The 288,358-nt window shown below is 39.3% G+C and overlaps 1 protein-coding gene and 1 long non-coding RNA gene across 3 annotated transcripts; one reads left to right on the top strand and one right to left on the bottom strand.

The window, feature by feature from the left end:
• Nucleotides 1-83,622: 83,622 nt before the first annotated feature.
• ANK3 (ankyrin 3) lies at nucleotides 83,623-280,988 on the top strand. The gene is made up of 48 exons (XM_085229413.1): nucleotides 83,623-84,055; nucleotides 138,554-138,655; nucleotides 139,134-139,232; nucleotides 139,577-139,675; nucleotides 144,314-144,412; nucleotides 147,734-147,919; nucleotides 149,702-149,800; nucleotides 160,292-160,390; nucleotides 167,407-167,505; nucleotides 171,693-171,890; nucleotides 173,813-173,911; nucleotides 176,938-177,036; nucleotides 178,258-178,356; nucleotides 179,987-180,184; nucleotides 180,769-180,867; nucleotides 181,605-181,703; nucleotides 185,046-185,243; nucleotides 187,177-187,275; nucleotides 197,592-197,690; nucleotides 197,780-197,878; nucleotides 198,263-198,358; nucleotides 201,401-201,473; nucleotides 201,666-201,728; nucleotides 207,867-207,990; nucleotides 210,884-210,986; nucleotides 216,904-217,010; nucleotides 220,989-221,021; nucleotides 224,603-224,827; nucleotides 227,876-228,030; nucleotides 234,355-234,566; nucleotides 236,445-236,652; nucleotides 237,226-237,322; nucleotides 238,577-238,805; nucleotides 239,377-239,502; nucleotides 240,201-240,323; nucleotides 240,791-240,817; nucleotides 243,802-243,883; nucleotides 248,574-254,969; nucleotides 256,859-256,933; nucleotides 257,847-257,978; nucleotides 259,013-259,156; nucleotides 261,414-262,086; nucleotides 263,911-264,289; nucleotides 267,417-267,509; nucleotides 275,644-275,727; nucleotides 275,849-275,908; nucleotides 277,459-277,551; nucleotides 279,592-280,988. Exons 1-47 carry the CDS (start codon nucleotides 83,942-83,944, stop codon nucleotides 277,525-277,527), a joined length of 12,570 nt encoding a protein of 4,189 aa, XP_085085539.1. The 5' UTR covers nucleotides 83,623-83,941; the 3' UTR covers nucleotides 277,528-277,551; nucleotides 279,592-280,988.
• LOC146543850 (uncharacterized) lies at nucleotides 199,683-207,868 on the bottom strand. 2 transcript variants are annotated; one of them, XR_014884698.1, is made up of 2 exons: nucleotides 207,087-207,868; nucleotides 199,683-206,153 (listed from the first exon to the last, which is right to left on the bottom strand). It is a non-coding gene; the product is annotated as an uncharacterized LOC146543850 (long non-coding RNA). The 2 variants fall into 2 exon arrangements; XR_014884699.1 differs by having other exon boundaries at nucleotides 199,683-205,374.
• Nucleotides 280,989-288,358: the final 7,370 nt, after the last annotated feature.

Here is a 288,358-nt window from a genome sequence, read left to right as displayed (position 1 = left end):
CAAATAAATCAAACATAAACAACAAAATCCCTTCATACTTCGAAATTCTGTTCATCTGAATTAAAATGCATTTACATTTACTTGACATCAACAATTTGCTGACATGCCCTGAGAAAATCAAAATGTACTGATTCATGTCATCTTCATTGGAAAATCACTATCATACATAGTAGTAATGTTTTTACTTCATTTCTATCAGACTGAAACAAAATAAAATATATGGAAGCAAGGTATGTATCTCATTGTTTTGTAAAGAATCATTTCACATATTCACTTTTCATGGAAAAAATGCTTTCTAGATAACATTTACCTGGATCTAGGAGCTACTGACTAATACTTTGACTAATACTACAGAAGCTGGTGAATGATGTTAAAAAATTAGTAGTTTTTAACATAATTTATTCAGTAGATGAGTGACAGAACTTGTAATATGAGTAAAAAATCACTCAATTTCCTGCTTTTTTTTTTTTTAAAGAAACTTGTAGTTTAGGAGAGAATATGAGAATTGTGAGAGATTCTTAGATACTGTGACATAACGTCATCCTAGAGTTTTTGGCTTTTTCCAAATTCAGAAAATTCAGGTGTTGAATGCTCTTAGCTGTTCTGAATTATTATGGATCCATGAAGTATGACAAGGGCAACTCTGCACAAGTACTCTGGCTGATTTTTTTTTTTTTTTTTTTTTGTCTCAACTTTTTTTTATAGTAAATTGCATTCATGGTTAAATATGGAGAAATTACTTGGTTAAACAATCGGTTTCCTTTAAAAGGGCTTAAACTGTAGGACTTCACTGTAGACTGCTCTTTCCACAAAAGCTTTGCAAGTGAGGAAAGATAGTGTAAAGATCAGCCAGTATCAAACTCTAGTCAAAAAACAGGGGTGCTAAGGACTACCCAGAATGGAGATTTGTAAATGGTCAGTTCTACAAGTGCCTGAGGTAACATAGGATCACGTTGCATTTCCCGTGGCTTAAAAGCTTAGATATTTCTCGTAGTGAAATGTTTTATTACTGTCTTATTGCAGCTGAATATTTTCTTGTGGCTGAGATTTACCCCTTTGTGGCAGAGTTTTTGATTCCAGCCTTTTATCATAGTTCACTAAATTCTGCTTCCCTTGTGGTGGTGATTTTCCCTTGCTTGAATGAGTGTTTTCAGCTGCTATAGAACCAGGTGCTTCCCAGTTTCACCTTCTGAGGCATTTGCTGCCTTTTCCTTCTTTCATTTCACTGGGTTTCTGAGTTGGTCCTTCCCTTGAATGATCTTGTTTGTCTAACTGTATGTCCTCCAGCAGAGTTGTTTTTGTTGTTTGTTGTTGTTGGTTTTTTTTTTTTCTCAAATCTGTTTCTAGGTTGAATTTTTTTATTCTCTCAAGACTTTTTGTGTTGAACTAGGTAATTTACAGTGGGGCTCCATCTCCAGAATGGAGCCTGTATGTTTTCAACCAGATTATCACTCAGAGGACTCAGCTCCCTGTACCAAGATCTGATTCTTTGGAGGCCTGTCCAGAGTGCAGTGTGGTTGAGTACGAATGCAACAGGCAGCACTCAGAGATGGATTGCATGTGGGCTACTGCTCCAATTGAGGTGCCAACCACCAGGACTTACAGTCCTTCCTACCTCAGATCCTGAGCACTAGCAGTGCAGGTCACATTGTTTCCTTTTACAGTCAATTGTTTAATGTACAATTAGGTTACAGTTAGATTAGATTACAGGAAGTGGGTTTGAACCATCAGAGACACAGTGGATGAGCTTCAGTTACACGCTGCACTTTTGCAATCATCAGTGGGAAGGGATATATATATATATATATTTTTTGCAATAGTCTTTATATTAAACCATTGCATAAACTTCAGCTTGCTTCAGCTTCAACTCATCTTATGTCATGTGGACATTTTTTCACACTCCTTTGAATTAAAAAAAAAAAAAAAAAGTCTGTGGTTATGAAGGATTTCCCTTTTCTGAAGCCTGTGACTAATGCAATTACAAAATTCAGTAGGTCTTAACAATAGCATTTAGGTGGGTGTGCCAGGTGTTGAGATGCTTACCACACTTATGTCTTTAGAATAAAAAATGTTTTCTCTCTGTGACTTATAGGTTGAGAAAAGTAAATGCCATCTGAGTATCATCCTTCCAAACAAAAGAGCCTGGATATCGGCGCTGTCCTTGCTGATCATGGATTCATTCATTGGTCTGTTAAGCTTCCTTCCACTTTGTGCAGAGGTGATAGTGGAACCTGCAGCTTTCTTTCTCCTCTGGCTGCCTTCAGGCAGGAGTAAGGGTGGTGTTGTGATTTCAGGGTCCAGAGGGCCAATGCTCCGCAGGAGAGAATTGGCTCCATCACTTTTCTGATGTAATGGAGAGATCTGATTACCACTGTAGGCAATTTACAATTTCAATCTTTTTTTAAAGTATTTTGGAAACTTTGTTTTGGAAAATTCATTGAAAACTTTGAACTACTATACTGTGTCTAGTGGACAGATCTTCCACTTATCAAAAAGCTTCTGGCTTGAGCTCTTAATGAGATAGAAAAATTTTACTAAGCTTGTAAATGCTAGGTCCTTATTTCAAATGATGATACTTTTGCTATCTGATAAAATAAAAAATGTGACGAATTCCCTTTAGTCATTCTCAGGTTTTGTATCAACCAACTGAAAGTATTTGCTGATTAAACTGAAACAGGCACAAGTTTGGTACCTTTTCATTCCCAAAAAAGTACAGGGCAAATCCTGCCTCACTCCTTTTATGCTTTAGAAGACATAAGTTAGCTGAATGGAAAACAAATGGTAAATTTTATTTACCACTTTTTCGATATGTAATACACACAGTGTCTTGTTACATCTAAATGAAATGCATAACTAATGCCTTTAAGACACTTCAAATTAGGTGTCACCATCACTTCAGTTTTGTGCCTACAAGAGATTCTGGTTGCTGAGAATTCTCTGTAGCACATCAGCAAACTGAATATCAGCAAGGATTGACTTGAATACTTTTTAGTGAGTCATTATTTTGTAGAAGGGAATGGTATAAAGCAACTGAATGCTTCATGTTATTCACTAGTGTTTCACAGTTTTGTTTAAAACTGCCGTTTGGGGCAGGGGTGAGTAATCAGTTTTACGTGGTATTTGTTACGCAGCTGTGTACTGCTGTCTTGTGTGTTATTTTTCTTTTAGTTTGAGGCAAGGGTACTGTAATGTCAAAATTAACAGATCACTGTAAGCTGTGTTCCTCCTATTTTTGGTTATCATCATGGAATTACGTTGTTTTTCCTTTTTTTCTCCTTAATGAAATAATATAGGAAAACGGGAAGTAAAAAAAAAAAAACAACAAAAAAAAACCACAACACCAACAGTTTGGCTTTAATAGCTGGTATTTATGTAACTTCCCTTAATGGCATGTTTTATGGAGGCCCTCTTAATGAAGGGATGGTTGATACTTTTAATCGAAGTTGCCTCATATAATTCTGGTTGTTGGTTTCTAAATGAAAAAGTAAGAATATTTCTAAAGAGATTCTGAATGAGGTGCTTTCACAGTCTTGTTAAGATGCTTCTTATCTCAGTGATTCAAGTGCTATGTGAATTTGTAATTCTCTTGGGCTGAGAGTGGGTAGGGAATGGGAGGACCTGGCTGAACAGGAGGTGACAGAAATGGGATTTTCAGAAATGTCCAGGGTTACATTTCCTTGGTTGGGAGCATGGACAGGACATCACCATCAGCTGCCTTTTAGTTTTTTCCATCTTCACCTGGCTTTTGTTGTTTTTTTTCTTTCCCTATCTATGTTTGGCTGGGTACATATTTGTGCTTTTTCATATATGAAGAACATGTAGCTATCCTAATATTGGGGGCTATAAGATTAAGTAACATTTGCTGGAGCACTTAAAAACAGGAACAATACTATGTGGTGAGGATGAAACGTATCCTGACGGAGGTAATCATTTTAGGTCAAAATCTCAGCTGGATGTGAAACACAGAATATGTGAGCCTCACGCAAAGTGCTGAAGGGTACATCTGAACCCTAATCTGATGGGACTAATGCTGTGCAAGTAGGGTACTTTTTCCCCTTCTCCCTGTCCTTTAAACAGTCTTGTGACTTCATTTACTTAATTACTTTTGTTTGTGGCTGGGGAGCCAGTATCATTAGTAAAGTATTTGTAGTAGAACACCAGGGTGGAGTTATAGGGGAAAGCCTTAGTGAATAGAGCAGTGCCAGTTTAGCTTACAAACAGAAAATGTATCATCAAAGATGGTCTGCGTAATTCTAGCAGCAGGTTCCACTCATACTCTATTGAATTGGACAGATATGTTCTAGAGAAAGGCTTCATTTAATTGTCTTTTTATATAAAAATCTAAAGGTGAAGATGCCAGTCCACCCTAAGCCACAGTGGAATCCAGCTGTTTCGCTTAGCTAAACACCACAGTTGCTAAACTTGTGTTTGGAACAGAGTGGTTTCTTACATAAATTTTTTTTCTTCTAACATTCAATTTTTGAATAAGCTTAGTTTGGAACATTTCACACTCTTCCTGTGTCTGTTAAATAATTTTGGTCTCTCTCCTTTGGATGAATTGATGAACTGATGAGTATCAGAGACAACAGAAGTAACTAACCTCATCCTTCAGTACTGCTTATGTTGCACTGTGCCTCTTCTCATTAGATCCCTTTTCATAGCAGTTGCATGCAGCTATATGGCATTTCTTGGCAGCCTGGTATGGAACAACAGTCTGTCATTAGAAACATTAGCTGAAGTAGTTTTTAAAGGGAAAAATAGGAGTATATATTTCCTGGGTAGGTGAACGTGGTAGCTTTACTTTCAGTTCAGAGTCATTCTGAAATGATTAGCAGATATCTAAACACACCTTATTAATAGGACACCTCCAGGAGAGTATAAAGATTTATATTATTTTGGAATATATTTACAGAATGTATAAAGGTACTTTTGTCCTTTCTTTAAGAAGAGATCTGAAGTAAGATGAGAATAAGTTACTCTAGCAATAGTTCCAAGTAACAGAAAACAGCTGTAGTATACAACAACGATGTTCCAACTCCACCAAAATACGGTTTGCTAGTTAATATAAAACTGCAGTTTTGTCAAGGAAGACAGAAAAATGAAAAGAATGGCAAGGATCTTTTGGTAATCTGGGCAAAATATTTGAGAGAAGATTCAAAGCAACCTTGGGTTAAATAAGGTCTTCACAGTCCTGCTCTTGAAGCAGATCTCAGCAGCCAGCTATATTTTCATGTACATTACAGAAGAAATACTCTGAAAATATGAAAATTGTAAGGTGCTTAATAATTTAAAGATTTAGTAATGCAATCAAATCAATAACTTAGTTACTCAATTAATAGAGGTATCCGATCAAGTACTGGCGGTGAAAATGAAATCAAACAAGATATCTGGATGACCATAGATATTGATGAAACTACAGAATAATGAAGTGTTGTATTTGCAATAGGGTCTGTAGGAGCTATTTGCCTGAAAATGGAACTTTTGAAAGTAGAATAGCAGCACGAAACTTTCTCATTTTTGATGCTGTTTTAAAGAAACTGAAGTCAAAATCTAAGGCTGACTCTGTTCAAGATAACACTTAAGCATAATGTAACTTCCCCTGCTGCTTTTAGGAGTGTAGTTGAATTCAAGAATCACAACCTTTGCTTTTACTTTGCTCTGAGATGTGCTATATGAGGGTCACATGTAGCTACATCAGTGGCAGCCTAACCAGATCTAAACTAACCTACTAGCGCTACTGTATCATTGGCAAAGTACTATTTTGGGGGAGAACTTTGTAGTTTTGTTTTTATATCAAATCATCTTTCAGGAAACAGGAAAAAAAGAAATCTTTCAGTAGAGGCATTTGAAATTTTCTTTATCAAGTTCCCAAATCCTAGCAATATGAGTTCATTTGTGTTGAGCTAGCAATTGGGTAAAATAATCCCAGGTGCTGGATTAAGTGGGATGAAGACTACTTCTGCTACGCCCCCTAGTGTTTCATTTAAGGAAAAAAACCCAAAAGAGCAGCTTAAATTTTTTGTTCCTACCCTAACAGTTCCTCTGAGTCAACCTCCTTTTTTCTTACCATAGAATCTGGAATAGCCTGAGATGGGAGAGACTCCTGAAGATCACTGATTTCAATTTCTGTCTCCACATGGGTTCTCTAAAAATTCAAACTGTGTTTCTGAGACCGTTGTCCAAACACTTCAATGCTGTTTGTCTATGTTGTTTCACCGGTCCAGCTGTGTGCTTCTATTCTTCTTATCTCTGAGTCTGGCTGTACAGTAAGAGCCCATGACTACAGATATTCAGTTTAGTTCATCTTTCCAGATCATCTTGTACTCATGATTGGACTTAATACTGGATTTTTCTCTCCCTATCTACTCCATTCCTTTGCATCACAAAGACGTATATATTTCTAAAATGTTAATAATGTGAAAATCTGTAGTTCGGTTAAATAAAACGTTCTTTGCAATGAAATAGTTTCCTCTGAGCTGTACAGCTAGCTTTTCTAAATATTCTATTTGCTCACAATTCTGTATTTATGCGTTGGTTACAAAAAAAAACTTGAGAACAAAATCAAGATGCTGCTCATCACTCTGACTTTTTTCTTCCGACTTCTGCATGCATGTGGTTGTATTTATACGGAAAATCCTTTGTGGCAAAACTTACCCTGATGTCAGGGTCAAGTCAGAGGGGCAGTCAGCAGCTCTTTGCAATGGCCTTGACAGGAAAAGCTTCTGCGGATGCAGCATCAAACTATTCCCTATAGTGGAAGCTCTGAGTGAGAGGGCAGCACAGAGGTGTTTTTATCAGGAGATAGTAAAGAATGATGTACAGACACCTAATTGTGAACTGCAGCTAAATATGGCTCATTTTCTGGAGATTATATTGTAGGGGACCTATTTATTTGACACTGATGGACTACTTCCAGTGCATACCAACAAATATCAGTGGTCATAAGCGAGAGGTTGCTAATAATCAGGACAGTTTGAGTATGAGGCAGGCAAACTGGCTGCCGATAAAAAGTTTGTCTAACTCTAATGTGAAATAGTGCAAGGGGGGACATGCCACTTCACGTTTTGGCAGACCATGCAGCACAAGAGGAGCGATGCTTGTCTGACCTGCAGTGTTGCTGGCTGCGGCTACAGCTGTTGTCAGGGACAGTGGGGAAAGGAAGGACAAGCCAGCCACCTTTGAGAGTTTCCATTGTTTATTAAAGCTACTCCTAAGTACTTCAAAAGCGACATTTTTTTCTGCGGCAGGTGATTTTGGGGCAAGGGGGAGAGGAGAAGTTGAGGAGGATGGGAAAAGATAGGTGGGGCAGGAGGACAAGAGCCATTTCTGCCCACAGTGCTCACCTTACTGCTTTGTTCCTGTGTTTCCTTCATAGGTCCTGCGTATACTCTTAGTTCTACCATTTACTCTACAGTATACTTGGATCTTGGAAGGGGTTTGGATGAAGTGTGGTCCATGTATACCTTGTCCCCTTTTCCTCAATTTTATCTTAGACAGCAATAGATCTGCCAGATTAGTTTACTACATTATAATATTCTGATTTATTTTTGTGTCATGGTAATAGTAACAGGTTCAGGAATAAATATCTTAATATTTCTTCTCACCTTTTGAAATTACTGACTACTGAGAAATCAAAATGAAAAAATCCCAACTGGTCCTCAAATCTGGCATGAGTGTCCTTAGAAATGATGTGATGTCTGAAGCATACTTTGAATTGAAACTTGAGTGTGGTTGATGTCAAACTTTCCTGCTTATTTTTCTTATTAATTACATTTGCCACGTGAGATATTTTTAATAGTTAAATATTGACCTATTTTGTCAGTGCCGAACCATATGTAAAATGTTAAAACTTTTAAGATGATTTTGCAATTGATTAGCAGGACTTTATATTGAATAGGGAGTCTGAAATTAACCTTCTGTGATGGGGAGTGTTCACCTGGTTGCTTTTTAATAGTTGATGGAACGAATCATGAAATAATTGCAGTGTGTGCTGTGATTCTGAGGTGACTGTTTAAAAATTAAATTGCAGTTTTGCTATTTCAAGGATTAACTGAAAAAGATCAATTCTGTTACTCTGTGTCCTTTATTAAAAAAAAAAAAAAAAGCAAAACAGTTCTCTGTGTTGGGTTGGTGTTGGGTTGGTGGAGAGAAAACAAGGGTATGGACATGATTTCTTTTTCCCCTGTTTAATTGAAAGGACCATACTTATTTTTCTTGAAGGAAAACTAATATATATTTTTCTTTAATCAGGAATTCATACTGGTAACTGAATCGGGGATTTGTGTTTCCACCTTTTTCAGATGTTTTACTGGATTTGAAAAGATAGGGAATTGAGATACACACAATTTGAGTATCTGTATTGTCTGTCTAACAAGTGCTGGAAAGATGAGGGCAAAAAAGTAGAATGTTTGAGCTTATGCATTTGCTTGTTTCTCTCTAATTGTAGCTTAATCTAGACAATAAATAAGCAGTAATGCATTGCCTGTAAAATATGGCTTAGAGGTCTTATGTCAAGTGGAGTTACTTTTTTGACTTCTAATGTTTGCCACTTCTGCTTGAAGCCATTTCACAGCTGGGAGGCACAGGACTCGTTCTAAAACAGGCAACAAAATGGTAATCATGAGGGGTTAGAGTTATTATGCAAAATGTTGAAAAAACCGAAGCTAAGCAAACATAACACACTACACAAAACCATTAACTTCTGCTTAAAACTTAAAGAAGTCAAGATTTCAAGATGTCTTGTGAAACATGGTTAAACAATAAATATTCCGAAGTTTACCTTCAAATGTGATAGGGCAGAATACTACAAGTTGAAAGTATTGGTTTCTAAAACAGAGTGTATGAATTTTTGTCCCTACGAAACTAGCGTAATTGAGTGCCACAAAAAAGTGTTTAATTTAGTCTCATAAAAGGGATTGTATTGAATATATATTTGTGTAAAGCCAAAATGTCCAGAAGGCAAACTAGGAGCAGAGATGATGGAGTTTTTAAGAGTTAGCACTCAGCAGCTTCACTAGAGAGTGGGAGTTGCTTGTCTGTTCAGCAGTTTTAAAATCAGGCTACTTATTTAGCCCAGCATAGCCCATGTAATTTTTTAAATGCATCACAGCCCACTTTTGTGAATGACAATTACAATGCTGGTATGCCATGCTTTGCCATTCATAATGCTAGGCATACTGCTGAGTGCATGCACAGATAAATCCAACAAAACTAGGAGTGGACTTATAATTAGAATGTGGGGAAGGGAGGAGAGGAAGTAGCTATTTGGGACATATTTTCACTTTATTTCAGAAAATGTGTGATACTTCCATCTGCAGCAAAGCGGTATCTGTTCTCAGTCTGCTGCGAAGGGCATGACTGAATGTTCTGCTGAGCCTCTTCTCAAGGCAGCTTCTATCTCTGCAGTAACCTCTCCCCTTACTTGATAGTATCAGTGTTATGTCTAATAAGTTGAATCAAGATCTCTGCTGTAGTTAGTCATGTACAGAACAGGAGAGGCTGAAGGAAACAGTTGTAGTGTTGGCTTGATCTTTTCAGGTATTTTACCTTTTTTAAAGTATTCTATCATTACTGCAAGTTGGCTTGCAAATGTTTAACTTTTCATCTTGCTGCAGGCCTGCATTTCAACAGAAAATATCCTAAGAGCTGGATGTGTAAGTGCATCAATAAAGTGTATTTTTAAAAAGCCACAGTGATAAAGATTCCATGTCTGAACTATTTCCACTTTATAACTGTGATGCTAAATGTACAATGAAGTGAAACAGAAAAATGCAATTGATTCTGCAGGTTAATTAGGGACTAAGGTTATAAGTGGCCACTTCATTCAAAACTGTATAGAAGAGTAGCCTTTTGCATTATTTATCATATTTCCTAACTAAATGATTTTAACGAAGATGCTGCATTAATGACAATTTTCAATGATTTTGTAGTTTATACTGAGAATAGTGAGGGCTGTTAGTCTTAGTTGGAGGGCAAGTTCAACCCTAGTCGCGTTGCAGTCTTTTACCTAGCACTAGTGTTTGAAATGATGCCATCTTGTGCAGAGCTCCTTACAACTGCTGAACTGTAATGATGATGCTATCTGAAAGTATTTAAGGAGCATTCCCATTGCTCTTGTTGAGACTGAGATAGTGGTAAGCTACTGGGATTGAAGAAGGATTGTATGAGCAGGAGAACCCAGGCCCATGAGTCACATGCTGGCCATTGATGGAGAATAAGAGTCAGCATCAGTATTTACAGTGAGTCAGTCTAGCTGTGCTATACTACTGATGTGAATCAAACATTGAGGGGAGCAGGTAGAGAAGTCCTGGCTGCTTTCCTGGTTAGAGAGGTTGCATTTTCTACACAATAGGTATGTGGAATAGACGTGTTAAAGTACTAGCAGGCACTCAGTTTTCACGTCTGAACCACAGTCATGAAGAGCTCAAAATTATCGTGTTGTAGAATTGAGACTGTCTTGAAATTCTATATAGTCTGATTCATTTTATCCCTGGAACATGCACACCCCGTTGGAATTTTTAAATAACCTTTGTTGTTTTTTTTCATTAAGTTAATGCATATTAATTCATCGCAGAATGAATCATATCTTGATTCATATTGTACACTGCTTGGATTTAGTCACTAATGCAGAAATTAAATTGGTCCAAAAAAATAAGTAAATGCCATCTTGTTCACTCAGTACGATTATTATGCATTTCTTCTAAGGTCAGGCTTTCATATAATAATAGTAAGATACAAATAAACACATCATCTTCTAGTCCTTTAACACCAAAGGAAAAATGAATATCAACAAAAAGAAATATAGAGCTATTGTATTATTCTAATTATGATTCAGCATTAAATAGGCAAAATGTCCTTGCTTTACTTCCTGGGGAAACAACAATAAATGTGGGATGGTGTGGATGCCTGGATTTCAAATGTATAGTCTTTCCAAAGAAGTGTGTTCTTCATTAAGATGAATGGACTGGGAGGGAAGTGTGGAAACAGAGAGCCCTTGCTTACTGCGTCTCACTACTGTTTGCCACAGTAATGCAGTACCAAATCCCTTATTTACATGACTGTCATTCTTCTTTTCCTATAAGATAAATGTGACTATTGTACCAGCATGTAAGTGGTTGTAATACCCAAATATTACAGAATTGCTTTAAATGATTGTCTTCAGCAGTTTATACTTGCTGCACTAAGGGCAAAAAAGTATGCTTTTGAAAATATATAGGCTGTATAATTAAGATGCCAAATCTAGTGTTATCCTCTAGCTATGAATGCTATTATTTCAAGCTTTTGTGGCTTGTAGGTTTCTAAGGTCTGTGGAACCTTCACGCTTCATCTGAATGGAGAAGAGCCTGCTAACAAGCTTGTGCCTGCAAAAAAAAAAATCCAATTTGAGAAGTAAAAATGTAGTCAATGATTATTTTGGGGGAGTTGGGATGAGAGAGAAGAGGAAATTTGGGGCATCTACCTTGAAAGTGGGTTATCATCTAAATTTGGAATGCTATTGCCTCTTTTTCTATATTTAATGCAGTAAAAGCAGATACATACTGTTTCCAAATCTGTATTTGCCATTCTTTTCCTTTGTACTTGTGATGAATGGATATCAACAGCTACCAAATGTGTGTGTGGTGTACGAGAACTGGCATAGTAGCATTTGCTGCCCCAGTTGTGGGGGGAGATTCTAAAACATAGTCTTAAAAATAGAGACAAGATCCTGTGAGAATGGCAGGATGTGACAACGTATTGTCTTTCAGCTCAAGCCGTATTTTTAAGTTATAAGTACCTGAAAATCAAGGATTTTTTATTTGCTTAACAGTCACTGTTAATTAAAGTATTCATGTCCAGTTTATAGTTTATATTGTGTTTATTTGAAATTGCCAGAGACACCGAAACACTTCCTGCAACTATTAATCTGCAGTATTTATGTGCCTTCATATCTGAGCTATCCATTGAATTTAAAAGTGAGAATTCAGGAACTGCTAGGAATATAGGAACAGCCATTCACTGCAGGTTGAGAAATCTGTGGTTTTCCCTTGCAGCTTTGATTCTATAACTGCTCAGGAAGTAGTAGCTTGCTTACAGCCAGGACCTCCTATGACCTGTAAACATGATACGTGGGTGTGTAACAACAGTGAATTTAAACTCAGCTGATGGTTCATCCGGTGAGGATTTAAATTTTTGACTTATCTCCAACACTTCCGTTGCTTTACAGGGGGTAAGGGTGCACATCTCAGGCAGGCTGTACCGAAAGGTAGAAACTACTGCAAAAGTCTGTCACTTTTTCCAGGTGTTGTATTTTAGTGCATACCAGTGATTCTTGAGCATGTAAATACTGTCAAGTGACTTGTTAGTTTTGGGAAATTACATGAGTTCTGTTCTCACACATCTTTTTTTAGCATTACCGTATATTATTTTTTTTCCTCAAAGTGTTTATTTCATTATGACTATTTTAAAACTACACACCTTAGGACTTTTGAAAAGGACTTAAGCAACGCACAAAGTGGCTTTTAATATTACGTGTCTCTGGAGCCCCCTAAAAAAATTTTGGTTGACTAGGAGAACTCTGTTGGATTTTTGTTAGAAAATGTACGCGTCTCTACAGAGCAAATGATTGGCACTTCAGTAATTTTAAGTAATTCAAATAATTATAGCAAGAAAATTTGTTCAGTAGTGTGATCCATTGCCAGGATGAGCATTAGCACTAATGGCCATCTCAGCAAAATCTTCTGTGGCAGTACAAAATGGCAGGGCTGGCAGCTCATTTTGTGATGAATTGCATTGTGAAATATTATGGGGTCTGTATAGTGGATGATGCAAGGTACATTCCACTTCAGTTTAAAATTGAGAATCAAACCCTAGGCCTAAAGAAAAAAAAAAAAAAAGCCAAAAACCCCACCAACTGTATCTCTAAAAGGTTCCAAATTTGAGTTGCATAGGGCCTACGTAGGGTCACGACCTCAGCTATGTTCAGACAAGATGTGGCTAGAGGGGCTTAGCATTGCTCAACTCTTGGCATGTCCTTTCCAAGGCACAAGCATTCTCATCTGCTGTAACAGCCAGAAAGCATGATAATAGTTCCTCGGATTTCCTCTCTCTCTGCACCCAAAAATGTGATCTTTGGTGACACTTCTCATGCTTCATAGCGTTGGCTTATTGCACAGCTGTTAGTGTACATCTTCACACTTACCAGTGTTAATACAACCAAAGAACTGTACATAGGAAATAGTGTGATGGCTTTTTTGTTGATTATTTGGTTGGTTTTGTAGGAATTTAAGGTATGATGGGGCAACAAACATTTCAAAGCCTGGCCCCTTTGATGTAGCAGTATCAGCAAAATAATTTGCATGATGCAAGCTGGAGGGGGTGATTGAAGCTTGACCTTCTAGAAGGAGCGAGTTCAACTAAGGATACAAACACTGCTCTCTGCTCAACTGCTCAAAGCTTGAAAAGAAAAAAAATTAGAACTGTATTCATTAATGTATTCATTGTAATTTATCAGTTTATCTTGACTACTAGCTGCTATTGACTGTAAGTGTAAAACCTTTGAGGAATTGTATTTCAATGTAGTATCTAAACATAAACAAGAATTTTCAATAGCATTGTTATTTACCAAAGAAATGTGAATATGTATGGATATATAAGGGAATGGGAGATGTACATTATTTAAGCAGCTATTTTATCTATTAAGAGACATCTGTAGAAGGCCTTTAAAAAATGTGTGAAGATACTTTATTCAACCCTCTCCTTTGCTCTGTATGAAAAGATTTTTTGTGCCTTAGAAAAGGAGACTTTTATCCAAGTGCAAAATTAATTGCTACAGAAATGGGGGAAAACATTTTCAAATATACATACTATGTCTAATAGATACAGGCACTTTTGCTCTGTTGTGGATGCCTGTAGCACATCAGTCTCTTTAAATTTTCAAGGAGGCTGTTTTTAATTTCCTAGGATCATTTACAAGTAGTAATGATATTAATCTATTCGTATCCTCTTTCCTCACTTCCTTTGCTTTACAGTGTAAGCCCCTTAATATAGATTGACTGGAGAAGAACAAATTTGTCCTCCTTGCTGTCTGACTGAAGTGCACTGTGACTGGAGAGCAGGGCTATCGGGGGAAGCATGACTTAATATACCGCAGGCAGGAAGCAGAGCTGATTAGTTTGCTTTGGAAATGCCATTATAGGGTGTGACTGGAGCTGTACAAATCTACAAAGGAAGATTTTTTTTCTGGTAGAAATAGAGGAAAGTGTATGGAAGGGGGAAAAGTAACCTGAGAATGCGTTCATCAGTGTTTGATTGCTTATTAATATGAGCACATAATTCTCACCAGGGAATTAACAGGGATCTTCCTTTGTATTCTGACTTCCTTAAATTCAGTAATAGCATATTTTCTCCATATATTAACTTCTGTGTGACTGTGTGTGTGTGCAGACCAGAATAGTTCATACGACAGATATAACAACAACTTATCTGAAGGTAGTATGGAAATGTTGTGCTTAAATCCACTATCTGCTGGCTCAGGACAGAAATCTGTACTAAGATCAGCTTTTATCTGGTGATCTGGGAGACACTTGTTCAGTTTCTTTCACAGCGAAGAAAATATCTTTCTCAAAGCCTTATAGGTCCTGATGTGCAGCTGTAATACCAAAGGGAGATGATAAAAGTAGAGTGTCTACTCTTATGATCATTTTCCAGAGGAATTATTTGGCAAATTCAAACTGAATTTGTAATACACTGGGCTGAAAACATAATTTCAAGTAAAGCTTCCTTGTGTTGGGTAAATTCTTGCATGAATTATTTCCTGCAACATTACCTATATGATGTTATTGCTTCTGTGGACACAAGCATATTCGATATTACTTTGTTAAGCATTCTCGTCTTAAGGCCAAAGCTAAAATCAAACAAACAAAAGAAACCAACATTTGGTCTTCAGTGCCAATGTGGTAATTAAAGCAAAGTTAAATAAAACCAAGCTTGGTTTGACTTGATTCTTTTTTTCATCACTAACTTTTTTTTTTTTTTTTTTTTTGGTAGCCATAGATTAATCTTTGCAACAATTATCTGAGTTTAAATGTTGCAGTTTTTAGGTATTTAGCTTCTCTGCTTTAGTCTGGTAGGACTAACCTATTCTCAGGAGATTGAATTTTCAGACAGAGCAGCAGAAGTAGAAAGGCTGACGTAGTAGGGAAGAGACAGTTAATGGTCTGAGAATCAAGAGAAGTAGGACTGGCCAGAGGTCAGTGATCAGCAAGGGGAAGCTTAGAGGTGATGTAGCAGCAGCAAAAACAATGCAGTCTGCAAAAGGAAAGAGAGGTGTAAAGTAGCACAGAACACTAAAAAAGGCTCAAATCAGCAAGCTTGCATCCTATCTATGTACATGCAAAATGTAGGATACTAGTTGCTATCTGACAACTGAATAGTGTCCATCCTTCATAGGATTTAGTCGTTTTCTATTACAGTGTTGGAAAGTTGCCACTGACAAAATGTCTCTGTACTGCTGTAATGAAAGGCACGCATTACTGCCTTTGACTTCAAACTATTCAGTGTAATTGGAGCTACATGATAAGTAATGTCCAGAAATACCTGCTTACTGTTTTTTACTTTAATTCTCCACAGTTGTAGGTCATTTATCTGTTTCTGCACGGTTGGGTCTTGAGTAGTTCAGAGTTACTGTAGTACTGCTTGTGTCATTGCCAATCACAAAGAAGGGAATAAACCCAAGAAGGCTCAATTTGTAGTCTCCTGTCATAACGTCTGTACTGCCTTTGGTCACATACAATATAACCAACCAACAGAGATAACCACTGTTTGACAGGATAATGCAGAATATTGTAGGTGATGGATTTCAGAGCATGTAGTGGTGGTGTTCCCTATACTTGGGGTGTCTGCATCAAATGTCATCATTTGTGGTGTATGGAATAGCAGAAATGCCAAGTCATGGCCTGAACCAGTAATTGAGCACTTGGTGGGAAGTCAGGGCCAACCCTGGGGAGCTTAGGTGCGTGCAGTACACCTGAGTGACTGCAAGGGGTGGAGGCAAAATTCACCCCCCTTCCCAGACCTCACTGAAGGACTGACAGTGGAGGCAATAGCATCTTGCTGGAGATCTCTGCCTATCTGAGGCTTTCTGAAGGTAAGCAGCTTCTTTCCTTTATTTCTGTGTCCATAGCTGTTGCATTTGGGCAAATCCTCACTTGCTGCAGTCTGGAACCTTGCTGTTCTTGCTATCATTGCCGTGCTTTCCATGGTGTTACAACTGTTCTCAAAGTAAAGGGATACAATATGGAATATATTTACCTTTCTATAGTACTCAGGTAGCTGGGATGATCCTTATAGGGTTGTAAAAGGATGCTCTGAAAGCAGCTGATGATTTTTCCCTAGTCTAGCAAGGTTACGAAGTTTAACAGTTTCAAGCTTCTTATAATTTATCTTCATGTAGACAGGTGCATCTGATCCTGTGAAACCTGCATTACATAAGGTTAAATTGAATAAGTGAAAGAGTAACCAAGTCTGAAAGAATGAAGGAAAACTGGTAAGATAGGGGAGATTGTCTAGCCTGGCTGCAGTAAAATAGAATCAGGCCAGTGTGGCCTAAAAAGAAAAATGCCATCCATGAAGACCTGTGAAGCAGTTAGGTGTTCCTTGGGATGAGCAATGAAAGACTGACACCATCGCAGGATTAGCAGCCGTAAAAGTTGTTGCATATTCTCAAGACGTGTTTGGTTACCTTGCTGTGTCTCTGTTGTAGTAGAATAATGTTTTAGTTCATGCTTCTTGGTTTGGGGTTTCTTGCCTTCCCTTTTATGTTCTATTGTCTGCAAGACTTTACACTGGTGGGATTAAGTTGTCTACTCTCATCAACTTCTTAACAGTCAATTTGGAAATAGTAGAGGATTTAATTTTTTTAGAGGGGAAAAGTGTTAAATGAAAAATGTGCGATTTCTTAGATAAAGAAGTAGTACATTGAACATTTTATTTTCTAGGCTCTTTTACTTTCAATGGAATTTAAGAAAAAACATATATTTACATCACCTTTAGGAAAATAATCGCTTTCTTAATGTATGAGCTAATGAACATATGTTCCTCAGAACTGCAGTGAGGTAGTTGAGGATAACAACGTCCGTTATACAGTTGAAAAATAGCAGCAGTGGGAAGAAAACTGTTTATTAAAATTTGCTCCTATAACTATTGTATCCATAAATCAGAACTCCTGTATGTATGGATTTAAGACTGGATGCTTCTGCCTGAGATTGTGAGTGGCAATTCATCAGAGATTGTTCTGCCCTTTTCAGGACTGTCAGTGAACTTTATACTGGAAATAACAGAGAATCACAGCTGATAAAGTATTTATCTGATGAGATAAATCAATAGCAATCAGTTAAACTTTGCAGATATGCTAATAAGCTTTAGTTGCTGCAAATTTTATACGGAGTTTTGAAGCTTTCTATGTGGCTTATGTGTATGTATTATTTCAAAGAATCAGGTACATCAGTGCTGGAAATGTTTTGAAAATGACTTGCTTTTGTCGGGGACGTGTAAGTGTGGAAAATATGGCAGAGAATGAGAAGAGTAATTTTATTCTCTCTGACTGGTACATTGTGTCAGGTGTGAAGACTTAAGCAAGAGCCTGATCTCATTGGAAGCAAAATTTGCTGTTCTCTCTTTGCAATGAATTGCACTTCCTATGAAAACTTTCACACTATGTTCTACTGGATACCGTGAACTTGATATAGGTAGAAACATGCTTGATTAACACTTTGCAGTGTTTATGTATTTAGTAACAATTTGCCCATCTCCTCACTTCTCTGCCTTCCTTCTTCAGTTTGCTGTTCTTCGATATTGCACGTGTTTTCAATACAGTCTCTTACTGTCATGCAGTATTTTTCTTCAGTATAAGGACAATTTTTTAGTACAATTCATAGAGAACACGAGAGCTTAAATAATAACTTGTCTATTTTCTTCATTCATCTGTCTTTACTCATACCATCTATAGGAGAGGCAGGTTCTTTAGGTGCAGGAAGCTAACTTTAGCCTCCTCACTTCAGGAAGGTGGCTCCTCTTTAGAACCTTGTGTGGCTTGTGAGTAGTCCCCGAATGGCTGGTGTGCCAGAACTTGTAATCACATGACAGTGCAGTCCCCCAGAACTCCTACTGCTTTTATTTCTCTCAGATACGGTGACAGATTTTTCACCACCCTGCTTTGAGGTGGAGAGGGCTGGGAGGATGGCTAGTCCTGTTATGCTGGAGGTATGGCTGCCTGCCGTGGTTCCATGGACAAGGTAGGTTCCTGTTTTATGTGCATTAGCTGTGGGGGTGCGCAGCTGGTTTGCAGCCTCTGTGAATAACAACTTCATCCATGAATTTTCATGCCTGAGGTGGAAACAAAGCATTTTGTCTTCACTTCCAATATGTGGAGAAAACCAGAAGATAGAGAATACAAAGTTCCAGCTAATGCAGGCAAATCCTCCTAATAAAGTGGGGAGACACTTCCATTACGTGTTCCAAGATGCAACTTCTTGTTACTTGCTGATGAGTTAGTTTTCAATCATGTCCAAGCAAATGAAGGAAACCTACAAAAGATCCGACAGTGAAAAAGCAATTGACAACAATGGAAGAAGTTCCGTTTTTTTTAACTGATTAAAGCTGAAATGTTTTAATTTGAAAAACATAGCTCTGGCTTATCATGCAAATTGCTTTTGCATTATTTCAGCTGCTTTTATAGCCAATTAAAGGAGGGTGGGAATGAGCATGGGCTCTGTTTACTGTACAGAAATGTAGTTCTCTTAATGTATTCAAGTATGCAATTACATTGTAGGGAATGGATATAATAGCTTAAAGCAAGGTGTTTTAAAGTCCTATCGATCTTCTTGGTCCTCTCTAGCAAGGAGAGGAATTGTTGTTCTCCTCACAGGTGGCATTCAGCCAGCCAAAAATTGCTTGTGGTTTCTTTTCAAGCTTATCTTGTGCATACGTGCCATTCAGTGGACAGCCTTCAATTTTGTTGCTGTTTCAGGGAGCTGTGAAAGAGTCTGAGAGGAGAAATACCTGTTTAGTAGGATTTAATTTTGGGTTTATTTCTCAATAGTAATCAGCAATTATAGTTACAGCCCTTTTATGCAGAAGTCTGTGTGAGGTAAGGGCCTGGCTCTTATCTTCTTTTCACTGTTAAAATAATAAGAGGTTGGGGAGCAAAAATGTAAGCAAGAAGAGCAGAATCAAAATTATCACGATAGTTCCATGTCTTCCCAATCTCTTACCATCTAATTATTTTTGCATAGAAGACATAAATCCAGAAGACCTGTTGGAAGGGGAGAGTAGCAAAATGGGAAAGTTGGAGAGCAAGTAAGGAGAAAACCTGTTCAAAGGATTACCGGGGGTCAGGAGGAGCCAGAATTCGGTCAACCAGCAGCTAGAAAAGGTTCAGGATTCAGTGATGCACTGCTGCTATTCTTCTGTTCTGATGGTTGCTGGACTGTCTCTCCTTCTGCCATAGTGCATCTCTTTTTTTTTCTGATTGATTGATGCCTTTGTTAGGGCCTTTGCAAGTAGTCTGTAGGATGGATGTACTCAATAGATTCTTCTATTTTGTGCAGCTGCTAGGCAGGTGCCTATTCCTGCCAGCCTAACAGACCTTAATGTGCTTTCCATTTCATCTGATGAAACTCTATTTTCACCTTCACCAGCAACTATAGAAATGGAAGACAGAAATTTCCTCCATGTTCTGTCATTTGTGTAATTCTTCATGTGAAATCTTGCTCCTTCTTGAATTACATGCTAGCTATAAACTGGAAAGCAAGCTGTTTCATGAGCTGTGATCAGTGAACCAGTAGCTATTAAGAGAATTAGGTTCTTAAAGCAGTGCCACTTGATTCTTTAGCATGAGTAACGTGAGGCCTGGAGCTGACTCTTGTAATTCTTTCCTGGTGTTTTTATTTCCATGCTAAGCTTTTTTCCCAAGTGTCTGCGGTATTAATACAGAATAGGTTTGGTATACATGCACGTTTCACAGGTAGCTTTTTTCAACTTTCAGAAGAGCAGTCTAACATTAGGAAGTGAATGCACGCCTGTTTCTTATCCTTCACCGTGTTTCTGTTCTTCCATTGCCAAATAACTCACTTTCTAAAGCTCTCTGTGTATTCATGGAGTGTATGTTCGGTTTGATCTGGCTGATGAAAACCAGTTGTAGTGTAGAAGTTCGTCAGCTGTGTTAGTGCAGTGCTGTGCCTCTTCTAAGTGTCCTTCGGAAGCTCTTCTGAGTATCCTGGAAATAACGATTCCACAGTGGTTTTCATGCATGTGGGAATTTACAAGGTGGTTGAAAATAGAAGACCTCGTTAGGTTGTTCTTTTGTAGCGAGTTGCAATCACTGGTTTATTTTTGCAGGATTTTTTCGCAAAGTTATGTGGTAAAGGTACTTCAAGTGTCAGGAAAGAAAATCCTAGTAAATAGTACAGCTCTTCCAGAATCACATTTTCCATTGCTGTGTTTTCTGTTTCCATTAATAGTAAAGATCAGTTCCTCGCAAAACTTTTTTTGCAGATTTTTTTTTCCCACTAGGCTTCCCAAAGCAGCTGCCAGTGTCCTGGTATGTTACTCTCATTCAGTCTAGTTCATCAGTATTGAAGATTACTCTTCTGAATTTCCAAAAGCATCAAATTATTCCTTTCTCATTGTCTATGAAACCAATTAAATATAGTAGAATACAGTCAATAAATTATTAACCCGACTCTTAGCATCTTTCACAGTTGCCTTTGTGTAGTTCATAATAGCATAAGAACACGCGCTCTGCATTTCATAACAGCAGGATATATGTTGGTGGATAAATGTTCTTAGCTGAATCCACCATTCCCCACCCTTTGGAGAGTGTTCAGCAGGAAGATTGTTGTAACTCTGGGTATAGACATAACAGAATTTAAGATCTCAGAATTCTTAAACTGTTGCCCACCTGAAATTATCACACTCTTTCTCCGTTTCCCTGTTCTGACACCTTTGTGATCACACCTTCTGATATGAATATAGCACCTCCCCAAGTTCCAGCTGCCTCAGGTATTAGTGCTAATATTCCCAAGCATTTCAGTTTCTTTCAGAATTTGCACAGCACGCATAACTTATCTGAAATTCATAAATTCATAGCACACAGAGCTAGGAAGAGTCATGGTGATTAAACTCTTCCACAGCATGAGGCAGAAAATCTCACCCTGTGATTTCTTTTAACCAGCTCCATTATTTCTAGTTCAACAGAAGTATGCTTTTTTAGAAGGTAGTCTGATTATTTTTTTTTAACATTCTAAATAAAAGTATTTATTGTACTCTGTAATCATTCTTTTCCACTAAATAATTTCCTAAGTGTCAGGGTTTTTACCCCTATATTCTGAAATTAGTGTAATTTATCATCAAGTGCTTGTGCTTGCTGCTTAATTAAGTTGATTTGATATTAACTGAAATAACTGTGGGATATATAACTCTTGTGCATGCCAGTTTCATTAGTTAAATTTTGGTACTTTTGGATCAAGTGCCAAGTGTAGTCCTGATGCCGAATAAGGCATGGTACTTCATGGAAAACATTGCCAATGTTGTGAGTGAAAGAGTATTTCCTTTCATGACAGAAGTAGCAGACCAAAAGCAAGTTATATTTTTTAGCCATGGAATTTGCTGCCATTGTACCAAAACCAAGAAAAGTTATTTTAGTGAAGAAATGCTAGTTTTGTTAGAACTAGTATAGAAGCCACTGTTTTTCTGAAAAATGATTGCAAGAGCCTCCATAAGAGAGAAGACCATAGTGAATGTGCAACGTTAATTATTTTCATTAAATTCCTAACTGTTTCATACTGATGTTTTCAGGAAAATGGAGTTTTAAGTATGCCTAATAGATATCCTTGACTTTTTGGAGAATCTCCAGCACTAGGTTTTCACTCTCAACCTTTCCAAGTAGCCTGGTTTAAAAGGTATGGAGTTTGCACAGGAACCTTCTGGGATTCAGAATATAGGTGCAGTGATTGTGTAGAAAAACTGATCTCAGCAATAGTTTTGTTTTCAGTTTTTCTGCTTTAGTCCGATCCTAGCAAAGATTTCATCTTTGCTCTTATTTTACTTGAGGATTCTGGACCAAAGATAGCCAGCTAAGAGTAAAGAACTGAGATAAACTGTGGGTAGGCCATGCCTGTGAACTGGTTAGATGATTAATTTCTGCTGAAATGCAAATTAAGGAGCTCAGTAATTTGGGATTTTTATTATGAAATTAAATTTGTGTCCAAACTTCTCATGCTTCCATTTTGTTTAAAAAAAAAAAAAAAAAAAAATCTTGAGTAGGCTATGATTGGGGCCGTTTGCAGTCACTGCAATATTAAACTTCAGGTGTCTGTTCCTTTCCATTTCAGTTTGTACACCTCATATTATCACATGCCTTCACAATATAATTGGTCAGAAACATATTTTACTTCAGTCAAATAGAAAGGACATCCACTTTTCATCCTCGTTGCTCATTGTTAATTGGAATGACACAAAGGTGCTCTCCTCTAGAAAGGCATTTGTTGGGTTTTTATTTTCTAGTCATAGTATTTATATACAGTATGAGTTTTGGTTTTCAGAATTTTGTTCTTTTTATGGGAGGCTTTGTTTTTCTTGGCCTTCAGACTTAATACAGTGCTCATGAGTGACAAACCCATCCTCTCGGAGAAGAAAATGTCGTGTCAGTTTCTGTTAATGGTGCTTTTGCAGTTTTACTAGGCTCTGTGTGAACATACTCATGTGTGATAGAAATAATAGGATGGATGTGTATTTAACTGCAGCTTATCTGAATGGCACAGTGCCATGAGACCAGTAAACTATGCATGGAAACATTTTAAAAGCGCTACCTCCATTGTTTTTTTTTCCAGTTTAGTTGTTTGTATCTGATTGTAGCACAGCTGTTCAGCAATTTTGCTTCCAATAGCGATGATCAGGAGTTACTTACATGACATCCAAGTTATTTCCATGAGATGAATAGTGCTCATGTTCTATAGATGATGCTGTCATGAGTACAACAGATTTTACAAAGGATGCAAGTCTTCCTATACTATTGGAAATCTTTATTTTTATTTTTTGGGAGGGGATGGGAGGATGGTGGAATGGTGGAAATTGTCACGTTGAAGGTTTAAGGTTGTTGTTACTTTTGTCATTCAGTCCTCTGGATGTCTAGAAATCCCTCATTTCTCAGTGAGCTTTAATTTTTAACAGTGAATTTGCGGGGCATGTAAACGGATATGAGAAATTTGTGTCAGATGTAGAATTCTGAAATGTAAATGGAACAAACAGGCACTTCACAATATTAGTGTTATTTACTTTTCAGTAGAAAAAAACTTCACACATACTTTTATTTACTGCAGACAGTGAAAAATGGAACGATAATATGTGTTGTCATAAAACTGGAAAAATGAATAGAAGGAAATACAAATTGCAGAATGCAGATTTAGAATCTCAGTTAATCAACTTTTTTTTTTTTTTTCCCCCCCCAAAGTCATCAGAGCATGCCATAAATTTGATGTGAATCAGTGCATCAAGGTGGGTAGTATGCTCCTTACAGCTTGCCCCGCCAGAGTAAAGTCCAGGTCTGTGCCTAGATTGTTTAGCTGCAGGGCCACAGGAATTGATGCACAGGGACATGAGTTCACAGAGAGCTGATATTTGTATTGTTTTACATTACAGTACAGAATGTTGATCTTGTTCAGATGGAGGATCTATACTGCCTTTATGGACGTGAAGGGAGGTCCCCATTCATCTGTCTCCTTTTCCAGCCTACTGGTAGAATAGGAGAAAAGTCCATAGGAATTTGAGATCAACCTTTGTAGGCATTTATAACAGTTGTGGTTTTGTTCTCTTAACCTTGAATGAATATACCTGAGCCTTTTGGCATTTGCAGTTCCCTAGCAGACTTACAATGAAGTTTGTTCCCCAGAAAAGCAGCCATTGCAAATGACTTCATATTCAGTCTCTGTAAAGTAAGATGCCGTCATAAATTTCTTGTTTAATTAATTCTTATAGTTTCTTTTGTATTCCAGAACATCTCTTGACAGGGGTCTATTAGTGTGGGTTTTTTTTTCTAAGTAATGTTTCTGGTGTCCTCAGATAGCAAAACTTAGTAAAGAAAACTTTTCATAACTCTCTTTGAAGGAATGGCACAATCACTTGGTTGTAAACCAACTGAAAAAAATGTTGTGCTGTAATTTGTCCAAGCAGCTGTCTTTCTCTCCAGTCTAATGACTGCAAACATTGGCCATGCAAGAAAGACTCTGAATGCAGGAAGCGCTGCTTCACATTTATTCCTTGTGATACTTCCTGGATAAAGTCAATGCTGAAGAAGACCATTTGCCCTTGCTTCCTAAAAACCTCATGTCCATCAGCACAGTTGCTGCTGATGTTTTTCTTTTTTTGTTCTGCAGCCTTCCTTGCTGCTGCTACTTCCTCAAAAAGTGGTGAAGAACATGTCCTTTTCCCTGGCTATTACTGTAGATTTTAAGGTCTTGGATCAGGCTTGTCATTGTCTTGCAGAAACTCCTGCAATGATACTGTTACCAGCACGCTTGTGCACATGAGGTCAGGATTGCAAAGCCCTTAGCCCATTGCCTTTGTCCAGCTGAGTCCTTTGTGGGAATATCCCCAAAGGCTCAGTGCATATTGGCTGTCCCTGTTCCTCTTAACCCCCACAGGTTCTTCATGTGAGCAGCAGATGCAGAAGCTTTCAGATGAGCTATTAAACTAATTTTCTGTATTGCTATTGGGACTCCAATTTGAGCCTAGTTTTCAAGAAAAGGAAGGAGATGACTTCATAAGATGAATGTTGCTGGTTGCCCCAGCAGATAAAGAGGTGGTTCACTACCAGACTGCTGTTAACTAGTTTGCTCAGGTAAGGGTAAGCCTCCTAATGCTCAACACTTTCAGCTGAAGAGTAGTTAAAGACAGAGTGCACCTACTCAGAACTGGCTCTGCAGATAAGCACGATATACACTGTGTATTTGGAGTCTACACACCTTCTGTCAGGAGAGGTTGAATGAGATAATGTGATAGGTCACTGAGGCTGTGTCTGGTGACACAATACAATGTCATGTGGATGTATCACAGAAATTGCTGTGCAAGTTATCTCAGAAGTTGCACAGCTGAAAGGTAGATTATATTAACTCATTATTTTTGTGATGTGCCTAGGCTGCTTCAGACACCCAAGTTGGCTTATTTACTACTTCATTTTGTACTTTCATTGTAGACTATGAGAGAATCCTTTTTCAAACACTTTTGTAGCATTCAAAACCTGTAAATGACAGAACTCCAAGTTAGGGTAAATCTCTGTACTTAGCCTAAGCAAAATGTTGTAAGACACTTTTTAAGTAACGTAAGTCTTCAAATAAAGAAAATAGGATTTATGTACATGCAAAACCTACTTCTAGCTTAAAAACTGAACTTTTCATTTATTCAAATAAAGACTGATAAAATCATGATTTTTTTTGTCTGTTTAAAAAGGTGTCTGTATGAGTAATGTGTTTACTGAAGTATTTCCTTGACTGTTTCTCTGCTAAGAGATGGTAGGAGGTTTTTAAAATAAATGTTGACCTCATCAGTGTAACACTGACATAAGTTAGCAGCATGAGATTTCTTATGTTTTGATTCTGTATACTTTGTTAGCAAATCTATGCCTGCTGTTACTTATCATCCGGACTCTGTGTTTTAATAACTCAGGAAATACCCTTTTCTGAAACCATCTACATTTTATTTAATTCTAGCTTTGAAATCTATTTCAATTTGATTTTCCTGGAGAATTCTTTGTTTTTCATCAGTCTCTCTCAATACTGGACAGTTGTGATTTTTTTCTAACAGCATAGTTCTATATAAATACAGCATCATAGTTCTATATAAATACAGAGAAAACTCAGATATCACTATGTAGATAATCTGTAATCATTTTTGAGTAATTCTAACAGTCACAAAAGTATTCCTTGTTTTTATAGTTTCAAGGACTATTACTGGAGAAAAATAAAAATTGTATTTAGCAGGAAAACATAAATGACAAATTGTTATTCTCAGAGAGATGTAATTAATATATGAGCTTGTTTGGAACAGCTGACAGTAGATTACTCACTCTAAATTTCACTTGCTATTTATTGTCTTTCTAAATAAAATGCATGAGTGATAGAAGTTTAATAAATCTGATTGTAGTGCAAGCTAAACAGAAGTAAAAATTTAACAAATTATAATTTTTAAAATATACAAAATTTTTGTTTTTTCTTGTGCCTGAGGAACCAAATGGTCACCTTGTGTATTACTGAGCAGTCTGTGTGAATGCTTCAATGTTACTAGAGATTTACTTTTTAAAATTTAGCAAATTGGAAGCGTTTTTATCAACCACTTGGTTATTTTCCTGGAAGTAACACACAAATCAGACCCTTGTTCCCAACATTTGTGGCTGCATTGTGTTGAGAAAGGGAATACATGCGTTTTTCTATCACCCATACCTTTGTTGAACACATATTTTTTGCACAGAGAACGTTACAAGTGCAAACTGCTTTTAGGCTGAAATTGGGAGCGGGGTTTACTGCTTCTATTTGTGGCTCCTTTGAGCAGCCGGTTGCCTAGGAGATCACTGGCAAAACCCCAGCAACTACTTACACCACGTTAGCCTATAAAGTAAGAGCTGCAACAGATCTAGTGACAATCATTAGACACTCCCTGAGAAAACACCCTGGAGATTTTAGAAGGGTTTATATTTCCACCACCTGTTTCATTGTCACATCTGCTCTTTAGCAAACAGAATGGGAAAGGTTTATGATCTCTTGATAAATACAATAATATTTGTTTTCTTCCCCCAATACAAGCGATTGATGTCTATTAAAAACCATTTCTTTTCCTGCCTTGTGTAATCCTTCTTTGTGTCAGAGATAATCAGCAGCTGTCTAATAAGATTAGCTAACTTCTGTGATTAGCGAGCTCAAACCCTGTGCTTCTCCCTTTGCAGGTAAGTGAATGTGGCACTGAGGCATCCCTATCTACATTATTGTCACTTTCTTTGGCTCTTATTTCTGATGCCAATTTATGGAATAAAAGCAATAAAGACAATAGGAGAATGCTGACATGCAGGTACTGTGGATACTATTGAAGTATATATTCTGAGGAAGATGGTAAGTGGAATGTTTTCCATCCTCACATACACCATGATAGCAATTTTACTAATTTGCAGCTGACGTATCCAGCAGCTTGTTGTGCTCTTGGAAACAGTTCTTTGGCACTGCTGAAGGGAGGATAAAATGGTAACTGCTTTGCAGGATTATTGGATACTAGTTTCCTGTAGATTTTATTTATTTAACTCCCCTCCCCAGATTGCAGGATCTTTGCACATGCCTTCTCTCTTTAAAGGTTCTTAGTCTTCTCCTTTGAATTTCAGCATTGCAGCTTGGAAACCAGATATGATTTAGGGTGATATTGCAGGGTGGTGTAATTAAGCACAGATCCTCAAACTAGGAGGAGAGGTATTCAACTAGAAATGGATATTGTGCACTGTGTTGAAAATTAGGAGAGTTTTCAGCAGAGCATGTATCAAGAAAATAATACTCTTCAAGCAATCAGAGGCTTTGCAATTAAATCTAATTTGAACAAGATAATTGCATTACTTTTTATAAATTGGAAATTAGTCAGGTTTTACAGATACTTAATTGTGCTCCAGGAGATGCACAATGCAGGGGAGATTTTTAGTGGAATGGAAATATACCACTGTGAATTACGTTTAAAATAAAAATGGAAGAAGGAGCTTATTTATCTCAGTGTTATGGCAGAGGGAGTTCCAAGTGAGCTCAGTATTATACAGCATTGTCAGAGAAGGCAAAAACATCTCTTACATTCTAAAGCAGCACCTATTAGTAGTTTAACATGAGTTTCTTTGAACAGATGTACTTAACTCCTTATAAACAAGGGCTGTTACAGGGATCTTCTTTTAAATGTCGTGTTTTTCATGAAATATCTGTAGAGGCATTGAGTAAGTGACTTTAAAAAGTAATGTCCCCCTTAGTCCCTGCTCAGAGATCATCGAAAGTGTTTCAAAATATTCTCAGAGGGGCAAGTTACTCCTCCTTCAGGGACACAAACCTCCAACTGCTCTTTGTATTTCACACGCGAAGGACCCGAAAGCCAATCTAGTCTTAACTTTGATGTTTTCTGTACAGTCTAGTGGCAGTGCCAAATGAGTTTTCCTGATGTGTTCAGACGGTTGAAGGAAGCTCCAGTGTCGTTGATCTGTTAGTATTGGCCATGCTATAGCTTAGCCTCATCATTCTCAGCTGCACATATCAGTATACATGAATTAAGTACGGTCGTCTCTGCTAAATTAAAATTCTGATAATTTTGAAAAGTCAGTGAGATGTGCTGTAAGGAATTACTTGCATATTTAGTATACAATTTGTTTTCTGATTAGACAGTTCATTCTGGGAGAGAGCCAAAATGATTTCCTATCCTCAGAGCTTAAAACCCCATGAATTCTTAGACTTCTGGTGACTGAATTTCATCACTTGTAACATTTTCTGTCATCTGTAACACATGGAAAAATAGCTGAAAACATGTTTACAATATCTTTTAAAACATCAGTGAAAATTACTTGCATAAATATTTTACAGATTCTTTATGGGAGGTAAAATACAAAAAAAGTAAAATACAATATTCAGTAAACTGTAAATAAGGATAGTCATTAAATACCTGGCTTTGTTGTCCCTGAATGCCTTACAAATTTCTCACTGGATAATTATGTATTCATAAATCCTTTGTTTTATAGGCTGATGTTTTCTGCTTATAGGCTATATTCAAATATGTGCATATATATTCACATAATAAATTCATATTTGAAAATGATCAGTTAGGAATGAAATAATATTTATAGTTCCAATATATTTAAATATATCACCTGCATCAGTTGAATAGGTGCTTTAAATTACGTGGTAGGATATGGTATTAGCTACTATGATTCCTTGTTGGGATCTAGCATGCTTTGCAGAACACTATATAATGGTTGGAAGGGGGTTGTTTTGCTATTTCAGTATTGTTTACACTAATAGGTATTTTCTATAACATAATTATGAAAACAAAGATTTGGGAACTGCCTGTTGTGGATCGTAGAAACAATTTGAGTTTTGTAAAGTTTTTTTTTTTTTTAAACTTATACCATTCTCATTTATTTAATTTTTGTGGTATCGGTGGGCAGAAAGGAACAGAAAAGATACAGGAGGCACCAAGCTTGGCTGGGAACACCTGTGTTCCTGCCCTCTGCCATGAGATGTCAAAGAAACTGTTTCATTGTCACTTAAAATGTATCTTGGGCTGAGGGGATGGTTTGTAAAGAAACACAGACTAGGCCATCAAGTGTGCTGTGGTGATCCAGTTAGAAACATGTGATGCCCTGAGGTAATTTGAGGGTGAATTTGGGGATGAAAACTGGCTGTCTTAATCAGCAGAAACAAGACTGTAGTAGTATTGAAAGGGAGAGAAGCAACTGGAAGGGACGAATGAGATCCAGACTGACAAAAGTTTTGTTACTTAGGTACAGTCAGCTGTGTCTGCTCAGCGGATATTACAGCTTTACAAGCTGCGGGGAGTTATCCCTCAGGCTTATTTCAGTAACTTACGTTGGTAAGCATCACTAGTTCACCTGTCAAGCTGTCACATTTGAAATTCAAGTTGTCACAACATCTTAAATGCAACCTGCTCTTCTTATTTGGACATTGCAAGTTGGTAGATCACTTGAAGAAAAGTTTATACCAGGCTTCTCCTATCAGGGCATCTCCAAGAATGGATGACTTTTTTGCAGAAGGAACCTTCTAAACCTCTCTCTCCCCAGCAGCAAGCACAGACAGGGAGGAGTAAAATGCCTTTACAACCATTCACGATTGTTCTATTTCCTTGTCCTCTCCCCCATTCTGTAGCTTAAGGTCATAGAGGAGTCTGTGGTTGTTGGGAGGTGTGGATTACATGCTGGTCACTAAAACCTTGTTTCCCACAGTACCTGAGCTGTTAGTATGGATAAACTAAAAACTCTTATTTCAAAACTCGGAGCGGTACAACTGGTGCTCTGTAGCATATTAAATAAATGTATTGAATATTTTTTGATCTAATAGTTACTTCTAAAACACTGCTAGTGATACTTGAAAACAGACCTTCTGTTAATAGGCTCTGGAAAAACTAGGCAAGTTTAAAGTGTAAAGCTGGTCTTCTTGTATGTGATTGATCAAAACCTGCTTAGGGGTATTTTTTGGACATGGGGGAATGAAGTCATTGAGGTTATTTCTGGGGTCCAATTCTAAAGTACTGTTCCCATTGAAATGCACATGTCCATAGAAATAAGCCAAATAGTATTTGTGGTGGAAATTGTATTCCTCTATTTCTGTTTGGGCTCCTTTTATGCTGGTAAACAATTTAGTTAAAATTAAAGCTAAGGTAATAAATGAAAACTTCTGCTTAGTAAAAAAAATATTATTTTGCATTAAAAAATTGTAAATGAGCATTAATTTTAAAACTCTGCCTGTTCTTCATTTATGGCTATGCTCCCTTGCCATGTCAATTGCTATTTTTTTAATATCTGATAATGGAATATTAGATTCTCATTAACTACTTTGCATCTGAAATTCCCAATTTGTTCAGGAGTCTCTCAAAGTATATTTATTTGATAACCTGCAAACAAGAGGCAGGTTCTTGTTAGAAGACTGAAATCCTGAGAAGATTTCACCATTGTGGGGAGGTGCGGTGTTCGTTATATTGACTTTTATGAAAAAAATCCAGTTTGACCACTTATATCATGTACTCTATTGACTTCCTATGTATTTTCAAGTGAAAATTGCTAAGTTTTTTTTTTATGGTGGCCTTAGAAGTAAAAACTTCACTGTGGTCCCCAGCTTCCTACCTGACATTTTTGATGTTGTAGCTTGTGAATTGCTCTAAATGTATGGCCATGATGCTCCTTACTTAAGGCTAGACTGAACTTACGTGATGTATTATTTTCTTCTTATTTCTCTTTCACTATTTTTAACGCGGAGTTCCAGAACAAAATTTGCAGACTGAGAACCAGACATGACAGAGGGTGATCTTTCCAGGATAAGCAAATAAATGGTTAGATTTCATTCTAATGAAAAATAACACCCAACTCTCTGGATGAAAATGGCTGATCAAGTATTTTGCAAAAGTTCCACTTAAATAAGGCTCAGTGTAATCTTATATTGTGAAGTCTGTCTAACTAGATAATTCATGATTCTTTTCCAGTATGGTCGTGGCTTTTCCTTGTACAAAATTACCACAATTTATGATCGGATGATAGCAACTCTGTACCCTTCTTGCTATTTCTTTAAACAGATGCCCGTTCTAAATACCACAAAAGCATGAGATAGCCAATTCAATATGTTTTCCAGTTAGCCTCTAGCAAAAAGTACTGACAAATTCTTGTTTGACTATCAGAGTGGTAATTGTTAATGTTGCTGAGGTGGGAAAATCTTGTCCATAAACTTCTCATGATGATATGTTTTGTATAGATTTAGAAAGTGGTGCATGTATATCCTGATTATTCAGGTGATGATTGTGAAACAGAAATCTTAAATAGCTGAATTTTTTTTTTTGAAGGTAACACTGTCATCATCCTTTGTGTGTCCTTGCAACAGTTTTGCAGGGTTTGTTCTTTTCAGATTGTCAGTAGTCTCCTTTAAACTCTGAGACTGTGGAGAAGATAAAGTGAGCACTGCTCTGAGTAGGATGGGAATCCATGTGAAGTTCAGGACCAGGTTTTCAAAACTCGTAACCCGGTATTTGCCCACTGTGAGACTCTAGCTTATTTCTGTACTACTCTTGAGGTACCTGGTGCAATGGCTACTTGGACTCAAAATATCTTTCATGGCAGAAGAATTAATGTTTTATCGTCTTCTTGGTTAAAGTTCTGTCCCACGGTGAACACCCATATCATATCATTTTCATTGCTTTGCAGTTTTAACTTCAAGATACTGGAAATGGCTTGTTTATTAATTTTAATTAGCATGCCTGCAGGCTGCAAATAGTTTTGCCTTTTTTTTTTTTTTGCTGCATATTCTTAGTTATGTACTTCCATAATTTCTGACAGTGAGAAAAGTTTAGTTCTATAGGGATGGCACTGCATGTGCTACTGTGTCCAAACAAAAGTTTATAATAAAATGTGACTTTGCACTTAGCTACATCTTGGTAGAAAATAGCCTGCACAGCTAGCATTTTATATTGTTTATACACTGCGATAATTTTGTCTGTAATTAGTGGAAGAGGCATATCTATGCAAATACCTTACTTCTAGGATTGAAATGTTCTGTATATGTTATTGTTATCTCAGTTTTTGCTTAGCTTACCTGGAGAAATGCAAGTAGTTCAAGGAATTGTTCCTGTAAGGTATTGTTTTCATGACAGCATCATTTTTTTCATTCTTACTAGAAAGCAAAAATAACAAGCATGGGAACAAATAATCATAAAGTGTTGCAAAACTCTAGTGATTTTTTTTTTCAAGAGTATGTTTCCAGAAATTTTTTGCAAGGGACCTGCTTATTTGTGGCTAATTTTTTGGGCTAACAATTAAACTCCTGGTCAGAGGTGGGGAAAATCTCTAAGGTAAGAAGCATTAGGGTGTTTAGATTAATGTGTTGATGTTGCTGCTACTAAAGTTGTAATGGACAAGACATATGGTGAGGTTTGGAGGGATGTCATACCGGACAAAATGTTTATGCAAAGCCAGAAATGACGTTGTGGTGAGTGGGAATGAATTATAAACAAACACTGTAAAAAGTTAATCCTCAATAAGGTACAAATGTATGGATGTGAAAACAACCTTTACCTTTGAAGAGAAGATACAGTGCAGTGAAGGTCTGTACTGAATGGATACTGAGACTTTTCCCTGAAGAATACTGTTTGGCTTTCAAGGATGTTGACACGTTGGATTCATGCTTTTCATCATAAATAACGCAGTTTTCTTCTCATGAAGGGAAGGCCAATGCACTTTTAGGTCTGATGCGGAAATATATCTAAGTCTTATAAACACAGAAGGTCACAGTTCGCAGTAGAAAGTGAGATGAAAAGCAACAGTAAAAGGAACTATTTAATAACATTACCAAAAGTTTGGCATGTTATGTCAGAAAATGTATGCAGTGCTCCTACTTAAGACTGACTGGGTTTAAGTTTAGTAAAATTATTTTCTTTGTCCTCTTTTGATTTCCTGTCCAGCAGAATATAAAAACTGTACATAACATCTATGGTTTCTGGTAAAATTGCAACATATTTTTATAAAGACAGTCAACCTTCACTTGAAGTTTGAAGTGACAGAGTTCTGTATGTGCTATGGTAAACTAATGAAATATCCTCACTTAACAATTTTGTCTGATTAATGTACTCTAAACTGTGACCTTAACAAGGTATATTGGTAATCAAAATTGCACGAAGGCTTTTGACTGTCTTCTGTGTCCTATTACTCTGGAAACAAAAGCAGTAATTCTGCTGGAAAGGTTGCTCTTGAGGAGGAAAAAAAAAAAAAAAAAGGCCAAGGGAAATTAATATTTTCACCACCTCAAAGGTATGATCTTATGCAGTATGTGCTTTCGCTGTAGTCACTTCCCTGTTTTTAACATGCTGAAGAAGATATTTTCAGTGCGAGGAAAGGCTTTTTTTCCTTCAGAATCTGGTTGCCAAGAGGCTTCAGGTTCCCTATGTAAGTATGAATCCTCAAAGAGCATTTCTCGCTTCTTAAAAATAAGCCTCTATTTCAGAAAGTTAAATTCCACCCTCAGTGATTTCTGTAAGCTCCATTTGGTGCTCTGAAATAAAGTGGAAAATGTAAGATAGAAATGGCTTGGAATCAAACTGCGATTGAAGTTGGTGTTTGTGCTGAGCATGGTACATGGTGTGAGGGGCAGCTGCGGGTTTCTGAGGGCTGTGACCTACAACATGCTGCTGAAGGTATTTTCAGTGTGAGGAAAGGCTTTTTTTTCTTCAGAATCTGGTTGCCAAGGGACTTCAGGTTCCCTATGTAAGTACGAATCCACAAGGATTTATCAGGAACACTGAAAAAAAATGTTTCACCTCAACATGCTCAGTGTGTGCTTGCCCTCCCTTCAGTCCGATCCTCACAGGCATCGCCAGCTGTGCTGCTGCCAGAACCTTCTAGAACCTGCCAGAGCTGCAGCTGCAGAGGGCAGACATGCTTGTTCCTCCAGAGTCCTGCAGCCAACGCCTGCTGCTGGCAGAAACCTGTTGGATCTTTTACAAACCATGCTGAGTTAGGTGAATTTTCTTTAATTTTTGATTCTGATCCTGTGGATGGTGTGAGGTGGGAAACAATAGCATCTGCAGCAGGGCCCGCGTAGGTACCCTAATTGTAAAATCACAGAAGGGCTCAGGGTGTAGGGGACTTGATGGGCATCCACTTCCAACCCCCTGCCTCAGATTTGCCATCAATTTAATACCCTTTTTGGTTGCTCTCTTTGTGTTGTGCCTGCTGTGTGTGATTAACCTGCTTGTTGGCAGAAGGGAAGATAGACAAGCTCATGTCCAGTGGAACAGTAAAGATGAAATAGAGCCTGGACTTTGCCAGTTGTAAGCTGTGCTGTTGAGTGGCGCGGAGGCAGGTTCCCTTCATGACCTTAAGGGACGCGTAAGTTACACAGCTTTCTGTATTTCTACCTAATCCTTCCTGCTCAGGACAACAGTATTTGTTGCTTCACACAGCTCGGCTTAAGGTTATTCTCGTCTCCATCTCTTGGGAAAAACAGACTAGCAGGGCAGGCTAACTTGGCCAGGATCATCCACTCTTAAAATCTGCTGGCAGATCAGAGGCAATGCCCTTTATTTAGCTTGTAGAGCATAACTCCGTGTAATTCCTGGGGCCAGTGATTAGAAAAAGCACCTTAATTATTGCAATAAACTCTGGGAAAGAATCAACGGAGCAATATTTGTTAGGGCAAGTGAATGTAATCAGTCTGGGTTATTTACTCAAGGAGCCAAAACAACACTTCAATGCTTATTTCCCTTTGAAAGTAGGAAGTTGCTTATTCTATAACTTTAGATGTGTCCAATTAGAAGCAGACAGTTAAATCCCTACACTAAAATCCAGTTGAGTTCACTGTTCGTTTTCCTCACTGTTTCCTAGAGCCGGCAAGTGGGATGAATCACATTCTTCATTTAAGTCAGGGCATTCATTTAAGAGAACTTCTCCATTGACTATAGTTTTATACGAAGGCAGGTGTTCCTGTATACAGGTTTGATTTGTGCTTTGCTTAGATCTGCTTTAGCAGTTTTTGCCTTCAGTGTACCTTTCCCATCCCTGCCAATCAATTTTTTGGAATTCATGAGTACTGAAGTCAGATGGCTTTGTTGTGCTAACAACTGTGTTCCTCCAGTTCTTAGCCAGTAAGAAGCTGATTTAGTGGCTTCAAGGTGAGGCTCTTGCCTATAAAACCTTTGGCATATCACACTTATCATATCATGCTCTTGATCAAGTATTTATGAACCCTGAGGTATTTAATATTGACTAATATGTTTCTTTCTCTAAGTTTCCTATCCCTTTTTTTTTGTGGCATATTTTATATGCAATTGCAATATTGTATTCCTGAAAGTCATTAAGTCTGCATACTCTCCTATAGTTGATTGCTCGTGTAATGTTGAAAGAGGGTTATTTTCAAAGTTTTGTTAGTAGCGATCCAGTGCAAAAAAAAAAACTCTAGAAAAATGTCAGCGATGAGCTATAAAGTTGAATAATGTAATTATGGGATGATTCTTCTGATGAATAGAGGCAAGAAGAAAATCACTAAATTGCTATCATGCTGTTTTCCTTGATAGTTGTTGGAAACTGGAGTCCTTATAACAACATTTACTTGTACTACCCTTTGACTAGGTGCTGTAGATCCTGATTGCAAACTGTATATAGTAGTGACTTCACCACAAAAATCTAGCAACTGTTGTTACTGGGAATGGAACTGAACATGCTAATTTCAGATAGGAAGAAGAATATTATACTTTAATGAAGCCACAGTGGACACTTTTACAATTGTTCAAATTTCCCGAAACGGAAATTCATCTGGGTTACAGTGAATGCCATTCAAATATCGTGGGAACTGTAATGACCACAAACAGTCAAGACCTTGTCTCGCATTTAATTTACAATTTGAATAGTTATGCTAACATCATGTTCGAAAATTGGTTTAGCAGTAACTCGTTTTAGTGTGCAGATGTTCCTCAGTGCAGCATAAAAGTACCAGCCCAGCACGATAGCCCTGTTAAGACAGATGGGATCACAGCTCCATAGTGGCATAGCTTTAGATGTATTTAATTCATCATTATTTATGACTTAAAAATGTTGGTGTGTTTGTAAATATCCAGACATTTCATATCTGGATATGCCAGACAAAATGCCAATTTGGTTTTTCAGGATGAGGATGATTTACCTTCTCTGAACAACAACAAAAAATCAACAAAAAAACAAACCCTGAAATTATTTTTCATGGTTTAAAAATAAGTCATAAAGTGACCTAAGTAGAGTAGAATAACTGAGGTCATTCTCTCTGACATTATCATGACTCATTCCTGCTTAACATTTTGATTTTACTGTGGCTATTGTATTTGCCAATTTTGACAAATAAAGCTTGACAAGTAGCAAACCCTGATGTATAGCAGTGAGTCACAGTTGAAGCACCTGGTATTTTCGATATACATCTGAAGCACCTTCAACAGCCTGGGAAACACATAATCGAAGTTTCCTTCAATTTTTATCTGTTGGATAAAGCTTACTGAAATTTCATTTTCAGGGCTGTGGTATTGGTTAAAAATGCTCTTAGTAGGGACTGAATCTACAGAGCATCTGCTGGACAGTTGTTGGGGATACTGAGTGTCTGTGCAGAACATAAAGCAGAGACTAGCTAAGTATCTAGAATGCCTATGTAATTTTTGTGAGTAAGGATGTACGCAAATTGAGTCCAGTTGATAGATATCTACTAGTCAGTGCTGACATTCAGACAGATTAAAATCTGTGTTTTTGAAAACTTTGTAGAAATGTATATCTGTTACTGGGAAAACATACAAAGATAAGCAATAAAAATGGAAATAGTGAGAAACCATGAAAATGTGGCTGATGGGCTAAATTACTTAGAAATTCAGATAAACTGACAATAGTTAACAAATAAAAGAAAAATAAAATTTCTGTTGGTCTTTGGGGAAGATGTTAAGGGTTATCTTCAAACTTCTAGCAGTCAGAGCTGTTACTCTGAAGCTCTATACAGGACAAAGCTAAAGAAAATACTCAGATTATTGTGGGACCTCCAGAAGTTCTCCTTTTCCTTCTTCATTAGTATAATTTGACTCTAGGGTAGGCACTTCTGATATTTTCACTGCTCTTTAATTGATGCAAATTAGTGTCCTGCAGAAGTTGCTCATTCAGCTCATACAAGATATTTCAAGGGAAGATCACATTTTTCTATACCAATGTTGTTATCTAATTGATTTTAAAACTTTATTCTGCACATTATTGTGCTAAAGCCCTTGGCAGCTATTGGGATCATGCCTTGCAGAGTATCTGTTTGTATGTGGATGAGACACAGACAGTGGGCCAATAACATGTTCACTAATAAAAAAAGGCTAGCTAATATTTGATTCATCCCTCAGAAAAATAACTATACCTAAAAGAATAATAGTGTTTATTCCGTCATTGTTTCATGTTACATATCTTTTGTCAAATTTCAGAAGCTTAACACCATCATTACATCAATAAATACCAGTTAGCTTTCATGAACTACAAATATTTTCTGTTATCTCTCTGGCATGGTACAAAGAGGTGCTTACACTACTAAGAGTTCAGCTCTACTAACACCCCAATAAAATGCTTTTGGGGACAGTCTTGGACATAATTTCTAGTACAAGCCTATTGCAGCATTGTACAGATCAGCAGAATAAATGTTTTGCTTTGCTGTCTGCAAAGAGTCTGACACAGATGTCATAGCTGTTCCCCTCTGGTATTTCTTTTCTGTAAGTTTGAGCCCCCTGGAAGAATCCAGTTGGAATCTTGTTGCTTTGAATCAGTGAAGGGTGCTGAAGGATGCAAAGGGTGCTGAAGGATGCAAACTGCATATCTGTTATGGGAGTTATCTGAAAATTGTGTTTTAAAAATGTTTTAGTTCAACGTGGCTCTACCTAGAGCACACAATGACAACAAACACAAAGAAAATATTCACAGAAAAGAGTAGGATGATTTGTGCTAATCCTCATCTGAGTTCTTTTTCAGTTGAAGTAAAGATTTCTTAGCATCTCGGTTTCAATCCAGTTAACTGTAAACTAGGTATGACGTCTATTTTACAGGAGGTTGCCTGCCTTAATTGAAGTAATGCAAAAGTATCTTACAAATACTGTGATAAAAAATATTAAGTAGGTGCATAATGTTGAAATACTGATATGTAAAATATAATTTTTGTGCTATTCTCTAAATTAAACCTTACATCATGTTTTTTCCTCTGTAATAGTGAGGTGTCTTAAGGGTCTTACTGTGCAGTGAAGAGCTCAGAAAGAAGAATTTCAGAAACAAAATCTTCAGCTCCCAGTTGAACAGTCATTGAAATCAAAAAGCAAATCTTTCCACTTGAAGTTTCACAAAGCAATTTGAAAACTTGAAGATTTATTCCCTTTATTTAAATAATCAGAATGGGAACAGGTATTTGTTGTAAACCTACTCTCATATCTTTTTTTTTTCTGTCAGATTGTGGTGCAGTTCATTAGCCATCAACGTAGACAATAACTTAATTTGCTCTTTCCAAAATGTATTTTTTGACTGCCTCATACTTTATTAGTATGTCATTAGGATTCCTAAAGTCCTAAATCTCCAGTGTCACTGAGGAATACTCTTAATTTTTGACATAAATTAAAAGGGGAAAAAAAAAAAAGCCTGCCATTTCTTATTCCATACATGGTCATTGAAATGTTGAGTGAATATCTCAAAAGAATTGGTTGCCAGCTGCTGAATCCTTGTTTTTGCTGAATTATTGTGCCTTTATTCTTTCCGGAATGATCCCACTTTTCAATCAACTGTTTTACTGAAAACTTTAGAATGAGATTCACATTCAGGACCATCATGTTCTGACCTTCAATGTGCTGTCCCCCAGGAGGTCACGTCTTCATGCATAGAGAAGCCACTCTGCAAGTATTTGGAAAGAACAATCCATAATGACTGCTGTTTCATTTCTCGCGTATGTGGGAAAATAAATGTTCTCCTGTCACATCACTAATTTGGTGATTTAATATTCCATTAATCACTCGGTTAAGAAGCTGTGCCTCTTCCCCATATGTGTTTTGGAAATGAAATATATGCCATGGATGTCTGTCTGAATTGTTGAGGGCGATTGAATTTGAAAACTTGTCAAGGCTTCTATGTCTTGGGCTCTGTTTTGTCTTGTGGCTTTTAGTTTTATTTCCCACACGCTTAGAGTAAACATCTTTTCAATGCAGTTCACTTTTCTGCTCTTGCGTGGAGCATCCCTGCAGCTTTGCCCTCTCTTGATCAATACTAGAACAAAAATCACCATTGCATTACTTGGGCCATCTCCTGGTATATCCTTATGGCATGCTTGGCTTTTAGCTTTTATTTGCCTGCACAAGCAATGGTAAAACGTACTGGAATGTAATTGTATTGTTAAACTAGTAACAGTTACAAAAATATAATGATTTTTGTGTGTACCTGGAAATTACTGCAGGCAAGAATTCCCAGGAAAAAAAAAGTCTTTGATTAGTATTTGTAGAGTGTAGTCCTTATAGTACGTTAAAAATAGAAAGCTCCTCTTAAACTTTAATTAGTCAAACTAAACAACTATTCATATAATTATTTCTTGCAAATAATTCTTTTAAAAATCTTAAATATCTGAAGTGTTAATCTATACAGATAATATTTTAGAAAACGGATGGCTATAATTGGGAAAAAAAATCTCAGAAGGTATATTTAATTATAAATGCATGACTTCCTTAGGTATCCGTGAGTTCTTAGAAGACATCTAAAATAGATGCTTCCTGAGCTGAGGCATGAATGGAGAGACTCGGCTGAAAAATGATTGTGAATGCTGTGTTCTGCATTCTGACATGATCTATACCATCATACCATCTTATGTAGCATGTTTCCAACCCTGAAGATTTCTTTTACTTGAAAGATTGGAGTAGGTATGCTAATGCTTAGGCAATACATTGATCTGCATTGCTGCCAGATACAAATATAGCCTGGCCTTTGTTTAAACTTGGATCTATGAATATATCTATTTAAAACAAAATGTTTTAGGATTTGGTTCTTGCTAAGATATGTTCTGTTAAAATTGAAGCCCCATAGGCTGAGGGAGCCCCACTCTCAAAACTGTTGAGGTGGACAAATAAGTATTGTGCAGGAATTGTGACTGAATGGATTTCTCTTCCAGCAATGATTGTTCCAATTTAAAGCATAAGTAGATAGCTCTTAAAGCATGTTTTCCAGCACATCTAAAACTTTCCTATTGTAGTGTTTGTTATTTTGACTTAAAAAATAAGTGTTTTTCTTCAATTGGCTTAGTAAAACAAGATGTCTTTGAATTGTTCCTATGTTGCTAACATTCAGAGCCTTTTACCAACAGGAATACTCAAATGGATCTCAAAATAAGATTTTTTTTCACCATATCTAGCTGATAGCTTTGTAATACAGCCATTATGGCTTTACTAGAAGCAGCATTCTGTGGGTTATCCTACCCAAACCTTCTCCTAAGCCAGCTTTTCAGCTGTTGGCTTGTAGAACACCTTCAGACCTGCACAAGTGAGAACAACGTCTCTCCCTCGTCCTCTGTCTCTCTCGCTCTCTCCCCTCCCACTTGAAAGTGTGGCAGAAGGATCTTCTTAGAGCCCCCTTATACACTGAATTCCCAGAGGTGTATGATGCTTCTTGCACAAATATGTTTTGCTGCACACATGGATGCATTCTGGCCCAGCTAGCCTAGGCCTGTTTTTTCTCTAGAAAATAGGAGGCTTTCTTCACTATGCATTCCTTGTCCAGCTTGCAAGCTGGTTTATCATGATGTATCTCACTGAGCCAGCTTTCATTTGTTTGTTTTTCTTTAAATCCTACTCAGTGTTACTAATTACCCAGTCACGTTCAGATAAGGCATAAAATTCAGTTGTTTTTTCACTCAATAATTCTTCATTCAGTTAGAGACTTGCTTTGGTTTGCTGCTGCTGGTGGTTAATCTAGACATGGATAGTGCATATGTGATTAGGATCCCTTTGAAGTAGTAGTGTTTGGATTTAAATTACCGTGACTTTCAAATGGCTTTAACCATGGTGTTTCTCTTCTAAGTACATTCTATTTATTGTCAGAGTGGATCCTAAAATATTTACGGAGGAGCCCATACTCACCTGGGTTAGCACACACAGAGGTACGAAGGGCATACAGAAATTGAGACTTGAGAGGTTCTCCCTGAAGTAACTAAGAGAGTCTGCTCTTTGTGTTGGCTCTCTGAGGGGCGTTTAGGGCGACATTAGGACAGTAATGAGTTCTGCATTATCTTATTATGACTGAGTGGAGGAGGGAGAGTATTGCCCTGAAAAAGAATTTAAAAATGTAACATTGGAACAATATGCTTGTAAATGCAAATAGCCATCTGATTTCAGCTGGTGACAGAAAAATGTGGCAGTTGTGAGTTTCATGACTGAGCCAGGAGTGACTGAAGATGGTATCCATCATGGCGGGCAGCTGTCTGTGTATCTGTCAGCTCTGGTGAGATGATGGGCATGGAGGTAGGAATGCTGCTGTCTTTCAGATAGCCCGGTGTGTACTGGGCTGCCTGATCTTTTGAATCATGGGAATCCTGTTTCCATAAGAGGTCTACAGAAACACCGGGAGCTAAACTGGAAAATGATCACTTGCACTTATTTAACTGGGGAGATGGTTGAGGTGAGCTATAGTGGCTCATCTGGCCAGCAAGCTTTGAAATATTTCTTTAGTAGACAGAGTTTAATCTGTCTGTCTTTTAGAATGAAATTGCAGCTTGTCTGTTTTTGAAAGATGCGTATCTTTTGCTGAATTTGAATTTTTGAAGGATAGAGCCCTGTAGAGAAAAATCAGTGTCTCATGAATAGGGTGTGACCTGTACAGCCCCAGACTTGCACTCACAATTAAGGCAGCACTTCACTAGACACTTGCAGTTTTGTCTCTGCAGAATTAATCAGTATGCTAATCTGATTTTAGTCTTTCGCAGGTGTTTTGTTTCCATTTTTGTCTGTTTGTACAAATTAACCCATGAAATGTTTCACTAAATCAGCGTGAAATAAAACAGCTTTTAAAAAAATATTATTTTAGAAGAAATAATTTAAGTTTCTTTTAGCACTGCTTTTCATACTGTAAGGACAAAAGAAAGCAGTGTTGTATCAGTGAGTTTGTTGTCACAGTGGTTTTGCCAGTAAATACGTGTCAAATGCTAAATGGAATGGTTTTGCTATGAGCATGAGCTTTAGATTCTGCTTTTCAGAAAAGATTTGCAATTAATTTGTGCTTTAAGGATAATTGAGAACGGCTTTTTAGATTAAATACAGTAAAAAGGACTCTTTCTTGAAACATCTAGAATCCTGGTATGTCAAAGGAGATACGGAGAGCAGAAAATAAGTGTGCAGATGGGGAGGCCCAAAAAAACATCAAGTGCAGATCCTGAATTTATGCACATTTCTGACATCGTTGGATGAAAAACGCTGCTCTTATCGTCTGTGTGTAACCATAGCTACCGTGTGATGATTTTTTTTTTCCTGCAACACGAAATGAAATACAAGTGCTGGAGAGTGGTCTTGTCTCAGCTTGCACCATATGTATTTGGGTGATAAGGCTTATAGTCAATGAATGTAGTTATCAGTATGGCCCACGTGCTTCTTTAAAAATAGATTCAGATTTACATCTTCATGTCTCCATTAGTGGTTTAGAGGGGAAAATGGTACTGTATTTCCCTAAGTACTGTTACATGAGATTTGAACCATATCTTTCTGTGTGTGCTACTGTCTTGTATTTGAGACAGCAGCAAATACAATTTTGGGCAATGGGGAGACTCAAAAGGCAACACACACTTGAATATAAAGCATAGTATTTTAAATGATTTGGTGGTTCAGTGCCACATTCTTGATTACTGAATACTTACTACCGGATTAATGCACTTCCCTGCTTGATCTGGTTCTGTTTTCATTTGGATTTTCAGCTTCATCATGAGCTTTGATGGAAGCAGAGATGAGCCAGGAATTCCTAACCACTGACTCTCTGCAATGTTAAAAGGGTTTGTAGAGAGGCTGATAGCTTATGCATGGACCTAAGAATATGTTTGCGCTTGTCTCAACAAATGCGCGAGTTGTACTCCAGGAATGGCAGCTGTGAATCAAAAGCACGTGGCTCACATGGGCAGCGAAGGTAGCCTGGTGGACCCTTAATTCTCCCTTTCTCATTGCCAATCATCTCTCTGACCAGTATTCACTAGCTTAGTGGTGCATTAGTAATGTCATACTTACTGTTGCAGGTAGCTGTCATGGAGATACTTGCTAAAATTGCAATGTACGTTTTTTAAACCTTTGTAACTGATAGGTATACCAGAGGGAATTATGTTTGCTTGCAACATAATTATTGGGATTATATGTGCCGGTAATCAGATTTCTGATAATGTTGCTTTTGCTGTGATTTGAAAATACTTGGATTTCATTTGTTGCTGCTGTAGGGGATTTTGTAACAAACAACAGAAGAAAGCTTTTGTGGTTTTTATTTTTCAAATTTATCGAGAAATGAAAAGTGCCCCAGTGTTTTACCTTCCTCTCAACAAGCTTTTCCTGATGGAGCACAGGAAATGATCTGACTTACAAAAGAGGTTTGCAGAATTAAAAAGAGTAGCTTGGTGAAATGCACAAATGAAGTTAATTCTGGAAGCATATTGCAGGTCTGTTCGTGGTAGCTGAGGGAATGATTCTAACCATGAGGAGAGCTATGAAACTGTGGCAGGTTGAGAGAAGGAAGAAGAAATAAGAATAGTTTGTTAGTTTCAATGGATTACAGTTGGTGCATGATTTGTGAGCAGTAGGCTGTGGCTGTGAAAAGCTTTACAAAATTCAGGAAGCTTTTTGCAAATGAGATGATTTTCAAATAGGCTAATATTAGGAGAATTGTGACACAATACACATCTTATGCAGAAAAATGTAATAGCTGAAGATTCTCCTCAGAGTAGAAAAGTAGAGTAATTATAGTAGAAGTCATTACACTGCAGTGCCTTGTTTTCAGGAGGTAAGCAATGACGCATGAGGATAAGAGTACATATGTGACTTTAAAGCAGTTCATGTGTAAACAGCAAAAGTGAATGATTTATTAAGCTCAGATAAGCATCAGATGCAATGACAAACCAGTGACATGCAAATAAACAAGCAGGATGCCAAAGATTTGGTAGGACATCAGTAACAGCACTATGCTACAGTCTCTCTTAGCGGTAGGCAACAAAAGAAAATAAAATTGAAAGCAAAATCAGACAAATTAAAAATACATGATGGCTTCTTCCTTCTGAAGAGGTGGCTGGGAGTGTCACTACTGCTAGCAGAGCAGCTGAACAGACTATGCATGAAAATCAAGGTGCTGTCAAATAAGGGAAGAAAATAACTGATGTCGGAAGGCATTGCTCGTGCTCTTCCATACAGACATAGCCTAATGCTTGCCTGGGAGTCATTCCGGGCCATCCCTGCTGAGGAGCTATGACTCACTGGGACTTCTGGGAGACATTGTCAGACAGTGACGGTGTGACCACCATTAATTGGACAGACAAGTAAATTGGCAGGCAGGCTGTTTCAGATAATGGACTCCATTTTTTCCTACAGAGAGCTTGCATGTGAATGGGAGTTTGGCCACCTAGCAATGTCAGCTTGCCATAGACAATTAAATGGTCAAGTCAGTTAACTGCTAATGTTCTTTAAGGATTCTCTTCAAGAAAGCTTCAAAATGCAGAGATCTTGCAGAGAATAACTGCAGGGAAAGCTTCATGTGAATAAAGAGAGGAAAACGTTGCCTCTGGCGACTGAAGGTGTGTTTGCCAAACAGAAGTAAAGTATTTCGATTGATGACTCTTAGGAAACTACTTCGAAACTTCACTTGAGAGAGACACTTTTTGTGATCACGTAATTCTGTGATCTAGACAAAAGTCATGTATATTGAACAGATAAATCTAAAGTATGGACAACTTATAGTCACACTTGCAAAATCTACCTGCTATAAATAGAGTTGCAGGTGATATGTATGAAAGTCACAGATGAATGTGAAATAATCTAATGTGAAAAACTTGCTATAGTAAATGTGCTCGTCAGAAATCCATAGTATGAATGTCTGGCTGTTAAAAAAAAATAAAAAACAAAAAAAACAAAACTTACAGGAAGCAGAGAATGACTTAATTAAAAACCAAAAGCTTTACATACACAGGGCCACTAGCATGTAGCCATGTTCTTTTTATATCATTTCTTTAAGATCTACATTTGATCTTAAAGTAAACCAAAATGTGTGTTGTGTTTAGTAACATACTCATAGAACAGCATGACAAAATGGATAACTCCAAGTCAGAGAGAAACATTTGGATTCTCATTTTTAGAATGTAATTTATATTTTTGTATGTGTTATGGTGATTGATATTTTAAGATCATATCATAGAATGTAAGAAGGTTATGCTTCCCGTGATTAATTTGTCAAACTGAATTAGATAGGACTAAAAAGATACTATAATAGATAGCTTCCTAACGGAGAATGCAGCAGGATATATATGGGGAGATTATTACATAGAATCTTGGAAGATGCAAAGTACTCGATAAGTAAAGATTATATGCCTGCAGGAAGACACATTAACTGGATGCTGAACTGTTCCTTGTCTCATGCTTAAACACCGATCACTTGCTTCAGCTGTATTCCTTTGATTAATTTGGAAAAGCCATATCACTTGCACATTTTACTGCTTTCTTATGTGTTTGTTTTTTCATTTTTTTTAAAAAAAGGCTTGGGGGTGTTTTTTATTGTTATGTTGTACTTTTTTCCTTCCTGTTTCAAGTGGAATCCTTTTTTTTTGTCCTCACTGTGATCTAGGTAAGCCCCACCCTGCTTCTTCTGTTTTGCAACAGCCTCGGGCTTCTCTCTGGTTCTCTCTTCTAGATGTACTGCTGCTTCTTTCTTCTTGTTCCCCCTCTTCATCAGAGTTTTATCTCATAGATGCTCAGTACTCTACAACAGTGTTGTTTTCACAAATACATGTCACATGCTTTCTGATTCTTACGCTGTTTGCCCTTTGCTAATTCCTTTTATCAGGGGCTTTTGAGCTCCTGCTTATAATGTGCAGATTTTTCCTTTTGCAGATACTGAGCTGGAGGGGATGATTCTCAGAGGCTGGCAAATCTGTTCTTCCTCTTTTGAGATGATTCAGTGGACTGGGAAACTGTGTGGACCCACGTTCTGTCAAAGAGCCAGTGCAAAGATAATGGGTGAAGAGCTGACATCATTTAACTTTGTAGTACTAGAATGGGGTAGGAAGTTGTTAAAGTTTGCCAGGGGAAGGGAAAGTAGCCAGACTTAAATTCTATGAAGATAAGTTGTCAAATTGGAATATTTTTTCATTCCTGAATGCCAGCTAGCCTGCCTTCGTGTTCCCTGTGATGATTGTGAAAGCTTGTGAAGCCACATTCATTTTACCTGGCCCAGTCTAGTGGTTTTGATGGAAACAGACTGCATTACAATGAGTGTGTATTTAGAACTGTGCCTGTGCTAACAATGTGTTAGGACATCCCAAAGAGTGAAGAATATTTCCTTCTAACAGGGGAGAGATCCCTCAAGTCTTAACTAAAATTTTGATTCTGGATGAGGTCACAGCATAAACCAAGTTACATGGTTGATTAAACAATTCTATGGTGTTTTGTCTGTTGAAGCCTACTTGGTAATAGGCTTAAAAATGTAGAGGAGCTGCTGTATGTAGGATATTGTGGGAGGTACTGTTTGACATGTGCTGAGGGAATATTATGCCTTTGCTCTAGGTTTTGTGAATGACATTCTGCTTATGGAGGTGGGACTGTGAGATACGCTCTTAAGGATTGCTAGTGTGATAACTTGATGACTTAGTGAGGGAGAAAAAGTCCATAACAGAGGCTGTTGCATGCCAGTAGAAGATAACTGATCTCCTGGAGCTCAGTGTGATTGTGCATCATGTCCTAAGCACCAAAACCAATTAAAGTAGTTTTAATAATGAAAATGTCTGAACGTCTTAGGTTAAACTTTTCCTAACTGTAGCTTTTTGCATTCCAAGCATAGTGATGAGCCACAGTGTTATTGAAAAACTACTGAAGGACTGTAACTATTTAAGAGACGTCAGCCAGCCATCATGCTGTACGTAGCACTATCTGTAAATTAAAATTAATAAATTTACTGTTAGTGATATGTGGCTTCTCTTATGTATCTATTTAATAAATGCCACACCTATCTGCAAGAACTACAGTTATGTGAAAAAGATGTACTGACTCATCAGTAACTGTAAAATAGGCACAAACGTGTTTTTAATGCATGTACGGGTAAATGTTGCAAGATGGGTAAATAGGTTGCATAATATTTAATGTGTATATATATAATGAATAATATTTAAATTTATATTCCTTCTCCTTTCAGCTTTTGAGTGGAGCATCCCTTCTTGCACAACAGTTTTAGAACACCCTTCTGTTATTGATCTTAGTTTCTACATGCTCAATCCGAAAAGGTGGCTCTTCTGCTTTCATAAAGATGGCTTTGTAAAGCTCACTCTCTATAGAAAAAGCACCCTGTGAAACTAGTCCTGCAAATTACTGTTGATTCTGTGAAACACTGCACATACAAAATCTTCTGTTGTTCCTGAAGAGGAAATATATATTTCTTATAATGCTAAGAATGCATTTTCTTCGGTTCAAATTCAGCATAGTTAATTTTTACCTTTTTACAGTATGTTGCCAGTAGCTTAATAAATTGCACAGAAGCAGATTTTGTTAACATACTTAGCCATATATATATGTTTAACAAAATGTGAATCTTCTTTTTTAAAGTATGTAATATAGAAATTGTTCTCTAATTGTTCCTGAGCTACGTTTTAGAGTAGAAAAGACTAATGCAGAAATAATTGAAATCCCAATTCTGCCAATTTGTTATTACAAAATGTGAATTTGGAGCAGCTGAACTAGTTGTTGACAGTTTTTGAGCATGACTGTTCAGCAATAATTTTTTAATAACATTCATTTTCTGCTCACTTATATTCATTGGAAGTTTTCACCATTGCTATGAACATGCTGTGAAAGAGATTGAATGCAATCGTAATTAAGTAAATAGCTTAGAGAACTCTTACTGAGGAGATGCAATAAGGTGCAGTTGTCATCTTCCAACTCATATGTTTAAATATGTTAAGGACTAGCTTTCTGGTAAGCCTCTCACTTCAGGCCAAGTGCTGCATGTGGTGTGTGCTTGTTGACTTTGTGTTTTGGGATTTCATCAGTTTTTTCAGGTACATTGGAGCAGAATTAATGAGAGAGGCCAAAAGCATTGATAAAACTTCAGCAAAGTTGCAACTCGAGGATTGCAGCAATTCAGTTCTGTTTTATTGATATCCAATATGGAAGACAGAGTACTGTTTAGAGAATAGGATCTGTCCAAACAATAAAGAGTTTTTGTTAGTATCATAGCTATGCACTTTAGTTTGACTGTAGGATCTAGATAATGGGAACGTTATGATTCAAAGTAATAGCTAATACCTTAATTAGTAAAAGAAAAAAAAAAAATAAGAGCAAGAGAAATTCCTTCAGTTATATGAAAATGGGACAAAATTTCTCAACATCAATTTGCAAAGGGGCAGAAGTTGACAAAAACAAGTGGTAGAAGACAAGCCTTTGAAATGTAGGCTTGTTTAGGTTAATATTTTTCATTTCAGCATCAATTCTGCAAAAAAAAAAAAGGTATGTTGTTCGACTTCTGATTAAAAATACAAATAATCCTAAAGATTAGATTTTTGTGGCAAGGAGGATTAGACTACTTGAAACAAAAGTATGAGATAGAATAATTATGTATTCTTCTTTCTGTGCAAGTATTCTACTAGGGGGATAAATTAAGTTCTTAATCTGTTCTCAGTTTTGTTACTGAAAGTAAGAGGATCCTGTATAAAAAGCATACAATGCTTATGGTTTTTGTCTATCTGTTTTAAAATAGTTCAGTCTTTGGAGACCATAAAGAGAATGGAGAAATGGTGCTACGTACATACAAAAAGAATTTTTCTCCCTTTATTTTAAAAAATGTAGGTGTCTCACTGCATAAAACGTATTCCTTAAACACTTGCATTAATTAGACACCTGCTATCTAATCTTGATCAGTAATAATGGAATGAAATGACATACTTTCTTGAATGAATGGATAGTTTGCTGTAATTTTCATAGGCATGTGGCTGTGAAATGCTTTGCTTGTTTAATCTCCATTAGCTAGTGCTTGTCACCAGACTCCGGGCCTTATTTTGGAAGATTGCATGTCCAAAGCTGCATATCCTCCATAATGTATTTTGCTGTTCTGACTGGCTGTTTATTTGGATAGGCTGGACTTGAATCTCTTACTCTCTTTCTTTTCCTCCTGTGAGAGTGCCTTGAGTGACTTTGCAGGAATGGGTGCATCCTGAAACAGAGCACCTGCATTGCAGAAGAGTTATACGCAAGTATAGCAGTGGAAGAGTGTGAGGAGGAAACCTGAGTGAGCAAGTCTGATGGCTGGTGATTCATTTGTCACACATGTTCCTTGGAAAACACACTTTGTATTCCCTTTAGACTTTACTCCTGTGAAGCCTTAATGGTGTGTAGAAACCCTTTCTTTTTTTCTTTCAGTTTTCCTTTAAGATATTTATGTTTTTATAGGACTGAGATGAGCCTCCATACTTAAAGTGAGCCCAGATTAGTGCTTTATTTCTGATATCTCTATTCTGGTTGGTTTGGGCTTTAAGACAAGTTCTGTTATTTTGCTACTTCTTTCACTAAGCATTGCAATGGACAACGCTATTTGATACATTTTAGATGTGTACATATAAATTCTGAAAATAGATATCCAGTAACCCAGTAGTTGTTACATACCATGTGAAAATGATCTAGATAAGACTTGATTGGAGAAGTCACTGTGAAGATCAAGCTTTTCTTTCTTGAAGCAAGCTCAGGGAAATGATGCCATGAACAAATAACTGTTAGATAGTGCTTAGGTCTTCAGGGGAAAATGGCCACATGCTTGCTATAACCAGTGTTTCTGTGAGTGTGCTGTTTTGCCCGAAGTCGTCTTTTTGCTAACCAGAAATGTCAGTGAAAATGATGTAAATTGACAAGATGTGGCAGTACACTGTGTAGTTTACCGAGATGATTAGGATAATGCATCTTCATGTTTCATTGTGAGCCACAGTACAGTGAAATATTACTGGTTGAATTAATTGTGACTGCAGACGTGTTTAAAACTCAACCTTACAAAATGCCTCAACTCTTGTTGCTGGAGAAGACCAAGCTATCAGCTAACCTAGTTTGTAGAGCTGCATAATGAGGATTCATGGGCTTTGCTGTGGCTAGATTTGTCTTACCCTTGCTGCTGAATTCCTGGTAGCTCCACAAATATTCCAGAGAATGTAAAGGCTGTCAATCTAGCTGGGTTTTCTTGTCTGAAAAGCACCTGAGTTTGTCAGAGGAAGCGCTTTTGTGTCCTAGAGAGTTACTAATGGTACAGCTTGTCTCTGTATGGGGATAAGAGCTCACGGCAGAACCATAGCTCAGTTTCTTTTCTGAGCTTTTCTGGTCTTCGTGCTCCAACTGAAGAGCAACGTATCTAATTTTAGGGCTGTTGCTCAACTTTTGGGCTAGATACCAGTTTAGCATCTGGTGAAGTGATCAAGCAGTTAGCTGGTGCAGTCTTCTGCAAGTAAGAAGGGCTTTGAATACTGCAGTTACCATCTTAGAGGAAAGGAATTTTCTAATCCCTTTCTTAAGATTATTTTGTTTTAATTTTCAAACAAATCGTGCATATTGTGCCTTACTCTCATCCTCTGTTAATACTTACTGATAAACAGTTCTTAGCTTCCAAACAGATTCAGCTCTGTCATCTTTATTCACTGAAATGGAAGGCCTTGTAGAAAGAGATGGGAATTCTTCCGCTCCAAACTTCATCAGAGTTGAATAGTTTGTGTTATCCAGTGCTGTGTGATACGGCATGAATTTCAGGTAGCAGCATACAATGGAAAACATGAATGGCTTCAGGTATTCAGTTTGTCTTTATTTGGGTTCTTCATCTTAGCATCAACAGCAATAATTTTTAAGGAATTGTTAGTACATACTTAGTTGAGAAGCTTCTTGCATTTCTGTGAGCGTGGAGCGAAGCAAAAGCTCGGCAGATCAGCTCTAACTCAGATACCTCAGATGGCAACCTTTAGTGTGCGTATGATAAAGAAGATCAGTGTACACAGGTTTTAAAATAATAAATAGAAATGGAAGAATAAGTTCGGCCAGTAGAAGACATTCAGGGAGAAGTGTTCTTCACTTTCGTAAAATAAATTCTGTAAATGTAGCATGAAATTTCATTAACTGGAATTTGGGATATATAGTGATATATGTTAGTCCAGTATATTTTTTTACAAACTCTGCCAAGTGAATGTACATTTAGGTTGTGTTGTTGTTTAGAAGTTGCAATTACATACCTGTCTGTAAACGTAAGGATTTGTCTATGAGTGACCCATTTTTGCCCCCCTGTGGACAATGTATGCCATGATTTTATTTCTTTAAAGTCTGTGCGAGAGACAGAAATCAATGAAAATATATTGTATTTACACAAATTCTGAACTATAAGCTCTGAGGCATTTTAAATACAATTTGAAATTTGAGTTGGCTGTTTTTATTTTACATCATTGGCAAAAGTCTGAGATCAATTTTCTGCTGTTTTCAGTAACCACTTCAAAGCAGTTCTTTCCTCAGTAGCATACTGAGGGTAATTCCCTGCTGTGCACTATGCCAGCAAGTGGTGGAACTATCCTTGAAGGTACAGATGACATGCTTATGAATGCTATCTATTCTGTCATCTTGTTCCTCCTTCACTTACCTCTCTTTCCAAACAGAACAACAAAGCAAAAGACCAGCACCACAAAAAAAAAAAAAAAAAAAAAGTCCCTAACAAAACCAGAAAGCCCACACAAGCTATAATACGAGGTCAGGATCATTGGTTGAGGTGGTATTTGTTGCTGTTACTTGTTTTTGCCATGTCTGGCTGCCTGTGCTGACTGGGGTCTGGTGTGAGCAGCATGTATCCTCCTCTGCTGTTTGGTAACCAAAGGTGTCTCTGAGGAGGAAAAGCCATCAAGCTACCTGTTCAAAACCAGCTGTAACAAATACTGCCTGCAACAGGCAGCCTGCAAACCTGGTGGTAAGCTGCTATGCTGTTAAAGCTGCCAGTTTTTCCATGGCTGGATTACAGTTCTTGCCTTGTGTGTGCGCTTTTCTGCTGATGCTTTGGATGAGCACACACCTCACCCTAACCACCCACGAATGCTCCTGTACTGTACTTCATTTGTTCTATAGAAATGAATTTTTTTGTTCTTTCCCAGTTAATTGCAGGGCATTCAAGTTGATATTTGCACATGAGAAGCAGACTTGCTATGAGTCAGCCTCATTTGTCTGTCTAGCCTTGTGGACATGAAAAAATGTGAAAGTGACAATGGGGCTTAAAATCGTGGAAAAGAAATATCAGAAATCATATAGAATTGCTTACCATAAACACAGTTCTGTGTTGGCACACTTAGCCCTGTTGCTCATAGCCATCTTCCCATATCCTCCCCAAACCGCAGCTACAGCAAAAAGAAAAAATTGTGATACTGTCTGTTCTGATTCAGTTGTTGGATCATTGTCCCCTTTGTAGAGTTGCTTCTCAAGCTGACAAGGCAGTGCCGGTTGCAAGTCCTGTCCCAACAGATGTCCATTTGTTTTTCTTAGTACTTATCAGCAGACAAGATCTTAGTCTTGCATTTGCCTGAAAGCAAGGGACCCTGGATAACAGAGGGAAGATGCATTCTGCTTTTGTTAGTGTCTTTTTTCATTTGTTTGGATTTGTTGTTTTTTTCATTACTTTGAGGGGTAGAAGTTCTACAAGAGTCAGAAGAGCAGTGGTTCTGTGGAAAATCAAATGCTATGTTTTTTATTCTGATGTAATTCCCATTTATTTATTTATTTATAAATATATTGAGAATGCGGAAGTTTGGAAGGATGCCACCTAAGCCATGTTTTCTTTCACGCCAGTCTGAATGATGGAAACCAACAACTCCTGTGATTGTTTTGAATCATCACACTAATCCATTAACTACCTGACTCCAGCAGGCTTGGGGGGAAGAACACTGCTCAATTGTCAGTTGAGTATGCTCAGATAAGCTGTATCTAGCTTTATTCAATCTAATGTTTGCAGTATTGATAATTATACACATTCTTATTTTTTTTGTGGATATTTGATATTTCTCTTCAAGTAACATGTGTATTTTCAGAAGAAATCAAAGATCATTAAAGTTCTTTCCATGCACTGTTTAAATCTTGACCTCTAATATTGCTGTATCACAGCAACTGCATCTGTACATCCTGAAACCTAAGTGCTAATGGTCATTCTTATTGGCTTTTGCTTTTTACTTCCTTCACCTGGATGATTAATTCCCACAAAAACAGTATGGCAGAGTACTGAAATGTACAACGCGATCGATGCTGTTTGTCTTCAGTTGGGCTAACAGGAAGAGAGAAGAACTGTAGCCCTAGGCCAAGCTACAGACAAAAAGTGAATGAAAATGGAGTCGAAAAACCTGATATGCCGGGCTGCACATCCTGTCTAACTTTTGCACAAGGTTTTTTGATATATATTGTACATTCAAATAAGGTGTAATGGAAAGAAGAAAAGTTTTAAGAATCTATCCCAGCAAGAATTTTAATGAATTCATAGTAACAAAATGTGATTTCAGTTGTAGTCATAGCTGGAACAAAAAATGTTTTAAGATATGTCCATTTTGCAAAGGTTATTTAGATCAGCTGAGAGTGCAGGATTTCTCTCCCACAGTTTGGTAATTGGAGGCTGAGGTGTGGGGATAAAGAACACTACAGCAATTCCAAACCAAGAAGCACAGAAGATATTTTGCTCTGGTGCTGTGGGAGCCTGCATCTTAAGCCCTAGGCCATCAATCACAGCTGGTGGAACTGCCTTACAAGCAGCCTGAGAAGGGGTCAGTAAAATTCCAGTGTTAAAAACAAAAATCAATCCTAAAGAGATAACCACAATGACAAAAACTCAGCAAAAGCAGACTTCAAAACATGTAACAGGGCCGCGCTCAGCTACACTAAGGAGTCTCCTCACTGAGAAGAGAGAAACCAAGGGATGTGCACCCAAAATAATTGTAATTGTTTAACTATCCAGAACTCAAGTCACTTATTAGTTTTCTCATGCAGTGTGTTACACAGCAATGCTGCTTAAACCAGTGATCATAAAAGTTTAGAAGCAGAATGTTTTGGTAATATGTGTGATACAGAATGGTATTTCATGCATCACCTTAAATTACATCTTAGCATTCAAGCACCAGCTTTTGACCATGTCAAATTTCACAGGTAGCTAAAACTGAAATTATGTTATCTAGTCTACTTGAAGGCTAGCTATTAGCCTCTGCATTAGTGTGGTCTCTAAATCTTTTTCACAAAAACAGCAGCTAATAGGTATGGATGCTGTTTTTCTTCCTATGCCCCTTTCCATCATGTCTGTCAGACTATTATTTTACTTGTCAAACTATTGTTCAGGCAGTTATTTATTTATATTATGCCTTGTTCCTGTCCAGGCATCAGCAAATCTGTGGGTCATTTCAGACCCTGCAGCTACTCCTCTGTGATGAAGATAAAAAGAGATTCTGCAGCCTGATGGTGTCTGTTCTCTGTGTAACAAATAGCCAGAATATAAAATTGAATAATATTTTCTTACACCACAAGTGAAAGTGTTTCTGTGACTGGTATTGCAGAAATGAAAGAATATTAGTATGCAGAAACCTGTTAGCAAATGAAACATCTGACAGTGCCCAGAGGTGAGGGATGATAGCATTGTTTTAGGACAATCTGTGCACGACAGCTTTGTTCCCTTGTTCAGTCTGCATGCATGCTCTGGAGCAATGGCGTGATGTTAGCTCTTATGCCAGGCTACCAGTAGCTGCAGTTACTAATAATCCACAGAAACAAAACAAAACCAGATGTTACTGCTTTAGAAATATGGAATATTGTAAAACTGGCAATTTTGCAATTGATATGTTGTATATATCAAAGGACAGGATAGGATTTTTTTTGCAATTCTGAAAGTTTTTTTTAATTTTCAGTTGTACTGGCTGGCCCATAGTATCCAATATGAATGCTGCTGGATGATCAACATTCAGGCTTTAATCTTGTACAATGACAGCTTATAGTCCATAAAATAGACATGCAGTGCTTTAGATAAACAACACTTCAGTTGATTTTTTCAGTGTTTATCTCATGAACCCAAGAGCAAAACAGGGTTTAAAACAGGCTTGTTATCTTGTGAGCTACTTGCACAGAACGTGAATCAAATTCTTATCTGTTTCCTATCTTGCATTATTTTATTTCCGCACTTTCTCACCATTTAAATGCAGTAAACTGTGGCACAGCCTACTTTACTAATGTAGATAGATAAAATTGAAGATCCAGATTTCTAAGTCCTGGAAGGAAAATCAAAGCACATGATTGTATCCCACCATCCATTTTGTAGCTTTTTCAATGCTTGCCATCTGACTTTTCTGTTTAGAAGAGAGTGAACAAATTCAGCAGCATCTCTCTGCTGTTTATTAGTTGCCCTTAGGTGCCATGCACATTCTTCCTGTCATCCTGTTTTTGTTAGTAAGTTCAGAATAGATGTTTTGTGTGAGCTCTGAATGTAAGGCTCAGATGCTCAGTTAAGGACTGCTGAAACGTCTTGTTATGTTGTAAGCTTGTAACATCTTTCTCAAGAGTCTGGGGTGTGAAATGACGGTTTTGTTTTAAACCTGCTCAATACAAAACTGAACATATTTATGGATATAAATATCAAGACATTTGTGAAAATTCCCCCCTGGATGAATGTGAAGATGGGCTTATCAGCCTCTTTCTGTCATTTGCAGGATGAGGTTCTATAAATGTTTTGCAACTATATTATTTGTGGTTGTAGAAATGATTCCCCCCAGCCCTAGCTTCCCTAGCTTTGTGCAGCCTTTCCTGTATCATTTTTCATGTTCTGCAAGTTAACTTGTATTTAATGTTAAGGCTAATTTATTCATTTGTTTCCCTTTCCTGAAGATGTTTACTTCCAACATTTCATTGCGATTTCCGTGGTTTTTCTTTGGGTAAAATACATCAAGTACTATGTTTTCTTCCCTTTTTTTTTTTTTTTTTTCCTTTTTTTTTTTCTTTTTTCTTTTTTCCCCCCTTCTTTGTTTTTTAGTCATCTGTTTTGCCCTTGTAAAACTTGTAATACGAAATGAAGATACAGCCTAGGAAGGTTGCATGTTTTGTATTTTGGTTATACCTGTGGCTTAGATCCTTATTTACCAAGGGCACTGCATGAATGGCAGAAGAATTGACACTGCTGTTGAATGAAGCTCCTGTTAACTCCTTTTGCTGCCTGCCCCCTCATTCAGTTCCAACATTATGGCAAAGCACAGGAGACTTGCAACCCTCAGGGCCCTCTTGTGGAGAAGGAAACCATAAACTATGTCTCCAACACCTTGTGAATCCAAGATTTGAGCTGTTTTCCTCTGTGATGCTTTAATGATAATAATAAAGCTTTAATAGCTGTATAACCTGTCTCTAAAATGAAAATAACACAAGAGAAACTGACTTCCTGCATTTTTGTTGATAGTCCTAAATAATTTCTGATGTATTTCTTAACAAGTCTTGACAATATCTATAATTAATGCTTTCTATATATTTCAGTCTACTCAGTTTCTTGTTTTCTCACCACTTCTTTTAGTTTTTCTCAAATACTAATTATTCCTTTGGTTATTTATTTGCAGTCTTGATCAATACAGGAAGAAATAAAATAATCATCTTAATTTTTGCCAGTTTCTAGAAATGGCCTCCAGATTCTTCTCAGTTCACTTCAGTTGCTTTCTTTTTTTAAAGTGTTTTATAACATCTACAATTTTTTTTTTAAATAAGCTTTCTGGATATTATAACAACTGATATCTGCTTTTGTAACTGATGGAGTTCCTATTTTATATTGCTTGTGTTTTATATTGCTTTTGTCTGTATCAGATTCATCAAAAGCTATCTGTGTGAAAACACACCTCAATTTGTTGGAAATGCCTTAATAATCAGGTTTTTACAGGTTAGTGAAGATTGTCAGGTAATCTTGGTGGACTGCCTGTTCCCTCAGTTGTTGACTACATCCCCTCTCAAGAATTCCATAGAAGACTTTAATTATTAAATACTGCTGGAAACAGTGTGCTGAAATGGAAAGTATATACTAATTCTAAAAATGGCTGACTTGCACACATCTTTAACAGTGTTCCCAGTTGCTAGATATTGTCATCTAATTGTTTGTATATTTTGGGTTTTCATATATGCAAAGGTGATTTTTTTCTTCATTGTTTTTTTTCTCCTAGTGTCAGTTGTTTTCCTAGCTAATGTTCATTCTCTCATTCCATATGGAGTTAACAATGAAAGTTTTCTTTTTAGCTGGAACACACTGAATCTTGGTGTTTATTGTAGCTATGCTCTGGATCCTCTTAACAGGCTTTCATGCCTTCAGATAGAGCTCAGTACACTGTAAATATATTTCAAAGCACTTAACTGAACTGTAGAAAACAGCACGATTGACTTGCAGCATTTTGGCAAGCTCACAGCGTGATCTGCTAAAGCAAACGTTAACCAGGTTAATGAACAAAAAAAAAGCCCTTATTGGTATTCTGTCTGTTGTCCCAAGGAAGAATTGGATCATCTTCTGTCAGAAAGAACGCACAGTTATTTTCAGCTCTAAGACTTGGGGTTCTACTTTAAATTGAAATGATAGCTTGTTTTGCTTTTTCTTCCACTGCTGCAATGCCCACACTTAACGCAGGAGAGAAATGAGACTGATTCTGATCCTAAGCCTGATTTTGTTTTCGTTCATGCATCAGCCCCATGGCAGTACTCATGATTTACCTAGAGGTTGTTCATTGGCAAGCCCTGTGCTCTTCCTCAGTTATGTGCTACAGCTGGCACATGCACCCTAAGCTGTGCTTAACATAAGTGTGAAACAATTTGGATGTTACCAAGCTGGTCTGATAAAGGTGGATCTAATTGTCATTAGTGGAATATCTGCCCTAGGTTTCTGTGAATCTGCAGATAAATGGAAAACTGGCTGTCAGTCAAATTAAAGCTGTAGGTTTAAATGCTTCCTGATAATACTGTCAGATGGGCACTGGGAATAGTTTCTCAGTTTCCTGAGATGTGATTGTATTGGTAAGGAAAGTATATGTATTCTTTGAAAGAGACAATTTGGATTTGACTCTTGCAAAAAGAGTGATGATTTTTTCCACCTAAGTAGGTAATTAAAGAGAAAAATATCAATTGCATTCCTCTGTTGGACTCTGTTGTAGATAAGAATGTAGACTATCCAAACTCAGATTTTAGTAGAAAAAAGTCTTTTTAATAGAATATTATGTCCAATTTCATAGCTATAGATTTGGCAGTGTTTCTATGGAAGGAGAATATTTCTAAAGCTGGGCTTCTGAAGTGTTCAGTGTCAGGCAGTACCATCATCTGCATGGAATTGCAGCTGACTGGACGAGACAGCAGCACAGCAGGTTGGCAGGTGTACCAAAACTGGGTGCCCAGGGCCTTTTGTGAGAGGAGCAGGTACGTGCTGCAGTGAGCAGCTTCAGGGTCTGGTTCTTGCTGAGCCATATGGTAAAGTGTTAAATTTAGCAGCATCTGTGATGGAGCCCAAGAGAGGTTTAACACTGTTGTTCTTGTGTTCTGCCAGTCTTAGTTCTACTGAAAGACTAATGAACTAATGGTTTGTATGACCACTTTATCTTTTCCTTCAGATGGGATACGCCCCTGTCTAACCACCACTGTGTAACCTGGTAAAGAAAGGACTGTGTGAAATCATCTATTTGATTTTCCAGGCAGAGAAATGAGGCGGTAAAGTGTTGAGATCTGTCTTGGACTCCACTCAGTTGTCCGTATTTACTGCCTTCTCTGATGTTCACTTGAGTGGATGTACTTCACAGGTCAGGAACTGAAGCACGTCTGTTGTTTACATACCAAGTAATTTAAAGAGAAGACAATGGGAAGAATGATAGGACAAAGTCACATAACCACTGTAAAAATGAGTGTGCAAACAGCAATAATCTAATTATCGAGCCTGGTTAATTTGCAACGTCCTTTACTGGTACTCTTGCTTTCTCACTTATTTAGTTGTCATTCGATATAAAGTCAGGATTATTTATTAAAATTTGTTTGAGTTTTAATGAGGCCAGCCTTCCTTGCTGAAGAAAATGTGCATTGACTCCCAGTTTAGTTATTTGGAGAGCTTAAATTCTTCTGAATTAAATATGCAGTATGGATGTAGCTCGACAAAATCACTGAAAGAGCTTAGTCATGTAGCAAAATTTCATTATATGTCTGTAACTTGGGCTTAAGGAACAGAACAACTGCACCCTCTAGTGACAAAATTGAAGGTATGCAAGAAGATCAAGGCAGATTTTGAACTGTCGTGTGCTGTGACAGCAATAGAGAATCTCGTGTCATAGAGCAGGCAAGGTTTGGAAATAGATAATTTGTTATTTTAAAACATATATTGGTAAAATTCTTAGAGCATTGCCTTTGCTGCTTACTAATCTGTCACTGAGTGTCAGGCATAGTGAATCACGATTTATGTTGAACACATTTGATTAGAAAGGAGCCGTCACGTTGCTTGTCAGTGTGCCGTGTCATGCTTTGGTTATTGCTAAGAGGTTCTTGTTAGGAATATTGTTAATAGAACACTGTATGTTTGAACAGTGTAATGTGACAGGGTGTCAAATGTACTATAAGCAACATCAGCAATTTCTGTAGGGAAACAAGGCATGTTTGAGTTATTTGCATACATTAGAAACACTCCGCTTCCTCTCTGAGCTTAAGCTATCTGTTAGCTCAATGCTACAATGGCACTGTAATGAAATTTTCACTGATATACTCTTAAGAAGTCAGTAATTAATTAAATACAATAGCTGTCAGGGCTTAAAGGTGAAAGCTGGAAATGCATGTGTTGAAATTTAAGGATATATTTATAAGACAACTAAATGATAAATAAATAAAATTGATTTTGGTCATGCTGTGAAATGCAGTTTTGATACAGCCAATCTTTTGGTATTAGGCTGCTTACTTAGGACCTAGGATTTAGCTGGACACACAGAGTTCCTTAAATGATCCTAATCTTACTTGAAAAACAGTGCCTTCCTTGCAGCATGCTGGCAGTGCAGTGGTATTGCTTTGCTTGTCACCTGCTGATTCATCGATCTTGCTTCCTGCCATCCCTTCTCATCTTTGCTGGTTTCCCTCTGGCAACCATTCCTCTCGCATAACATCTGATAGCTGATACTCCTTCAAGGGGAAAGATGGTTTTAAGTGAGCTAGGCTCTGTGTTGTGTTGGCTGGAATGGCTTTCAGATGTCAGAAGGTGCTTGTCGTATGTACTTCCTGTGGAGACTTTCCTTATTAATTATGAGTTCGGAAATAGTTGTTAATTGGCAGTGGTTCCTTGTGTTCTTTAAGAGTGGGATCATCTCTCGTGGAAGTAGTTTTAAAATGTATTGAATCTTTCTTGTTAAAATTCTTTCAGTTCTTTTTTTTTTTTTTTTTTTTTTTGGTGACTATGAACAAAACATTTTTTCTTTGTCTATTCTGCTGTTGGTGCTGCTTAAACCAGCAAACAGTGGTGAACAATTGTGAGCTCTAGAGCTCACAATACTGACTATTACGTACTAATCATAGATTCATGGATGATGATATGTGAATTTTTATGCTTTGAAATTTTCTTTACTGTAAACAGAATTGTTAGATAGTACTTAAAGTAATCTCTGCAGCAGAAGACTTCATTTCTAATGTCATTAGTACTTATTCTGAAAATACTTATTTTTGAAAAAACCTTTTAAAAATATTTGAAAGGTCACATCTAAACTCAACTCATCTATTAAAATATTTTGAAAAAGGCAGAATGTTGCACATGACAAAATTCAGCAGAGGAAAAATGAGAGAATTACTTTCTGCTCAAGTGTCAATAGCTTTTTATTAAGACTCCTTTTTTCTTCTCTGAAACATGTTCAGAAAATTCCAAGGCTGCCTGCATTACGAGCTGTATTTCACTAGCTAGAAGGAATTAGAGTAACTGTTGAGATTAATCCATTTTACTTGGGTTAATTGTTTCTGTTTTTCAAGGACATTTCTGTTCACAGAGCTCAGTGGCACAGTACTGTGAGAAAATTGAAATCAAGGCAAGAGCCTGGCTCAAATCTTCAGCTAAAATTTGCATATAGTTTTCTTGTTAGGTACGAGTTAAAATTCTTGTGTCAGTGCCCAACATCTCTGCAGCTAAATGAGATTGCATGACTGCATGTGTCTACAGGATTCCAAAATGATGATTTCTTCATACATACTAGGACCCACTCACATTTGGGTCCAGGACAAGGCCTTGCTTTTATTGCAGTAACTCTTGCTTAATGGATCTCTTTGGATGTTCCTGACCAGCCTTCAGTTTTAAGATTTCAGAAACTGTTTTAGCAAAACAAGTGTATCGTAAATTGTGCATTAAGCACTGAAAAATTATTTTTGAAGGAAGGTATCTTTCAGCTACAACTCATGATAGGAAGAAACATCCATAAAATTCTGGCTTTGTGAAGTGTCATGAAGTATTCCCAACTGATTGCACTGTGAACCATAGGCAAACAAACCTGTGCTTTGAAATCAGCTTGTTCTGCTTTGTTAATTCACAGAAAAGGTCCAGAGTGTGTAGTAACAATGAAAGTTCCCATGGGAGCCAAGTACCTGCTGCCAACACCCAGCTCTATCTTCCACTTTGGATGAGGTATAAATCTGTGAATCTAAACCATGATTTTTTCTAAGATTGGATGAAAATGGATCTGAGTAGATGAGTATATTGTTGTCACTGTCTCCATGTCTGCGTGTGCTTGTTTAACAAATGGATTTGAGATATTGTTTTAGTTCAGTCATATCAGTCAGCTGTCAGTAGATTTTGATTACTATTGCTTTTTTTCCTCTTGGATAATGTTTAGAATCCAGACTGTATTTTTCCCTTTATCAGTATTCCATACCTCAAATTCTCTTAAAATAAAAGATTCCTCTTCCAAAAAAATCCTGAAATTAAATAATTGAACCATTTTTTTGCATTGGAAGTGATACTTAAAGGGATTTTCATATATTTTGAGTTGTTAAAGTATTTTCCTTTACATATCGTTTTCTTTTTAGGTATGAGTTCATGAAGTGAAAATTAATAGGTTAGCTCTATATCTAACAGATTTAGTATCTGTGATTTCAATCTGAATTTTAATATTTTTTACTGGTTCAGTATGTCATAAAAGTAGAAAGTCATGTTTGCATGACTTTCATAGCAGCACCTTAATTACCAGTGGTGACCCCTATAAATATTTGGTCAGTTATACAACTTGTCGAATGGCTCATCGCACTTGATAATCCTAGAAGAATTTTTCCATGCTGTGGAAGGGCTGCCAGGTATGTTTTTAATTCTTGGGTTGACGCAGAGAAATATTTCAATGCTACTGCTACATTTCAGAAACAATTGCATTTTACTGAGAAATAATATTTTAGTTGTGTTACTTGGGGTAATATGTGGAAGTTAACATCATCTTCATACAGTATCTCAGGTCTCTTTATCAAGTTTTTCATCTTTTATTTTTTGCAAGCTTCAACTATCTGAATAATGCTGAATTTTGAATTTCTTTTTTTTTTCTTTTTTCTTTTTTCTTTTTTTTTATTCTGAAAGGATGCCACTCTAGTCAGAGTCAGAATTTGTTCAGCTTTAAGTCATTCTTTGTGTGATAAAGTTTCTGTCGTATAGGTGCAACTGCAACAGGTGATGTGATTTTGAAATAGAACGTTTTTGGTTGTTTTTTTTTCCCCTCAAAGTGCACTGACTATATACCAATTCTGGGCATAGATTAAGCTGGCATGCTCACTGGCTTTATAGAACTTGAAGGAAAATGTCCATAATAATTTATTAATGCAAGTTAGATAGATGGACATGTTGGAAGCTTTTTAATCACAAGCTCACTCTCTCTCCTCCCCCTGAAATGGAGCTTGAGGGAAGTCATTATGGAAGATAAACTTTAGGATTGGGATATCATGAGTTGCCTGTGTTATTTTTCCAAACCTGAGACTGCTTGTTAAGGCTGCAGAGTGGGAAGCTGGACGTTGGTAGTGGCTGTGGTCAGTTTACTTGGGAGTCATGGCCACGTTTAGGAGTAAGGCAGTCATGCCAGTTTGTGCTCTGCCTGCAGGCAGAAACTCTGTTCTCATCTAACAGAAAGCTGCGCTGCTTTCCTCCCTTCCTTTCTTGTCATGCAATTCCCAGTCACTTAAAATTGCTTTCCAGCCTAATGATAAAGGTATCTTACCAGTAACACGAAGAGCTCTGAAAGTCTCTCTTTTCAACATCTTTGCACTGGAGAAATGTGCTACATTGTAGAGCTAAGTATCAGGACAGCTAGAGTATGGAGAAAGGATTGCAAATACTAATGCCTTGTCTGGGAACCATTCTGGGATTGCAGTAGGGATGTTCAGGGGCGCGTGAGGTGGCTGTGGCTAGTCTTTAAATGGTTAGCTGTCAGAAATATGATTTACTCTGTAGCTGCAGGAAGAAGCATTAGTGTTTATCACAGGATAGTGTCTGCCTACAGTAACTTCTACGCAACCACAATGTGCTAGTTATTACATGTATAGGTAGGGTGGGCGTGGGAGGTACGTATGTTTTTAAATGCATTTAGAGTTTACATACGTGAAAACCATGTTGTAGAAGGCATTTTTGGATATATTATGCATATATTTTATATACAACTACACGCGTGTAGATGGATGTGTATACAGATGTGTAGTTAGAGATAGCTAACTTAAGCAGCCTTATCGTATCCCAGATGCTGGCATTGAAAACCAGGCTTTATCTTTTGGGCTACAATGTACAGCTGTGCCTACAGGAGAAATTCCTATGTGTGTGCAGGTGAAAGTCATGGAGCTGTGCAATTGTGTACAAGTGTCATGAGAGCCAGCAGTGTGTTTGGTGGATCTGCAGTTTCTCTGTATAATCTTGGAGTTTTGGTGAAAGTTTTCGCAAGGCTGCTGCTTTCATGTACTGTTATGTTATGGTACAATCTGCAAAATCTTAACAAACCAACCCAACTCAATTTTAGGACTCTTTTCACAGACAGTATATTCTCTGACTGTGAACTGATTGTTTATATAAAACTCCACTTATTGTTTTTCCTGGGTAGTCCACAAGATGGTAGTGCACCAAAATCACGTCTGTGTCTGTACCTTACACTCTATCAATTTTTTTAAGCCTCATTTCAATTTGTTAATGATTCAACAAACAAAAGACAGTGTGTTTAGCTAGGTTAAATAATGTACTTTGAAAATTGAAGTTCTGGAATCTACCTGGGTACTCCTGTTAACGCTTGTCATACGTTTAAGTACCTTACATCATTTCAAAAGGCTCTGTGCATCTCTGAGAAAAAATTGTATTTTCTGCTTCTAAGGAGGAAGGCTTAGATTAAGAATTAATTTTCTTTTACCTGGTGGGACTTGTATATTGTTTAATTTCACTTCTCCCGCTGTTGCTCAGTATATGTGCCAGAACTTTTTTTGAGTTAAATAGTTATGTTGACAATCTGATTTTTACTTGGTTATTTTTTATTGTGCATCAAAAATGTTAATTTTCAAAGTATTCTTAAAATTCCATGAAGTCAAAGTAAGTACAAAAGGTCCATAGGGAAACACTTCAATAATTTGTCAGTTTACAACTTCCACTGGTTACAGGGAACGAGTCAATTTTTTTTTTCCCTTCAAAGTCTCCACCTCTTGGTGATTTTGATTGCTACAGGAACACATCCTGGTCCCTGTTTACATGTGAGCAAGGAATCCCAGGATACTGGGAAAGGTCATGTAGAGTTGCTTTCCCCCCTTGTCTTTGTGGAAGAAGTATGGGGCAGGTGCTGTTTGTGTGAATAGATCCCTGACTGACAGCTTCACAACTGAACTGACAAATTAAGTTGTCCTAAAGCGGCATGTTTGATTGAGTCTTTCTCAGGCAGGGATCTGAGTGTCCCCCTCTAGACTGCTGCATAGGAATTGCCTCTCTCTTACAAAACTGGTTTGCAGTTGTCCCCCTCAAGAAGGGAATTCAAGTAGGGTTCCACACTTCTCCTACAGCTAACTGAAAAATGTTGTCAGTAAGAACTAACTTTTTTTACAAATCTTTGTGTGTGTATCCCTAGATACAGCAAATACGTGCTTTCATCAAAGTGAGCTACAGTGAAGCTGCTGAAGTGATTAAGTAAAGGAACTCCTAATCACAATGCAGTGACTAAACTTGTCTTTGGAGATAGGAGCATCTTAAAAGACTGTGTAGTTAATTAGCATATCTACCCAGCAGGTAGAGAAATGAGCCCTATCTTTAACTGACAAATTGTAGGCTGGAAGCTGTATCAGGGTACTGGCCAATTGATGAGAATATGTATAAAAAAGCATTGTGAAAATATGGGGTGTGTGTATGGGAATTGCTGAATCATGGCCTGAACCTCTGATTGACCACCTGAGGTGAGCAATGAGTCAGCCCTGGGAGCACAGGTGAAGGCACTTCAAGACCCATTTAAGTGCTGACTACCAGTAGGGAAGGATCTCTTTTGAAGATTGCTCCTCCAGGAGTCTTCTCAGCGAGCCTGGTACAAGGGTAAGCTTTCCATCTGTTCTTCTTCGGTGTGATAACCTGTTTAGCCTAACTTTCCTGTATATTTCTTAATTATAACATCTGTATATTCATTGATTATACAAATGTGCTAGCTTAGTGGGAGACTGTCTAGCAGCCAAACTTGCACAACTTTAAGATAGATCAATATCTTGTCTCTGTGTGAGGTTGTCTTGCTGCACACTGGGTAATGAATCCACCTTTTGGACGCTAGAAGCAGCAGGAGGTTGTGTTTCATGGACACTTCAGGTGTTGCTAACTGGCACAGGTTGTTAAGCCTTTAAACAGAGTTGGGCTAGAGCTGTTGCACTCTTGGGAAGCTGAGTTGTGAAGGTGATCACAAAGCCTAAACTATGGTGTTCAAAGCATGTGGTTTTCCTATTGTTATTATATTAACAGGAGTGCTGATTTCTAGACCTGCCAGGATATTTATTGCTTTAAAGAAAAACAGCCATACAGCACAACTGATTAGTAAAACAGCATGTACCTCTCTAAATATGTAGTGGCTGGGTTTAAACTTTGTGGATTGGTTCAGTATTTGAAGTTGTTTTGAGCTTTTTTCATTTTCCTTTTTTCCCCTTTTTTGTCTGTAAGATGTATCTTGCTTTGACAAATCTATTAACCCACATGTTTGGCTGTGCATTTGCCTGCCAAGTCTGGTTTTACAGCAAAATCGGGCTTCTGAGCAATTGAGGCATAAAATAGTCTTTAATGAAAATAGCAGTGGACACTTAACTCTACCTTTTCCAGACCGAAGTCATAATGTGAGTCATCAAAGTGAAAAATCATTTCTGATCAAAGTTATGTTGAAATGTGTATTGAAAGAAGGTAATCAATATAATACAATAATTTTATCATATTCTTACAATGTCATTTGAAACTTCTAATGCAAAAGTAGTTGCCTTTATTGGATTCTCATAAATTGTACTGAATTCTTTATTTGGTTAATCTACAATACCAACTGGAGATATTTTGTTAATGTAGTTCAGAGAGAACGTCCTTAGGGTGCATTCTGACATGCCTGACTCCCTTTGCAGTCTTCTCTCCCTTCTTAAATGGCCTCGACTTTATGCCCATGGTTTTATTTGTGCCAGGTATGACACAACCCTGTTATGGTCACCACTATGAACAACGTGTCCTAAGAACAAAGCTATCCAAAAGAAATTTTTGTGCTTAAGGCCAGGTCTTGAGCTTCAAGATTGTAACCTAATCTCTAACTTTACAGGGGTTTTGCATAGGCATTTAATTTATCACAGCAAATGAATGACTAGCCCTTTGGGGGAATTTAATCAGTATTTTTTCTGTTTTAGACACTCAGGGTGCACTTTGTGTGACACCAAGAGCAAGAACTTTGTCATCATGATAAACAGGTCACCTGAGAAATCACATGCTCAGAGGATGAGGTTGAGTTGGCCATTTCCATTATCATGTGCATGTAAGGTAGTGACAGTCACTACACTGTCCGCATTAATTGACAGTGTCTATTGCTGCCTGGACTTCTGTACATGCTATAACATAATTCCCCATCAAAGAGAGAGCAAGAAACCAGGCCCTACTATATTTAAAACTTCCATGAGAAAAGTATAAAATATAAACACTACTCCTCTTTCTTGGTAGTTTTAATAGAAGTTTGTTTGATATTTGTTTTCAATTGCTAACAACCCTAACCCAAAATATTGCCTTGAAATTTTGAGCACAGGCACTTTTATGTGCCTCTTACTGCAGTGCTCCCTTATGAAGGGAGTTTGAAATTCCATTGATGACACTAACTTTCTTCTCCAAGTGATACAAACTTGTTTTGATGGAGAAATCTGAGTTGGATATTTTTTCGTTTTAAATGTGGAGCTGAAGTTTGCTCTGTCTTACGATCTGTGCCAGCTTGTGTGATAAATTGAGTTAGGCTTTTGGAGATGTTCACACTAGAGAAGGCTGAAGGGAAGTAAAGGATTTCAGTCATAATCCAGTGTAATTGAAAGAAATAACTTCTCTTTTCTATCTGGTAGAGTACCTAAGGTGTGTTGAGGAGTCATCAAGCAGAGACATCAAATCGGGAGAGGCTGAATGGAGCTGCAACAACAAAGTAGCTATTGTTATATAAGTTATAGATAGCTAAAGTAGTAGTAGAAATTTAGGGTTTATGTTGTCTGTTGATATAGATTTAGAAGAATTTAAGACAAGTCCTACTCAGTTATGCTGTAATGTATTTTCCTAATCTAGAGACTAATTAGTCTCAGCCCTCCTGTGTTTTCCACCTTTTAAAAAAATGGTATTGGCTTTAGTTAATGTTTTTGACTTATGAAGAGTCAAATGTGCACATTTTAAGAAAATAGCTGTCATTAACGCAGAAATGTAGCAACTTACTGTAAGTCTGTGGAAGCAACTCAGAAAGATTTCATACTCAGTCATTCAGAAGTCAGATTAGTGCAAAGCCAGTGGATCATTTGTAGAATAGGGGTTAAAGGTTATCACTTTTCTGTTGAAATTCTTAATCCCCATTCCGAAGATGAGTTGCATGCTGTTGTCTGCTCCAGGGGAAAAGAAGCCTTTTAAACTGTAAGGTGGCTTTCCCAGCTGGGTTGTAGAGTTGGAAACTGATGGTTATAACAATACAAGTTCCAGCTCTGCACTGGGATACTGCCAAAGCCTTGGATTGGTGAAAATGTTGTTGCCTGTGCCTCTGCCAATATGTCACTTGCCTCTGTTAGTCTGTTTCCAGAAACTCTAGCTCAATTCTTGTATTGAAATAAATGAGCATTCATTTGTCTGCTACTTAGCCTTTCATCTGTAATACCATTTTCAAATAACTTCTTTCTTGACTTGGGAGTATTTCTGAGAACATCTGTCTAGGCTTTCTTTGGCTTGCTTTGTGTCAGTTACTTAGATGCTACTTCCTTACCGGACTTGTTAGGATGACTTCTGCTTTGTACATAGTATGTTTCTGATCTCGCTATCATTCAGAAAAGTATATAGAAGGATTTCCAGCAATTCTGTATCCTCTAGGGAGTGTGAATATTTCTGGAGATGACATTACAGTTTGGGAGGAAAAAATGAGATATATTTAAATTACGTCTGTATAAAGCAAATGAAATGTAAAATTGCAATTCTTTAGGGGGGAAACTGGGCAAGATTAATGGATGTATTACTTCATTTTGAACATCTTAATATCTGAACAAGGCCTCGGTGTTTTGAATTTCATTATTTTTTTGTTTAGTACCAACAATTTAGAACATTCATGTACTGGCTTAACATGTCTGTTTATTGTCCAATTGTGTGATAAAAAGACAAATAACAAAGGAATAGTTAGGAACAGAATAAGAATGCAAAACACATTTCTGTGTTTTTATGACTTTAAGACTTTGCAGCGTGCTTTGTGTTGAGAAGAGCTTCTGTTCTGTCATTTCACTGTAAGGACAGGAAATGAATAAAGTGTAAGCAGAGAAGAGAAGGGCAAAAGAATAGCTTTTTAACTGGGGAAAATGATATAGATCTCTATAGTGTGAAGAAGAATGACTGAAGGGGAATATAATAAAGGTGAATAAAATTGTGCCTGCCTCATAAAGTCATCTGTTATGAGCTTAATAATTTGCCAAGTCTTGTGGCAAAATGAGTGAGATACCATACAAACTTGGGACAGAAAATCAGGCCTAAGGAGCAACTTAAATTTGGAAAAATGATGGAGAGTTTTGGACAGTGTACCTATAATGCACTTGTAAAGAATTAAGATGCACATTCAACTTATGTAATTAATACGATTCTTTTAAATGATTTTTAAGGACAAATGAGAGTAATTCTGAGCAGCTTCTATTTGTATTGTCATGACAAGCCTGCCTGTGCTCTAGACAGTGCTGCAATGAACTGCCAGGGAGCTCTGCCCTTCTCTGTAGACAGCCAGCCTTTGCTGAGGAGGTCAGACAGCCTTGGAGCCGGCTCCAGCAGCCATCCAGGAACTGGCAGCTATTCTCTTCTGCAGTTTATGCTTTCTGAGGTCTCACGTGATGGATAAAACTAAAAAGAATATGCACACTTTTGTGAAGTGCCTACCTTCAAGGGAGACACAGATCATCCAGTGTTTAAAGTAGATGGGAATGAGGCTGGGGAAGGTTGTACGGTAGAAACCCAACTGGTGGTATTACACAGCCTGCCCTGACACCAGTCTGTACTGATGAAAAAAGCTCATCCAGTGCTTTTAAGTTTGTTCAGGTTATGCTTGTATGTGAACTCAGCCACTGAATATCTTGCTAAAGCAAACAAACAAAAAAACAAAACAAAACAAAAAAACAAACAAGAAAGCTAGTTATGTGAGTATGCTGGTTGTAATATGTTAATCATGGAGACAGTGGTCTTCACCCCATGTTAGAAGAGACAAAGAAAGACCATGCGTCAGTTTGTAATGTGAACATAATGCATGCAGCATATGTGCTTTTTGTGTGCTATTGATCAGGAATACAAAACTCATGTTTCTTTCTTTTTTTTTTTTTTTTTTTTAATACTTTGCATTTTGCTGTGGGTAGCATTAATGGAACACTGGTGAACACTTCTGGCCTTAGCTCAATCACTTACCACACCTATGTCTGGTGTTGAATTTTCATTGCTGTATTAAACCAGGAAACATTTAAAGTCTTAATGTTTTGAAATAACAACTCCCAGGCATCCATTAAGATTGGAAGGAGTGGGAAGGCATATTTTATGACTTTGGTCTCAATGTAGAATCCAGTGTAAGCTGCTGTGGTTTGCGAAGTATAAAGTGTGTGTGTGGGGGAAATGATCTATAGAAAATAATAAAGTTTCATCTCAATTTTTATTTTAAAATGTACATTTTTTTTAAATTACTTCTGCTATCTGTAAACTGTTTTAAATTAATGATGATCTGAAAGACGTCATCTTCAGAATTTCAGTGTGTGCTTTTCTGTCTACAGAAAAAATGCATAGTTCTTGTTATTTAAATTTGAAGGCATGAAACATAAGAGTATACCTTGCCTGTGTTAACAGCCAAGGGCAGAAGCTGCAGAGTAGGATTTTCTTCAGATACAAAGACTTGAAGGCCTTGCTGTGGGGTATAAGAACACAAATGGCATTTTGGAGCTTTGAGTGCAACAGTGAGAACATGATTATCATAAAGGCTATTATCATCATGAAACAATTATTGAGTCTACATGTTGGAAGCCAGTAGAAACTTGTTGATTCTGGTTAGTGGTTCTTTGTTACTGAATAATATATAAACTGTTCATTTTCTCTTCACATGTACACAATTCTTGTAGTATAGTCTAAGACCTGTTTTTCATTGTCACGTGTAGTACCTGTAGTCTCTGCCTAACTACACATATGGAATACCCTTCAGTGTCTGTGCTACAATTCTAGAATGGAGCTTTTAGGCTACAAATGAAATTTAAAATAAATAAAAAGCTGCTGAATACTATGTTTATTTTAAACATTATTTTAAATGTTTATTGTTAACAAGTAGTTACAACATTTTTAAACAGCCGTAATCTTATATAGAGCTTTTGCAAGTTTAACACTGAATGTTTCAGTCTGTAGGTATGTCTAAAATCACAATTTTGCATTTGCAGAAGAACTGAAGAATGTCTTATTGTGTAAAGGGGAAAAATGGTGCCTAGGACTTTTACTCCCAGAAGTAATCAAAATGCGATGATGGGATGAGAGATGGAAAAGGCTGATTAGATCATCTTATCCATTACCCTTACAATGTAGAATTGTTCTTTACAATTCTTTTCTGCATTTTCAATCTCAGTTTCAAATGGACAAGTAATGGGCTCCCACTGGTTTCTTTAGAGGGAGATTCTGAGGGTCTGTTATTTATGCCAACAATTCTGGTATATTGTACGTTTCTATATAGCTGTGTTTAGTTCTTCCTTTTTTATTGCATGAAATAATTGTAGATTTTATTATTATTAATATTATTTATTTTCTGCATTTTAGATGTACTATCTTAGTACGTTTTTAAGACCTTAACACTCAGCAGAATAATTCAGGAACATCTCTGTTCTCTTTTGATTTGGATCTTCATTTGGAGCTCTGGTGTCTGCAGCGAATACTTCTGATAAGTCAAAGCATGCGAAAGGTCACAGATTTTGTATTAGGCATTGAGAATGTGTTTCTAGCTATCCTATCTTATTAAAACAAAATGCTGAAATCAATAGAACAGCTTTTTGCTGTCACAATAAGGCTGAGTACAGAGTTTGGGAAGCTGTGAAATCTGTGATCCTCTTGGAGCAGTGGTCATATGATGCTGGTGAGTGTCACTCATATTTTCAAATGCATCCGAATGTCTTTTTTTAGAAGGGAAGAGTTGTAAAGTTTTCATTCCAATCATAATTAAAATCTTAAATCTCAAAGATTTTGTCTGTAAGTGGCCAGATAACCAGCCTTGAAAATATGTAGTGTGTATTGGGTTCAGCTTTCTTCTCTGAAAGGAGACATGGGTTGTCAGTTTACTTTAGCACCAATACATTTGATAATGTATTTGCTTCTTTTATATATTAGACAATTACTTCTGCATTAATCTTCTAATGCTCACTTATGTATGAAGTTGCACTGAGCAGATCATATTACCTAGGACACAGGAATATCTTGATTTGGAGCAGTTTTTTAAGGGTTCTCTGACCTGCAAGATAGTTCTTGGGCTGGTGTTTTTTTTTTTTTTTTTTTCTGCATTAAACCTTCCATAATACACTGCATTTTTCTCAGTGTTCAAAAGTTTTTTAAGTACAGATTGCATTATTGATTTTCTTACTTTGGATGTCTTACAGGAAAAGTTTTCATAGAGCGTTCAGCATCCATTTTTTGCGTAAGTGTCTTCTTGCTTTGGCAGTGCTCTACTGACTTTCATGGGCTTCTGTAGAAGTATGAATCCCAGGTAGTTTTGTCAAACCTTTTCCTGGAGACCAGTGGCAAAAACAAGTCTCTCTTGTGTTCCGTTGCAGAACTTTATTATACTTACTAATTTTTTTTCATGTTTTACTCAACTGTACTGACTGAGCAGAACAGACTCTTTTGTTCTGCATTTTGATAACTATTGATGGGTGTTAGGTCTGCTGCCCTGTTCCTTAGTCACCTTTTCCATAGGTTAAATAAGGTTGTGTTTTACAGACATCTGGTTGCTCTTGTTTTCTATCTTTCTGGAAGTAGAGTAGGAGAAGTCAGTCTCAGTATACCTGAAATTTTGCAAATGCTAAGTAGAACAGAAAGGTTATTTGTTTTATTTTACGGTCTGTGTTTCTACACTCTGCTGTGCTGCTTGTCTTTTGTCCCTTGTTCTGGAAGTTATTGCAAGTTGAACTTGCTGAAGAACAGCCTAACATCTTTCTTAACCTCTGTACTTTTTCTCCCCCCAGTTTTCCTGTTGACATTAATTTGTTGTTTTTGTTGTTGTTGTTACTGTGTTTTCCCTAAATCATTCCTCTGGTTATTTTATTCAATTTGACACAGTTTCCTTTGAACAAATCCAAATTGGTTGTAATTCATGCAGTTACAATTTAAGCAATCACAAATTATTTTATTTTGGAATTTTCTAAGACTGGAATTTAATTGGTCTGCTGTGTTTACATGGCAAGGTTTGGTAGAGGGGTTGCAGAGGTGGTCTCTGTGAGCAGAGCCCAGCAGCAACCCTGTGTTGGATCACAGCTGTCTCCAATAGGGACTTGCTGCTAGCAGGTTGAACTATGAGCAGCAGTGGCTATGCCTCTGAGAGAGCAGATTTAAGAAAGGGAAGAGAGGAGTGGGAGAACGAGAGGAAAAACAGCCCTACAGCCTCCAAGGTCAGTGCTGAATGCAGCAGGGAAAGAGAAACAGCTGAAGGGTTATGAACTGACTGCAAATGTATTTGCTGTTTCCTTGCAGTGCTTGGTGGAGGAGGTAAGAAGTGGATGAGAGGAAGGTGGTTTCAGTTTAGTTTCAATTTCTCAGTGCTCTAGTCTGTTATTAGTAGGCAATAAATTATATTAATCTCCCCCCATTGAGTCTAGTCTGCCTACGATGATAATTGGTGAACAATCTCTGTGTCCTTATCTCAACCATTGAGTTTTTTTCATTGTATTTTTTTTCCTCTTCCTTTGAGGAATGGGAGTGAGAGAGCAATGTGGTGGAATTTCACTGGCTGTGGATGTGAAACCATCACAACTGGACTGGTGTATGCTGGTGTGTTTTTTAAATCTCCTTTTAAATCCTTTTTCTTCACCCTGTTCCTTCAAGTTCAGTGCCATGGTTGCCCTTCATCAAACTTCTGTTATTTTGCCAATTTTCTAAGAGGTCTCAAAAAGGTGATAGTGGTTGAAATTGTAACCGATCCATCTGTCAGTCAAGTGTCCTGGCTTGAACTGCTTGTAGGCTGCCTGACTGATGTGCTTATTTTTGTCCTCTTCAAGTTGTTCGACTTGGTTCTAGATTGTCATTTAGTGCATATTTCTTACGTTCTACTTTGTGGAGTACTGGTTATTTTAAAGGTTAGGTTCATTCTATATTTTAGGTAGAATTTGTGCTATCTTTAGAAGAAGAGCAAAAGCATATATCTCCTCACAGAACTGTCACACAGTCTTACTCCTCTGCAGCCCCTCCACAAACCAGTTATATTTGAAAGCAAAGCAAACACTGGAAGAAAAACTAAGAACCTTTGATTCTTGTTTGCAGGTTTGATTCAAATCACATTGGTTTGTCTGTTTTGTTTTGTTTTTTGTTGTTGTTGTTTGTTTCTTTTCATGGGGACGGGAGGAAGGTGAGAGAGATTGCAGTGGTGACTAATATTGTCCTTGTAAAAAATTTAGTGCCTGAAACAGGATGCAGTTCTCCAGTTAAGGCTAGAGCAAAGCTATGTAAAGAGAGATTTCTTTGCTGTATCTTCTAGGCTGTTACTTATGTTAATACATCCTGCAGTATATCTGTCTGCAGCTGGCTGAGTTCACTTTGTTTATACAAGATGAATACCATAGAATACAATACAAAAACCACTACCACCCAGCCTCATCATCTCCAATTCAATTATCCCTCTCTAAAGAGGAGTTTTACAGTTCTCTTCATTCTCTGGATACCATGTTTTTAGTTTACCAGTAGACCAGGGCAGGAATTGCTTCTTATATTTTCTGAACAGAGCATTAGTCTTATCTGGGTTTTAGGCATTGCATCATTGCACCTATTCTGTCATAATTATGATTTTTACATAGATTCTTACACGTAGGTTGCTTTGAAAGTAATACCTCTTATTTTCTTGAAGATTAAGATAGGTGCAAAGAGTGCAACAACACTAATTGATAGAGCAGATACTCAGCTACAAAACCCTATTTTTCAGCATTATCATCACCATTGGCCCGCTTGCTGGGATGAGCTAATCAAGATGCTTTTCATTTTGTCATGTGACAGCTGTGCATAGCCATCCATAATGTGGTTTTGGCTTTCATGGCACTGTCACCACAGCTGAAATGTACCACCCACCACCTGACTGTGCTCACATCTACTCTTTGGTCTCTGTAAATGTTCAGCAAGCATTGATGAATGTCATTGTGTGTCATTTTTTCCCACGTGAAGGAATTCAGTTCTGCACCTTTGCTTTATCTGCACTTCCATGTCAGACACCATTTGTCAGACTGCCCCTCTTCTGCCATCTGTCACACAGCAAGAAATACAACAAAATATTGGTGCTAAGGTTCAACTTCTACTGCCATGCTGCCAACCTCCACCTCTGATGTTGTGGGCCAACAGAATAAAATAGGAGGTATTTATTTTGGAGCAATCTTTATATGTATGTATGCTCTATTGTTCTTACTAGCCCAAGAAAGAACCACATCTACTGTGGACATAAAATAGCTTTATGAAAATTATGCATATACAACATCTCTGAATTGTTTGGAGTGGCAGTGGACTTTGGGTTTCGCTTTCAACCAGTCTGTAGTAGTTATCTTTCTTGTTCCAAGGATTAATTGCTGGACTTTACTACTTTTTTTTTTTCCCCCCCAAATAAAATGCAAATTCCAGTTTAAAAATGTCCCTACATGATCTTGGATTTGTTTTTACTTTCAGAAAACTGAGAATTCTTACGTGCCCATGTTTTAAGTATAAACTTATAGATTTTATGTCTGAGGTGTGGGTTTACTCCTTGGAAAAGAGAAAAATGACATATGCATAACAGGCATTTGATAATTTTCTGCCTTTTCTTATAGTTAACGATTCTGCTTTTTACATTGTTTCCAATAAAATTCAAATCACTGCTGCATGGAGTGTGCAGAGCACTAACAGTGCTGAAATCTGACTTGGGCAGCATGTTGAGATTTTAATGATTCCCTGACTTAATTATGGAGAAGACCCTTTGGGAATGAGACAAGGATAACCACTTGAACACAGGAAAAGGAATATTGAATAATTAAGTAGTCTAATTAAATGACTTTCTTATCCTAAAGAGAATTAGAGATTTTATTTTATTTTAAAATATTTCTTCATGAACTTAAGGAATTGGGTGTAGTTTGAAGGAACTAGGATCTACATTGAAACTTCTGCACTTTGCTTAAATGGAAAGAGTGCTGTTCAAGTCAGAGTTGCTAAATAAAAGCTTTGAATTTGTCTACAGAGGCCTGTATGCAAGCATAGTACTGAAAAATGAAGGAATTGAAGCTGTGCTTCTTACTGGCTCACATCTGCCTGTCTGCATTGTCTTAGGAGCAATGGTTGTTGCTAACAGATGTTTTTTGCATGTGAAACGGCATAGGGAAATCAAGACTGAAAAATACATGCAATAGCATACAACAGAAGCCAATAAGCCATTTTTCTTCCTTTCTTGTGACTTCTGTATTTTCGCACCACAGGAATTCAAGAAAATATTGTACAACTAAAAGTCTGAGGGCAGTTGAGAGATGGCGAAAACTTCAAATGGAATGCTTTCATTGTGACCTTTGCAGATGGCTGCTTGGTTATGTTTATTCAGCAGCTTTTTATTGCTAAATAAAACAAGTAAGCTGCTGTCTGTGTGCAAGGCTTAGAAACAGGAAAACATGGACGCCAGGTCAATTAAAGCAGGTGGGTAAGATAACCCATGCCATACAGTCAGCAAGCTCTGCTTCTGGCCCAAAGTTATGGTGTTTTTTTTTGTTGTTGTTGTTGTTGTTGTTGTTGTTGTTGTTGTTGTTGTGCAGCTATGTTACAGTGATTGGTTTGGAAGCTCTTGTAGTCAAGATTTCATTTAACCTGAAATGTACACTTTTGACTGCAGCCTAACAAAAATCAGTTGTGACCAGAAAATGATCCATTACTCACAGACAAATTTGTTGCATCTATTTATGACCAATGTCCCATCCCACTCCTTGTTTAGCAGCTGCATTTCCTGAAGAAGATTCATTTATTACGCTGTTGCGGGTGTTACGGTTCTGCAGTGGGATTGCTTTTGATGCTACTTTTATTATTATGAAACTGCTACTGCTCCAAAAAAGGCACACCAGGCATGGACTTGGTGTTGAGTAACTTGAAATACTGCAAAGGCCTTTCCTGCTGCTGTTTTGTGTTATTTTTAAACCACACTGAGACGGAGTGTTTTCCATCTGAGATGAGCAGGGAATAACTCCTCTTGTATCGATTTGGAAACTGGCAGAGTCACTTCTGAAAATCATGCAAGGCCCTCCTTGATCTCTGCCTTAGTTATGTTGAAGGAAACCCCTCCATAGGCTCAAAGTGCAGACCTGATTTTAAGCCTCCTTTTGCACTTAATCCCATGTGCTGGGATTACTTTTCCTGGCTGCGCTGGTGTTGTTGACAGAGGCATCTAACATTTGTCTGAACAAAACTGTCAGTTTGGAGCCATGCAGTACCATCCTGCTGAGCTCCAGTTCCTGCAGCTGGACTGGAGCTGGCATTAACCAAATCAGAGCACAGCTGGCCAGGCAGAGAATAGCTCTGAAGGCAGGGATCTGGGGAATGTTAACAACTTGGAAGTTCCAAATGAGTTGGAAAATGTTGCAGATTGTGACCATCAGCCTTGGATGTAACTTTCAGCCACTTATGTGTTTGAAGCTTGTTTACCAGCATTTCATATTGATTTTTGTCAGTATCCCTCAAATACCAATACTGAATGTGTATTTCAGTCCTGATTGTAGTCTGCTATTTGACTATTAGGGAGAAACGTATGCAACACTTTAGAAAAGTGCATGTTCATATAATTTCAATGGTTCTTGGTAAATACAGGTTTTAGCAATATTATTTTTGGGAAAGGGAAAAAAGGAAGAAAGTCTTTTGTGTGTTTGCTGAGTGACAGCTTAAGGACTACATATATTATTCCTACTGTTCTCCTTGCATCAGATGCATTTCCTAGGTTCCTTCTCAGTTCCATCTACAAACCCACTCAAAGAGTATCTTCCAATTTATGTGCTTCTAAAAATAAGATAGATTGATATTCTTTTCTTTATTTGCTGCGAGTCAGAGATGAAACCTGCTTTACACTGTATTTGCAGAAAAGTGGAAGTTAAAGCTGTTTGAGGCAAATATAAGAAACAAATGTATCCTTCTCTTGTGATAGTCAGGGCTCCTAATCTCCAGGTATGGAGTACTGTTCAGTCTTCTACTTTCTACTCTGCTGAGTACGTTATTCCTCTCTTCCAGGTTTGTTTGCAGGTGGCTTTATTATTTCTTGAAGGGGGGGACCCATACATCTAATAATGTTTTCTCTGCCACTGAGACCAAGGGTTTGAGCCGCACTTCAGGTTTTAAATTTTTCAAATTTACAGTGCAAGTCTTAAAGTCAAAACAAAATCAGTAGTTGTTTTCTTTTAAATGCCAGGTTTCAAACTGAAAGTTCTTGATGAGTTCACAGCTCAGCCAACCTTGTATTGGGAGTGTGTTGCACCGCAGGGGATACTAATATCATTGGTTCAGCCAAACACTGTCTTCCCTGCGTTAGAGGACTATTAGTTTTTTGTTTAATTCTGTGAGGCTGAAATTCATCATTCACTTGAGCATGATTGAGCTCAAAAGGCCACTCATGCATCTGGAGAGCACATAGTGAAGAGCGAGTTTCATGGCTGTTATGTGTGGGTAGTTGGTGGTTCTTGTTGTTTATGTTGACAGTTGTTATCACTTCTAATGAAATTTCCAGTGTGGGCAACAGGGTCGTTTAAGCAGTAGTGAACTTCTTGGCAGGACTGTACAAATACCCTCAGCTTCAAATATCCGGTCATTATTGCCTACATCCCCAAACTGGTGCTATTTTCCAAAGCTATTGTGCAGTAAAGAAGTCAAAGAAGAGAGAAATTGTAATTCCAGGAAATACCAGATTTTGTATCTAAACTAAAACTTAACTTGCGATGCAGCAAAACAGAAGGGCAAAACAAGCCCTTAACTTTTCTCCTTTTCAATGCATTTGCTGCTCAGTGATCTTGATGCTTTTCTGTATGTTTAGAGGTTGATCCATCCTGCCCTGAAACTGGATGTGTGAAAAGGAGATAAAAATAGAAACTAGTGCTAACTAAGCTTATAAATTCTTTTTTTTTCCTTGTTAGTTTTTGAGATGCAAGACCTGCTAGTCTCACAGATGAACAGTGCCTGGTATTACGAATCTCCTCTTAAAGGATTTTCTTTTTATGAGTTAACCAAGTTTCATCCAGCTCTTTTATAGCTAGAGTTTTCTTTCTTCTGCTAATTCTTCTCCTGTTATTTTCATGAACTGATAAATTTACATTGCACTATGTCTTGTTCATTCGTTCTTCTTTTCCTTTTACTTCTTAACAAAATAATCCAGACTCTTTCCTCATCCATTCCTTCATTATTTTTTCAGTATCTGGTATCTCGGAGAATTTAACAGATTAACATAACAAGAATTGGCTTTATTTTTCCTTTATGTGTTTTCCTTTCCTTTGGTCTCCACATTTTTTTTATTCCACCTGTAAATCTTGATGAAATGTTTGGGGAAAATATACCTTGTTTACCAGTAAGTCCTTAGAGTGGCCTTCTAGCGCTGCACGTGATCATCCTTAACTAATCCGTAGTGATCTAATCAGTGTAATTCTTGAATGCTTTTATGGTGTTGTGTCTATGTGAGTTTACATATTCATCGTTCTGATTTTTCGTAGATTTGTGGTAAGCCAATGTTTTCATGATTGTCTCCTCTATTTTTGTGCTGCATATTTAATATAAATGCAGTGATACTGTCCTTGTTCCATAAGCTACTCAGTAATCTATAGGTTAACTCCATTAATTAGACCACAGACACATTTTTCTCTACATACTCTTATGTTCTTTTAAGGTCTGTTTCAATTCTGTATGTTAGTGCTGTTTTGCAGACTTTTTTGAATGCAGCTTCATAATAGTGCTCTACTAGGTTAAACTAATCCAACTGACAAACTTCAGGTTGATGAAATGACTTTCCAGCCACTATTGTAGCTCTTTGTGAGCAGATGAAGCTGAGGAGATGTTATTCTTCCGCTAACAAAAACTTTAATTTTCCCAATGCTGAAGTAAGATACAGTTGATCATTCTCCATAACTTTATCAGGACCCTGTGGATTGTGCTGAAACAGTCATTGGCATTTCATTAACTTTGTAATTAAGGGTGAAATCAAATAGCTTAATTATTTTACTGAAGTCTGAAAAGAAGCACTTAATGAACTTTTCTAGTACCTAATTCACTTGAAGTGAGTTATGACATCTGGCATGAAAACCTTCACACTTCATCCAACTATCAGCCTGGCAGTGCCCTATCACCTCCCAGTGAATGATGACAGAATTCACCATTTCCCCAAAAGCAGACATTCTGTGTATATGGGCCCGTTTTCCAGAGGGGCCTGAATCTTTTACTCACACCTTTTACATAATCTCTTTTCTATATGAGACTTTTTTCTTGGGTTTTCTTTTTTTTTTTTTTTTTTTACTTCTACTTCTATAGCTAAGATGTAATTTCCTGAAATTCCAACTTTTTTTTTCTCCTTGAAATCTAATTCAGAAGTTTGGAATCTACAGATGAAGAGCTGGAGTTGTAATCCACATAAGAGCATGTGCATGTTTGGCCCAGTTGGTTAATTACTTGAAAAGATACTCAGGAAGAAGTCTGACAGATAAAACTCTTGCACTTATGTGTATCTCCGGGGATTGCTCACTTACCATAATTTGTTAGAATAATACTCATTCATACAAGATTGGGCTGCTTTCTCTGTGCATAGTCCTATGGTCTGTACATAAGGTGGTATTAAGGCTTTTAACCTGCCTGTGCCCCACTTAATCTCTCTGCCGCTGTTTCAGAAGTGTGCTTCAAGTATTTTAAACATACAACACTTCATCATACATTCATTGTGTTATCACTTAATGAGGTTATTTGGGCATAAATTGCAGGCTGTCTGGTTAAAGGGTTTGTGGAACATCTCAGGATTAGCCTGGAAGTGGTGAATTACTGCATATTCACATCATCTGTGGCTCAAACAGGAAGTTGGTTTTGCAAGGCAAATGAGTCCTCCAAATCCAAATGGAAACATGCCAGAAGTGGAAGAGGCCCAATTCTATTGAGTTCTGTTGAATGTATTTCTGATTCTGGTCCTTCTGTATTTTGTGAGCACTTCCCTGCTAGCAACTGCATTCTGCCAGAGAGGGGACACCAGTCAACTTGGTTTCACAGAGGAAGACCTGAACTTCAGAGACCATTAGTTCCAAGGTCATGTAGGCAGCCTGTGAGTTAGAAAGCAAAGTCTTAAGTATGATTTTTATTTTGCTTCAACCACAAGGCAGTCTTGTGTTTCCCTGACTGTTCCTCCACCAGCCTCCTTGAGAAAACGTCTCCAGCCCCTTGTGCCATCCATTGTGCCCAGTTCCCTACTGCTGTGGGGCTCCTGTAATGCAGTAGACTCTCTTCCCTGATGCTTTGTGCTTCACTGAGGAGCTGGGCCTCGATCTGGATAGATGCCTGAATGTGCCCTTTGACTGTTTGCTGCTATGCTCCTTGCACTGCAGTTGAAAACATGCTCCAAACATCATTCAGATGCACGTTTTGCATCTCTAAGAACAGAAGTATGATCATTCAAGCTTCTAGCACATGGAGAATTAAAAATTTGCTACTTCTGTTGTAACACCAGGCATTGCCAAAGGGTAGCATTTCTCCTGCCAGAGCTTTCAAAAGGCAGTACGTGTGTCTTCCAAAGTGCTTCAGAGGGGAGGAGTAGGGAGAGGTATGTAGTGGTATGAGTGTGGTAGGTACAGTGAGTTTTAGATACAGGAACCTGTTGTTTAACTGTACCGGGAAGAAAGGTTCTCAAGGTCACATAACTGTGGTTTATCTCCATCCTCAAGCATTTCTTAAAAGTCATCCCCAAATAAGCAATGTTTAAAACCTGGCTTTTTAGCCCATGAACAGTAGACAAACAGTTCATTATGTGCTGCCTTTTGAATAACATACAGAGTATTCAAAGTAGTTTCAGTTCTGGAGATTTAAAAAGGTTACTTTGCTCTTAGCCATGTCATATGAGAACTGATGCAATGGATACATGACATCTAATGGACCTTACAGCCTGAATTCAGAAAATGTCTCTCAAGTTCCAGGCAGGAACACTTGATAACTTTATGAGACAGTTCTGGGTTTTATGCAAAATTCTGATACTTCAATATGATTTTGCAAGTTGCACTTCAAATATAAATTTAACTTCTTTTTTTACAGTACAAATTTTGGTTCTGTTTTGATTTGTTTTCCCTCAGAAAAGTCATGCTGTATTGTTTAAAATATACTAGTTTCGCTTGCAGAGACTTTTGGTTCTTTTCCAAAAGAAATCAGAGTGACTCAAAATGTGGATCTTCATTACTGTGAGGTACTCTACTAGGAATACCAGGAAAGGTTAAAACCAGCAATTTCTAGGCAAGCTGCTGGTTGCTCATATTTACGTAGGGAAGATATGGTTCCCTATTTACTAGATGCTTGCTTTATGTTCATACTAGTGAAAGATCCTCCTGCAGGCCTGTAACACTGCTGCTATCTTACCTCCTGTAATGAATATTCAAAAGCTGCAGTCATTGAGGACTCAGGTGGCAAAAATAGTAAGATGATTGAAGTGAGCCTTGACACAGAATCCTAAAAGTGCGTTTCTAACTACATGGAAATAGTGTCAATTCCTCTTTCTGACCACGTTAAATGATGGTTTCAGGAAATCTCCAATGAATTAAATTCCTGTTTCAAATACTAGCATGATTGCATCTTTCTTTCTGTATGATGTTTTGTAATAAGTATGTTTTTTAAAAAAAGAGAAAAGACAACAGGGCTTTCTGTAATCCTCACTCACAAAATGTATTTAAATTGAAAAATGAGTATAAAGGACACACTGTTAAGATATGGCAATGCATGCATTGTTTTCTGCATAATGCAGTCAGAGTCTCCATGGTAAAAAGAAATTTTTATTTTATTTTTTTTGTCACCATCAGCAGTTAACCTAAAGTAGGAGCTGCTCCATTTCATTACAGGTTAAATGACTTACCCTGCAAAATTGGCTGAGAAATGTAAGTCATTAATGCTATTCTTTTCAATAGGCTTTAAAAATCTAGTTCATGATGAGTGAAGAAAATGTAACACAACATATGTTATTGTTCTGGAATTTTTTTAATAGGAAGCCTTGCTTTTCAGCATTCCCCCTTCAGTGGAGTCACTTAGACACTTCCAGCTGGTGGCAGGGGATACAGCCATAATACAGCTTTCTCTGTCCCAGCTGTCTTTTTCATTACGTTAAATGCATTACGATGGCTGCACTGCTTTGTAAAGATTCAGGTACAGAAAGGTACAGGAAGAAATCTGCAACTATGTATTTTTGTAGTGAATGCAAGCTTCTGTGAGATCTGTGAATTCTGAATGTGTTTCTGGCTCTGGTCACAGATTTCCTTCCAGTCACTGGAACATTTGCTGTAGGGGCTGGCTAAAGGTGCCCGAGGAAATCACCTTTTACAAGGGAGCATTGTTGTAAAGGATTTCTAATGCATTATGGCTCACGCGGCATCACAGTTAAAGAAAAACAGGGATTTAGAAATTAATGCTGAAGAAGAAACTGAGAAAAAAAGAAAACACAGGAAAAGATCCCGGGATCGGAAGAAAAAGGTATCTAGATCTGTGCCAAATTCTGACAGGATTTCTTTTGTTTCAATTAGCTCATTCTTGCATGTAACGTGGCTGCTGTCGGAGTAATTTGTTAACATTGTAAAATGACATTGATAACTGCAACTGGGGGGTTTGCATAGACATTGAATGTTTAATCGGATATTAGTTGATTGCAGGGATGATGCAGAAGGTGTGCATTTGTTTCACAGATAAACCACTCGTGTTTCTGTGATATGCAAACTGTCTGTGGCTTGAAAGTAGTTTGTAACCGTGATGTAAGGCTAAATGCTTTCTCAAGGGTTTCACAGCATAGTTTAGCCCTGCATACATGTACTTAAGGGGAATGTGTGTGCAGGCAGATATCTTTTCTTTGTGTTTGGACTGTGTCGTGTTTGCCTTCTGAAACATACATTTTTGGGGTAATGCTAGAGAAATAAGGTGTTTTATTGTTTCTCTTTTTTTTCCTAAGTGTGAAATAGTGTTAAGCTTTGAGCCGTAACAATCTGTTATTAGCAACTTTCTTTTGTTAGGGAAATATGCTACTGAGCTCTCACAGCCCGGCTTCTCTCTGCTGTAGATTTGTCTTGGATGCAGAGAATCCTCCAGCACACTGGGACCTGTAAATTTCAGTAGGCACTGCATTGCTCATTGTTCAGTTAAGGAGCCTGTACACGATTCAAGTCCCACTAATTTTCTCCAAGTTACCAAGCAAAACAGTTACGGTTTGTGGTATAATGACAGATAAAGAGGACACTCACGACGCTCACTTGCTCAGTGATATGTCCTTAAGAATGACACCTTACACTCTACTCCACAGAAATAAGGCCAGGCCGTGATTTCTTGTCTTAGGTTGTATGTTATTGCAGTTTGTCAAGAAGCTGGTTTTCTGAACAGAAACCTGGGCATGTAGTATTTCTATGTGCTTTTGTGAAACCCCCCTAAGGGGGATTGGATAATCTTCGTATGCTCAGAGAAGCAGCGCATGTGCTTCCTAAATGACATGTAGATTTCCTCTAACATATGTGCATCTTTTGGTTGTATGAGAGTCAGCATTTCCCTGCCCTTTTCCCTTATTTCTCTGTGATGGCAGTGTTATACATAATAAAAAGCTCTAAGAAACCCACTGCCTTCTGTTCTAGTGAACACATTAGGAGGCAGTTTAGATGGCTGCAGTGAATGTACTGCAGCATGTTAGCTGTACATATTTTTTCTGGGTGAATATACGTAAAGATCTTCTGAATCATCTTCCAATATAAATGAGTGTGAAAATAAGATCCTGTCTTTGAGGCTCTCCTGTTTGAAGCTGGCCTTAATTAGTAATATCTTTCTTGTCTGCTGTTATAATTCTGTGTAATGTAGCAGGGTGGTATTCCACCCCCTCATGCTGAAAACAGCCACAGCATTCAAGCATTTTAGGACTGGCTGTCAACCCATATTTACCTATGGGTTGTGGGATAAAATGTACAGTCTCTCTGTTAAGTCTGCTTGTGATGAAGGAAGCCCACATTGTACTTAACGTGCTTAAGTTTCACAATGGCATGCCTTACTGTATACATGGACGGTCTTTGTGTGAGGGTGCTTTCTCACAGTTTGTAATTAGAGCAATATAGAAGGGATGTGGCAGTGAGAGGCTCTTGGTTCAGTGAGGTGAGACAATTGCTTTGTGGACAAAAATGCTTTATTGTTTATACAAAACAGTGCTGTAGAAGGAAAATCTCTTAGCAACCAGAGTGGCACATGGCTAAATATCAACCTATTAATCTCAAATGCCTGGATTTTTTTCCACTGTTTTATTTCAGCATCTTACTTTCTATTCTTAGATAAAGAGAGTTTTCACTCCTCCAAAGGCTTTTTTTTTTTTTTTTTTTTCTCATGTCACACTGGAATTTGTTGGCTTGTTCCAATTTCCTCCTGGATTTTGTTGCAAATTCAGGGCAGTTAGAGACTGTTAGAAGAATGAGGCAAAACCCAGCAACTGTTTAATTTAACACGTATATTTGGTCATCAGTCTACCCTTAGCAAAGGCATGGTTTGCAACCCAGTATGTGGGGCGTAGGAAGTCCAATAATTGCAGTTTGCCATTTTGTACTTTCCTGACTATTTAAAACATTTTCCCCCCATTTTTTCCACTATGAGTTGTGAGTCACTTCTTGTTCCTCTGCACCACCCACAAGCAGTATTCAGGGTTGGTTTTTTCTGTTGATCACATGATACTGCACAAAGCTAACCCCCCTTTGCTTAAGCAGCATACAGAAATCTCCTTTAGGGTCTTCTAGTCGCATCGGAATAGCAGTGAGTGCTAATGTTGATGGATAATTTATACAGTGAGGCGATGAAGTCAACCAATGGCTGGTAAGCAAGGCCCGTGGGAGCACCCAGTGTCCTAGGCTTGATGATACCAGCAACAATCATACTGATTTATGCCCCCATGTAGTTTTAGAATTGCAGTCTGAGGTTAATATTCACAGCTTTTGTCTGGTTAAGCAATTTAGAGAGTAATAATGTTTCTATTAAGGCTTTCTTCGATACTTGTATGAGAGAAATGACCTTTTAAAACATATACGCAAAGCAAAACTGTATTATATGCAATCCCAAATACGAAGCTGAGATTTTAAAAATTGCTGCATTTCATTTGTAGAGAATCTGTGCTTCTGCATGCTATGGGCCCACCACGCTTTTTCTGTTGGCAAGAACAGTGAAATATCTGCATTGCACAGGCTTCCCATTTGTTCTGTTCAGGTCTATTTTACAGCTTCAAGCAATTCTGCCTCTGGATGGTTGTGCAGTGTCCTACACTGCAAGAACGTGCTTGATAGGACAGTTTGCTGGATTCTGTATAGTGCGGTTCCGTTGTGTTACTTACTGTAAAAAGTAGAAATTGCTTATCCTATAATAATGTCTGGAAACAAATCAGTTACTTCAGTGCCGTTTCTAAAATAAAGGTGAAATTTTGATGTCCTTATGTGTGTTTTTTTTTTTAGTTCAATATGTAGTAAAAGAGAAAGGAAAGTCTTGGCGCATACTCAATGATTTATATTTTATGCAATATTCAGTAAGGCTGAAGTGTTTTCCATTTGCGTGTAGTGTTCAGAAACCAGCATGTTCTTTGGAGACGCAGAATAGCATGATCATGGTGCAGAGCTTCTCTGCTGCCGTCTCCGAGATGTTAGAGGCTGCTGCTGTCACATCATCTGCTGCTGCAAACTTGTATGCAGCAAGGAATAGAACAGATATTAATGTTGCAAATCCTGGTCATTTTGTCTTGAGACTTGGGGTATTTGGAGGTGTTTGCTAAAACTTCAGACCTCCTGGGAAAATTGCCCTGGACAACAGTGACCATCCTGAGGATGTGTGGTGGATGGTGAGGTTGTGAGGGGCTGCAGAAGGCCTGCTGGGGTGAGCAGTGCTGCTAGCACATCCCAAGGAGGGGGACCTGACATTCAGCACTGCATGCTGGCTGGGAAACGCACTGGGTCCTTTCCCTTTACATCTCTCAAGGCTCTCAAGTGTCTTTTACAGATTTCAGCCACATCAGGGATTCAGTCTGAGTCTTAAAAAGTTGAAAAATTCATCTGCACACATAGTGAATGTGAGCAAAGGTTTGTATGCAGGCAAGACTCAGTGCAAGGGGCTTCTTCAGTTTAGATAATGGTGATAATGAAACAGATTGAACAAAAGTTGTCTGGCAGGTATGTGTTCCTGTAATGGATTGCTGTGTGGGTTTAAAAAGCAATTTGTATTGGTGCAATTTTCACATGCAACGAGGCCTAGTAGCTATGAGATAACGCTTTGAAATTTGAGCTTAAAAGTTTGAAACTCAGAAAGCAAGTGTAAGTTGTGATGGGTTTTAAAATTTGTTAGTCTTGTAACTTTCAAACATACCTCAGGAGTAGCAAAATCTGTTTCATGATTTCTCAACAGCTGTACTTAGCAGTAGTGGAGCATAGACATGTAGTGCACATGTGATTTTGACTTAGCTCATTTCTGTTAAGGCACAAACCAGGAAGATGTTGCTTTAACATATCTGGGAGTATTGTCTGTGGCAAATAAAAGGATCATGCAGATTAGGAAAAGTTGTTGAAGTTGGTGAATCTTGCCTAGGTGCTAGGAGAATTTGAATCATGTTCTTGATTTTGGACCTGATGCACTGTCACAAGCAAATATTTTTAAAAGAATTGTAGAACGTTTTGAGAGAGATTTAAGGGCAATGTTGAATTTTTATCAGCTGGAGATCTGGTATTGAAAATGTGTTTCAATTCAACTGACCAAAACAATTTCTTCTTTGAAGATGACCCCAAATGTAATGAAAAGATTGCATTGCCTTGTGTGTGTAGGCCTACAGAATCATTTGAAGTGGACACTGATCAGTGTTGCTTGCTTGCTTATAAACCCAGAAATTGTTTTGCACTGCTAGAAACTTACATTTTATTTAAGCAGGTTTGCAATACTCTTACATTTTCTTTGGCCTTCTTGATACCTCAAGATTGGGCAATCACAATTGATAGCCAATAGTTATTATGCAGATGTCAGTTTGGGTTATAAGTCACATTATACCTAATTAATCCCATCAGCTCATGGTGAGGGGAAATGGGGAAGAGAGAAGACTAATGGATGGTCTCTCCATTATAGGAAGATTGTTAAATGGCTAGATATAGAGCTCGACTCTCGGTGAGTGTAAATCAATACTATTTCAACTGTGTGGCTGGTATTAATGGAGTCTTCTAGTCTTCTGTCTTTTCCACCCATGCTGGGCTTTATTAGTGGTTATTTTTTTACTTTTTTTTTTTTTTTGAGGGGGAGAGCTGAGAGGAAGAAGAGTAGAAGAAAATGTCTCTTCTAGGGAAAATGAATGATTTAGAAGCAAAAGAAATGATTTAGAAGATAAATGTCTCCTCATGTGATTATGAATATTCATCCCTGTGCTGAAAGTCAAAGTACTGCTGAATGTTGTTATGCTCTTAAGTTGTCTGACTTGATGAGTTTGGATTAAGTAAAAGGTGCTCTGATATGAATCCCCTTGCCCATTTATTAAATATTGGTTACTGTGGGTCAAAATTCAGGGAACCTGGGAACAGCAGGCCACTGGAGGCAACCCAGGAGATCACACTTGCATTCTTCCAATGGATTCCAAATAAAGAGTAAGACCACTTGGGAAGAGGACTCTTTCTGGCCTGCTGAGTTACTGCGAATAGAGGGGATGATGGCGCACTAAAAGCGAGCTTTAGGCTTAATCAGCCCTTGTTTGTCTTGAGCTGGGTCTAAGGTGTGCATTGTTGATATGTGATGTGTCTGGACAAGTTGTGAGTTGTACTTAAAAGCAAAAACAAAAAACAAACAAACAAACAAAAAAAAACAAAAAAAACCCCTCAACTTAATCCATATGCAAAGCTTGATGTTTTACCATATTGATGGGCAAAAGGACAATAGTGAGCTGGATTGGCTAGTGTTCAATCATTCACACAGCTATTGAGACCACTGGAGTGGTAATAAGGGCACAGCAGTAGTGCTTCAAGCAAAGGACTTATCTGCGAAGGGGGCAGAGAACCAGGCCCTAAGATTTTCTTTGTGCCAGAGTGACAGTGAACTTGGAAATCTCTTAGCAGTTCAACCAAATAATGCAGCTGGTGAGAGTGGGATGTGTGGGGATGCTTTAAGGTAATGAGCTCAATTTGGGGAATACAACTGCCCCACATTGTTCCCAACTTCAGTTATCTCACTTAGACTACCACACTACATATTTGATAGAAAAAGATAGATGCCTTGAGAGGATAATTCCATGTGTGTGAGTGAGACGATTTACATCAATGTCCTAATTTTTAAAGATATTGAGTATCCTCCAGATGTGCAAGCTTCGGACATTCATGCATTCTGCAGATCAGGCCGTGGTATCCACAGATTGTGTTTGGGATCAGAAACTATTCTGATACATCTGCTGCCTGCATGTGGTATGTATGTGGAGTTCTGCTTTGTTGGCCAGCGTGGTGGCTCGTGACTGACCTCTGCAGAAGTGCTTGACTTTTGGTTTTATTTTTGGAGAGATTGAAACCACTGTATGATGTCTTGAAAGGGAAATCCAACAGAAGGCTTCCTTAATATATGTTCAAGTAAGACTGAATTGGACAGGAGGGCTAGATTGAGAAGAGAGGCTTTTTTTTTTTTTGCCAACGGAAAAGAAAATTACTCTGGGATGTGTTTATTAAAAAACAAACATTCACAATTACCAGTAAGCTGAAGCTTCCTGTTATTTAGAAAGCTTTGACTGTGTGTGTGAACTCATCCCAAGTTAAATTGTTCATGCTCTGAGATGTGCACAAGTAGTTTAATACCTGCATGATATGTACCAGAAACTTTATATTGCCCTTGCAGTTGCTGAAAGATACAGTACACGTTGTACTGCAGCATGTCCTTCATCTCAGTACTGTCTTGTAAAGTTTTCCATAGATTATTAGAATGAATTGAATGGTATCTTCTACCTAATTTTTTTAAATCAACTGTTCAATTCTGTTAATAACTTTTAATTTAGTTTTGGATGTTAGTTTATTGGAAAGATGTAATGGATTACTTGCTGTGCCATCACAGTTCATGTATCAATTTTAATTCTCGGTTTCTTGTTCCTCTTAGTAGTCTCCTTATCTTTTATTGGAAGTAAGTTTTAATTAAGAGAAAGGAAGGTACAAGGGATTCACTTACGTTGTGTGTGTTTTTTTTGTTTTTTTTTTTTAAGTTTGCATCTTGTGCAAATGTTGGTATCCCATTTTAGGCAGAATATAGCCTGATTTCTATTTATCCAAGTGGAGTTTAATAGTACTTCATAGAAGTTGTTACTTCTTGATAAAGTTGGTACATCCAAGGCCTCTGTTACCACACTGGTTGTGCTCATGAGCACAAGAAGGAAACGAAGCTCTATACATTAACAGGTATCTAGCACCCTGTCACAGCAAATTCTACATACACAGCGTCCATGTTTCTATCATGGCTGTGATGTATCAAACAGTGCCTAGTGGTGGTTACCTCAACAAAAACTATCAGTAATGTTAAACTTGGTGTCTCTGGTGACCCCATCTCTTACAAGGGTGTCTCACGTTCTAGCCCTGTAAACAGTTGTTTGTGCAATATCAGAAGGTCTGTACTCTTGCTCGTTGCCTCACTTGTGAGGGAAGAGATGGATGTGTTGCTTTGATACCTGATACAATGCTAGTGGAAATCAAGGAGAAAGCATCTGATTATTCACCTTTCTGCAAAAGTCAGTGTTTGCTTGTGGAAAACTGTAGTTTGTAGACTCAAAGCAGGTTCCTTAACAGCTGTTAGTTTTGGTGCATAATGAAGGAAAAACCACTGGGCACTGCATAGATTTGAATTACATTTGTGTATTCAACACTCATTTGAAATAATACCCCTTTAAATCCATATGCATAGGCTGGATGAAGCTGTAACGTGTCACTGCTTGTATTTTTGAAAGTGGGAAAGTATTTCCTTTTTTGTTTCCTCTGAAATCTTGTCAGTTCCACTCTGAGCTACAGTCCTATACTTAACCCTGTGACCACTGGCTTTTGAAATAAGATTCTAAGTATCCTAGCTCTGCTGGAGTACGAGCTGGGAGGGAAGCTGCTGGATTCTCAAGCAGCAAAGGGATTTCCAGTAGCTGCTGAAGTGGCTGTTGTTGTGTCGTTGTTTTACAAGTAATCACTATGATTATGCAAATCCCTGAACTCTGAGAGATTACAACAGCTAGTAACCAAGCTGAATTCAAGTACTCCTGTAGTTTACTAGGACTGAGGGGTAACCATAAGGTGCAACATAAATACTCTTCTCCACTGATTGAGTTTTAAACAGCTATTTGCATGGCATCTATATACTCTGATTGTTGAAACATTGAGTACAGAAATTCACACTTTCTACAATTACAGGATTTATATACAGCAAAATACCTATATAATAGAACCACTGTGAGAATGAGTTTGTATTTACACAAGGCAAGAGTGGGAGGAGAGGTGGCAGTTGAGGATTTTGAGAGTGCCTATCTGTGTGTTTTTGCAGCTATCAATGACTTCCTTCAGATACATGAGGCCACTGCAGGCAGCTGGACAGTCATTCTTCCCACTGATGTGTCCCATGTGTTGTACCCAAACTTTACCCATCTGGGGGTGGTCTCCAATGCGCTCTTGCAACCTATAGAAAAGCAAACCTGTGTCCACTGGATGTTTGTATTTCCACCAGTTTCCCACAAAAGTTTATGAAGAACTATAGCAACAAAAGGCAAAGGAAGAACTAAGCCACTGTGGCCAACTGTATATAATTTTTAAGTCATTTGCTGATTTTGTAATCAGATTATCATGTAGATGTAAGCATATACAGCTTTAGGTGAGATTCTTTCACAGGCTGAGTAATTTTATTTTCTACCATGCAATTTTTTCTTTTTCCTGTAACTGCATCGCCACTCCTTGTGGACACTAGCTTGGTATCTCTGAAGCTGCAATCATTTCCCATTCATTAATCACTAGCTTCATATTTAGCATTTACAACCGTATCATTGGCCAAATTTACCATTGGCCTGTGGAAAAAATACCATCTGGGTAATCTGAGTCCATAACCTCTTCTGCTGCCCACCTGGGATTTATGTGAATCCAGCAATCATCTCTGGTGCAGAAGATCATGTTTTCATGCTCAGGCTGTAGGAAGATGAACACAGGTAGCACTCAGATATAGACTGCTGACTGAAGCATGAGAGAATAAATCTGGAGTGCTCTTCATGCCTGGCAGTAAAGACCCCACAAGAGAAGATGAGCATGTGCAGAGCACTTCTTGATACAGCAAGTTATAAAGGGCCTCAGACTGTGTAAGTAAATGCAGCCTTTTCCTTTACTGCTGAGGAAGCCCCTCAAAAGAGGCTTTGTAGGCAGGCACGGGCACTGTTTTGGAGGGTGGCTTAGGACAGTTTCCTTTTTCTCGCACAAGACTTTTTAACTTCTTAATGTCTCGTTACGAAATATTGCTGAGAAGTGGGTGAGAAAGGCTTCCTTTATTACATTTTTACAGTTTAAGTGAAGAAAACATCTTCAAGGAGAATTAGTGAATACACTGGATACCTGCAGTCCTAGTTTTTCCTACCACTTCATCGAGTTTGAAAACACCAGCACTTTGAAGCTGTTAAACATCAACATTCTGATAACTAAAGACTGGTGTTTTTCTGCCGGTCTGAAAAGATTAAAAAAGATGTTGAGAGGAAAGCAGCTCTTCTGACAGTGGGTGCACAATCAAAGTTACTAAGTAGGGCAGTCTGAGGAGCAGCCAACACTTTTTAACATTTATGGGAAAGTGTTTTTTGTTTGATGTTCCCATCTGATGTTTTCCTGTCTACCTATTTTTTTAATATCACAATGCCTGGTTGTGCTTAAAAAAGGCTTAATAAATGTTTTGTGCACTCAGCACAAACTCTCCATATAAAAGAACACAAACTTCTAAGTTGTTTAAGCAACAAACAAGGGGCAGGGGGCTCTCCCACCAACTTTTCCACTGGTTTGATCTTCAGCTATTTACTTAATCTCTGATTTTCCTCCTTGCAGAGTATTTCGATATTTTCCTACTTGTCATTTTAAAAATCTGTTTTCAAATAACAAACACCAAATACTCTTCAGTTCCTGCTGTGTGATGTATTTTGCATGCCTTACGTAAGGACAGTTGTTGCTAACTCGACTCATACACAGTTTATATTTGAGTGATGTAAAAGCTGATCCATGCTGCCCTGGTGTGCGACCTCTTGGCTGTGTCCACAGCATCCAAGGACATTTTTGCTGGTGACTTGCCATCATTCTGGAGAAGAAATGTTGTTTGTAAAAGAGTGTGCTCACTTGATACACGGAATAATAATCAAAATTCTGGTATTAAAAGTGGAAAAATTTAATCTAAAATGACTAATGTAGTGTTGTTTGTGATGTATGTATCTTCATGCTGACCTATGTGCCTGTTTGTGCTTGAAGCTAAACTCGTTGAATTGCGGTCAAGTCATAGGTCCAATTAGAAGAACCACTGAACATATGCAATAAATTCAGCTTGAAAGACTACATGCACAATGTGCCTTGGGTTGGAAGGCCAAGAGATGCTGTGACCAAACAAGATCCTCAGGGAAGCTGTTCAAAACTGGTGCTCTTTGTTCCCAAAAGCAAAGCTGCCCATTTATTCTTGTTTACTACCAAATGCAAATGAAAAAAGCTGGTGGCACTTTTAAATCAGTTGGAAGATGAGGATAAAGGAATGAAAGCATTAGAAAGGGCCATATTAAAATGTGGGAAGCGAAGTTACTGAACGGTATCTGTGACAATGAGCTTGGAAGGTTGTTCTTGTAGGGTTATAAGGAGTTTCTGGAAGCCAGACCAATTGTGAGGAGCTCCTTATTAAGCTGTGGTGTCTCACGCAGGCAGCCTTGGTGGATAAAGCCAGAATGCAGCAAAACTTGCATCTGTTCAATCTCTGCAGGGCTCTGGGTCCAAGCCCCCCTGAACTCAGGGGGACCAGCAGTTCCTTGCATAAATGTGCAGGTTGGCTCTGTGAGCAACAAAGGTGATGCATGGCCAATAATACTGAGCTATCTGTGTGACTGCTGATGCACTGCTGCTGGGGGAATACGGTCGTCCTTGGGATCCTTTTCTTTCCCAGAAAGAGACGTTGACTTGTTGGGGCAGAAACTCAGGCATGAAACTAGACAAATGATGAAAACCTCTAGCTTTATATAGCAGGGTGAGGAGTTTGGTTGAAGGATATCTGATTAAATCCTTGAAAAGATGTTATCCATTGTCTGGTTGTGTGAACTTATACCACAGATAGGCAGCCTCTGGCTTTGTCAAGATCCACTTGCAAAGGTAACCACAGATGGATCGGGGCTTGTCATTGTTAAAATACTTCCAATGTGAAATTGAACAATTAAAAAAATGGCTCTTATTCCCCAAAATAGCATTCTGCTACCCAAAATATATTTAACCCTTACATTTTAGCAGAGAAAACAAAATTCAGCTTCATTCTGCTTTCCTTTGTGGTAAAATTTTCTTTACAAATTGGAATTCCTGTCCTAGTTTTAGCAGGGCACATTGCTATCAGTGGCTTCCTGTTTCCTAGAAAATAGTTGTTTGAAAAAGGAGCAAAGATGATATCCTGAAAGGGAAAGAAAGTCATGGGTTAAATTCATATTTGAGCTAGATAATATCTTAAGGAAATACTGAGAAATATGGAAATAAGAAAAAAACAACTATGGGGAAATTGATAAAACTTACAAATTTACCATCAAGGAAAGAAAAAGCAAAAAACAAAACAACTATTTTGAGCTTCTGAGGAGCTTCTAAGAGGAACTTTGAAATACGTTATGTCTTCCAGTGTGATAAAGTTTGTCTCATTCAAAATAGCAGGTTTTATTCTATTATTATTATTATTATTTTTTTAAAGAATCATTTATGTTAAGTATCAGCCGTTGATTTTGTTAATGTTATTTATTTTATGCATTTCTTGTTCAGATGAATATTCAGTCCTTTGCCTCTTGGATAGTTTTGTTCATGTGAATATAAGTTAAATATCTGAAGTCGTCTTATTTGCAGGGCTGCCTAGGATCAGTTTTATTTCATGGGTAGCCAGTTCCTGTGATTCACTGAATGTGATTTGTCTATAGCTCTAACGTTTGGCAGTTGCAGATTTCAGCTGAATAGCTTTAGGGAGGATTTTCTAGCAGTGCGTTTAGGTTTAGTCTGTACCAACCTTATTTTGAATATATCCTGCTGTTTGATGAAGAGACTTTTATGGCTGCTCAGGGGAAGAGTGGTTGGTGGCAGGAGAGGACAAGGTCAGAGGCAACTCAGGAGCACACGAACAAGCCTCAGAATGACAAGAGGTGCTTTTTGCGAGTGACACAACTGGAATATTTAGCAGCAGGGCAGGGATGATACTAAGCTGCAGTTTTTGTTCTGTAATGAGGGAAGTGTGGTTATAGTTTGTAGGAGCTGTTGGTTCCTCTGGTATAGTGCAGTAACTATGCTTAGGGATGTCTGTGGAGAAAAGCTGTTGTCCTTGCCATTGTTTGTACATTGCCTGTGTTTAGAAAACACCTTTCTTCCATTTGATGCACTGCAAACATTAAGATTTGTCTTAAAAAGAAGCTGCTTGTCTTGTAAGTCTAGTTACAGTGCACTTGGAATGACTTTTAAAAGTGTGTAATCTGTGAGCCCTGACAAACGGCCTTTCCTGAATGATGCTGGCTGATGCTGTGGGAGCACAGGTGGGGGTGAGTGGAACACCTCGTACTACAGGCTGCAAAATGAGGAGGACCCTCCTTACCTCATCCAGGAGAGGGATATTTAATTCCGCCCCAGTGAACTAAGTTCTTTCGCCCTGGATCAAGGAAATGTTCTCTTTGCTTTGAGATTAAATAACTATAGCTGCAAGATATGTATAAGCTATTGCAGCAGAAATGCATACTGGAAAACGATGCTGTGTGCTGATCGCGGATTTCAGTTTAAAGAAATCAAGATGTTTTGCAACTAGATAGGCTAATCTGTTCTATATATTCAGCTGATAGGGAAGGAAAACTGTGCGGCTTCTGTTTTTGAAATCTTTATTTTTTATTTCTACTTTCAGTAAACAATAAAAAGATGCACCACTATTTCTTAGCACTCAGAAATGACTAAGCAGACTGCGTGGTATCTTTGGTTCAGTTGTCATGGGTCTGATTAGTCAAAGTGCTAAATATTCTGGCACTAATCCAGCAAAGTACTTAAGTATGCACTTAAACTTAAGCCCTTTTGTAATTCCATCAAGTACATAGGGAGCGCTGTGTCCTTAAAGCTGTGTCCGGTCTTAAGTGATGCGGTGAATAGGGCCATAGTGCTTATGCCATCAGCAAATGGTGACTTTTTAGAGGAAAAGTTCCATATTGAAATGCTCTCAGTTACCCTGGCTCTGTGCACACGAGGTTGAGTGCAAGGAGTTGCAGGCTGGAGATGACGTCATTTGCCTTGAATAATGAATTGAAACTGAATTTTTAAGATGTTATTTTCTTCATAGGTGCTTTTGAAAATGTTGGCAGTGTTATACACTAATAAATGTTGGCCAAGAATTCTCAGGGCCTAAATAAACCCAAAGTAAACCTTAAAGATGAGAGCAATGGTAAATTCATAAATTAAGGAAAGGAAGAGCATCTTGCTCTAAGTTACAGCTGAGAGTTGCAGTCACTTGATTTAATCGCACTTATTAAGCAGCTAATTAACTCATTATATGCCTGATGCTACAGAAATGTTATTCCAAAGTGCAATGTGTAAGTATATACATAAAGTTATTTGTATGCCACAGACCGATGTAAATTTGGAACATGCTGGCCAAAATTGTAGAAACTAATTAAAGCCAGAATTTTCAGGTAAGAATTTCTTAACTTGAAAACTACAGAATATAATAAATTCAAACTCACAAATTTTACTTAAGCTCACCAATAACAAGATAAACACATTTCAGAGAAAAAAAAAAAAAGCTGATTTACATATGAAAATGAAAAAATACAGTCCTGTGAAAGCTTTGCTTTGGCATTTGAAATGATTGTTTTAAATTGCTTTAAAAGTCCTTTGTAAGTGTTTTAGAAATCTGAACATTCTGATTACAGCATGTTGCTTAGTCAACGAGGGATTTGTAAAATAATTTGTGTAATCTAGTGTTCTATCCAGATCTTTTCTTTGTTGCTGTGAGCAGAGTGAGCCATTTTATTTCTAACACTGCTCTCTTTGTGACAGCCCTCCAAACACATCATGACTCTATAGCCACATTCAGTCTTGTGAAAACTATTAAGGATCAGCTTACCCTAAGACAGCAAGTGAAATGAAATACAAACCCTTGGTGATGGCAGTTAAGTATGTACTGTCATTCTTGACACATCCTTGATTCTGGAGACTCAAGCAGTAAAATTGGCAAGTACCAGTGTTATTTGGATGAGTGTGTTCTTTGTGACATTATACATGCGTGTCTCTTCTTCTACAGTGGAGTAAATTACTTTATTAAAATGCTTTCCTAAATGCAGGAGTGAAACACAAACATGTCTGTTACAAAGCACAGGCATTTTGTGCTCTGTGCTCTTGCAGTGACTCTGCATTCAATGTTTGCAACTGTATTAAGAGGACAATTTTTTTGATGTCTTGAAATCTTCTAAAAAGCATTTTAGGTCAGTGGATTCAAACATAAGATTGCTAAGGTGACTATTTTAAATCACAGCTATTATCTATTTTAATTTCCTCTGCTGGAGAGTACCCCAAAACATTCATTATGTGGAGGGTATAATCTCTGAACAAATGACATGGTGGAATTAATGAACAATTAACAATGATCATACGTTATAAACGGAGTTGATTAGAATCCACATATGCCTGGGTTTTAGAAAGGCACCATTTTTACTTAGCTTTGTATTACTGAGGTGAGACTGTGCTGCTCTCATTTCTTATTCATCATGTAAGCGTAACATCATTTCCTCTGAGGTAAGATGATATCTCTCAGTTTTCATGGCAACCAAGCAAAGAATTCATCTATTCTTCAACTTCTGCGAGTGGGGAGGGTAAGAATGAGTGAGGAAAAGCAGGATGTGTCCTGTGGATTTTCCTCTTAGTCATTTAGCTAGTATGCTTAGGTTCCAGACTTTCTCCCATGTCCTAGAGACTCTTCTCCAGTATGCCATGTGGTGATTAAATCAGGGAGAATATTGTAAAGCTAGAAGAAAGCGATTATCAGTCCCTAGTAAATGCGGCTGCACGGCGGTGTATGCAGTGTGGAATGCAGTCATTGTGCTGTGCAATTTACTGTCTTCATTAAATCAGACAAGCGTCAGGTGAACCGTACAAATTCCATCTGCATTCGCAGTGGGCTCTGTGCATATTATTTACACTTTTTTCTTCCTCTCACTTGATTTAGGTTCCACATTTACATGTTGAATAAGTGAACACCATCGTAAATTCTAATGATCCTTTCAAAGAAGTGACATTATGTACTGTGATCAAGAATATTTTCTACCTTGAAGGAAAAATGCTTCTGTCATTTTAAAATAGAATTAGGCCCTGAGTTCTCCTGATGTCATTGGGGACACATGAGCATTTGTTTCAAAAGCTGCAGTGCAGCACCAGGCAATGACTGGACACACAACTTGATGATATTGCATCGCATAAAAGCCTTGCTTCCCTCTTATCGCCTCAATGCTTTGATCATTCAGAAAGTGAGACAAAAGAAATGTTCCGCTGTATATTGACCTGATTGTAACGGCAGAAACCTTTCATTATTTTATCACATTACTCGATACCCTCAAGGGCAATGAATTTGAAACTAGGAAATTTTATTTAAAGAAGGAAACCCTGCAAAATTTCTATTGCATAAGGAGAGGCAGAGTTTTATACATGTACTCTGTGTATTTGAGTTTCTCAAGATGGATGGATTTCAGAATGGCCTAGGCAGTAATTTGTAGAATAGTTCTTTAGTCAGAGACCACTGTCTGAATAATTTGTTTTGAAATGATAAAAAGTTATTCTTGAAACAGAATAACTCAATCAGATATGAAACTGTAAGTGGAGCAATGTTTAACTACACAGAAAGAAGTCTAAATGGTACTTTCAGCATTCCTATTGTGCTTGCTGAGCATTCTTTCCCAGCAGCATTCCAGTTCGTTGTGTCCAGCAGTTGAAAAATAAAGTATTGGTTTGAAGGTTTTGTGAGCAAAGTGCTCAAAGTTCCAAGATTATTCGTATGCACGACATTAAATGTTTGTATAATTGTCACTTGTAGGATCGTTCTGATGTATGTGCATTCTTACTGACTACTCTGAGTAGTGTCCATGAATGGAATAAAAATGCGAAAAAAATTGGGATGAAATAAAAGGTTTTCTGGCAGGAAAATTTGTTCAGTTTTCAAATGTCTTTGCTTTTAGTGCGTTCCATTTTACATCAGGATTTGTCTCACTATTTCTGCCATAATAGTGATAGCTGTAGGTGCAGACTATCTATCTACACCTGTCTTTTAGATTAAATTCTTTTAACTAAGAGTCTGAAGTGAGGTGGTTTTTTTGGTTACTTTTCTGGTTGTTGTTTTGTTTTGTTTCAATTAAGTACTAAAGTCTTTGGCCTTCTCTTTTTGAGATAAGTGTGAAGTATTTTGCACTGGCAATCAGCACTTCTAGCACTGCAGTGCTACGGCTTTGACCCAAAGATGAGCAGTGAATATAAACAGGCCAAAGCAGCCCTGGGGCTGTCCTCCTGTTGGAAGGACGCGGAGCTCAGTCCCCAGCCAGAGGTCACTATGCAAAAACCTTAGGAACGTGGATGGAGGTAACAATGTTCCCGCTCTGGAAAGCCAGGAGGTGATAGAGAATGTAACGCATTGTGTGAAGGCACAAAGGATGCCTACAGGAGTGTATGTGTGGAGGTAGCAGGCTTTGTCCTTTGTGCCTTCAGCTTTCTATGGACTGAGCACCACCGAGAACCTGGGTCTCACATATCCCCTACCACCTGTTCCATTTCAGAGTCAAGTAGCTTTCTGTGGAGCTGCAGCTTTTTACAACTGTTGTGAATGTGGCAAGTTGGTAGTAGAAAGAATTCATTATCTTTGGCATGAGAAGAGGATGATATTTTTTTTCTTCTGTCTCTTGTATCACAGAGTTTGAAAACAGTAAGATTTGAAAATTTAGTGTTAAAGAATGTAAGGTTTGTTATAGTTGAGTGGAGTCTGTGGCAAAGGCTGGAGAGTCCAACTCTAGGAAAAGGAGAGCTGCTGCTTCAGTGTGGTTAAAATGGAGTTTGTCATAGAGGGTGATTGCTTCTCTTTTAGAGATGCCCATGTTGCACATGAATCACTAGGCAGGGACCCTCCTGCTGGCTTCTCACAAGGCAGCTCCAGAGTCGATACAATTTTCAGACCTTTGCTCTGCATTAGCTAGTTGCAGCAGTTTTCCTGTTAGCACTGTATTGCTGTAACTAGGACACTGCTGTCCTAATGCATGTGTTCTGCCTTCAGGTTCTAAGCAACCTTATCTTCAGGGCTTCTGTTATTCACTGTAGCTGTAGTAGACATCTAGGCTGATGTGGCCATCTGTTATCCAGTTGTGCAAGGAGCTCGGAATATGCTTTTTGGCTTCTACCAGCCAAAATAGTTCAACTTGTAAAACCTTGCATGTTAAGTCCCCTGAGTCAGCTGGGGAATTTTTTGGTTCTAAGGGATGAACAGCATGTCAGTACGTGTCCTCTGCAAGCTAGTTAGTTCACCAATATGCTTATCTAGGATAAAATTAAAATGTGTTTTACTTTTGTACTACTTCTTTTCTTTTCTGGACAGAGTGTATGTCTGGAGTCCAAACCAAGAAAGCGTTGATCAGTGCATCAAAAGGAGCCTCCAGCCTTAGCTCCACAGAACTGCTTAATAAATGGTGGCACTGGTTACTGAGGAACTGAATACTGTGTGCTAAAAAATGAGAATATGGGTTAATTACAACAGAGAGGCTTATCTGTCAGGTATTTCAGAGAATATCTGTAACCATACTGTATTCTTTAGCATGTCCCTATAAAAGCAACAGGGCATTAAGATGAGTCAAGTCAAACCTAGTCTTTGTGTGATCTCTGTGTATTGCCAGGTATTTCTTGGAGTACAATTTGTTTAAACTTATTGAACTAAAAAACACTTGTCACTAAAAGGCTGCAGAACTTAACATTTTCACCCCTATCTTACCGCACACAATGTTTCTATATTTAGTATTGCAGATGTTCAGCTCACCTTTGGAGCGATACCAATGGTTTGGGAGCAACAGCAATGCTGGCCTGATGGGAATGACTGCGAAGAGTGTATGAGCACGCACTGTGTGTGTGGCACACAGTTATTTCAGCTTAATTTTGCAATTCAGCTGCACCCTCCTGATTTTTGTCAAATAGAAACAGATGCAAGAGTCTCCAACACTTATCTAGGTAGCAAATACTAAGAGAGATCTGGTTTGTGCTGTCCTTTGCATTGTATTCCTTTGTATTTCAGTCTGTATAAGTGTAAGGTAAAAGAACATAAAAGAATACGTTTCCAATACACTTTCTTATTGTCCTTTGTTAGCCTTTAGTTGTTTTTTTTTTGTACCCAGTTGTTACCTCTACAATATCTCTAGTGTCTCCAGAACCTCACCCACTAACTGGGCAGTATTTGTCAATTAAAAAGTGTTGCCTGGCACACAGTCTGTTCCTCTATTGACCACAGTAGATAAAACGCTGGAAAATATAACTGTTATATTCTCCAGTTGCAACTATGTACCAGTATGATATATAGGGTGAGTGAAATGTCTATGGGCACAAGTAAAGTTCTGCTTTCTTGCTACTGCTGTCAGAAACTGAAATTGCTACCTATTTCTGTAGGAAATATCCAACAAGAAGTTCATTTTGTCCTCAGCCTTTCAAGTGGTTTGGCTGTTCCTGAGATTAAAAGGGAAGAGAAGGAAAACACTGCTAATCCCAATTCCCAAAACTTAGTGGTTTGGCAGTGATTTGCTTCTAGCTTTAGGGTTCACTTCTGTTCTTCTGTTATGTGCTCTAGTGGATTATGCAAGTGTCAGAACTTTAAAAACTAGTTTTTTATCGTTTCCACAAACTTGTTTGCGATTTTTGGTACAAGAAGTGACTGAACTAAAACAAAATGATTTGGATTTTGAAAACTTGATATTAAAAGTTATGGTGCTGTTAAATCTCTGAGCTTTAATATTAAAATATTTTAATTTTCTGTTGGGAAGAAACTGAAAAAAGCTAGTTGATTAATACTTGATGGTGGTATGCTTTTGCTGTATATAAGACATGAGTAACAGCATCAGTAACAACAAAGCCCATGCTAAAGTACAGATGATTTATGGCTTATGGGTGTGAAATGCATGTTGACTCGCGTGGCAAATGTTTACTAATCTGTATGTTTGAGCTTGAGACAAAGCTACAGACTGGATGAATGTAACTGCTTCTAGCTTTACAAGTAGATGTCAAACACTTGAAGACAAAAATGTAGAGTTTGGACTTCGTTGAAAACAAAGTGAATAGTGCTATAGACTGACTTTAACCAATACTTTGTTTTGCTCCTTCTTTCCTCCACCACACTGAACATATGTTGAGTTTCTATACAACATTCAACCATGTGTTGATTGAGTCCTCTAGAAATGACCTGTGAAGTGCCAGAAAATGCTATACTGAGGCAAATTGACAGGTAGACTAATACTTTTTCTGTTGTTATGAGAATTTCACTTGGATGGAGTCCTGGAAAGCCTGATCTTGTGAGTGGCAACCCTGCCCATTAAAGGGTTTTGGGACTAGGTAATCTGTAAGGTCCCTTCCAACCTAAGATATTCTTTGTTCTGCAGGGGTTGTTATTGGGGCCTGTCCTGTCCAAATCTTTATTGATGACCTGGATGAGGGCACTGTGTGCATCCTCAGTAAATTTGCAGATGACACTAACCTGGCAGAAAATGTTGATCTGCCTGAGGGTAGGAAGGCCCTACATAGGGATCTGGACAGGCTGGATAGCTGGGCTCAGACCAGTGGGATAAAGTTCAAAAGAACAAATGCCTGGTCCTGCACTGTGGCCACAACAACCCAGGCAATGCTTCAGGCTTGGGGCAGAGTGACTGGAAGATGTATAGAGGAAATGGACCTGGAGGTATTGGTCGATGCTCAGCTGAACGTGAACAGTAGTGTGCCCAGTTGGCCAAGAAGGCCAAAAGGCATAAAGGCTTGTATCAGAAATAGTGTCGCCAACAGGAACAGGGAAATGATTGTGTCTGTGTACTCAGGCCTGGTGAGGCTGCACCTCGAGTATTCAGTTTTGGGCCCCACTATAAGAAAGACATTGAGGCCCTGGAGTGTATCCAGAGAAGGGCATCAGATCTTGAGGGGTCTGGAGCACAAGTCTTGCAAGGAGTAGCTGAGGGAGCTGGGATTGTTCAGTCTGGAGAAGAGAAGGCTCAGGGGTGACCTTAGGGCTCTCTACAGCTACCTGAAGGGAGGCTGTGGTGAGGTGGGAGTTGGTCTCTACTCCGGTAGAGTCCCCGTCCCTGGAGGTGGTCGAAACATTTAGATGTGTTGTGGTTTAGTGGGAAATATTGCTGATGGGTAGGCGGTTGGACTTGGATGATCTTCGAGGTCTTTTCCAACCTATGATTTACATAATCAAAGATTTGAGTGTGTCTAAAAATATATTGAGGAGAGAAGGAGAGATTAAGATTTCTTCACTGTGATGCAAGAAAGGAAACAGTAGTTGAAAAATGCCCCCTGCCATCTGACTTTTATCAAATGAGAGGAGAACTGAAACTCAACTTATTTTTACGTTGTGCTTTATGTAGATATTTAACTTTTTGTGTTTGAAAGGAATGTTAAAAGACTGCTCTGTTAATGGTTAACTTCTCACCTCTTTTGGTTCAGATGCAAATAATTCCACTATACACAAAACCCCAAAGAAACCAACTCTTGCCAGTAGATTTGTCGCACAATATTTAACAGAGAAAGTCAAAATTATTTTGCTTATACGAAAATATATTAGCTTGCACAGTCTGATCTTTGTATTAAAGAGAATCAACAAATTTCATTTTGTTTGCATCATCTTTTGTGTCTGAACGTGAACATTCTTCCAAAGAACAAGTGATTCCCAATTCCTCTAAAGAAAAAATCATGTGGGCTGGGTTTTCTGGCCTATATGAGGAAGCAACCTTCAAACGGAGATGGGAGTCTATCTACCATAGAATCAGATGCTTTTGGGTAGGTGAGTATATACAAACTCCCAAAGTGTTCAGAAACTGAAAGTGACAGAAATTAATCTGGAAGCATTTGTGCTCTTCTCCTGATCTGTGCCAGAGTCATCTTGGTAATTATAAGAGAGCGTGATTTACAGGTTTGCTTTGGTGTGTGTTAATTTGCTTGTTTCAGATTGAAAGTAGAAGACTGACATTTTTTACATGTTGTACTGAAGACTTTAGATGGATAACGTGTTATTTGTTGCCTGTGGCTTCTCAGGAGGCTGAACAGAAGGCAGGTATCAGTAGCAGATCTTCAGAGACAATTTTGGCTGCAGAACTGTGGTGGAATTCAGCACATCACCAGGATCATGTTTGTTGGGTTTTCTGTTGTCTATTTTTGTTTGTTTGTTTTATAGGATTGAATTTTACCTTTAGGTATCTTTCACGTTACTGGGGTATATGGAATGCAATACTCAGTTTTCAGTGTTTCAGTAAGCACAGAGCATCTGAGCCAAACCGACATTTATACTTACTTTGATGGTTAGCATTAACCAGGTTGTTTTAGGAGAAAACAGTTTGTTATACACAATATAAAATTCATGTGAATTTACATGTATGCATGTTGTACACGTGGTGAGGTTAGTGGATGTGCTGTATAATCATCAGAATGTACCAGTGGAAGGATACAGCCAAAATGACATAGAAACAGAATTAAATATTTTTCAACATTTGATTACACTTTCCAGCATTTCTTCTGCAATGCTTTATGTCCTGATGAAATGAATAGCTAATCAACACCTTACTAAACACCAACTGCAGCTTGCAGCTTTATTTTTCCATCATTAAACAATTCACAATGTGTTTAGTATCCCAGCACAGCTGATCATGAGATAAAGTGTGACTAAAAAGTAGATCATCTGGTGGTTGTTCCAGTGTTTGGTACAACACAAAGGGCTCCTTTCTCCTCTCCAGTGTGCCTGTGCTGCTGCAGTCGGTGGAGCTGTGCGTGCCTGAGGTGCATTGCTGCATCTGAAGCACTTGCTCCATTTCATCATTGAAATGAGTACAACAATAGCAACATCCAATCCAAGGATGTCCTACTCTTACTTGCTTCTTCAACTGGTTGCAGTGTTTGGTCTGGTGGCTGAGCTTATCCTTTATGCTTTTGTGCCCCTCATCTAATTATTGGCATGGGGTGTCCATGCAGCTTTCACAGTTGATGGTGGAAGATGGCTGAGGGTGGTATTTGACGTGCCACAAACTCTGCCTAGAGTCTTCCTTGCAGAAGGACTTTTTTGTCTTTTTTTTTTTTTTTTTAACGATATGGCCCTGTTTAATAAAAATTGCTTTCCAGTAGACAAACACTTTGCAAGTAAGATTCACAGTTGCTGAAGGTGCTGCTTTGACAACTTGTACCATGTCTGCCTTGGAAGAGCCCATTGCTCACCATGTCCAGGCAGTGCTGAAGCCATGAGATGTGATATGCAGACAGGGAGCTTGGTACTATTTCTGAACTCATGTGGGCATGTGAGATGGGAACGGAGCCCACCAGGCCTCATTCACACTGCTTTCAGATGCAGAACTTCAGAGTTGAGATCAGTTTAGACTAACGTCGGAGAGCTGAATGGTTTCCTTTAGAAGACTCCTGCTGCTAAGGGTTACACTGCTTTTCCATGACTGTAGTTGCTTTATAACAATGTTATTTATTCAAGCATAGTGTATTTTTCAAATGGGGCTTTTGACCGTGTTGTGGCTAAGGCCTTGGAGATGGAAATTATGTGTTACTGCATTCTTCTTTGCTTCAGCGCTATGCAGGGCTGACCCCTGTTGGCCTCTCACAGTGTAAATGCTTTTCTGTATCTTTGGGCCTGGATGCTTAAGAGTTTTGCTTTTTCTTAGTGCCTGAAAAAGGACCAGAAACCTGTGGCTCACAGGCCAGATACAGCTGGAAGCCCTTACATATGTCACGTTTACAAAGACACAATGTCTGAGCTGATATCCTAAGATGGACTATATGCCCAGAACTTGAAAGTATCCATACATAACCTTTACTTGGGTGTCTTTCCTGCTCTATAGACTATGAAAATGCCTGCTTGGTGTTTTATGCAGACAGATTCTTGTGTTCCCTCATCTGCTGAAGTTAATGTGGAGAGCTATGCTAGGAGCACAGCAGCATTTCAGAAGGTGAGAAGACCTCTACCACATGGTTTATACAGGTCTGTCCACTTAAAATGATAAATATTTAGATCTTACTCTCCTAGATCTCATTCTGCTTCATATGTGCCTTCTTTATATCCGTATCTATATCTATTTTCTTCTCTGGGCTGAATTTATTTGTTCAGCATTATTTTTCAAGTGCTTAATAGGATTTGATCATAATTGGAAGAAATTTTCTTGCCTTAAATTCTTGAGCTCCATACCAGTCGCTATACCTCTACAATACCCACATGTTCCTTGGTTAGCTCAGGTACGATCCAGTCCCTGTGAAAATCAATGGGTGGTGGTGTTTTTTTTTTCCCCCACTAACCTCCATTTTTCTCAACATTTGGTTGTCAGCTACTGTAAACTAAGGTTCTGTTTGGTGCCATGAAGGTAGCATATACTATTTGATGTTTACAACCCAGAGGCTGTTTGTTTCCTTATAGCACAAGGACATAAAATTATTGACAAAATGGAGTTAAGGTTTTCGTGGGCTGAAGGACTGAAGTATGCGCACAAGTATGCGTACAAGAGGGTGCTCTTGGCAAAAGGCAGTATGTTTGGCACAGAAAGCTTCAACTGTCGCTTAATTTGTGCAGAAATTGTTAATGGCCCTTTTCCACAAAAGCAAATCTTTTGCATGCATGCATGAATGCTAAATCAAACTGATTGATCTGCCTCGTAAGTGTAATTCTGGTATGTTCTGTTTTCTTATAAAACAGTCCCTGATAGCACTGAAGTGAATAATTCTATATTTGGCAATTATTTATGAACTGCAGATCTCATAAACACAGCAGATGCATTTCCTGGACGGCAGCCATTCGTGCATCTGGGGACTTATTTACTTGTTATTGAAAATATTAGACTGGAAGGGAAAGAAAGAAGATATTGCCACCTCTTCCTAATTTTCACCTCATTTCTGAGGTGCTTCCCAGGATTCTTTCCCCTAGATTTGTCACGTTGTAAACATCCCTTGACATCTTTCAAGTATTTAGTTCTCTTAATAAACTCTGTTTTAATCTTTGGGCTCAGTGCTTTCAAAATAATAGTCTTCTGGGATGTATTGCAGACCCCCCATGCCTTGTGTATTTCCATCCGAACCAATCTCGTGTATCACATGCTTGATTTTAAGAAAAACAAGAAAATCTTTCAGAATGTTCTGAAAGGCTTTTCCTATTGTGCCGTGTGCGACTAAAGATAAGTAGGTGCCTGTTAAATGGTTGTATTTCTCTGGATTGTTTGTTTTCATCCAAAACTTGCCTCTGCATTCTTAGTCTCTATGTTCTCTTTTCCATCTTTTGTATTCTCATTCCTCTTGTCCTCCTTTATTCCGTTTTTCTTTCTGTAATGCCTTTCCTGTGAGAAGATTCAATTTTAGTAAGGATAGATGGAAAAGATGGCACTTGGATTAGGGATTTATTGTTGTTTGTTTCTTTTTTCTTCCATCATTGAGGCAAGAGGAGGGATGATATCATGCTCTTAAATGTGAAACAAAGCTGGTGTATCTTTGGTCTTAATATTTCTTCTCTGAAATTTAGAACTTCAATTTTGATGTGGACTTAGTCTGGGGAAGAGTATGTTCTTTGTGATAAACACCATTTTCTTCAGCGTGTCTTAGAATTTCAAGTGTAAATTTTTATGGGGTTAGGTTTGAATCCCTCTGACTTCCCCAAGAGGCAATGCCAGTGACGGGATTTGCGATATTTACTCCTGCTCATGGAACATACTTCTCTTTAATGGAAGAGTAAATATCAAGGGATTTATTTTTAGCAATATATGACCTTATTCCCTTTATGTGCTAGCTGTATGCTGTGTTTTGTAAAGAAAATAAAACCATATAATGAAAGAGATGCCTAATCAAGTGTTCATAGAAAGACGCTCCTAATGGGCTTATGAGATCATACCTCTCTTGAGTAGTAGGTTTTTGAGTGCGATATCATTTTTGTTTTCCGTACTGAGGTGAGACCAAAAGAAAAGCGGTGCATCAAGAGTGGATATTTGGAAGTATGTTCGTTGGTTGGTTGTTTTTAAATGCGTTTGCATGCTGATTGCTTCCTATCCTGTCCTCGAGGTGGTTGGAAGCCTCAGTGTCGTCACTACTTCTGAATATTTTTAAAGACATTTTGACTTTAAAAACAATATTTTTAAAATTTCAGTAATTGCCCTGTAAGCAGTTTAATTATAAATATTTATTCTGCTAGTCATAATAGATTTTGTCACTTTGAATTTGAATTCGTTTTCAGTCTTCAAAAATGTCTCGGGGCATCTATAGTGAGGATGTGAATGTCATTTCTGATACTTCTCCCCTGCTGTATCTTTCTAAGAAATATCTTAAAATTTCAAAATGACCATTAGGGTTTGATGCAAGATAGCAGACGTTGTGGCATCTCACAGCTCTTTGTTATATGATTCTCTTTCATCTTTTGTGTGAGAAAAGTGTTGAGGTGCAACCTTCTGAAGTATCCCATGTTCCTAAAAATAGGCTAATTGTTTTTCAAAAAACTGGTTGGACACGGGTAAGAAAAGGGCTTCTTTTTCTGCCAGTGGGTTTTTCTGCATTTCTGATAATGCTGCTTATACGCTGGCTTCCATATGAGCCCTTAAGCTTGAGGATATTGCAGAATACATTACTAGACATTTGAAGTAACATACTGCATATAGCATGTGCAGCTTTAGGGCATTTTGTAAGGTAGCTGTTTGCTGTTGAGACACATCCTTGTGTGCTGACTGTGTGTTTGTCAAAGCTGAGCTTTTTTTCTTGTGTGAACTCTGGCCTGTCATTTAATCACAGTCTCAGAAGCTAAAGTTTCAAGCACAAGCTTGCAAATACTGATTTCTCCCTATCTTTATTCAGAATTCATTCTGAGTTCACAGATTAATGGTCCTCAGTTTTTCATCTGCAAACCCCATTAAAAGCCCATGGATTATTTATTGCTAGGTGAATTTTTCCCTCTTGTTGCTTTAAATGAAAAAAAAAAAGTGGAAAACATCTGATTTCTGTAGTTATTATAGAGCATTTTGGGTCACTCAGAGAAAGCTAAGGAGTATCTGTGCAGTAAAAAGGAGATGAGTCAATGAGATGTAAGCAAGAGATTGCTATCATAGAATCATACCTACACTGGAATTGGAGAATGTGAGCTTGCAACCAGAACGCAGCTGTTGTACAGCCCTTTGCACACCTTGTCCCCTGGGTGAGAAGCAGCATTGAGTGCAAAGTGGCCCCAGCTGCCTTCGTGCTCCAGATCTTGCTGAAATGTGTGGGCTCTGGAAATGCCGACCTGGTGGCATGCATAGCTTCCTTGCACAGCCTTGGGGAAGGCAGGCTCCCAAGGTACTGCATGTGCTTAATGCAGCAAGCTGTATTGATCGTCTGCACTGTGCTGGGGAGAGCAGGAGCCACAGCAGCACATGTTGGTCAGCACATTTACAGCTTCAAAACAGCTCTTCTGAAGTCACTTAATTTGGCTGATGCTGGGCTTGAGCCGTCTCGCTCAGGTCAGTAGGTCCTGCCTCCAAATGTGGGTCATTTGGCTGTTCTTCCACTGCTGGTGTCACTAAGGTGATGCTGCAGTAGTAACGTGGCTGCGGATAGCAGGATGCTGGAGCCCCAGTCATCCCTGCTAGACTTACGCACTGAAAGGGGCTTCTCATGTTCTCCTTCTCTGTGCCGAAGAAAGTATCAGACACCAGAAAGATACAGCCTTGCCCCTTGATTTGGCAAGAAGTCTTTGGTTTGCAGCTTATGTGAGCGGGGATAGTCCTGAGTCTGGAGAGAATCATTTAGGGAAGGTCAGGCCCTGGTGGGATAAGCCTTGGATGAGACAGTTTGATTCAGTGACTCCCAAGCCACTCGAGTCATGGTCAGAGCTTTAAGTCACAAGGAAATAAAGTGTCTCTCACTATTCTGTGTGCAAAAGATCCTCTCAGATGCTTGTGCTTTATTCAGACAGGCAGTGTCCTACCTAAATCTCTGATCCTAATGCATGCTGCTGGCTGCCTGCCTTCAGCCTGGAGCCAGCCAGAGACAAGTGTGAAGCCCAGGGAGTTGCTGGCTTTTCAATATGCACCCGCCTGCCTGTTCTGTGCTCACCAAGAGGTGATCTCAGCAGACCAAAGCTGTGCTGCTTTTATTCTTCATCCTACACAGAACGTAGCAGAAGAGAAACAGAGCATTGCCTTTGCTCTCGTCCAGCTGCTACTGATGCAGGGGCCTCGTTGGCTGGCCTGAGCTAGTGCTGCCCATGCCACAGCTCAGCACAACTGGTATGGGAAGCTCGCTGGCAGCTCTAACCACTGCTGTGCTCCTTTTCAGAGATGGATTTCTTAATCCCAATCTCCAGAGAGATTCTGTGTCAAAACCTGATAAACTGCGTTGGTTAGATTTTGAACAGTGTGCTCTTCACATAAGTAGTAAGAAGGAGGATGTTTGCTCAGAAAGTGTTTTATAATTGCATGTGGTTTTTTGAGACTATTGATCGCGTGTCACATTGGTCTACTGAAAGATGTCTGTCAGTGTGTTCCTATAAAAGTAAAGAAACTAATATCTTCCTGCAAAAAATGCAAAGTAAAGATGATCCAATTAGGCTGCTGCACCTAGCTGGGATTTCTAATATTGATGTTGTCTTAAAATTGGTTGTCTTATAGTGCAGTATAAGCTGTACTGGTGAAGATAAATTCAGCTGTAGTCAATTTGCAGTATTACTATGCAGTATGTTTGGTTTTTTTTTTTTTTAGAGGTTCATAAAACAAATTTTTAGGGACTTGTTTTGTGTTACAGAGCACAAATATAAAAGAATATGTTTATAAATTAAACATCAAAGAAATAAATAGAAGGAATTGGCTGAAGTTTGCACCTGTGCCATGAAGCTTCTGGGAGATGGCTCTTATCTTTATAGCTAAGCATGTGTGTGGTGTTATCTGTAAAACTGAGGCCAAAACCTGAATCTTCCATATTGTGGTTTCCCCTAGGAAAGTCCACGTGCAGTTCTTAGCTTGCTGAGGGAAAGTATTTCTCCATTGTGGCTCTGAAACCAACCAACAAATAAACAAAAACCCAGCAAAGTCTCGAAGTAGTTGAGCTGGCTAGTGGCAGCAACTTGTGTACATGAGCTCTGTTGACGAGAGAGGCAGCCCTGGCTGCTCTGTGGGACGTGGGATTGCTGTGGGAGCCCGTCAGGCAGCCTGATCCAAAAGTAGCTGGAGCTTTAGTTTCTAGAAACAGTGCTTTGAAACTCAGCATACAGCAGCAGTGGCACAGACACTGTGTATTAGCAGAAGGCAAGGAATAACTAAAGAAGAGTGCTCTGCACTAATCCAATCTAGCCGCAGTATTAGAGCCATAGATCACTGCTGCAGAACTTGTATCCACAGCACAGGGCAATGACTTCCTCTATAGGCAGATTTAGGGAGAGGTGTTGATTACTGTTGCTGTTATCAAGTATCTGGGACACTAATCAGCATCGCTGGTGTTCATTTTAGTAACGAGGGAGTGCCATGATTCAGTGGCTGGGAAGCCAGCAGGATGGAGTGGGAAAGGAAGGGAAATGTTACTGCGTCTATTGGGCTGCTGTTTGAAACAGAACATTAGGACTGATCGCGGCTGATTTTTGTTTTCCAAGGGGACTATCTAAAATATTACTCCAACAGAATATCCTATTTTTTTAAACGTAAACTGGACAAGCTTGCTATTTCCCCTATTTTTTTTATTGTTGTTGTTGAAAATGGCTTACAAAGTCTCACATAATTTGAGTAAAGGCTTTGTGCCAGAGAGGGAATTAACCCATTAGTCATTTAACAGTTAAAAGCAACTGGTAAATGAAATCCATAAATCTCTTTGAGATATTTCAGTTTAGTTTTTGCTGTTGTCATGCTGCCTATACAATGTAAATGGAGAAGTAAATGTACTTCCTCAGGTCAGATATCCCAAATGAGGGGAGGAGCGTCTTTGTTCTGAGATGTTTTGAGCATCTTTGAAGTGGAACGCAAACCTAGGAGTCATGGCATCTCAACGAGGTCCTGCGCGTCCCTCAGTGGAAAGTGATATTGTTTTGGGCTCCTCATTGGAACAGTTCAGTGATGTCCCTGCTGGTGGGCTGACCTTTCTGGGGACCTTGACTGAACCCCTGAAGCTACCCGTGATGAGCAGTCTGTCAGCCTGCACCAGGCTCTTTTGTGTGTGTTGATATACAGCACCCCTGAGTCCAGGCTGTGATGGTTCATTCCGATGTAGCCAGATCATATCCTCCCAGAGGATATCTCATACCCATGTTGGCCTGAGAGGGAGCTTAACAGAATATTGTGATTTATGCCAATGTATTTCTTATTCAGCCTAAGGGAAGTAAACACCTGCGCTGGAGGGCTGTAAAGTACTGGTTGGCAATGGTACTATTTAAAGCTCAGCCAGCTGACTGCACTTAAAAAAGCAAAACAAAACAAAAAAACAACAAACCAGACATATATTTATGAAGCGCAAATTCCAATTTGCTCTTTGTGTACAGTATGTGTGAGGAGCTCACAAAGTTGTGTTTTATTCTGCAGTTCTTGAAAACTTATTAATAAAACTGTACCCAAAGCAGAAGGAATGATATTTTTACATAAATTCCCATGTTATCCCTTCGCTTATATTTATTATGTAGCTTTAGGTGTGTCTTTCAAAAAATAACAAGACCACCCTTCTTTACTGCTAGCCAGGTAGGGCTAAGGTTGGACTTATTGGCTGTCTGCTGAGCTGAAATTACGGAGGCAGATTTCTGATCATACGGGACTTATTCAAGGTATACTGAGTTGAAAAGCAATGGCAAGTGTTAGTGGAACGTCCAAAGCTCTTAGCATGAACTTTGCAGGCAGACATGAGGTTATGAATGTACTGTTTACATCTTTTCATTGTGATTTCTATCATTATCCATTATTTCACTGCATTTTTAATAGAAAAACAAACAAAAAAAACACATTTACTTTAATTGAAAGAATCCTGAAGGACTTCACCAATGAAAGAACATAATTAGTAGCAAGTTGTGTATAGCCTATTCTCCTATGAGCATAAAGTAAAAACAAACAAAAAAATAAGTAACCTCTAACGCTGCTGCTGAAAATACCAAATGTCTAGCAGCAAAGGTAGCCAGTAGCTGGTGTCAGTGGATAAAGAATGCTGTAAGTAATTACCAGTGCTTTGGGAAGTGGCTGAGGGGGAGTTCAATTCCCGAGCTGGAATTTGGCCATGGCATCCATTTTGCTCTAAGTTCGCAAAAGACAAGCTGAGATCTTTGGAGTCTGTGAGATGCAGAGGGGTTTTGTGCTTGATCCAAGTTCTTACTATAATAAGTAATAAGTAAAATAGAACAGCATAAAAATGCAAGGGAGCTTTTTAATGCAAATTCACACATGTACAGATATATTTGCATATACAGTGGGACACGTGCTGCATTAATGTCCAGTGAATTTTAAAGTGGTAATGCATTTGTACAATCTTTTTGCAAATTCAACACTCAAATTTAACTCCTAATTTAAACCAATTTAATGCTGAAACTTCACTAATGTTTGAAGGTGCACACATCATCCTAATAGGTCCACCTTCTTTTTTTTTAGTCATTCTTTTAGAGAACAGTGTTTTTCCTGATATCACAGTTAACTCTCCCACGTGCTATAGCTTTACACAATAGGCTAAAAGAAGCAGAAGAACCATGGCAGGAGCAGCACATGAACCAGCACTACTGTCACAAGAGGCAAAGCTCCATCTGCCCATCTGTTCTGCTTCTTTTTTTCTGTGCTTTTCATTAGTGAGTTTTTTACCTTGTATGCATGTAGTAAGATTAGATCCAAGTGCTGAAGCAATTGATAGCAAAAATGTAGAATGCTGGTTGTTTACATTCCCTGTGTAATTTGGCTAAAAATCCTAATAATGAGGACAAGAATAACGAATACATCTTTGGGTCACCCATACTGATTTGCTATTAAACACATGGATGGTGTTTTTTTAAAAGAACATTTTCTTCCCACTAATTTTAGGAAATATGATTCATGTCAGTAATGACATGGTTTTCCGTTCTGGAGAAGTCTGTCATAGCTCCCATGAGGGTTTGTTTCAGTTTAATATTCATAGATGAACTAGCCCTTGTTGGAGAGCTTTTTCCCTGTTTCTATTTACATTTCAAATAGTTCCATGGAGTTGTGTAGGAGCAAGAGAATTGTCTGCTGAATGCTGATGGATACAATAATATTAATAATAATATCATTAGCTGTGCTTAGGAATTAAAAATAGATGCATGTGACTTTTTTTCTTTAAAATTCCATAGGCATCTCGGTTTCCTTCATTTTCATCATGCATATGCTATTTTCATCTGAAAACGTCTTCTCATCCAGCCTGTAGAATGACATCTGCCATCACCCAAATGCAACATAACTATGCTAAAGGTTACATATGCACCTAGTGCAAGCTTTTTTTTACCAGACAATATTATACTAAGCCTTTGAGCAGAGCTTTTGTGGAAAAAGTACCCTCATCTAAGGAGAAAGACATTTGCTCTGTAAATCAGAAATGACAGTTTATAATGGTACTGTGAGATAGAGAGGGAAGAGGAGAGCGGGAAATGGAGCTAAACTCTACATTATGGAGAGACTGTAGTTTCTTGTTATAGCCTCAGGAATCTGATCTTCAATTCTTTGCCAATGAATATATCAGCGTGCTGCCCACGGCACTTTGTATGCAGGTAGGAAGAGACAAGATGTCCTTAATTTTTTAGGTAGGAAAAAAGCTTCATTTCATTTGTACGTGAGTCCGGAGCAGGAGAGAGAAATAAATAGCTTCACTCTTGTTTGTTCTTTGTTTTGTGGCCAGGTGGCATTCCCTGTCAGATACCGAGAGGAGCTTGTAAACCTCTCTTTTTCTGATCTACAGGCTTTCTAGTTCCCCAAGATGGTGCTTGCAACTCAAATCAAAATGGAAGTCATTCCCTTCTCTTAAATTGGCTGCTGTTAAATTTCAAATGAGATCCAGTGTTATTGTGGAGAGAGTACTTGTGTTGCAGACCACATGATATTTGCTAGACAGCATGAATACATTATGTGCAAGTTTGCATCAAATCTGTATTTGAATTCATATGTGCTTTTTCCTAACTTAGAGCAGGAGTGGTACGTGCAGATTTAAGCAGTCTTTACTAATAGTGAAGAAGACATCTTTGTCTTTTGTGGTTATATTGCTTTTTATCTCAAGAGTTTGTTAGCCCTGTAGCCAGTAAAATCCATTTGATGAGGTCCATCACTTTCTTTTGTTTAAATTCAGGATCAATACTGTTCTACACTTCTCAGCCCAGTAGCCTAGCTGTCTGTGTGTTGAACACATAAGACTGGGGAATATTTTAATAGATAGTTGATAAGCATTAACTCTCTGCATGTGCACAGAATTGTTGGAAGTGTCTTTGAAAAGATCTATTACATTTCGTGTCATTCCAAAAACAATAGGTAAATTATTGGAGAACTTACTTTATCCAAAGAAAAGTTGGATCAGTGATACACTTATAATGTATTTTAGATGTCATTTAAAAACCGCATTAAAGCCTTGGCTCATCTAAGACAGCCTCAGAATGATCAGAGCTTATTAGCTGCTGCTGTGGAGAAGAACTGGGAAATGTAGGAATATTTTTGATACTGGGATTATCCACAGAAGTTACAGATACAGGTTCAATGGCTCGTCCTGGAAATTCGCAGGATGTGGTTTCATTTTTAGTGAGTAAAATCCAGCATGCTATTGGGATATGAGAGTCATTTTGGGAAAAGCACTGGGCTGCTCTATAAACTATTGTGTAATGTTAAATGCCACTGTGTGTTTTAAGGGTGGGGCGTGGGGAGAGAGTAAGGAAGTGCTATCTGTGTGTTAATGAAACTTTAACTATTCATATCTCGCTCAGAAAATGTTTAGTGATAACAAATAAATGCCTTAAGTAGGATAAATAGGAAAATCTTTTCTATGGTAACTGTGGCATGCTTTCCAGGGGAAAGTTTTATGCAACACCTTAAATGTCTGTTATTTGTTGTCTTCCAACATTTTATTTTGTAAAATTCGAGATTTTTATTCCATAGAAAAAGGTAAGAGTATTCTGTTTGTGATTTTAGCCCTGTGTTGTTAGCTTGCAGCACCAGGGTGCGTGCTGCTTCCTGATAGCAGTGGGTGCAGCCAGGCCGTGCACCCACCAACCTCCCTTCCCCATGTCACAGGAGCGGTGCTCGGAGGATCCCCGTCTCGGCAGGCTTTGTGGGCTGCCACCCTTCCCCATGACAGTCCTTGAGTCCCAGCACACAGTGAGCCTTGATGCAGCTTCTCAGTGGGGCCTCAGCTCCTTTTGATGCGTTTATGCATGATTTTTATTTTATTAAGGTAAATAGGTAACTAGAGAAAAATGAATGCTGATTTAATGATCAGCTTGTCAATTACAGCTGAAAAGGATTCTGATCAGTCAGAAAAGGCAGCCGTGAGTTTTGAAATCTGTAAAATAGATTTATAATGGAAGAAGATATTCCGTGCCCTAAATATAGCAGCTGCTGCCTCCTCCATAATTCAGTGTGAACACTAGCTAGTTAGTCCTGCCAAGGGACTGCTTTTTGCTGAAGCATCGTGTTGGCAATACAGATATGAGAAATACTACTGCTATACAGTAATTTCAGAAGCTCTGCGAAAGCTATTTAACATCAGATAAGAATTAACTGTTCACAAAGAGGAAAGGAAGTGCAAGAGCTATCTACAGCAGCTACTCTCAAGGAAAAGAAATGCACTGTGAGTGGGACAAAGCTAAGTAGGTTAGAGAAAGAAAATATGGCCATGTGACATGGCTGCATGGATGATGCTGTCATTGCCAGGTGCATTTGTGCATCTGTTCAAAACATTTGGTATGAAACTGGTTGTCAGAAAGTCACAAACCCGTTTTCACTGGTATGATCACTGATTTATTAATCACTCATCATAGCTACTTAAGCCAGGACAAAAAAAACAGTTAAGTTGCATTCTAACCTCATATAAAGTTTGAAATACATTTTGATAAACATAACTTGACTATTAGATATATAAAGTATGATGCATGTGAGTTAAGGTACTGCAAGCATATGGATTCTTCATAAAGACTTTAAATAGTTGTGGATCTTTCTTGTAGTTTGTCTACAAAGGTAGGAAAAGGCATCCGTAATTTCTGAAGAAGTTTTAGGTGAGCTGCTTTGCTATACAGTGAAAGTTATCTTGCTGCATAAAATACCTGTGGTGTAGCTAGAATGTATTACACTGCAAGTTTGTGTAATGAAATCTCTGTATGCCTGGAAAGCTCAACTTTGTGTTTAGGAATTTTACATCCTATAGTTTCCACCTGCTCTACTATCCTTAATTCCTAGGGACACATATAAGCATTGATGCACTGAAGCTGCTCTCTTCTGTTCCTTTTTACTGCTAATGGCCACCATCGTGTGTAATATACATAAAGAGATGTAAAATCAGTAGCTTCAAGGATAGTGTTAATATTTAGCCAAGTTGCCAGCACTATGGTGAGAGAGAGCTGAGAGACACTTTTATACATCAGTGCTGACAAACGTAAGTCCTGTTTGGAATGTAATTTGCTTAGCTGTCCTCATCTCCCAGCGGTATGTCAGCAGTGTGATCTTGATGAGAAGAGTGCTTTTTATTTGTTTTCCTCTGTTTAGGGGAAATTGCTGCATGACCTCAATGTAGAAAAGGCAATAATGACTGATGTTACCACCCCACCTAAGATTTGAGGAGGAAGCAGTCAGGAAATTTTCTTGTATTTGCTACCCAGAATTTTTACTGTGGAGTCAACACTGTGGGACAGTTTCATATTTGACCAAAACACTGACCTGAAAGAAGCTGGAAATTCAGTGTGTTCTATAAATCATTTCATAATTTGTCTACTCCTTGATTTTTATGCCATTTGGTAGTTCAAAGAGAAGGTTAAGAGAAATCACTTGAGGATTTGCTGTGACCATGCTTAAAAGGGACATCACACTTGAGATTGTGTAGCTCATGGTGCTTTCTCCCCAGTGCGTGTTTTCTTTGGATATGACAGCGCCTTAGAAAAGGAAGTTGGGAGGGAGGAACCTACTGAACTCACTGCATGTTGATGATGGGTTTTTGGTCTTTTTTTTTTTTTTTGGTGACAAATACAAGTTATTTTAATTGTTAAAAGCTGTTAGTAACAGCTTATGCTTACTGTATAGCAGTGTTTTGCCCTTTACTGGGCAGATTGTATTTTTTTACAGGCAAAGCACTGCAGAACAGAAACTGTGGCCCTGCAGGAGCAGCACAGTGTCCCTTACTGTGGGGACACTGACAAATTTTTTTTGTTCAGTAGCATCTTATTTTGACCTCTCACTGTCTCTATGAACTTAGGGCAGTTTGCCTGCAGAGGAGCTCTTGTTCTGCTACGTCTTGCAGAACCATTAGAAATAGTGTTGGATGTGGTTTCAAGAACAACCATTAATCTACCTCTTTACCAAAGCCTCTTTACTAATCTCTTTTATCAGTTTTTGTTTTTTTTTCTTTTTTTGTCCAGCGTGTTTAAAGCCTGTATATATTAGGAATCCAGTCACTTCATAAGCAAGTTATTCCCATGCTGTACTGTTCGGAAGCTTTACTTTGTATTGGCACGTGTATTTACAATAGTATAATTTGGCCATAGTCTATACATCTAGAATGACTAACAGGCTAATTGTTGCTTAGTAGCCCTGGTCATAATCCTACTCCATCAAAGTATCATAATTGCTTTCAAGAACAGATGAAAATCATTAGTTATAGTTAATCCAGTGGTTCAGTTTTTCTTTCATTGAATAATGCAGTGCACCATCAATAAAAAAAAGTCTTAGTAAGCATGTATAATGTTATACCTTAAGTGATGGATGGGTTAGATTGTGTTCACTTCACAAGACTTTGGACATCTCACATGACATTCTTCCTGTGATGAGCTGATAAACTTGATTGCTGTTCTTGATATTTCTCTGAATAAAGCCTATGTCTGTTTCCATTGGGATAGTTCCTTTAGATGGAGGATCAAAGAAAGTCAAGAGGATTGTCAAATAGTTGATACAGATGGCTGGTGGAGTTGCTTTTTTGACTAAGCTGTTGTGAAGACAGTCAATTATGAGATATCCTGGACAACAACAGCTTTTGCAATATTGTTCTTGGAACGTAGTACACGATAGAAATCTCTTTTGAGCAGAAACCATATCTGAGCATTTTGAAACCATCTGGCAATTCTGAGGCTTCGTATTGCAGTTGTGTTCAGAAAAAGCCTAAAAGATAGACAACAGAAAGAGGGTGCGTTTGGAACAGCTCATTTGCCAGCAGTCACATTTATGGTGCTTAACTGAATTTTAGTACAAAATACTTTGCTGTTGTCACCATGAATCTTATGATTAGTTCTTTGCTCCTGGCAATACTGGAATATTGAATATTGCTAGAAATGGGATTCAGACTGAAAGCCAAATTGTTGTCACATGGCTGCCATATATAAATGGACTGTATATTTCATGTAATATTCCTGTGATTTTTTTTTTTAGTTAAGTTTTTGGTATATTCTTAAAAATATGTTCATTACCCCACTAGTAGTATTTATTGATTTATTTAAAGTGTAGAAAAATAGTTCTCTATTTTCCGAAAATGCTGTGTATTACTGCTCGGATCCAAGGAAACTCCACTTCCTGGATTCTGTGCTCCAGTGAACTATTTCAAAGGAAGAGTAAGGCAGTTGGCATTTTCAATTTTGTACAAAATCCCAATTTTCAGCATGACTTGGAACTATACTCATGGCGACCAATAAGCCATCTGATTAATCAGCAGAGAATTTGCAATCATCAGCAATGCTTCAAGATGATATAGGAAGGTTTGTTGTCATGTCTCCTTGTGCTTGCCATATATAGTACTTTGCCCTTCCTCTTCCCCTCATCTCTGACAGTTCATGTGAGGTCTGTGGTTTTACTAAACACAGAGCTGCCTGGAGTCTGTGACTTTCGTTTCTCCCCCCTCCTAATTGGCTTCTAGTAGTTACTTTTCAAGCATGATGGTGTCAAGTCAATTTGTCCAGGAGTCGATTGTGTGATTTTCATCGTCATGATTATGTACACACTTCTTCCAGCTCACAGCTTTATTGCCCTAGGTTTTTCTAAAGGCTTGTTGAGGCGTTCTCCATGGGAAAAAAAAAATAAATGACATGGGTGTGTCGTAGGTGGTGAAGGTTGCATCAGTGGGAGAGAAGGAAATAATAATATAGCCAAATAATTTTATCTGGCTTAACTGAGGCTGTTCTTCCTGGCCCTTAGAGGGTGGATGTAATGAAGACTGCTGCTCTCTTCAGTTCTTTATGATCTGGAGAGCATAGAGTGGTGTTGATGGCAAGAAAATTTTTATCTGAGTTTCGTTTTCATACAGTGGCTGATTATGGGATTGCTGTGATATTGCTGCAGTGGTTTTGCAAAATCATCTTTTGAGTGAGTCTCTCAAGGATAGAGGTAGGAGATGTACCCTTTCACATGTACAATCAATCAATATATTGAAAAGGTGAGCTAATGCTACTGATGAGAAGAAATTGCTTGAGTCACAGTGGTGGAAGCCCTGAATGATCTGTTTGGACAGGAAGTTCAGGTTTATCTACCAGTCTATATTCCACCTGGTCTGAATTCTTCCTGTTCACAGGGGACAGGGTTATTCTGAAGAACAGTCTGCTGGTGTTCCAGGTCCAAGATAGTTAAAAGTTGGAGGAACTTTAGAATTTGAGCATGGAAACTACAAATAAGGGATGAAAATGGAACAAAAAGTGCTCTTCAACAAAGCCTGAGATTAGCAGGGCGGAATGCAAGTGATGTAACTGTACTCTGACGGATAAGGGAACAATACAGGGTTAAAAAGTGGAATTTAAAGTGGTTTTGTAGATAGCAGTTCACATTCTTTGTGCATACCGCTCATGCCATGCATGTAGCACTTATTTTAGCCCTTAATCCTGAGAGCCCCTTTGCCCTGCTGTATGTCCTGGGGAGGCAAAGTGCTGATGGTGAAGTAATGGGAGCTGTTATGGATCTTGATAGAGTAAACACTGCAGCACTTTGGTGCATGTGTTTCATTTGGAATATCTGTAACATGCTGAATTTCACAGGTCACAGCAGGGCTGCTTTAGAGGCATGCTGTTTTGAAGTATTTGGAGACCTATGAAATTACTTCAGGCTATCCTTTAAAAGTGGTCATATTTCAGTCTTTCAGATTTGATCTTAGCCACTCTTGAGGAAGAATAGGATGAGACTGGGGGCATTCTGTTCAGTCATTTGGAAAGCCCTTAAAGAAACATTCTAAACATTATTAACAGAAGTGATGGGATTTCCTTTCTTAATTCTGCAGAGCTTTAGATTATTTGGGGATGATGGCAGATGATCACTCTTGTCAAAGTTAAGAAAAAAAAGGTAAAGGAAAACAAGGAAAGGATTTACAGGTTTTGTAGCTACTTCCTCTTCAGGAGCAATATATTATGAAAGAACAGAAATAAGATTCTCTAGGAAAAATAAAAGGATTTTAATCTTGCTGCGTGACCTTGACTTAATATGTGGAGGGCTTTTTTTCTATCCTTATTTTTTTTAATTTTTCTTTATTTTATGCTTCTGCCTAATTATGCGTCTGTTTTCTAATAGCAAATGAACTAGGCTGGCAGCGTTTGAATGGTACTATAGCAAGCATAGTATTTTCGTGATGGATGTTGGTTCTGTACCTAGATGATGCTGACTCTTTTGTAACAAGGACATGATTGATTTATTTATTTTGCTGTGTCTGTATGTTCTCGGTTGCCATGATTCTGATAATTGAAGTACAATGAGTAAATGTGCTTTTCTTGAAGTAGTAATTTGTTAGAATCTAGATCCACAGAGGTGAGGAGTGTGACACTGGGGGGTTCTCTTAGAGGAATGGGACAGTTTGTCTGGTGAGGTTCTTAATTTCTTTCACTGTATGCAGTCTGCATCTTTTCTGACTTGGCATGTGAACCTGCAGTCTGTGGGTCACAGGGAGCTGCTTCCTGCACAGGTAGGTGCTGTATGTAGCCTTTGTAATGCCTGCAGTTGAAATGCCATTTTAAATCGCATTTTAAATGTGATTCTGCGATTCTGTAAAGTCTTGGTTGAGGCACACGTTAGTGTTTTTTAGTGATTCGGAAAGGATTTTAGATATTAATGTTCTGTATCTCAGATACCATCACTGCTTTCTGAGATATATGAAGTCCTACAACTGAGGTCTCTGTAGGTGTAAGCAGCATAAGCAGACATCGTTCCCTCCCTGAAAGGATGCCTGAAATACCACAGAGCTATGTTTTCTGTTCTCGTGGGCTTCTTGTATCTTTCAGAACGGTCTGAAATATCATCCACTGCAGTTACAAGAAAAGTTCTATCCTCCTTGTAAAATCTGGATCAGTAGTCACAGATAACTGTAAACTATTTTAACTTGTCTTTCCCATACTTGGGAAGATATTTGTATTGTTGGTATTTCATGTCAAACCATGTTTTTCTTCCTGCTGAATTCTGCCATGTGTTGCTTTGTTTGTAAGTTGCTTCCAAGCCAGTAATCATAAGCACTCCATCTGGTTTGGGAGCAGAGTAGCGATGATGTAAAAGGACGTTTCCACTCTTCTGTTTAAAAGAGCCCTCCATCTGTACCAAATCTGCACTTAACTGAGATTGTAAAGGGTTTTTGTTAGGTTTTTCTTTTTTGGGGTGGGGAGAAGATGGATTGTTGAGATTATTTTTTCTTGCATATCTACTTAATACGTGACTGTGTCCAAGGCCTTTTCTCTTTCCCAAGCTGAGAATGACTGTAGGAATGTGCAGGTCACATAATTCAGGATGCAGAGCAACCAAAGGATCCTGAATATTTTTTTTCCAGGTCTGCAACAAATTGATTTACCATTTGTATCACGCCTTTCCTTTTTTACCCTTCGTTAATAGCATGCATGTGAGATCTCATCCTGAATTCTGTAAAACTGATCCATGAGGTTAGAAAAATAGTGTCACTATGATTTATGACACGAGCTGTCAGAGCTGAATTGATGGAGGGGAGCGTGCTTAAACGACTTTTTGGTGCTGCAAGCTTGTAATTTTTCTTTGTGCTGTTCTTTTGTAAGTCTGATCATTGCCCTTTTTAAAATTAATGGAGAGACAATTAGGCATCTTCACTTGTGGGGATGTCGCAACCTGACCTAGGATTGTTAATAGGCAACGATATGGGCTGATCATCCACTGATGTCAACAGATGTGTGCGAAGCTGAAGAGCCAGAAGCTTGTGAGCTGAAGGCAAAGGGTCTGTGGCAGCTGGCACAGGCAGGCTGTGGGCAGGGAGGTGCTGGGGAGTGGGCTGTTGCCCAGACCCTGCTGGCAGCAGGCGCAGGATGGGGTCTGCCCAGGGGGTGAATGGCACAGCTCCTGGGTGAACGAGACATGCGGAGGCTGCTGAATCCTTTTCAGAAAAATGTTTTTTGTTCCTTTCCAAGGAATTGGTGCTTTATCTCTCGGAGAGCTGCCAGGTTGCCAGTTATTTGTCCCTAGTCACGGTGCCCGGCAGGGACTGCAGTTCAGGGGAGCCTGGTTGCAAGGGGCTGCCATGCTGCAATGGGCTGTGTCTGCTGACAGGGCTCTTGTGAGTGTCCATAAAACAGCACTTTCACTGACACAAAGAACTGCTCTGCAAGTTTGAAATGCCATTCCCTTGAATCCCACTACAGAAATCACTATTTCCTTTTTTCTTGCTCTTAAGCGAGTTTTCAAAGGCAACAGAAAAGTGTTCATGCACCTGATTCTTTCACTCAGAACAAGACTCTCTTCAGTTAGATATAAAAATTCAGCTACTGGATAGTAGCTGTATGCTCTTGGGTCTCCAGAGTTGTGATGTTTCATTTTAGTGTTTTGAAATGATTGCTCTTAGTCCTCAGAATACATAGTGAGTTTAAATTCAGCTTCAGAAATTGGATTTTTCAGGATGCTGTGTATTGCTGGGGCAGCTCACAAGAACACCATCGCTGCAGTAACTGTGGTAGACATGATTGAAATCTCTGCTGCAGGGAACTGTGCCACAGATGTGTCAGGGAGGTAAAGTCATTTGAACTGACTTGGTCATCATCTTGTATTTAAATTGAGGTGGAAGGCTTCTCCACCCCTGCAGACTGCTGTTAACTTTAGTTAACAGTGTTTAGTCACTGGCAGAAGTGGATCTTAGTCATAGATACTGAAATGCCATAAGCACAATTGTGCAGAAGCAGAGCGTTGTTGGTAATAATTAGAGAGCATTGTCAGTGACATTAATAAAGTCATTCCAGGCTAGATCACCTGAGTGTGTGGGCCACGTTATTACTTATCAATACATCTAGGCCTCACATCTTTTGCTTTCCAAAAGACTGCACAGATAACTTGCAACAAGCTCTGCATTATAACCAAAAAGCAATGAGCTGCTGCCTTGCAGCTCAATTAGAGTTGTGACAGACATGGAGAAATGTTTCATGGAAATCTGAAGTTATTCTCATGAAATTTTGTATAGAGATTATTTCTATATTTCTGGATGAAGCACTGGATGTACCTTGTCTGACAAAACATAACAGCTTTGTTATTTTTGTCCTCGTCTTATCCCTTGTTCTGCTGTACCAATGTCAGGGTACAGCCCGTGGTGGGCTGTCACACAGGCAGGGTGGATCCTCATAGCAGTGTGTGCTGTGCAGGTGCTTGTGGTGAGCTGAGGACAGGCAAACATTTTGTTTCCTCAGAAGAACTGCAGGGAAGCATGCAAGTAAATTCCTGCTGTTGGCAACAGCTTTGACTGTAAAGGAAAAAGTCTGCTTTGCTGAAATTGCAGTTTTCTTCCATCCCTCTGAAACAAAACAGTTTTGTTATTAATACAGCTTTTTATCTCTTGAATTTTTGAACCTGAAGTATATAGAAACCAGCATTCTAGTTAGGAAAATAGCCTCTAGAACCAGCAATGTAAATCTATAACAATTAGTCATCAGAAAATCTGAATAAATATAAAATTACCATGGAGTAGGAGGCTGGCATATGTAGTATTCAAAACACACAGAGTGTAAAATGGTGTTATTGTTTCCTTTAGAAATAGTTCAAAGTAGTCTGCATTAGAAAGAGCTGATAAGCAGAATGACAAAAGCTCGTTTCATGAGTGATTCCAAGCAGCAGTGGTTTTCTGATCAGCTGATGTTGCAGCTATTTTGGGTATTCCACAGATCATGATTGCATGCACGGGGAATGATTGGAGGCTGCAAATATGGTAAGTGAGCCAGGAATCCTGGGACACGCTCTGTTACTAACTTCGTAGTCTTACAATCACTTGTCCTTTGCCATTTAAATAGCCAAGGGAATACTAACAAGTCACTGTGCCTAGTTCTTAAAAAAAAAAAAAAAAAAAAAAAAGAGAGAGGGAGAGAAAGAAAAACACTTCCTGAGGCTGCTATTTTTAGCAGTTGTGCAGTGTCCAAAATGTTAACTAATTGAATCATCAGGTTTCATATCTGGCCACAGAAAATGGCAGTGGAAGAGGGAGAATGCTTTCCAGAACAAGTAAGCATTTGAAGATTCTGCATTGAGTGAGATCTGTATATTGAGTTCTTTTAGATTAATGCTTTAAGTCTTTAATTGTATGAAACAAAAAAGTGGATGTAAGAAGAGGTATGTTTAGGCTTGTGTATTTTGTGTTCTGACATTTGGGTTGTGGTATAGGCTGCAGCAGCAGTCAAGTGGTACGTGAAAGTATTTGTTCTCTCCTTCTGAATAACTGCATTCTGTTCAGAGCACTCTACAGATAAAGGCGCTTATTAAATTGCAGAATCATTTTGTAACATTCTGTGATGGGAGCCTTAACTAACTTGGGTGAATGTAAGTTTTCTTCATTGAAATGTTTTAGCTCATCTTGCATACTTTGGAGAAAAATCATAATAAAAAGCCTGGTGATAAGTACATTTTTAATGGGTATTTTATCAAATAATGCAGCTGCTTTACTGATAATCTATAGATCAATTAAAACTGAAAAAGGAGCCTGCTACTACTGTGCTGGTAGTGACCTGTGAGGAGACACCCGTATCACTCTTACTCTCTGGGGTAGTCCCAGTGACCTCCAAGGTGCTCCCTGTGTGCTTTAAAAATTCCTGCTGTGAGTAAGCTGCTGTGAAATGGCATCCCTGTGTCCTGGGAACTGGCCTCTGAAGATCTCCGTGGATTGAATTATTTGTGGCGGTTAAAAAGCACAAAGTTAGAGCAACCACTGTTGATGCAGCTTTGCTGGAGAGCTAAAGTACAGGTTCCTGAGAAAGTGTGGTATCCAGTTATTAATATTGATGAGTGCCAAGTTTTCTGGAAACATCAGTTAATGACAGTATCTTCTGTAGCTGGAAACATTACTGATGATAGCATCCAGCAGTTTATTAGCTAATTTCCATGTCAGCAATAGCTTTGTGCTCAGGAATAATGCAGTAGTGAATTCTCCTAAATATGTATGGTTTGGTTCACCTCCTGTCAACACAGAACTGGGTTGTTGTTCCCTGCTGAAATCTATCTTGGAAGCGCTGGGCATTTTCTGGTGATACTCTCCTTGTCTGAAAATTCATTGCCATCAGTAATTACAAAACTGAGAAGACATTTATCCCAGGGCTTTTTCTTTGTGAAACGACTCTCTTGTAGAAGAAGTTTTATTAGACTGTGATGTTTTATAGCACTTGATTAAACTCTTCTGTTTTTCAATCCTGTAGATATTATTTACACTCTCCTGTTTTTTCACACAGTAATACCAAACTTCTGATGATAAACCTCTTTTCTGATGCTTTATTTGAGCCTCAGCAGTGCAAGCCTTCAGTGCTGCCCTGACGGTTGATGTGTCACAGCTTGCAAACAGAGTGAAGGGAAACGCTGCGGCCCTTGAGCCATGGGCTGTCATGGTGTGGTCTGCAGTTGAATTGCAGCAGGGCACCGTTTGCTCTTGCTTTATGGGGTTTTGTGCCTAGAAACTGTTGCTTGCATTAGTACATGCACTGCTTGCCTGTTGAAAATGTAGTAGCTGTTAGAAATGGAGTTCAGCTATGGAGAAGGGGTGTGGAATATATTTGTAAGTGTTCTGCTGACGATGCTTATGGTAGATTCTGATTCTCGTTCCATTTATATATAGATCTCCTGTAGGTTGCCATGTGTGTTTTAAGTGTAAGGGAGAAATGTGATCTATGTCCTTACTTGTTTATCTTGTAGATTTGCTGTTCAGAAGCAATGTTGTTAATTAACATTGCACACCAATGGCTTATTCTCTCATCAAATGGTAGGGGAAATTCCTATAGGGCTGGTAGGTAGCAGTTGGCCATAGCCTCTTTCTGTAAGCGTATAATAAACTAATCTTCAATTTAATGCTGTAAGTAAAAGCCAATTCTAAATTTATGCTTATTAAGATACTAGAAGGAAAGCTTTTTAGCCCAGTCTGAAAATGATTTACTCATTCAGGTGATACAATTATTTTATTTGATTAAACAGTATTAGCTTCCAAATATGTTTAATTATCTTGCTCAGAAACAGTGCTGATTCTCAGGTGGTGATAAACTCAGAAGGTTAAGGAGAGGTAAGATGTTCAGGCAGTTCTGTTACTTCTATTTTTGCCAAAAATCTTGAAGTACCTCCTTTGATGTTCAGGTCATCAGCATTCTCCTAAAGGACTCCAAGCCTTTAGTGCATATAGGGACTTTGAAGGGCAGAATCATGGTGATTCAGTTCTGTTACTGCAAAGTGACTGTGCAAAAATGGCACCTTCAAATCTGCAGTGAATTTCTAGCTTTATTGGTTCCACTGATTGCAATGTCTTTGGACTAGGCCATATATATTTCACAGTGAATCTACAAAGAAGTGTCAGGACAGACTGTTCTGTGAAGTGTTCCAAGCTCTGCTAAGGTAAACTGCTGTTACAAAGCTCACGTGGTGCTTCTAACCAGCCATATAGCAGCCCTACAGAACTGACTGTTAATACAGTTTATGTGCTGTGTTGCAAATTTTGCCCCAGAAGCCCTCTTGGTACCTGAAAGCTTTTTAGATAATTCCCCCTGATTCTTCTGATTCAGTCACATGGAGCACATGGGGTTTTCCAGCCAGACACTCTCCTTAACAAGGTTTTCAGGTGTGTAAATTGAAGAAATTCTTTGCTTCTGAGGTTATAACCCCTACGGGCAAACCACAGGTTTAAATAGGTTTAGATAGGCTTTGCAAGTAGCCATTCAAATGCCTCTTAACTTCTTAAGGCAGAATTATTTTGATTTTCAATGAAGAATACATTCAAAAGTGGGCATGAAATGAAAAGGTAGAAACAGAGCAGGGAACTTCAAACTCATAGAAAAGCTCTTAATAGTTTGTCTAGCTACAAAAGAGGTTAGGTAACCCATTTACAGTTTATAAAGCTCACTTACTATAGTGTTATTAGGGTACAGTTTAGGAAATAGTTGTGTTATGCGCGTAGTTTGCTCTGTTTTATTGCCACTAACTTCCACGTCACTACAACTGACTGAAGCATATTTACATAGTATTTTTGCAGAGAACTCATTTTATGTGAATAAAATCTTTCCTTAGAATTAGCAATATTACCTGACTTAGGCTCATACTCAGGTGTTTTTTTTTTCCATTAACTTCAGAGGGATGCATCTGAAGTTACAAATATGTACACTTAAAAATGTTTTGAAGAGGATTGGTGATTGGTTTTTTCCTCTCCTATCTTGATTGTAAAATCAGTTGCACACAGAACACAAGGTAGACCAACTCATGCCTCTGTTACCTGAACAATGTGACATTGGTGTGGAAATGGCTTTGAATTTAAATTTGAGCCTAGGATGTGCTGAAATTCTTTCCATGCTCGTTGGGTACTCAGTTTCTGAGAGAGAAAAAATAGCAAAGAGTGGATCAATGGTATCTCATCTACCTTTCCTTATGAGCAGTTATTTATGGTGAATATGAACATAAGAAGAAACCCTCCAAGCACATCCAGCTCTTCTCTAGCTCTTTGTGACTGCAGTAGCAGTTATGAAAGTTATACAAGAAATTTATTTTATACTTGTAAGTGCATGATAACAAAACTTCAGAGAGTAAGAGATGAGTCATTACAGACCCAGGAGTTGCTTTTCAGAGTTTGAAACAAACTTTTAGAAGCTGAAACTGTCAAGACTAAAGAATAAATCTTGAATTTTAGATGCAGAAATCTTTTTGCCTTTAATTATATTGGATGCTTTTCATCGATGATATATTTGATTTGATCACAAAGAGAATGGTTCTTCAGCTTATTGCTCACTCCCAGTGCAGCACAGGGATTCACTGGTGAAAACAGTGATTGCTCTGGTTTTGTACTCTTGAACAGTGTGTCCCAGTTTACTTTGTCATTCAAGTTTGCATTTTAACTCAGGGTAGTCTGACAGCTGAAAAGTCAGTGGTAAAAGGATCTGCATCTTCTCATTAAAAGAACATTTGTTTATGTTTTTTTGCAGATGTATGTTGATTTGTAGTCCTTAAAAATTAGGATCTGGCTTTAGGTGCTATTAATTTGGCACATGCATGCTTGTAATGTTTTTTGTAAATTCTCTAGGGGAAGCCATTAAACACATTAAAACTGTGTTTCAAAGTCTCAAAACCTCATCTGTGCAAGCTGGCAGTGAAGATTTTGAGTTACAGAGACTCTTGCCTCCTGTCCAAACACTGGCCTTACGAGATTCTTTTGATGTCAGTTCAAGTGGTTTCTGTTGGGCTTTCACACATTGATTTTGCTAGAACTCCAGTTAAATTGTTCTGAATTTTGTTGAATATCGGTGATGACAAGTAATTGTGGTGACAGGTAAAAGGAGATGATATCTTGAGGGAGATTTTCAATACGTATAACATTTAAACATAACATCCATGTAGCGTGGATGTTAGGCAAGTGTTTCCCATCTGAGTTTGCATGTCTTTTGTGCCTTGGAAATTACACACTTTGCTCTTTGTAGAAACTGAAAAGTGTAACAGCTACTTTCCATTTCCATCCTGTGTTTGAGTTCTCTTAGGAAGGACTCATTCAGGCATTTAAAGACAGCTTGGGCTGGATTAGTCTCATCACAATTCACATGACTGGCTAGATTTAGTGTCTGCCAGAGAAGACCGCGTGCATAAAGTCTAAGCAAATAGTGCAGTAGGAGGGGTGCATTCGAGGTGCAGCTTTGCGGGAGCTATTTGTCATTACACACAAACCATTCTAGGCCTCTAGATACTGCTAAAGGTAGTCGTGAACACCTCTTGCCCTGGAAGCTGAGAAATTTTTTGTGTGCGCCAGCCTGAATATCTCTGGGTCTGGGTCCTTTTCAGTCATCTGCTCCAACATAGGTGGCTCATTTCCAGAGGTAACTGAGCACAGATTCAGCATTTGGCGGAGGCGGCTAGGATTTTACAAGTGATCTTGACATTGATGCATACTAAATCTTTGTGTCAGCCTTTTTTTTGTCTTATGGTCCAACAGGGAAAGAGACTTTTTTTTCTTAGATGTTCTAATGTTTTGATTGAAGATTTCTAGAAGGTAGGAGCTGAATCTAAAATGCACCTTTTAAGCTCTGCTTAGGATTTAAATGTGTGCAACTGAGAGTAAATATTTTATTATCTCTACAAGCTTGTTAGATAGACTGTTGCTCAGAGGTAGAGACCCTGTTGTTGCAATGGCACATGGTTATGGAGTCAGATACATTTGTGGCAAAAATGAGCTATCGTAGTCTGACCAAGAAGAGGGGTTTCACGCAGCCTGAGAACTGCATTTTTTTTAACTTATGGAAATCAGATCATATAGTTAGAATGGGATTGGTTATAAGAACATAGTAAATAGCAGAATATTTTGGTTAATTTATCATGTGCAGTACAATAATACGATCAAAGAAAGCTGATGATTAAATTGCATGATGGGCCAAACAAGTGGAGGGATTTGTTTCGTATTTGACAACAATGACATGATTTCTCATTTGCCAGTCAAATTCAAAGAAGGTAGCTTTTCTTAGCCAAAGGATGTACCCTTTGAATTGTCAGGCAGCAGGAAAAAAGTATTTCCTCTTGCCCTGTGGTTGTGTTTAGGGCTGGGATCCCAAGAGCATCTCTCAGAAGGATAATTAATAGCAGAATTGCAGATAGCAGTTGGTTCCAGGCTGTCACGTTCTTATCAAAAGAAAACATGTATGGCAGCGTAGTACACAAAGCTGTAGCTGTTTGCACAGAGAGCAGCATTTTATCATCCAGTCCAACCAACCTCCTTTCTGTTGAAGAAGATACAAGTGAAATTTTCTCATGCATATATAGTTATGGGGTAGTAGGGAGAATGGGTGGAGAATCTCCCGTAGAAGATCACAAGGCCTGTTTATGTCATTTGGTTCAGTCATTGCTGTTAACTGGTCAGTACAGTTAAATCGAAATGAAGTTTCATCCCTTTCCAAATGAGTGTAACGTTTGCCTGGATGAAAATTGTAAATTAACGTAAGAACAAAATCTTAAGAAATGCTGAGAGCCTTCAGCTTCCAGTGTATGCTTCCTACTCATCAGTCCCTTGCAGCAAAGAAAAAATCGATCAGTGTCAGTAAGCTCACCCTTATCAAAATAAGTAGAAATTGTATCATCTGTTTTTTTCAGGTCATCTCATGCTGCTGCAGGACTAGTTTTACTGAGCATGTTTCCAAATGGAAATAATGTAAGTTCCTCACTTAAAATGAGGTCATTGCCTCCCCCCACAACAAATGTTAGGCATGGTTAGCATCTTTTAGTTGGGACTCAAGCCAGAATGCATCCTGCTCTGGCACAATGGGAACCTGCTGGGGGTTTCCCTTCACAACAGCTACTGTTAAAGATGGAGTGAAAAACAAAACCCTGCTCTCAACATGGAAAAAAAGACTGGATTTTTAATCTGAAAAAGAAGCCACTGTAAGCAGAACACAAAGGGAAAAGAGATGAGCAGTAATAAAAATACCATCAGTATGGGAGAAGGGTTATGCACGTTGAAAATAATGGTTGTGGGGGTCCGCTAAATGGAATAACCCTCTTTAGTTCCATGGAAAAACCCAGCCTGAGCCCGGGCTGACAGTCAATGTAACATTTACTAGGAGATTTTGTCTTTACTCACGATAAATAGCCTCTTAATTCTCCGGGAGTTCTTTGCAGGAAAGATGCTGAAAATTTATTAGCTAATGTGAGTCAGCATCAACATTTTCTGTTTTAAAGTGGAAGCTTAAGGTAATATCCAACTGATTTAAAACATAGTCTTTCCTATTAACATGAGTGTTTTCAACACATACGCTGCTCTTCACAACAGGGACATAGTCTCAGGCCTTACAGCTGTATGTCACTGGGACTACAGGACCTTCGAGTAAAGAAGATCTAGGAAACACAGTGCTGCTGCCTGCACACCTCGTCCAGCCTCAGCTCAGTTCAGAGTCAGCCCTGGGATGAGAGTTGCTGAAACAAGCTCCAGGCTGGGGAACCTGTTCTGGGCTGCAGGCCACCTGCAGCCTGCTAGTTTGTCTGCATGCTTTGTGGTCGGGTTGATTTCTTAGACTGTGGTATGTGGAAGGAGAATACACAAAATGAAAAATATGCACCGCATAAAAGCTCTGTTCATTAGCCAATCTGCATTTATGCATTTCTTAAAAGCAGAAGTAGCTCCTTTTTCTTCCAGAGAAGTACAGTAGGGAGGAAGAAGTCTTATCGTGCTGGTACTCTCATAAATCCACCGTTTGTAAAATACTGTCTTATTGCCATTCTGGAACAAAGCGCTGTGCTCATCTGAGGTGCATGTATCCAAAAATTAAAATGCTTTAAGAATTGTGATTTTAATTTAGGCCCGGGTTTAAAGATTGGAAAGGCAGCATCCATAAGGGAACACAACAGAGAGCTGTGGAAGGCTTAGGGGAGAAAACCTGTGTCAAATGCACAACAAGAAGGGCCGCAGTCTTTGTGGCTGAGTGCAAAAACATCTGATGTTTGGGCTGTTTTGATCTATGTCCCATGTCTGTTGTTCTCTTGATATTTGTCAAGACAGTGTAGAATCAAAAGCTCATTTTCATCTTCATTTCATGTTGGAATTGATTACAAAGAAGAAGAGGGGAGGGGAGATCAGAAGAGACTGCTAACATACAGAATGCCTCTCTCAGGAATATTGAGTTTTAAGTAATTAAGATGGGAAATTAAAAAAGAAAAAAAAAAAGGATTTTTTTTTAGGTCCATCAAGGAAATGTCTTATAGATGCACTGCCTGTGTGGGGCTTGTCTTTCAGATGCCAGTTAGCGTGGGGACACAGAGTTGGCTGTTTCAGAGCAGTGACCACCCCCTACGGAGCACTTAACTGCATGGGTGTCCCGAGGGAGAGCTGGAAACCTAAGACCCCTTTATTTTTTGTTCCTCTTCTGTGTTATTTAATACATTTAAACAAAACGGATCATTGACCAGTCTTTTACGCAGGCTCCTAGGCATGATGGCAGTCCAGATAAATAATTACTGACATTATTGTTAGGCTTGTTTGAACTCTCAAATCCTTCAGAGATTTGAGCCTAAGCTCTGATGCTGTTTCTGCCTGTGCAGTGGCAGTTGCAGACTCTGTCACGGACTGCAAGAATCTTTGTTTTAAACAAAACAATGCCAATTGGAAATGGCACTTCTCTTAATTGAGGTATTTGAAAAACAAAAGGTAATCTTAAAAATTGAATTTAAGCTTTAAATAGAAATGTAAAGTTGAGAGAATTTTGGACTCGGAAATGTCAATGTTCTGGTTTGATTTTTTTATCAATTTTTTTTTAAAGATTCTGTTCTGGGAATCATGGCAGTGGTAGTTCAGCTGCGCTGTGCCCCTCTACATTATTGTTATTAGGATAATATTAGAACGTTATTATTAAGATGACATTAGAAATAGATTTTGTGTTTAAAAAAAAAAAACACATTTTTTTTATGATGAGCTGTAATAAGCAAATAGAATTTAGACAGCCCAAATCCACTCCTACCGCCATTCTCTGGGATAAGTTTGTTTGTCCTGGGTTTGGGGAAGGATGAGATTTGATTGCTTTTCATTGGCTTCTACAATGCAGAGAATGTCAGTTGTAGCTGACTGTGTTCTTCTTGCATCTGGTTTTATTTGAAACTTTTCTGAGTATGGCTTGGTTGAAAAGATGTTGGAACTTAATACTGAGAAGTGACTGTAAACTATAAAATATGTTTCTCCTGCCTGCAGTCAACAGTAGGCACCACTTAGAAGTCCCTAGACTTGGAGCAGATTAGGAACTTAAACCTTATTATTGTATTCTGGAACGCAAAATCGTTTTGTCTTCTGCAAAAGATCGCTCTGGATGCTCTGGAGACTGTCCCCATGAGCTGTTGACTGCAGTCACCAAACAATTTTGTTAAAACTAGTGTTGTTTGTTTGCTTACTTGATTTGGAGAGGAGGTGACTGACCCTTGTGCTCCAAGTTGGTTAACAGTTTGTTGGTTCTTCTGGTTTTTGGGAATGAGATGCCTTTAAAACATGAGTATTCAAGTCATTTTGTAAGGTAGAAAAAACTTGTAAGACTGTTCTGAAATAATGCCTTAGTCATAGGGAAACTGGAAGCTGGCAATGCTGCTTTTAGAGAGGCTGGAATTGATTTAGGTTTTCAAGAATGCTGGCTCACTTTTCTCTCCAATGTTATAGCTTGTTTCTGCTTATGGCAGAGACCGTAATGGATGGAGAGAATCCCAGAAGCCTGACTGAACTTTTGCTCAGCTGTACAACTCCAGTATGTTGTCCCGTTTGTTAAAATCTCCAAATTTTTATGTTTGGTGTCCCAGAAAAGGTGGATTTTTCCCCAGCCTGAGGAGTTGGGGGCTTTAGCTAAGGTCGGGAAAAATGGCTTTCCCTTTTTCGGCCCATAGGGATTTATTACACCTGGCTGCTAAGGCAGCTCGTGCAGTCTCACACACGAGTTCACATCACATTCAAGTAACTGGAAACAATTAGCCCAGAAACTGGGAGTGCCTCCTTAGACGGGCTGAGGTGTAGGTGAGTTTGGGTTGTTCCCAGTGTGCTGTGGGGGCAGTTTCTCTGGGTGCTCCCAAGTTCTTGCTGCATGCCTGTGCTGCTTTTCCCTCCTGCTGTCCTCTTGCAGCAAGGCACTGGGCGACTAGAGCCCAGGCTGCCTCTGAGCACAGCTCTGTGTCCCTAGCCTGCTCTCCTGCCTCCTCGGGGACCTGGCTGCTGGTGGCACTTGTGTTGCTGGATAATTTGAGCAAAAAATAATGTTGTGAGTGGTGACTGGCAAAGGAAGGCACTGTTTGTTTGAGAGCTTTTGGGAATAGATTTGTGCATCACTTAGCAGCACCTGAGCTAGCTTATTTGAAACATTTTTATGTGCCTACACTGGGAGTATAACCTGACTCCTCTTCTTACCATTAGAAGTCCTTAAAAGACACAGGCATTGCTGTCCTGCGCAATGCAACAGCCATTTGTTGTTAACATGTATATTAGCTATTTATCATTCCTTCTTTCTGCTTTCTCTCCCCCTCCCTGCGTTTTGTTGAGCAGATAGAAAGGTTCGGATGTGTCTGAGCATTAGCAGTGTTTCTTGTCTCATGTGAATTGGTGTGACTGGCTGGAATTGATTTTCCAAAGCAAGACTCTCTGATGTGTCCTTCCCCACCCAGAAGCAGCTGTAAACAGCTGATGTTAATTATCGTCCACCTGCTGACTATGCCAAACAGACATGCCATTACGCTGTGACAAAAAAGGCTCCCAGTCTATTAAGCCCTCCCTCATACCTTTGGTAATGCTGATAAAATGCTGACCTGGTTTTTACCCCAGTGGCTGCTGTTGCTAAGCACTGAGAAAATGACCTGTCTCCTGTAATAATCTGCATTGCACTGTTCAGATGATCTTCCCAGTGAGATAGTTTTCCTGCCCCTCTCCAGGCAGCTGTTTTTCCCCATAGTCTTTACAGTTCTGACTGTGGCTTGTAGCAGCATCCTGCTTTTCGTAGAGCCTAATTAAACATTGGTGTTGGAGGGCTGTTTTGTTGAAAGCACATCACAGAAATTGATGTGTAGTGATCAGCATGTCGTACTTGGGAAATAATGATTTTGAGCAGAGAAGGTTGTAAACCAGTAACTTACCATCGGAAGTGTAATGCTATGTGCACAAAACACAGAAGAAAATAAGTGCTTAAGTAATAGTTCTCTCTGAGAGAGCGAGCACGCTTGTGCTGAAAGCGTTAGTGAAATAGGCTTGTAGCTTGTATTACTATAAAGAGGAAAGCAATCTTCATATAGCTTGCTATTTTGCTGTCATTATGCCCAAGATTGCTTCATCTTATACAAAAAGAAGTAACTTCAAATGGACTTGGAGGTAGTGCTTGAACAGAACATCCAGTTTGCAGCAGCTGAATTGACAGAAGTCTATAGCTAATCTAGAAAATGGAGGATGAAAACAATGAGTTTAGGCTGGATGGGGCCACAGTGTATTATATTTATCTCAACCATTACTGCTTTCATTTTTTTCCTATGAAGGTAATTACTGCACTTTTAGAACCTTAGAGGACCTTAATACACTTAAAGCTGTAGTGATGTAAGCCTGCCATGAAATGATACTGAGCAAAAACTGTGACAGTTCCTGGAGGAGAGGACACAAAAACATGTGTTGACTTCCCAGAATGGCAGGGGAAGCTGTGGTACAGATAAAATCAAAGATTTGTCCCTCTTGAAAGCTAACCCAGTTCATTCCACTTGCTCCAAGGCAGGATCAGCATTATCATCCTTTGTGGATATTTGCATAACTTGTTAAAACCCTCTGGGGAGTGGGAATTGCTTTCAGAGATCTCTTTCGTGACTTAACCATCCTTTCTGTCATCCTGATATTCAAGCTGAAGTCATAATAAAGAAAATTTGAAAGACAATCTTTAAAGGAAGATCTGAAAAATAATTAAAATTCTGTGAAGAAATAATGGTGCTGTGCCTAGGGATTTCTGATCACTGAAATGTGGACAAATGCTGTAAATAAAATGTGCCATAATGTGAGGGAGAATGGGGAAAACAAAACAATCACTGTAAAGTGCCTTCACTTGTAGAATTTAGTTGTTCATTCAAGTAGTCCAGTCCTTCAACACAGAGTATTTTGCTTTTTAGTCTGTTATGTGAGATCTTACAGTAGCAGTCCAGTCTGTTTATTTTGACATTGAATATGATATGGTTCTCTTAGAAAGAGTGGGATGGTTTCCTTGGAGTCCTGTGCTGTGTCTCACCATGACTGGGTAACAAATGTGTTCTTGGCTACTAGCATTGCATGTTGGTCACTGCTGCATAATTGACATGTATTTGCGAAGTCCAAGTTGTGCTGCCTTGTCAAGCATACTTACACCGGAGAGAGTTAAGCAAGGAGGGCAGGGTTTGACCCGTATTTGATAAGGCATTTTGAGATCTGTTCTCATCTAGTTAAATGTATGCATAATACATTGTATTATTAGTAACTTCTTTTTCAAGAGAATATAACTTTATATAGTGCTGTAATTCCTAACAGAATTTTTTCTTCTTTCTTCTAGTCTGACACAAATGCAAGTTACTTGAGAGCTGCTCGAGCTGGCAACTTGGAAAAGGCTCTTGACTACTTAAAAAGTGGAGTGGACATCAACATTTCTAATCAGGTTGGAAAATATTCTGATCAAATTTTCTAGATAAATACTTCTCTCCTTCTTTCTTAAATTTGTCTATGTATTTGTACTTTGTGTCAGTAATAATGTATTTGGTTTCAGATGAGTCGTGTTTGAATATCGTACCCAGTTAAAACTTTACCCCTTACCAAGACATCATTTGAATTCCACTTGGAGAACTTTATGCTATTTAATATTATCTTTCATTCCATTTGTGTTACATCATGTCTTGGGCAGCACATAGAACTTGAGACTCCATAGCTAGTATATCATAACTCAGTTCATACTCTTTTCCTGCAATTTATTTGTCATAAGGTTCACATGAGAATAATTTTTGGAAGCAGTCCTCTCACTGGGCTGTAATTTTTCAGCTCCTGATGTGTTATTTACTACAGAGGAAAAGCTATGCCAATATTTTAAGTTGCATTTCTTTCTTGTTTTTTTTTTTTTGTTTGTTTGTTTTTTAAATCAGAATGGGTTGAATGCACTCCATCTCGCTTCCAAAGAAGGGCACGTAGAAGTTGTCTCTGAACTGATACAGCGAGGTGCCAGTGTGGACGCAGCGACAAAGGTCAGTCAGGCCCATCTGATTGTTCTCTTGGCTACACTGATGCCATGGATGTAAGGCGTCAGCCAACTGATTGCAGACATTACTGCAGTAATAATTAATTATTTTCCACTGGTTAAGTTAATAGGAACCTGCTGGGTTGTAGTAAATGCCAGAGATTACTAGGGGTGTGATTTACTCAACGAATTGTGGATTTCTGACTAGGTTTCTTTCTGTGTTTTCTAGTAATCACTAAGAATATTTCATCTCAGGAAATACTGTAAAGTGGACTGCGTTCTTGATAATTTTGTTGTGTATTCAAGGTCAGATTTTGTACTCTTTTTAAATATTGCTGTTTCTCATTTCAGAAAGGAAACACAGCATTGCACATAGCATCCCTGGCTGGGCAAGCGGAAGTTGTCAAAGTGCTGGTTACAAATCGAGCCAATGTCAATGCACAGTCTCAGGTAAAGTAGTATTAGTTTCTCGTTTGGGACTTTGAAGAAGATTGCTGATGATACAATCTTTCTCCCTTTCTGATGTTAGTAAGTGTGTTTGGTAGATACATACTATTAATGCTGGCCCTTGAAAATCAGGTTTGATAAAGTCAGTATTAGCTCTGAATTGCCCACCTCATTGACCAGCAGAAAAAGCTTAGAAATAACATCTCTATTTTAAGCTGTTCAGGAGCCACACAGGCACACACCCCTGGAGTTTAAGAAAGCAGAGCCACATCCAGGGGTGTTCGGAATATACTTGTATGGTTTTTTAATGTGCAGCACAGCAAAGCATTTACCCTTCAGCTTTAGATCTGCCCTCCAGTGTGTCCTATGAACTGCTAATTGTTACAGAGACAGAAGAGATACTGATAAAACCAGAGAGTGGGAGAGAACTTTTTCAAATGACAGAGATCTTGTTTCACATGATTTAGTGTCTGAGGCTTAATTGAGACCTTCCCCTTCCCTTATATGAGTAGATACCACAAGCATACGCAGAGGTTTTAAGTTTGGTGAAGTCCTTTGAAGGAACATTTAGATCAATTATAGGAAATTTGAAATAAGGAAAAACAGTGTTGGTGTTAAAAGAAAAGAAAAACACTCTGGCTTTAAAAATGTGTGAACCATTGAGTGCTGGAAACGAGAAGTGGCTATGTCACAGGTGTGACTCTGGAATCCTCTCCTGTTCATGTTCTCTCTGTTTGTGGATGAGTGTCAGAGAACGAAGATCAGATTAGGAGCTGATACTGTCATCTGGCCCAGCACTGCTATTCTTCCATGACAATTTGGACATGATAGACGATGTTTGGGAAGAAAAGGAAACCTAAGAAGCCACGTTAAAATATTTTATAAGGATATACATTTTAAATAAACATTTTAAAATGGTCGATCAATATGAACAAAATATTTAAGAGGATCCCTTTCAAGAATATTAGGTACTTGTGAACTAAATTTCATGTTTTTTTGCTTGGACAAATGAGCTACTTGTTTCACTTTCTCACTCTTTTATACTAGCTAGGTATGCTAATATTTAGTTCTAGGCACAACAGAATTTGAATGTAAAGAGAAAAATAGCAATAATAGTTCCAATTAAAATTTTCTAAGTGTATTCGGATATAAAACAAAGCAGAAACATTTCCATTGGTTTTCCTGCTGTAGAAACAAATCTTTTCTGATTGTGATTTAGAACTTGTGTATTCATCCCTGAAACTAAAAACAATCTGGGATTGTAAACACCTTATATAACTGCGTTGTCTGCGTACCCTAAGGTTTTGCCACGTTACTTTAATTTTGCTAACATGTGAGAATAATAGATTTTCTTTGCCATTTGTATATTGTCCATTCTACACCAATACCTGCGAGTGTGACATTCCACCTGGGATCAGTCTTCCTGAGGAGCCCCTTGCGGTCGCTGGAGCTCCCTGTTAACTGCTCCTGGACCAGCTCTATTTCTCTCTGAGCATATGCTCTGAGCATAACTCAAACTGTTCTAGAGCTTGTCATAACATTCTGCTCATTTTTATGTACCAACAGAGAGAGACCCCCAAAGAAGTTTCGTTGTTGTGGTTGTTTCTTTGTTTTTTCAATACTGACCCTGTTTTATGTGAATTTGGCTTTATTTCCTCTTCACCTGAAGTTAGCAGCTCAACTCTGCTCAAAGCACTAGCATTAGGAAGGTTAAGTCTTTAATCAAATCTTAATGTCCTTCAAAACGGGGAAAAAAAAAAATTCTGAGTCTGAATTTAGCTTTCTTGTCAATTTCTATTTCTTATTTTGAGGGAAATGAAAAAGCAGAGTGTGAGGGAAAAGATTATGAACACCCTACAATAACTTTGACTTAAGAAAAAGGATTCTGCTCTGCCTCCAGTTGCTAATTATACTTGGTTCTGAGAAATGTCACCTATTAATTATTTCCTGAAACTCATAATCAGGAGTATTGAAGTATTTCCTGCTTGTTTTCTAAATACAAATGTTTAAAACTTAAGAAAATTAATCTTAATTTCCAGCTGAGTTACTAAATAGGCATTGAGTGTGTCATGAAATTATAGGGAAAAATCCCAGACTCTGCTATTCACTATAAAAAATAATCTGTAGCGTGACAGGTAACTCAGTGAGCACTTTATGGTGTGTGTTTGTTTGTTTGTTTTCTTTTACCAGTAAGCCAGATTTTAACTGTGCAGTAGCGAAACTGTTAGGTCTCATTTCTGGTGAGAGCACTGACATATTGCTTCGCCTCTGGTAGAACTTCAGCATTACACTTCACGCTTGTAGCGTGCTTTACTGAATTGAGACCAAATTATCCAAATACCAGAACAGCAACAGACCCTGCAGCCTGTGTGATTCTTGTAAACATGTGGCTTCCCAGCTGCTCAGGGTCTTCCTGATTGTGAAGTTCCTCTTGGATCAAGCATCCACATGCCATTTCCTCTCCAACTGTCATTTTTTCTGCACTCCTGTTTGCCTCTGCTGCCATGCTTGGCCCTGGGTCACCTGCACTCTCTTGTGCATCCTGGTTGGATGTGTGCCATACAACACTGCCCTGTTGCTGTAACAATCAAATGTCTTTCAGCTGTTTTCACCATAGCTAGTATAACTTAGCCATCATTCACTGCTGCAAGTCTTAGATTATAATTTCCCTTCATCCCTCCAGCATGCAGAACGTTAATGTCTTGATGCTAATGATGCAGCTATATGGCCAGAGTTGTCTCAGCCCACCTCTGGTTTTCTCCGTTGGTTTCCTGCAGCTAGGTCAGTGTCCTCTGCAGCTGCACTGCCGAGTTACTCTCCTGTTCCTCCTGCTCTCCTGAAATGTCTGCTCTAACTATGTTGCAGCCCTGAGGGTGCTGACACGGTCTCAGCAAAACCCAGTCATATGCACGCACTTCCTGACCTCCTCATTACTGAAGCCTGATAAAATACGTCTTCTGCTATACCTGTTATTTTTAACTAGCCCTTACCTCCTGTTCTATTCTGTTTGCTTCATTGACTCTCACACTTAGAATGGGATGAAGTGTTTATGAAATGAAGCGCACCAGAATTGGTTCTGTTTTTTGCCATTGGAATTGCTCCATTGACATAAAAGTGTAGCAAGCCCAAAAGCTGTCTGGTTGTTTTTCATGTTCAGGATAACACTGAACTTCTGTCTTGTTTTTGCAATAGGACTACTTGATTTGTTTAAGATTTTAAAATTCTTCTCCCCATTCTCAAAAGGGCCTAGATACAACAAAATGTGATCTCTAGAAATGTTAAAATGCACTCTTCGGTTTTTGTTGGCTGTTATTCATGCCACTCAAGCTCAGCCTTTTCCTGAGTTAGCTGTATGTCAGCACATTTCCAGGGTTTGAGCAAGAAACACCAAGTTTTGGTGTGAGCGCTGTGCTGAACTTCATTTTCTTCAGTGTGAGTGCTGTGTAGCCAGGCAAGAGCTCTGAGGGGTCTTAGGGGAGGGAGCAGTTGAAGAGAAGAGCTGCTTGGCACCATTGCAACTGACAAAAAGAGTCATGCTGGAGCACGAAGAGTAAACAAAATATATCATAAATCACAGGAGAAAAGAATTGGTTGTTTTTATTGCTGGTGCTACTTTGGTTGTTTCTCCTCTACCAAACTGTTTAGTCAATACTATGCGGATGGTGCAAGTTGTTACTGTAAAGTGAATTTATCCACTGGTTCCTGACTGTTGCACTGAGGAACATGCAGTGCTATATGAAAACCAAGCAATTGCAGGTGCAAAGCAGCAACTTTATGAATTCCTTTTGAAGTACCTTGAAACAAGTATTATGATTTCATTTTGCTGTTTTGGCTTTGTGAGTTATGTCAAAGCTCTGAATTTCAGAAATGTGTAGGACTGTAGAGAAAAATTAAACCGTGGAAATCCAATTCCTGAAAGGCTGTGGCCTGTGTACAGTTAAGGCAAAGATAAAAGCATTGACTGTAAGTGGAAAGCACTTGCCAGAGAATGAGTTAAGCCTTTCAGCCTCTAATACTAGTTTTGCATTGATTGAAATCACTCACTTGAGCATAATTTGAGAAATGCTCTAATGTGGTCAGAAACACTGATAAACCTTTGTCTCAAACTGCTGAGAACCAGTCATCCTGAGATCTCCTGATGCCTGAAATATGAAGTAGCTCAGTGACCACAAGCAGGCTGTGTTCTACAGGCAGCTCTTTGAGAGATACAAGCCATAAATAGGAGGCGCAAGTGAATGAGAAATGAAAGGTAATGGAGAGAAGAGAAAAAATTATTCTTAAGTCATTGCCCTTGCTGTCTCTATAGATGTGCATTGTATTTGCCTGTCCCATTTTGTATTCTGAGCTGCAGTTGCATTTATCGTGAATCAGAGCTTTTCTCTACCAAATGGTTTCTTCAAACTGCTTTTAGTTTGACTTCAGTAGATATAAAAGGAACTATTCTTGCTTACCTGTAGTAACCTTCTGATCAACTGAAAGTGTCTTTTAAAGTAATAACTACACTTTTCCTATCTTCAGTTAAATCAAGGGTGATCATGTCACTAACTACTATGTGAGCATGCCGTTTGTTTTTCTGCTAATCTACCTTTGCTGTGTATAAAATGTTTGTGAAATATTTACACTCCTGTTTTCCTGTTTCAGAATGGTTTCACTCCTCTGTATATGGCAGCCCAAGAAAACCACCTGGAGGTTGTTAAGTTTCTTCTCGATAATGGTGCCAGTCAGAGCCTTGCCACAGAGGTAAAAGTTTGAGTTTTTCAGTTCACGAAGAAAATACAATGCACTCCAGTAGTAACTGTTGCCAGCTTACACCAAGCTTGTCTTTTAAGTACGAAATTAAAGAGCAGAAAAAATTCTCTGTGAAATATGCTAATGCATATTGATTTATTGACTTTTCAACAATTTAAACCTCTTGCCATTTCTAAAATTAAAAAAAAAAAAGACTTTAACTAGAAACAGTTCTAAAAATAGATATGTCCTTAGTCATTACTGGTAATCTTACAGGTTAAGTGCTCAGAGAAGCTGTGTGCATGATGTAGAAGTTCTCTATACCTTCATTAAAAGAACTGACTAATATAGAGGGCAACCATAAAGCAAGAACTGTTTATGCTGCGGAGCCAGCTCTGTGATATCGGGGAAAACCCAGGGTTACTAAGTGCTTGGAGCTGCATTTATTGCCAAGTTATACCCTCTCTGCAGCATGCAATTATTCTGTCTGGTTTTGCAGTGATAATTGCAAGCTGACAGAATGATGGAAGATCCATCCTTAAAAGTGTTCTGTGATCTTTCTCGAACAACAGTTTTTTATTTCTAGTTTTAAAGAGTAATTTTAACTCAGTGAGGGAACTTGGAAAAAAATATTCAAAGTGATTATAAGAATAGCAGGCATGTTAATAGTCCTAAAAATAGTCTTAAATAGCACTTCAATAGGACTGCATTCCATCTGTTTAAAAAAAAAAAAAGAATTTTCTCTCTAAAACTTTTTAGGAAATTAACTGCTCCATGTGAACTGATTTCACAAAACCAATAATGCTTGAGAAAGTTGCGTTTTTTGCGAAATATGAGATGAAAAATTACTTCATTGCTTCACTGTATGTTGTAACATCACTGCTTACTGATGTATGTAGGGAATCTTCTCTTTTGATGACAGTATTGTAAAAATAATTCATGGATGAAAAGTTTTCAGAATCGCTTATAATCTGTGCCAAACTGATTTTCTGAAAATAGAATTAAGTAGAATTGTGCACAAGTACTTGGTTCTGATTCTTCTACACTTTTTCTCTTGAGCTTCTTATGTCAGTTTAGGCTGAGCTGTTGTCCAACTCAGCCTGATACTCATGCTGTAATTATTTTAAAGATTTGGACTACAAAACAATGTTGCCTTTATTGCCTTACTTCTTTGTGATAGTTGCTTAGGGGTGCTTTTTCATTTTCTCTGGGTTAAAGTTTTTATATGAAAATTTAATTTCAAAGCCTTTGTTATTAGACAGTTACTTCTTAACTAGTTATTCTAGTTAATTCAGCAAAGGTGTTTTAATATGAATTAAAAAAAGTAGAGCCACACGCTGTCTTTAAATCATGCTTAGCTATTTGTGTGGGTTTTTTTTTTTTTTTTCCCTAGAGCGGACTTTGCTTTATGTTTTAAAGTGTAGTTAATAATTATACTACTGACACTGAGATACTTGCAATTGCTATTTGGGGTCGGTAATTTCAGATAGCATGTGGTGGAAATGCATTCTTGTCATAGCTAATGTTCTTGGTCTCGGTTTCTTGGCCATGGTACAGTGATCTCTGTACAAACTGGATCTGTGGGCGGTCCTCATCAGTGTTAGGAAACCGGAGTATAGGATATAGCAGCTATTTTGGTGTTGAAATGAAGTGCTCCCATTTGTCCACTCACTTTTCCCTAAGGAAAGGGGAAAATGTATTCGTAGATTTTTTTTTTCCTCGTTGCTAACAGCATTTTTACCAGAAGAGGAAGTCCGTTGAGAAAAGATGTTGGTGATAGTTAAGGCACTTGTCTCTGAGAAGCAGCTGACCGTGCCACTGCTGTTGGTTGTGTAGAGAGAGAAGCAAACATCTCCAGGTCAGCATGTATGTGCTGTCTCTCTCAAGGTTCTTCCAGGCCTCCATTTCTGCAGGTACAGTGTAGCTATATTGTCAGAGCCCTCTGGTGGGGATATTTTGGCCTTCAAAGCTGCACAGTGTTTTTCATACCATGTCCCTGCCTGCTGGAACATCCCTGGGACCAGAGCCCAGCCCCACCTCTACAGGACGGTGAGCATCATGCCAACGAGAAGGCTGGGTTCCATGACTTAAAAATAAATAAATAAATATATATATATATATATATATATATATCATTCAACAACAAGGGAAAAATTAACTGAAAAACCAGCAGCTCCTTAAATAAACAACTTGTTAGGAACCAAGGAATTTCAGTGAGTTTTCTTCTACCTTTTCCTCAATTTTTTGTGAAAATACTGTCTCTCTGTCTTTCTTTTCTTCCCTTTCTTCTCTTAAGAATAGGTTCTTTTTGTTTTGGGAGGCAGAGAAGAAATTCCTTATTGAAAACATTATTTCTACCTCCAAAAGCTAATGTTGGAACTCTGCACTTCTGGCATTGTAGGGATTGGCATACTTCTGTGATATTGCTGTCCTGCTGTTTCACCCTTATGCAAACATACAGTTTGATCATGACAGAAATAATAAAGAAATGATAGAATGTGTTTTCTGCCTACCACCCTGTAATGAGGTTTACTGATAAAAACTCTGAACATACAGATCAAGTGTTAGAAGTAATAACCAAATAAATACCTTAAGTAGTATAATTTCCATTATGATTTCTGAGTGATTTGTGGGTATTATACTTGATAAAAGTGATTCTAAATAATAACTGATTCTTCAGTCTTCTAAAAATCCATTAAAATACAATTATAAAAACATCTCAGGCTGTACTTTTCCTGTGTTTGAGGGATCCACTCTGAAACCTGTTAAGTAAGTCTTCTATTTTTCAGGTCTTCTTCCACATTTAGTTTACCATTTGCTAGTCTGAAAAGAAATCATTTCTGTTCATAAGAGGATTATATATGACTTGTATGCTTTGAAGTTGTAGTAAAGCAATTGGTATATTGGGAGAATGTGCATTGTTTTTCAAATATTGCTGAAATGTATTATTGATACTTATTGTTGAAATATATACAGATATTATTCAAAATCCATATTTAAATATATCAGAGTTAAGATGAAATTTAATAATAAAATGGAAATATATGTTATTGGTAGCTTTGGGGAGGAAGGATGATAATTTGCTATGGAGACATCATTACCACTTGCAACTTTTAAGTAATACCAGCTTTTTGTATTTCTATATACTAACACACACATTTATGCATACAGTGAAGTGTGTGAAGTGAATAGTTTAATGTTTTTCTCCAAGTCAGCTTTGTTTGCATATATCTTATAATTTTACTGTCACCTGCGATGAGATCTCTTCACTTCCATTTTTTGTCTCCTGGAAATTTTGGAATGTGTTTTGAGCAGCCTTGTTGTATGTTGCAGGATGGTTTCACACCTTTGGCAGTAGCTTTACAGCAAGGTCATGACCAGGTGGTTTCACTGTTGCTTGAAAATGATACAAAAGGAAAAGTCCGTCTTCCCGCTCTACACATCGCTGCTCGGAAGGATGATACGAAGGCAGCAGCTCTGCTCCTGCAGAATGACCACAATGCTGATGTGGAGTCAAAGGTCAGTTGTAAGGATATAAGGTTTGATGCTGTTAAGTGCTGAGCACGTCTTGTGTCCAGTGAAGATCTCCCTTTATTAAAGTGTTTGGCTTATGAGTTGCACGTAACTTTCTCCTATAGCTTGTGACTAAAAACAGTGTTTCATTAGCTTCCCTTGCCTCTTTTTTTCTCACTCCCTTTTTGTTTGAATCAGGGCTAACACCTCTTTTAGAAACTTTGCAAATGGAAAATAAAAGCAAAATATTACAATCATTCTCTTGAAAATGGAAGCCACTGTTGAGGTGGTCTGCTAGAGAGACCATACAATTAAGTCATTTGATTAGTTGTTTGTGAAATTGCCACTTTAAGAACTCTAATAAACATGTAACAATTAACATTCAAAATACTCAATCATTCAGCTTCCATTCAGTCAAGCTTTCTTTGTGCCAATTGTGCTGTCGTCTGAGCTGCCATGCCACGTAGCAATCATGAAGCTTTTTGCATCCATATCACCAGTGGTGAACTAACCGTTCATTTTTTCCCCCTCTTTGCTTCCAAATGTGTTAACCTAGATGATGGTGAATAGAACAACAGAGGTATATATAAATATATATATGCATCATCACTCCTCCATGACTTAGTGCTGCTGCATCATATCTTCCTCCTCCTTTTTGCATCGCCTTCTATAGGATAGATACCTGCTTTAGATAAAATGAAGTAGCATGTGCTAGAGAACACTGTAGTTTAGATACCAGGGCTTTCTGCAGCTGAAACTAGGGTTTAAAAATGAGAGCAAGTGTTCTTGGGTGCTGATTGCCATCATAAAAAAGCGATATTATGTAAGATGGAGTTTTCAGGGATTCTCATGGAGTAGACATTTACCAGATGTGTCAAGAGCTGCAGACAACCCTGTTGTGTTGTGCATCCAAGACTGATTTCAGGCTTCTGCATGACACTTACCTTGATGGTGTCAGCAAATAGAGTGATCTGTGATTTTAAATCTGCAAAACTCCTGAAGCAAGGCAGTGGCAGCTAGCATGGCTTGCTAACAATTTAGAAATGCATCTAGTTCCCATAAGGTTTCATACTTTGCAGGACTGATGGAATTGCTGCATGTTTTAGCATTATTTTAAAAAGAAGTAAAACTACTTAAATATGAAAATAACTTGCTGAAGTGATGTTATCAGTAAGGAATCTTCTAATTAGGTTGACAACTTGTGGTGTCTGAACATAACCCAGTGTGATTGCCCTCACTGGGAGACTGATCTTTATGGTACTAACCCTTGGAAAAAAAATCCATATTAATCATTTAAAATGGTCTTTGATGTTGTTTTCATTTGCATCTACTTTGAATTTATAAAAACAGTTAGCAAGTATCATCAAATGACTTGTATCTGAACTTCTCCTAAGAATCTCTAAGAAATTTGGCTTGCAAGTCTGATATAATGCCAATAACAAGTAGACATTAGAAGTTAATGTATTATAAAAGACAGATCAATGCTTTAACAGTCACATGTTTTGCTGCTGTTTTTCCTGAAATATCTAAAAGTTTTATCTTAGTTCTGATCTTCTAGAATAATTATGCTAATTTAATTTATTTTCCCTCCTGCACAGCAGTATGATTTTATTTAGACTTTCTGAGAGTGAATAAATAATTGTCAGTGAGTGAAAACTAGTACAGATTTGGAATGGTGACTTGCAGCACACTCCTATTGTTAGCTTTAGTCAACAATGTGCTACAAATTTTGGAGTACTGAACAGATATTTATATAATATATATTTGTTTGTTTGTTTGTTTTTCCAGAGCGGGTTCACACCCCTTCACATAGCTGCTCACTATGGAAATATCAATGTAGCTACATTGCTGTTAAATCGAGGAGCTGCTGTGGACTTCACTGCAAGGGTAAGAATGGAATCATAGTCATTCTAGTTTACTTAATCAACACTTTGAAGCTTTTTTCCACAAGATGTGAAAAAGTGCATTGTGCGTGCTAGTGGAAAGGCCTGGCCTGACAGCTTGTTTTGTTACCGTAAAGTGTAGGGGGAGGATGTCCATGCTGCTGAACGTGAACTTTAGTGCTCGTTCTTGAAAACCTCTGTTTTAATTAAAAAAAACAAACAAAACAAAAAACAAAACAAAACAAAAAAACCCTACTATTTTCATAGTGTTGTGAAAGGCAGGCTCTTTGGTGAGGAGACTCCTTCCACCAGTACCTTTAACATATGCTAGGAATGTTGTCCCTGTTGAATTGTCCTCAATATGCAGTTGTTTCCAGTGAACAGGAAGGGAAAGTGTTGCTGGTGGATAAAACATCTGTGCCTTCATTGCATATGCGAGTGTCAGATGATGCATTAAGAAGATCTGAGAAAAAAGACAGGTAGAAGATGACATGAGGTATAGAAATGGAAGGGAGTTAAGATTTGAGCCTTATAGTAGAAGCCATGCTAAAGTGGGCAAAATAACCCTCCTGATCCCATAAGCTCTGATCCAAAGTTAAAGGAGAGTAGCAGGATTGTTCCTCAGATAAATGGAAAAGGAGAAAAAGCCAGGATGAATGTGGTTTGGGTTTCTGAAACATCCCCCATGTCTGCTGCTGAACAGCCTTTCAATTAAAGTGGGGGTGAAAAAAACCAACAATATTGAAGATGATATATATGAGGGAAGCTATTTGGCATGGTATCTATGATTAGACAGGACTGAACTGTAATATTCAACAGTTTCTTTGCAAAGGTTTTGAGTATGTGTTGTGCATATTTTTTTTGCAATGCAAAAAGTGTGATTCTACTGTTAGAAGTATTTTGTCACATAGCAAAAGCAAAATGTAGTTTTTTGTTTTTGTTTTTACTTTAGATATATCACAGAATCATAGAATGGTTTGGGTTGGAAGGGACCTTTAAGATCATGTAGTTCCATCCCCCATACTATCAGCAGAGACTCCTCCCTGTAGACTAGATTGCTCACAGCCCAATCCAGCCTGGCCTTGAACACTTCGAGGGAGAGAGCATCCACAACCTAGCTGGGCAGTCTGTTCTGGTGTCTCACCACCCTCATAGTAAAGAATTTCTTCTGAATATCTAGTCTAAATCTGCCTTCCTTCAGTTTAAAACCATTTCCCTTTGTCCTGTCACTGTCTTCCCTCAAAAAAATCCCTTCCCAGCTTTCCTGTAGGCCCCACTCAGGCACTGGAAAGCTGCTATAATGTCTCCTCAGAGCTCTTCTCTAGGCTGAAGAGCCCCAGCTCTCTCAGCCTGTCCTCATAGAGGAGGTGCTCCAGCCCTCTGATTATCTTCGTGGCCCTTCTCTGGACTTTGCTCCAGGAGTTCTATATCCATCTTGTGTTGAGAGCTCCAGAAATGGACACAGTACTCTAGGTGTGGTCTCACGAGAGCAGAGCAGAAGGGCAGAATCACCTCCCTCGACCTGCTGGTCGCTCTTCTCTTGATGAAATCCAGGGTACGGTTGGTTTTCTGGGCTACAAGTGCACATAGCTGGCTCATTTTGAATCTTTCATCAACTGACACTCCCAAATCCTTCTCCTCAGGGGTGCTCTCAAGCTATTCTCTGCCTCACCTGTATCTATGCTTAGGATGTATCTGTATATGTAATATCTATACATAAAAGCTCCCAGCCTTTGGCAGATCACCAGGGCTTGCAACCAGATATTTTCTCAGTGCTAAGCAGCTTTTTTTGCTCAGAGCAGCTGGGTGAAGGCATCTGCAAAGCACATCTCTACTACATGATGATTGCAAATCTATATGAGATAGCTCTGACAGAAAGAACTGCATAAGTAACAGTAATAGGAAGTTGAATTTAGTTCTATCAGAAGGCTGGACATGGAGGCGCTTAATAGAAATATGAATTAGATAAGCAGTGAATTTGTAGGCAAATGCAGACAAACGTGAGTTGAGGATAAAGTATCAATATTAGCATCAAGTAACAGAGTCCTTGCTTGATCCTTGATTACTCAGACAACAAAACAGGCAGAGGCACTAGAGCAGGTGCTGAAAGTGACCCACAGGTACTGCCTGCCTGCTGCCACCTCATTGTTTTTTGGTTTGTTTAATTTCTATAAACAATCTTCACAATGAGCTGTGTGCCTTGCCTTGGGGAAGGATCTTTATTTGAGTTGTTGAGAATCTGGGAAGACAAGCAACAGAGTAAAGGTGGAGAAGGGATATAACCCAAATAAAATCATACTGTGTGAATGCACTGTAGCTTTCAGAAGTAGGAAGACCAAACTGTAGGATGGTGATGTCAAAAGTGCTTTTGACAACCAATACTTTTTCCTTTGTCTTGGCTGAATAAATATGAATTGACAATTCTCTGTCTCTCAATTTATGTTAAAATATTTAGAACCATCAGTTCTGGGGGAGAATTAAACTAGAACAGAGGATTATGGTAACAGGTTGTTTGTATGGAATGAAGCAACCCAAAGACAAATGAATGAGGGCAGGATAAATATCCAGCTCCCGCTGAATGTGAGGATAGGTGGAGGTAGAGTGGAGGAACAAGCAGGATGAAGGCAGAGCTCTGAGTTTTGAGGGCAATGATGAGTCTGGTGAAAAGAGGAGCTGGTGAAATGATACAAGAAACAGGAAGGCAGACTGTGGAGACAAAGCTGCAGTGAATTTCTGAGGGATTCAAGGGAAAACCAAATTAAAAAAAAAAAAAAAGTTACAGCAGTGAAGGCAGAGGAAGATGTAAGTTTGATAATGGCTCCTGGTGTGTGGACAGGATGTGAGCAGTAGTGCTGTACTGTAAATAAATGATGTCCCCAGTGATATGCAGTAGCAGCTGCTCTCCTCACCCCTGCCAGTGTACACCTGCCTGCCTCTCGGCTGTCATACGCTCATTCCATTGTTCCCTTCTTTCATTGCTCCTAAGAAAAATAGGCATAGGTCCAGGAGCTCTTACAGGTGTTACTGTGCCTGCTGGCCGGTGTACCTGCAGAGCATAAAAGCTGGGAGCTTTTAAGGAAGGGTGCCTCCTCTTGATTTGCACTCTCCCAACACAGCAAGAGATTTAGTGACTTCTCTTCCACTGAAATCTATTTGCTTTTCTGAAACTATATGTTCTCTGGCCTTGCTACAACACTGCATAGGGAAGGAACATGCAGGCAGTGTGGCACAACATGGGAAGATTCCTGCAGGATGGATGAAAATGACTTCAGTAAATCACCTTTGTGATGCCCCTGATTCCTGCCTATTTCTAGGGAAGGCAGCTCCCTTAGCCTCATAACCTCAGTCCAAGACATTTCACTCATTTTGTGTTGGTCTTTGCCATTTTGTAATGAAGGAAAAATATTCTTTCTAAATCACTTGACTTCTTGGGATTGAATTAATCTGTAAAGATGTTACAGTTTCTGGTCTCTATAAGAATCTTCCATGTGTATGGCTGTGCTTCTCTTCATCATATCAATATGTTTCCCTCTTGCTAAGCTGTGAAATAATCACATACAGGCTAAAGAAGTGGAGGAAGAGAAGAAAGGGTTAACCAAGGATGTAGTCAGTTTCCTTGGCAAGGTTAATGTTTCAGTACAGCCATTAGCTGGGCTGTAATCCTTCAGGTTACAAAAATGCCTAACACCATTCTCTAATGAGCAAATATTGTTCATCAGCCTCTTCTAACTTTGAATAAAACTGTAGCCAGTGTTACCCTGTGTTCTTGATAGTTTTAGTATCTACTTTCCATGTTCTGGAACTACTAATCTAATGATTAATATGGAGTGCCAAATACTCTCCTGTTCCAGGCTTTCCTTCTGGAAGCCTGTTGTTGTGGTGTACAGTGAGCAAATACATGAGGAAAACTGCTGTGTTCCCATCTCAGCTGCTGCTTCTGGTGCTGAATGCTGTTGCAGGTGCTTCTTCACTCTTACTTACCAGGAATCAAATCACCTTCAGCCTGAGGGCAGGTGAGGTGCTGGAGATAAAGGACTGGTCACAGTGGGTTTCCATTCTCTACTGCCCCCTTCAAATTTGTTGTAGAGTGCTTTGCTCTTTGGTATCTAGGACTTGGAAAGGTGCATGCAGATACATGCTAAATGCTAGTTACAGCCACTGAATGGAATGAGAAACCATTTTTGTTAGCAACTCTGGTTAAACATACATTATCCTGTGCAAAAAAAGCTCTTTTGCTATAAATCACATCTCTACAGAGTGTCTGCTCTTTCCCATTCAGGCTTTGGGCTGCCTCAAGGGCAGCACGCAGGGACGGCTGGCAATGGAGCTGTGTAGCCAGGTTGCCTTATGCTTAGTCAGCACAAGTTGGTGTTTCTCCATGTCTGCATGTGCAGATTAGGGAGGTGGGAAAGGTGCTTTGAATAAACAGCTTTTTTTTTTTTTTTTTTAATAAAAATTAGGAAAAAGCATATTTGAGGGTTTCACAGTGTCTTTAGATATCATTCTTTTGACTCGGGTCATCTTCCAGTGGAAATACCTATCTAGCCCAGGTAAGGAAATGCTTCTGAAGTTCTTAACTGTCTCTGAGGGAGCACAATGGTTAGAAAAGAAAAAAAAATCATTCTCTACAGCTTTTCAGACTGAAAGAAACTTTTGTGATTCTCACATCTATTCCATATTTGAGCAAGCTAGAAGATTCAGGTAACAAGGGAATTCTCTATATGAAGGTGACCTCTGCCCAAATCTTTTTTTACCATAGCAAACGAGAGGTGGTCATTGTGCCATACAACTGCATCCAGCCTTACAAAACAGCCTTCCACATTCAGGACACTCCTTTTCTAGAGCAGATCTCAGTTCCACTGGCAGTGGACTTTGCCTGCAGAAAGTTTGCTTACTGGAAGGTTGAGAAAGGATTTGGTAATCTTGAGAGGGTGGTGTGAGGCCAGCATGCATTAATGATGACCCTGAGGCTGAGGGGCAGCACACCATTAGTCCATCAAAAAAAGCAGGCAGTATGTAAGTGACAGTAACATAAGAGAAGAACATTTTTTTTAGTTCTCTAGTGGTAGCTTGCCATAATGGTTCCTTGCTATATTCTTCCTTCTTTTCTTTCAGGATTCATTTAAAGCATCTCAAGCCTGGAGAAAAAATAAATATATGAATATACAATAATTAATTTAGCATCATCTAAGATTTACTAAACAATAAACAGAGGAGGAAAAAAAAGCTAATTCTTTACATTGTCATAAGTTTTTCTGTAAAGATTGTATGTTTGCACCTGTAATATCTTTTATTTCTGAAAGTCTCATGTGAGCTTCAGTGATCCCAGTAACAGCTGCTAAACTAGAAAACTTTTATCTGCAGGACTTATACGCAGTTATAGCTCCAGTTTTGAATTGCAGAAAATGATAGGAGAAAATACTGTCTGTTCTCATATAAAACACGTTGTAGCTGCACGGTTGCCAGTAACAGTCAGCACAATCCTACATTTTCTCCATGAACTGGTAATATGGATAATATTCATGCGGTTATTGATCACAATTCTAGTACATGACAACTAATGTCATGCTTTTTTCTTAAGGGAACCCCTAAGGATGGAGAGATTTTTTAGACTTTACCACTGAGCAGTCTGTCTGCTTTCAGCCTGTTTCACTCATTCTTGGTCAATTCTGAGTCAGCTCTCAGTGGGAACAGAGAAGGGCAATTTTATTAAATTCCAGATTCGTCTGAACTTTTTGGTAAGAAACTGTGTTTTAAAAAATAATTGAAGAAATGTTGTGGTCTGCCCCTGACAATAGCTGCAGCGTGGGAATACAGCTTGTCCTTCAGCTAAGCAACCAACCTGCTGCTTGGATTGTCATCCCTTGCAGGATTGCAGAGGACCAGTCCCCAATTCTGTCTTTGCTGGAGGTGCACAAGACATCGCTTGTTTGTATTGCTGGTAATAGCATCAGTTCACCAGAGGGATTTATTTCTACTTCTGCAGTGTACCCATGTTACTTAGCTCATAGCCCACTCAGTCTGCATTTTAAACAATGTAGGACATGAATAGGAAACACTTAAGTTTTGCTTGTTTGCTTTTGAAGATACTCTTCAAAGCCTAATATGGTACTACAAATGCAAATATTTACTTTTCTTGTTTATTATTAGTATCCTTATGCTTGTAAACTCAGGCTGTTTGATGGAAGAAAAATACAATCCCATAGCATATCATACCTCTGTCCATTTTTAGTTTACTGCATATTTTTTCTAAATTTCTAGATATTTCTGTTGCTGATTTGTAACAGTAAGGGATAACGTGGGCTGCTGTGGTGAGCTGTGATGGATGGTGGCAAATGTCAGTGGGAACTTGGTGGTCTCATTTCAGATGGGAAATGGAGGTGGTTTTTGCTCAGCATAGGATAGCTTTAATATTTTTTTAAATTTTCTTATGAAACTGTAGATAGATGCAGCTGAAAGAGCTTAGTGTCTCCTCTCATGAGCAACAAGCAGAAGCTGCCAAAGAAGAAAAACAGATCTCTTTTCACCCATCCTATTTATACCTCCACAGGAAGGCACAGGGCCTGTGTGAGAGCACAGCAGCAAGCAGTGCATGGAGGTAAAGGCAAAATAGCTGTGCACGATGTTGTGAGGTTTAGAAAGAAAATGCCTGCATGTAATCCATCACACTTCAATTTGTATGTGCTTTCAGAATACTTTGAATCATGTACTCCATGACACCTGCCAAAGGGGAGAGGAAAGACCATGTGCTACTTAATAGCATTTATTGTATAGTTTTAGGTTGTTATTCTCGTAAGTTATATTTTATATTCCTTGCAGAATCTTTTTTTTTTTTTTTTTTAACTCAAATTGGATGGCAGGGGATCTCACTGGCGAGGGATTTTCATGAGACATTATGCAATGTTTGATATTTCAGCAGTGAGAGCAAGGAAGGGGAAGTGCTCTGACAGACTTCTAGATCTGAACTGCATCTTTTTATGGCAACTTCTTGAAGGGATTTCATCTTTTTTACTGCAGGAAAACATCTTAAAAAGTTTCCTGATTTACTATACTTTCTTGAGAACAAAGGGAGAAATTTATAGAAGATCAAACAGATAAAAATAAACTGAAAAGGCAGCAGATACTGTTGATTTACTGAAGAATTCAGAACCTTACATTTGGTGACTATATTGTTTGCTGATACCACAGTTTTAGTGTTAATAATCTATACCGAAGCTGTGCATATTATGAAGCCTTTTTGTTTTATCTCTATTTTCTTGTGACAAGAACAAACAACTGGGGTTTGAATTGCTTGCTTTCCTTTTTCTATCATCAGAAACATTAATGATGTTGATGTCAGAGGTTTGTTCTCATGTCAGTTGATGTTCTTAATTGTCGTAGATGTGTGCTGAGATGGGATGGGGCAGTACATGTAGTGCATCTAGCCGTGATTCCTCAAGCCTCAGCTAAGCCCAGTATTGACCAAAGACAAGTTGCTTACCCTAAACTTCAGTGGGCGGTTGTACAGATATTCACATAATGTTTTCCTTCATCTGTGCAGGGCTCAGGACTCTTGGCAACCCAAATTATTACTTCATATTGTTTGCTACCTGTGAAAGCTCAAGTTAGCTAAATGTCAAAGTTAAATTCTGAATGGAAAATTGGCCCATCTTTTTTTTTTTTTTTTTTTTTTAACATTGATTTTCCCATAATATTTTTCACAGCTAATAAGGCTGAGCAGGGCCAAGTAAGCTTCTTCTCCTTTATCTCTTAATTCCTTTCATGAACTTCTTGAGTAGGTTAATAGAGTGTGGAAAAAAAACCCTAGAGAGTGAGTAAATACTGCTTCTGCAGCTCTCTTTTTCCAGCAAAAAGGAACTGACTTTGTTCATAAGGACAGATATTTCACTGGGTGTACAGTGTTCCATTTCCTTGATTCCTGTTCAAATCGTTATTTCCCAATAGCTGTGTGTTTTTTGCTTTTCCTAACAAACTGTGACTAAAGTGAATGTACCTGTCTCTTTCTAATGTGAACGCACAGTCTTTTCTAAACCAAATGTAACTCAGGATTTCAAGGCTTTAGAGATATTTAATGTATATGCCTTTTGTAAACACAGTCTATCAAATGGAGGGAAGGAGGCTTGCTGGCTCCAGCTTGTACAAGTGAGCTTGGTGCTTATTAGGTGCTGGAGAATTTCACCATGTTCCCAGCCAGGATGCTTGACCCTTGCCAGAAGATGAGACCAACTGTGGAGGTCATTTGTACTAACCTGAGATGTGAAGGAAATGAACAGGACTCCTTTTTGACTATGAAAATAAGTATTATTTTTCCCCTCTGTTGCAAACCAACAGTGTAACCTAACCCTCAGCTTCTGAGTGGAAGTCCTCTCTTTTGGAGATGAGGTGCTTATCTGCCAGTGCTTACCCATTCAATCTAGAATCAACTGTCTTTCATTTAAGGCAATAGACAATTTAAAAGATTGGGCTGGTGAAGAGTTAGATCCAAAGAGCATGTTCTTGTGTGGTTATTTTCTCCCGTACCACACTAATTTGATTTAGTTCAGTGTCAAATGAGAACCACATATTTATCTGTGTTACTCCTGTCTTTTGTAATGCCTTCACCTTCCTCTTCTATTTCTTTGATGCTTAGAAAAGACATTTCTTCTACTCTCTACTTAATATAGCAAATTATTTGTAGAAATTATTTTGCCATGTTAACAGGGCACTGAAGTCTATTAGGCTGAGTTAGTCTTTTTGTCCATCAACCCCAGCAAGCAGAAAAAACCGGTCCTCACTCTAAATTACCTGCAGTACTCCCTTACTTGAAGATATGAGAGTTATTCCTCCTCTACTGTTTTTTATTGGGAAAGTACAATTTGTCATCTTCTCCCTCTGACCTTGGTAACATCTTTCCTCCTGGGAAGAGGGGAAAAGTATAAAGTATCTCAACATAATTGTCTTCTTTTTTTTCTGCTCTCTTTGTGGCTGATACACTAATATGTTGACCCCGTATTGTATCTGAATTTAACTCCCAGTGAGATAGAATCACTTATTTTTTCAAAACCAACTCACAAATTGCATGTTATGCAGTCTCAGATTTACATTCCTGAGAAGGTTAGGCATAGCATACTTCTTGTTTAATGTGTTAATTGTCTCTGCATTTTATTTCACTTTTTAAAGAAATTGGAAACTACTCTGACATAGTAGCTGTGATGCTCTAATGATTCGTACTGGAGAAAGCAGTTCTGTCATTTCCTCTTGCTAAAGTGTATTTTACCTCTGTGGCAATATTAATTCACACTGTCTAGTAGCTGTGGGCTAGCTTCATAGGGAAACTGCAAGTAAGTAAATAAAAATAGAGCATATTGGATTGGTACTCAGCATCATTATTAAGCTGTGAGTCAACTTGTCACATCTGTGAGATTTTTTCTGGTAGTGGCTTTCTCTCATTTCACTCACCTGCAGTTTTGAGGAAGTGCTGTTTAACGCTCTGTTGGCCAGGTAAGACATTTGTACAGCTCTCCAGCTAGTCAAGGTAATGGGTGCCTTTCCAATTCAGTCAGCCAGAGGACACATGCTCACTAAAATTCACTGCTTTCTGCTCAGTCAGGGGGAAGCCAGCTTTACATAGCCAGCTGTTTGGGCTGCTCCTTGAACAGGGCTGCATAGAAAAGTGTTCTTTATAATTGTTTGTCTCCATACTGTAGCTGCATGCTCTATTTAAGTTCTTTTATATCCACTTAGCTCCATATGATCAAATATATCCAGGATGCATCCTTCATACACCAACAGATAAAGGATTCATCAGAGCATAAAGAAATGTCCTAGCTACATCTTGTTAAAAAGCATGTTTGTGCGTGCACGCATCAGTTATGTAACTGCCCTCAATGTGCAGCTCAGCTACATTCTGCTGTCTTGTGGGGCATCACTGGGGAACCACACATGAGCCTACTAGAAGGGGAAGTATTTGGTCAGGTAGATGAAATGAGTGATGGAACTGTGATATAAAGCTGCTTAAGAGGCTTTCAGAGTTTGCTGATAAAAATAAATGACATGGGCATCTTGTTGTTTATGATTGAGACCTCCAAATGAAATGCTTTTTTTTTTTTTTTTAAATCTTCATAGCTCCTAACTGACAAATGAAGTTTTGATGTATTAATTCCTTTTGTTATATGTTCAGAAACAAGCATAGGTGAAGAAAATTGCTAGGGTTTATAAAGTAAAACTGATGATATTTAGGTCTTGTACAGAAACTGAGAAATGGGGCACAATCATGATGTCTTGTTATAATTCCAATCACAACTTAAACATTTCTCTTAATAATGTGAAAGGTGATGTTAGGCCATTATTTCATGTGTGGAGAAACTCAGCTTTCACTTTCTGTAATACTGTCAGGTAAATAAAGTCATGGTATCCCTCAGCAAAGCTGGCATAATTCATTCTGTGAGCAAACTGATCGTAGAGTTCCTGAAAGACATGTAGATTTATGTTCATGTTTTGTTCTCTTCTTCCACAGAATGATATCACACCATTACATGTTGCATCGAAGAGGGGAAATGCAAATATGGTCAAACTCCTACTTGATCGAGGAGCTAAAATTGATGCCAAAACAAGGGTAAGCTTCAGCACAAATACTGCAAGTGACCGTATGGAGTTCTTGCTTCTGACCTGAAAGCTGCTGTACAACCTAAATCATTCAACTTCCTGGCAGGCTACCGTAACTATACTGCATTTCTTCCTTACAAAATGATTGCAGTAGGATGCTAACAATTTACGTCTCTTAAAACGATGTGAAACACCTGCATGGCAAAGTTCAGAACGAACTATTTTCTGTGTTCTCAGAGAACTAAGTTAAATGATGTTTTGATTTAGCTGGGGTAGAAATGGTTACACAGGAAAATACTAAAACCTGAGAATTTAGTTCAGATCTTTCAGAACTTGAATATTAAAAGAATAAATTTCAACTGCAGTGCGTTTGCCAGTGGTGAATCTCACCACCTCTTGCAGAGCTGTGTGACAGTTCAGCTTCTGCCTGACTTGGTGCTTAACTGCTGGCTTGGATTTGTGAGTAAATGTGCCAGGTGTAGTGACAGTTTCCATCCAGATGGTGCCTGACTTGAGTTGCTGAGTGTCCTAGAAGGTCAATGCAGACGGTTATATCTAATTGTTGTTGTTAAAACCCAATCAAACCAGTTTAGGTCTGTTTTATTTACTTACACAGTCGTCAAAAGAAAAGCTCAGAAGTTGTGAAGTAAACCTTAGCACTAGTGCTGCGGGCTGTCACAGCAGTCTTTGCAACATGCTCCTGTACATGTGGGGCAGTCTTCATGGTGTTGTGTACCTTTGGAACAATTGTAATTTCCTTGAAATGTTAGCTTGACATGTATCTGTCTTTCATTTTTAGTTTTTCTGTATAATTTCCACCAGAAAAAAAAATCATGAACAAATCAAGAATACAAACTAAGAATATCTTTTTTTGCACTTATTGCTGTATGCACAAATTTCTGTTTGGTTTTCTAGGCTTTCAGCAGTCTCTGAGATTTTCAGTAGTCTTTGTTGAGATGCGTTCTTATTTTTTATTTTTGTAACAAATTCAGAAACTGGGTCAGCTCCTTTTCTCTTCACTCTATTCACACTTTTTTTTTCCCCACTTTTTCTGCTTTACCTTTAGAAGCAATTCATGATTTCTTTGTAAGATGCATCTGTTTTTTATAACGGGGGGGTATGGAAGGGATAACTTGTACACAGTGGGAGGTTCTTGCTCCTGATGTTAGAGAGAAACACTATCTCAAGAAGGCCTAAGGAACAGCCTGCATAAAATCTTTGGTCCTATGCAGTGTGAACAGGGTGAACTAACTTGCATGGAATTGAGTCTTAACAGACTGCCATACAGATTCATTCTCTTGTCAGGACACAGTACCCCATGTCTATAACAACTGTTATTTTCTTTTCTTGTTACTTCCCTTTGCTTTCTACCTTTGTATGTCAAAATGACAGGGTAGCTAGCACTTGATCAGAATTTGACTTTTTTTCCTGTGCTGCAGGCTCTGTGTCTCACCCTTGATTTTTCTGCTGTGATAGTTTCTTAGAAGCACTTTTCTCCCTCAGGGTAGTATTGGCTCCTGGGTTTGCTTTGTGTGTAGGGATACGACCATTCTTTTTGAGTAACCTCCTTCACACTCTCTCTCTTTCTCTCTCTCTCTCTCTCGTCCTCCATTGTTTAAAAAAGCAGTCAGACTTGAGGCATGTTTCAAACACTTTTAACATCAGCCATTCCATGATTCTGTGATTTCTTTCTTCTGGATTGAAATATCAGTCTCCTACCTGCCACACTGGGGGCTGCTGGGTTTAGAGGGCGAGTGTGCATGTCCTATGTAGGGGGAGCCCATTTTGATGATGTGACAGATGTGCATTTGTAACATGGGAAGGGATTCTTTGTTTCCTCTCTACAAGCATTTATTTAGCTCATTGCAGCCAGAAAGTTGGGGACCACTATTTTAAATAGTTGAAGTCAGACTTGTTCTTTTCCTGTAGTTACAAAAACATGATCTGTTACATTTTCTGTGTCACAGACCCAGGGTCAGACATTAGGATAATTTATGTAACTAAAAATATGGGCTGTGATGGAAACAGGATCTAGGAAGAGGACGGAAGCATTAACAGCTTTGTAGTCTGGCAGAGCTTCACAATGAGGGAAGAGTGCAGTTCTGGAAGATTTCGTGGCTTGGTGGTTTTTGTTGTTATTTTGTTCTGTTTTTGTTCCTTTCCTTTTCTGGTTTCACCTAGAGAATTCTCCAAATACTCCTCCCATATATCAAAAGGGATATGTGTAACTTCTCCTGCTTGGGCCATATGTATGTTGCACTTCTCTGGCATCACCAGAGGCATCATTTTCTGCTAGTTAGTGACGAATTGGAAGCTTTGCTTTGCTTCCAGCAGCACCAACACATCCTGGGAAGGGTTTACCAGCCCCTGATCTGGGCAGCAAGGGGCTCTACCAGGGAGATCTGAAAAGGGAAGAGAGTCATTGGAGTAGATCAGAAGGGATTTACAAGTCAGTAGGAGAAGCAAGAGAAGGCTGAGAGTAGTGCAATACTAGAGTAGAAAAGAACTCTATTTCAGCACAGAGTGCATGACTTTTTCAATAATTATGATTAATTGCTGTGAACCATTATACTACATGCTACTGTTAAAGTTCTCTTGCTGTTCCTACCTGACCCAGTGTTTTTTCCCAAGGCAGAACAATCAAGATGTGTCAATTTTGCAGACATTTCACTTTTTTTCTTAAGCACTCCCCTTTTTTTTAGTGTCTCAGGTTGAGAATGGTCTTACAAAAATACAGGATGACAAAAGCTGCAGTCATATCCCTTTATAGCAGTATGACCACTACTATACATATTGAAAGGCAACAAGCTGCCAAGGCTGTGTTTTCTGACTGTCAAATCATGTCCATCAGTGGGATGCTCAGTCTGAGCCCAGCCTCAAAGTGCTCTGCGAGAGGCAGGGGCAGGTGCTGAAAGAGCGTGCAACTTCACACAGGAATGGGATTTGCACATAAAAAATAAGCAAGGCTTCTCTTTTATAAGTTTATAGATGTTTATAAAGCTTTATAAAGTAGGTGTGACCTCTTCTTTAAGTGAAGCAGAGTTCTGTAGTTTTTTTTCTGGGGGATGGGGGCCTGCTTTGATTAAAATAATCTTTCTTGGATACTATTTAATGCAAATGTTGATTATGGAGCACAAAAGGCCTCCTTAAGGGTGAACTACAATGTTACTGTACCCATATGAAAGGACAACAGTACTTGAAAACAGCTTGTTTCTCTTGCTCAGAGGCAGGAATTCCCAGCCCTTTGCTTCTCCTTATCAGATCTGTAACTGACCTTTACAGGACTTTGCAGAAGATACCATCCTGTGATGCTGAACACATGCCAACAAGGCTGGGATTTATTTCTCTTAAATGGGACAAATTTAGCTATTCAGCTGTCATTTTGTGATGTGCCCACAGTCCATTCTCTGGAATTGGTACTGGAAATGTTCTCCATGTATGTTGGCTTTTATTTTTCACAAACATACCCATTTTATAGATAAATTCACATCAAGTCTTTCCTGAGCATTAAATTAAGTTGGGGTAATGAATTCTTTTCCTTAGTCATGTTTTCTGCTGGCAGATGGTCCTGGAGACTGCAGTGCTGAGGTACTGCATAACAGGTTAACGTGAAGGACTAAGTCCTTATCCTGTTAAAATTATTGTAAAAGACATCCATGGCCTCAAGGTTTCACTGTATTCATTAGGAATAGGATTTGATGAGCACCACAGACGTTGTGCACCTTTGAACTGCAGTTAAGAGTTCAGATAATGTATGAGCATATGAAGTTATTTCAAAAAATGATCTTGCATCCATTTTGTGACTCAGCCATCTTTTTTTCTTTAGTTCACACTTACTTTGTCTTGTTTATTTTAATCAGTTGCTTCTCTTCCAGCTGTCCTTTTTTTTTTTTGTGTGTGTGTGTGTGTGTGTGTGTGTGCGTGTAATGTCTAGCAGCTGGCACTTGGGGTTTTGTACTTAATTCTTTAGTGTACTCCTCAATAACTAGCCATGCAAAGCCTGAACTGTGCCCTGCTTTAGTCTGCCCTTGGCAGCTTTTTCTAACTCTGGTGTTTAACTAACTTTCAAGCAAAGACCTGCTAATGCCTGATGTAACATGTTTACTGAATGTTGCCCTAATTATTTTTTCTCTATCTTCCAGAAAAGACTTTAAAAATAGTGTAATTAGAGAGGCTGATCAAATTAGCTTGATTTTCTTTGGCTGCCTAATACTGCATATGCCAAAGTGAATTTGTCTGAAGCAGGCACTGAGCACAATTTAGCTTGGATTAACAGTAAGTCTGTAATCTTCATTTTAGTGATTTTACAGCTAAACAACAGGCTAGCACTCATATCTGTATGAGAACATGTGAGATACACTCTTTTAAGATACATCAGATCATACATAAGCTGCTCCAGAAAAGCCTCCTGCTTAAAGATTAAAAATAATGAGAAGAATAGCACTGACTTGGCAGTGTATTTTGCATGTGTAAGCAGAGCAAAGCTCATTTGTTGCCCTGCTGCACTGTTGACTCTTTGCAGTAGCACTGATGAAAAGAAAAGTTTGTGTGATTTAGGGTGTGTAGAGGCCATGCTGGGCAGAAGCACCTGCTAAGAAGCTCACCATGCTGGAATAGGGATGATAAATCCTAGAGACAGCAGTAATTTGTTCAGTGCTTATGGGAAAGAAGCCTGTATCCGAGCAGAATCTCTCCTATTGTCCTCCTCGCTTTTGCTGGAGATGCTCTTGGGCTCACTGGAGGGATAGATAATACAAATGATATGATTTGTTATGTCAGTGTATACTTAGAGAGTCTTTAATCTGCAGATTATTGTCATAATCGTTTGTAATGGTTTTTCAGAGCCATTGCAGACTATCATATTAAGAAAAGGTGGCTTCTTAACTCATGTGGTGCATTTTATGCTTTGCATAGTGTAGTCTATATCAAGCATAAGTAAGCAATTAGAAAATCTCCTGACAAAATCAGCAGTCTTGCTGACTTCAGAGCAGTGTCTTCTAATCTCAGATTTTATGTAAATATATATTTATATATATGTAAGTGTTGTGTGTTGTACATCATTCTGTGGCCTGTTTCAGATTGACTCCGAATTTCTTTACTTCTTCTTAGGGCCATATAGCAATTTATTATTCTGGGTGAATAGTTGGTTCATTTTCAGAGTACCAAAAACCCTTTGCAGCTGACTGAGCTGTCTCAAAGCATATTTGCCTTTTCTCATGGGAGCCCTGACATTCTCATAAGAATAGCTTCAGATACGGTGTCCCAACAAGAACCTACATTGCACTGCAATGTTATGTCATGCCGTGTGATATATCTGCTGTTGAGACTGCTGTGTGACTGGCCAGGCATGACTGCCTGCCACCTCCTGCGTTGCCTTGTCAGCTGCAGGAAGCAGCTGTGGGCCCAGCACAACAACACAGTTGTGGCTCTGTGCTCTGGGGAACATTGGCACAATTCAGGATGCTCTATTCAGCTTACGGAGGTGAGCAAATGCATCTTATTCTCTGTGGTCTTGGTATAATCTGAGAAATGAGCTGAACAGTGTTCGTCTTGCATGAATAAATAGCTCCTGAGTCGCGTTCAAGTTAAGTGTCATCCAAAAATTTTTCCTTTACCTGCATCAGAATTGTATTGTCTTAAGTAATAGGAAGTGTACAGTTAGAGCCACATTAGATTTAAATGAGAACTGCAGAAAAATTAAATCCGAAGAATTTCTGCTGCTGAATTTCAAAAGCTTCTTAGGAGAGGGCAAAAAGCAGGAGAGCATAAGACTCTAAAAAACAGTACCTCCGTCCCTCCAGCTGCCTTCTACACTTCATTAGTTTTAAACTAATAACGTAACATTATTATATGGAGAAAATACATAGAAGGAGGTAATTTAGGAGTATTTTCTACCATACAGAGTGTGTGTAAATTGACAAGCACAGGTTATGTGATAAGAAATTAGATAATCCTTTATATAAAAATGTTTACTTTAGGCAGTATGAAGTATTTTTAAGAGTGGTGAAAGACACTGGAGAGAGGCCCCTTCCTTTATGATCTGTGCTTGAAAAATAAGTAAATGCTTACTTTGCTCCTTGTTAGTTATAAGGGCTTCTCCTTTGGTGAAAATGTAATGCAGTTGCTGTATAACAGTATCTTCTGCAAATTTGGTTTGCTTGTAACAAATGAAAGATTTGCTTTTACTAATTAAAAAAACATACATTTTTCTTCCCAAATTTTCTCAAAGCCATGACATTACTATTTGCAATAACCATTATGACATATGGTGTTGAAAAACTCCATGTGACTTTACTCACAGTTACTCGAGGCATGTGTGCTGTCTTTCATCATAGCACCCATTATGGAAAACAGAGTACTTGAGTGTTTTAAACAGGATACAAGACAAAGAATAATCAGATTAACTTGGAATAACTTTAATGTTAAAAAACTGTCTTTGTCTTAATTGAGGAATGTATTTCTAGCATGGTGAAAACTATTATTAAGAAAACTATTTTGAAAGAGGTACTGAGAGTAGACCGTGATCCTGGATCAGACATTCAGCTGGAAGTTGCACAGTTATGGTTTATGCTACAAGAAACAGGAGTTAATCCAGCATACTTTTACCACCTGAGGTTAAGATGGTTTTCTCATCTGCTGTACACCTGTCAAAATCAATGTAATAAAATCAAACTCAATAAGAAAGATTTTTTTTTTTAATATAAGTAATATCCATTTGCTTTGATGCATACTGACTGACCCAGTTTTCTTAAAGACGTGCAATCAAAAAGTACCTACTGTACAATCTTTCTTAATGCATGTAAAGTAGAAAAGCCCACTGTATCATTTACATATTTAGAAAATGGGACCAAAATGTACTCTGTACATTTAAATAAATGGGTTCAACTCTTCAGATGTGCAAGATCAGCACCCGGCAGAAAACAGTTTCTTTAGACATTGCAGGTTTTTTAGTAAAAGTGCAAAAAAAAAACCCACCAAACTTTACTGTGTCTGAATGTAATAGATTATAATGCTTGTGTCCCCCAGGATGGGTTGACCCCCCTCCACTGTGGAGCAAGAAGCGGCCATGAACAAGTTGTAGAAATGCTGCTGGATCGTGGTGCTCCTATTCTTTCCAAAACAAAGGTAACTGATACTGTTCTATTTTCTGCTGGGATAGTCCTTGTACTTTTTTGAAACTGTAATTCTGCATGATACTGTATTTAAGAGCTTGATAATAACTTCCCTGTTTCATAGCTATTTAAAGTACCTGTGTGGGAGCTCTCCAAAGTGGATGCCATATGTAGCACACGTCTGCATATCTAAAATATGTTAAATCAAGATGCACAAGAAAAGGTTTTTCTGCCGACCAAAAAGGCATGTATGGTAACCCCAACACTTAGAATAACAGTAGCTAGAAAATGTCTGTATCCTGGAATAAATACATGGTGATTACAGTATATTTTCAGCTTGCACTGAATTATCCTCAGGCTAGGAAACAGACAAGGGATATAAATAGAGTAATATCTCTTTGCAGGTAACAGCTTATATTTCATTAGGAACTGGAGTGATTACCAGTTTTTTCACTTTCTTTCTCTCTGCAGTTTGTCACACAAAGTTCTTCATGGGAATTTCACATCACTCCTCTAGAATGTGTGCAGATTGCTTTAGACCCATGGGTTAGCATTAAAGCACAAGCTTGCAAGAACTCTTCTTCTGGTGATCTGTGCTGCAGCTATTGCTGGTTTGAAATCTCAGTGCAGTAGTCTTGTTTGTAGCACAACACATTCCATGACTTTACCATCCAAAGACTGACAGCTGAATTGTGCAGTTTTTTGACGTTCTTTCCCAAGATACGTTCCTCCACCTTTTGACTCTCAAGTCTGTAAGCAACATGTCATGTTTCCTTCTGTTATTTCTCCTCTCTTCTGTCATCCTGCCCTATTCTGTCTCAGCATCCTTCTATATTCTGCTTTTCTACTCTCTCTTCTTTTTTTCTTTTTTTCTCCCCTTCTCTGAACTATATTTAGCTTTCTGTTTGGGGAGGCTGTGACACCAGCTTGCTTCTGCTCACTGAGTCACTGGCAAGTGCTGTCGTGGTTAATCTGACAGACAGGATCCACCCGTCCTCTGCATGCTGAGTTTCCATGGACTCCAGGAACCCAGACTTAGAAGCTCCTCAAGCAGAAGGAGGCAGCATGTTGCTTTCCAGGGCATATCCCCTTGTTTCAGCCACACTGAGTCTAGAGCTTGTAGTCCAGGCAGTCAGAATTTTCCACGCTCTCTGTTAGCTCATTTAATTGAAGGAGAAAGCATAAAGCCCATTTCCTTGGTTTTCGCTGTCTTAAATGAAACCTGCTCTTATGGAGCTATGTTTCTTTGCCACACGGATTTTGCATGCCAGGTGTTATCCTGAAGCTTAACCTGCCATTCAAGGTCTGTGGGCTTTGAATTTGTTCTTCCTCTGAGGAGATTCACACTGTGTGGCCCAAAGTTCATTAGCTGAAATCAGACAGGTGAGAACATAGGTTGGTGCGTTTGAAATAGCACAGTGCTGGAAGATGCGCTTTGGACATTGAACTGCAGAGGCGTATTTGGACACCTGCAGTAAAATGACGGCTCCTCACCGGAGAAGGGTTAACTATGTTACATATTAAAAATGAGCAGAAGAAAGTGCAGAACTTCCTGAACTATTCTCTGATGTGTAAATTCTGCTGTTTTCAGAAAGTAATCTAAGAAGTTTCTACATCTGAATGACATTAATGAAGCCATTCATTGGCACTAAACTATGATACAGTCATCTCGTAAAACTCATAATTCCGTTCTCTTCAAATAGAACACATCTTTGAAAGAATTGGAGCGTCTCAAAGTTTTCTCCTATCAAATGAAATTATTTAAGGGGAATTACTAGACTGCAGTTTGATCACTTTTTCCCTGTTAAAAGATGATTAAGGATAGCAAAGCTCCTTTTTCCACACTGGAATAACCTTAGGTTTATCTTCTGGGCAGGTAGCGACCTACTAGTTTATCCTGAGTTTTCCAAGAGCAAAAGGAACCTGAATTGTAGCCCTGAGTATGGCCCTGATTTGCTGTGTGAGATGTACCATATCTGTGTGTCAGCTTCCATCTTCACTTCTTTAATAGGCTTGTTTAGCTTTTTTTTTTCCTTTTTTTTTTTTTTTTTTTGGTCTTTATTTCAGAGTCAATAGCTTTCCCTGATTAAAGTACTTCAGCACGGCTACAAATTATGCTGTGTATCACTGATACGTTTCTTTGCCCACTTGGGCATTTGACGCTCTGTTTGATCTCTCTAGTCCTGTTCTGATTTTTTTTTTCTTTATGTCTTTTTTAAGGTATCATTTGGCCATAGATCTCTTTCATTCCTATTAAACTTCACCTTTAAATATTTTCTTGTTAATCTGCATAAAAGCATCATATAACTATTATATAGTGGCTCCAACTTGGAATACCAAATCACTTCTTACAAACATTGTCTCACATCACGGATGTGATGATGTGATGCAGGATAAAGGTGTTATATGTAATGTTTTTGTTTTATAAATGGGAAGACAAAGACATTCAAATTTTAAACTGCAACAGAATTATGAGCAAATATTTTTTGTCATAATATAAGACAACAATCCTTTATCTTTATTGATGCCTTTAACATCCAGTCTTGTCTCTTGCTCTTTTGCATAAAGTCTAACTATTTTCTCATCCACAACAGATTTTTTTATCAAGCATCTTGAAGTACAGCAGCTCTGCTTTTTCCCTTCTATTTCATCACTTTCAGCCTTCTCCTTACAACTCTTTCCTGTGAGGAAGTTTGATGCCATCTACTCAATTTCTTAGTCCATTAATATGTGACGTTTACTGGCTCTTGAATGAATGACACTTTTCACCCGGAGAGTTTTTTCTTTTAACAGTAAAACAGAACACCATATAAACTTCCATAATTTCTCGCTAACACCTAAAAAGGTGACAAGGAGGTGGGAAATTAATGTGATTTTTATTTTTCCAATCTTATTTAATTACATTTAAATTGCAATGCTAGTATCTAGCTGTCATGTATATAATTGCTGTAGTAACCTTTGGGAATAGGAAAGAGGTTTGTCCTAGCCAACATAAATCAAGCCCATCTTATTTGAAAGATAGAACTGTGCCCAAGAATCTCTGCTTTTCAGCACTGAACAAAACTGCTTTCAAACTAGGACAGCATTAGCCTGCTTATTTTCACTAACCTTCTCCCATGTCACTTTAAAAAAAAACATTTCACTGTGTATTACCACCTTTATTTTGAAAGTTTGTTACTACTGTTATGATATTGCCAGGGGAGGGGAGAGGAAAGAGCTCTTGTTTCAGAAAGCCTGAGATCTCCGCAGTTTTACACTGCAGCTTTGCCTTTGCTAACCATGGTCACATGAGGGCACTGCATCTGAGAGCAAGAGTTTTATTTTCTACATGATAGCAAACAGTGTACTGGCAGTCACTTATAGATTATATAGTGTTACATGTTACTTCCTGAACTTGAATCTAGTTTCAGCATCAGAAGGACTGAGTAAAAACTATGGGAATTCTGGGAATTATTTCTCTTGTGTTTAATGTCTTTTAATGTGGAAAAGTGAAGTAGGCATCAGCTTGTTGATTAGCTGTTATAAGCAGTGCAAGCAGCAAGTCTTGATTTAGTTCCCAAATATGAATCTTTCAGGCATTTCCCTGATTAAATAGAGCCTTGTCAACTTCTGGTAGGTCACATCATAGTGGTCACATTCAAATTATTTTTTTTTGCACATGCTGTTGTAAAAAATGAAGAATGATCTCCACAGATGTGTAAGGTATGTGTACAACCAAATTCAGGGATATGCTAGGGGACGGATGAGGGAAGATTGTAGTAATCAGTGAGTGATGCTCTGCTTCTGCCTGGCATTTACAGGCTGTATTACAACAAGGAGTTTAATGCAGCTTTTCAAAACACCAGATGTGCTGGGTAGGGTATTAAAAGTCACTAAGCACTATTCTTCACATAACTTAGTTAACTCTAGCAACTTACCTGAGCTAGGTTAGCTGAAATAAGCTAAGCTTTCATAGCATTGCTGTTATAGCTACTTTTTCAAGTGGAGCTGTCTATATACTCTCACCAGACACGTTCCAAATTCCACAAGGCTTTTATCAGACTAAGAACCTTCACTACTACATTCGATGTGCCCAGTTGATTTTGGGTGCTCTATGGGCATGCGAAATCCTTCATACAACACACTCTGTAAGGACAAGATTAGAGTTTCGATTCTCTGAGCATCCTGTAACCCATCAGCACTGGGTCTTTTTGTTTGCAGAATGGTTTGTCTCCATTGCACATGGCAACGCAAGGAGATCATCTAAACTGTGTTCAGCTCCTGATTCAGCACAACGTGCCTGTGGATGATGTCACTAATGACTATTTGACTGCGCTGCATGTTGCCGCCCACTGTGGCCACTACAAAGTTGCCAAGGTTCTCTTGGACAAGAAAGCTAATCCTAATGCCAAAGCACTGGTGAGTACACAGCGGGTTACTATTCACAGCTAAACATTCTTCCAAAGTTGCTGTGAGATTTATTTGAGAGTTATTTTCTGCCTGCTGATGGTTGACAGCAAGGCTGTGTTGTATTACTACAGCGCAAGAGAGGATGCTTGGGGTTCAAAGTATTAATAATGTGTTTCGTGCAATCAGAGCAGACTTTTGCTTACGGATGGTCAACAGTCATTTATCTATTTTTAGTGTAACTGGAGCACTTTTGCCTTCTGGTAGCTTGTTGCAATTCTGAATAGATTAAGCAGCTGCAGATGTAACTGCTGTAGTTTTTAGTGCAGAGAGAATTCTCATTTTCTGTACATTCATAAAGAAAACAAGCACTTTCAACCTTTAAAATTAGGGGAATTTTTATTTGCTCTCAAAGATGTGAAATGTTAAAAGTAAGAATGAGTTGCCTAAGCAATATTTGTGGTATTTTGTAATTATAGCAATGGAGCCATAAGCATTTTTACTTCAAAACCACTTCAGCACTAAAACCTGGTAGTGTAATTAAACTGCATGCAAACTGAATTCCTTATTTTTTAAAAAATATATACTTGCAGTCTTTCAAATGTTTTTCTTTTTTTTTTAATGGGTTTTCAAAAACTGTTCTAAAAAACTTTGCTTCTGAAATTAATCCCTGTAACGTTATATGAGCTCCTGAAATCCTCAAAAGCTGGTGGGATTGACTCTATCTTGAGAACAGCACAGGCTCCAAAGATTTGCTCATCTCAGCTTCTCTGTTTACTGTATCAGATGAATCTGTCCTTGATGTATTTGGTCAACCTATTATGATATACAAGTTTTGCTCTATATAACAGGCAAGTGGGGAAGATTGTGGTGCAGTAATATTTATTTTAACATTATGTAATAATCAAAGCATCATCAGTTTTAATTTTTCAGAGTTGCTGGCAGTGGCCTCTGATTAATCTTGTAACATAGCCACAGGTTTCTATTTCCTTCTATTCTGTCCTCATCTCCACTGAGGATGATTAACTAGAAGGGTGCCGTATAATGCAGTATGTGAAATTCAGGCTTACCCTTCCCTGAAACACATCTGAGCTTACCCTGGATGTTGTCCACTATTAAGGAGCAGATTTGAGAGCTGCTCACGCTCTGCTGGAACAGACAATTGCACTGACCTCACGTTACAAAGGCATATGATAGTCTTTACTGTATGGCAGGTAACAGAGCTATTTTTTAGCAGATCTGAACTGTTTTCAGAATTGTTTTTTTGTAGGCTTTCCTGATGAGTATACAGAACGGCATCAGCATTCAGTGCACTGATGTTGATGTTGGTCTTGGATGCTCTGCACAGCTTATTTTCCTGTTCTACTTGTTCTGCTATATCACTTTGTGCCAAATAAGATGGTTATTTAAAATGTTCCCATTGCTATGTATGCAATTAATTTAATGGAACAGACAAAAAATTGTAATTGTAGTGAAGTGTAGTAAAGTGGCATGTAATTAATGAAAGAAGAAATAATAGTAAGGTAGCTTAGAAAAGGATCTAAATGCTAAAGCTTGTAAACTTAAGAGTGTTCTTATTCATCAGCAGTTCTGACAAGTCTCAAATAAAACAAGAGGGATGAAAAGAGGGAGCACAAAAAAGAAGTGAATAAGCTTAAGCAAAAATGAAAATTTTAGAAGTTTTATGTAAATGAGAATAGATTTTTTAATTAGAATGGGCAATATATGTCATAATAAAAAGTGGTTGTATAAGATAGGTCTTTTTCTTTCTTCTGTAGAAGATTTTTCTCTTTTACACGAACAGTTTAGGGAAGCCAAAACAAATCTGGGAGGAGTTTTGTTATCACGGAGGAATGCTTTGTGTGACTTCCATACCCAGGTTTGCCTTTTAATATGTACAAAGTATCAAAAAATGTGTTCTTTCTCGTTTGCAGAATGGTTTCACACCTCTGCACATTGCATGCAAGAAGAACAGGATAAAAGTGATGGAACTTCTTCTGAAGCATGGTGCATCAATTCAAGCTGTGACTGAGGTGAGAAGTGGTCTTTTCACTTTTGTCTGTGTTTTTTTCCCAAAAAATTCATTGCATCTGTATTGATTAATATTTGAGTATTTCTGATGATCATGTGTCACTCAAATCAGCAATGATTTTCAGTTAGATAATAAAAGATCATGAAATTGGATAATCATTTGCCCTAATGGATCAGAATACCCAAAGAATTCAGTGGTTCACTTTGGGAAGACAGTGGGGATAACAAGTGACACATAACTGGTAAAATTTTAAGGATGATCATTTCTGTCTATTTCTGTCTGTAATTAAATGTGTAGATGACATTCACACTGCTGATCAGGGTAAAGACTGCTTCATTCAAGACTTAATTCTAAAGGTGATTTAATTCACAGACCTTAGTTTGACTTTCCACACAGAAATGTTATTTGGCCACCATCGCAGGTCATCTCAAATCAGTTAGACAGCAATCAATATACTACTATTTCAGTCAGCACAAGATGATCACAGAATCACAGAATTGTAGGGGTTGGAAGGGACCTCTAGAGATCATCGAGACCAACCCCCCTGCCAAAGCAGGTTCCCTACACCAGGTCGCACAGGTAGGCGTCCAGGCGAGACTTGAATATCTCCATAGAGAGGGAGACTCCACAACCTCCCTGGGCAGCCTGTTCCAGTGCTCCGTCACCCTCACCGTGAAGAAGTTCTTACGCACATTCGTGCGAAACTTCCTGTGCTGAAGCTTATGTCCGTTTCCCCTCGTCCTGTCTTCACGTACCACTGAAAAGAGACTGGCCTCACCGCTATGGCCGCCACACCTCAGATATTTATAAACCTGGATCAGGTCCCCTCTCAGTCGTCTTTTCTCAAGGCTAAACAGACCCAGTTCACTCAGCCTTTCTTCATAGGGGAGATGCTCCAGGCCCTTCACCATCTTTGTGGCCCTCTGCTGGACTCTTTCCAAGAGATCCCTGTCTTTTTTGTACTGGGGAGCCCAGAACTGGACACAGTACTCCAGATGAGGCCTTACCAGGGCAGAGTAGAGGGGGAGGATCACCTCCCTCGACCTGCTGGACACACTCTTCTTAATGCACCCCAGAATGCCTTTGGCCTTTTTGGCCACGAGGGCACACTGCTGGCTCATGGCCAACACTGCTGGCTCATGGCCAGCAGTGTGCAGTTATTGGCACAATTTAGAAATTAATAGAAACTATGAGAAAATTTGGCTTTTTTTGTATATGTATGTTCTACTAACTTAGGAGAAAAAGTCACGTATATGAATGTGGGACCATCATGGAAGAAGGCAGGCTAGAAAATGATAAACAATCCCATTGATTAAAAAAGGTACAAATGGGAGCAGCTCCTCTCCCTAGAATGGAGTTTCATTTGATTTATGGCTTGTATGCTAATTATTCAGTAGCAAATCACACAGTTCCCTTCCTGGTTTTCTTGAGAAAGAACTGGGCCTTGCTGCAGCCCACAAAACTCTAGACTAGTTTATAAAACCACAAGGTTTGTGGATGCGGTTTTCAGAGTGTAGCTTGAAGTGATTGTGGAGGAGTGAGAGGCACAAAGAGAACCTTTACAAAAAAAGGTGCCATGTCTGTCCTCCGTATTAATCACTCCCTGTGGAAATAAACAATTTCTCTGTTCATTTTTAACCATTTTAAGTACGAAGAATTAAAAAAAAAAAAAAAAAAAGGAAAAAGATAACAGTAATATATTACTACGTGAGTCAACTAGCTTAACCATCTAATTGATACTCTCAGAATTGCTTATGCAAGCAAATTTTCTGAAAGCAAGAGCTCTTTCTTAATCTCCTGTCACTGCACATGATCTCATGGCTCTGCATTTGTTGAGACTCATTATGGCACTGTACTGAGAGGCTCTGCCTGCTTTCCTGCCTCTTCCACTGTCTGTAAAGCTTGCTACAGAGCTAAGGCTGAATTCAGAGCTGTGATATTTAGCATCCATACGTTACCAAATACGTTAATAAACTGATTATTGAAGGAAATGCTTTTTATCTTTTACCATGGCAAAATCTGTTTTCCAGGTAGATTCCATGCTTTCATTTGCACATTTCATTTTCAGTTTCAGGCTTGAATCTCTGCAATATGAGTTAGTATTTATGGTCAAATATGACATAAATGCTTTGCGTTTCCTACGCTCTTATTTTAAAAGTATTTACTAACTGAAGTGAATCAAGCAAAAGAAATAACCAGTTATTCTGCCTCTCTGCTTGTGTTTGCTGTCCTGCACCAGAAAGGAAAAGTGTGTTTTCCTTACCTCTACCTTCTTGAGGACTTCTGTACATCATTGAGGAAGTTGCATAGTCAGGGCATATCCAGAGATCTGTTGAGGTTTCTCCTTCTCCTGCTGGTAGCAAAATTTCCCTTTGCAGCCCCTGGCTAGCTGTTGCTACTGTTGTGCAGAAGCAGCTGTGAAGAGGCTTTAGGGTAATTCTACTCCAAGAATTATTGACTGTTGATTGGACTTTTGAGGCATAATCCCTGATGCCATACCCTGCTAGATGACCTTCCATCTCTTCAGTTGGTTCTTTAAACTTCCATCACTGCCCTTCCACAAGATATTCAAAATGGTGGTGCTGCAAGGTGCTGAGGGAAGGGGGATTTCTCTTCAGCATGTGTTGTATGTGTCTGTGCCTCTCTTGCTGTATGCTGTGGTTTTGAATTCAATTTCTCCTAAAGAAACAGTAGAGATTAAGCTCACCACAGAGAACAGTAGGCTTTTTTTTTTTCCCACTAAGATTTCAACTGGATTTAATGGGGACAAGGGATGCATCATCTTTTTTTGCATTAGCTGTATTTTGGAGAAAGTCTTATCTTTGTACTGAATTCCTCCAGAATTTTTGCTCACTCATGAGTCATGGTCATCTGTGTTTTGAAATCTATGTGTTCTTTAAAGATGTGTATATTTTTTTCAGAAGAGCAAGCACTTAGACTTACCAATTTTGAAATAATTTGCTTTTCCCCACAGCAATTTTGTAAAGAAGTGTGGTAATATATGTTTGATTTTGGTTTTCCTTTCAGTCGGGCCTAACTCCAATCCATGTTGCTGCCTTCATGGGACATGTAAATATTGTATCACAGCTAATGCATCATGGAGCATCACCCAACACTACCAATGTGGTGAGTAACAGCACAGCAGGGCTCTGAATGTGTTACAGTGTCCATGAGCAGCACTGTTGGGAAGTGCCTAATTCTGGTGTTAGTCACCCGCCTCCTTAGCAGTCATGGCACCTGCTGGAGTCTTGGGAAAGCAAGGCCTGCTGCCACCTGCTTGGGAGGTGCTTGATGGGTTAAGGAGACCTCAGAAGAGGCTGGCCTTAAGCAGACTCTATTCTCTTTATTTTTTGAAGTAAATAATCAGAACATACTGTAGCTTTTCTCACATAATTTTTGAGATGCGTACTTGACTGTTCTCCCAGGACCCCGGGGGCCTACCATTTAAGGGAAGTTATGCTGTTATCAACAGATTGCAGCAGATTGTCGGGACATATTGCCTGTGTCCATACAGACATACAAGTGTGCTTTTCTACTGGATGTGCACCGTGTGCCTCAAGGATCCCAGGGCACGTGTCAAAACTGAAGTCATAGTTAGATGGTACTTGAAAGTTGAGAAATGGGAGGGTAGTAGAACCTCCTTCACTCTTTTTAGTGCTTTGGTCTCAAAAATCTTCCTTTCAGCTTCCATACACAGTTGCAGTTAGAAGAGAATATTTTCTTTAAAGTCTTCATCTGCTAGTTGTATAAATTATATACATTTGCAATGCTGCTTTCATAAATGAGATGTTTGTTCCTAAAGATATACTTGCACCCAAATATCTAGGAAGCAGATTCCCTCCTGAATTTATTCTAGTTTCCTTAAATTTGTCTTTCATTAAGTCTTTTGAAACCTTGATATAAATGATAGTGATGTTTTTTTCCCCACATTCTCACATTTCAGTCCTTATCAGATAGAAAATGTTACTGAGAGAATAGGGCATAGCAGGAGAAAATCCAAGAAAAATGTTTCTGAATGGACAAAATTAAACAAACAAACAAAAACACTAAAATAGGCTTTATTTAAATTGATATAATTTTAAACACTGTAAATTGCTAGTAGGAAAAATGCATTCTCTTTACAGCAAAAGGCTAGGCACAAAGGCACTGTTTTGTTAAGGAAGGGAAATAAATTGCTTGGTGGCATACAGTTCACAGCTTAATCTCCCATCTTGCTTACAGACAACTCCTATGGATTTTCTAACTGCAATTATTCTGAATTGCATCACCAGTATATATTTGTGATTATTAAATATGTAGCATGTGTTTTTTGTTTGTTTTGTGATATTTTGTTTCTGCTGTTGCTAGAGAGGAGAAACAGCACTGCACATGGCTGCCAGAGCAGGCCAAACAGAGGTCGTTCGATACCTAGTACAAAATGGAGCTCAGGTGGAGGCTAAAGCTAAGGTGAGATGATGATTTACGTTTAAGGCTATTTAATAAAGAAGGAAATTGCATTCATCTTGCATGTGTTAATTGGGAAGAGAAAAGGGAGATGAAGCCAAAGATCTTGGCGTAATGGCCACTAATATTTCGTTACATATTTCATTTCTGTAGTCATGAGTGAGCTGAATGTAAGAGGGAAGGCAGGAGATGTCAAATTGATACCATGATTGTTTCTTCACCAACATTTGATACAGACTATTCTACCTTTGACTTTTGATTTGGGGTAAGAGATGCAGGGCAAGGTAGGAGGAATACCTCCCAAATCTGTTTTTATTTTTGTAAAACTGTGATCCCTAGGCTGCTGATGTCTGTTGTCATATTCCTCAGGCATCAGCCTGTATGCATTCAGAAATAGTTAGACTTTTAAAGAACACTTCCTACAGGACTCACCAGAGATGTGGCAGATATGAAACTCCTTAGAAAACAGATGTGGGAGCTTTGGGCAGCTGGAGGAGACGTCTAGGTAAGCTGGAAAGGAAGAGTAAGTAGCTTGTAGGAGTTTCTCAGCAGCAGATGAAGATGAAGAAGAGCAAGCTGAGTAGTGGGTGGATGAATGTGGGAACCTGTTTCAGTTGGAAGATCACTGCTATGGAAGAGTGGGAAATGTATTAATTTGCATTATTCCTCTGCATTTCAAAGAGTGGAATGTACAGGAGAATATTTTAATAGCTCAGGATAAGTGATACTGTGGAAGATTCTGTGCAAAACAGAGGAGTTAACCAGGGTCAGTGGAAGGAAAGAATTTGGAAGAGCAAATGAAGGGGCACGTACAAGAGAAAAACCCACTTCCTAGATTGATACAACCATTGCCTTGACTTGGCTGCAGGATGAATTGGTCTGTCTACAGGAAAAGCAACCTGAAAGGGATGATATGGGCACTAAATCAAAAAAGTGTGGAAGGCACAGAAGGAGCATGTAGAATAGAGCTGGAAAAAAGGAGCAGACTCTACAGAAAAAAATGCAACTAAGGAAAATGAAGAAGGCTAAGAAATGGTCAAGAGCTACTGAAGAATCATAGAAAAATACAGAAATAGAAGTTCTAGGAAGCACACGGAAAAATAAATGGGCACAATGTCATAATAGGTGGGATAATAACCAGGATTTTTTTTTCCAAATCGTGTCTGAATACATACAATTTCAAAGAGATGTACTTTTCACTGTGAAATTATCATCTGAGAATTGATTACTAGTAAGAGCATCTACTTACAAGGAACTCTGACTAAATATTTATAGCAGATATATTTCATATCTGGAAGTTGTCTGACAATAGAAGTGAATCATGTGGTTTGTAAATCTAAGACATTCCTGAAAGTGAACAGCTCATGTTCAGAAGCACAGTTATGCAAACATTCTCTCAATTTTGCACAATGAATTTGTGCAAGCTGCCATTACCTGTGATCAACATGCATCATAAATAACAACTAAACATAATACACCAGCACTAATACCAGTTAAGACTTCAGTAGAATTAACATTCACATGCAATTTTAAAAAGCAATAGAAAAACAATAGAATCTGACCAAATATTTTCTGTCAAAAGATGAGCCTTAGTTTTCTGATGTAGAATCATGATTTTTTCCTTTATGTTTAGGATGACCAAACTCCGTTGCACATTTCTGCTCGACTGGGAAAAGCAGATATAGTACAGCAGCTGTTACAGCAAGGAGCATCTCCAAATGCAGCTACAACTTCTGGCTATACGCCATTGCATCTTTCTGCTCGAGAAGGCCATGAAGATGTAGCATCTGTTCTTTTGGAGCATGGTGCATCTTTAGCTATTATTACCAAGGTAAGAGAGATGCAAAAATGATAGCTTCTATAGTAAAATATATCTGTAACGAGTACTACTGGCAAGTTAAATGTTATATATATATATATATATATATATATATATATATATATATATATATATATATATATATTGTTATATATATACACAAATGATATGAGATTGAACTGCATGTTGTTAAAAAGGTTCAAAGCTTCACTCTTTAACCTTAGAACCTGATTTATAACACATCCTAGTGATCTGACACGCATTTGCTCAGAATGAAAGGAATGCAGAGCAGAGATTCTTGATGGGAGTTGATAACCTGTTGCCCAGCCTTGTCCTTGGGTTTTTAGTGTGAAGAAAGGCACCATCTTTCTCTTTTTACAGTCATTTTTATATGGGTAGAGCTTTTCCTTGCAAGGAAAAGCCTTCAAACCTTCCAGGGCAGTGAGAAACTACAGACTTGCTTGCCTGTACATGGAACTGTTAAATAGGGGTAGATAGAAATAGCATATCTCTGTAGATTGGAGGCATACTTTGCCCCTACTGTCTAGGCACCAAGGAAGAGAGTGCCTGAGGCTGTTATGTGCTCTCTCTTACAGAAAGGATTTACTCCTCTACACGTGGCTGCAAAATATGGGAAAATTGAGGTAGCAAACCTCCTGCTTCAGAAGAATGCATCTCCTGATGCTTCTGGGAAGGTAGGACAGAAGTCGCTTCCATTTGCACAGCAAGCATATATACACACATAATACGATAGTAATACCCTTCTACCTGCTTGCCCTTGCACACACACTAACATTCACAATCTGGTTTTAACTGGAGTAAGTTTCATGTGATATCCCTGTTCCTACTTGCGCTGCCAGGAGTCTGCAAACTTAACAAAAGTGACTTTTATTGTCATTAATTGACAGCAAAATTATGTCCTCTCAGTACGCATCCGGGGTAATGGAAACAAACAATTCCCCTGCATTGCTCCCCAGACTATTTACAGTCCTTAACAGAGTATTCAGGCAACTGGCTCTGCTCCCCCATGATAGGGCATGATAGGGCAAAGCCCAGTAGGACTTCAAGCTTTTTAAACCAGCCCAACTTGCATTTTTACAGATCCAGGGGACAATTTACTTTGAGCAGTGTAGTAAAAGAAAAACACTGCTGAGGTTTTGACCTCAGGGTCAAAATTCCTTACTTGCTCTGTCTGAGAGGCAACACGGATGTGTACTTCTATGCATCTTCCCTGGGAAAAGTGAAAAGGGCTCACATGTCTGTAACAATTTTGAAAACCTTGTTTCAATTTTTGCTTCAACATTTATCAAAGAATCCTGATGCATGAATGAATAAAACATGTGTTTTTTCACCTTATCTTTAATCTTCCAAACTCTTTAGTTTTTCCTGGAGAGGGTCTATAACAGCACTTGTTTGTTCTGCATGTTTTTAGAGCGGTTTAACACCACTGCATGTAGCTGCACACTACGATAATCAAAAAGTGGCACTCCTACTGTTGGACCAGGGAGCTTCACCTCATGCATCTGCCAAGGTACAAGTTCTGGACAATAATACCTAGCCTTTCTGTTGCTTTTTTTCCTGTCTACCTGCTCTTTCTAGAATGGATGTGCTTGCAATTACATGGAACTCGGTGACCTTGTTTATAAAATTTCACAACCACATAAAGTTTTGTAAGCTGTTAGAATGATTCTACAGATCAATAAAACAGTAATAAAAATAAAAAATAAAAGCAAGTATAGATGTAGAAAAATCTGAAATTATTAGTTGCACTGAAGATTGAGCCTTGCCTTTGCTTGTCCCATCTCCATACTTTCAGAAGTCCAGCCAACTTTGTATCACTGCGTCTTAACATCTTCACAGGGCAAGCTTGGGCATAATTCTTTGCTGTGCAGGAGTAGTGCCCCTGTATTGTGCCACAGAAGGTGTGAAAGGTTTCTCAGCACAACATACAGTGTTACTGATATACTTCGTGGTATTTCTACTTGAGTGTAAACGGACAATTGAGAAAACTAGTCACAGCCCTGCTTGGTTTGTAATTTCTCTCAAGACTATGCACAGTGTTAAGATTTCAGATGTGAAAGAATAAATACTTAAATGTATAACAGTTTTATGAATAAAAGAATTTAGAGGAGCTTAAAGATTTCTCCTCTCTGGATCCCAGTTTTAAATAATGTCACGTAATCAGTAGTTGGACAACAGTGATAAGTAAAACAAGGTTGCAAACCTGCGTAGGTTCAGTTAGGTAAGTGTGGTGTAAATATCCTGTTTGAAACAATCCAGATATATTCCTAAAATCACCATGAAGAAACACCGTGGAAAAGAATGAGCTAGCAGAGCACTTTCAGACAGGCATCTCTCCTCGATTGCCTTCCACTTACACATGACTGAGTACGGCCATAATAGGAGAGCCCTTCTGCATGGCTAAAGAGGAGGAAAGAAACTGTCATACATGGGAGCTCCCAGAGCTTATGGTGCAAAAGTTAAATAAACATGGATAGCCTGCAGAAATAGCACAGTCTAAAATCAATAAATGCCAATAGTGGCAATCTGCCAGAGCGGTGCCCCAGGAGGTGAACTGAACTGATCTCTGATCTTTTACTACTGCAACACAACACTCCTAAATGCCACTGTGGGAAGGAAGGACCTTCTGAAAGGGAGGAGAAGACACTGACTTTCCAATTAAAACTGAAAGAATCTGCCTGTTTCACTACCTCTGGATTGTGTGAATTATGTAGGAACAGGGGTTGCAGTACCCACTGCAGAAAGCTTGGGAAGCACAAACCAAGGTGGAAGCACTATAGCCTACAGTATAATACTACACAAACTCAGGTGTCAAGTCACCTTAGCTTCCCCATGTGTAAAAAATAATAATAATAATTTTGCAGCTGCCACTTCAGGCCTTCAGTACTAGCTATAAATCTTCCTGAAAGAGCATTTTTTTAGTCTTCTGCAGCAAGTACACAGGAGCACACTGAGCAGAGCATCAATATTAAATAAAATTAATGGTAGAATGTTTGTTGCTTTAGGCACCCACAGTGCAGTCATCTGAAAGGTGATGTTGGTAACAGCAAATGATTTCCCATTTTGTTAGTGTGGCCTAATAAATAAGGGTGTTACATCATAACTCTCATCACTAGCTCTGCAGTTAGTTTAATCAGCAGTTGCTTTTCTTATGACACTCCTCTTCAACAGTCATCTTAAGAATTGCTTGTTTTGTTAGCCGGGCCTTGTAGAGGGATCAGTGAAGGGGTGTTAGAAGTGGCCGTGTCCCATACAGTACTCTCATACAGTTATTCACATAAACCATTCTTCTTTCTTGTTGCCTAAAATTAGGCTTCTGCTTTATTTTAATTTGGCATTCACTTTGCAATGCCTTCCTTCCCTCTCCCCCTCTCAAGGCTTATATTTTCTCTCTGTCCTTCCATCTTTAACCTTATTCCTTTTTTGCCCCTTTTTTCCTGGCAACCAGAATAATCCAATACTGTCCCTCCAAACTTTCCTGTTCCTTTCTGCATTTATTTGTAATGACAGAGTGCAGCCCTTACCATGAGAAGATGCTCTCTGAGTCTGAGCTTCAGTTTTTGTTTTTCAGCTATCTTTGCCTTCTCTTGGTGACCTGCTCTTTGTCAGTCCACTAAAAGTGAAGTATGTCAATTTCTGAGGAAAAGACTTGAAAGTGCATTTGTTACTTTACAAAATATATCATATATAGGATTCAACACAGAGAATGGGTGCTTATGTGGCGGTTTCTGTGTTACATGTCAGTCTTATGCAGGAAGTCTGAGAGAGGGGACTACATTTGTTTTTTCCTGATGCACTTCATCTTCCAAGTGAACATTAATACCCATGCCCCTCCCTCATTAGCTGTGGCACTGCTGTTCCTCGGTGTCATTTTGGAAGTACTGCAGTCTGCTCTGCTGAGGTGCTGAGCACTCCCACTCTGCTCAAGTCGGGGAAAATTGCATTTTGAACAAACAGTATGAGCTGTATTATGCTGACTGTTCTGCAATATCTTAGTGTCTAAGGGCTAAACCAAATAATGTTAAAGGCTATGGAGCCTTTTCCATGTGCAGTTAGTGCTGTACATCTCTCTCACTTCCAGATTACTACCAATGCAGTCTCACAAACATTTGTGTGCCCCTGTGCATTTATTCTCTGTTCCTCCTGCATTGTCCTGCATCCATTGTGTCCAGTCCTGCTGCCTTGCGGGGTGCAGCAAGGGCATGAGCCAGGTGAATGGCTTTGTGCTGTTAGATAGATTTTATTGGACTGTGTAATCTGAAATGCACGTGGTAATTACTATACCATTTGAAGCATTCATGCAGCAGAGGTCTTCTTACTTAGTCATATGCATATGCATTCATGTTTGCCATTTGCTTTACAATAAGGTCTGATACATTTCTAAGCGATGGAAAGTTCTTGATTAAAAAGGTATTGCAGTCTGTACCAAAAGTGAGTTAGTTGTTTTTTGGTCAGTATTCTGGTATTTGTATGCTAATCATTTATTCCTATTGCTCTATTTTCTGCCAAATCATCTTTTGGAGTTACAAAATTTTGTGCATTGATAAGAGAGAAAAGAAGGAAAACAAACAAAAAAAGAATACAAGACAAAAGCTGCATGCTTTAATTTTCCCTTGATCTGAACCAAGAAAGTCTGTTGGTAGAATTAGACTAAATGCTGCAAGAAAAGCTGTGTTTCGTATGCACAATGCTTTCATTCACACTGGGAAATAAGAAAAAAAACAAAAAACAAAAACCACAAGTCAGTAACAGCTGTTGAAAGTTGTGAACACACATCCTGCTCTTCTCTTTGTTAAAGATTCTATCGCATTGTTTAATGAATAGCTTGCAATGAAGTGCTTTCTGTTGACAGAACGGCTATACGCCACTACACATAGCTGCCAAGAAAAACCAGATGGACATAGCAACTACACTGCTGGAATATGGTGCTGATGCCAATGCTGTAACCAGGCAGGGTATTGCCCCTGTACATCTGGCCTCGCAGGACGGCCATGTGGACATGGTGTCCTTACTTCTTACTAGAAATGCTAATGTAAATCTCAGCAACAAGGTAAGTGTTTCCTCTGCTTGGTGCTAAGGCAATAAACAAACACAGTGACAGGAAGGATAGAGGCCTCCAGTTTTATCCAGTATGATTCTGCAGGTTCTGAAAAACACCGTAGGTGTTTGAATACATATTGCTATTTCTTATAGCAAAGAGAGCAGCGTGCAGCAAGTGCTCTGTCAGATTGAATGAACTATATTTTGTAGTCCCCAGGTTTTGGTGATGTTTAGTACCATATGCTGCAGAGGAATGTATAAATCCATCTCCCTCCCTGTCATGTTACACTCATCTGCCAAAATATGCCACGGGAGAAAATGTCTTCCTCACCCTAGTGGTTAGTGGTGTTGGGGAGTCACTTAGGAGCCTTCAGAGATTTGCCTGTCCATTAAGCAATGGTAACAACTAACTTGCTAAGGGAAACTAGGTTTTTTTCCTTGTTTGTTTTATGAGGTCATGACAGTAAGGTAGTCAGATTTTTGTTGTTGTTGTTGTTCATTAAAGTAAGTGACTCTTCCTCCCCCGTGGATGTTTCTTACAGCACAGTGACTTTTACTGTAGTTTCTCCTGGGGTCAGGAAGAAGAAAGCTAGTAGATTTTAGTTTCTGCAACTTTATAGATTATTAAGTCTACTCTATGGTAATGTTTCTAGCAAATGTGCAGCCTTTATTCTTTAAATGCTCTCCCTAGCCATCAGAGATCTTGCAAAGTGCAGTTTCAGTATAGATTTATGTGGCTAATATAGAAGGGCACAAATTTTTCATGGAGAACATTTTTTGTTCTCAGTAGGTAAGAAGACTTCGTGTCCTCTGAGGCTGTGGATGGTGCTGCACAGGGTTACTTATTTTCAGTCCCTCCTTGAATAGGTTCTCTTGAGGGTGTTGATTTGCCCTCATGTCAGAGTGTGGGCTTGTGCAGCGTTCGATATGTTTTGTATCACTGTCATACAATCTGCCACATACACATTCTGCATTACATTGGCTATGGAGAGCATGATAACTGCTGCTTAGTATTTTGATGCAGTCTCAAAATTAGTTACCTGCAACATCTTCCAGTCCATTGCTGTTTGGTTGCAGTCTCTTATTTTCTCATTATACAGATATCAGCACCTATGAAAATAATTATCCTGTGTACTTGCTTAGCAATGCACATTTCCTCCGAATTCAGCACCTTTATATGAAGCTAGACATTTAAAGCACAACAACTCCGAGTTTTGCAATGGAAGTAAAAGGCCCTCTGTTTTCTTCAGAGTCTGCAGGGTAGTTGGGAACTGAGTGCTCAGAGTCTCAGTGCTGACACTGAGCACTTACTAAAACTTTTAAGAAGGTTTGGCCCGTAATATTCAAGTCCTGTTGTGTAATTTACAGTTGATTACTTTTATATATTCATGCGGTGGGACCCACCTGACCATTGTTGTCATCAGCATTGCCTTTTCAAGAGCAGTATTGTTATTGCCTTTAGTCAGGAGTCCATGCTGCAAGTGGTGGGTGGAATGCATGCAGTTCTGTGGAGATTGATTTGGGTTTAAGGATAGGTAAGGCTTAAATCTGAGCATATATTGCTGGTAGAAATCTTGTAGAAATCTAAGCAATTATTCAAATTTTCTTTTAAAGTCTTTCTTATTCTGAGGAAGTGAATTAGCCAGGAGGGAAAAAAAAAATACTGTGTGGCTTTTTCCTCAAGTGCATTATAAAATTTGCTGTTCTGTATTTAACACAAGGAAATGTTCCTTGTGTGAAAGAAATATTATTTTCAGTTTTGAAGTTGTAGTTTCTTGCAATTGAATAAATCAGGAATCACAATACACAGCTTCTAAGTGCAGGTAGAATTTCTCACTTCTCTAATTTCAGCAGGACTTTCTGAATTTTACTGATAGTTGAATTTGTATTTAATATTTGTGTGTCACCTCTCAAGACTGTTACCTGCTGCTCCTCATTTACAGAGTGGACTGACACCATTGCACTTGGCTGCTCAAGAGGACAGAGTCAATGTAGCAGAGGTTCTTGTTAACCAAGGAGCTGCTGTTGATGCTCAGACAAAGGTATGGATGCCACTGTCAACATGTATTGTTCTCTTTCATGGAGGCAGAAGCCTGTAAATTGGTCTAGTAATCAGTTTCAGAGTGAAACAGAAAAACCAGCAGTGAAACATTCCTTGTAATAAATTGTTGTAGATTATATTTTGAACACTGCAGACATGTAAACCTCCATGTTTAGTTTTATACTCAGTCTGTGAGCTGTAAGCTTATTTCTTGCCAAATGTTTAAATCGATGTAGATGTTTCCTACTATTGAGTTTTACTGAAGGTAAACAGGATTGAGCTGTTTTTTATGTAAAGAAACTTTCAGAAAAACTAGAACTCTCTCTTCAGGGAGTCATGTAATCTTTTACCATATGCACACACTCGTGGTTTGGTAGTTTTTACATGTTGCACGTACTAGCGCTCTATCTAACAGTAGGAACAAAACACAGGAGAACTGTTATTTTACAACATCTATATTTACAGCTAGAGAAACAATATAAATGCAAAGTAGGCATTCCTGGTTATTAAGTGGTTAATAGTTTTTCCCATGACTTAATAGAGTTTGTGGAATTGAGTAGTCTTCTTTTGCTGAGCTGTTACTAAGCAGTCATCCATAGGCATGATTCTACAAGTTCATTAGTAAAGATTTACCTCTGCTCCCGGAGCTTGAATCAGCCTTTGAGAATGAATGTGCCTACATTTCTCAGCCATTCTATTTTGCAAAGTACAGTGCACTAGTCTATTTCATATTGCTGGTACATAGGAAACCGACTTTTTTGAGGGTCCTAAACAGAGAGTGGGCCCGTGTCACCCTGATGTTAGGTACTGGATAAATATTGCTCTATTCTGTCTTCAGAAATACTATTGAAGTTGAAACACATACATCTTCAGGACAAATTCAAAATTGTTTTAATGCCTTTATCTGATACGGGGTATATATACATGATGATGGACACTTTCAGACTTACTGGCCTAAAAATAGTTTTGCTTAAAGTAAATAATTGGACCACTAAATAAGAGGATTTATAAGGATTTTCAGAATGATTGGGAATGGATTTTGGAACCTCAAGCAAACTCCCCCCACTGCACAGTATTGGTTTGAGTACAGTGTCTATGACCTAATTCTAACAAACTGTCGAGAAATTATTTTATACTTGGTGTATACCAGGCTTAGAATGTAAAGATGATGATCTCAGTGTTGATTCCACTTAAATTCTTCATGTGTTACCTGGATCTAGGAGACATTCATTTAGCTGGGTAAGAAGTCGGTTGTGATCAAGTACTTGAAGAGTAGCTGATCAAATCAGCTAAAATAAACGAGGTCCCACAGTCTGATCTGGTTATTTTAGAGACTTGTGCAAGATAGAAGGATTAAAAAATCTGTTAAGTGTGTACCCCCAAGTTAAGCGCTGTGCTTGCATCCCAGAAATGTGTGCCCAGCCGTCCAACAATACTATCATTTTGTCATCACTCTGACATTTCAAAAAAGGCTCAATCCATCATCATCTCTTGCTGCAGGTTGGCTGATTATGATTCATGATAATGGAAAAAAGTCATATGTACTTTCTGGTGTAGAATTCCAACTGCACTTTTGTTTTAAGCTATTGATTTCAGCGATGTTATTCTGGCATGAATAGTCCTTATGAAATCCCAGGAGTTTGTCCAGCTTTATACTTTTGTAACCTGCTCTCAACCTGTTTTCCAGATGAATCAGTGTAGGTTCTTGTCAGCTTGCTAAATCATTCAGCAGTAGATAAAATCAGCCCTGGTTCGTTCCTTGCATGATTTCCTTAGATGTAACTGGTTGCCTTTCTGGAGAAAGAAAATCTACCTCGTTTTGGTTTGTGTAGAACAATCTGTTCTTTTAACTTGGTCAAGAACTGAATCACCTCTTAGCCTGTAAAACTTGTCTCTGCCTTTCTCCCGCTCTTCTCCATCCCACAAATAGTAAACAGTTTAAGGAGATATTTACATCAACAGGTGCAGGCAGTCATGTGTCCCCTTTGCCTGCTCTCCAATGTCCAAATAGGATCCAGTTCTGGAGTAGTGGCCTTTCAGTCACATTAACATGGTGTGGTGCTGAGATACTGTCACAGCTGAGAAGAAGAGCATGTTTGTTGTGTTTCAGGAAAAACCTGTGCAGTTGCACAAAGTCTGTGCTGAACTGTGCACATGGCAGGATGGCTATGTGGTCAAGCAAGCATGAAACTGTAGAGACATGTGGGAAAAGGGCTTCAAATTCTTATTCAGAGATCTCTGGATGGAGCTGAATTTCTTAACTGTATCTCTGAAAGTTGAACTAGTCAGTAAGTAAAGTGAAACAAAAAAACAAAAAAACCTAAAGCAACAACAACAAAGAACAATCAAAGAATTGTATTTGACCTGTCTGCATCTTGAACCCTGTCATCGGTAATAGTTGTATCATTTTCAAGAAAAAAAAAATGCGTCCTGTTCATCCTCATTCTTCAGTTGTTCCTCATACATGTAACTACTGTAAGTAAAGAATTGCTTCCTAGTATAGATTTGCTTCCATGGGACATCCCCATAGCTGCCAGGACATAGAGCAGGAACTCATATGTCAGGCAAAGTCCTCAGTTATTTATACAGAACTCCTCTTGGGTGTAATAATTCTCCCATGTTTGGGAGAACATAACTATTAACCCTGTAGGCCTGTGGTGATGGCTTGTACTTTTGCCTACCGTGCTAACTCATCTCCTCATTAGGAAGAAAGTGCCTTGTGTCTTGTAGTACTATATTCTCGTGGAGTGAGCTTGGTGGTTATTCACTGACTTCTGCAGGGTGTCATCTGCTGGGTTTGCAGCAATGACATGAGCAGACCCCTCACAACCAGCTATGTGGAAGTTCTCTGTCAGATGTCCTATATCACAGGTTGTGATGAGTGGATAAGTTGCAATGCGGTGCCATGTATTTTGACATGGAATAGTTTATGCATTAACTGAACATCGTCTTGCATTCCTAAGAAAAGAGCTAGCAAGATCTGAACTTCTACAATGAAGGAAAAAGAGTTATGTGGCAAAAAGACCTCATGTTTTATACAGGTAAGGTTTGGATGACTGGCTTTGTAAAATAGCAGTTCTGTAGTTACAGGCTCTCTTGTTGAGATGGATTAGCTGTTCTGTGGGAATAAAATGTCTCTGCGTGCTTCCCCTAAAACCAGAGGCACTGGGGAGGAAGATACAGCAACAGCTGAGTTGGCTCCAAAAGCACTGTTGCTATGCTTGCATGTTTGCATGATACCATCCAGCACATCCAGTTCAGGTTTTTACTTTGTGTCAGAGGTGTGGCCATGTCTGCTCTAAAAGCCAAGAAGTCGCTCTGTACAGCTTAGTGACATTATGTTGGGGATCTCTGCCGGTCTCCAGCAGTGTCAGTACTCGCCTTTCTTTTTCTTCTCTTATTTCTCTTATTTTATATGCTTTTATTGCCTTATTTGTTGTAGGCTAGACAAACAGCCAAGTCTTTTCTCATTATTATTTATTAGATTCTCTCATCATCATGTTTCCCAATGAAATAAGTGTTGGTTGTCTCACTCCCACACAGTTTCCATCAATGGAGGAAATACTCTCAGCATGTCATTCAGCGTCTTGGGTAGGGCCAAGTGAGCTATCAGCTTCCACCTCTGGTGCGAGTTCTTTAATCATCGTTTATATATAACGTACAGTCCCTGTGAAAACATCTAGAGTTTGCAGCTTTATCACATGGAAGTACTTCTTATTTCTGCTCACGTTCACAGAGCCAATGGATATGATTTGGGGCTATTTTGTTGATTAAAAGGGAAGATTGGACAGAAACATATTTAATATCCTGAAGCTATAGCTTGGAAGAAAAAAAATCTAATACTATGGAAAACCTCTTCTGTGGGAGATCAGTCTGTGTGATTTAAAAAGGTTTAAAAAATCAAATCTAGCGTTTTAGAGAAGGCATAATGGGGTCCTGCTGCAAAGGCAGCAGCTTTTGTCCGTTCTGACGTTGCATTTATGTCTGAATTTAGGTACGCTAAAGACTATTTGATATGAAACTGTTGTGCAGTATCACGTCTATCTCAGCTTCCAATATTATGTCCTCCTTTTGCACATAATACTGGGAGGTTAAAATTAATTTGAAGCTGTGCAGTGAGCAGATGTTTCTTCTCCTAGTAATCATGTTGAGTGTGTAAAAGCTGTCCTGGCACATGTGATATTGGGTTTCGTTGCAGGGCTTCTGTGCTGAGAATTGGCACGAGTAAGTATTGTTTCATGGATCAGCAAATCTCCACATGTCATTTCTCAAACCCTTTTCCTGCTGGATAGCATTATTGTAGGGTACAGCGTTAAGGTGATGGATGGACAAAAGAAGACCAATGGGAGGGTTCAGTCAAGGATTTTCATTCTGTGCAGACTGTTTTCAGCAAACAGTTGTTACAAAGTGCTTGGTGTTGCGCCTCTGGGGAAACTGGTGGTCTCATAGTCCCTAGTTGACAACTGTCTGAGTAATAAAGCCATCATAAAACTGCCTTTTGTTCCTAAGGCTGTAGTGCTGGTAGAAGATAAAGGTGACTGAGAGGTCACAGTGTTGTTTTGCAGATTGAGCTGGGCCTTTTGTATCAGATTTATTCGGAGATTTATTCAGCTCAGCCTGCCCTACTCTGAGAAGAGCCCCATAGCAGCCTGAGTGCTACAGTGGCTCCAAACTGTGATCTCAGTTTTCTTTTGGAATAACCAATTTTCAAGTGCAGTAAGAGTGAGAGGGGGGCAGAGAAAAGGTGGAAAGTGCTATCAGGAAGAATTACGTTCACAGAACAAACACATAGACATGGTTATCTTAATGGTACATCCTCTCTCTCTCCCCTTGACTCTTGGTGCAAGCTCAGTTGTTATCCAGACATTTACGTGGAAATTTTCAGCCTAATAATGTGAGAGAGAGAATTCAGCATATCAGGCTGTGATTCAGCATTGCAGTGTGTGTGTAGGTACACAGAGGTTTACTTGGTACATTGTATCAGGACTGGATGCCCTTGCGATCTTTCAAACAAGAACATTTTCTAGCCTTATCAATGCTGGTGTACTGTGGCTTCGTTGTCTGACATATACAGCTGAAAAACAAAAGCATAGCAGCTTGAGAGTCAGCATGACTAGAAATAGGCAATCATTCAAGCTGCTAGAATTTATGGTTATTGCCGTTGGAGGATATTAAAGTAATGCACTGACAAGACACACGAGGCTTGTGATAATTTCCTTCAAAAAATTGAGGAGCAAAAAAAATGAGTGCTCTGTGTTTGCGTGTTTCATGAGGATAAAAAAGCTAAGTATTTCTGATTTCATTTTTCTGGCACTTATTCTTGTGGCTTTTGATAAGCCTTTCCCAGCTGCTAACTTCCAGATTGCTGCTCATTCTTCAGAACAACAAGTAGCAGCATGGCAACTGACTGCAAGAAGGTGATGTGCTTTAGAGCTGTGCTTTAGATTAAACAAAACCCATGATTTTTCTTGGAAACAACTTCTTTAATATTAGGATGTCTGCTAAATCCCTTAGAAATTATGCCAGTAAATATGACTCTGCTTTGCAGAAACGTTTGTAATTTTAGGGACGTACATATACATACATATATACATGTATATATGTATGTATGTATATGTATATATAATATGTATATATAATTTCAGGGTAATTTCAGGGACATACATACATATATATATATATATTTCTTGATAGATATATAACTACATATATACATATATATATAGTTCTTGAAGCAAATATTTTAGTCTCCTGTGTACATTTCTATGGGAAATGGAAGTAGCAATGAGAATCAGTGCTGTTGTAGTAAATTTGATTGTGTAATCACAGAATCTGCCAGTCAGTGTGTTTCAGAAAAGTTAACAATATCTGTTCTCAGTGAGTATGTTGAGATGTTGAAGCTTCTGAAGTCCCACTAACCAATAGATTTCAAACACTCTGTGGGAGAGAGAAGAAGGTATCAACAGTGACTTAGAACTGGAAGAGGTGATCACGTTAAAAAGGTTCAACCAAAGACCCAAGTCACAACTGGTGCCACTAAACAAAAGCACCAGTAGTAAGTTCTTAGTAATTGGAGACTCTTTGCTGAGAAGCACTGAGATGCCCATCTGATGCCCGGATAACCTCTCTAGAGAGGTTTGCTACTAGCTAGGGACCCACATTCTGTACATCAAGAAGAAGATATCAGGTATGATGAAACCACACAGCTACTATTCCCTCCCGGTCTTTCAAGCTGAGTCACACAAAGCTGCGACCAGGAAATTAAAAAATGTAATAAAGACTTCACATCCCTTTGTCCTTAGAGACAAAGGAGTGGAGTAAAGCTAGCTACTCTTGTAAGGATGCATTCCTGCAAGCACATGAGCTTTCCGTCCCTCAGAATTAGAAAGGAGGCAGGAAACTGGCAAGTCTTGGCAAGGACCTGCTGGTCAAATTGCAGGAAAAGAAGGGCATGTATAGGCAGTAGAAACAAGGATGTGTCACCTGGGAGGAATACAAGAATGCTGTCCAGACATGCAAAGATGGGATTAGGAAAGACAGAGTGCAGGTGGATCTGAACTTGGTGATAGATATTAATAACAAGAAGGGGTTCTATACTACATTGGTCAGAAGAGATAGGCCAAAGGGAGCATACCACCTTTGACAAATGTGAAAAGAGAACTGGTTACAACAAATACAGAAAAGACTGAGGTACTCAATGAGTTCTTTATCTCAGTCTTCACTGATAGCTGGGATTCATACCTTTCTCACATCCCTGAACTTCTTGGTGGGAACTGGGAGAGCAACTCTACCCTACTCTAAGGGCAGAGCAAGTACGAGACCACCTCATGAGACTGAATGTGTACAAGTCCATGGGGCTGGACAGCATGCATCCCAGGATCCTAAGGGAGCTGACTATGGTTGCCAGGCTGCTCTCCATCATATCTGAAAAGTTGTGGCTGTCAGGCAAAGTCCTTGGTGACTGGAAAAAGAAAAACATCACTTCCATTTATAAGAAAGGGGAAAGGAAAACCCTGGGAACTACAGGCAGGTGAGCCTCTGAGTCTCTGTGTCCATGTCCAAGATCATGTAACAGATCCTTCTGGAAGGCATGTTAAGGCACATGAAAGTTGAGTAGGTGATCCAAGACAGCCAGCATGGCTCCACCAAGGGAAGATTGTGCCTGACCAATCTAGTGGCCTTCTGTAATGAAGTGATGGCATCAGTGTACAAAGGGAAGGCTAATGCTGTTATTTGCCTAGACTTTGCAGTGCTTTTGACACGGTCCCTCACCACATGCTTGTCTCTAAATTTGAAAACATGGATTTGAATGGTGGATTATTTGATGGATAAGGAACAGGTTGGAAGGTCACAACCAGAGGGTAGTGGTCAGTGGCTCTGTGTTCAGGTGGAGGTCACTGATGAGTGGTAAACCTGCAGGGGTCTGTTTTGGGACTGGTATTCTTTTAACATCTTTATCAGTGTCATAGATGATGGGATTAAATGTACCCTCAGCACATTTGCAGACAACAACTTCCAGACCAAGCTGAGTGGTGCAGATAATACAGCAGAAGGAAAAGATGTCATCCAGAGGGACCATAATAAACTTGAAAGCCGGGCCAATGTGAACCTAATGAGGTTCAACAAAGTGAAGTTCAAGGTTGTGCACTTGAGCTGGGGCAATCCCAGTTATGTGTACAGACCGGGAGGAGATCTCCTTCAGAGTAGTCCTGTTGAAGAGGACTTAAGGGTCCTGGTAGATTGAAAAATAAATAAATAAAAAAAAACACAAAAAACACAAACCAGCAGTGTCCACTTGCAGCCTCCCAGACCAACAGTATCCTGGGCTGCATCAAAAGAGAGGTGGCCACCAGGGAGAGAGAGGTGGTTGTCCCTATCTCTTCTGCTCTCATGAAGTCCTATCTGGAGTATTGTATCCAGTCTGGTGCCCCCGACAAAAGGAAAGATGTTGAGCTTTTGGAGAGGGTCCAGAAGAGGACCACAAAGATGCTCAGAGGACTGGAGCAACTCTCCTATGAAGACAGGCTAGGAAGATGGGCTTGTTCAGTCTGCAGAAGAGAAGACTGTGAGGAGACCTCATTATGGCCTTCCAGTATTTAAAGCAACCACTTCAAAGCGAGAGTTGAGATCAGTTGTCCTGACTTTCTCTCTCCAGATTTTAATGTTTCAGAGTTATTAACAGGGGGTTCCGAGAAGGCGGCCGTTGACTTTGCTTTTATCTCTCCAGTTGGTCTTACAATGTATGATTCTATATAGGCCTGTATTTTGAAGGGGTAGAAGGGAGTTAAGTTTCTTGTATGAGGAGGTTTCACTGCATTCTTTTAAATTGATGTTTCCATAGTTTGTTTAATCTGAATTTGTTTGAAATGTTGGAGCGGAGAGACAGAAGTTGTGTTTAAGGTACTTGGTATGAGAGTGCTCATCTTTCTACTGAAGTTTCAAGACTGCAGCTACTCTATGGGGAGCCATATCACACTTTGATCCTGGGCACTACTTGGAAGCTCTCAGGCCAGCCCTATGCTAACAGTGACTGTAAGGCAATGTTCCAGCGTTCCGGTCACAATGACTGTTTTAACTAGCATTTGGGCTTTTACCACTGCACAACTGTTCAAGAGGAAAAGTTCATTGTAGTCATTTGGCATGTTCGTATAAGTCAGTGGAAAAATTCATTCTGCTGATAACAGTGGAATTTGAATCTGTCACTGTTTCTTGCAATCATTAACTCGTCTTGGTTGTCAGAGCTAGAAGTTTCTTTAGATGGCAGTATGTAATTAACTGAAAGAAATATACACACCCTAATTTAAAGTAACTGGTATAGCTACCATCTGCTAGCAGATACAGATACAGATGAAAATAGGTTGTGTGAAGTAGCATCAGAGTCAAAATGTCATGAAGAAAATGGTGCACCTAAACCCACAGGCAGTTGAAACTTTCCTCCGGTGGAAATTGTTTGAGGGGTTTTCTTTCTTTCATAGATTCATAGAGGTTGGAAGGGTTCTTTGGAAATCATCTAGTTCAAACCCCCTGCTAACGCAGATTCCCTAGAGAAGGTTGCACAGGAAAACGTAGCTCTGACCTCACAACTTGAACACGTAGCGTAGGGCTGACTCCTGAACCCCAGCCCAAGGCAGACCTTGGACTTGCCTTCCTCAGTGCTTTTGACCCAGTTGTCTCAACTTGCCACACCTCACTGAGGTGTGTGTGCATAAATGAAGGATGGCAGACTACAGCTTTTAACTCTGTGTGCCTTCTGGGCAGTAGATTTTTTTTCTTCAGCAGAAAAGTGAAGACCCTTTTTCTGTTTTTGAACTCTGATTAGATCCATGGGTCAGTGCAAGACCAGCACCTTTCAGTGTTTCTGCCCACAGGTTTAGGTTTCTGGATCTAGTTCCAAATTGTTTAATCTTTGGTCCTCTGTTTTATTTTATTGTGTTGTTAACACTTAATGTAGCTGGCTTTTTTTGTTTGTTTGTTTTTAAGTGATAGGTAATATTCTTCTTCTATTAACCATTTTTGGAAAAATTTCCAAGATGTATAAACTTACTATAAGAAGTCATTTAGTTTTGTTTAGAGCATTTGATGGGTGTCTCTCAAAGTTGACGAATGATTTTAGTCTATTTATTAGTAATGGAAACCAAATAGCAGGAACATTCAACTTTCTCTTCTTTGCAGTTGCCAAGAAATGCAATTTCTTACAGTTTGTGGTACACAAGGCCAGACACCAAAAAAAAAAAATCAGATCTTGTTGTCTTAAAGCCTTAACTCACTAGTCAGTGTTCCAGTTTCTGTAGGTTTGTGTTGCTCTTGCAAAGCTGAGGCATCTGTTGCACTGTTTTTGGTCTATCTTTTGGGTATTTCTGTCAGAATGGATGGACTGCAAATTGCTCTGTAGCTGAGGTAGACCTCAGCATGCTTAGTTTTTAGTAAGTTGCTACTACTAGTTTGTCATCACACTGCAGGAACACCAGTCAAACATATGAACCTCACTGTGCAAGGTAGTATACACACATTCATTTAAAAAAACAGGATCCTCTCAGAGACCTGATGATCTGAGTGTTGGAGAGGAAAGCGAATAGTTAATCAGTGTTGCATATGTTGAAGACTACAGAAATACGAGGCAGTCAGATGTTTATGAAGAATGGAACTTGAACTGGCATTAGTGAGAGGCGTTTTTCCAAAGTTGCTGTGTTTTTGGGTTTTTTTTCCACGTAGACTAAGAAATAAAACTTGACAGGATTTTTGCTGCTTCATGTCTGGTGTTTTTTTTTTTCTCAAGGGATGCATGGGATTATTCATATTTTCTTATGTCCATTCTAGATGGGATATACTCCCTTGCATGTTGGCTGCCACTACGGAAACATAAAGATTGTTAACTTCCTTCTGCAACATTCTGCAAAAATCAATGCCAAAACGAAGGTGAGTTTTCCGCCTCTGCTTCACTCGTTCTTTGGAGGCAGCAAGTTTGCTGTGTCCACCATAGTCTTTCCCTTTCCTTGTGCCTGCAGAACGGGTACACGCCGCTGCACCAGGCTGCACAGCAGGGGCACACCCACATCATCAATGTTCTGCTCCAGCACGGTGCGGCGCCCAATGAGCTCACTGTGGTAAGTGCCAAGAAGCCACTGCTCAGTCTCGGTCATTCCACCCTGCATGAAGCATTGTGTCCCTGCTGTGTTTGAGTAAAGGAAATGACAAAAAAATGTGATGAGGGGGAGGAAAAGAGCAGAGGAAGGCTATTCCAATCGCTTATGTGTTCTGTGTCCTCCATTGTCTCTTCCAAAACAAGAACAGCAAACATCTGCAGAATGTTTTCTTTTTCATCCCATTTCTGTAGACTTAAACTCTTATAGTTACATATTCTACTACCCAAAATCTATATCAGTCACCAATATGCAAATGTTTGTGTACTTCATTATTATGCATTTTTCTCTAACTAGCAATTTCTACACCTAGCATTCAGCTTTTCATACAAATTTTTCAATTGCTAGAATGGAAACACTGCCCTCGCCATTGCAAAGCGACTTGGCTACATTTCAGTCGTTGACACATTGAAGGTGGTGACAGAGGAGACCATGACTACAATTGTAAGTACAGTTTATTTCAGTAGTGGAGGGAAGGATATTTCCTAAGCCAACATGTTCATCTTTGTTTAGTTAGATGTCTAGTGAGATTTCAGTCTAATTTCTACCTAGCTCCTTTTAGCACAATAAAGTAGATATAAAGTCAGATGTAGGCAGAAACGTATGGCAGAAAATGGCACTGTAAAGGGCTAGTCATAGCTGGCCTGTTTTTTATAGCATACTTTGCTTATTGCATAAATGACATGAATGCAAACTGGTTTGTAGTGGCAAATACATTCGTAGAAGCTTCTTGTAAACTATAGCTGTTTCTCCCTTTTAAGAGGATGCAGTTTGCCAAGGGAATTATGTATGCAGGGTGGTACTGGCTGTAAGAGTAATAATTGCAAAATAAAAGTGAATGGAATTTACTTAGAGGCAGCTCTTTGCATTATCTCTGGTGGCTTCTGAAAGATGGCTTATACATGCAGCCAGCGTCTGCAACTCCAGCTGACATATCCGTGAACTCCACCTCATCTGTCTTGTCTCTCAAGAAGGCTTGATGTATGTTAGCCAGAGGAGACTAAAGAAAATAGTCAGATAATGCCTATCAAAAAATGGCAATTACCAGAATTAAATATATTTTTCAAAGATCTTATGGCAAACTGCCTTATGAAGACTTCTCGTAAAATGCGGAGCCTCCATGAACAACCATAGAAGTAAAGCAAAAACAGAGCATTAAGAACATAAATTCAGAGCACTAGCTCCTAATTGACTTTTTCCTTTTTGCAACCTTTTAGTGCTTAAAAGGGGAGTCATATGCATGTATGTATTTTTAAGCATGTAGGAGATTGAAAACAGTTATTGTACATTCCATGTTTTGTCATCAACCATTTGTGTGGTCTGTCAGTGCAAGCAGGTGGTTGCAATACATTTGAGATGACGAGCAATTTTTAGTTCAATTTAAAGATCAGGCTGTGAATTGTTTTAGAAGAAATGTTAGATGCTGAGAAGCCTGTACTACAATCTGCGAGTACCTATGCTGAAGACAAGCAGAGAAATAATTTCCACAAAAACTGAAATATGCTGTTTATCAGTCACAATTGTGTAACTGGCAGACTGTGGAAACCTAAACATGAGATCTGATTTACAGCCGAGTATCTTAAAAATTCAGATAGCTATTTTTGGGGGCATGTGGCTAAATAACTCCCTATGGTAAGTTTAACAAAACCAGGATGAGCATAGCTAGTTTTACTGTGATTTGTTATTCTTTACTGAAAGTCTGTTTGTGCCTGAAAAAAGTCCTGTGATTTTGCTAGCTTAACAGCAATGTGTTAAAAATACCACAAAATGAAAGAATTCTGAAGCTTTTTATTGGTTTTGTGATGTTTGAGCATACAGGCAATCTTCTGCTATTTCAAGGGATGGCAGTAGCTTGAGAAAGGTGAACTGTGACATAAGTAATTATGAGGCAAGAGAAAACCCAAAATATTTGTAAATAGATGAAGATAGAAAAGCTGTTTTGACCTGATCTTGTTAATGATTTCTTATTTGTATATGAAGAATGAGAAGTGATAGTGATTAAAAACACAAACAAGGGCAAGTGTACGGTCCTACACCTGGAGAGGAATAACTGTATGCATCAGAATAGGTTCAGGGATGACCTGCTAGAAAGGAGCTTTGTGGAGCAGGGCTTGGGTGTCCTGGTGGACAGCAGGTTGATCGTGAGCCAACAGTGTGCCCCTGTAGCTGAGAAGACTAATGATATGCCTGGAGTGCCTTAAAAAGCATGCGAACAGCAAATTGAGGGTGGTGATCCTGGTGAGGCCACATCTGGAGTGCTATGTCCAGTTCTGGGCTTCTTGGGTCAAGGAAGACACACAGGGATCTCGTAGAGAGTCAAGCAGAGGGCCACAAAGATGATTAGTGGCCTGGAGCATCTCCCTTATGAGGAAAGGCTGATATCTGGGACTATACAGCCTGGAGAATACTAAGAGGGTATCTTCTCAATGCTTATAAATATTTAAAGGACAGGAGTCAAGTGGATGGTACCAGGCTCTTTTCAGTGGTGCCTAGAGACAGGCAAGGGGCACTAGGCACAAACTGGAACACAGAAAGTACTATATGAACACGAGGAAAAACTTCTTTACTGTGAGGGTGACAGAGCACTGGAACAGGCTGCCCAAAGAGGTGGTTGAGTCTCCTCTGGAGATATTCAAAACCCAGCTCCATGCTTTTCTGTGCAAGTTAATGTAGGGAACCTGTAGGGAACCTGCTTTAGGAGGGGTTGGGAGTACTTTAGATTCTTATTTTTTGAACTCCACTCCATGAACTCTATCTCTGGAGTGCCTCCTGTGTGACCTAAAACTTTACCAAAGTGCTTATTGCACTCTACTCAGCTGGAGAGTACAATGTACATGGCCATATATTTTGTGGGATACACAGGTATTCTAGGAGCAGCTTTGAGGCATTCAGGATATCTTTTTTCTGCTTTTAATTTTTTTTTTTTAATCTTGATCTTTGTGTCTGAATCAACATAGGTATCATGATGAAAATCAACAGCTTCTTTGTTAAAACACAAATTCTGTAATGGGTTTTATTTAGCTTACATGTAGTTACAGTTGTTTTCACTTGTGGGAAAAACACAATTCTTATAGAGGAACCTCTGAAAAATTTCACATGTAATTTGAGAGCAAGCTTATTCTAACATAGTTGGAGTTGATCATCTTAAAGGTCTTGTCCAACCTAAAAAAAATCCACAATTCTATGATTTTTCTGCTGAGAAAGGAGAAACACATCCCTCAGAATGAACATCAGTATAGTTTAAATATGGATGACACACTCCTGCTTAAAATTTAGACGACTTTTCAGAGAGTTCTTATAAATACTCTTAACTTGCTTAAAGGTAGTATTTCTTATTTCTGTATTATTTCAGTGTAGTCTTTTTCAATGTGTAGTTATATTCATCTATGGAAAGCCAGGGAATAAAAAGTTGAAAAGAATCCAAACAAGAGTTTTGCTAAATGTAGATAAAAATACACCCTGAAATGATTTTTTTTTCTTTGACAGACTGTTACAGAAAAGCACAAAATGAATGTACCTGAAACCATGAATGAAGTTCTTGATATGTCTGACGATGAAGGTATCAGATAATAAAAAACCTTCTCACTTATTTTTCAGTCTGTTATTGTAAGAAGTGTTGGTTTTTGTTTGCTTTTTTTTAAGTACTAGTTGGATATGCTCTCTGCATATACATTATTGTTTTACATTGATTTATTGACTCATTGATCATCTATGCTTTTATTTAATTATTTTGTGTATTTAAATCATGCAGTTCGTAAAGCCAATGCCCCTGAAATACTCAGTGATGCTGAATATTTGTCAGATGTTGAAGAAGGTATTTGTACATTTTTGTGTTGCAGTGATATTTAACTTGAGCCTCTTCCTTTTACTATGTCTTACTGGAAACTAATCCTTTCAGATAATCTTCTTATCCTACTAACAACAACTTCTGCTTTACAGTTTAGAATGCTTTCAAAAACTCTTCAAGCTGTTAATGATAATCTCTATTTTTTTTTTCCTGAATGTCTTACTAATTTCTAAATGAAATTACCTCCACTTTTCCTGGAAGGGTTCTTTTGCTGCTGCTTCTGTAAAGTAGAGAATTGGCTTATTATTGCAACTGAAAAATATCAGACAAAAGGGTCAAATATCAAAATACTTTAAAAGAAATAGCTGATAGTGAAAGTGAAGGACAAAAGGATGGGTGGTATTTTGTTTTTTATTTTAATTCTTCTGTGCGTTCAGCTATGAAATTATCGATTTACATTGACTGTCAACCCTTAGCGTAGAAAGAAATATTTTTAGGATTCAAAACAAAACTGTATTTTAATCATAATGTTCAGGAAAACCACAATGGATTACTTTTGTCCTAAGCAAAGGGGATGCTGTGCTGAACTCAGCAAGTTGTGTTTCTTGGGATTAATGGTGTACTCTTGCAGCTGGGATTTCTGCATTCTGTATCATTCTGCAAGGTGATGTGTAGTCCATGAGTGGGGCAATAAACCATGTCTTCTCAGTGCCTCAGGATAAGATTTAAGCTGCTCACTCCTCAGTGTCTGGCTGGGCTGACACAGTTTCAGTGGTCTGTTAAGTATCTAGAACTCATTTGGTAACTCCTTCCCTCCCAACCACCATCCCCTGCTAGGTCAGACCTCCCGTGGTGCGGACATGCAGGAGCCTGTGCGAGTCCCACCAGGAACTGCAGGCTTCTAGAGGCCACAATGGGATTAGGTTCCCATGTCACACTCAGAGACAGGAAGGTCTTGTGTTGAGGAAGGGAATGATGGCAGCACCCCAGAAGCTTTTAGTGTGTCTTTGGTCACTTGCATTAGAGCTGCAGATTTTCCTTCTCTAGCGGGGAGAGAAGAGACTGAGTCCAGTTAGCTTGTGGCTGTGTAGTCAGCCTCTTTCTTTGTGCCAAGTAATGTGTTTACATGTTTATAGCACTTAAGCAGCATGGTGTAAAAGCTGTAAGAGAAGCTCACTGTGTGCAGCTCTTGTTTAATTCATTCACTGAGGCTTTTGTTTTCAGTTTGTCAGTGTTCCTATATTTGCATTCTTAAATAGATCACGTTCTTACTGTGCACCTGTGTTTTCCAAGTAACTCTTCTGGGCTATTGTACTGCTCAAAATACTGCATTGTTGTAACTGGCTGGAATGCAGATGCCTAATAGTTAGTTAATAGAGCAGCAACAGCTGCCTTAGCCCGTGGCACAGCATGAGGTTTGCTGCAGATGAGAAACGCCTGCGTAGGGTCAGAATATTAGATCCAAGATGTTAAATGTGTCCTTCATGTATGGAATCACTTCTAATGTCCAAATGCATAACTGAAGGGAAGTGAGAGACCTGTGGGAGGTTTTTGTAGTCACAAACTCTCCCTTCAGGGAAAAATAAATAAATATTAAGGATATGGGTAATCTAATCAATTCCTTACCTAAAGAGTATATTCTGCAACCATGCTGTTACTGGGGAAGCTAAGAGGCTGGCTTACACGTAACAAGGTTGTTTTCAAAGCCTACTGCTGAACTGGAGCTCTCAAATCAGATAATAGGTATTTTATTAATCCATGCCAGAGCACTGCAGTCTGCAAATGTGGGAAATTACAGGCTTTGAGGCAGTAACCACTGTCCTGTCTCTTTCTTCTGCCTTGTGCATCCTTGAAGACAGGATACTGATGCCCTTTCCTGCAACTGCTGGGTGCTGACAGAGTGTTTCTTCAGGGTGGTAACAAATCTCATAGTCAGGGAATAGATCTCCAGATGAGAGATGGACACAAATGTATGTCCCAAACCTTCATATTCAGATCATCAACCAAACCATTCAGTGCAAAATTTGCCCCATAATTTCTCAGTTTGCAGAAAACCGCAAGGTTTCTCTCCTAAGAGCAATTGAAGGCTTGAAGCTGAAAGTAGTCTCAGAGCTCAGAGACAAGTGTGTCAGGGAACTGCTTCCTTCTATTTGCTGCTTGCTGTGTCTACTAAATAAGCACTTACTCAGAAATGGTGTAATTTCCCTGCAGTGGAGAGTTTAGTTTGCAGTTGGCCCAAATGAGAAGGGACTCATTTTCCTAGAGTACTCTGAAAAGCTTGGCCAAATGAGGCTATGTGCTGGGAAACTGCTTTACCACAAAAGAGAAATGGCCAAAACAAAAACCCAACAATAGTTTAAGTGTTGAAAATTTAGAATGCACATGTAGTGCTGAGCTTTAATTTTTTTATTTGGTCTTCAGTAGGTAACTCTTTTTTGGTGTAAATAAGGACACTGTTTTAAACCCATTTAATGGATATTCCTCTCTCTGTAGGAGTAAGTATCATGCTAATCCATCTCTGGCAGATTAGGCAGGTGCCCGAGGAGGAAGTGAGGGCACACAGCCTGATCCCAGAGCAGGTGCTGGGTTACGGAAATGAGCGCCTTTAAGACAGGTCAGGACATTCTCAGGAATTAAAGTCTGTTACAGTGATTTTAGGAGGCATGAATTTATTATATTTTTACACTCAGGAGTTTTCTGAGACTGTCTAGATTCACTTTTACAGATCAGCAAAAGTTTCAGTCGTTTGATCCTGGCTTTTCTCCAAAACCTTGGCTAAAACCAGAAGTGTCCTGCTCTGCCACCAGACAGCTCTGGACAGGCTGTGACGAGGGAGTGGCAAAAGCAAAGCCAATGACAAATGTCTGTTTGGACCCCAAGCTATAATGAAATGTAGCTTGGGACAAGCCACATGATCCTTTCGCTCCTGCTGCCAGAGAGCCGTGTTTGTCCCTGGCCTCTAAAAAGAGCTCAGGCGCTGTAGTTTTGCAGTTCCCAGCTGTATGAGATGGGCTCTGAGGAATCAGGAAAATGGGGAAAGCCTGAGAATAGATGACAAAGGTGATCAGAGATACAGAAAAGCTTCTAGGGAAGAAGAGAGTAAAGAGAGTAGGATTATCTATCACAGAAGAAAATCTCGAGGGATGAGCTAGAACATGTGAGGTAGTGGGTGGCAAAGGGAGTGGTGAATGGGCTGCTTGCTGCATCCCCTGAAGTCCACAAACAGGATGCACGGGTGAGACCAGCGAGGTGTAGGTTCAGCCTAAGTGAAAAGGACTGCTCTTAGTGCAAGAGCTGCTTGCAGCGTGGGACCCCTGCACACGTCCTTGCTTTGGAGAATGCAAGTCTATGCAGGTTCAAAATGTAAATGGAATGATTAAAAAAATAAGCCTTTTGTGACAATATCAACCCCTCTCCCAGAAAAATCTGTTTGCACTAGCTGCTGGCTAGAGTCCTGGAGGACTTCCACCCTGTCCACTTCTGTGAAGTTTGCCTGCCATCAGAGCAGGATGTTCTTGGACAGATGGACCTTTGCTTTGACCTGTGGCTCTCATTTGTCCGTGGTTTTGAATGGATTCCTAGACTGCCCATGGCCGTGTTTGCCCGCTGTTAACAGGAACACCTTGCTTCGACACAGCAGATGGTGGAGGAAAGCAGAAGGGAAGGATAGCAACTGCAACAAAGCAATGCAAGGTTTTTTTTTTCCTTGTTTTTTAATCAGTGTCTCACTCCTTGGGTATTTCTGAAGAGTGCTGATGTCCCACTTTGTCTGTGGGACATCTGTGCAGGAGTACAGCATGCTGCAACACTCCATGCTCATTTCCCAAAAGGAGGAGGAGTACGCTGCAGCACCTAACTAACCAGAGCGGGACTGCTGAACCGCGCACCACCCATTCCGCTGGAGCCTCCCACGATCACCCCACAGCGCGTGGAATCCTTTGAAACAACCACTCCTAGCTGCAGCTTTTCCTTTGATGAGCGTTTCATCAGAGCCATCCAGCTGGCTGCAGAGCTCCCTCACGCCTTCTGCAGCCCAACTGGCAGAATCGAGCTTCTTGACAGCGGCACAGCGTTCGTCTCCGCACGTCGGAAGGGCGGGAGCTTCCAAATGTTACCGCTCTGTTTATCACCGCTCAGTGGTCCTCTCTCGCCCCGGCCCCCGGAGGCTCTCCGTGCAGCAGCGCTCACCTGGCGTCCGCTCCCCGAGCACATGCGGAGCGGCGCGGCCCCGGGCGCGGGAGGCGGCCCCGGGAGGGCGGGCGGGCGGAGCGCTGCGCCTTTCCCTACCGCCCCGCGCTCCCGCTCGGCCCCGGTATCGAATTACAGCAAAACTACACCCTCGCAGCACCCCGATTTACATACAAATAGCTCGAGTGCCTGCATTTATGTCACCAGTCAAGGGGCTTGCCAAGGGAGGCTGTAATCCAATCAGCAGAAGCTTTAAAGGGATGTCTGCAGAGTGATTAAAAAGGGATTTTTTTTTTTTTAAACTGTAGTCATTACTTTTCGTTTTGTTTCATATTTGAAAAGAAGTTTGATTCGAATCGAGAGGACAAAGATGCACATGTCGTAAAATACATACGAAGAGATCAGGATGTTAAGAAGATCTCGGTTGTTGTGTGGAAAGCGAATATGACCCCCAGGGATTAGTTTGCTGGTGCTGGTTTGGAGATTAACTCTAAATCACTGCTTAAGGACTAATAGGACTAATAGGAATTCTTGGAAACACCAGGGAAAAACCTTATAGACCAGGCTGTGGAAATGGCTTTCCAAAACAGTAAGACCTTTTAAAGTTTAACTTAATCTGTATCGTTCATGTTTATGTTTTTGTTTTTCCTAATGTTTTGTGGTACGCGCTGACTACTTTAGCTTACAAACTCTTGCTTAAAATAAGCGTTGCTGTCGGGTTGGAGGGGGAAGTTGGTGTGTTTGTTTGCCGTTCGCGGAGCAGTGGCTGAAGGGGTATTTTTAGACCCGATTGTTGGTTTGAAGCAGCGCTCGCGGTGGTTTCCTGAGCGAAGTGAATGGAAAGTCGCGTAGCACCGTGAATGGGACTGGGGACTGGGCTCACGGAGCCCGAGTTTTGCAGACTGGCTGTGAAAGTTCTCTGTTGGGCAGTTGTACACCCTGAGATGCATTCACAACAAAGGGAGAGTGCAAGCGTAGGCAAATAACGAGCTGCAGGAAGCGCTCTGCTCCTTGTTGTAAAGGGAACGGGGAAAACCTCTTTCCACCGCAGAAGGCATATTTTGGACTTGCTGTGTCAGTGCAAGAATGTAGTTTTTGCATGATGTAATGGTATGCAAATGCTTCCAGGGAGAGGGAGCTGCTCCATTAACCCTTTGCGGCATCCGCCCCCCTCCCCCAAGACTTAACTTTCCTTACCTCTGTTTTTCTCAAGCACGAATCTGCTTCTCAGCCGATGCCCCGTACCCCGGTGTCCGGCGGTTTGAGCTCGGCTGGCGGCGGTGCTTGTGTGAACGTGGGCTGCCTGATGCTGGCGTGCTGGGAGGCCCTGCTGAGTTAAGGCTTTGTGTTGCTCCCACGGACGAACGTCTTGCTGTGTCAGGCAGAGGCTGGGTACAGTGCTCCTCTCACCTGGGCAACGTGAGCCAGGGCCTGGGGAATGCTTCGTTGAAAAAATAGAAGTTCCCTCTTGCATTCAAACTTGGAAAAGTTATTGAGAAATACCAAGGGCGAAGGGTAGGCCTCTTCAGTTGCTCAGCATCCGTTCACATTCCTGCACAGTTCGGTACTGATGGGAAGCGGGCAGCGCTTCACAGCTGGTTACTTAGCGTCAGAGACCTAACTTTGTCAGCTCAGCCTTTTGGTAAGGAAAGCAAAAGTGATTGGGATGGTTCAAAGTACAGAGGATCCCTTTAGCTTGCTGAAGCAATTGGGCAAAAGTCATCCTTTGTATAACTTCATTGATTTTATGTCAACGTGCAGATTTGCCTCTTTTATTTGCCCCCAGTAAAATTATTTTCTCAGGCCCATTCAGAGGGCAGATAATTGACAGTCTGCACAGAAGGAGCCTTAGGGAAAGTGGGCTTGATTGGATTGCTTACTTGCTGGCAAGCACAGGAGAGTGTTATAAATTAGTAAGCGCACAAACATTTATGAGACAAGCAGCTGCTGATTTCAGCTTGGCTTTTCTTCTGGCAGGTGAAGATGCAATGACAGGTGACACGGACAAATATCTCGGACCCCAGGATCTAAAAGAGTTGGGCGATGATTCTTTGCCTGCTGAAGGCTACATGGGCTTTAGCCTGGGAGCCCGCTCTGCCAGGTATTGTATTTGCTGTTTCTTGTGTTTGTGTGTCACCACAGTTACAAGTTCTTACCAACCAAGCACTCTCTTTCACTCAAAGCTAGAGTCTATTTTGAAACGAAGCAGATGGGGTGTATTTCCGTGTTATGGTAATACTGTACCTTTAAAGCATATGTTCATTGCTGTTTTATTTCACAATCTTTATTCATGTTGGCTTCTTATGGCAATTATACAGAAAACTAACTTCATTTTTTCTGGTATCTACTTGTTCTCTGAGCATCTTCAAGGCCTCTCATCACTGTGAGTTTCCTACTGGTTTAGAAACTGATCTAGCTCTACCACCAATACTTGAGTTCTTCTCACTACTGACCCTCAAACCGGTGCTTATGTTTGAGTATTCCTTGATGGACTGATTTAGCCAAAGAATGTAAATGCCAGAAAAATTGAATTAAATCATTTTGTTGTTTTGGTGCTTTTATTTCTTTAAGGGTGCCAGTGAATAAGTAGACAGATAGTCAATATTAAAGAAAGTTGGTCCCAGTATTTAAAGAAAGATAAGGTGAGGTGAACCCTAAATTTGATGTAAGGTTTCTTTTGGCTAGAAACAGATCATGTGTTGCGTAAAGCAGGCCAAAGTTTCCCTGAACTGGATAAAACGTTGTAGAGTTAACATAACATCTGACTACTGTTGATTCAAACTCACGTGTTTGTAGATCAACATTGTAGGTTTCTTCTTTGAATCTTGCTAAAGCCTGCACTATGCATTGCTCAAAACAAGTAAAGCTGTATGAAGAGAGATTACTTCCATAGCTGTGGATTTGCAGTGTGTTTACTCACAGTTGGATTGTACCGGAGCTAATAATTAAACCTCATATGCTGGAGCCCTGAGGACTTTTTCCTCTACTGTAGTTTAAAGATCTGTTTTAAAAAGTGAGTTCATTGTCTAACAGTGAATGGCAACTCCCATAAGGTAAAGCCTAGATGTCTGCTCCTCAAATCTTGTTTGTTATGGTTGCATTAGAAATGCAAGCATACCTTGCAAATTTGCTCTTTAGTAATACCCAGCCATGTTTTGCTTCACTTCCAATTTTTAGGTAAGTTAATATGAATTTTTGTGATAATACATTCACAGACAATGCCAAAATGCTTTTAAATAGTTCATCAGCAAGAACTGAAGGGAGAATCTGAGGTCTTTGTACAGTTAATTAGCAAAGCTGATGTGCTGCTTTTAAACATGAGCTGGCATGAACAAGGTCATCAGACAGCACTATCTGATGTGGTCAGTTTGTAAGGGATAGAGGAGAGTGCGAGGCCAGTGTACAGAGCTGGGTGCTCTGCTTTATAGGACACTTCCTCATTATGCTGCTCTTCATGCAGAGATCTAAATGCTCACTCTGCAAATGGGAGAGCAGAATTTCACAGTCAAAATCTGTTAGATAAACCTGAGAGTTTTCTTTGAGAGAAACCTAATATTTCCATGCTTCTGATTTTAGCAGTGCCATTATTATTTGTTGCTGCGTAACTCATGTTCTACATTGCATACATGTTATGCTCAGAGGAGACAAATATAGTGGTTTTTTTTGTTCGGTAAAAAGTCTTCTGAGAGTTTACCTTCCTACTGATTCTGAGTGTAACATTAAGAAATAAGCACATTAAATATTATAAGCCATCCAGCCATAACATCTTGCTTTTCCTGTCTGATTCTTTGCTTTCTATTTCTCCTGTTTCTTTTCCACCGTAAATTGCTTTAGTCCAAAAGTCAGGTAAGAAGGCATGGCATCGTGTTACATCCTTCTGCTGCTGCCATTGCTCATCTTCATTTTATTCAGCATTAGAAAATGACATGCTTTTCTTTTGGGGCAGAGGGTAGAGGGTGGGAAGAGTTTGCTCAACCTTAGAGAATATCCGTTTGTTGTTCTAACAAATGTAACTTAATTTCATTATACCCTTCATCATGTGAGAGTTTGCTTAATGTATGCCTAGAGAATGTAATAAAGATCCTGTTTCTGCTTCCAGCACAAGGAAAAATGTGTGCCAAGGACTAGAAAAGTTCTGTTAACAACTACCAAGTGCATGAAACGAGTTGTAGAGTTTTGAGTCTGAACAGTGTTGCTAGTTCAAAGGTGTAACATGTTGTTGGATGTTGCTTTTTATTCACGTTTTATACTACTTTATTTTTTGTCACGTAGTGAGCATGTCTAGGCCTGCAGCATGTTTTTAGCACATATCATAATGTATCTTCCAGGGCTAAGTGTAACACGCTTCAGCGTTGATTTAATTGCAACGCATTCAGAGCAATCATTATTAATTTCTGAATAACCTAACGTGCACAAAACAATCCCCCAAATATTGGAATCCGTATTTAATCGTTAAGAAATAATTTTTTAATTTATTTCAAAATTCTCTCTCTTTTTTTTTTTTTCCTAAGTGAGTAACTAGGGTGTTTACAACAGAGTCAAAGTGGTTCAGCCACAAAGAGGGAAAACCACACATAAAACTTGCATTTAGTTGAACCTGACTCAGCAATCTGAGCCATGTGGGCAGGCACTATAAACTACCCACAGATCCACTAGGACCTGCCCTTATGTGTCTTGTTGCAGGATTAGGGCTTGAAGGCATTTGTCAAAATTCACCTAAATACTCAAATACACTTTCCTGGATTTATTCTTAAGCCATAACATTGCTACCAAAGCAGTAAACATCTGTTTCGGTTTTGTTTATGTATACTTTAGGCAAGTAAATATTTAAATACAGTTAAGTACTCACTATTCCATTTTTCCCTTGTATTTATTTCATATAGTATGTATATTTTTCCATCTATCCCTGGAAGTTGCATGTATTAATTTATTTTTTATTTTTTGTTCATCTCATTGTCATCTGCACGTTCTATGATAAATGGTAAATACAACAGCCTCCGCTCCTTCAGTTCGGATAGGTCCTACACGCTGAACAGAAGTTCTTATGCCCGAGACAGCATGATGATAGAAGAGCTGCTGGTACCAGCGAAGGATCAGGTATGTGCTGCCTTTTTGGCACCAGGTGTTTGTGCTCTGTGTTTGTAGGGGATGATAATCTGCAGCCCTCAGCTGTGCTTGCAGTGACTGTGACTACTCTTGACTGTTGAAAAAGGAGAAGAGCTGCAAGAAAGAAATCATGGGTTTGCCATATTGTGGCTTTGATTTTGCATCGGTGAGAGTATCTGTGAAATTAATTTACATGTATTTTCAGTGCCTTGTTAAGCTGCGAGCAATGTATTTTACACTAAACAACCGTTGTCTGCACCATAGAGACCAGGAATTGGGTCTTGCCAATTCTGTCCGTATGGAGAAGACTTCAACCACTGTCCTTGTTTTTCCACCCTTGGGAAAAATTTGGCCTTGTAATGATTAAGCTATTATCCACTAACCAGTTCGTGTCTCTTCCAAACATTTATGTAATGACTAATAAAAGAAACACAGAATCTTTTGACCTGATTACAGCGTGGGAAAGTATTTTGAAAAGCTAATGCTGGAGGTGATAGGGTGCTATATGCTTTGCTTTGTGAGCTCCAGCTTTTGGTGGACTTCCTTGAGACTTTTAAATCCAGTTGAGTTACTCATGAGTTTCTTCATCACAGAAGCCAGAGATCTGCTAGGAAGCTGGATAAAAACCCACAGAAAAGTTTTTACTTAGGAGTTAAAGAACTGTGGAGTGGAACTGTTATGTCCTAGGAAAGCACTAGATGGATTGCAATGGAATGCAGATTTTCTGCTATCAATTTTGCAGGGGTTCCATTCAGCAGCAGCAAGTATTCCTACACAGAGGTCTATAGATAGAATACTTTCACAGGGGAAAGGGTCCATGGGGTGAGACTCCAGCTTTTTAAATCTTTCTTGTATTAGTTCCGGTGTAGTGTAAATTGTCCAGTTTTACTACAGCTTTTGCACACAGTTTTGTTAGTATTCTGGCCATGGTTTAAATTCTATTCTCTCTTTAGCAAGTAAATGCATATAAGTCACTCCAAAAGTAATGCCTCCTACTTATTTCCATGGATGTCACCGGCCAACATAATACAATAGGAGGCATTAGCAACACCGTTTGTATATTATTAGATTGTAACTTCCAAGTGAAGTACCATAAGCCTTCAATAACCTTGATCTATAACAGCCAGCTCAGTAATAGTACTTCAGGCCTGAGAACCTAAAATTCCTTTGACAATTCCTTCTCCTAAGCCTTCATTAAATCTTCTTGATGTGATGGACTTAACATAGGAGAGGGAAGCCTTCCCTGCAGTCTGAGAACACATTTTGTTTTAGGATTCTGGTCGTTTTTGTGATTACCATCAGTTGATGGTATTGATGGCAGCTAGGGTGCATTTGATCAAATAACAAGACTTACAAGAAACATTGTGCTAAATAACTCCTAAAGAACATTGTTCAGAGTGTGTATTGTTAACCTGTTTTTGTTACAAAATACAACTTGACAATGAAAAGTGACTTCTCTGTGCGTGGAGAGGTTAAAGCAACACCACACTGCATACAGCAGCTCAACTTAGAGCAAATGTCATATTCTCTACAAATGGTTATGGACCTCCATGCTTTCTGGAGGATCTCTTGCAGTGGTGCCTCTTCACTTAAAAGTGTTAATGCTGAGCAGTAGTGATCAGGCTGTTTTCTTTGCATTTGTAATATTCATATTTTTTTAATTCTAGTTTTTGTCCAGCAGTGGTTGTGCAATTATTGCAGTTCAACTCTGGTCCAAATCTGTCATACAAAATGAAGTCAGACTGGGCGCCTGTCTTAACAGTCTAAATTTGCATGTTATGTTAGTCTTAATTCTTTAGACAAACTTCAAGTTTCTTGTATCCAGGAGGAGAGCAGGAAATGGTGAAGGTAGTGGTGAGAACAATGTCACTCCTAGTTCTAAGTTGTCTCAAGAGGTTTGTAAAACTATTTCCCCTGAAAACAAACAACAATAAAACAATTAATTATCTTCTTGAGAAAGAGGACACTGTTAACATTTTTTCTGCTTGTTAAGCTGAGAGCAATGTATGGCTTTTGCCAGCCTTGAAGTCTTGACAAAAAAGTCTGTCCTTGGGAATTTTCTTGTTCTTCAAGAAAGTTGTCAGCCCAACATACGAAAGGAAGTTGGATAGACTTTATGATGCTTTGGCTGAAGTGGGAAGAGTGCATCTGGAAGAGGGAGAATACTCCTGCCTTTGTTCTTCCCATCCCTCCTTCTGCACGTTACTGGGTTTCCAAGTAATCTCTGCTTTGACAGTGAAAAGGAAGAAGAGTCATCATGTTCCATCTATGAAAGTCATAGAAACAAAGTTCATTGTGGGTCAAAACCCTTATCTTAAAAGACCAGCTGGAAGCTCATACGTGTTAACGCTGTATTCAGGGGTATTGCATAGCTTAGAAGAAGTAACGAGCCATAACTTATTTGTATAAATGGCTTCTCTTCTGTTGTAAAGCATGTAGATATCTGCAGCTCTCAGGATAAAGGGAATTAATATTACCAGAAATAAAAGGATATTAAAGATGGACAACTGTCAGCTTGCTGCTAAGGTGGAATCAGAAGATCCCATGACCGCTTCTTCACCACACGACTGGGAGACTTGGAAGTCTAAAAAGAGTAACATGAGGAAGACTTAAGACTGTTTTTTGCTGATACTGGCTGCCATCATAAGGGGTTGGGTGTTTGAGAGGATTTTCTAAGAACTGCCAAAGAAGTCAAGACAATCTTCGTTGTTTGAACTTGGTTCTTTATTGCTGATTCTTTTCAACAGGGAAAGCTGAGTCCAGGCCGTACTGTGCCTCATAACCTGACTAGAGCAAAGTTAAAAATTTGTGTGTCCTAGTGCATTACCATGGATACAGTAACTCAGACCAGATCTGAGCGACATTCTCCATGGAATAATTTACATCAGCCACAGGCAGGATGAATCAGGCTGTCCATTGCATAGCAACTTGCTGAATCTCTTCTGTCTGGATAAATTCATCTGGGAGGAAGCATAAATTCTTCCATTTGCTGAACTCTGATATTACACAGCTTGGATGTTCGGTTATGCAACCAGCAGGATCCTTGACAACAGAACTGTGTCAGCATTTTAGTACATGCGATTGCATCTGACAGCAACACGCCCCCTACCAATGCATATTTAATCTCCCTCAGTCCAGGTAGGGAATGCTTTGCCCTGACCAAACCCGGGACAAATCTTGCAGTTTGCTATCACAGATGATGTACTGTCTTCTGGACTGCTCACACATACTGCAGCTTGCACTGGAAGATTTCTTTGCTGCCTGGAAAATCCAACACCTCAGCAGGTCAACGGAATGAGATCAGCAGATGTGTGCTGTGTGTAAGATGCTTTTGTCCAGCCATTAGCTTTTATTAGTCTGTTTCTCTGCCAAAATTGTTGGCTGCAGTTTTTTGCTTTTGCTGGCTGTAAACGTGCCCCAAAGATTTGTTCGAATGCACTTTGTCAGAAAGGATTGCACCAAAGAAGTTCACCTCATATACAGACACTGTAGGAATACAGCGAGGAGCCCTATGTGTACATGCAAGTAAACTTAAGGCAACTTAGGTGGGTATAGCAGCGTCTCTACCTAGATTAGATTGTTATAGAGAGGTGGTATTTCTTTGAAAATCATATGGCCCTACACTGCTGATGAATCTTTGGCATTTTTCATCTGTTACAGCTAATGTAATCCTGTGTTTTCTGTTTGCTTTTGTATGCCTGGACTGTCAGTGCAGTGACAGTTACAGCTCAATGGACATCTGAATGACAAACACTAGATTGTTTTTTCCTCCTTTCTAATGCATATCTTACAAAATCTATGTGGTGTGCTATTTTTTATTTATGTTTGTTTATCTAAATACTTACAACTTTTGATACCACATCTGGATCCCACTCTGGTGTCAAAAAGTAATCGTGTACTCAGTATGAGCTCTTACAAAGTTAAGTCACTTGGAACAACAGAAATCCACTGTGGCAGTTTTTCTCTCTAAACCACAGGCTCTTAAAGGCATGTGGAAGAGTCCCGTGTATTCTACTGGAAGGAGTTATAAAACTGTCTTCATTAAACTGAATTATAACACATTTTTCAAAGTAGTGCTAATTAAATTCAGTGCCGTTGCTTAATCACCATTGTTTTTAAACAGCATTAATTTTATCTGTTGTGTCTGTTGGCATATTTTGTGGTCAATGTGTGCCACACTTAGCAGTGTGTTTGCCTGTTACTGTTGTCTGTGCTTGAACCATCAGTCCTCAAGTGCGTACCTCACAGCACAAAGACTAGTAGAAGATCCTAATAAAAGAGCTTAAGGTAGCAAAAGAAGGAGGCATCGAAAATGTGCTACAGTGTCGGACAGATGATAAAGTGAAGCTGTCCCCTGCAGAAATTACTACTAATTGACAGTAAATTATAATCTTGACAACTGTGGGAGTAAGCCTGGGGTGCTTATTCCTTAATTGCAAGAAATGTCCAAAGAGTTTTCTGGAAACCCCAGAGTATCATAGAATCACAGAATGGCCTGGGTTGCAAAGGACCACAATGACCGTCTATTTCCAACCCCTTTGCTGTGTGCAGGGTGGCCAGCCACCAGAGCAGGCTGCCCAGAGCCACATCCAGCCTGGCCTTGAATGCCTCCAGGGATGAGGCATCCACAACCTCCTTGGGCAACCTGTTCCAGTGCCTCACCACCCTCTGTATGGAAAAAACTTCCTCCTAATATCTAACCTAAACCTCCCCTGTCTTAGTTTAAAACCATTCCCCTTTGTTTTATAACTATCCACCCACATAAACAGTCATTCCCCCTCCTGTTTGTATGCTCCCTTCAAATACTGGAAGGCCACAATGAGGTCTCCCTGGAGTAACGGGAACAGTGCAGGTTCTGACCAACAACAGATCAGTGTCTGCTTGCTTTTCTTGTGGAAGCTGTGTTTTGCTCAGGTTTGAGCGATAGTCACAGAATTTAATTTGAAAACAGCCCACGAGGTTTTAGTCTTCACAGTATGTGAGAAAGAAAGTGGATAAATCAGCCTGTAGTTAGTTACCTGTCAGCGGAAAACAACCTGCCTGGAGGAAAACCTGATGTTTTTAACACCATTTTGGCGGAGGATGGCTTGTGTGTTGCATGACGGTATCTTGACTTAGTTTTATTGGCATAACTTCTAATGGTGGTTCCATAAATGGTTTCATATTGCCCTGGAAATATAACCTAACAGTACTTACAGACATGATTTATTTAATTTCCTAGGGGAAAAAAGGAACGGGGGTGGGGGGGAACAAATATATATATATTTGCTACAAATGGCTTTGCTATACAGAAAATTTACAGAGTGAGACCTTGTTACAGGACATACAAAGCCTGCGTGTGCATGCTCATGTCTACAGGCAGCAGTCAGAACCAAATTAAGCCTCGATGTCAGTCAGATGGGACAGTTTAATTAGAACACTGGTGTGCCAGCACTACACAGGGTTATAACTATTTTTATACAGATGAGTAGGGATGGTGGCACGTCAGGATAGTGCCCGTGTTGATTGTACGGATAGAAGTTCTGCTCGAATAATGATCTTTGCAGTGGCATTTTCTGTGTGGGAATAATATGCTGCCTGTCTATATAGCATATGATTGTAGTACAAACTGTAATATTTTTTCAGTCTTCTTTGTGTGTGTAAATACAGATTGAAGAGAGGTGTACATGTAACTGAAGGAACTGGTGAGAGCTAGCAAAAGAAATTTTGAAAAGAAGTTTGAAGACATGGGATAAATTTCTCTCTGGGTTCCATATTTCTATTCAGGAATTTCTAGTAATTTAACACCTAGGATATCGGCTATATGGAAAGGGGACAGATCTAAATGTAAGGGAATTATACTAATAAGCTTGTATTTAAGACAAGTATTTTACATCTTATGTTTGTTTTTTTTTGTTTGTTTTTTAAGCACCTGACGTTTCAGAGGGAGTTTGATTCTGATTCTCTCAGACACTACAGTTGGGCTGCAGACACCTTGGACAATGTTAACCTTGTTTCAAGTCCCATCCATTCTGGGTAGGTCACTTAACAGATTTCCTTTATGTTTAAATGTGGAAATGTATTAGATGAAGAATATAGTGTTCTGTGATGGCTGATGACATGCCTGTTCTTGCTCCAGTTGAAGCCAGTGGCAAAATTCACACTGGCTTCAACGTGGGTGCTTAATAACAGGAGTCAGGCTAAATTGTTGCTTATCAAACCAAAACTTTGCTTCTGCGTTTATTTTCTGAATGCCAAAAACGTTGTAATCCCACAGGCTTCTCTTTTAATAGTCATGTTTTGCTTTTTCTGTTGCTTATGCTTTTAAGTGTCTTAAGGTGATTTTGTTTGAATTATATTAAATTATTTGAAGCATGAAGTCATAGCATTAATGCCTTTTGTTCTTTCTTCCAGGAAGAATGAGGGGCTTTAATTTCATCTTTTATATATGTCTTTATACTCCTATCTGTTCTCCAAAATACATGGTTTGACTTCAGTCATTTACACAAGAATCATCACTGTGCTGACAGTGCTTCTTGGCAGGAGCACACAAACCTGATTAAATGCAACAGGAATAATTTTGGAATGCACATTATAAAAATTTACAAATAAATATGTAGCTGAATATATATTGCATATAAGATTGTCCTCTATAAATCTTGATTGTATAAGATCGTATAATTTTCAAGATCAGGGCATAAAATGTCATATCTTTTTAATTTACTTCCCCACTTTGTGACTAATTACATTCTTAAATGAAAATGTCTCTGGCATAAACCAAACAATTTCAGTTCCAAGGTAGCAGAAAGTCCCACAGACCTAAAGCCACAGGCCCACAATAAGTGCAAACACTGCTTGAGCTGAATAGAACTATGCAATGGTGGGGTTTGAGGTCTTGATTTAATAGAACACTGCGTATGTTCAGTGCTAGAATTGAAATATCAGTAGCTTCATAATGAAAAGTTGAAGTCTGTTAGTATGGAAGGATGTGTTACCAAGGGACCTTAGAGAGCTCGGAGGCCACCCATTCTTTTATGGCAGGATAAAATGTAAGCAACCCATTCCTGAATTATGGTCAATTTCTTCATCGTCACTTAAGATCTATCATCTTCTAGTTTCTTTCTCTCACTGTCTGTTGTTACAATATTTCTTTCCTTGATATTCAATTTAAAGTCTCTTTGTTGCCAGTTAAGCCTATTTCTTGTCTTATTGCTGATAGCCGTGGAGTACAGTATCTTAGTAGTCTCTTTACAATGTTTTACGTTGTGGAAGATAGGGTCTCTTCTCTTTTGTAAACTATAATATCTCAGGTCTTGCTTAGGTGGTGCTTCCCACACACCACCGGATTCTTGCAGCTGTCCCCTGTCTCTCTCCTTTTTGATGTTCGATTGTTTCTAAGCCAGTTTGGGCACCAGGGTCCCGAAGAGGAGACATCATCTGTACTGACTAGGACAGGATTTCTATCTCTGCAGTCTGACACATGGCACAGCTAGTCCTAAGGAATCTCACAGTGACACTTAGTGTTTTGGTAATTGCAGCTTCTGTTGGTGGACATGTTTGACCTGCAAGCATTTCTTAGTTCCTTTCTGAAGTTCTGCAATCTAGGTATTTTTTACTATGTTTTGTGTTTATGTGTTTGGTTTCTTCTATTTGTACTTACCTTTATTGTATTTTAGATTGCTGGTATCAGAACCCATTTTAGCAAGATAGCTTTTAATTCTGCTCCTCTTTTCCAAAGTGTTATTCAGACCTTTCTGTCCAGTGCTCAAATCATGAATTAAGACTTTAGCTTGGTGCCTGGCCCTGGCCCAGGACAGTGCAGTGAAATTCCCACTTGAATTTTCCTTTCAGTTTGACAGGAAAACATAAAAGATTGCTCTTTTGAGGCTGTTTCTTAAGTGTTTATGCACTTACGTATACTATGCTTCATATGCTTACTGAAGTACAAATAGAGAATTTCCATACATCCACTGGATAAGTTGCCTGGTAAAAGAAGGTAGTTGATTCAATTTGATGTATGTTACTCTTGCAACAAATATTTTGGCTTTTTCTTGTTTTGAGAGTTGTTGATGGTAGTTGAGTTCTAATCACTGTATTATCCCTATACATTGGTTGTCATTGTCCCAGTAAATTGATTGTTGGATAATTTACTTCTGAACATTTGCAGTAATCAATGTTAGAGTGATGGCCTAAAATTTTCTAGCTCCTCTTCTTCCTGGTACAGAATAGAGCTGATGTTTCCCTTCTGCTGGTCCTCTGGGACCACTTTGTTCAGTGCACTCATTAATGCTTCCAACCCTCCAAAACGTACATTCTGTGGACATGGGATCTTTTACGTTAACTACTTGAGAATCCCCACCAATGCCTGCAGCTAAGGCTGCTGTTTGAAGGGGAAGGCCTGCAGACCTGCAGCTGTGCAGAAGACTGTGGGGCTGAAGAGGAGAAAGGAGATGGTAAGGGAGAGAAACCAAAACACTCCGTCACCAGGTATTGCTTTTCTGACCTGTCACATTTTATGGATAAAGTCGACCTGAAATGATACTGTGACTCAGTTCCTTTCTTAGTAAAAAAAACTCGTTGCTTGTTTCCTATCACGATCTCCGATAATAATATGATACTGTTTGGTTTTCCCCATTATCTTTATCTAGGGGCAATCAGCAGATGTTCATCTTGCATCTTCCAGTACCTTGGCATTTCTGAGAGGCATTAGAACATGAGTTCTCTTTTCTGAAAATCCACTCCTTTCCTGCTTAGTCCCCTCACCTGGTCCCTGCTTGTTCTGTGCCCTCAGGCAGAAATGTGACAGCTGGCTCCCCAGCTGCCAGCAGCCCTGGGGGTCGGGGTCACCCTGTGGCTGGAGCCTGACCTCACTGCCCTCCACATTCCTCATTCTCCTGAGCCTGCAGCATGCCATAGTGGGGCCACCCCTCTGCAGCCTGCTGCTTCGGCTTGCTCCTTTTCCCTTGCACCTGCTGCCAGAAGAGAGCACCGATGTTTCTTCCCATTTCTAAACTCAGGCAGAAGGGGAGTTTGTGGGAGCAGATTGTGTATATCCACCAATGTATCAGTGAAAGGGGAAGAGAGAAGGAAGTGCTGGCAGTAATTTTGACTCTTCTGGTTTTTCCTTTTTTTAAGCCAAGACAGTATTTAATGTTTTTCTTTCTGGGTGCAGGTAGACTGTTTTGCCAGCATGTTTTGAACAGAGTCCATTGTAAATAGGACATTGTAAATATGCTGTGAATTGTGTGGCCTCTGAAAGGGTAGATCCACTTCACCATGGTGACCTCCAGCTCTCAGATGTGAGACTTCTTGTGACCTTCTCCCAGTCAAATTGTGGCTGTGCTCTCTTTTTACTGCCCTTTTAAACTCCTTGATTTCCTGAGACCAAAGAAAGAAACGAATGTGTCACTCTCTCCCTTACTGAGAAACTCAAAAATGCGTGATCCAGTCTTGCAAAGTGTTGTATTCAAGTTAATTATTCCAACCTCTTTATAAAGAGAATCTATTTTTGAAAGCAGTGTCATGAATGGCAAAGGTTGATATTCCCTTCAGATACTCTGCCATACACATTTTATAAGCTATACTTTGGAAAATAAACCACTATAGAAAAGCACAATACCTGACTTTACATCACACAATGAAACTTGTTTTGGGAATCAAAGAAGTTATTTTAAAATAAAGTCTCTGTTGACCTGGGTAAATCTCACATGCTTTTCACTATTCCATGAACTTCTGTGTTTCTCAGAGAAGTTACAGGTTTGTGCTGACCAGTGAAATGAACACTTTCCTTCAGATAGGTTTTTTTTTTTTCATGAGTGGTGTATTTTATGTCATGGTTTGTGATATGCGAAGCAAAAGCCAAATCATTTTTAAAGCTGAACTTCAAACATGTTACTTTTGTTATTTTTTTCTGATTGATACTTTTCCTTTGCGCTTATTATTGATATTTTCTGTTGCTTGCCTCTAATTATCTTATATTAATTTTTCCCATTTGCTTTCTAAATTATTTTGCAGCTATTCCTCTCCACTTCCCCAGTATGATTCAAGGTGATAACTCTGTGCTTTCTGTGAATCCTCATTTTTTTTTTTCAAACTCGTTTCCCACAGTCAGAGTGTATGTAGACGTTTGTAGTGCATTCGCCCACATCCTCATCCCTTCCATATATTCAAGTAGAAATGCTCACCAGCATTTAGCATTTGTGTTTAGAGATCATACTGTAGTTTCCATTATTAGTACAGCATTAGTAAGCATCGACTACTAATCTTTGTGATAGAAAGTGCATGAAATATTGTTTAGAACTACTGTTATTGTTTGAAATGATAAAATACTAATCAGGGAACTAAACAGAGAATTACTATAATCTCAACAATAATTACTTTTATATGAGATCAATACACACCAAGACTGATCTGCGAAGGGTTTTATCTTCACTGAAGGCTGTAGTGTGGCGTAGACACCATCGCTGGCTGTAAGAGGGCTGGTTCCTTTGCTGGGGAGTGGACTTGTGCCAGGGTCTGATCTTCCCTTGCTGTGAGCATTGCTGAGCCCCCACGCTGGGCAGTGTAAGTGGCTGCCATCATACCCTGCCCACCTATCTCTGCACAAACTAAATAAATACACCTGGGAAGTCTGGGTCCAATTTTTGTAGCTACATCTAACTTCTATTGATTTTTGTATAACATGTCAGTTGATTTAGGTGCCTAGATTTTTAAAAATCTATGGTTACATACTTATATCTTTTAAATTATATGGATGCAGGGGCGTCTTATCTGAGTGGAAACTCTGGCGTTTTTGCATGAGATGGAGAACTTTTGTATTAATTATGAGCTGACTTAACATGCCAGTAATCACGTAGACGATAGGCAGCTCTCCAAAGCATTGCTTTGCACTGATCCATCAGGCCAAGCTCCCCGGAGGCCCCACCTCGCTGTGCACTCCAGCCAGATGTGCCCCTCAGCACAGCTGCCAGGGCCACCCTGAAGGGATGCTCCAGCCTCTCGCTCTGCGCTTCCCTCTCGACAGAATTGGTTCTCTCTTTCTGCAGACCAAAGCCAAGTGCATTTCTAAAAAGCTATCACGGTACAACTGTAGCAGATTCCTCTCAGTGTTTTCCCTTCAGTGAGCAAGGGCTGTGAATCCCTTCTCAGTATTTTACTTTGTTTCGTAGATGATAATGGATTGTCTTGAACTCCCTTAACTGCTAGTCACAAGCTGGCTCCTTGCCAGCTTTGAAGACCAACTGTAGCCTACTTTTCCACAGGTTCAGAGGCATCTGCCTCATCCCATCAGTGCTCACCATGAAGAGCAGTTGCAGGGTGAAAAAACAATGACTGGCTAGTAGCAATTAGTGAGCAAAGGGGAGTGAGGCCAGGCTCTCTGTAGCTGGTGTTTTTGCTTGTTTACAGCCCATTGTCTGCAAACTGAAAAGTTTCTAGTCAGTGGTTTGCAGGACATCTAACATCTTGTATCTATAAATATTAAGATTACTGTAACTTATACTGTAATTTAAGAAGTCATTAATATTGTTTTTGATATAGATAAAATATTGAAAGTGTTTGGATAACCATTCAGCAGACATTCTGCAGAAACATAATTCCTTTTATTAGGAATTGGACTACCTAGTGGCAGCGCTTGAATTTGTTCAGTGGTATACGTAGTGTTTTCTCTAGGAGAGAAATGTAGGCACAGTTTATTTGTATGAAAACTACTGTAAGATATGACAAATCATAGAATCATAGAATGGCTTGGGATAGAAACGACCTCAAGGATCAACAAGCTCCAACCCCCCTGTCGCATGCAGGGCCGCCCACCTCCTTATCTAATGCTAGACCAGACAAATATTGCTCCATGCTTCAGTCTTCTAAAGTATGTGCAGCACAAAGTCTGATAAATTAGAGTTAGGATCTTCTGGGAGGTGTGCTTTATCTTCCTGTCTCTATTGATGCATTTTAATTTAATTTGAAAAAGGGCTGCCTAGCAATTTTTTTCTATAATTCAGTTGGACAACTTTTTTCTTGCTTCATATGTTTACAGCTGACCTCCTTATGTGCCTGCCTCCTACAGAGCACTCAATACAAAGTTTTGATTATGCTCCTGCTTTTGTGCAAATTTTTCCCACCCACGTTGGTAGAACTTTCAAATGTGACTTTTGCAGGCCTTGCCACTTGCATGTCAGCTGTTACTTTTGATATCCTGCTGGTTTCAAAAGCAAATCAAACTTTCTTGCATAAATTCTCATGCATACTTAAAAGCACTTGGTTGTGTTGTTTTTGTTTTTGTTTTTTTAAAGAATCTTCATGAGCCCCCTGGATTATTGACTCTTAGCCTGCATTATGTTTACAGTAGGGAGCCAGGAAATAGAATGGATTCACCTTCTAGTCTTGTGAGGATTTAGTCTGTGAGATCTGGAAGTTTTGGCAACAGCCTTGAAAATACTGAAGCTATTCAGCAGATGTGCCAGCGATGTGAGCGTCTGTGCATCATACAGGAGCAAACAAACAAAAAAAATGGACAGGCACCAAGGCTGAATTTGTAACTCTTGTCCCTGTTGATGCTGGCCCGTTAACTGAATGTCTCTGTAGTTTATGTTCTAGAGAGAATGGAAGGTATTTTGGAACCCCAAAGGAGCACCCCAGTAACCCCTTAGCCTTGAAGTAACCTGTAGGTTTTGATCCCCTTAAACTGGAAGGAATATTTGCTGCAGTTTTGAAAGAGGGTGAAGTATGTTGCCAGCCCTGGAAGGAGACTCCAATTTGCTATCACTGTTGTGATTTGTTAAGGACAGTTATGCTTCACATACACTGCTTCTCAGCATTTCATAGATGAAATAATCCATGATTATTAGCAGTTATTCTTCTCAATATTATTATTATTTCCTTGCTATTAAAAATAATTCTATTTTAAATTCTACCATGTACTCTTTAAAAATGTAATTGCTTATTCTTTAATTATTAATTGGAAAATTTGGCATTGGAAAGAATGTTTTTTTTCCCCTAATGCAGCTTTTTGCTAAGGAATGTCATCTTGACAGAGGGCTAATGGCATGGTTTTCTCAAGAGTGTCAGCAATCTAAAGCTAGTTACATTCCTGATATTCTTATTCGTTCCCCATCAGCAGAAGCAACTGTAGGTTCGACTGTCACCCACAGTGCCAGCACTCTCTGTCAGCCAGCAGAAGTGTTTGCAGATGAGAATTTGAGGAGGTTGTGAAGACTGAGACCCCCAAAACAATACACACTTTTGATTCTCTGTTTTCTACACTGTCTGGTTCCTTTCTGCATGTGGGGCTACTTATTTATGGACAGCAGAGATAACAATAACAGAGGACTGACCTTAAATTCTAATAAGATGCTACTAATACACTACTTGTATACTCTCTAATCCAAATTACTTAGTAGCACCTGATCATTTCACTATAATACTGCTAGAGCTTTAGAAATTCCTGCTTTTCTTAACCAATAGTTAACATGTAAGTATAAATGTTAAAATAATTATGTTCTTCTTAGTTTATCTGGGACTGGGAGGACTTTTCTGATAAGCTTTTAAGATTGTGGCAGTTGACTTTTTGCTGATGTTTTTCCTGCTTATTTTATGACTGTTTTTAATGACTCATTTCCTTTTCCCTGCAGTTTCCTGGTTAGTTTTATGGTCGATGCACGTGGGGGTTCGATGAGAGGTAGTCGTCATCATGGAATGAGGATTATCATCCCACCACGCAAATGCACAGCACCAACCCGCATCACCTGCCGCTTGGTAAAGAGGCATAAGCTGGCCAGCCCACCACCAATGGTTGAAGGAGAAGGATTAGCAAGTAGACTTGTAGAAATGGGGCCAGCAGGGGCACAATTTTTAGGGTGAGTTCTTCTATGAATTTCATTGTTCACACTTGTGTTGCATCTTCCATTTCTGTTATTTTGTGGATCTAAGAAGTTAAACATTGACTTTACCTCATTTGACCGTGTAAGATTAGGTTACTTATCTTAAAATAGTAAAAAAAAAAAAAAAAAAAAAAAAAAAAAAAAAAAGCCAAACTGCAGTTTGTACCTTGAAAGTACCTTTGTGTTTTAAGAGGAGCTTTGCATCTATGATGACTGCAGGGAGAAGCCAAAGGTAAGGAAAGACACGAAAAGGCCAGATCCTGCCCCTAGCTACTCATGCAACCTCCCTTTGAAGTCAGGAGGACTTGTGAGCCTGTAACCCAGAGCAGGTTTTGACCCTCTCACTCACAGAGTGCCAGAGAAATGTCACTGTCACAGAAGTGCATCCTAAACAGTCACAAGGGCCCAAACATTGAGCTCAGTTCCCTGTGCCATAGTGCATACATGCTTCTGCCCAAGGTGCTGCGAGCTGCCTCTCTTCCTCCCAAGTAGCAAGGCCACTGAGGGTGATGGCAGAGCACTTAATATAGAGCGTCAAGGAGCACAAATGCTAGGAACTGACATTTTTTAAAGCTTAAAATAGGGGATACAATCCACTATGATGTGGCTTTTTTTTTTTCCTAATTATAAATTTTGTTCATTACTGTGAGTGGCACCCTAGTATAAACTGCCGGTTCTGTTGGGAATGACAGCTTGTTCCTAATTTCCCCTTCTTGTTTCTCTTCCTGCTGCATGGATGTTATTCAGTAAACTGCATCTTCCTAAATCTCCTCCCCCTCTAAATGAGGGCGAGAGCATGGTTAGCCGAATCCTGCAGCTTGGTCCACAAGGAACAAAATTTATTGGGTAGGATATATACAGAAAAGATACAGAATGTCTACAGTTTTTCTTTTGTTTCCAATTTTTCGTTACTCCCATTTATTTATTTATTTATTTAGTTTTCTAAAGCTTTCAGTTGACTTATGTCACTGAAAGAAAATCATAGTGGCTTGATTTAATATAGCTCTGCTACTACCTTGTGCTTACAGGCATGTAAAATTCACTGCCAGCATTCTGCTTTCATAACTTCTGTGCTTTTGTAATTTTTTAAATTTGAAGTGTTTCAACTGCATCAAATACATTTTAATACACAGTGACAGTCCTTTAATTTCAACCCTGTAGTAGAGAAGGTATTTACAGGCCTTGAGTGAGTCTGTTTTGGGAAGAGCATTGTGAAATGTGGTCGTATACAGTCTATTATTTATAAAAGATTATTTAAGATCTCATTGAGTGAATAACTTTATTTTAACAAGGCTGAAGAGATACTATTATTTTCAAACTGCAAGAGTCATCTTGTTAAAATAGATTTATAACGCCAAGAATGCAACCCAAAGGAGCTGCAGGGTATGGTCTAAAATGTAAAAATGTTTCTGTACATTTTTGACTGTTGTTTTCAAACCATACTGTGAAATTTACTGCATTAGATTTACAAAATATTGGTGAGTGTTTGATGTTCAATACCTGTTTAATACCTTCTCACTGAGTATTCTTGTTAAATGTCATGCACAAAATTGTGTGGTTTCTAAATATTTACAGAGACAGTATCTGAAATATTAGCCTGCAAAGATTGTACTACAGTGTTAGTTTTTCAGTTCAGACTCCTTTTGAACTAGAGAGTAAATATCTGAATATGTATTTGAATTTTTGGTATTTACTTGCTGTGCACAATAGGCAGCAGATACATTTCTATTTCTTGTTAAAAGATTCAAGATTGGAGTAACAGCCTGTATGTTCTTAAAAGCATCTAAAATACGTATGAATTAAACTGGCTTTTGATAATTTTTGTGGGGACAAACGGAGTATGAAATCTGGTTCTTCCAATTTATATTTTTCCCTGACATTGGCTGTTGTGATTTCTGTACTCAGATAATGGATTGGTTACTGCAGCCTAGCACCTTGCTGGTGTTTGATAGTGCAGAAGTGCTGCATACTCCTCCTGTCATGTGGTGTTTCTTTCAACTGAGTGAAACAAAGAGGTGAAATCTTTTACAACCTCTGTAGGAAAATGATGATACTGTCTATTTAAATGTCTGAAAGCTGCATAATCCATAGTTGTTCACTTACTGTGTGATTTCAGTCAGATGTCTTAGCGTACTTTAAAATGCATATCTTGCCTGTGAAGTGTTTGGCAAAAGTGTCTGTTTTGTAAAGGAATGGCACATGAAGTGAATGGTGGTTTCTGTCAGTTGTTCACAACTATTGTTCAGTAGTGCACTTGCGGTCCTCTGTTGAAGGTACATTGTCTGGTGACATAGGTGTACTATTAACCACCTTCCTGTTCCCTTTTCTTCCCCCAAAATGTTTGACAGTAACTTACCTAAATGTGGTTGCAATGTTGCTAAACTCAGAGAAATCCATTCTGTAAGGATCTAAACATTCCCTGGTGATGTTTACAGTGCAGATGCTGCAGCTGTGATTTTGGGTATGAGAACCAGAAAGTGAAACTAATGAGAAAAAACCTGTTGCTTTGTAAAGTTTGAGACTTGGTTTGAAATCTAAAAGCTACATGCTCACACAATTCCTGCTGCAGTCAATAGCATTTGCATGCATTCGAATAGCTGGGCTGTTTCTGAACTAAATTTGATCCCTTTAAATTCCTTGAGCCAATTCCAAATTTTGGCTATAATAATGCCAATTGAAAGTCAGCAGTGCTGCATGTTGTGGAGGCAGGGTTGGTTCGCCCACATTCTGGGATAAATGCACAGGGAGAATGGTCTTCAGCAAAATTTGTAGATGTTTTTTTCATGTAGGCAGTCATTTGAAAAGATTTATGAGCTATGTATGGATATTATCAAGTTATATATTATCTACAGTTTAAATGATAAAGGATTGTGCAGCTTTGGCAATTTTAAAAGCAGTTTTACTGTAACAATGCTTACTATTTAAAATGATTGTAGTTTTCTTAAGGATTTAACACCCATAGGAAAATTAAGGGCAGTAGGGAGTTACACGGTTTAAAAATAATTTGATTATTTTTTTGTCTAGTCCTGTCATAGTGGAAATCCCGCATTTTGGATCAATGCGAGGAAAGGAAAGAGAGTTAATCGTACTTCGAAGTGAAAATGGTGAAACATGGAAGGAGCACCAGTATGACAGCAAGCACGAAGACTTAACTGAAGTACTCAATGGCATGGATGAAGGTAAACATTTTCTCACAGCTTTAGCAGGCCTTACCTTTGTTAAGTCTTGCTAATGTAAGTAGACTGAAGTAACCTAAAATAAAACAGTGCAGAGGATATCTGATTTAGGGGAATACAGTGTGTTACCTATTAAAGAAATGGAAAGATTGCGTAGAGAAATGGTTCGGCACTGGCCTGGAGACATCCTAGAATAAATCTTAAGCTTTGGTCTGAAGTTGTGCCAAGTTTAAGCAAAGCTGCACAGTTGCTGTACAGCACAGAGTTGAGAATAACATCCCAGCTGGAGGTAAGTGCGTTTCTTCAGCTCAGATGGGGCCGTGTGAAGGTCATTCCAAGCCAAAGGTAACTATCAGTTCAATTTTCCCACAGATGCAGGCCTCAGCCTATAGTCCATTCTTCTTAGAATCGCTATTGTTAGAGGTCATCTCCCACAGATACACAACCTGCTGCCTTAGTGTCCATCTGGGAAGTCTGACTCCCTTGTTTTCTGTGGATATTGATGTTTGTGAGAGTCCCTGAAGAAGAGAGGGCTCAGCTGTACTCAGTGCATAAGAAGATACTGTGACAGATGGTCCCTGCGGACATGTCATGAGCAAAGCCAGGCTAGGGCTGCGGAGAGTCCTTGGCACCACTTCTTTCTTTTCCCAGCAAGTATTTTTCAGCACTTGTGTTGATAAAACATTACTCTAGCTCTTTGCATCTGACTGTGAATGAAATGGCCTGAAGTTTGGACTTCGATTTTCTATAAGGGTTTATCCACAGGATTTTCTCTGGATAACCTCTTCCAGAAAGTCACGGTGCAGTGAGGTACAAGCTGCAGGAAAGTTCTTCCATTATTGGCAGAAGTGTTTGAAGTAAATGATCAGTCTTGGATGGCAGCTATAAGTATCTGTGAGCCGGCTCTGCCTTTGGTCTTGGCCTTCCTTGTTTAAAGAGTGCAGCCTCAGTAAAAGGCGAGCTTTGGAAACATGGGCATCTCAGATATGAGATTAGCATCTTTACTAATCTGGATATCTGAGATAGGAATTTGCAGAATGGGCTAGTGTAGTATTGTCACTTTGAACTACTTGAGCTGCACCTAAGCATGTAAAAAGAGGAGGAGGTTGTGTTCATTACATGACTACTTGATGTAGCTGTACAGTAAATATAATGGAACCAACAAGCACTAAGGCAGAAGTTCTGCAGATGTTGGGTCACTGCGTTTGGAAAAATGTGATAAACCTTGTCACAGAAAAGTACCTAAAAGCAGTGAAGCATGACCAAGGATGGTATTGCTTGGGTAAGAACTGCTCCGGAATTGAAGGCAGTAGCCTTTCTGAAAGAAAGATCTCACCACTGCCTGCTCCTTCTCTGTGCACTAGAATACGAGACAGGAAATAAAAGCTTGGCATTTGGGTGAGGTATCCGTGCCTTGTCCATGATGAGGTAGTCAGAAATGATTAACAGTTCGCTCATTTGCTTTGTGTGCTTTCCAAGCTGAGTTGAGTTCAGTTTGGGAATAGGAAATGTAGGCACAAAGCACTGTTCTGAAGTGTTCCAACTCACATTGCTTATGAAGGAGGTCCCCAGAAGTGCCATATAGAAAAATCACATATTGAAAATAATTAAAATCACTTTGAGTGAGGTGGTCATGCAGTCTTCTGTATTTAGAGCCTGAAATAATAAGCTTCAAAATTTGGAGCCAAATTACAACTTCTAAGGACTTCAGGTGGCTCTTGCCTTCCAGGGTGCTGCTGTTTGAAATTAGTGCTCATAAGTATGGTCTGTGAGTCACAGAAAGTATCACGGGCACTGGGCATCTTAAACTCCAAGCCACAGAAAAGCAATCTACCAACACAGACAATCATTTATGAGAGAAAAAGGACAAAAAATACTGCGGTCATATTCAGAGCACTGTGTTGATTGCTTGTTCAATTCATTTTCTCTAAATCCTCCTTTAATTGGGAAAGAAAAACAAACAAAAACCCCTGCATTAAAATAGTACAAGGACCTTGAAAAAATTCTGTCCTGCTCAAAGGAGACCTTTTCTATTTAAAAAAAATTTCCAAGTGCTCACATGAAATACAGATTTCTAGAATTACAAGCATTTTTAATCTTATTTTTTTCTGGATTGTTGCAATATATCTCAGTTAGACTTGGCTCTGAAGCAGTGTTTTGTATCTCAGAAGCCATGGCATTGGAAGAAGTTGATTCCAGATATGAAATCTGGAGGCAGAAGCAATCTTTGAACTGAAGTCAAAAAGTAATCATCTAGGTGCTCAGTAATTTCTAAAAATTTAATGTCTCACTGGACAAAAATTCATCTGCACAGTCATCTCCAAGTAACATGCTGCAGGAATAGCCATTTTTTCTTTTAAAAGCAGTTGTTCTATTTCATGTTAGATGTGCTGTGTTTCACTGGTTCTTTCTGTCTGTTTGGAAGGAGCACAGTCAGACTTGTGTTCTCGACTCGTTGATGTGCTGACTTTTAAAGATGCAGTCTGCTTTTCTGGTTTGATTGTCCTTTTCCCTGCTCTGCTTAGCCAGTGGGGATGAGAGTGAGGACATCTTTGCTTTCCCTCCGTGGGGACTACTGAAAATCTGCCTGTTCTTTACTGGAAGCAGCACCATCTGCTGGAAAAACTCGTCACAGGCTCACAATAATCCAGAACAGGAGGCAATACTTCAGGGTACTAAATGTAGAATTAAATAATAGCAAAACTTGGCTTTTATTAGCATGGAAGAGCAGTAAATTGTGATGAAAAGAGTCAGTTCCTTTGGTACCATCAGATTTCTGTTTAGATTAATTTTATTTCATTCTGTTTAATTAATTTTTTTTTAGAAGATAGTGCTGTACCTGGGCAAATGTTCCCTGTATTGCATCAGCATTACATGGGTTCCTTTTTGGAATAGAATGAGCTTGATTACAGATGTGAGGGTAGTAGTTCACAGCTCTTGCCTCTACTACATTTATTTAAAATAAAATCAAGTAAAATATATGTGTATATACACACACACACACACACACACACACACACATATATGAAAAAGCTCTCTGTCTTATAAATAGGTTACATTTAATCAGGTCTTCTTTTAGGTCTAATGTTTGTTTTCTTTTTACGTTCTTTGCTCCTTTTACAGGCGCCTTTCTGTACTTGTAGACAAACTGGGCATAAATGCATACACCAGGGTAGCTAAACTTTGGACATTTGCAAGCTAGTGAGTGAGTCAAGCAATGCATGTATTTGTGGCTACAGTATGCTTGCAGCTGCACGTTGTGGGTTCAGATGTGAAGCAGGAGTATTTGCATAGATACTTCTTCAAATCTACAGATAAGACCAGAGTGACCTTGTTTATGCTTGAATTTTAAAATACCACCATAAATCACTGCAGTGATTTTGCCACGTTTCCAAGAAAAGCTTTTAAACTTACCACTGTTAAACCTCATGCTGTGAACAGCAAGATGAGAAACTGCTAAAATAGGCAAAGGAGTATGTAAAGAACATTGCCTCATTTGAAGATGAGACTTCCTTGTTAGCTGTAGTATTGGAAGTGTCCAGTTCTGTATGGGAAACAGTGAAGCTGAGAGAGTGACTTGCCAGCATTTTTAAGACTCAGTGCTCTCTGTTTATCTTTGTCCCTTCTCCTTTTTGCATCTGTCCATCTCCAGTAATTTTCCATGTGAGCACTGCTCCTGTGCGTTTTGTCTTTATTACAAGAGTTTCTGAAGGGGCACGTCTCCTTACTGGGAAAACCGGTGTCATAAGTTTGTTCAGTCTTTCATTGTCTCCACAGTAACAATTTCAGCTCTGCTCTAACTAGAACTGTAGGAGGGTTGCAAAACTCCAAGAGCTGTTTGGTCTGCTAAATAACTGTGGGATTTGCTTTTTAGATGTGAGCAAAACTCCTTGTATGGCCGTAGTAAGAAAAGTACAATCCTGGATCACATAAAGATACCTTGAAGGTCATGAAACAGGTGTTCTGGGACTTCTCTAATTCCATTTGCAGTCAGAAAACACTTTACCTGAATGTAAGAAAGAAAGTATCAGACAAGGAATTAATTTGATCCACAGCTGGCTCTCACCTGACAAAACTGGTGTGATTGCTGTCCTTGACCTGAGCTAGCCTATGTGAGGTCCCCCTCCGATCCTAGAGGACAATACTAGGCTTCTCCTCTCCTGTCCAGGACCTGTAGCACTCAAGTGGCAGTGTGGGCTGAAGGGACTATAGGAGCAATCTTCCTTTCTCTCTCCTTTCCTTCCTCCATCCTCATCTCTGGGTACTCACTCCCACCAGCTAAGTTAGGATAAGCATATCATATTTGGGTGGTAGGAGAAGACCTCTGCAAGGAGCACACATGGTACCCTTCTGTTGACCTACCAAAACTTAAAGGCAGTAGGTGTTTTTTGGACTATTAGCACAATATCAGAGCATGACACTGGAAGAATGGTCCCGATTCTGCCATTACTTTTCTGCTTTGTTTCTCTCTGTTTTGCTGTAAGATGAGGTGTATAGCGTATTTCTCTCTGGCTTAAATATAAGCAAACAAAACCTTTCAGTTTTTTAATTGAACTGCGCTGCACAGTAATGAAGCATCAGCTGGTGAGGAAAACAGTAATGATGGAGTATTTCTCTAGCTGTAAAATGTATGAGGTGTGTTTGGAAAACGTGACTTCTCCCAAGCCGCGTTGTCCCTGTTTCATTAATTCTGTCATGCTAATGCTGCATTCTTTACACATGTGGAGAGGCAGCTAAAGATTGCTCATTTTTTTTGTTTTATTTTTTTCTTCCTTTCTTTGTTTTGCTAGGGGGCAAATCCATGTAAAAGCTTACATACATATCCAGCATAATTTCCATGTATGTGGTCAAACTCCTCGCCATGCCTGGCTGTTGTTTTGCCACTCTGTGCATCTTCAATTTCTAAAGGAGAGTGCCTGCCAGGCTACAAAGGGCTTTCAAATGTTCCTATATAAAAATTTCTACTGCAGGAGAATTTTAATTATCCTCTATCTCAGTGAGCATTTTACGGTGCATTTATTCTCCAGCAACTGACACAAGAACACACAGGATTTACCAATCAAGATTATACCTGCCTGGGAATTTAAGAATCCAGTTTGTCCACAAGCCAATTGCTTCCAGAGGCTGCAGGCAGAATACCTAATTCATTAGGGAGCTTCAGATATCATCTCTGAGTCAAAGTAAATGGAAGCTGACATTATGATAAGAAATTATCCTCTTCTGGTAGCTTTGTATGATCCACAGCAACACTGAGCAATTAATCCAAATTAGCCGTTGAAGGTTTTAAAATGGAAAACTTGACATTTTACCAAATTTATATTCAAATTTTTTGGACTTGTAATTGAGCTTACGTGCTCAAAGGAGGAAAATGTCTCAGCCAAATAAATAATTGTACAAGTGTCTATTGTCATAGTACTTATTTTGGTTCTCCAGCTTTCTCTTACTGCACTGCTCATCTTTTGAGCAGTGAACTTTCTTCTTTAGAATCATGGTACTTCTTTAAGGAGGAAAATAAGAGTGGGATCTTGTAGAGTGCTGGAGGAAAGCCCAGTTAAAATATCTAAGAAGGTAAAGTGCAAGAAAATTACACGAGAAATGCATGACAGTCATGCAATTACCTGCATTTGTAAATAGTGTCTGTATCACGGAGATTTCATTAGGGGATATATATACACATACCTACAGTTTCATAGCTGTCACACATCACAGTTTTCCTCTGTGCACATACTTACATAAGATCTACTTAATTGCTATGAGTGGATATTCCATGCCCCTTTCTGCGCCCTGGTGACCCTACGTGCTGGGAATGTGGCACTGGGCTCTCCTTACTGCTGACATGTTTCTGTTCCAGGTGTCTTTACACTTGGTGTACAGTTTGTTCATGAACTGCCTGCAATTTTCTGTGTGCCAGAGCTGTGAGGGAGGAGGTAGGAAATAAACATCTCTGGAAAGTTTGCTCAGAAAGATTAGATTACTTCTCTGCTTCCAGATGTAAATGAGAGAGGAAAGAAGCTTGACAGTCTCCTCTGCATCTCAGAGCTCCAGTGGGCTCTAGTGACCAACCTGCTATCCCAGGGCAGCTGTCACGTGCTTCAGTGCCCTGACATATCTGTGTGTCCAGTGATGAGGGCTTTCATAGTCAAGATACATGCAAAAGTTCCCAGAGCAAACCAATGAATGCTTGATAATTAATAGCACTGTTGTGTTTGTTTTTCCTATAGTAAATAAATTTTTAAAATGTTCTCAAGATTTAAATGCAAGTTAAAAACCTTGCAAGCTGGTAGATGTATCTGATATGAGCCTGTTTTACCTGTCTTCTCTCTCCAGAGCTGGACAGCATTGAGGAGCTAGAGAAGAAGCGTATCTGTAGGATTGTCACGAAGGATTTCCCTCAGTACTTTGCAGTAGTTTCACGAATCAAGCAAGAAAGTAACCAGATTGGCCCAGAGGGCGGCGTGCTGAGCAGCACAACGGTGCCACGTGTCCAGGCGTCCTTCCCCGAGGGTGCTCTAACCAAAAGAATCCGTGTGGGACTCCAGGTAAGGGTGCCTTCATCGTCTTGTCACCTGTGCACACTCTGTGCTCCCCTGTTGTGGGTAAAGGATAGTCCTCCACTGTGTGGCAAAAACCCAGCTCCTCTTTTATTGTCACCTGGATATCACTTAACATCTGAAGGATGGAGAGAATAGGCAAAGGTCTGGAACCACAACAAGCCTTAGTGGCAGTCTCCTGTGAGCTAAGTGGCTGCTATGTACATGCTATATATATCTGTTGTAGCTTAGGACATTCACTTCTGGTGTTTCTAGCAATGGATGAAATCTGGAAGGAGCAAATTGCTTGACCTGTCCTTGAACAAACTGCCTGAAAGTGGAGAAATACTTTGTAGAATATATCTTTTCATTGAGTTCTGTTGATTATTGCTTAAATTATTTAATAACCCGATGAGTGTGATGGGTTCATGAAACAGGGATGCTGGTTTGAATCCCAGTGCTTGGAAATCACATGATTGCAGGGGTTGGAAGGGACCTCAAGAAATCGTTGAGTACAACCCCCTTGCCAAAGGAGGTACCCTACAATAGGTCACACAGGTAGGTGTCCAGACAGGTCTTGGAAATCTCCATAGAAGGAGATTCCACAACCCCTCTGGACAATCTGTTCCAGTGCTGTCACCCCTAATGTAAAGTTATTCTGCATGTTTGTATAGAACTTCCTGTGTTTGAGTTTTAGGCTGTTACACCTTATTTCTATCACTGTGCACCCCCAAGAAGAGCCTGGCCTCATCCATTTGCCTTCCATCTCCCTTTAGATATTTATAAACATTTACCAGATCCCCACTCAGTCTTCTTTTCCCCATGCTCAACACAGATTACTCAGCCTTCCCTCATACTCTGCAACATTTCTCATCTGCTAACAATATTTCAAAGAAAGACTATTAATCCTCAGTAACTGGAAGCTCTGCTATTACTGTTCTTCAGTTGTCTTTCCAGAGGTAGCTGGAGTGAAGGAAACACATCATCTCCATATGCAGTCTTATCGCTGCTGAAATTGCAATATGACCACTTATTCTTTGAATATCAATACATTGTGTACTTGAAATAATGCAGCAAGTTACAGTTCAACCTGATTGAAATAGGGAGTTGAATTTACTTATTTAAAAAAGCAATTGCAAAAACCCATTTCTGTTAGTTCTGAGTTCAAATCTTACATAACAAAAACTGCTAAAATTCTACAGCATTTCTTCCCGTACTTGTTCTTTTTTTCTACCTATGAAAAGTTAAGAAATCTCTGAAGGTACAAAAATGGACATGGAAAGTCTGAAAATCACTTACAGCTCAGCTTAAGGCAACTATTTGTATTCTGTATAAATTTGACTCAAATATTTCTTTACTAATAATTGATAGCAAAATAGCATATGAAGCACTGAGGACAAAGGCAAATCAGGAGTACATGGTGTTCTTCTTGTGCATGGTTTTTGTGCACAAAAAGATGTGAGAACTCTTCAGCATCTGAGAGAGTGTGTTTAGTCCTCACCTCTCAAGACCCTCCTAACACAATAAGTCTGCTCTTGCATTTTGAAATTTTCTGTGATGCCTCCCATCACAGTAAATTTCAAACAAGCAAGCTCTGAAAACCTCTCAGCAAAAACTACAGACAGCCCTCTGAGATTTATAGCTTTTATCAACAAGTTAGTTCTTAGGAAATCACAAGTGGGCTTTTAATAATAATACTGAAGTATGAATTCTACTACTAATCACACGAGAGCTATAGGAGAAGATGAAATTGGGAAAACCTAGGGAAAGATGAAATAAAAGTCTGGAGAAAATTGAAGGAAAATGAAGTTATCTGTTGAAAAACAGTTCTGCATGTGTACAGTCAATTTGTAACTCTTGGTTAAACTATTTTCTCTATGTTGACAGGCTCAACCAGTTCCAGAGGAGATTGTTAAAAAAATCCTTGGAAACAAAGCAACTTTCAGTCCCATTGTCACTGTGGAGCCAAGAAGAAGAAAATTTCATAAGCCAATAACCATGACAATTCCTGTGCCACCTCCATCAGGAGAAGGTGTAACCAATGGGTACAAAGGAGACACGACGCCCAGCCTTCGACTTTTATGTAGCATTACAGGTTAGAGAAAATCATGCTCTTTGCAAAGGCTTCTCTGGCAACAGTGCCTCTGTACCCACTCGTATAGCCATATAAGTTCTGCCTTCCAGTAACGGGAGGTTGGTTGGTCCAGAAGATTTCAGATCCATTCCTCTGGGCAAAGCCAGCTCAGGTCATCTGAAAGCCTCTCACTTGTTCCCTAGGCTTTTAGTCTTGTCTCATGATATTTTAAAAGAACTCTGGACAACAGATAATAAATACTCCTTTATATTTAGCTAGCACAAAGAATTTCAACCCCGACTATTACATGTAGTTATCAATAAATTAGTTTGCCAAAGTAATTCTGGCCTAGCCAGATATTCTGATATCAAAGGGAGATTTTTGCTATTGACTGTAGGGAATGTAGCTTGCTGACATCACACCATTTCCTGGTATTTAACATACGTTAAATCTGTAACATGTAGTTCACCTGTTGGAAAACATGATAGTCTGTGCTGTCATTTACTGTGTGAATGCAAAGACAGAAATGTTCTACGTAGTCTGCATTTGCTTGATGTTTGAAAGAAAATATCTCTATGGTTTATATTTACACAGGAGGTACTTCACCTGCGCAATGGGAGGACATCACAGGCACGACTCCATTGACGTTTTCTAATGATTGTGTCTCCTTCACAACCAATGTTTCAGCCAGGTAAGGTAGCAGAATTTGTCAAATGCCACCAGGGAATAGTGTTCCTTGATTAACAGTGTACATTGTTGTGAAAATGGGAGGGAAGGGGTTATTTATGATGATGATGGGTTTGGTTTTTTTCTACTTTCACTAAGACTTTTACAAGACTGATGAAGCGATAATGAACCAGATGCTTCTTTGTCACTGTGTATCAGCACACTAGACACTTAAGGTTGCACATGAAGTTTTGTCGTGGCTTTTTCTGCTGGGAGATGTCTCCTGGCAGTCACACATGCTGTTTTGCTAAAGGTTGCAATGCCACACATGGGTTTGTTTTTCTGCAAACAGCAACAAAAGAGGGAAGTTTTAAATGGTCGTTCAGTAAAAGAATATGGAGGACTCATAAAAGTATATTTGCTTAAAATGCAAAAGGGGTTCAATTTCTGGCCCTTGGCTTTTTAGTTGAAGACCATGTGAAATTCCTTTCACAAAAATATCACTTGTGGGGAAAAAAAAAAAAAATCAAAGTTTTAAATGAATTGCAATGGACGTAGTGGATTTGCATGATGTATGGAGACATTCAGTAGAAATCACACATCCTGGGGGAGAAAATTTGTATGCCAGGTAAAGAGTTTATCATTTGGTGCATAGTATTTGCATCTATAAGGAGCTTTATAGAGGGAGCAAATGGCTGAACAAACCAAATGTGTTAGGACTGTAATATTGAAGGAAGACTTGTATGAACTACAGATGAAAATATTTCTGAGTTTTATCAAAGTTGTTATCAAGCTCTTAATCTTACCAGGAGAAAATTATAGTATAATATCTCTTTGAGAAACTTAACTGTGGGCTTATTTGGAGTCAGTCTAGGTGGGAAATATGATTTTTTTGTATGTATGTGTTACATACATCATACATTAAAGAAGCTTTATAGGCAAAGATTTCCTAACAATCAAATGTACAGTGAAACGCCAGCAAGATGCAATATACATAGCATATGGTCACAAAAATATACTGTTTGCACAGTTTTGCTTCACAAGAACAGCTTACATAGAAAGAGACAAGTAAAAATATTAACCTTTCACTGCTAGGTGTTCACATTTTTGAATGTTTAAGGCTCTATTGAAAATAGTAGAAAAATCACAGCTTTGGGATATCTGAAGGGACAGCACACATGCAAAGCAGACAGAAAATCATAGGTCATGCTTTCTTTTTTAGGGCTTGTGTTTGAACATAATAAAGAGTTGATTTAACAATTTCCTTTTTCCCATTCAGATTTTGGCTTGCAGACTGCCATCAAGTACTAGAGACTGTTGGGCTGGCAACGCAGCTTTACAGAGAATTAATATGCGTTCCTTACATGGCAAAGTTTGTTATATTTGCCAAAATGAATGACCCTGTAGAATCCAATTTGCGTTGCTTCTGCATGACTGATGACAAAGTGGACAAAACTTTGGAGCAACAAGAGAATTTTGAAGAAGTTGCAAGAAGCAAAGACATTGAGGTATATTTCTTACAGCTGGCTTCCTCCTTGTGAACAGATTGTGTGTTTTCCAAATGGCAGTAGGTCCTACAAAAGCCACTGTAAACTCAATTAAATAAAGATTCACAGCAAGACTATGTAAAAAAAAAAAAAATATTGAGATGATATCAAGAGAGAATAAGTGGAGAAAGCATGAGGATGAGCCCCAAATGGATGCTAGTCTGAAGTGGTTTCGCACCTGTTGTATCAAGTAACTTAAGGTTTTGAAGAAAATTGACATTCAGTTCTTTCTCACCAATTTCACACCTCTGGTAGCCAATTTCACAGACGTGCTTTTACAGGTAGAGCTGGTCTGTGGTGAATACTTGGGCACCAACACAGTGTCTCTTGAAGAAAAGCTGCTCACGTAGCAGTTTCTCAAACTTCCAGCACTCAAAATACCTTGCAATAATGCCCACTGACTTTGTGTGTCATTTGCTCTGAATAGGGGTTAATGCTAAACTCAGGAACTCTGATGGGGGAAATAATGCTATATTTACTTGCGTGGATCTACTGTGAAAAGAGATTTTATTGACTTTTATTACTTTGATAGGTTCTGGAAGGAAAGCCTATTTACGTTGATTGCTATGGAAATCTTGCCCCTTTGACTAAAGGAGGACAGCAGCTTGTTTTTAATTTTTACGCTTTCAAAGAAAATAGACTGCCATTCTCTATCAAGGTAAAAGCAAAACAAGCCAACTAAATCTGCTGAGATCTTTATTTTTTCCCTAACACTTTTTCAGCCAGATAGGACTAACCCCAAGGATGTGAGTGTCATTGTTTAATATGTGAATAGTGTGGAGATGCGTGAAGCCACAAGATGCATGACAGAGCTAGGATCAGAAAACTCATCATAAGGACTCTCAAACTTCTAACAAAACCGTATGAGTTAGAGCTCCACAATAGCAGTGTTAGATCACTGTGTCCCAGGACTAAGAAGAGGTACAGCAGAACAATCCCCAAAATACGCATGGAAACTCTTCACTTCTAAATTACCATGAAAGGATGCAAACTTTTGTTAGCCTTGTTTTTTTGAGAAAAAAATATAAACAAGTAGGTTTTGAACACAAGTGCAAAACATTGCGGAGAAAAATGAAGGTGAGCTGAAAATGTACTCATTTTTATACTAGGACATTGCTATCTGGTTGGTCTCACCCAGCATCTTTTCTTACATGGATTTCAGGAGCTTATTTCTATTCAGGAAGCTTCAGGCTGATGTAACTCATTTATGTTAATTCTTTTTCTCTTGCTCAGAGAGGAGACCGAGCCCCAGCTTGCTAACATTAGATAGGTTCTTGTGAAAGGACACTGAGAAACCCATCAGAAACCTCCCCTGCATATGTGAATTATTGCAAATTACTAACATTTATTTTATAGGTAAGAGACACCAGCCAAGAGCCCTGTGGTCGATTATCGTTTTTGAAAGAACCAAAGACTACCAAAGGACTGCCACAAACAGCTGTTTGCAACTTGAATATCACTTTGCCAGCACATAAAAAGGTATTTGTTAGGAAACGTTGTCCTTAGATTTGGTTTGATTTTATTTTTGCTCTTTTAGTCTTTGTCTTTTTTCTGCTAGTGATAAAGAAAACTTGTGAAATGCCGGTTGTGAGAATGCTTTGGAGTATGGTTAAGACTTTTTGCATTTATGTTTTATTGGTTTCCTGTAGAACACTTATAAAGTCTCTTGTTACTGTGGTGTCAAGTTCCTATATTTTTTATGATTCTGTTTGCAGCTCATGCTTCAGCCTGCAAGTCATAGGTTTATGCTTTCAATAATGTCACATGTTAATTTGCAGTAGATGTAAGTTTTTTTTATGTGTGTGTTGGCATTTTGGATTTGCTTTGCCTTATAAATCAGCTTGCATTTTGTGCTCCCAATCTGGTCCTTTTCATATCCTGATATTCTTTTCCCTGCTGTCCATTATAATATTCCTTGTCTCTGCAATGCATCTTGGGACCAAAAGGAAACAGAGTCAGATCAAGATGATGAGGTAATATAAACACTGTCTTCTGTTTTTATTTTCTTCAGACTTAGTGAAGAACAGTAAATATGTTATAGAAAGAAAAAAAAAAAACAACTATGGCATTGAAGTAATACTTACAGAATAACCATTTCCTCAGCATCTTACATTCTGTTGCAAAACAGTACACAAATGTAGAAAACAGGACTATATGTGATGAAAATAAACTACATGTTGAATAACAGTAATCTAACATTTAACTAATTTTCTTCTGAAAAAAATGGCCTAATTACAAAGTAGTGACCAAGTCTATTTTTGGCAAAATCACAAAGAGCTTACAGGTGTGATTTTTAGGTCTTGGAATAATACTACCAGTGTTCTGATAACTCGCATATCTGAGAAGATATTAAAAATATGGGCCTATAGTACGAACGTCACTCTGAAAGTAATGCCTCCTATTTATTTCCATGGAAACTACAACTACAAAGAACACAGTAACACTATTTGATAGAGCAAAACCTCGGCTACAAAACATTCTTTTTTAACACAATCATCACCAGTAGCTATGCACATTTGACAGCAATGATGAAGAGCCTGCATGCTGCACTCATAAAAATCTGCACTAGTGGAGGTGAGCCACTGTTTCACAGCTGCTAAGACAGCACTGTTGCTAGAAGAATGTTGCTCATGCAGTCCATCTTTCATAGGCCCAAACAGATGGAAGTCAGAAAGCACTAAATCCAGGCTATATAGTGAGTGTGGTTGGACATTCCAACCTAAAATGGCTATGTGCTCCACGATCTTTTAAACTAACATGGGGCCTAGCGTTATTGTGTTGCAAGAGAAAGGTTGTCCTCTGGCCTGACTCTGGAAGTTTGAGCGTGCAGCTTAGTAAGTGTTATAATATAGCTGTCAGAGTTGATGATTTGTCTGAGTTCCAGTAAATCCAGAAGGATCACTTCTTTCCTATTGCAAACAGTGAACACCACTTCACCTACTGAGGGCTACGTCTTGAACTTTTTCTTCAATGAGAAATTCACATGTTGCTACTCCATGGACTGCTGTTTTGAGTACAGCTTGTAGTGGTGACACTGCATCTTGTCACCGATTATGATGTGATCCAGCCAGTTGTCACCTTCAGCCTCTTATTGGTTGAATAGATCCTGACAAATCTGCATACACTATTATTTCTGTTCCCATGTGTGTATTCATGGGACTCACTTGGCACAAGCTTTGCAATATTCCAGCTTTGCCACCATCATTTCCAATGCATTGAAGCTGATATGCAGCTCCACATGCAGTTCCTTGATTGTAATCCACTGATCTGTGCACATGAGGTGACCAAGACACTCTTCATTTTGTGATGTGACAACTGTGCATGGTCATCTGGAATATGGCTTGTCTTTCGCACTGCTATCACCACTGCTGAAATGCACTACTCCCCACCTCGCAGTGCTCACGTGCACTGTTTGGTCTCCATAAATGTTCAGGAATCATTGATAAATGTGAATGGGTGCCGTTGTTTCCACATGGAGGAATTCAGTGATACACATTTGTTTCATACACACTTCGATGTCAGATGACTGCCTCTCTGCTGTCATCTGTTACACCACAACAGAATACTGGTGGGAAGGTTCATTCTCTACTGCCATCCCACCAACATCCACCTCTGATGTCGTGGGCCAATGTAATAAAATAGGGGGCATTAGTTGCGGAGCAGACTTTCTGTTTTATTTCTGAAAATAAACTAAACCCTTCTAAGAAAGCAAAATAACCAAGAGCAATTCCTAGATGTTGTGTATAAATGTATATTCAAATAAACCTTAAATATTTGCAACTTAGAAATGCCCAGTTTGCCAGAAACTGCCACATCTGATTGTCAGGAAATTGAATGGGTTTTACTCTAAGATAGCAGTAATTGAGATCACCTGAAGAGAGAAACCACACAAGATACATCCCTTCTACTTAGCAGCAAACCTTTTTTCTCTTCCTGGTAGAAAACAAACTGCAGCAGCCATCTGCTGACCAAAACAGAAATAAAACACTCCTTATTATGTTAAAAAATAATAACTCCAACTATATTACATTGCCTCCACAAGGTTTGATCTTGGTGAGCTATTATATAGCTAAAACAAGTTTTCTTTCTAAATAAATTAAATCTTTCTAAACAATTGAGTGAGCTGATTTCTAAAGGACTTCTGATATTGAAGACATCACACTAGTAGCTATGCCACTGAATGCAGTTACTTAGGATGCACTTTACTAGTTAACAATAGTAGTCTGCTTTCTAATCTGCATTTTTGCATTTTGTGCCTATTAAAAAAAAAAAAAAAAATCCCCTCTCTTGCCTTTTTTGTCCTGAATGTATTCACTCAAAAGCCAGTGTGCATCATGGTGTATGTGCTTCCAGGACAAATTAATTTGGGGAGAGACATTTGATCAAAGTTGTACTTCTCTGAATGTTCTATGTCTGCATCTGTAGTCTTTTGTGTTGATCTCCTGTTTCCAGTCAAAGGTTGTTTATTTTATAGATAATGAAAAATATCATGCCATTTGTAGTAGTATGAAACAGTTTGCGAAGTGATGATGGGATAACATAGTATTGAAATACATTAGGGCAACAACGTGAACTGTGTCTGCTGTTTAAGCTCTTCTACCTTGTGAGCAGAGACATTGAGAAGGAAAGAGTCCATGGAATTATCTCCTAGGGTTGCAGCTTCTTGCCTGCTTTCTATGGGAGGGTGGTTATTCATAGCAAGTGCCTGCCACCTCTGATAGCCATGCTCCCTGCTCCACAACACCTGACACTCATTACATGGCAGACAGGAATGGAGATCCGCTCTGTCCATTTCTCACTGCTTGCCCAAATTTGCCTCCAGCATGCCATCCTGAAGCTGAGTGGAGGCATCAGTTCTCCCTTGTGGGGATATGTACTGCAGGATGTCCTATCGTGCTGAGATTTGATGATGTTTCATATGGGGGATGGTACCAAACAGCATTATGTTTTGTTGCAGATGGAGAAAGCCGACCGGCGTCAGAACTTTGTCTCCCTTGCTTTACGTAAGCGCTACAGCTATCTGACTGAGCCTGGAATGAGTGAGTTGCTCTTACCAAATACTAAACCATATATATGTGATTTTTCATAAGAAGAGACATTTTTTCTATAAACGTTGTATTTGGTGTCACTTTGGAGAAAAAGAAAATGGGGAAAAACAAACAAACAGCTATCTAAAGCAAAACTGTTGGATGGTCTGTGAAATTTTGTGTTGTGAGAGCTTGAAGAATCCTGACTGGCAAATGCATGCACTAATTAAGTAAAAACATAATATAACATATTTTTTAAAATGCCATGTAGCTCTAGACAAATAGGATTACAGATTGCTTTCATAAGGAATCTGTTCCTCTTCCCTTTGGGATATTAGACTGAGCTGCTGTACCTTTCTGTTGCAGAAGGGAGTGATATGCAAAAGTTCAGCAAGACTGGAGAATGACATTCAGATAGGCACTTAAACGTTTAGATGCTTAGCCAAAACAGACTCTCACATATTTTGTATCTTCCTTTTCTTTCTTGTCCTCTTCCCTTGTTCCTTTGTTCCCTGCAGATGCTTTCTATTCCTTGGCACCACATGTTGCTTCCTCTTAGATTTGTTCTCCTTCACTGAACCTGTGCATTGCTTTCCTTACTCATTAAATACGATATATTTGGCTTAGCTTTTATTCCTTCACCTTCCCTGCCTGAGGTTGACTGCTGTTGTTCCCCATTGCCAGACTTTTTCTTATCTGTTTTCTGCCTCATAACTTCTCAGTTGCTACCCTGCAACAGACCCTTTGGTATAATTCCAAAATCCATAGACAAGCTTCATCGGGTCTTGGGAGTTTCCACTGGAAAGCTGCTGTTTAATTATCCTATAAGATCTGTGGCTTCTTTGGATCAGATGTGCTCCAGAATATATTACTCTTCTCAGACCTGGAAGAAGACTTCAAGCATGTAACATCTGAAGAAGCTATCAGATGTACTGAGACTTCTTGATGGATTGTTAAGGTATCGTCAAAGGCTTGCTGGGAACTGAGACTACTAGAAGAGAGGTTGTAGTGAGCTGGGGGTCGGCCTCTTCTCTCGTGTAACTGGTGATAGGACTGGAGGGAATGGTTTCAAGCTGCGCCAGGGGAGATTCAGGCTGGACGTTAGGAAATACTACTTCTCTGAAAGAGTGGTCAGGCACTGGAATAGGCTGCCCAGGGAACTGGTGGAGTTCACCAACCCTGGAGGTGTTCAAGGAACATTTGGACATTGTGTTGAGGGACATGGTTTAGTGAGAACTATTGGTGATGGTTGGACTTTGATGATCTCGTAGATCTTTTCTAACCTTGGTAATTCTATGATTCTGTGAAAAGAAGGCTGCTTCAAATAAGTTTGATGTTTGTGTGAACTGCTTACAGTTTGTTTTTCAGGCCTCATTGGGGGAAAAAAAAAAAAGTTTTAAATTATTTAAAGTTTATTAACCAAAGGTTCATTAAGTCTCATTTGCAAAAAGTGGAAGAAAAAACCAAACCCACTTAATGGGCTTTATTCTAAGAAAACTTACGTTGACGTAGTAGAAGTCCTTGACTGTTCTTTAACTATTCTATCCCATGAGGTAGTGGTTTCTGCTTGTGACAGTGAGCTACTCAGAGAGCATGCAAAAATTATTGTATGCGCCAGGAAAGATGGCAGGCAGTGGTTTGGCCAACCACCTGAGTACCACCTCCTATGCACACAGTTTGCAGTTGTTGGCTGCCACCATCACCTCCAACGTGCTGCTGTTGGGAGATGATGCAGGTTTGGAGGCACAGCTCTTTTAGAGCATGCTAACCAACAGAGCCAGTGAGGCTGCTGGGGCTGCTTTACTCCACAGAACATTTGCTTCACTGGTAGGAGGTGAGTGCGTAACTTCTGCCTCTTTCCAACAAATGTGATGGTACAACTCTTCAGTTTTGGTAGCAGTGCAGGTTGGGCTGTTTTTCTCTCACAAGTTGAGGCATGCGCGCACACAACTTTTTTTTTCCTCTGCCCGTGTTGGTGCAAGTGCTGGGGCAGAAGAGGGTGAGGAAAGTGGATTATTCTCCTGCCTACCTCTTAACCCTCCTCAGGAAAAAGAGGCTGGAGGGACCCCTCTGTTCTACCTAGCAGTGAGATTTCCCACTGAAAAGGACTGCTGTGGCGAGTTAAACCCTGCCCAGTGCTTGCAGCTGAAGAGCAGCAGGAGCAAGGCTGCTCCAGCAGGAGCTGGGGGCATTCGCATGGTGAAGTTCGCTCAGTGCTTTCAATTACCAGCTGCAAGCAAGGAAATGCAGTTTGCTGTACAAAAGGTAGTAATGTGTTCTCCAATAAAGTCTCAGATACGGAGGAATGGAAACTGCTAAGGCCAGAACAGTCCAGTAGCCAGAAAGGGCTGTTCTGATTCAAAAACTACAGTCTTTAGAATCATATCCTGCTCTGAAGTCTGACATGTTTGTGGGGATTGCTTTGCTATTTCCGAACAGTAAAACTGTCCAGTTTTCCTGCTGTTTTGTCTTATGTCAGAACTGCACACATTTGTAAATTAGTCCTTTTTGTTTGTATCAGTTCTTCTCAGCTGCCATACAGAGCACCAAAAAAGCATCTTATATGTGTCTGACTTTGTGATTTAGGGATAAAGAGCAGTTAAGAGGACAATTTGCTGGTTTCATTGTCATACAAACCAGTTGTGGCAGAATAGCTCAACACAGCGCAGTGGGGTCCCTCTAAAAACATTTCCAAACACAAACTGCTGAACAGGTTGTTTTGATGTTGGTTATTTTCTCAATGATTTGGGGGGTTTGTTTTTTGGACTTGGGGCAGTATGAATTTCTGGTGAGTGTCAGCAGCTGCTGCTAATTGATCTTCATAATGAAGTCTAGTTAATTTGATGGAATACAGTGTTTTCTTCTTTGGGGGAAAAAAAAAAAAGTATGTTTGTGCTTCAAAATAAAATTGTGAGGAGGATGGGAAAATTGAACGTTTCTAGAAATAGGCTGTGCCAGTCAGGCCTAGTATTCAAGCTCTCTTCAACCTAAATGTTCTAATACTGCCACATCACCAGCCATCCACATTGCCTTCTGAGTTTCATCTGGCTTTTGTAGGACCAGCACGTTTTTCCTTGCAGGATATGGACCTGTGGTATATTGAACACTTATTTACAATTCTGTAAGTGTGTGTGTTTTAACAATTTAGTATTAGCCTTCTTAAGCTTCTTTCACTGTAAGTTACTGTCTATAAGACAGACCAAGTAAGTTTGACAAATTATTGCTTAACTTCAGAGAAAGGTTTGTTGAATAAGTTATTTGGATATTTCAGCTCAGTTTCTAACTCAACTTCAAACAGAGGAGTTTAAAAAAAAAGAAAAAAAAAGACCCTTTAATTCACTTTCAGTGTCAACTCTCTAAATGTTATCGTTGTATCAGAGGATATGTATTGGGATTCCCAGAAATGCTGTCTTCTGGCATGAGTACCTCCCATGATGCAAAATGTGGTTGATTTTGTTTGAAATGCCTTTGAATAAGCTGAGTGTTCTGGGGGATGGTAGCAGTTGACAGGTTTGTCCTTGCCAGGAAGTTTTTTGCATAGTGTATTGTTCTTTGACTGCTTTTCTAATGTTACCTTTTGAGAAATTGAAAGTTGAACAGGTCTGTCTTTGAGCTGATGCAAGAAATCTCCTCAAAAGGTACCAAGACACTACATCTTGTAGAAAAAGTGTACTCTTCTTTTAATGGCCACTTGTGAAATGATATTGTTAAGATTTACATATCTGTGCTTATCCAGCATAAAAATTTATTAATGTGTGCTTGTTTTGACATGATATATTGTGCATGAACGAAAACTGATTCAGTTGCTTTGCTTGCTCACATTTATCATATATCATACTTTCTGTATTTGATGTATGACATATGCTTCTTAAAATCATTTCATGTAAAGTTTTACTTTACTTTTTTTTTTCCAAACAAAAGGAATATCGCATGAAAAACAAATGCAAACGTTCCTTTTCTTTATTTATTTTTATTATTTTATAAAATATCGACTCAGAAAAGCTCTTGCTCTTATTGGCTTTGTGAGTGTGAAGCATATCCGAATTGTGCATGGGAGATACAGATTTGAATTTATTCCAGTTGCTTCACAGTTTGCACATTAATTGCCTGTCACTTAAAGGAATTTTGGGTTCTGCATGAAATAGTTCTGACTGGTTTAAAAAAAAAAAAAAAGGAAATTTTAGCTATATAATGTCATTTTACATAAGTTTACGTTTTGTATAGGTTCAATATCTAAATAGAACAACACCATCAACAAAAATTATTAATAGGATAATTCTAATAGTTGTGCAAATCAAGCATACATAAACAGGCAAAATAGCACTGATACGAGTATTTCAGAATTAGCACATCAGAAAGTCAATAGGAAGTAAGAGAAGAATTTTCATGTGGTTTTTATTTTTACCTTATGGATTCCTTCCTTGTGTTTTCTGGTCTTCATTTTTTGCAGACTCGATTGCTATGTCTTTCTGTCTTTCGTTTCATGTTGCTTTTTGTTTTGGACCAGTCGTCAGTGTATGGCTCCATTCACATTTATTTCCTTTTTAACTCTTCTTTTGCCTCCTTCATCCTAACTCATGCAAACAATTGTACTTGCTTTTTGTAATATTACAACGTTTACTGACCAATTTTCTTCTCTGGTCTCTCTGTTTTCCAATCATTTTTGTTGATTTTATGTTTGATTTTAATTTAACAATTTAAGAAACAGTTGAACGGAGTGCAGGAGCAACAAGATCCCTACCTGCTACTTACTCATACAAGCCATTCTTTTCAACACGGCCATATCAGTCATGGACAACAGCTCCAATTACAGTGCCTGGGCAAACCAAATCAGGCTTCACTTCCTTATCAAGCTCTTCCTCTAACACTCCTACAGCTTCCCCATTAAAATCAATATGGTCTGTTTCTTCTGCTTCTCCAATCAAATCCACATTAGGAGCTTCTACCACATCATCAGTTAAATCTGTTAGTGATGTAGCATCTCCAATTAGATCATTTCGGACAATCTCCTCACCAATAAAAACTGTGGTTTCGCAGCCTCCATACAATATGCAGGTTACTTCAGGTTCTTTCGTCAGAGCTCCCGCAGTAACAGAAGCTGCTAGCCTAAAAGGGCTGGCATCCACTACCACATTCCCCTCTCGGACATCTCCTGTGACTACAGCAGGGTCTCTCTTGGAGAGATCATCCATAACCATGACGCCTCCAGCATCCCCCAAATCCAACATTAACATGTACTCTTCAAGTTTGCCTCTTAAATCGGTCATCACATCAGCATCCTCACTATTATCGTCCCCTCTAAAGTCAGTGGTGTCACCTGCTAAGTCAGCAGTTGATGCTGTTTCATCTTCTAAGGTCATGATGGCCTCGTCTCTCTCGTCGCCAGCAAAACATGTAGCTGGGCACACAGATGTACCATTACTTAATGGGTCTGTGTCACCGCTGAAATACCCATCTTCTTCCAACTTAATAAATGGATCCAAAGCTGCAGCTGTTTTCCAAGACAAGATTGCTGCAGCTGCACATTCTGCAAGTTGTGCTGCTAGCGCAGTTGCTGACACAGCTGAGAGAGTGTTTTCAACTGCTTCAACAATGTCATTTTCTCCACTCAGGTCATTTGTGTCTTCAGCACCATCAGCTTTCCAGTCAATAAGAACTCCTCCTGCAGGTGCTTTGTATACAGCCCTTGGGTCAATATCAGCAACTACCTCATCTGTAACTTCATCAACAATAACAGTGCCGGTATATTCTGTAGTCAATGTTTTGTCTGAACCAGCATTAAAGAAGCTCCCAGAATCATCTCCGCTTACAAAATCAGCTGCTGCGTTGCTGTCACCAATTAAAACATTGACTACAGAGGCACGCACGCAACCTCCCTTTAATCGAACTTCATCTCCAATAAAATCATCCTTGTTCTTAGCACCCTCTGCTCTCAAATTATCCACGCCATCTTCTTTATCCTCCAGTCAGGAGATATTGAAAGATGTTGCTGAAATGAAAGAGGATCTAATAAGAATGACTGCAATATTGCAGACAGATGTCGCAGAGGACAAACCTTTCCATCCTGAGATACCAAAAGAGGGTAGAATCGATGATGAAGAGCCTTTTAAAATTGTTGAGAAAGTAAAAGAGGACTTAGTAAAAGTTAGTGAGATACTGAAAAAAGATGTATGTTTAGAAAGTAAAGGGTCGGCTAAAAGCGATCAAGGACATGTCTCTGAGGATGACTGGGTAGAGTTCAGTACAGAGGAGATTGATGAAGCAAGACAGCAAGCTTTGACAAGTCCTCCTATGTCTGTTCCAGAGAAGGCACAAATTAAAACTAAAACTGTGTCGGAAAAGGATTATAACTTATCAAAAGTTATTGATTACTTAGCAAATGATATCGGTAGCAGTTCATTAACAAACATAAAGTACAAGTTTGAAGAGGGGAAAAAAGAAGGTGAAGAGAGACAAAAACGCATTTTAAAGCCAGCTATTGCTTTGCAGGAACACAAACTCAAAATGCCTCCTGCCTCCATGAGGCCTTCAACATCAGAAAAGGAGTTATGTAAAATTGCAGATTCCTTTTTTGGAACAGATACAATTTTAGAGTCTCCGGATGACTTTTCTCAACACGATCAAGACAAAAGTCCTTTATCTGACAGTGGCTTTGAAACGAGGAGTGAAAAAACACCTTCTGCCCCTCAAAGCGCTGAAAGTACAGGGCCAAAACCACTTTTCCATGATGTACCCATTCCTCCCGTCATTACAGAAACAAGAACTGAGGTAGTTCATGTTATCCGTAGCTACGAACCATCATCTGAAGAAATTCCAGAGCAGAAAACAGAAGAACTACCGGCCGCAAAGCCTGCCCCTGCTTTTATGGAGCTGGAGCAAAAGCCTGCTGGCTCTATTAAAGAGAAGGTTAAAGCATTTCAAATGAAAGCTAGCAGCAGTGAGGAAGATGACCACAAGTGTGTCCTTAGCAAAGGCGTCCGAGTAAAAGAAGAAACTCACATAACTACAACAACTAGGATGGTTTATCATAAACCTCCATGTACTGAAAGCACGTCGGAAAGAATTGAGGAAACAATGTCTGTTCATGACATAATGAAAGCCTTTCAGTCTGGACGTGACCCTTCCAAAGAACTGGCAGGTCTGTTTGAACATAAATCATCAGTAACAGCCGATGTTAGCAAGTCTGCTGAAACTTCACCACAACATGCAGAGAAGGACAGCAAAATGAAACCCAAACTGGAGCGAATAATAGAGGTCCATATTGAAAAAGGTAATCAGGCTGAACCTACTGAAGTGATTATTAGAGAAACAAAAAAGCATCCAGAAAAAGAAATGTATGTATATCAGAAAGACTTACCTCGGGGAGATATTAACTTAAAAGAGTTGGAAAAACATGATGGTTTTCCTTGTTCAGATGAACAAGGTCAGCAAGAAGAAGAGGAGCTCACAGCCGAAGAGTCACTTCCTTCTTATCTGGAATCCTCTAGAGTTAACACTCCCGTGTCCCAGGAAGAAGACAGTCGCCCTAGTTCTGCTCAACTCATGTCTGATGACTCTTACAAAACACTGAAGCTTTTGAGTCAGCACTCAATAGAATACCATGATGATGAGTTGTCAGAACTAAGAGGGGAGTCTTACAGGTTTGCTGAGAAAATGCTTCTTTCAGAAAAGCTAGATGTTTCTCAGTCTGATACTGAGGAGTCAGTTACTGATCATGCTCTACCCCTTAGTGCAGAGTTACAGGGGTCTGATAAACGATGCAGAGAAAAAGTAGCTACTGCCCCTAAAAAAGAGATTCTCTCCAAAATCTATAAAGATGTATCTGAAAATGGTGTGGGTAAAATGTCTAAAGATGATCATTATGATAAAGTGACAGTATTACACTACACTGGAGATGTTAGTAGTCCAAAGCATGCGATGTGGATGCGCTTTACTGAGGACAGATTAGACAGAGGTAGAGAAAAGTTGATGTATGAAGACAGGGTGGACAGGACTGTTAAGGAGGCAGAAGAAAAACTGACTGAAGTATCACAGTTTTTTCGGGATAAAACAGAGAAGTTGAATGATGAGCTACAGTCTCCAGAGAAAAAACAGCATAAAAAAAATGGCAAAGAAATACATTCTAGTCAGAGCTCTGCCAGCAGCAGCCCTGAGAAGGTTCTACTCTCTGAATTACCGGCGTCTGGTGATGACTGGAATAAAGCAAAGCAGTATGCACGTGATGGGAAATGCTTTCCCAAAGTGGATGAAAGAAAAGTGTCCAGTTTGCCCAGCAGTCCTGAGAAAAGGATATTTGTGCAACCAGCAGAGGACTCTAAACAAACTATGGAACACAAAAGAAGTGCTCAGCAGACTGGAGTAACTGAGGTTTCACAGGCTGGATTTCAACTGAAGCAATCAAAACTCAGTTCTATTAGGCTGAAGTTTGAACAAAGCATAAGTCCAAAGAGTAAGGACCCAACTCAAGAAGAAAAAAAACTGGACAGTCAGTCCAAAATTCCAGTTAAGAAGTTGCAAGAAAGTAAGTTACCAGTTTACCAGTTTTATTCTAGAGAGAAACACGCAAAGCAAGTCGAGCTCATTGATGGAAGTGCAGCTTTACAGAAAGAGGTGAAATTACAGGAAGATTTTGTCCCAGGTAAAGGAAAAGCTATAGAAGAATTTTGTGCTTCAGACACACAAAAGCAAAGAACTGAAACAAGTGTGCCAGAGTACTTTTCAGAACCACAGACAAAAGACGTGGTGTATGGCTCAGACTCAACGGCGAAGGGACACTGGGACAAAAAAATCTATAGAACTTGGGAAAGTCCTGGAACTTCTAATCATAAAACACAAAAAGAGAAGCTTTCACATGTGCTGATTCCAGATACAGTAAAGGAAAACCACGTTGATCATGTTGAAGCTGACAAAAAAACTGAATTTATTACACTCACAGAGCACAAACTGGCAGCAAATGGCATTCATTCAGAAGAAGTGAAAGAAATGACTGTGAAATCTCCCTCAAAAAAGGTTTTATACAGAGAATTTGTTGTCAGGGAGGGGGAACATAATGGTGAAATAGCTGATAAAATATCCAGAAGGAAAGAAGAAATTGCTGTGTCCCATATTCCAGTCAGGATTGCTGAGGAGAAGAGAACTGTGCTTGATGGTGTTTATCAACTCTCAGCTAAAGTATCCCAGTCAGCTGTGATTAAGGAGAAAGTTGAGAGGCAGATAGGTTATGTGGAAGATGATCAAGTAAAGCATTCAGAAATCAGAAGAGTTACCAAGCAGCAGAGCTTGATAGGTCTAAGTCCTCCTGCTGAGGAAACTGAGATATCCCCTAGCAAATCACCAGATTCTCTAGAATTTAGTCCAGGAAAGGAGTCTCCTTCGAATGAGTTAGTTGACACTGGTGCCAGTGATTACTTGGATAAAGTTGCACCATTAGTAAGTACAGAGGGAGTGAAAGAAATTAAGACCTTACCTGTTTATGTGAGTTTTGTTCAAGTAGGAAAGCAATATGAGAAAGAGGTGCAACAAGGAAATATTAAAAAAATTGTCAGTCAAGAAAGTAAGACAGTGCAAGAGACAAGGGGGACCTTTTACACAGCGAGACAGCAAAAGCAACCTCCTTCTCCACAAGGTAGTCCAGAAGATGATACTCTAGAACAGGTGTCCTTTATAGATAGCTCTGGCAAAAGCCCTTTAACACCAGAAACACCAAGTTCAGAGGAAGTGAGTTATGAGTTTACATCTAAAACACCCGACTCACTAATAGCTTATATCCCAGGCAAACCCAGTCCTATACCCGAGGTTTCTGAGGAATCAGAGGAGGAAGCAGAGGCTAAGTCAACCTCTGTAAAACAGGCAGGAGTTGAGGAACCTCAGATTGACAAATCATTACCTAACCATATAAATAAGGACTCTAACAAAAGACCGAAAGGTAACAGAGTTGCCTACATTGAATTCCCACCTCCTCCACCACTGGATGCAGACCAAGGCGAGTCAGAAAAGAAGCCTCAGTATTCCACTGAGAGTGAAATGGAGATGACAGAAGTGAACCTGCAGGATGAACATGACAAATGTCAACTGGCTGAGCCAGTCATAAGAGTACAGCCGCCGTCTCCTGTGCCACCGGGAGCAGATATCAGTGACTCCAGTGACGATGAATCTCTCTATCAACCTGTTCCACTTAAAAAGTACACGTTCAAACTGAAAGAACTGGAAGATGATCAGAAAGAAAGCTCAAAACCCAGAACCCCCGAAAAGATTGAGAAACAGAAAGAGTTAGGACACCCCACTTCTGGGAAACCTAGTGAGTTTGACGTTGGGCTTGATTCACCCCAGAATGATGTAGTGCAAAATGGGAATAATAATGACCAGTCTGTCACAGAGTGTTCCATAGCAACCACTGCAGAATTCTCCCATGATACCGATGCAACTGAGATTGACTCTCTTGACGGTTATGATTTGCAAGATGAAGATGATGGTTTAACTGAGAGTGATTCTAAACTTGCAGGTCCAGCAGTTGAAACCAAAAAGGACGTATGGACTACAGAAGGTATTCTAAAGCAGACTGATCGCTGCTTTAGCCAGAGTAAACTTGAAGTCATTGAGGAGGAAGGCAAGGTAGGCCCTGAAGAAGACAAGGTGCCTTCAAAGGGTCCAGCTTCTGAAAAGGCCGGAGATAAAAGCGAGCAGAAGTCAGGGGCGCAGTTTTTCACTTTGGAAGGCAGACACCCTGACAGGACTGTGTTTCCCGATTCATATTTCAGTTATAAAGTAGATGAAGAATTTGCAACACCTTTCAAAACTGTGGCCACTAAGAGTCTAGATTTTGACCCATGGTCCAATAACCGAGGTGACGACGAAGTATTTGAGACTAAATCAAGGGATGATGAGGCTAAGCCATTTGGTCTGGCAGTGGAAGACAGATCTCAAGCAACAACACCTGATACAACTCCAGCCAGAACTCCAACAGATGAGAGTACGCCAACTAGCGAGCCCAACCCCTTCCCATTTCATGAAGGGAAGATGTTTGAGATGACTCGCAGTGGTGCAATTGACATGAGCAAGAGGGATTTTGTTGAAGAAAGACTCCAATTTTTTCAGATTGGTGAGCATACTTCTGAAGGGAAGTCAGGGGACAAGGGGGAAGGGGATAAAAGTACAGTCACTGCCATCACACAGCCACAGGCAGGGGACAACACTGTAGAAACAAACCTAGAGAGACCAGTAGAAACACCAGCAGTTGAACATAAGCCCATCATCCAGGCCAGTGGAGATTGCATGGAACAAACACTTGGTAGTAACTCACTGGAAAAATCATCGGCAGCGGTAAACGCTTCTAAAGTTGATCCCAAATTGCGCACGCCAATTAAAATGGGAATTTCTGCTTCCACCATGACTCTGAAGAAAGATGGTCCTGGCGAAGTGACAGATAAGATAGAAGCTGTGATGCCAAGTGGTCAGGGATTAGAAAATGAAACTGTAGCAGTGATTGCGAGTTCAGCTTCTAGCGAGACAAGCTGTAGGCAAACAGAAAACACTGAGTTTCCAAAAGATAATTTTAATAACAACAACAATTTGGATTCATCTGCAGTCTCTACAGATGATATTACCTCTAATGTAGTGCTAGAAGAACATTCGGAACCAAAATGTTCCCTGCAGAAAGCTAACCCAGCAAAAAGCACTTCAGGAAAAGGTACAGGGACAACACAAGGACAAAGAGTAAGAGAGAAACAAAAAGCACATGGAGAGCAGCAGAAGTCAACAGAGTTGGTAGGGGCTAGAGGAAAATCAAAACTTCCTGTAAAGGCCAGCTCAGTAAAAGAAGTCTTTCCACAAAATAATCTCCAAAGCAATACAGGGAGTAAAGTGAGACAGGCTAGTAAGCCTGACAAAGCAAAACAAGATAATGCTCCTCCCTGTCTAGAAGGAAGGTCTAGGATTCCTGTTAAAAATACACGTAGGAGTAATCTATCTAGAAAACCTCCAGCCCTACCAAAGCAAGAGCAGGTAGAGAAAGAAAAAACAAAACAGCTTCCTTCTAAATTACCAGTAAAGGTAAGATCTACCTCCGTCACAATGACAACAGTTAAAGTAAAAAAAAGTCAGCTTAGGGAGGTGTGTAAACATTCAATTGAATATTTTAAGGGAATTAGTGGTGAGACATTAAAGCTTGTGGATCGTCTATCTGATGAAGAGAAAAAGATGCAGTCAGAGGTCTCTGACGATGAAGAAGACAGTACATCAAGGAACACATCACTGTCAGAAGCTACTCAAGTGTACCTGCCTTCCATTACATCGAAGTCTGCTAGAGATATGAGAACAGAGGCAGCATCTATAAAATCAAAGAGTGAAAAGGCCGACAGTGAGAGGAGGAGGAGTAAGAGGACTGGTGAGAATGAAGGCAGTCAGGTTTCTGGAGCTCTCATGGCTCACCTCGTGGAGATCAAGCCTAGTTTGTAAAACTTTCAACTTGTTGATCCTAGTGCATGAACTGTTGTGATTGCCTGTGAAGTGACTTAACCGTAGTTTTCATTCTGTCATTGTCATCTGTATGTGCTGTCTTATACTCTTCTTTCTTCCTTTAAACAAATCCTGTACTGTAGAAAGCTAGTGAAGCATGCCAAAGACATTGATGTAACTTAGAAATTGAAAGATTTATTTTGTGACAGCAAATTTGTTCTGTCAAAGCAGAGAAAATAGATGTTAATTTGGTCTTGGTGGTTTCCACCGATAATTAAACAATTTGTGTACAGTCTAACAGCTAGATTGTCAGCATGTTTGATTTCATTACACAACATCATGTAGTTTGACATTCGGCTTTACACAGGTGAAAAAAAATTTGCTTTGTAGGTTATTAGGACACACAACCATTCTAGTAAACAATATAAGCACCGGCAACTTAGTTGAATTTCAGCTATAACTTACTATACACTATTGTCCGGTATTGTGGTTTTTTGTGCAAAACCCTTTTAATCAAGAAATTGTAAATCGCAGGTCCACAAAGTCCATGTGAACGGACAGATATAAGGATGGCAATTGTAGCTGATCACCTTGGACTTAGCTGGACAGGTAAGCTTTTCTGCTTTTATACTGAAATCAGTCTTTGCTATTGCATTCTCAGGTAGTCTGTTTACCAAAAGCTGCAGCAAGGCCCTGTCAGCATCTCCTGAATTCACAGTGAGCCCAGCCTCTGAAAACATTCAGCAGATAGCTGGGAAAAGATGTCTGGTAGGAAATGGCTCAGTAGAGTTATTGTACCAGCTTTCAGTGAATCAAATGGAAACTCATAGGGTATATAGCTAAAATGTTTTTCCTTCCAAGATATTGCACCCAAGTAGTTGGAAGGATCTATCTACTCAGGGTCAGGGCTTATGGTGTCTTCAGACAGTGAATTCCTCAAAGCCCTGGAGCTTCCTGGGGCTCCAGCAGTTTGGTGCCCTCTAGGATTGCCTCATCATATGCCCACCATACCGTCCACATGTTGAAGGGCAGTGCTGGCTCCTTGTGGGCTTATGGGTGCTGCAGCCAGCTCTCCCTGGTGTAGGCAATGGCAGTGCTGGTATGTGAGCTGTGTAGCAAACTCACAAATGAGCAGTGATCACCAGGACAAGTGTTATTGGTGAGCAGTGATAAAGTCTCCATGGAACTTTTCTTCACTGGTTGAGGGCGTTACATAAATGCAATAACAGCTCACAGAGATGTGATTGAAAATTCAGAATTATGCCTGTCTTAGGAAATTGAAGTGTTTAAGTGTTTAGTGCCATGCTCGTCATTATCTATTAAGATAGTCCTTTGAGTCAGGTAGATTTGCTGATGTCTGTGCGGTCTAAGAAGGCTAATACTTCTAAGCCTGACAGAGTAATTGAGAGACTTGTGCTGTTTGGAGCTTTTGTTATTATTGTTCTTTATTTTTTCTTTATTTCATTCTTTTTTCTTTTTTCTTTTTCTTTTTTTTTTTTTTTTTTTTTTTTTTGCTTTATAGAACTGGCAAGAGAACTGAATTTTTCTGTGGATGAAATAAATCAAATCCGAGTAGAAAACCCAAATTCTCTTATCGCTCAAAGTTTCATGTTATTAAAAAAATGGGTTACCAGAGACGGGAAAAATGCTACAAGTAAGTTCAATTAGTTACTTTAGTTGTTTGTAAATTACAGCCTGTTCTAAGTAGGTTAAGTAGAAGATAACATAATTAATTTCTTACGCAAATCACTAATGAGAAAAAAAAGTTTCAGCTGCATTTTTGTCAGAAGGCAGAGAAGCGTAATACTTATTCAGTACCTATGCAGAGAGAAATAATATCTTCTCCACATCCATAGGATAGGACAAGAAAAATTCCAGTTTAAATTCCAGTGAAGGAAATGTTAGGGAAGATTTGGCAGTAGCAGTGAACCTGAAACATAGAAATAGGCTGCCTGGAAAAGTTACGTAGTCTCGCAGTATTGCAGGTTTTAACAAGAGACCAAACACTCTCTTCTGAGAAGTGAGGTGTGTGACTGAGACAAGAGAACTCTCTGGGGACAAGGTCTGGGTCGATTCTGCTGTTATCTCTGTAAATTCCTCAAATTGAAATAGGGGTCTGATTTTTGCATTCAGTCAGTGGTGATTGTTTACCATTCTCTAACCCACAAACTTCTACATGGTATTTAAGTCAACCTGTATCTTTTTCAACGTAAAAGTTGTTTCCAGTATTACTGTGTTCTTGCAACAGGACTATTGTAAATGTGATTTCAGTGTGTACCACATGAACAGCCTTTATGTGCATTACTACTTACAAGGCTACCTATTCTGTTCCTCAAAATAGAATTCTGTCAAGGATTTTAACAATCCTTTTATGTTCCAATAAAAGGTTATTTTATTTCAATAGCAAGTAAATATGTTCTTTAAGAGCTCTTCAACCCTATTTTTCCTGCTTCTCATGTTGCAATATAGCACTCACAGGCAAAAAATCTTAATAGAGGTACATCTTGCGTAAGTAGGCAGCAGAATGACTACCTAGTTAAATGATGGAGTTTGCTAGAATCAAAGGTAATGGGACAGAAACATATGTCATCAACTTATAATTAATGCAACGTGAATGTAACTGAGAAAGACAATTAGACAGTTCTGAACATTGAACCTGTTTTCTGACGTGTCTTATTTGTTTTTCAGCTGATGCCTTAACTTCTGTATTGACAAAAATTAATCGAATAGATATTGTGACCCTGCTGGAAGGACCAATATTTGATTATGGAAATATTTCAGGCACCAGAAGCTTTGCAGATGAAAATAACGTTTTTCATGATCCCATTGATGGTAATTGAATTCCATGGTCATATTTAGTTCTGTATCATCTCCGGTAATGTAATAATGTTTTATTAACTAGATGTTAAGAAAAAGAAGGTCTAAAGCAATGATTGTTTTTCATGTTAAGGCTTTTTCCTCATGATACATTCAGGTTGCATACTAATGTCCCAGAGAACAAGCTCAGAATCCCACAAACGCACAAACGCACTAAGTAAGCTCGTTTCCGCCAGCATCAGTTGACAAGACCTGAATAGACCTGAATGTTTTTCTCCTGCAGTAGTCGTGCTTTGGTGTTAGTCCATTTATGCTTTCCAAGTTAGCTGGAAATCTCTCTTACTCACCTCATCCCCCACTCTTTGACTTCCTCTCTATATAAGTTACTGTAAGATTTCTTTCAAGGAAAAAGTGTTTCGCAACTGTATGAGTTATCTACAAAGGAACATCAACTATTTCAAGATCTTCATGATTTTTTGTTGTTGTTATTTGGGGCAATTATTATCCAAATGTATAGTGGCAGTAGAAAAACAAGAAAATGTTATATTTTTGTATGAGACAATATCTTTATCAGTCTACTAATGACTGAAACTGTAATAATCTTCACATGGAAGCTGAACACACTGAGCATAGAATTGTGCATGGTTATTTTGAGTCAGATCTTAACAGGATAAGTGGGGTTCTGCTTATAAAGCAGAGGTATGCTTATTATTTATCAATATGTTGAGGATGCTAAATGTTTCTTCTTTTAAATGTTAGTTATCGACACTGGATTGCTATATTCTTTACTTTGATTTTTTTACCACATGTTATAAATAGCTTGTTAAGTAAGATGACTTTGAGTTATATTTTCTTCATTTTTTTTTTGTAGTATATTCAAGTTTGTGTTAGTGTCTCTCTGTGTTTTAGCAGGATGTTCTTGTACTCAGAACATATAAGCTCAGTGTTCTTCCATTGTTGAGCAGCATTGCTGGTCATTGAATCATTGCACTACAGAAATAATTTTCTGTTGACATTTTAAGAAAGTTGCTCTTGAAATGTTGCTTGCGCCTTTAAATAGTAGCATCAGAGTTTTTCTGAAGACAGTACGCTTCCCTGCAGTTGCTTTCTGCCTCTCCTCTGCTCTGAGCCTTCCTCAAGCTTCCTTTCCTCACCAAGACCAGACCGCCTTTACCTTTCTCTCAGCTGATTCAGGAAATAGAAAAAAAGCAAGCCCTGTCAGTGCATCTCCCTTTGCAGGCAGCACAATGTCAAGTTAAAAAACATGTATTTTTTTCCTTCAGTAGGTTATACAGTCTGTTATTTGTTGCAATGAATTTCAGGTTTTGTTGTCATTTTACATGTGTATTCAGTTTAATCCTTTTGTATGATTTTCTTGTTTTCATCAATTTCCTTTTCTCTTTTCATTTGATCAGTGTATCTGATTGTTCCCATGTCACCAAGATCGCCTCAGTCTCCAAGATCACCAAGATCTCCTTACCCACCACAGTCTTCTCACCTGTATAACTTTACTGTACCTGAAATATTCATCTAGCTCTCCCGTGTTTTTTGTATTCTCTTAATTTCTTGTTAACTTCCTCCTTTAGTTTTTTATCCTGCTGTGTATTTTCCCCTGCTATTCTTTAGTATCCTCCTTGAGATCCATTTCTATTCCTCATTCTTTAACTATTCTATTCTTGTGGCTCTGTGATTATTATTGGAGATAAGTATTAGTAGCATTGTCTTGATAGTATTGTGTATTTTTTATAAAAGTATATTAAGAATGTGGACCTGTTTAATATGTATTTACAAAAAGAGTGACTGTCCGTTTTGATCTACTTCTGTCTTTAAAGTCTATTTATGAAAATTCTGATTTTAAAGCAGTGAAAACTCAGAAAGATGTACGCAATTTGGCTGCAATATTCTGGACTGGATATAAAGGGACAGCCATCCCTGTCCACATTTGATTCATTGCATGCAATTTGATTCATAAGGCAATCTGCTATAGCTTAAAAATGTTCAAGTGGCTGCAAAAGCAATTGCTGAAATCTTTACAGACTATTTACAAAATAGTCAAGTTTTAGCTTTGCTGTACTAGCTATTTTGGCAATGCTCATTTTTGTTCCAAGTATTTAGAGCAAAGTAAATGAATCTATCAGAACTGCATTTGTTCTTATACACCTGCATCTCCTCATGGTTTTCATATGTGACGTAACTCATGAGTCATTTAACATTTGCTGATTCGTTGCTCCATGCTTCATCCCAGTCAGTCCAAATGTGCTGTCTTCCTTAGGTTATCCCACCATTCAAGTGGAACTGGAAACTCCCACTGGGTTGCGCTTCGTGCCACCCACCCCTTTCCACCAGGACGATTTCTTTAGCGACACCTCTAGCCTAGAGTCACCCCTTAGAACTCCCAGTAGACTGAGTGACGTGTTAGTGACCTCCCAGGGACATGTAGATGGTACAGCAGCAGCACCGCCAGTGGTGACTGAAGAAGACACCTCACTGGACGACAGCAAGCACGATTTCTCAGTGCCTAGCGAAGGAACAACTAAAGGTGTTTCTGTAGGCCAGAGCCAGTTGGAGGAAGTGGACCTTAAGGATTATCCACGGTATCTCGGTAGTTATGGCGGGATACCTAAGGATGCTAAACAAAGGCAGAGAGAAGAGACTAGCAAAACAGGAGTAAGGACTGAACAGCCTGAGAGAGAAAAGTCTGGTACTGATGAGGAGATAACGGAAGAAAAGTTTAAATCTCTGTTTGAGGACATTCATCTGGAAGAAGGAGCTGAGTCTGAGGAGATGACGGAAGAAAAAGTATGGTCAATTCTTAAAGGTGTTCAGCAAGCAGAACACGAAATGTCTTCAATTACAGGTTGGCAGACTGACTCTTCAAGTGTCACTGAGCCACCAACGTCGGGACGCAGGATAGGTGGTAGCCTGCTAGATCGCCTGGATGATAGGTGAGCATCTTTTTGTACATGTGTGTAAATAGCCTTCCTCTGCAGCCATTGCCTTCAGGAGCAGTGCTCAGGCTGATGTTCTGCTGTTTTATGAGATTGTGCATATATATATGTGCATATGTAAGAAAAAACGTTAGTTGTGACGTCATCTGGCTACAAACATGCTTATTTTCAAAAATGTGTATATAGCAAGTTTCATGCTTAATACAGAATTAGTTTACATTATGTTTATTGGATAATCTTTGTTTTCATGTTCTTTATATTGTGTATTTCCATTTTGAATGAATGTAAGCAAGGCAAATGGAATTGGAATTTGAAACTATGAAATGACAATTTGTTGGAACCAGGATACTGTGTTGCTCTTATTCTAGCAGCCATCCTTTTCATTGCATTTCTTTGCATTCCATCAGAGGCATTCCTTTCTCCATAGCACAGCTTTTTAAGCTGACACCGTTTTATAACGTTTACTTCAAGTGTGTTATGTCATGCTAATTTACTAGACTTTTTAAGAGATGTGTTTCAAGTCATATGAAGGTAACAGTGGCAACACCAAATCCATCTAGTCCCATATGCTGCTACCCAATTGTGGATACAGAAGATGCTCAGGGAACTTGTACATTCCTGGGCTCCATTTACTTTCATCATAATGACCTTCTGAGATGGTATATGCTTTCCACAGATCTATCATCACCGTGTTTCTCTTGCATGTGCTTTTCCAGCCTCCCACTGGACCTACATAAGCTTTCAACAGTCACAGTATGTGCTGGCATGTTTGGCCATACTGGTACCCACTGGGTACCGTCAAAGAGCTCTTGCCTTAATTTTGTACTCAGCTCCCATGGTTTGTGACAGAAGGAGCCAGCTCTGCAGGAGGTGTAAATCAGCAGAGAATGGCTATCTGCAGAGCAATCGTCTCTCTGTCAACAGCTTACATCCTTTGCAGCTTTGATTCAGGATGTTTAGGAGTTCCAGGTGGTATGAGATAGTCTTTCTGAATCAAATGGGAATATGGCTCTTGATTCCAACAAGCTGATTGTTTTTCAAGACTTGAAAACATTTGGTCTGCTACTGATACGATTTTTGTTATGTTAAGCAACCATTCTGCCTTTTATTATGTGTTTTCTATTGTGTTAAATTAATGAAATATATCTCTTCTAGGAGTAAAAGATCTTCCTTAAGGAGATGACACATCTATTTCTAGCTAGAGGAAATCAATTTGCTATATTTTATAGCAGTTTTGCCAGGAAATAGCTATGCGTTTCTCTTGCATACAGTCCCAATGTTTATCTGAAAAGCAAACAAAAATAAAAAAATTTGGTCCAGAGCTTTCTATCTTGTAATCTTTCTGGCCCTTGGCTTTGTGCATTATTGAAATTGTGCTAAGGAATTATTTCTGAGTACCAGTATTTTTCAGGAGGCGTGAGTTATTTGGAATACAGATGTTGAGGGAAGGGTAGCAGACACGTTCATTACCTCCTTGGTTGGAGAGCAGGTTAAAGAATTAGTGCCACGAGGGATTTGTCTTGCGATTATACAAAGGAAATGGTAGGATTAGTGCCTTTTTCTTCCTGTTTTTTTTCTTTTTTTTCTTCCTAAGTGGAAGGGAATTAACGTTAAACATTTGGCTTTGTTTCCAGCATTCACCATGTTCTCCTTGCTTTTGAAAAGATACCATAATGCAGAAGACAAGGCTATTAAATAGACTGATGCTTGCATGTTGAATTTCAAATTTTAGTCTGAAATGTGAGCACTAAGAGTGAAGGCTGAGTGCTTTTCTCTTCTGCGTGTTATTTATGAATGTCTGTTCTTTTTGTTTCTCTGTAGCTTGGACCAATGTAGGGACTCTGTTACCTCATACGTCAAAGGAGAAGCAGGGAAACCAGAAACAAATGGAAGCCTCTCAGAAACCACAACAGAAACAAAAACTAAATCCTATGTCCAGGAGTCTTTAAATGATGTGGGAAAACACAGTGACAAAGAAGCCCTGAAAACAAAGTCCCAAATTTCAGCTGGTACTGATGAGCAAACGTTGTCATCAACAGCATATCAGAAATCTTTGGAAGGGACTAGCAAGCCAACAGCAGAAGGCAACAAAACATCTGTGCCTGTCAGTGTGAAGAAGATGGGCTGGAGTACTTCAGAGGATGGCAAGGCAAGAACAGGCATCCAAGAGGAGGAGGGAGCAGGAATGTCTGAACAGAAGGTACAGTATGTCCTGTAATTATTAGCTGTTTGAGCAGTCCCTATTGCTTAGTATAAATTTTTTTATAGGATATGTAATATTGTGACAGGTGTTTTTTTAATCCTTCTTTATGCATGTTATGTTTATTGCCAAATTAAGAAAAGTGGAAGTTAGTGGAAATTTATCTTCTGTGGTATGAACAGAATGAAGCATAGTCAGGGCAGGCAGAGAAGCCAAGCAGGGTGCATAATCTTCTTCCTGCTTGGCCCTGAAATCTGGAAGAGATGAGAGCAGCTTGTGATGCCATCTTGCATTGTTGAGAAGCAGGTCCTTTCCTGCCTGACTTATCTGTGCAAAGAGTGCTAGGCAGGTCCACTCTCCTCAACTCGCTTCCAGTAAGGAAGCCATTGTTTCCTGATCTGTTTGTGACGTTGAGGAGAGCAAAGAAATACGAGGTGTCTTTTGTCTCCTTCCAGATCCCTCTCCCAAGCGCTTTCTGATTTTTTTTATTCTGTTAATTTGCAGGAAAATAAATCTTGGGTGAAGTCTAATCTCCTTCTTATACTTTGCTCCTTGGCTTCATTCATCCCAATTCCAAGGTGCATCTAGCAAAAAAATTTCCAAATGTGTAATACACTTTCTGAGATGGTAGTTCATTCTTAAAACAATGCTGAGGGTTTCCCCTTCAGTTCTGCTTGCCTGGCTTGCACATCCTTACCTGCAGAATCTCACTTATAAGTAGGTATTAGATAAATGAAAATCTTAATTGCTTTCTCTGTGATTTATATTCTATTTCCCAGAATTGACTTAAAGAATGGCTTTTAGTCCAATAGGAATTTGGGAGCTGGTGGGCAATTCCTAGGCTCAAAGATTGCAAAGAAAGAGAATTACAGAATTTCTTATACATTCCCATGGTCTGTTCTTGGGCATAATACAAGAGGAGACTTTGACTTACAGGAGTGATGCATTTTTTAGAATGGCTTCTACATGATTTGGCTTTTTTTTTAATCGTAGCGCAGTAAAAATGGCAGCTGTGATGGGCTGCAATAAATTATTCAAGTTTAATTCATTTTAAACTATTCCTTTGATTGTACAATAAAGAATTATTTTATTGAATGGTAACATAATCAGTCTCATCAGTTATGCAGCATATGATTGTTATGATCATGTTTTTAGTTAGTGACAGAGTTAAAGCAATTAAGATCTTTCCTCATGTTCACTCATTTCTTGAGTACTTAAAGAGTGTAAGAAAAAGCCTGCTGCAGAGGCAGCTAAATGCAGACTGCAGAGTTTCTGTATTGTCAGTAGGCTTTGGGGCAGACCTTGGGTTAATATTATTATGCTTAGTTTAAACACAGAGATAAGCATAGATGTACACTGTAACTTGTGCTGAGGGGTGTGCTACAGTGCTGCACTTCCCCTCTGGATTCCGATCAGTGAGAAGATAACTTGTCATCCACTCCTGTCCTCTCTTCACTTTTGGATATTCCATCTGGATTGGTAAGAATCAGTGTGTGCATTTCATATACACGCTTTTTGCACTACTTTTGCTTTCTTGGTAAAGGATGATAATTTTATCTTCCTAATAACAATACATTTTTTTTAATAGATGCAATCTTTGAATAAACCAGTGTGAGTCAATAATGGGATTTCTAAACCTGGGTCTCTCACATGATCTACTTGAAGTCAGTAGTTTAATTACTCACAGAATCCAGTTCATAGGGAGATAATTCTTCATGTGCTGTCATGAAAACAGAAAGAAAATTAGAAAATTTCAATTGCAGTCTGTCTGGAAGGCATTCTGTGGAAAGCAGAGGCAACAAAAGGATATTGCTTCCTGAAGAAAGCAGTTGTTACTGTGACCCTTTGGGAAACAGCTAAAAAGCAATAACCATTCACCTGCTGGGAGAGGGCTGCATCCATATTTTGGGACATGGTTAGCAACAAAGATAAGCCATTGAGACTGGGCTGATGTCTGGTGATGTTAATGAAGTGAATTGCTGACCTTGTCCCACGTCCACGTAAATGCTCAAAATTTTAAAAAGCAGTGCAGTGACTGTGAGGACCATGTAATGTTCTACATAAGATCAAGTGTTAGATTCAAATGATCTTTTTAAATTAGAGAAGTGCAGCACGGTTGTGTTATCCCAAGGATGGTTATGTCATGTGGTTGAGGTGACTTGAAGTGCCAGAGTTCTGTCACAGCTAAAACGCTTGAAGCTGTGCATTAGTATTACTCTTCCTCCTAACCCTTTGTGCTCTTTTGGGAAACTTCTGCTTCTTGTTACTTGTTCAGGATAGGTTTGGATATTTTTTATTTTTATTTTTTTCATTTGGCTAGTGACAGAGGATAGCAGGAGATATTGCATGCAGATGAATGTTGTCATCTTGCCCTAAATGCTTTTTTTTTTAATCTCATATGATGTTTTTTCCTCTTCCACCCACATATGCCTACTCGTACTTTACACATCATTTCTGAGAAGTGCCTCTTGTTTAGGATGCCTTGAGCAAGGTTAAAAAAAAAAAAGCAGCAGCAGCAGGCTCCCCCTGCCCCAAGCTGAGGCTGCCCCTTCCTTCTCAAGGGATGTGGGGCACTTGTATTTCAGGCTTCAGTTAATACTGCTTAAAAGGAGATAGATGCTGAACAGGAAATACATTTACACAGAGAAGGTCGTCTTCAAATTTCTTGTTTTTAACCTTTGGCAGGTGGGCCTCTGAATCTTTCTGTGTGACTGTAGTCTTTCTTTATAAGGGAATTTACTTCCATATCTTGTGAATGCACAGAATTGGAATTAGAATGAATTGTTAATTTTTGAGGAGGAAGCAGCAAAGTTATTGGAAGATTTTTTTGTACACAAAATTCACTTCCAAGTAAGGTACTGAAATGCATTAGGTCAGATGCATTCCAAATACAATTTTCTAACACTTAAAAGCTGCAAAGATATTCCATACCTGTTGTATGTATCTAGTACAGCATGTCAAAGAGCAGAAAAGCTCCCGTCATATATTTCAGGAGCAAAAGTCATTAGGTATATAATAGACAAGAAAAATGTTGTCCATTATAACCTTTGTTTTCTTCTTGTAGTTCTGATAGCACGTTTTATCTTGCAAATGTGCTGTTCAAATGTACTAAAACTGCATTTATTAGGAATGTAGTGACAGTGAGATTGAGAGTGATTCGAGCTCAGGTGAGGAGCAGAGGATTACTACAAGAGTGTATCGACGGCGGTTGATTCTGAAGGTATTTTGTGATGTGTGTTCTTGAGGCAGTTGTTGGCATGGACGTGGGTTTGGACTGCTGTGTAAGAATGTCACTTCTAGCACAATGGAGTCCCTCTGCCCATCTGTATTTATAACCAAATGGCAGGTGGCGATTCATTGCTTAACCCAGAAATTTATGGTTGTCTTCTGCTGGAAAACTACTGTGCTGCATGGCCTGATGTGTCCTTCAGTGTTTTGCATGCCACCTTTAAGACTGCAGCTAGATGTAGAGTGTTGGTCTAATGGAAAATGAATTACAGACTGACATAGGAGATATGTGTATGTATTTCCCCTTTTTCTCCTAAAAAAAAAAAAAGTCTAAATGAGAAGTTAAAAAAAAAAAAGCAAGAATGTATGTGAGTGGAATATAGGATGACATGGTAATGGTATTCTGGCTGGAAGGTGTGATCTAGAGTGCCTTGTGTTCTGGAGAGCAGTGGGTGATGCTGATTTAAAACCTACCATAGTTAATATAAATAAAATAAATATTAAAATAGAGTCCTTGCATTTGACTTCATTAGGCTTTGTTTAGTATACTTATTCACAGATGCCCTAGCACAACATATTTCATATGCTAATAACAATGATAGAGTCATATAAATTGTTGAATTTTCCCTCGTATTGTTTCCTGTATGGTCGTATAGCTTTGTATTATGTACCTTGAGAATATAGAATAAGACAATCATTCTTCATCAGAAATAACGGTAATTCTCAGTAACTCACATGATTTATTAGATTCTCATTAGAAAATCATGTATTAAAGCCATAAAAAGGACAGCCAGTGTAGTGCTGTTACAATAATAGCCTAGGATGTAGTTGTTACTTCAGAAATTACTTGTCACACTGACTGCACCTATCAATATTGCCATTGTTTGTTTGTTTGGTGCAGAAGGTATTTATACATGCACAGCATCTTCTGTGTAATGTGAATGGCAGGTGTGCTACATGCACTGCTGTTGATACCTCCAAGACACAGATGCTTTTGGAAAACGCAGCATGATTTTTCTGTCTGCCTTCATCCTATATTTCTTCAGTTTACCGGCTCTGTTCCCATTCTGAACCGGGCAAGAATTGCAAAAATGAGCTGAATACAAGTAAATATTTTGTCTGATAACACATCTTTACACCAAGAACCTGCTGCCTTAAATGAAAGCCCTTGGGCAGGTTAGGATATAGCCATTTATGAGTAATTGCCTCTGTAGATAACTCATGACAAGAAATAGGAATGATTCTGTTTTCAGATAGGACAGGTGGCCTGAGGGTGATCACAAACCTTCAAGTGCTGTTAAGCGCATTTCTGGTAAGACATAAAGCATCAGTGGGCTGCATGTTTTAAAGGCTGTGCATAGTCAGCCTGTTTCTGGGTTTTCCCACCCAGTGTCTGAGCTATTTTAATGTCCACTGTCTGGGAATCAGGAAGTGTCAGAATAGGAAAGAGAGAAAGTGAAAAAGGCGGTCTTCATTTTTTTTTCCCCAAGTACAGTGTTTAGAAAAGGGCATAGAAAAGTGTTTTTAAATGTGGCAATGTAATTTGGGGTTGTGCTTACAGAGCAGTGCTGCAGTAGCCCTACAGAGTGGTGTGATCTGCAGCTGGCTCAGGGGAGCTGGCTGGACCCTCTAGGGATGTGTGTGAGTGGAGGCAGCAGAACTTGTGCGGAGCCAGGGCCGGGCTGCACTTGTCTCTGGATTTTAACACCTGTGATATTTCTATCATTTTCTGATGATGTCTAGCTGCTTCTTTTTTTCCCTCTGCATCTTGAGACGGGTTTGAAATGGAGCAAGAAACTTTCAAAGCAGCAGTTACCAGGCCTTTTAGAGAAAATTTGGTAACAGAACAACCATTTAAATAGGTACATTTTGGTTGCACATAATCCACGAATTCATGAATTGATGGTATGAAGTAGAAGAATTGAGGTTCCAGATTGGAAGGTATCTGGATTTCAATTATTTTTTTCAAATTCCTGGGAGCTGAGGTTCTGTTGATGTGAAATGAAGTCACAGAGCATGTGCCAACTGAGTACCAGCTCCTTGTTCAGGCAGCTCTCAGGATAGGGTAGGGAAGCACTGGCCCAAGTTGCCCAGAGAAGTGGTGTATGCCCCAGTCCCTGGAGACACTCAAGGTCGGACTGGACCAGGCTCTGGGCACCTGATGGAGCTGTAGGTGTCCCTGTTCATTGTAGGGGAGATGGGCTAGGTGACCTTTAAGGATTCCTTCCAACTCAAATGATTCTGTGCTTTTTGGCAGTTGTGCCTGAACCATGGGAACACTTATCCTGCGCTGTCTGACGTTAGGGATGTGGTGGAGCCAGCCCTGGCAATCTGTGTTGAGAATGTCATCCCTGGAATAAAAAAATATTTTGAACATCTGCAGAGCCTGGGTACGAGCTGCATAATTCCATGGCAGTGCTGTGCCCATGCCGCAAGCTCACTGCCTTGTGCCAACTGCAGCAAAGGGACACAGAGGATGGTGCACCTGGGCAGAGCTGCACGTGGGATCAGTGTTCTGCTGTAGTCTGTGTTCATCAATGCCTCCGTGCTGCATTAAAAGCAACGGAGATACTCACGTAGCCTGCAGGAATGAAGTTTTCTAACACTTAAACCTTGAGGATAAATTGACTCCTGTGGAAAAAAAGAATTTGCAATGTGCCTCCATGGTTACTGTCAGGACTGAATTGCTTCATTGCCTTTGTTCTTCTTTCTCAACTTGTTTTTCATTTCAGTGCCATTCCACGTTATTGCTAACATTATTATTTCCGTTTAACTGCTACTTTAGTCCTCTCTCCTGGCCCAAATATGTAAAAGTCTCTCCTGTCCCCAGAGGTATTTTCCCAGCGGTCTGAGAGCTAGGGCCTGTCAAGTGCTCTTGAGCGCATTCCCATGGGATTTAGCACTTCAGAGAGCTGAGCCCATAAAACCAGACAAGCAGGGGCTGATGCCCATTTCCACATGTAATAAGATTGTATTTCAACCTCAAGGTAGTGCAGATGTTTTTGGTTTTGCTTCCTTTCCCTCTGTTCAGATGGCGGATTGATGGAACAGAGCATTGCAAAAGAAATAGTTTTTTATGATAGTGAAGGAATGCGAGCAATTAGCACACAAGAGAAAAATAAGAGTGCTTCCACAATGTGCACTTTCAGAGCCTGAGCCAAGGCTCTTTTTATTCCATCATGCCAGAAATCAGTGTCTAATTTTTCATGCTTTTTCAGAGATTGTTAAATCCTTCATGGGTACATATTTTTGGCAAATCTGTTTAGTTAGATTCTTGCCAAAAAGTTTATGGTAGAATTTTGTAGTGGAAAATAAAACAAACTTCTAAGCAGGAGTTGTTTAAATTTGATATTATCGTGTATCTTGTTATTTTTTGCCATTTTCTGATAGAGATTTGCCTCTTGCCATGCATTTTGCCCATTAAGCTCCCCAGCAGTAACTGAGGAGACTTTCAGCCTGCTCTGGAAGAATGATCTGGAAGGCTGCTGAGCAGCAGTTAGTTACAACCAGGCTGAGGGAACTGCAGAAGGGCTGTGCTCTGCTCCGTGAACATCCCACACCCATTTCGCCAGGACAGACTGGCAGTGGGGAGGTGCTGGCTGCAATGGGACAGCATATGTGAATTAGAACACAGGCTACAGAGTGCTGCTGAGAGACCTGCTTGTACCTTGTGCGTCTTGTAACAAGTAACAGAGCACTGACTTGGCTCAGAATTGGGCTGCTATGCTCAGTGCCATTTGCAGCATCGTTTCCTTTCAGCTCTCCTTGGCTTGCCTGTTAGTTCCCCCCCCAGTGCCTTAGCAATACATCTTCAGACAAGCAAGTACAAACTCAGCACAGGCACAAGCGGACAGTTGTGGCATGTGATTAACAAAGTCTCCCTGAGTAGGCAGAACTCACTAATGAAAATGACCTTAATGAAAGATGTTTGTTTCTACTGCCACAGAAGCTTCAGACTTCAAGGAGAAAGAGGTGCAGCTGCTGGTTATGCATTATAAGAATGCAATGTCAAGACTGAAAGGATTATGTCTGGATGGTGGCTTAGGCCAGAAAGGGAAGAGATCTCAGTGCTCTGTACCACTCCTGTTCTCATCACAGCATTGCCCCCGGTCATTGGCAAAATTAAATATTTAGGATCTTTCCATCTCATTTATTTCCGTCTGCTTTTAAATTCCTTTTTATCCTTCTGGGTAACAGACATCCAGCCACACCTTTTTCCTTCACTGCTGCAACAACACTAGCTATAGAGGAGGAATAAAAGAGGAATAAAAGGGCTATTATCCCTCAGTAACAAAACAAACATGAAAGAAAACCAGAAAGCTGCAGTGAACTTTGGCACAGTACTGCAGCACCAACTCCTGCATTTATCTGGCAGTCCCTGGGAACACCCATAATCTGCAAATAACTGTTAAGAAAATCAGTGGAGTTGGCAGGAGATGCTGCAGAAGCTGCTCCTTAGTTCTCCTGCCCTGGAGAGCAGCAGAGAGGATACCAACTAGTTTTGGCAGGACTGCACTCCAGCAAGCAGAGTGAAGTTAAAGACTGTGCTCCACAAAGCTTCCTGGCATGGTCTGGTACAGCATGCAGTCTTTGTACAGTTTAGTCCCAGGGATACAACCCAGCATCTAGAAATGGCTGTATTAGGTTTTCTCCCTGCCTTTCTAAAGCTCTTAGCATTGTGTCAGTGATTTAGATTGGTCAAGGGTAGAATGAAGTGCACACTAGTATGATGTGGCAGAAATAATTTTATTCTTCAGCTATGACGCAGATGTACCAGCTTTGTGTTTAAAAACAGCTTTTGTTGACAAGGTCATCTAATGTGCCATTCTAACCCAAAGCTGTGCTGAGAGCTGACAAGTAAAACTGCCAGTGGGTAAGGGATTTTTTTTCCTAGCAAACATCCGTCTTTATAACTGTATGGGATTACTGTATGGGATAACTTTATAAATGTATGGGGTTAGAAACATCAATAGATCAGATCTACCTCCTGCCAATTGCAAGCCCTCCTGCAATTTGTTTAACTGCCCACATGAAAGAAAGTTGTGAAAGCTGGATTTTGTCATACTGACTGCTGAATATTTACAGCATTTATCTTTAGATTGTGCAAAAAAGAGCAAGTAGCTAATTAAAGACCGAGATTCACCATGCCTTTAAAACTGCATTTGTCTTTCAGTCTTTCAGTGCATCGATGCATTTTCCGTTTTCAAATTGAATGCACTTTCATTGTCTTGCGTTAAGGAACAGCCCTGTTCATCACAGCAGTGAGGGCCAGTACATGCTAACAGCCTTGGTGTGCTGGGTATCCTGGTGACCTTGTTCGGGGCTGTGTTGTTCTGTTTCTGTTTTTTATCACAGTGACTTTGGAGACCTTCCTGATGAGAGGGAAGCTTTTGGTACCTCTGTGCACCACAGGTAGTGAGAGATGTCTGAGCTACTGTTCTCTCCTGTCCTATCCCACACTGCTCAGGAAATGCTGGGGATTCTGAGTCCATGGGTGGGAGGCCAGGAAAGAAATAGCACAGCCAGCTTCCTGTCTGCAGCGTTTCTCATTAAGCGGTGAAGTCTCCATAATCAGTGTTTTCCCTTATTTCATTGCAGCTAGGAAGTCCCACAGGTTTCACTTCTCCAAGTCTGTACACACGTATTGGTGCCCCTGCCTGCAGCAGCCATCCCTGTGCCATTTTCATTTCTGCTCTCCTGCTCATGAGAAAGGAAGGAGCTGGCTCCCAATGGGGCCCACTCACTGAATCATTCTGCACAGCGTAACGTTGGTGCTTGGGCAGGTATTTAGTTTCTCCTTCCAGGATCTCCTTCGTAGAGTCCTTTTGGGACATGAATTGTCATGTAAGACTCCATCCAGGGGCTTCAGCAGCCGCTTGTTGTGCTGTCTGCTTGCCGAACTGCTGCCGTGCCCCCGCAGCCAAGCATCCCAGGGCAGGGATGTCCCACAGGGACAGGCTGCCCATCCCTCAGCAGTGCCTTCTGAGATACTGCAGTTGTGAGCTGTACCATTTCGCTATACTCAACGAAAGCACAGGAAAAGGAAATACATCTAAACCTGTTTAATTACTTATTATCAAATGATAATTTGAACACAGCTTTCAGTATGAGATAAGTAGAAATTCTGCACTTTTGACTAATGACACATACTGGCTGGAGGTGTGGTTGGTGGCAGTTCCACTGAGCTCCTCAGTACCTCCGTGTGGCTTTTGCCATATTTAACTCAAGGAAATTGTAAGACCATGGTCTATAGAAGACTGCTAATGGCTTGTGAACAAAAATGAAGGTTTATTTGTTCTAGCACTCAGAAATAACATACAAACCTAACACTTTCAGGTGCATATTGAAAAAAGCTGTACTTGTAGAGAAAATTTCAAAAAATAAACATGGCTTCACTGTGTTTACTCATTGTAAAGCAGTGCCGGGAGCTTATAAAGATAACTACATAGTGTACAGACAACAGTAAACGTGGATTATATTTGCCAGGTGCTTCTTAATACTTGAAAGCATTATGAAGGTTTGACATTTATTTGAATTAATCTCAATTCAAACATTATTTTGCTGTTAATATTGACATAAAATGCTTTGTATAATAGGCTTTCCACTTCCTTCCTCTAGTTACTTTTTTTCCCATGGTGGGTTGAGAATTAAGGGAGAAGAAAAGTTTTAAGGCTTTTTTTTTTTTTTTTTTTTTTTTTTTCCCGATTAAAGATTTCTGGGGGAAAAAATGGAGGAGTTCCCTACCCACCTCAGATCTGAGTGCTACTGATTTGCTCAAGGCAGATAGAAAAAGCAAGTCATTTGCAATCTTGACTTCTGTACGCGGTTTAGTCCTTTAGATGAGAGAGCCCAGATTTGTCCACAGTCTCACAAACACAGCCCAAAATGCTTCCTTCCTATGGGCTGCACTTATGGGTGGGAAAACACTGATGTTAGTGCAGCCTACACCTGTTGAGAAGGGTAGTTGGTGCACGTGGTAGTTTCTCATAGGCAGGCCAGCAAGTAAGGATTGCTAATGTTATAAAGATAGATGAACAAAATAATGGTGTCTCGTTGCTGTGTGCCCCAGTTTCCCCAGCACCAAAATGCGTAATCATATTAATTTCAGCTGTGTACTTCTCACTCTGATCCAAGCATGGAAAACAGTACGTGTGAACTGGATGTTACAGAGAGAGCAATTTTCTTTCTCAGTTTTCTAGTTTCAGAAAAAAATCCTACATTATATTTGTTTCATACAAACTAAGCACAGATGATGGATATTTCTGAAACTTCAAAGGCTGTGCTTACTTCAGCACCCACATTTGGAAACATATTTTTTGAGGTAAAATTGTCAGTATTTCTCTGGAGCATAGGCTGCCAGCTAGCCTTATATTCCGAAGTCACTTCATTTATTTATAACTTCAGAAACAATTCATGTTGTAGTATTTGGTCCTAGCACAGCCATTAGAGTATTTATTTATACTGGTCCCGTAAATTGTGGTTGCTACAAGAACTGGTGAATGGAGTGCTGTCAATTTCAGTACACTGTGCAGCAGGCTGCTGGCACTCCTCAGCAGGTTGGCGCTGACACTGTGCCAGCAAAGGCCTCACATAAGTTACCTTTCACTGTTTTCCATTTTGTAAATACTGAGCGGTCTTGTCTTCTGTGTACATGTTTAAGACCCAGCATTTAGCAAGCTATAGGCAGAGTTGTCATTAAAATTCCAATTTTTCTCCTTCCTTACTTGGAGTTGGAACATGTTTCTGTGTGTAATGAGCATTAAGAAGCTGTGAAAAGCTTCCTGCTAATGGATGTATGTTCAGAGATATTATTGTCCTGACTTTGTGCCATCTCACAGGACTCAGGCTAACAGACTATTTGTTACCCAGAGCTTCATGTAATGAATTAGCTGATCATAGAAATGTGCCAGGTGTTCCCTACATGTTTTAATGACAAGTTCTGTGGAATAAATGCACAGGTACTGGCATGTTAAGTTACAACGGCTTTCACGTTATCTGTGTGACGTAAAGCAATCTGTTGCATAAAGATGAAGCTAACGCGTGCTTGCTGCTTGGATTGGTGTGGAAATATGTGTGGGTTTGGCAGAATATAGGTTATATTGCTAATCTTATAACACGTTCTTTAGGGTGAGGAAGCAAAAAACATTCCTGGTGAATCTGTAACAGAGGAGCAGTTTACCGATGAAGAAGGCAACGTCATCACAAGAAAAGTAATCATGAATTACATCACTGCTCTGTCTTTGTATTCAAGTAACTTCTTTTAATATACTTTTCCCCTTTAGAATCTAGGAAAAAAAAAAATCGATACTTTTCATGTATTGCTTCCTACAGATCACCCGGAAGGTAGTAAGGCGTGTTGTTATCCCACATGAGAGGAAAGCTGGTGAAATGGTAATGGAATGGGGGCTGCCAGGAAATTACAGTAAATGTAGAGGGTTGTGTTGGCTGCTAGAAAGTGCTGCTAAGGGGCTGGAAGTTTGCATTTAACAAGAAGCCTTGGCAAAGTGCAGCGCTTGCAGTTATTGACAAGTTGTGCAATGGGGGCTAGGGGCAGGGATTTCTCTTCATTTTGTTTCCTGGTAGGGGATGTTTCAGCGAGGCCTCACAGAGTTCTGCTCTGTGCAAAATGCCTTCCACACAAAAGCATTACGGTCTGTTTATGTGAAATAGGCAGTGTGTTTAAAACCGCTTTAGGGCCTTTTGTGTTTCATCAAAATGAGCAGTGTCCGTGAGTAAAGCTAAGCCCTTGTTGGAGTTGTACCTTACACCCATAGGTGTGCAGTGTTGGTTTTTCACCAGCCCAAAGGAGTAAGCTTGGTCCCTACCAGCCTCTCACTCACTTGTGCAATAACCCCTCGATAGACAGTGGAGTCACATGAACGTACCTATGTAATAGTACCCTGTATAAGCAAATATCAGGACAGGGCTCCGTCCCTTGCAGTTAAAATTGGAAGCCCTCTGCAGAGGAGGGCGTTGCTCCAGTTAAATTGCCAGTGGGTTAGTGGAATTTCTGAGTGAAGACAGAATTGGGGACTCAGAAACATAACAAACATGAAAAATACTCTTATTCTTCTAATAATGAAGACTAAAAAACCAGGCAGGGAGCACAGAAATAGAAGAGAGTTGAAAAAAATATATATCTCCATCCTCTCTTTCTCTGTCCTTTATCAGGGAAAGTATTGGTTCTGCCCAGCAAAGGAGAATTATGCTGCACCAGATTAGAGCACTCAGAAACTACAAATAGTTACAGATAAATCAATGCAGACCAGCCAAGGGGTAAATTCTGCCGATAGCCACACATAAACAGATACATTCTCTGATGTGAATGAGGCTTGTGATTACTGGAGTATTTATTTTTAGATGATTATTGAGCTATTTTTAATGAGCACGGATGAACTTCATTTTGGTGTTTGCTCTTTAAAAGACATCAAAAACTTGCACTGCTTGTCACTACCATTGGTTTTACTTCTGCTCTGCTTTTGGGGATGGTTTTTGCTGCTTTCATCCTATTTCCTTTATTCCATTACTAACCTGCTCACATTAAAGCACAGACATTTTGAAACATCACAACAGTACTCTGAGAAATGCCCACTGACCCTGGCCCAGGACACTGACTGGAGACTGATTTTTTCCCTGATGATGGTGGCAAATCCAGCTGCAGCTGATGGCAGGGGCTCAGCCCAGGTGCTCCAGCCCAGGTGCTCATTCCCAAATTGTAGACCTGTGTTATCTACTTGAAGATGATATTTCAGGCCTGTGCTTTTGCAGCTCAGCAGAGTGGATAAACATACTGTGTGTATCTTTGAAATGAAGCATTAATGTGATTTAACTGCTTTTTACTTATCCTGTTACAGCAAAATGTGGAGGCTGGTTTGTAAGTAGGTTTATAATTGTGAGCGCTCTCCACAGGCTGTGTTAATGTTTATACTTTTCCTTTAAAGCAGGGCGAAGCTTACAAGGTTAAAACAAAGAAAGAAGTCAGACACGTGGAGAAGAAAAGTTACTCATGAAAGCTGAAAGCCAACCACTGACCGGTCAGTTTTATCACTTTTTTTTCCCTTGTGAAGCCTTTTGCACTGCACCACAAGGATCTAGCACTTGAGCACAGAGTAAAGGCTTGCTTTTTGCTTCCTGGCATTGCTTTCAAGCTGCAAAGCTGAGGAGATGACCTTCTGTCCTGTAAGGAGAATGTGACCTTGAGTTCACATACAGAAACTGAGCTTTATCTGTTGGAACATAAGCAAAGCAAAACTGCGCCATGTGTAAGAATTTGTAGTTTCACAAAGAGTAGTTTATAATCCACAGTATTTTCTACTCCTAAAGGTGGCCTTAGACACCAGCAGTTAGAGAGCTGCGTACAAGTAGATGTTCTGGAAGGGAAAGACTTCTTCCACAGCTGAACCTGTGGTCTAGAGGCAGTTATGCACGTCAATGACCTTGTGAAAGCCAGTGAATTGTCTAGGTATTTTCCAACAAAGAATCCTTACCAGATGTGTCTTGTAGATTTTATTGATGCAACCTAAATGATTGTAACAAAAAAGCAGCTGACAGTAGAAGGGCTTCCCAAAGTGAAAACTAATGCCACAGGCTGACACTGTTGCAACAGAGTGCAGGAGCCCGTGAAGCCAGAAGCTGCTTTGTTTATAGCTGTAATCACACTTCATGTGTGTTTACTGTGTTTGTCTTTTTTCCACTCAGAATTTTTCTTAGCTTTGGTGGCTTTTAGGAAGTGGGCAGAGGAGTTTAAGAAGTGGAAGTTTGTGTTATCATTTTCATAAAGGATTGACTGCAGGGTTAATGAACGGAATAAACAAGACCTGTTGAACATACTAAATGGTGTGGATGTAAAGAACAGAAGCAGAGTCTCCTGAGCCATTGTCCCTTCCATCCATTGTAATATGTCCTCCTAAAGCCACATGACCGTACCGGATTTCTGAGTGTGTGCTGAGTGCCATTTGTGACTGCAGTGACTCAGTGTGTGGGATCTTGGTGAGGGCTTTATGGGATAGCACCAAGCAGAGGTGCTTTAAGTAATCATTTACTAAAGCCCAGCCAAGTGTCTATTGAAGAAGTTCCATCTGAATGTGGAAGTGGATGCATTTTCACAGAACAGGCATTCTGATAGTCCAAAAGACTTTGTCACAAAAGACAAAAAGTCTTCTCTGCGGATCAGATATCCTGCTTTTTATTCTAAATGTTTTTTTTTGGGGGGGAGGAAAAATCACGTATTTTGCTGCAAAAAATGGCTTTGTCACCATTGCAAATAAACTCACTGCAAAATGCAAGTTTAAAGGAAAAGCCATTTTGCATGAAGCTCTGCAGAAGTGCAGGACAGGTTTCCACCAAGCACTGTGTGAGCTACTCTGGCTACTGCATTGTGCATTTAGCTACGGCATAGATTTATGTCAGCCGTAGGTGTGGGCAAGGACACGCTGTTTTAGCATAGCAGAGTGCAGGTGCTCCCAGAGGATGCACATGGACCTGTGACCTGATTAGTAAACAAGACTGTGCCACTCACATGAGCCAGGTGGGAGATGTGCGTGGCAGCTCTTCTTCCTCATTTTGTCTTCTGTGAAGCCTCATGAGGGCTTGCCTCTGCGTTCCTGGCTCTTACGGTCACATTCCCCAAGAGACAGAGAGGTGGATGTGCAAGGAGTGCAGGTTTTAGACCAGTATGAGCGGTTGCAAATAAGAAACAGAAGTGTGTTGTGAAGGAAGCCACTGTGTCATTCTGGAGACAATGCTTCATCATATCTTCCATCATAGCAAGCATAAATTTCTTGTAATCATTACTGAAGAGCTGTTACTTAAGGGGCGATGAAATGCAGTGTCTTGCAAACATATTTGTAAATCAGCTCATGAGCAATGTGGATGTGGATGTCTGTAGATGATGCATTTTCCCTTCGTGCGAGGAGCTCAACTAATTTCATTACGTACCTAGAATCTGTATGATTTAGCCCATTACAGGATCCCATAATGCCAATTAAAACTATTATGTTTAGTCAGGGAAAGGCATGAAATTGATTCTAACGAGGTATTCTGAAATGACTCTGTGCTCTCTTTCCTTTGCATAGGACCGTGTGCTTTTACTGCCAGTATTCCGGAGGGACAGTCACAGAAGAAAAATCAACAGGAATTAAACATTCACCTATAAAAGTGTGCGTGTGTTTGCTGCTTCCACACATTAACCGCATGGTTTTTATGCAAAAGCAAAATCAAAACAAAGAAACAAAAAATTAATTTAGCATGAGCCAATTTACAGAGCATGGAAATTCACTTTCATTCACAGGATTGGAGAGTGCGCAGTTAACAATGCAGTGTATATACAAGATGTCATGCTGTTAACAGCTTATTTCAAGCAGTTTGATGTCATCACAAAAGAAATAAATTCCTGTGGCTAGAGGGGATGTATGAAGATGAAATGGTTAAACCATGGAAAGACACTAAAATTACTAAAATCCACAACAGCTCGCCTTATTTTTCTCGGACCCAAACTGTCAGGGTATAAAACACTAGTTGTTTCTTTTTTAAACATCGATAGTTTTGCTGTAAATAAATAACACTGTATAAATTCTAACAAAATAGAATAAATGTTGATAAGGCACTGCCTTTTCGATCACAAACAGAATACTGGAAATGCATTGAGCAGGCTAGGTGTCTCAAACAGTTACACCTACAGGGATATTCTGGGTGTATCTTCACAGATTCTTGTATATTAGCAATTATAATGTTTGTATATGCAAAAACGCTAGCTTGATTTTAAAAAAATCTTTAAAATCTGCTGCAAATTTAAATGATTCCCAAAATGAGGAATTCTGTAGTTCTGTGAAAATTTTTCTTCAGAGTACTAATATTTTGATGCATGTGTTTCACCTTATTTTGATTAAATCTTTTCCAGTTTTGCAAACACTATACTGCAACATGAAAAATAAGATTTTATCTGTAAACACAAAGCCCTTCATCTAATATTTGTTGCTGTTGCCAATTTTTCAATGAAATGACCTAAAAACCATAACATATACAGTAGTTGCATTATGGGGAGGGGGGTGCTATCTGTTCTCGCTTTATAACGGGGGTAATGCTTGCAGCTTTAGAAGTGGGTTGGTGCTCCAGCGGGCACAAGTTTGGGATATTTTTAAATGAACTGAAGAGAAATTATTAGCTAATAGACTGGCAGCACGCTGTAAAATTATTACTGTATTGTGTACTGGCTATAAGATGTAGAATCTTTCAGTAAGCCAATCATCTGTAATCATCCTAGCAGTGTAATATTAGGTTGTTAAGGCTGCTGTGTTTTAAAGGGCATTTTTATTTGGGTTTTGGTGAAATACTTTAATTTGTTGATTATATTCATATGGAAACAGCATTCATTGATAATAGCTCTAATTACATATGTATGAAAACAACAAACACTGGATGATCTAGTTGATTATTTAAGCATAAAATAAATTGTGTTAAAACTCTTGGATAATGTGTATTTGGCAGTGTTATTGTACCCCATAGAAGTGTCTTCAGAATGTTAGCTGTTAATCATCCCTGGCGTTTCGCTTCTTTTCCACTGTTTCTTTGTATGATTCACCTCCTCCTCTTCCTAGCATGACAGGCCGTCAGTCGGCAGGCTGTCCTACAGTGCGTGGAGCAGGAGTAAAACCCAGCAGCCAGCACATCCTCAGTAAAATCAAGGAGCCCCCACCTCTGGGGCACAGGAGACCTCAGACCTGGGGGAAGAACCAGTGCAGCAGGTTATGCACAGCCTCTTCTCCAACACATGTTAAATCTGGACCTTTAATTTATTTCACCCTACTGAGAACACCAGGAAAATCACTACGAAAGTAGTTTTGTTCCCAGTATGTGTCAGTCAGACCAATAACCAACCCACTGCAGATGGTGGAAATGGAGCGTACATCTCTTGTATATTGCATGCACTTCCAGTCTGTTATAGGTGGTGGACCTTTACATATAGAAACAAAGTTTTCTAAGTAGCTTCAGTACACACTCGCTGCTGGAATGCGTCTTCTGCTTGAGCACAATAAATACTTTTTACTGCTGAAGGTTTGGTTTTACCGGACTTTGAAGGTAATACAAAGATGTATTTTACTCTATGTTGGCACTGGAGGAAGCACCATTGCTGCAGAGGGGGCACAGTCTGCTCATTAGAGCTGTGTTGTACTGAAAGCTCAGGAGCCAGTCCTCACCTGGAATCAATAAGCAAAGCCTCTGTGGTGAAAAGCACTACAGAGCATTACTTGGCTTTGGCGGAGCATAGCAGGTTTGTCAGTGCTTCTGAGTTATTAGGGCTGTGAGCTTTTGTAGCAGAGGCAGTAAATGAAGAGTTTCTTCATAATTTCAGCAGTTAATCTGTGTTGCCATGCACACTCCTAGCTCAGGAGACTGCCGGTACAATGCTGGCAGCTTTAAGACAAGAGCAAGTCTTCAGGGAAAATGCCTTTTAAGTCAATGAAGAACAAAAACATCTGGTTGAAGGTCACAGTCCAACAGTGTCTGTACTCCCAGAGACCTCTCTGTCCAGCTGCCTCCATCCCAGTTGTAAGTATCCGTGCCGTTTGGATGAGAATGAATGTTTTGAGTGAGTGGTGTGTATGTTTACTATTATATCACTCTGCAGTTGGAAACCAAGGCTACAGTGGCCAGCAGCAGGAATGCATGAGCAACAGTGTCGAAGAGCCTCACTCATCTCTAGCAGCATCCAGAGCACAGGACTTTGATTGGATTCATCTCTGTCCTCTTCCTGGTCGCTTCTCAGTGCTGATGCAAGGAAAAAAGCTGGCACTGTAATTCTGGTAGGCAGAAGGTCTCCTTAGACAGAAAAGCAGTGTTGCCTGTGCAGGGTAGCAGAGGTGTGCAGGTTAATCTCCTGCTGACAGTGCAGGCTGCCTCTTGTGCTGCTTGCTGCCTCCTCAGCCCAGCCCGTGAAGCTTTGATTCAAAGGAGGCAGGGAAAGTTGGAACTCTGCAGCTGTATTCCCAGAGTTGTGAATTTCCCAGTAAATGTTGCACAAATGGAATTTTGTAGGTGTTGATTTGTTTGTGCTGAATGTATTGACTTCAACAGTAGCTCAGGAAAAAACGAGGTTGAAGCATAAAAACATTTTAAAAGAAATACTGCCAGTACTAGCATCAAGTGCAGGCAGCAGAGTGAGGGCTTTGCATCTAATACGTGCTTTTGTCATTTTTTCAATTTTTTCTCCAGTGAGAACATTCTCCTTAGAACCTAAGCTGTAAGTCACGAGGCTTTTACTGCATCTATAAAAATAAAGCAATTGCTAAATACAGTGGTCTTTTCAGCCTCTGCTGTTTGTTTTAGCACTACCTAATAATAATGCTGCATAATATTCTCCAGCACTTTTTCCACTTTGGAAAGAATATCAATTACATTTTATTTGAGGCTGGTAATAGTTTTAATGTCAGAAATCTTAAGAGCTCCTGTAGTGCAGAGATGACATTAGTGGGATAAATGGCAGTAGCTTGCAGGATTGCAGCACCCTGCTAATTAATGCTAATTTCCTGGGGGATTGTTTAGCACAGGCTTTTGTCTGTAGCATGCACGGTGCAGGCAATCATGCTGTGCTCTACTGGGGGGCTGCTGCTCTCCCCCAAGCCCTGACATACAGTTGGTCACTTGGGGCAGCCCAGAGGTGCCAGGGCTGGGCACCAGCCTCCTGCCCAGCTGTGTTCTATCAGCTGGGGGTAGGAGACTCCAAGTCTGGGGTTGGAGTTTTTAACAACGTCTATAAGAGCAGACCCTTACGTGGGGTCCCACAAAGCCTGTGCCAATGTAAGGCAGGTGCCTGGCCAGTGGTAGCCTCTGTGCTGCTCCAGCTCCAGGTGATGTGGCCCACTCCTTGGGAAGCTGTGGAGCAGGCTGGGGCACTGGGCATAGAGATGTGGGAAGAGGTAAAATGAGGCTGGGCTGGGTGCAGCAGAGCAAACAGGGCCTATGTGTTCAGGATAGATCCCATCCTACAGGGAGAGCAGGGAGGAAAATGCTCTCACTTGGCTGAGAGAGCAGCGATTTTCCGACTGAAATGCAGACCCAAGGGGAGGGAGGCGGGAGATGGAAAACTTTGACCCTGCATGCTACAAAGTGCTTTCCATAAAAAATAATCCATTACCACAAGAGAAAAAGGTTAGTGAAGGACAGAAAAATGAGCTGCTCGAGAGAAATCTTACGTACGTGCCATGTTTTCATGACTGCTGATGCTAAAAACAGTGCACTGCTTGTGCATGGCTCTATTATTTGACCCTAAATCCTGGAGGAAAGCAAAGATTTATAATGAAAGTTTTATTAGTACTTTTCCCATCACGCTAATTATTGAGAGCCATTTGGTCAATAAAACAGCAACGCACAGCAATCCACTGTTCACCAATTTCCTTGGAAAGCCTCCAGAAGCTGGGTATTGCTATGGCAAGGCCAGAACAAAAGAACAAACCTATTCCAAATTTTGAAAAAAAATTCCCTGGGAAAATAAGAATAGGAAAGAAAAGCCCAAGAGCTGAAGGTGCACTATCTGCTGGATTGCTGCCGCATGGAAAATTTCCATAATCCCATATTCTGTTCTGAAGAGAGGCTACTTTTCTAATACAAGTTTCTGATTAAGTAATTGTTGGTCTGAAAAAGAAAGTGCCACATCATTATTTTAGTTTGAACTACTTCTTAGGAGACATCCTGCATTAATAAACAACTTAATTCACAGCATCAGTGAATTTGTTTTCTTTTTTACACATATTTTTCAAATCTAGGTTTCTCCCCTTCAACAACCCTTGGAGGTGGTAAAGTCCCTACATATACAATCAGCATTCTCTTGAATATTTGCTTGTATAGAAGTCACAATTCTTTTTGACCCTGCTTCAGTTTATTTTCCATTACCTGCATTTTAATGCAACAGTGACTTTCCTTTCTTTTTCCCCTCTCAATTTCAGTCGGATACTCCTGAGTACCACAAAGAATTGTTCTTAGGTTAATTAGTGGCTCTTTTCACTCTGTAACTGCTGAACATTTTAATAAAATTGCATTGTTACAGAAGTTGTTCCAGCTGATTAATGGACCCCTGGAATTATATTTCAGTTTGTATGAAATCTCTGAACATACCTCTTCCTCATGCCAGCAATATATTTGATTCAAATATTTCTACTGTTGATACGAGTTTATGAAACACCGATTCTAATTGCCCATTATCTCCTGTACTGACAGTTTCTCTTAATAAATCCCTGCCTTTTTATTGCTGCTTCTTGCTGTGATATCTGCTCTGGTACTATTACAGTGCCAGTGACATTTTAAGATTCTTTACTTGCTCCCCTTGCCCCCTAGAGTTTTGCATTTATTTCTCATACAATATTACTGCCGCTCTTTGCCTGCTTCAGTGAAACACTGAGCTGCATCTCTGCAGCTCCCTCGGGTTTGCTGCTGGGCAGCAGAAGGCATCTCCGCCTCTGTGGGGCAAGGCAAACTGTCCTGTGCCCTGTGGTGGGGACGGGTTGGTGGCTTTGGTGCCGTGGGAGCCCCCACCCCCTGGGAGGGCAGGGGAGAGCAGGGCCCACCAGCCTGTGCCCAGCCTTGCAGCTGGAAGCCCTCCCATACGGGTTTGCCAACTCTGCTTATACCACATATTTGTACCTTTTAATTGCTTTGGTTAATGTTTTACTGATGTGCAAAGCATGTGATTTCTTCTTGATGCTAACTAGGCTAATGTTTTCTCTCGCCTTTTAATCTATTAATTTGGAGTAGTTGGGTAATTGTAATTAAATATATGGGGTCTGTCTTGCAAATCACTAAAATGCTTTTATGAAAAGAAGGATGCTGCCTCAGATCTAAACATCAAGGGCCCTTGAATGTTACTCCCACTCTCCCACTGACTCATTGTTTGTCACTGGGCAAGTACATTAGCTCACTGCCTCCATTTCTTGCCTTCCAGGGCTATTGTGAGAATTAATTAGATAATGTTTCAGCACAGCTTTGAACTGGAGAGTGCTACAAAAGTGCCAAGTTATAATTTATTATTATTAAAACAGTCGTGCTGGCTGGGGAGCGAGCCCTCTGATGCAATGCCCGCAGAGTGCGGATGGTGAGGAGGCTGGACTTTACCAGGAGAAACTCTCCTGTCACCCGAGATCACCTCATCTATGCACCTGCAGTTCTGTAGCAATTCCAGCCTATTTTTTGATATTTTCTGTTGAAAGCAATATCGACAGCTGTCTGATGTACTCCTGTGGGCACAGTCCCTGGCTGAGCTGACCAGTCCCAGTGGCTGCACTGGGGATGTTGAGTGCACCGCCCAGTTCCTCTTCCAGGCTCCCTGTGCTGCCTGAGAAAACAGAGGCCCCTGCCCAATAAGTCCTCTGAAAAATGATACACCTTCTTGTGATTAAGAAACCAAAAATAAGATGACCTACACTTGTATTCCCAGGCAGACGGGAAAGAATAATTACTTTACAGAGTTGAAATTCCTTCCTATATTATAGCCGTAGAAAGAATAAAATTTGATATTTGCTGTGGCATAGAACAAAAAGGCAGTGTAGTTAGAGATAATGAAATCCTTACTTGCCATTAATGGAAAAATTACTGTTGTTAAAAGACCCCTTCATAAATAATTAAGAAACCAATTATAGAGTCCTGGTGACTCATTTATCCGGGAGCAGTATGGACCACGCTATTCCAAATAACGAACAGCGTGTACGCTCCATTACATTTCCCTACAACTCATTCCTTTATTCACCTACTCCTCAAACTACTACTAATAATAAAGAACGAATGCACATAGTAATCAGAATATACATCATCTAAAATGAGAGATGTGCATTAATGTATCTTAATTTAAAATGACTTTGCCTAAGCAGAGAAGCCTGAATTAACATGCCATTTAGTCCCTGTGCTGTAAATGGGAGAAGGACTTTGCAGACATGCACAGCCAGGGCTGGGCTGGGCCACGTGGGGTTCATCCACCCCGTGTGCTGTGTTGCCCATCACAGCAGCATGCTGCACCATGGCAGCTGCAAGGCATGTTTTGCTCTCAGCAAAACACGTTGTGAGGGGAAAGTTCTTCACAGAGAGAGTGGTGAGGTGCTGGCACAGGCTGCCCAGAGAGGCTGTGGATGTCCCATCCCTGGAAGTGCTCAAGACCAGGTTGGATGGGGCCCCGGGCAACCTGCTCTAGTACCAGATCTGGAGGTTGGTGGCCCTGCCTGTGGCAGTGGGGTTGGAGTTTGATGATCCTTGAGGTCCCTTTCAACCCTGGCCATTCTATGATTCTATGAGGCATGGCAGCTCCCTGCTGCTGGCTGCCCTGGAGCCACCCGGGTGCACCACGCCTTTGTCCCCACAGAGCTTCTGCTCATTGCCGCACAGGGTGTGTGTGTCCCAGCTGAAGATGCTGCTCCTGGGACACGGCTTTGCACTCGTGCTGGGCTGGGTCAGGCAAAGAAAACCTGCTGCACACTCGAGCAATAGATACAAACTGGGAGCTGGCTCAGAAAGTCGAGTCCAAAGTGTGAGAGATGAGATGCAGAAGCTGCTCCCAGCTCAGCGCAGCCATGCCACTTCCCTTTTTCGTCCCCGCCTGCGCTGGCACTGCTCTTCACAAGCAGGCCTGCAGGAACCCCGCTGCGTTATGCCTTCTCGCCCGCGGGAATAACCACCAAACTGGCTGTGGTTAGATTTCCTGCCTGATTTAGATGTTTGTGCTATTAAAGTTGCCCAGGCAAGCTGTGGCATGCTCTGCAATCCAGACTCCAGTTATCAGATTACAAACTGATCTTCATCTCAAATTGTTTTACAGCATCCAGTAGTGAAATACTGAAGCTGAGGTCTATTCCAGTAACAGCATACAGCTTTGTGCATGTCAGAAAATGATCCTGAATGTAAATCAACTTTTCCAGTAAGGAATTTTCCTCCTCTTTCTCTAGTCTCTGGGAGTTATCTGATCTGGCTGGGGAAAATGCTTATAACTCTGGCAAACAATCAGGCAGGAGGTTGATGAGATTAAGGTGTTTTTTTTTCCTCTTTCTGAAGAGTTTTCAATGCAGCCCCTGCTGGAGTGCACTCCAGCGTGAAATGCTCGCTGCCGAGCCACACGGGCCTCCCAAAGAGCTCCTTGAAGAAAGCAGAGAGATGAAGCAGCCCGCGAAGCCATGACCTAATACTCAAGATGCGGAGCGTGAGAATGAGATGCAGAGCATTTTGGTGTCATCATCGTGATGAAGTTTAGCTGAAGTCATCGAGGCGCATCAGTGTGAACCAGACGTGCACGGAAGGCAGTCCGCAGCAGCCCCACACTGAATAAAGTGGAAGGAATGTCTTTAGATCTGTTTCCAGGGTGATGCTATTTCCAGGGAGCGTGCTTGCCTCTGTGACTTGCCCGCTGGTTTTCCAGGAGCCATGTCCAAGGGAGCAACGCTTTCCTCTCCCACTCCCAGACCGGAATGAATACTGATGACAAATCAGTTCTGGAGGCACTGTGCTGAGGAAAGTCAGCATTCTCTGGGATTTATCATCAATCGTTCAGTAGCATCTGAAGGAACTCTTCCTACGTTTTGCCTCCCTGTACAATGAAAAGTGAGACCCCCGAGGAACTCTCCTTGTGTTAAGTATATTATATATATATATGTGTTTCTTTATAAAACAGGGGTTCCGTTGTTTGAACCACACGTAAATGAGGCTCCAGCACCGATCTGGTGTAAATGAAACCTGGGCAGCAGCTGCGTGTCAGCACCCGGAGCACAGAGCCGCTCTGAGCGCTCGGCGTTTCTCTGCCACGTACTCAGCCATGAAACCCAAACTCTGCGTACGAGCTGGTAGACACGATTATTTTAATATTTATTTTAATAT

This window comes from Meleagris gallopavo, chromosome 8, assembly GCF_905368555.1.
Source record: "Meleagris gallopavo chromosome 8, MGAL_WU_HG_1.1, whole genome shotgun sequence".
NCBI lineage: Eukaryota > Metazoa > Chordata > Aves > Galliformes > Phasianidae > Meleagris > Meleagris gallopavo.
The sequence above is the reverse complement of the archived record's forward strand: the minus strand, read 5'-3'. Positions and strand labels throughout refer to the sequence as shown.

Excerpts from the sequence above, each read along its gene's own strand:
- ANK3 (XM_085229413.1), top strand. The coding sequence starts at position 83,942 with ATGGCTCACGCGGCATCACAGTTAAAGAAAAACAGGGATTTAGAAATT. Across the intron at positions 139,233-139,576 it reads GTGTGGACGCAGCGACAAAG|AAAGGAAACACAGCATTGCA; the intron begins GTCAGTCAGGCC and ends TTCTCATTTCAG. Across the intron at positions 180,185-180,768 it reads CTTTAGCTATTATTACCAAG|AAAGGATTTACTCCTCTACA; the intron begins GTAAGAGAGATG and ends TCTCTCTTACAG.